Source organism: Myodes glareolus, chromosome 8, assembly GCF_982192425.1.
Source record: "Myodes glareolus chromosome 8, mMyoGla1.1, whole genome shotgun sequence".
In the NCBI taxonomy this organism is placed as follows: Eukaryota; Metazoa; Chordata; class Mammalia; order Rodentia; family Cricetidae; genus Myodes; species Myodes glareolus.
Genome location: NC_142033.1, coordinates 81,288,494 through 81,576,851, shown reverse-complemented (window position 1 = coordinate 81,576,851; position 288,358 = coordinate 81,288,494). Strand labels below are relative to the sequence as shown.

General features: G+C 39.8%; 2 protein-coding genes, 3 long non-coding RNA genes and 1 other non-coding gene across 7 annotated transcripts; 3 read left to right on the top strand and 3 right to left on the bottom strand.

Moving 5' to 3' along the window:
* Nucleotides 1–40,032: 40,032 nt before the first annotated feature.
* Nucleotides 40,033–46,941, top strand: LOC125401192 (uncharacterized). The gene is made up of 3 exons (XR_015002791.2): nt 40,033–40,489; nt 43,318–43,566; nt 44,159–46,941. It is a non-coding gene; the product is annotated as an uncharacterized LOC125401192 (long non-coding RNA).
* Nucleotides 46,942–62,329: 15,388 nt separating this feature from the next.
* On the bottom strand, nt 62,330–65,068 carry LOC148121201 (uncharacterized). The gene is made up of 2 exons (XR_015738507.1): nt 64,766–65,068; nt 62,330–63,665 (listed from the first exon to the last, which is right to left on the bottom strand). It is a non-coding gene; the product is annotated as an uncharacterized LOC148121201 (long non-coding RNA).
* A 7,441-nt stretch (nt 65,069–72,509) lies between these two features.
* On the bottom strand, nt 72,510–78,373 carry LOC125401233 (uncharacterized). The gene is made up of 2 exons (XR_007232274.3): nt 77,979–78,373; nt 72,510–77,393 (listed from the first exon to the last, which is right to left on the bottom strand). It is a non-coding gene; the product is annotated as an uncharacterized LOC125401233 (long non-coding RNA).
* A 7,915-nt stretch (nt 78,374–86,288) lies between these two features.
* Nucleotides 86,289–132,498, bottom strand: Spmip7 (sperm microtubule inner protein 7). The gene is made up of 9 exons (XM_048435425.3): nt 131,712–132,498; nt 123,916–124,016; nt 112,885–112,961; nt 110,666–110,804; nt 108,207–108,274; nt 106,904–106,945; nt 105,857–105,964; nt 92,747–92,854; nt 86,289–86,529 (listed from the first exon to the last, which is right to left on the bottom strand). The coding sequence occupies exons 1-9, from the start codon at nt 132,283–132,285 to the stop codon at nt 86,409–86,411; spliced, it is 1,338 nt and encodes a 445-aa protein (XP_048291382.2). The 5' UTR covers nt 132,286–132,498; the 3' UTR covers nt 86,289–86,408.
* Nucleotides 132,499–134,175: 1,677 nt separating this feature from the next.
* Zpbp (zona pellucida binding protein) lies at nt 134,176–270,679 on the top strand. Of its 2 annotated transcripts, none has more exons than XM_085692194.2 (8): nt 134,176–134,338; nt 136,523–136,603; nt 194,100–194,225; nt 196,901–197,050; nt 207,816–208,034; nt 215,627–215,703; nt 257,770–257,947; nt 268,131–270,679. In XM_085692194.2, the coding sequence occupies exons 1-8, from the start codon at nt 134,212–134,214 to the stop codon at nt 268,223–268,225; spliced, it is 1,053 nt and encodes a 350-aa protein (XP_085548320.1). In that variant the 5' UTR covers nt 134,176–134,211; the 3' UTR covers nt 268,226–270,679. The 2 variants fall into 2 exon arrangements, with proteins under 2 accessions (XP_085548320.1, XP_085548321.1); XM_085692195.2 differs by lacking the exon at nt 134,176–134,338 and adding an exon at nt 134,484–134,687.
* LOC125401308 (small nucleolar RNA SNORA24) lies at nt 191,335–191,461 on the top strand. Its single transcript, XR_007232314.3, has one exon. It is a non-coding gene; the product is annotated as a small nucleolar RNA SNORA24 (small nucleolar RNA).
* Nucleotides 270,680–288,358: the final 17,679 nt, after the last annotated feature.

The following is a 288,358-nucleotide window of genomic DNA, read 5'->3' as shown; positions in this document are numbered from 1 at the left end:
ATGTTGTTTGAATGTGAAATGCCTCTTCCATCCACATAGACTCACGTGTAGGAGAACTTGGTCTCTGACCAGTGCCACTGTGTTGGAAAAACTTTAGGACTTAGAGACTTGTTGAAAGATATGAATCACTGGGGGCGGGTCATGAAGTTTGTTAGCCTGCCTAGTCCTGCTTCTACATGCTCCCTGCTTCCTGACTGTGTACAAAAGCTGCCTAGATGCTTCACAATTTTTCTGCCATGCCTTCACTGCCTCAGTGGATGAAATCCTCTTGAACTCTAAAGTAAATTCAACTCTTCCTGCCTTAAACTGTTCTTGTCACATATTTGGTTGTAGCAACAACAGAAAGCTAAATGGAGTACCAAACAAACCCAAATTTTGAGAAATTTCTCAAATGGCTGATCCGTACTCTTTAAACGTGTCTAGAACTTGAAAATAAAGAAAATACTGGATAATTTCTATGTAGAAAAAGATGGAACAGAAATTCTACCACAAAGTAATACGTGATCCCTTTTCTATAAAGGGTATTTTTTTTAATGTCTGCTCATTCAATCTTATTTAAATGGGATTACATGATTATAACTCACTCATATTTTTAGTTTCAATGGGGTCTGTGCTTAGTATATTCTAATTTAAGATTGGTGGAACACCATGCTGTCAATATAAAATCAAATGATTCAACAGCAAGGAGGGCTAAAAAGCTCTGGAAATATTTCTCGAAATTTACTACAATTTCCAAACATGATTATAGTAAAGGCAAAGAGCATGTCTGGTTTCAGCCAAGTGTGCCTTAACTGAATTAAGTACTCAGGACAGAATAGTCACATAGGGAGCTGGTCTATTTAGCCCAGAGTTCTAGAAGTGCAAAGAAAAGGCACCAGCGTTGCCTTGACTGTGGTAATTAGTTCAAGTGCAGGGACCACATGGTAGGAGTACATATAAGAGGAAAAGATCACATCTTGAAATCAGGAAACAATAGAAAGACCACAGTCCTTTGCTCTCTGAGTTCACCTAGGGGACTCCCACTAGGATCTCTCTCTTGAAGACATTGCCGTCTCCCACATCACCATACTGGAGGCTAACATATACAACCATTTGAGTGACATAATCAAGCCAGAGTCATGACTAATTTGAAACTTTTCTTGTGGGTTAGTGTGTCTGGAACACAAAGTGCATGAATAAAGAAGTATGGGGTTCTTGAAAGATAACGAAGGACTAGTGGGAAGCAGAACTAGACCAGAGACACTGCAAAGAACCCAGTGAGCTGTATGTTTGATAAACGAGGGTTTTAAGGAAAGAGGTGCATATTCATACTATATTTTGGAAAAGATTTCTGCATTTTTTTTGGTTTTTCGAGACAGAGTTTCTCTGTAGCTTTGAAGTTAATTTTTAATTAAAAAATAAAAACTGTGTTTATTGATTGGTACAACTATTGTTTAAGCAAACACACCACACTGTGAAGTAATTCAGTTGAACTAACTGAGATGTCTACTATTCCACGTGACATTTTTTGATGAGAGAACAATTAATATCCACTTTCTTTTTGTGTATTTACTTGTCTCCGTGAGTTTATCTTTATGAGTGTACATCAATACTCATATGCTTGTGTGCTCGCAGATGTCAGAAGTGGGTGTCAAGTCTCTTGGAGCCGGTCTTACAGGAGACTTAAAATTTTATTTTTCACATCTTAATAAATACTGAACATTCTATGTCATGTAGATAAGAAAAACTCAAGTGTGTTGTTGTAGGAGATTGATTGTTCGTTTCCGACCACCCAGACTTGAAATAACCACACAGAAACTGTATTAATTAAATCACTGCTTGACCTATCACTTCAGCGTATTGCTAGCTAGCTCTTATATCCTTGGTTAACCCATTTCTATCAATTTGTGTACCACCACGTGGTTGTAGCTTATCCACAAGGTTCTGGCTGGGGGCTTGCGTCTTTCTCCTATGCTGGCCCATGGCATCCCCTTGACTCTGCCTACTCTCTCTTTATACATCTCTTTCAGTCTGGCTATATTCTGTTAAGCCATTGGTTGAAAGCAGCTTCTTTATTCATTAACCAACGAAAGCAACACATATACAGAAGGACTTCCCACACCAGTGTGTCAATATATATCAATCCATCCTATCGTATCGAATCAGTATATCACCAGGCAGGCAGAAGTGAATCCGAACGCCAGTGTTTGGAAGATTGTGAATGGGAGCCAGGGAAAGGATGATTCTGTTGTCTGATTGTGACTTTGGCGTGGGAGAGTTATAGTGTGACCTTATTAGGCAGTACCAGTGCCAGAGTGCAAAGATTTGCATCAGTGCCCAGGAGATGGAGCTGGGGTTGGATAAGAGCAAACCAGACACAGGGGCAGAGCTAAAGAAAGGAGAGCAAGCATGGGCCAATCACAAAGCAGCTGCAGGTGGAATGACGGGCCGCATGGGAGATTCCCAGAACCTGTTCTGTGGATACCTTTGGGGTTCACTCTGCCTCCTGATAGCAAATGTAACAGGCAGGAATGGGGACAGGCTGAACAGGAATACAAACAAGGGCTTTTCCAGCCAAGAACAGCCTGATCATTTTAGAGATGTAATCTGCCTTGCTTCATCTTCACAGCATGCTGCCTGGTGGATTTTACTTCGATATGGTTTCTAGACAGTAAACCTGGGGCACTGGCAGTGTAACCTGCTTCAGGGAAAGATCCAACCATGTCAGCTTCCAGAGAAGAACGTTTGCCTATCCTTCTAGTCCAAGGCAAGAAATCATGTAGGATGACGTCAGGAGAAAAGGTCAAGCCATGCTGCTCTCAGAATGCAGGAAGAACTGACCGGAACGCCTTGCAATCTCACCAGCATTGTCAAGCTATCACTTTACTCGAACTGGTTTAGAAACTGGAGCCACTTTGTAAACACCCATGGAATTGAGGCAGCTTTGCACAAAAGACAGAGATATTAACCAGCATGGTGTATGAAGAGACTTTGAACCTCGTTGAAAAAAAAAACCTACTTGTTATTGCCTCCATCCATGCAGCTCTCTTTTATATCATCACGTCACAGGAAATGTAAAAGTAAGACACAACATACACTGAAAGAAAAAGAGCCGTGAGCTTTATTTTTTAAATAGCTCCCACAATAATATACTATAAATAATTTCTAATTCATTTTGGATTTATTTCTTTTATTGTTTTGTGTGTATGAGTGCTTTGCCTGCTTGTGTGTATGTGTGTCATATGCATGACTGGTATCTGCAGAGGTCGGAAGGCATTGGATCCCTTGGAACTGGAGTTACTTGTGGTTGTGAGCCACCATGTGGGTGCTGGGAATCAAATCCAGGTCCTCCGCAAGAGCAACCAGTTCTTTTCACCACTGAGCCAACTCTCCAGCCCTACATAATAATATTTCAATAATATTTTTGTGACTTCAGGGTCATAATAAAGCATTTGATAAACACAGATGTTACTTATAACCATAAATGCAATAAAATTATATTAGTGACCATATTTATGATTTTTAAAAACTCTATGTGTAGTAGTATTTTACCTGCATATATGCCTGTTGGATCACCTGGAATTGGAGTTACAGATAAGTGTGAGCTGCCATGTGATCAATGGGAATTAAACCTAGGTCCTCTGGAAGAGTAGTCAGTGCTCTTTATCCCTGAGCCACATCTCCAGCTCCTCATATTTATTTTATGACTATTTAATATACATTCCCTTTATTCTGAGCTGGTGGCAGCAAGCTGTGCATTCTTGTCCTGTTCAGTATTTGGTTTAATTTGATCTATGTGTGTTCAGCCACTGCATGTATTTCGTGACCACTGAATGGCCACAGTGTGACTATTTTATCTTGCCTTTTAGGACTTTAACTTGGGCTGAGAACCACTTGGCTTTCACATGTCCTTGTCTCTTGTGTTCCAGTCATGTTCCATAAACCAGATCTGTATGCAAAAGTCATCCTGTATTTGAGGGGCAGAAAGTACCACTATATTCCCAAACTTTCATGACTTTGACCATTGATTCACCAGTCTTCAAATGTGTTGCAGTTCTGATAATAAAACTGTGAACGTTGCTGTTCTTTTGATTGGAATTCTACTGATTATTAATGAGAATAATCACGTTTCCTTATTTTCTCTTTTAGCAAGGGCCTGTGAACTAATTTCCCCACTTCTCTGTTAGTGTTTATAAGTTGGGAGTGTTTCCCATGTTTTAGGGAAAATGCTAGTGATTTGTTATTTTTGGTTGTTGTTAAAGCAGATGAGCCATCTCTCCAGATCCTAGTGATATGTTACATATACTGGCGTTGTCTTGGTTCTGCCTGAGGATTTCATACATGGCTATAATGCATTTTGATCAAGTCCCCCCTCTTCGACTCCTCCCTATCTGTTCCACAGTTTTCCCTTCCAAATTTCATGTACTCTTTTTAAACTCCCTGAGATCATAGGCATAGGATGTCTATATGTACATGCCATACATAGGATGTCTATATAGTGCTGCCACTGTGTACATAGGTATAGGATCCCCCACTGTAACATGGCAAGCCTATCAGGGCTGCATCCCTGAAGCAAACAGATACCCTCCCTCCCTCAGAAGTCGTCATCAGTTATCAATTCTTCAGATACTCTCTTTCGGAACTCTAGGGCATCTTACTTAAAAGAGCAATTGGTCCTTCCCTTCCTTAATGGGGCGTAGTTCTTGCATCTTTAAGAAAGTTCTTTCTGTCTTTTGTAGTTGACTAGAAAATTCTCTTCAGCTTGGCAGTTTTCTCTAAACCTTAACTATGTCTTCACACACAATTGTCCCATGTTCTTTGTTTCAATTTGTTAATCTCATGTTGTTAATTATCATCTTGTTTGATATTTAGAAGTCTTCTCTTTCTTTTGGCTTTCCACAGAAAGGCATATAAATATTTTGGATAGGGCATACAAAAGTATACCAGACTTTCCAATATTTATCTTACAGTCAATATTTTTAAGACTTAATTATCAGCTCTAATAATTCGTCAGTTGTTTTACATTTTCTAAAAACCAATACATCATCTGCAAATACCAGTGATTTGCTCTATCCACCAAGAGTACTTTGATTTCCTTTTCTGGTCCTGTATGCTTGAACGCCAACTCAGACATAACACTGAAGACAGTGTGATACTAGAAATTATATATCGTTACTTATTTTAAAGGGGAGATTTTAAATAGAGCTTTGCTAAACAAAATATTTTTCTAGAGTTTTTCACCCTTACTGTTGTCAGTTTAGCTTTTCTTAATTTGCTACTATTCTGTGCAATACTATCGACTGTTAAATTCTAGAATATTCATATTTCTTATCTCTCAATTTATTTATTAATTATTTTAAATGAGTTCTAATGCTAAGTGATATACCTGAAAGGCTCAACCTATGTCTCTACAAAATAACATTTTACACGTTGTCAAGCCCCCTTCTTTTTTCCCCTCTCCCCCTCCTTCTTCTCTTCCTATAAGATGATTGAGATTAGATTATTCTCTTGGTTTGCCATCTTTGTCTTGTCACATGTTTGGGGGAAGTTGACTTCATAAACTGAGCAGAATAGTATTTATTATTTTCTTGGCTCCAAAAATTTGCTAAGTTCAGAGACATCCTTTAACGAGGTGGTTACTAAGGAAGAGGCGTCCTTTAATGCAGTGGTTACTAAGGAGGAGTTACCACACACGATGCTTTCTTTGGGAAGCACAGTTTTAACCTAATCGTTCAGTTAACGAATGTTTGAATTTTGGGGATATTCTCCTTGAGTCATCTTGTTACATTTTTCTAGAGATTGGCCCACTACGTGTAGGAAACTGTCATCAAGGTGTACTTCCGCTCTTTGTAGTCTTTGAGGCAAATTTAGTTTAAATTCATTTTCGTTTTCAAAAGTTTCCTGTGTGCATTTTCAGTTTCTGACGTGAAGAATTTCATTGGAAGTTTCTAATTTGTCAAGCAGTTGAGGCGCATGCCTTTAACCCCAGCACTTCGAAGGCAGAGGCAGTAGGATCTCTGAGTTTGAGGCCAGCCTGGTGGTCTTCAGGGGGAGTTCCAGGACAGGCTCCAAAGCTACACAGAGAAACCCTGCCTTGAAAAAAAGGGGAGGAGTCTGAATTCCTGAGACTTAGAACAAATCTGTTGCTTTTCTTTTTCATGTCATCACACCAATAATCTATTTCATTAATTTCTGCTTTCATTTATTGCTTTGTTCTAGTTTCCTGTTTAGTTTTACATTTCTAGAAGTAAAGTAGGGTAAATAGCTTACTTGCTTAGCTTTTAATTTTACAAATATCCTACAGAGTACTACTTGACTACTACTTGACATGATGCCGTGTGTGGTTTTCCCCAGTTTTACAAGATAAGGGAAGGTATACATAACATAAAGTTTACTATTGCTACCATTACAGTTACAACGTTCCGTAAGCAGCGCCGCTACAGAAGTATTCCACTTTCTAAGATGGAAACTCCTCCAATGACTCCATTCTCCTCTCCCCTAACCCATAGCAGCCACTGTGCCATCATTTCTCTTTATGATTTTGAATACTCTAGGTATCAAAAAAGAGTGTTTGAGTAGTTTTATATAAATGGTATTATGTAATATTTGCTTTGCATGATTCGGTTATTTTTCTTAGCATGATTTCCGGTAGTTTCTTCAATGTTTTAATATGTCTCAGACATAATACCTCATCATATGTATAGATAGATTCTACTCATATATCCATTCAACTTGGGTTACATGGGACACTTCTATGTTTCAACTCCTGTGAACAGTGATGTTCTCAATATGGTATGCAAATTGCTTTCAATTCTTTGGAGTGTATGTCCAAAATTAGGAGTGCTGTGTCATATGGAAATCTTATTTTTATTTTTTGAGGAACTACTATACTATTTTCCTTTAGTGACAATAACATTAAATACTTCCCTCTACAGTGAACCATTTCCAATTTCTTTATTTCGTCACCCACATTTATTCGTTTGCTTCTTCATTTTGTGTGTGTGTGTGTGTGTGTACTTACCTGTGTATGTATGTGTGTGCCTTTGTGTGTGTGTGTGTGTGTGTGTGTGTGTACATGCATATGAACATAAGAGGTCAATTCCAGATATATTCACCAGTTGTCCTTCTCCTTATTATTGAGATGGGATTGCACAGTAAATTTAGAACTCACCACTTCAGCTAGAACTGCCAGAGAGCTCTTCCTGTCTCTACTACCCCAGTTCTGAGATTGCATGTGCATACCAGTGCCCCAGCCATTGTGTGGAAGCTGAGTATCCAAATCCAGGTACTTAGGTCTATGCAGGAATAATTTTGTCAACTGAGATTTCTTGTCCCCTCGTTTTAACATTTTTGATGGAGATATTTAAATGAGTATAATGTATCTGTTTGTTGTTATATAGCACTGTCAATAATAACGCTTAGTTAAAGTTTGCAAAAATGTCCTAAATCATTTATTCTTTAAATGAGTAGTTATTTGAAAGTGTGATCTAAAATCAATTTACATATATTATATTTATTTCTATTATGTATTGCTTTCATGTCAGAATTTATTAGGATTTTTATGTACATAGTATTTTGTGCCCACAGATATGATTACAGTACTTAAAAATTTATCATTTGAAAGTTTCAAAGATGTATGCAACGTATTTAATCTCATCTACCTCCTCTTGTTTCCTTCCAATTCTCTCCAGAACCCACCAACCCATCTTGCTTTTGAATTCATGTCTTCTGTGATTATTATAATTTCAAATAGCCCACTGAGTCCAGCTAGTATTGGTTGTATGTTGCATATGTATGGCTGTGAGATCATCATTTGGTGCATGGGTGACCTAGCATCCACCTCCCTCAGCAGCCAACAACTGCCAATAGCATTTCAGTTTGGATGGTGTTTCAGGAACTCCTTCCCCATCCATGCTTGAAACTTTTCTGCTTTGATCATGTGCAGGCAACCACAGCTATTGAGAGTGGATATATTCACCAGCCATATCATGCCCAGAAGACAGTGTTTCACAATTCTCTTCCCTGCCTTCTGGCTCTTACACTGAGATGCTCATTGAGCATTGGGTGGGGGAAGTTGGTACAGATGACCCAATGATGGCTGAGCACTCAACAACTATAGTACTTTTTGTAAAGATTTCCTGTGTCTGAGAAGAATATTTGATCAATAATTTGCACAACATTTGCATACTTGGATGAAGTTGGCAATTAGATTAGTTTACTCAAATCCAAATTTTCACGAATGCTTTGGTCTAATCTGTCAATAATAGAGTTGTAGTGAAGCTCTCCCACCACCATAGTGATTAATGAATCATTTTATCCTATTTATTTCAGGATAACTGTGATGGTTTGAAAGAAGATGGCCCCCAAAAAGAGTAGCTCTATTAGCAGGTGTGGCTTTGTTGGAGGAAGTGTGTCACTGTGGGCATGGGCTTTGAGGGCTCATTTGCTTAAACTTCCCTCAGTGTGACAGTCAGTCAACTTGCTGTTGCTACAAGATGTAGCACTTTCAGCTCCAGCACCACATCTACCTGTATACCGCCATGCTCCCTATCATGATGATAAGGGACTGGACCTCTGAAACTGTAAGCAAGCAACCACAATCAAATGATTTCTTTATAAAATTTGCCTTGGCCATGAAATCTAATTAAGACAGAAGTTTGTACCAGGGTCAGACCATGCATTTGTTTAGAGGAATTTGAACTTTGGTACTTTGGGTTATGAAAACAGTGGAATGCTTTAGGCACTGGTTAATAGGGCATACTAGTAGAGGCATAGAAGACAGAGTTTCTATGAATTATTTGATTTTTGGGGGGCTCACTCAAGAGGTTTCAGAAGAGGAGAATTTTAGCATGTTGCCTAAAGATCATTCTTGTGACATTTTGCTGAAGAAAGTGGTTGTCTTTTGCCCTTGTCCAAAGAGTCTGCCTGAAGCTCAAATAAAGAGTTTTTGATTAATTCCATTAGCAGAAGAAATCTCAAGGCAGCCAAGTATAGACTCTGCCATGTGGTTTTTAGTGGTAACTCTATGAAGATTTACCAGGGTAAATAACAAAATGTAAATTTTGAGGAGAAAAAGAGCACATGGAAGTTGAATGAAGCTAAATCCTACGTTCAAGGAGATAAACATTAAGAAATGGAATAAAGGGAGTGATGACCTAGGGCAAGATCCCAGCCAGCTGTATTTCCAATATGTGTAAAGGAGCTAAAGAAAAGTTTAGATCTTGATGTGGTGGGGCAACCCATAATCCCAGCACTGGGAAGGTAGAGACTTGGAGATCTCTGAGTTTAAGGGCAGACTTGTCTACAGATCAAGTTTCAGACAACCAAACTTAGTCAGTGAAGGACCCAAAACTAGTGAAGATGTAATTAAATGAACTGGGCATGTCCTGGTTCTAGTAAGCATCAGAACTTGGTTTCAGTCATATGGTTCTGACTTTAGAGTTAAGGATAGAAGAAATGGGTTATGGAATTTAAAGGAAGCCACCGAGGCCAAGCATATATCAGAGTTATCCCTAAATGGAGGCCAAATAGAGAAGTGTTGCATGAAGCTGTGATGTTGAAGCTTGGATTGCCATGGAGAACCCAAGATGTTAGAGATGCCAGAGTCATGGGATACCTGCCAAGGAGAGTTGCTAATAGGGAGTAGAACCAGCTCAAGAGAAAGAATTGTGTTGCAGTCAACAAAGCAGAACAAAGTTGGATATGTGGAGAGCATTTTGATATTAGACATGGAGATTCAGATTTGGAGTTGACCCAGTTGGTTTTCTGTCTTGCTTCGGCCCAGTATTTCCTTGATATGTCCCCTTCCCTGTATTTTTGAATGGTAATGTATTACCTGTGCCATTATATGTTAGAAGTAATGTGATTTGCGTTCTGATTTTGATTTTTACAGGTGATTTATAGTTAAGAGATTGCCAGGTGTCTCAGAAGAGACTTGGACTACTTTGAAACAAGTTTGAGACTGTTATAGACCATAGGGACTTTTGGAGTTGGGATTGAATGCATTATCTTGCATTATGATGTGGCTATAAGCCTTTGGGGGCCGGGGAGTGGACTGTGGTGGTTTGAAAGAAAATGGCCCCAAAGGGAATAGCATTATTAGCAGTTGTGGCCTTGTTGGAGGAAGTGTGTCACTGTGGGCATGGGCTTTGAGATCTCCTTTGCTCAAGCTTCCCTTAGTATAACAGCCAGTTGACCTCTTGTTGCCTGCAAGATGTAGCACTGTCAACTCTAACGCCATGTCTGTCTACATGGTGCCATGCTCCCTGTCGTGACAATAAGGGACTGAGCCTCTCAAACTGTAAGTGAGCCACTCCAATTAAGGGTTTTCTTTATAAGAGTTGCTGCGGTCATGGTGTCTCCTCACAACAATAGAAACCCTAACTTAGACAGTAACATTATTATGTTAGCTTTTGAGACCAAAAAGAAGGCTCTAGAATCAAGCATTCTCAAATACTGTAAAGACATGTGATAACTATTCTCGGTTGTCAACTTGACTACATCTGAAATGAACTAAATGCAAATGAATGGATACACCTTAAATATGGGCCACACTTTCTGCTGGCAGCCTATATAAAGGAGATGGAAGAAAAAAAGTTGTTGATCTTTGTCTGCTTGCCTTTACTCTTGCTGGCAAGTCCATTCCTTTACTGGTATTAGAGCCTACTCCTCCAGGCTTTCCGTGTATATTAAAGAACAGGGAGACATCCAGCTTCATGGCCTGAACACCTGTTGGCTTCTTGGACTTTCTATTGAGAGATGTCATTGTTGGAATATTTGGATAATAACTTGTAAGTCACTCGAATGAATTCCATTTATATATGTTCATTCTAACAGTTCTGTTTCCCTAGAGAACCCTGATTAATACAATGCACAAATATATTATAAATATGGGAATACATCTCCAGTGGAGAAAGATTATAAAACTATGTGTTATATGATAGGTTTCTGAGAGATGGTATTACAAGTGATTATAATGTATTTTCTATTGTTTTATTTCAAATTCTTATAAGGAATATGGGTTATTTTCTACATGGGAGATATCTCAAAAAATTTTAAAAACCTGTAGTATTCTAAATACTGAATTGTCTATACTGATATAACTCCCAACAGTTACTGCATATACAACCTGGATTTCTTCACCAGAACCATGACAGGTGGTGTATTAGCATTACTTCCAGCTGGAGGTGGCTTACTAGAATTGCACGTTCATCTCTGATGAGAACTAACTTCAAAGTAAATTCCATTGAATTCTTCCTTTCAGTGATGTATCACCATGATGGAGATCTGATTTTTTTCTCTTTTAGGATTCTGTTGAGTAACTGATTTGTGCGTGCAAGCATGCATGTGTGTGTGTGTGTGTGTGTGTGTGTGTGTGTGTGTGTGTGTTTCTGTGTGTGTAAAAGATCTCCCTATGTGGCCCTGGCCTGAACCTTGCTATAACCTCCAACTCACAGTGTAGCACAACTAATACAACCCAGAGACAGAAATTGGGGTTCAGCTTGAAGATCAGAAAAGCTAAATAGTCAGTCACTGGCTCTTGCCTCTTCCTCAGTCCAAAATGGCAATCCTACCTCCAGGAATCTCAGAATCAGACTGTGTGTGAAAGCTGTCTCCTCCCATCTTATATTCCTCTCTATTGCTGGGGCTAAAGGCATGCACCACTACCACCCAGTTTCTATGGCAAACTAGTGTGGCTATTGGGATTAAAGATGTGTGTCATCACTGCCTGCTCTGTAAGGCTGATCAGTGTGGCTGTTTTGTTCTCTGAACTTCAGGCAAGCTTTATTTGTTAAAATACACATGAAATATTACTACATCACAGAGATCAACCTGTCACTGGCTGCTGATTGCTAAACTTAGAGTTGGGTGACTCTATATCTTCCAGCCATTGTAAGATATGTGTGAGGGTGAGTGAGCCCATGGCACAACATACATGTGGAGGTCACGGGACAACTTTCAGTGTTTCTCCTCTTTAACTGTGGGTTCTGGGGACTGAACTCAGATTACTTGGCTTGTGTGGCAAGCGCTTTTACCTAGAGCCACCTCAGAGTCCCATTTACAAATGGTTTTTAAACCTATATTAGTTCATAATCGATGGCATCCAGGAATGAAGAAAATAGAATACATTTCCTTCCTCATAAGTCTTGTCTTGATTTTGAACATGAGTGATTGAATGTCTAACAGAGTAATTTAAGACCTCGAGTAATGCAGAATGACTTACCTTACCTTTGATCATCTGTAAAATGCAGCCACAAAGTAAATCTCTGTCTGGAGCCAGTGGGAGGTCTATATTTACGTTTTTGAGCTGGACTTACTTCCTTTAAATCTCAAGACACTACAGAAGATCTAGAGAAAGAGGGACCCTGATAAATGGGGGTATTTTTTTTTGCTTTTTCATCTAAAAAGAATAATTTTAGTAGGGTTTTAAGGATTTAAAAAGATATACAAAGGTAAAGTTCCCTATAACTAAAGCACATAAAAAAGTTTCTAGGTCCTTGCTGGAGTAGAGAAGACTGTGTGTGTGTGTGTGTGTGTGTGTGTGTGTGTGTGTGTGTGTGTGATTGATAATTTTTTTTCCCTTGAAATGAATAAGTTGAAGAAATTATCAGCATTCTACCATTTTCAAAAAGAATTGCAATGTTGAGCCTTACACGGGTTAACCTTCCCTTATGTCTGGGTGGATGCATGATGAAAAATATTCTAAGTCCTCCATAAAAGTCAAAGGCACTCGCAGAAAGGCTTCAGAGCATCTGCACCATCCAAGATGATAGTGACACACATTTCAGAACAAGGATGCAGGAAGCTGGTGCCCCAAAGCAGACAGCCTTCTACATTTGGTGATAGGAGGAGTCTAGACAAATGACACATACATGTTGACTCTGCTGCTAACTGCATTTACACCCATGCGCAGTGGTGGTTAGTCCATAAGTACATGGCTTTCCCCTACTTGCTCCCCAGTTTAAAAAGGTCAGCATGTGCAACCATGTATGATGGAAAGAACAAAATGGGGAAGGTAACCTTTGGCTGAAAATAGGAAATTAATTCTAAGAAGTGACAGCATGAAACCCAAATCCCGATTCCCTGCACCAGATAATGACGCAAGGTGCACCTCTATTAATAGTAAGTTAGACAACTTAACTGTTTGAAAGAATCCCCTGGAGTGATAAACTTTCTTCCAAGCAAAAAAATATTTGGTACTTACCACCCATTTGAGCAAGGAATAAGAATCCCCCCAACTCTTCCCGTCCAGTTTGCCAGGAAGCTGGCCTCTCTCCACTGAGAGCACCAAGTGCTTGATGGTGCGTTACTGAGGATGTATTCCTGTGGGTTTCTGCCTGTCAATCTGCGTGGTGGTGTGGAACAATGGGAAGAGCTCTGGTGTAGTCAGAAGCCTTTGCTGGGAGTCCCTCCTCTAGGGTTAAGACAAATCATCCCTTGCTCTTTTGGAATGTGAAAAGCAAACCACTGTAGTCACATAACTCAAAAGTTGTTAAATTATTGTTTGTGTTCCCAGCATTAGGACAGACAATACATTAATAGCAGGGCATGGAGAGGGGGATTTGGGTGCCTCATTTGGAATGCTTTAATTTTTTATTAATTAATTTGTTTTACATATTGATCATAGTCTCCCCTCTCTCCTCTTCTCCCGCACCCTTTCCCCTTTCCTGCCCCACTTCAGTCTGCCCCTTCTCCATGTTCACTCATGAAGCAGTCGCCCTCCCATGGGCATGAGCAAAGCATGACTTATCGCATTGCCATAAGACCAAGCACCTCCCCCTGTATTCAGGCTGGTCAAGGTAATCCAGTATCAGGAATAGGTTCCCAAGAGCCAACCAGGAACAGTCTTGCTCCCATTACTAGGAGTCCCACAAATAAACTAAGCTATACAACTGTTACATATGTGCAGAGGGCCTAGGTCAATCTCATGCAGGCTTCCTGTCTGTTGGTTCAGACTCTGTGAGTTTTCATGAACCAAGATAGCCAGCTGTCCCTATGGGATTTCCTCTGATGTACCTGATCCCCTGGCTCCTACAATCCCCTCTTCCCTCTCTTCAACAGGACTTCCCTAGCTTGGCCCAATGTTTGGCCATGGGTCTCTAAACCTGCCTCCAGCAGTCACTGGATGAAGGCTCTCCACTGACAACTTGAGGAGTCTCCAATCTGATCATAGCGAGTGACCCATTCGGGCTATGCATCCATTGCTGCCTGGAGTCTTATCTGAGGCTGCCCTAGTCTCAGGCATCTCCCCGACTCGCTAAAGACCCATTTCTAGCCATCTTTCTCAATGGAGCGCTCCAACTTTTAAAGCATTGTGTGAATCTGCCATTGGACATCAGGGCCTTGGAAATAGATGTTCGAGAAAGTCATGCTGGAGGCTGTTTGTGGCTGTGGTTGCAGTTGCTTTGGGTCTGTGTTAGTGTTGTTATGCACACACTGACAGTGGAAGCAATGGCAGAGAAAGCCGTCATCTCATGGTAGTGGGAAGCAAAGGTGAGATAAAAAGCAGTAGAGGAGCAACATTCCTTTGAAGGGTCTGCTCCACGTGACCTAGGCCCCACCGCTACCCCCTTCTCATAGCAGTGCAAACTGTTGACTAAGCCTTTTACACATGGTCCTTGAGGAACATTTAAGATCCAAACTGTAACAACTATCAGTGTTCTACTCACAGAATATGGGCATTTTCTGGAACTTTCCCACGTTTAGCTTTCTGCAAATCTTCGAACATAGTTGAATGAAATCAAACATGTATTTGAAACTGATTTATGAAATCACGATCATAACAATGTATACATGTTAAGAACTAGATAAACCATATTAAATTGCATTTTTGTAGGCAAAAGTCTACCAGGTATTCTTTATTGTTTGTATTTCAGCCCAGTACTGTAGGGACAAACTGGGGGCTCAACAGAGGGAAAAAAGAGGCTAAAGTGTGCATGGGAGGAAGGTGAAGCAAAACTGAAATCTCAGGGCCTGTCAGCTCCCAAAGCTACAGTGCAGTTACTGGCAGGGATGGCGTTGACTTGTTTGTGAAGTTCCTCTGCTGCTTAAGGTGGGATCTTGCCTGACATGAAATGGTAAACGCAGTTGGGTGTTCTCATGGGCGTCATTTCTTCCTCTAGCATGACCCCTGCAACGTGTACGTTCTATCCTCTGAACACAGCTTGACGATGTCCTTGTTGTATGTAGTTCACACCAGTTTCATCTTGTTCTGTCTTCTTTATTTTTTAATATATTTATTTATTTATTTATTTATTTATTTATTTATTTATTTTGCATCCAGGCTGAAGTTCCCCTCCCTCCTCTTCTCCGAGCCCTCCCACCACCCCTCTGCTCCCCCATCCACTCCCGAGTTCTTCATTATGCAGACTTTTCAGCTATACCCATTCTTCGAGAATTCTAACCAAAGCTGGATTTCTGAACTTGGGTCATAAGTAAACACCCCTTTCCCACTGTCACTTTTTTTGGCGGGGGGAAACAGAGCCATACCATGTAGCTCAGGCTATCTTCAAACTCAGAATCCTCCCGTTTCAGCCTTCTAAATAGTAGGATTATAGCACAAACCACCCTGCCATGCTTTCTGTTTGCTTCCATAATGAGACTGTTTAGAAATATGTTTTCCAGAGAAAGTCTCCGTTAGTAAATGGTTTCACCCAGAAACCAAAACATGACTTCTCTCACTGTCTTCATGTGCATGTTTAAATGACGTAATGACAAGCATGCCCTTTTATAGCAGCATACGTCTGAGTGAGAATTGCAATATGTAAGTACTGTGCTAAATGTCGTTCACTGGGTGCACTGACACTAAAGGGAAGCATTTAACAAAGGGAAGCCCAGGAAGGTAAAGCACCTCATTCAAGACTAGCTTACTAGTAGATGTTGCTAGCCTGGGATTCATACCATGCTGCAGGAGTACCTTCCGCTCCTTCAGCCAATAGTCGCTGAAGTACGAGCCCACAATGCTGTGGGAGCGCCTTCCGCTCCTTCAGCCAATAGCCGCTGAAATACAAGCCCACTGGGGCGTGGTATATTTCTCTTTAAAAAAGAGCTGCAAGCCTCGGCTCGCTCTCTTGGTTCCGGTGCTTGGTTCTGGCTCCTGCTCCAGAGACTAGGCTCCTTTCCTGACGGTTTGTGTGTATGTAAGTTTTACCCCCCAAAATAAATACCCCTTTAAAACCTAACTGGTGTGGGATTGATTCGCCATTAATACCTTGTGTGTGTTGGACTTTAGCCCCCAGTTCTGATTGCAGCATCCTGTCACTTCCTTACTGCTGGATCCTAAATTATTCCATTACTTATTTAAATATTTGCTGCCACATTTTATAGGCAAATATACACAACTGTGATTTAACATCTAGATTAAACAAGTTTTAAAGCCCCCATTGTCAGCAGTATACTCATGTTTTATATCAAATCAACAATTTTTTTGGTCAGTTAGATAACATCTTTTTCTTCTGTAGCAGGTGTTTGGGTTCTTGTGGAAATAGTACCTCATTAACATTAAGTTCCATGAATCATGAGTCAAAGTGACAAGCAACTAAGCCCCTTATTACAGCTTTTACTGTGACATTGTTTGGGATTACAGAGTCAGCTCCATGTCTAGGAGCTTTATTCCTGAGTCCAGGCTGTCACAGAACCCTCAAAACTATAATCAGATGTTATGGAATTGTGTACATTTGGATTTTATAGGAAATTCTCTCTCCCACAGTTTATCAGTGCTCAGTTTAAGAACACCTTACCTTTCAGCCTCATGAAAACCTTGACTTTTTCTCTAGGTTATATTTTGTTTGGTTTGGTTTTGCAGTGCTTGAAAGAATGGGGGAATGATGGATCTGCATTATTTATTTTTTTAAATTATTAACAATTCCTTGAAGTACAGAAAAAATAATGCAGGAACTGTATTTCTGGCAGACACGCGATCCAGGGGAATGTGCACAAGTGGCAGCAGTTGAAGATAAATTGGTGAAGTGTCTGGCTCAGCCACCCGGCAGTGAGATGAGTGAGTCCATTTTGCATTCTGCATCTCAGCTGTTCGTTCATTCACCTGCTTACACCTTCTTTCACTTACCTGCTAAGTTTGTGCTAAGGTTCAGGCACAGACACAGGTCCCAGGGAAAACGCTGCTCTTGTCTGCATCCTTCTATAAGGGCAACAAAATTGCTTACCCAGGTTCCAAATAATACATTATCAACATAAGATTTTTAGGCACACGGAAAATATTGGTTGTAACACCTTTAAGAAACTGTAGTAAAACTGTCTGTGGCTAAAGCTTTTTGCCACGTTGGTCATTTCAACTCATTACTGGCATTAATTACGCTCACATTGCAACATTACCACCAACCAGTTTAAGACCTGCAACCAGGAGGCAAACCTACAACCCTGAACAGTCAGTCTCATTGACTACTTTCCATCTCTATGAATTTGTTAGTTAGGTTATAAATGAAAATTCCTATGGAATGAACATGGACTTTGAGTAGCCAGAACAAATGGATTAATAGAAGCATGCTATGGGATCCTTTGTGTCAGCCTGCACTCGCTTAACGTTATGATTTTGTAGCATGCTGGAATTATACATCTTGTAACTGAACAATATTGGTTGTATACACCATGGATGTTTGTTGTTATTGTTTTGAGATAGGGACTTATACATCCTAGGCTAGACTAGAACCTGATATCTAGTCATCTGCTTGACCTTCTGAGCCTGTGTCTATCACCACTACATTTAGCTTATGTGGTACTCATGCTCAGACTCAGAGCTTAATCTTCTAGGTTAGTGTTTTGTCAACTGAGGGACATCTCCAAGGCCTATATGTTGTATCCCATTCACTTGTTGGCAGGTAACTGAGCTACTACCACTGAATAGTGAATAAGAATATTTGTACCTATTTTAGTTGCTCACTTATTTTGAATTGTTATAGGTTTATCTTACCCATCTGACCCAAATGGGATGACTGGGTCACATAACAATTCTATATTTAAACTGTTACATGGTGGTGCATGCTTATAATTCCTCAGGAGGCTTAGGCGGAAGGATTGGGAGTTCAAGGCCAATAGAAAGATCTTGTTTCAAAGACCAGACCAAAGAAACAAAGGAACTTTTGAAGAGCAGTGAAAGTATTTTCCACAAAAGCTGTGCCACTTTACATTTCCAGAGTATGAGGGCTCAGTTTCTCAGTGGCTCTTGACAATTTCCTCTCTCTTGCTTGGTGTGAATGAGGTAGTACCCATGTTGATTTTCATTTGAACTGATCTGGTGAATAATGATGTTTGTTGAACACTTTTTGGTGTGCTATTGACCATTTGTGTATCAAATTTGAAAAATGTTCATTCAACTACCTAGTGAATTTTTTATTTAATTCTTTTACAAGAATTTCTTACATGAGTATACAATATTAAATTATTTCCACCCTTTCCTGTCCCCTCTCCAACTTCTGCCTCATCTGATCCCTCATTCCCTCTCAAACTCCTACTTTCTTATTCTGTAATTATTTCTGTTAATAAGTGCACATATGTATATATATGAATATATCTATTCACATATTCACTTTTAAAGTCCATATACCATTGCCTATATGTACCTCTGTTTAGTTGACCATGTGAGGTTTTATAGCCTATCAGGGTACTTGTCTATGGAAAAAACTTATTCTCCCTCCCTCAGCAGATATTGATTGCCCGTAGTTCTTCATCTAGAGACGTGGACTTATGAAATTTTCCTTCATCACCCATGGTGCTGTGGTCATTTGCAGGTCTTGTGAAGGTGACTGTATTCTTGAGATTTCATGGTACAGCGTCCCTGTCATGTCTAGAAGACACTATCTCAAGACAAACACCCTAGTACTTTAAGCTATACAGTTTTTTCTGCTTCATCTTTTGTGATGTTCTCTGAGCCTTAAGTGAGGAGGTCATGTTGTAGATATATCAGTTGCAGGCAGTCAGCTATTTTGAACAGTTGAGGATCTCCATCTGCTGCAAAAGGAACCTTCTTGAATAGGAGATGAGAAATATATGCATCTATGAGTATAAGGATAGATATTTAGAATGCAGTTAGAAGCTACATTAGTTTAGGAAATGGCAGTTGCAGACTCTCCTTTTAGGGTCTGTGACCTCTCCAGACATGGATTCTTTCCTATATTTACAGTACCAGGCATAAGTTCCCTCCTGCTAAGAGAGTCTTAAGTCCAACTGGACAGCTGTTAATTTCCCTCAAGTTGTAAGTGTCATTGATGAACCATTGGCAGCATTCAACCATTGCTGCAGTTCCCAAGATTATAGTTGTATATGGCTATTGATAACTTTTCTCACCATTGGCAGCTTGCACACACATTTTGCTATTATGAGAGCTGTGTCTCAGGGAAGAGGCTTCTGATGTGGGAGTCCCCCTTCTGTGTTGCTTGTATTGGATAATGAATAAAGAAACTTCCTTGGCCTGATAGGGCAAAACTTAAGTAGGCAGAGAAGACAGAACTGAATTCTGGGAGGAAGAAAGCAGAGTGAGGGGAATGCCATGGATCCACCAGAGATAGATGTGCTGAATTTTACCTGGTAAGCCACTGCCATGTGACGATATACAGATTAATAGAAATGTTTTAAATTAAGATGTAAGAACTAGCCAATAAGAAGCTAAAGCTAATAGGCCAATCAGTGATTTAATTAATACAATTTCTGTGGGGTTATTTCGGGGCTAAGCTAGCAAGGTGGCTGGAACAAGCAAGCAGGCCCTCCTGTAACAGGCTTCCACGACAGTACAAAATTGACTCCAAGTGCTGGGTCTCTTCCATGTCAATACAAACTTGATCCCCAGTGTGTGTTGTCTCCAGCAATAGATTCTTACTTTCCAGTTCTGAGAGGCAACCAAGTTCAATGACAATATCCTATGGCTCCTGAGGGAAGCATTATCATCCATAAAATATAACTCCACTTAACACACACACACACACATATATTTTAAAGTAATCTTATAAATAATATATTTGCTTATGGCTTTTTCCAATATTCATAGTTATTTATTTCACCTGCTCCATCTCTTTTGTTCTACTTCTGTATCACCTTTCCATTCCCTCTTCCATGTTATGGTCCTTATTTTTTCCCTTTCCTTTGTGAAAACGTCTAAATTACTTGTTGCTGTTATTGTGTTCCACCCAATATAGTCAATGTACTAGCCCTTTATTGATTATATAATTTGGTAATATTTCTTCTATTTATGATTTTTGCCTTATGGTATGTCATTTGATGGATAAAGTTTTTAATTTTTATAAAATTTGGTGCTTTCCCATACCTTCTGACTCTGCTTTTGGCATCTTATCTCAGGAAACTGCCTTATATTGCCATCAAGATTGGGTCATACATTTTTGTCTGAGAGTGCTATTGGTGAAAGCCTTACACCTAGGTTGCTAACCTATTTTGTGTATATGTCTGCATGTGTAATAAGGTGAGGTCCATTTCTACTCTTTTGCATGTGGATGCCTTGCTGGCCAGCATCATCTTCTCTATTCTTTGAGAATCATGAAAACATCGTCAAATCCATGTAACTATAGAGGCACAGAAGTGTGCAATTATGGGGGCTCTCAGTTGTGTTACTTGTATCTATGTCTGTTTCTACAGTGCAGATTTGCAGTAGGATTTGAAAATGAGAAGAATGGGTGTCCTAACTGTGTCTTATCAAGATTAACTTGATCATTCATGGTTCCTTCCATGTGCTTAGAGATTTTAGGATAGACATTTCCATTTCAGCAAAAACAAAACTGTTGCAATATTGATTACATTGATGGTATATACTTTAGGTTGGTAAATATTAGCTTATTAATAACAGCAATATTATCAACTTCTAAACACAGATGTTCTTTTCATTTGTGTCACTTTGGCATTTTTATGTCATATTTAAGATTTCTTTTATACAATATATTTTTATCATATTCTTTTTCCTCCCCCAATTCCTCCCTGATCTTCTCCACCTCCCTAACTATCCAACTTCCTGTCCTTTCTCACTCTTTCAACATACCCTAAAAAACAAGGACAAAGAAAAATCAAAAGATTAAAAACCAAAACAAAGCAAATAAACTAACAACCACCCCCACAAACCATAGCAAAGAAGTCACACACACACACACACACAAAAAAAAAATGGAGACCATTTTGTGTTGGTCAACTACTCCTGACCATGAGACCTGCTCTGGAGTGTGGTTGATAAACCCAGCGTCACTCTATTAGAAAATACTGATTTCTGTTTTCCAAGCAGGTATCAATTACAAAGAATTTCATGGGTAGGTCTGGGATTTTGTGACTACTCTTTCTCTATGCTGGGCTTTTGTTTGGCTTGAATTTCTGTGAGTTTCATATATGCTGTAACACTCTCCGTGGTTTCATATGTATATCAGCCCCACAGTTTCTAGAAGACACTGTTTCCTTTGAGTCATTCACTACATCTGGCTCTTACTATCATTTTTTTCTCTTCTATATAGATCCCTGAGCCTTGAAGAGAGGGATTTTATATAGCTATCCCATTGAGTGCTGAGTGCTCCAAGGTCTCTCACTATCTGCACATTGTCTAGTTGTATGCATCTGTGTTAATTACCATCTGCTGCACAAACTTCTCTGATGGGGGTTGAAGGACTTACGGGTATAACAATATGCCATTAAGAGTGTTTTTTCTAAACTCATTTAGCAGAATAGTAGTAGATTTTTTTTTCCTGGAGCATGTGACTGAACTAGTCTTAGGTTCTTGGGCTTCATTAAAGTGTCAGGTGTGGGTTCTGTCTCATGGAATGAGCCATAAATCCAATCAAAAAATAGTGGATTGCTCCAATAATATTTGTGCCATGATTACACCAGCATATCTTACAGGCAGGTTGTAAGATGTACTGATGTCATTGTTGGTCACAGGTTTATATCTGGGTGAGATTGATAGATTACTTTTATCTTCTGGTAGTGGGTATAGTACCCTTTTAGCATCATGAACACTTGTCAATAGAGAAGATATTTCTAGTTAGGCACCAGCTCAATTTCTCCACCTATGACAAAATTTAGTGGTGACTTTAGCAGCAGGATTTTAATATGTTGTAGAAGTCCACAGATGGCATTGACAATAGCTTGTGATGTTTTAGAGTGAGTATCAACAACAATAGTAGTGGAAAAGTGTATAAACTCATAGGCACCAAACAACTCACTACTGAAAGAAAATTGAGTTGAGACAAAAGGTACGAAAAAAGTTAAAATTCTATTAGACTTGAAAGAAAATGGCAACACAAACCTATGACATAAAATGAAAGCAGAGCTGAGTCAAGTTCAAAGCAATAAGCCTTTACATAAAAATCCAGAGAGATCTTATATTAATAACGACGATACACTTGAAATGTTTAGAAAAGCAATAAGAAATGACATCCACAAAGAGTGTATAGAAAGAAAAAAATCAAGCTCAGGCTGAAGTCAATGAAACAGAAACAACAACATCAATAAAAAGCAATGAAGAGTTGGTTCACTGAAAAAAAAAAACAGCAAGATTGACAATCTTTAGCCAAATTAACCAAATGAAAAGGAGAGCAGAAAAATAAATAAAATTAAAATTAAAAGGGAGACATTTATATTTTTCTGGATAAATGCACCACACCACAGTTAAATCAAGACCAAATAAACAAAGTAAATAGATCTATAACCCATAAGGAAATAGAAACAGTCATCAGAAGCCTTCCAACCAAAAAAGTCCAGGACCAGATGGTTTCAGTGCAGAATTGTACCAGAATTTCAAAGAAGAGCTAATACAGATACTCCTCAAATTGTTTCACACAATAGAAGCAGAAGGAACACTGCCAAACTCTATGAGTCTATCCTGAAAGCTAAACCACACAAAGATGCAACCAAGAAAGAGAATTACAGACAAACCTTACTCATGAACATTGATGCAAAACATATTCAATAAAATACTGTTAAACTGAATTCAAGAACTCATCAGAAACATCATCTGCCACAAGGATGGTTCAACATATGAAAATCCATCAACGTAATCGATCATATAAATAAACTGAAAGAAAGAACACCACATTATCATCTCATGAGATACTGAAAAAACCTTTAACATAATCCAACACCCTTTCATGATAAACGTCCTGAAGAGAATAGGGCTACAAGGAACATTCCTAAATATAATAAAAGCAGTACACAGAAAGTCAACAACCAACATCAAACTAAATGGAGAGAAACTCAAAGCAATCCCACTAAAATCAGGAACAAGATAATGTTCTCCTTTATCTATTCAATATGGTACTCAAAGTCCTAGCTAGAGCACTAAGACAACAATGGAGACCAAGGGGATACAAATAGGAAAGGAAGAAGTCAAACTTTCACTATTTGCTGGTGATATGATAGTATACATAAGTGACCCCAAAAATTCTACCAGGGAACCCCTACATCTGATAAATACCTTTAGTAATGTAGCAGGATACAAGATTAACTGAAAAAAATATCAGTGCCCCTCCTATATACAGATGATAAATGGGATGAGAAAGAAATTAGAGAATCATCATCCTTCACAATAGCCACAAATAATATAAAATATTTCGGGGGTAACTCTAACCAAACAAAGGAAAGAACTGTATGACAAGAACTTTAAATCTTTGAAGAATGTACACACTCATAAGTGGACACCAGACATAAAGCAAAGGATAACCAGTCTATAGTCCACAACCCCAGGGAAGCTAGAACCCTCTTCCAGGAACAGATGGAAGCAGATACAGAGACCCACAACTAATCACTTGGCCAAGCTCCAAGCGAAGAGAGGGACGAGCAATAATATGACCCCAAAGGGGTCAAGACCATGATGGGGAAACCCATAGAATCAGCTGACCCGAACTTGTGGAAGATAACTGACTCCTGACTGGAAACTGGGGAACCTGCATAGACTGAACTAGGCCCCCTGAATACAGACGACAGTGGTGTGGCTTGGACAATACATGGGGCCACTGTTAGTGAGACCAGGATCTAACTCTAGTGCGTGAACTGACTTTGTAGAGTTCATTCTCTATGTAGAGATACCTTGCTCGGTCTAGGCATGGTCAGCCTTGGTCCTGCCTCAATAAGGGGATGAGACAGTCATAGTTGACTTTCCAGGGGAGGCCTTAACCTCTCTGAGGAGCAGATGGGAGTTGGAGTGGGGAGAAGGGGGACGGGAGGAGGGAGGGGGACCTGGGATTGGTATGTAAAAATTAATTAATTAGAAGTTATTTCAATAAAAAAAAGAAGAAAAGGGAGACATTACAGCAGACACAGGTAATCTTAAGGACATACTTTAAAAAAAAAATCTGTGTTCCACCAAACTGGAAAGCCTAAAAGAAATAGATGAGGCAGGTAGTGGTGGCACACACCTTTAATCCCTGCATTTGGAAGGCAGAGGCAGGCGGATCTCCACCCTCAAGTTTGAGTTTGAGGCCAACCTGGTGTACAGAGCGAGTTCTAGGACAGGTTCCAAAGCTACACAGACAAACTCTGTTAAAAATAAATAAATAAATAGACAAGAAATAGATGAATTTCTTTATAAACATGATATAACAAAATCAAGATGAAATCAACAATCCAAGCAGACCCATAATCCCTAGTAGAATAGAAAGAGCAATTAAACTTTCAACTAAAATAGCAAAGGTGTTTCCAGGTTCTTGGTGTCTTATTCAAGGAATCAAGATAAAGATACACACATATAACAAAGTTGTAAACTTTTCTTCAAAATCAAAGTAATAGTACAGATCATAAAAATGCTGTTAAGATAGCATCATAAATATAGCATCCGGCTATATTTATGACAAAGTACTAAAGGTCACAGGTTATTGCCTCAGGCTTCTTTTGTGGAATCTAAAAGAAGAAGAGGTTCATTACTAAGGGGCACAATTTGGGTGGTTCTCTATTTTGCTTGACACATTTGCGTTATGTAAGCTTTTGCTCACTGCATCTGCCCTTCTCATATGCATCTGATTTTAATCATATGAAAGTTCAATTTTACATATGCGTAAGATGGTAAATAGGGGATTTTCTCTAACTGGTCACACAGAAGACACCATTTGCCTTACTGTCCATATACTCCAAACTAACCTAGTCTAGACTGATCCACTTACTCCCAAACCTGTATCTGTCTGGAAAACATTTGAATAGAAGAACCTGGCCCACAAAAGGGGATTTTAAACATTTTGTTCAGGATTATGAGAAACTTCCTTCATTGTGCAGAATGGGATGTGTGTGCATAAAGCTTCATACAGATAGTGATCCTAGGAACAAGCCCATTGTTCGATGAGGGAAGAATGAATGTGGTTTGCGCACATAAGGGCTTAGGTTGCTAAGGGCATGGTCAGTAGATAAAGATGAGTATAACCCAAGATAAGTGGTGATGAGTCCCATGTTGCTGAGCTACTCCTTAGACTTGCTGCTTATTTATTAATTTTAGTCTCAGTGTGCATTTTAGCATATTTCACTTACAGACTGTTTTCCACGAGTACAGATAGTTTTACTTCTTCCTATTCAAGACGACAACTTTAATTTGCATTCCTTGCCTGATTAGACTTCCCAGTAAAATTGGAAATAGAAATGTCAAGAATGAAGTAGGTGTGGGACATTTTATTGTATAACAATGATTTTGGAGACAGAGAGACATGAGAACCCTTTGAATCCAGGGGTTTAAGAGCAGCCTAGAAAAGGAAGGAAAGAAATACAGGTTAACTGAGACAAGTGATTGAAGTACAGTCTTACCTTTTTCTCGTCTAGTTGTAAGCTTTTCATAAGTGATTTTTAACAGGCTCACAAAGTTCCTATTTATTATGATAACTTATGCATTTTCTTTATGAGGAGATTTGAATATTTGATAGATATTCCCCCTTGTTTATATAATCATATGACTTTCACCCTTTGCTATTCTATTGTAATGCATCACATACATTGATTTCCAGATATTAAACTAACCTTGAATTCCTGGTATGGTGGGGGGTGTATGCACATGGGATATAATTTGATTACTCTATTTATGGATTTTGTTTGCCACTAATTTAATATGAGTTTTTAGCTCTATATTAATCAAATATCAATTTTTCCTGTGATGTCCTTACCTGGAATATATATAAACTCACAGGAGTCAAGTGTTGGGGAAAATTAGAAGTGACCAAATAAGGAAACTTCTTCAAATGACAAAATAGTGCAAAAAGAACAAGAACAGTAATATGTTGATTTTCCTTCATTTTTGAGACTTAATTTAAGACTTTCTAGGTTCATTTTTCTGTCACTTACACACGTACTCTCTGAATGAACGAATGAGAAGTGGACTAAGCTCTGCAGGTGTTCAAGGAAGACCTGCTATAATCTCCGTATCATGTGTGACGATGGCTTGAATAGACTGGCTTTTTCCTTACTCTTCATCCCATTACTTTTAGAAGATGATCTATGAAAAGCCTATTAAAAATAACAGGCCTGTCTCTCTTTATATCTGGCTGAAATATGATTCCAGTAAATATTAGAGTTCTTTCTCTAATCACCACAATGACCGGAATTAATAGCTAGTAGGCAAAATGCTAGTAATGCAAATATTTTTTGAGGATATGGCCACGAGGCATGATCAATCTCATTTTTCTGTGACAAATTATGTGTATTTGTATACACATGCTGGCATGTGTGCTCATGCATCTACATATGTATATAATTAAACATAACTTCCCTTTTGAACGTTAGTGAGGATTAAGAGATTTTTCGAAGAGGCAATCTGGGAGGGTTTAAGTCTGTAACTGACATGATTGTCCTGGGTTCAGCAGTGGTATAATACATGCAAATTAACTTCCCAGCATAGACAATTTGTTTTCAGTCTTCGATCGAACTCTAACATAGATTTGAGGCCTGACATTTCAACCTTGACAAACTCCACACAAACACTGGTGGCTGAAACTCAAGAGGAGAAGCACAGGAGGGTAACTCCAATCCTCCTTCCTCTTAGGACTGAGGCCCAAGAACTCTGAGAGAGAGAGAGAGAGAGAGAGAGAGAGAGAGAGAGAGAGAGAGAGAGAGAGAGAGAGAGAGAGAGAAAGAGTCTTGCTGTTCCAGGCAGCTACGCCCTCTCCAACTTCCCATCTCTTGCCTCCCCACACACTAATCTTCTTTCCACTTCCTGCTGAGCTGGGTGATTGCTGATCTCTGCCAGTGTTACCTCATTTCCTCTGCTGGGAGGTTCTCTTCTACCCCTTGCCTAATTCGTTGTCATGACGTGAGTCAGGCTGCCTTGTGTGAAGTTTTCACTAACTCCCTCCGCTCAGTGTGTCATTCCTTTGTATTCCTCTACCTTGAAAGAAAATAGGTGCCGCTCACAGGATTGTCATTTCTAGTGAGACAAGAAGTTGAACTTAGGGACTAGAGAAATGGCTCAGCAGTCAAGAGTGGGCATGCTTTTCTTGCAGAGAACCCAAGATTGGTTCCCAGCACCCACAGAAGGTGATTCACAGCCACCTGTATCTCCAGCGGGGTCCAATTCTTCTGATCTCTGTGGGTATCAGCATTCATGTACACGTACTCCCCTTCAAGCACATAATTAAGAATAAAATAAATGTTAAAAATGTGAGTTCGGGGGTAGATAGTCTGCCCATAAGGGGAATAAAACTGATTAGAGATGCCCACAGGGCTGAAGATGCTGCTAAGGGCAGAAAGAGCTGCTCATGAGTGTTCCAGGGTATGGCCACCTTAGTGATGATTTGGGAAAAGCTGTCATCGCTTGGTGACAGAGCAGTAGTAGAGTAGAGAAAATGTGGCATGACTTCGTTGGCAGACATACATAGATCATGTGCATGCCAGGTAAATGATGCCATATGGAATGGGTGGGGCCATCTAGAAAATCAGTTCTTAGAAATCTGAGAAATCATCTGGCAGGGTGTTCAGAAACTGGACCTTAAAGTCTAGAAGGGAAGCACCGGTTCAAGAAAGGAGGAAGCTAGATGGATGTCCAGAACAGCCCTGACAACCCAGAGAGTTGGAGACTGGGTACCAGAATGTGTGCTTCTGTTTAGCCTGGAGGAGAATGGTGATACTGAATTCTCCTTACTAGGTGGAGGAAAAACGGACGGCCACAGAACCTTAAGTACTTGTTACTTCAGTCCAAAGTGATTTAGGAACTAGATGTGGACGTGAAGAAGAGCAACTCATAATTTAATGCAATCATAAGACAGTGGCAGAAAAGAGGCTTCATGGTGTGTTTCTTGTATAATGTCAAGCAAAGAGACTAATTGCTCACTTTATGGGACGATGGTCATGTGGGGGAAGTTTTCAGATCGTATACATCAGAATTTTCATGGTTGAGAGGATCGGTTTTGTTAGGGTATCATGAAGTAACTCAACCTCTCCCCCAAGGTTAACAAATCCACAGTTGTCCTCTTGTTAATTTTCAATAGTCTTCACTTCCGGTGACTCCACAGGTCATCTGGAGTACCTCTTCCAGATGCTTAGTAGCTATTAAGCAACATGGAAGCAAATGCCCTGAGAAACCTATAATACAGTCCAAGTTTTTCAATGCTAGCACCTACCAACTCCAGCATCCCACTTTGTGGGTACTGTCAACCACTCACGTTATCCTTTTCTTCCCTAAATCATCTTCCTTCCCCATGATTTTCCTGCTCCATGGCTGAGAAGGTATTCTATTTTGTTGTTCTTTTGCTTCTTTTTTTATTTTTCATTTTTAAAACCAACAACAACACGTGGGCTTGATCACTGACCTCCCCCACGACCACTTTGGTTTACGGTGTTCCCTGTTCTACTTTGCTTTCTGCTGTCATGATTGAGCATTCTGACCAAGCACTCGGGAAGGAGAGGGTTTGTTTTACTTACAGTTGACAGTCCAACAGGGAAAGTCAAGGCAGGAACTCAAGGCAGGAGCTTGATGCATCAATCATAGAGAAGCAAATAAAGCTTACTGGCTCCCAGGTCACATCCAGCCACCTTCCTCACATAACCGAGCCTGAGGTGGTATGGTCAGTGGGACAGGACCTTCCTACATAATTAGCAATCAAGAAATACCAACAGATGTACCCCATGGGTTAATCTGATGGAGGAAATTCTCAATTGAAGTTCTTTCTTCCAAAGTGTGGCAGGTTGGCATCCAAGATCAGACATCACATATCACCTTACCCTAGAGCTACCAAAGAGTGTCTTTTCTACGTTCTTGAGACATCTGTTAATTTTAGTTTAGGAGTTCATTTTTTTAACTCCAGTGTATTTTTTAACTCCATTGTATCTCCCAAGAAGGCATGTGAATAGAATACACTGATAAGAGCCTGCATCCTTCTGAGCCCTGAAAAGAAAGCGTATTGAGAAGTAAATAAAGCATTAATAAATTTACAACCAATCAAAAACTGGGTATTCATAATCTTTTTTTTTTTACATAAAATGTCATTTTGTGTCTGTTTTTTCATATCACAGCAGAGCATCATTACTTCTGTCTTACCAGGCCTTCTTTTAGAGATTTTCAGCCTCTCTGACTGGCAGTGTACTGCCCTCTGACTAGGATGCTGTGTCTTGACCCCAAAGTGCTTGATGTCCATCTGCAGGAGGGCAGACTGTGTGCTCAGACTCAGGAGACATTGATAAAAATGCGGATTCTGACTCGGTAGATAAGATGGAACTCAAGCATTTCTAGCAAGTTCCCAAGTAGACCTTGGATGACAAGTTTTGTCAGTTAAGCCATGCTGGGGACCTGACATCCCTAAGTTAGAATTGAAGTTTCTTTTCTGATTATGACTTTGGGAAGGCTCTTTACTGTCCCTGAATCTCAGTTTTGTGTCTGCGAAGTGGGATCATGCTTATTTCCCAGGCTTGAGGAAGGGCGGAACCCATACACAGGCCACGCCTTGGACAACGTCTGGTAACTAATTTCTCAGCAGATGCTTCTCAAGAGTTAGATCTGAGTCTTTGAGAAAACCTTAGGCTTCCAAGGGAAGACTTTCCTTTCCTATCAGTAAGAACTTAATGCAGCTTTTCCTGGAGTCTTTTCTTTTTCTCTTTTGTTTTTTCTAATAAATCAGAAGCAAACTTTATTCCAGAAAAAAAAACACCATGGGGCACAAAAAGCATATCAGCTAGCTGAGACCAAAGCCAGAGATGGGTTTGTAAGGCTGTGGCAAAGGCCAGTTTCTGAACCCACCCTTTTATAGTCGGGGCACCAAGCCTGAACAAGTCTGAACAAAGGAATTTTTACAATCTCGAGGTAAAACTCAGATACAGATTCAGATTGCCTTACTTTACAATCTTCATTAACAGTTTTAATGAAGATTTTAAAGTAAGTCTTTTCTAAGCATTCAGTTTGTTCATGTGCTGTGCTCCCATGTTTTCTTAGAGTCCCTTGTCCTCTGCAAATATCACCTCATAGCTTGACTACAGCTTCCAGCTCCTGGCACTCTTCCTGAGCCCGGAAGTTCTGAGCACACCCAGCATGACCCTCATGTTGGAGTCAAGTTGTCAATCCTTTCTGGTAGCATTAGGGTTTAAACCTATGGTTCTGTACATGTCAAACAAGCACCCCACCACTGACATGGGTCTCAAGTCCTCACTTTACTCTCTCTTTTGACCTAAGGTCTCACTAAGGTGCCCAGGCCTTGAACTTGCATTGCTCTTGTATTAGTCCCTGGAGTAGCTGTGATTAGAGTCTGTGCCACCAAGTTTGGCTACAAAAGCTTTGTTTTACCTCAGTAAGGGCTGCCTTAAGAAGATGGTGAACAAGTCTTGCTTACAAAGAGAATTGGTTTGTTTCCTTTCTTAGAAAAAAAGAGCCTTTTTAATTTTTGTTTTATGTGTATGGGTGTTTTGCCTACATGTATGTCTGTGCACCATGTGTGTGTTTGGTGCCTACAGAAGGTGTTTGATCCCCTAAAACTGGAAATACAGGTGGTTGTGAGCTGCTGTGTGGATGCTGGTAACTGAACCTACATCATCTGAAAAACAAAATGTGCTCTTAACTTCTCCTTCCCCAGGTTTCCTCCTCTGTAAAAACATTTCTTCCCTATGTGCCTGCCCCCTCTCACTCAGAAACTGATTACTGGCTTGTATTTTCACAAAGGCCGGCAGCCTGATGGTAGCCCGAGAAGTGGCTCCTCCTTGGCCTTTAAAAACAGCTCCTGTGTCTGTTGTCATGTGAGATGTGCAATCCCAGGTGGCTGAGCGTGGCTTTGACCACAAGCTTCCTGCCTGCAAAGCAGAGGGGAGTCTGGCACTTCTACCCAAAATAGGCTCAGGGCACTCTTATGCTGATAACAAGGGGAAATCATTCGGTTGTCCATGATTACCAAAGGATATGTAAGAAATATGTTCTCTACAGTGGAAATTGCTGCCCTTGGGTAACAGGAAAAGGGTGACCATTACATTATATGTAGGAAATGGGAGATAGTGAAATAGATACCAAATGCACAGTGCAACCTCCATAAGGGGGTTTGTATCACGGCCTCCTGATTCCTTTTCACAGACAGTTCTCTTGGGCATTTAAAGTGTATCTCTATTATCAATCGTTGAAATGAGAAAGACATTTGCCCACTGTGGTTACTGTTATTGGAGGCTCATACCAATAAAGTGGTCCTTAAATATCTCCACAATGTCCTGTGAGATAGGAAAGAAACGTGAAAGACAAAAGCTGGCTTAAGAATTCACCTGCCCTTGTGAAATGCTGCTATTCTGACTTCTTGTGGAGTCATCTGGGTCTTCAATGAGCGCACTCTGCCCCTATGTGTGTGCGGATGCTACTGTAGAGACTTGTGAAAACCCTCCGATACCAAGACTTACCTACAGTATCGGATGGGTGAGCGTAATATAAAGCTTCTCCAGCATGCTGGTGTTAGACACACTAGAGCTTGATTCTTAGTGACCAGAGATTCCTAATGGTAGGAAGCATCACAGAGGTCATGCACTTACAACACTACTTCGGGAATCATGGCTCAGGGAGAAAAAGATGCAGCTGTACAGACCACGATCTGGGCTGGTATTGTGTCTTGATTCCCAGGACAGAGGGACTACCTGTCACAAAGACCCAGCGCCCCCTGCTCCTACTGGCTCATCTTTTGCTCTCATGGCTGTCAAAATGTGAACACAGTGTAGAACCAGAGAAGAAAGGCTACCAGGGGTGCCTAATTCTTGGAATCTCATTCACAGTTCAGAGAGCGAACCCTGGAATCTGCAACATTTCATATCTTGCAATCCCCAGTTCCTGGGACCATATGCCTGCCCTGAGAACAGTTGTGATACATGCCAACAAAGGAATCTAAAGTATGGCAGAAGAAAGGGATGGAGTCAAGCCCATGTCAGCAGCAAAAACCACGCAGTTGAAGATCTGAAATAGCCACAAAGATCTAAGTTTAGGTGAGCTGAGAGATGGTGAGACTCAACCCCTCATGCCAGGGGAGGGAAGATCAGCTTCAGCCCAAGTTGGAAGAAGTTTGTCCACGTTACTGAGGATATCACTGGGTGAGACTGGATGAGGAACCCTGTGTGCTGGGACTGCACTGTCTGAGCTGGGGGAGGGAAAGCATTCGGCTGCTGGAAGATGACTCTCCGATAGCTGCCATCAACTTGTCTAGCAAGAGTATACAAAAGCAAAAGCTGTTACAGAGGTGTACTCCATCCTTCCCTCCTTGGTGCTACACACACACACACACACACACACACACACACACACACACACACACACAGAGAGAGAGAGAGAGAGAGAGAGAGAGAGAGAGAGAGAGAGAGATTCTGTTCATCTTTGACTTTCTTTGCTCTACAGACTAGCATTCTTTGCTCATGGACAATGACTTCACAGATATACTCCACTTGGTTTTAACTCTTGGAGTTTTAAGTCTTGGACTCTCTTGGTTTTAACTCTATAGCGAAAGCACCTTTGGAGTTGCTGATCCCTCTAGCTCTCCTCTTCTTGGGGGATGGGGGGGTGGGGCATCTTGTAGAAAATGGGTCAAGGGAGGTGGCTGCTGAGGCCCTAGGCACTCTCTGAATGCATCAGGTGTTATTTCTGCTTCTGAGGGCTTGTGTCCATTCCCACATCCACTCACCAGCAGGCAGAAGGCCTTGAGGAGGGGGTAGGGAACTTGCCAGGTCTTCACATAGCTTTGGCTCTGCACATTCATCTTCCTCGCTCTGGAGTCAGGTCTGGTCTTCCAGGAGAGGCTGTGGACTAGTCTCTTATTCCCCACCATCCACCCCAACACTAATGGTCATGGAGACACATCCGTGGAGGAGAATGGTATGGGATGTATGGGTTTTGAACAGGAGGGAGGAGCCTTCTTTTTGACAAGCTGTGTTTGGTCACTGTCTCAAAATAATCTCAAACTGCCTTTGACACATGGACTTTGAAGGTCACATTCCTGGAAGCTGAGGGGAATAACAGCCGCAGTGAAGTGGGAGCCCTGGGAGCAGCTTTCCTGTATGTTAGGAACTGGGTCCTCAGCTGTCCTCCTGCCTCATGCACCGGGACACCTTTCCCGTTAGTATTTCCAAGTCACCCATAGCTCGTTTCCAGATTTTGGACACTGGGTGCTGCCCACAGGCTTTCACGTTAAAGGCTTGTTCCCTGGGGTGCTGCCGTTGAGCAGTGATGGTGAGAGCTTGGGAGAAAGAACCCAGCGAGGTGTCCTTAGGTCATTAAGCATGTACCCTCCAGGGGACTGTGGGGCCTCCATAGTCTTTCTGGGGCGTGCTGGCCAAGAAGTAGACAACTTTTGCTTCCGCACACTCCCATCACAGTACCTCATCATAGTCCCTGACAATGAGTCCAGCTATTGTGGCCTAGAACCGCCAAAACCACCAGTCAAACAAACATTTCCTAAGCTCACTGCCTTGGGCATTTTGTTGCAGGAGATGAAGGGCATGCAGGTCTGATGTCCTAACTCCCTCTTCTCCTGTCTAGTCCCCTCCACTGGACCCTAAGAGCTTTCTCAGGTGCTAATGAACTTGATTTCTTACTTTAAACCTTGCCAAAGATCTCGAGAAATAGCATGCTAAAGCCCAAATCCTTAACTGAAGCTTTAAAGCCCCGTGGAGCCTGTATGTCTTGGCCCTAGCCCTCTAAAAAACATCTAGTCTTTCTCCATGAAGAATGCACCAGGTTATAGCATGGAACAGACGGCCTGCAGTATGGACATATGATCCCTGAGGAGCTCTGGGTGCCTTAGCTACTTTGTGCCATCATCTAGATCAAGAGGAAACAGTATTTGAGTCTTCATCCAATTAAAAAAATATTTTATGTGATTTAGTATTTTGCATGCATGTATGTATATGCAATATGTATGCACATGGTACCCTTTGAAACCAGAAGACACTGCGAGAGCCCCTGTGTGCTCGTTAGTTGACTCAAGCTAGAGTTGTTTGGTAAAAGTTAATCTTAACCGGGAAACTATCTCCTTAAGATTTACATATAGGCAAGTGTGTAGTACATTTACTTAATTAGTGTTTGATGTGAGAGGGCCTAGCCCATTGTGGGTGGTGCCTTCTTTGGGTTGGTGGTCCTGCATTCTATAAGAAGGCAGGTTGAGCAATGCATGAGGGTCAAACCAGTAAGCAAGACCCTTCCATGGCCTCTACATCAGTTCCTACCTCTAGGTTCCAGCCCTGACTGAGTTCCTGCATCAATAGAGTGTGCCTTGCAACTTGTAAGTGGAAATAAACCCTTCCCCCTCCCATGCTGTTTATGGCCATTGTGTTTTATCACAGCAGTAGAGACCCTAATGAAGACACTCTGGAACTGTAGTTATGGATGAGACATCACTTGACAGCTGGGAGCTGAACCTAGGTCCTCTCTAGGAACATCAAGTGCTCTACAACTGGACTCTGGGAGCTCAGCCAGGTGCTCCCTGCAGGTTTCTGCCTCTGTTTCCATCAGTTGCTGGATGAAGGTTCTATGGTGACATTTAAGATATTCATCAATCTGACTACAGGGCAAGGCCAGTTTGGGTACCTTCTCCTCTATTGCGTAGGGTCTTAGCTGGGGTCATCCTAGTGGATTCCTGGGAATTTCTCTAGTGTCAGGTTTCTTGCGAGTGCCATAATCAAAATATCTCTTTCCTTGCTCTCATCTCTGTCCTTCCTCCATCTTGACTATCCTGTGCCCTCATGTTCTCCTCCCCATCCCCTCCCATTCTCCCCTCCTTTTCCTTCACCCCCATGCTCCCAATTTGTCAGGTGATCTTGTCTATTTCCCTTTTCCAGGTGGAAGGGCCTTGGATCTTCCCCAAAGCAATGTGCCTTCCCCTTTTGAGGAGTAGATGGGGATTGGGTTGAGGGGGGGAGGTAGAGGGAATGGGAGGAGAGTGAATGGGACCTGGTATTAGTATGTAAAATGAAAAAAGATAGTTTTTCTTTAAAAAAATAAAATAAAAAATTAAAGAAAACCCAAAAGAACATCAAGTACTTTTACCTGCTAAGCGGTCTCTCCAGTCTCATTTCCTTCCATCTGGATGTCTGTTAACTAATGTTATGCTATGTTCTGATTGTGTACGATATTGATTAATCAATCTTTTTTTTAAACTTTCTCATTTTTCTTCGTGCCTTTCGCATCATGTCTCTTGGTCCACCCCCCCCCCCATCCACCCCAAATAAAGGACAATAAAATTTAAGAGAACAAAGGGGGAAAAAAGAGGAAAATTTCATCATGGAAGATGCAGTATGACACAGTGAGCCACGCAGGAAACCCCTTTATTCATATATTTTCCTCACTCAGGTGTTCATCACAAAGAATCACTGATCTGGTTCGAGGTCTGACCCTGGTCTCTGCTACACCATTGACACTGGGTCCTCACTGGGACCCCTCCTGGACTTCCTGTTGCTGCCCTGTGTCATGGAGACCCTGCAGCTCTGGGTCCTCAGGACCGAATCCCCGCTTCCTGCCTCCCCTCCCGTCCCCTCCCCTCCCCTCCCCACTGTACTCCATGAGTTCACAGGTAGGGGGATGTTGGGGTGGGCCAAAACATAACCCAGGTTCTGGGCCTGGGTGTTTGCAGGACAGTTCAGTCCGCTGGCTCTTCCCTATCTTCTTCAACCAGGTTGAGCCCTTCAGCCTTGCCCAGGCAGCAATGAGGAAGGGGTGGGGCCATTTCTCTTGCTTTCGTGACCTCAGGGTCAGTTCTTCTACATTTCAGGGCCAGATCTGTTGTGTTGCCCAGGCAAGGTATAGGGGCTGCACCTGATGAGGGGCGGGACCAGCTCTTCCATCTGCCTCAGGTGTTGATGGGTCGGGGAGTGGGGGGATCTCTTCTCCACCCATTCTACCATGTGACAGATGCATAATGGGGACAGCTCTCCCATGCTCACAACATCTGGCTGGCTCCACTCACACATCCTCCAACAGGGTCAGCTCTACTGTGCGGCCCAGGCAAGATTCAGGGTCCACTCTCTTGAGTGCTGCAGCTGATGGAGGGCAGGGGCAGCTTTTCCACTCTTAGGACCTCAGGCCCAGCTCTCGAGCTTGTCTCAGGTGTTGATGGGCAGGCGGTGGGGTGGGCGGTGAGGGGTGTCTCTCTTCCGCCCATTTCACCACAGGACAGATGAGTAACGGAGACATCTCTCCCATGCTCGCAGCTATGGGGCTGGCTCGCCCATACCTCTGTTAACAGGGTCAACCCATTGTGCTGCTCAGGGAAGAGATGTGGGGTCCACCTTCCCGAGTGCTGAAGCTGGTTAGGGGGAAAGTCAGCTCCCTTGCCTACCACAGGCGGCAGGGGCAAGGGACGGGGTCATCTTTCCCTTGCCCTCACCACCATATAGCAGATGTGGGGGGTGTGGCCAGTTATTCTACTCTCACACACTCAAGGCTGCCTCTCCCATGCCTCTGCCAACAGAGTCACATCTACTGTGTTGCCCAGACTCCGAACAGGGCCGACTTTCCTGAGTGCTGCAGATGGCAAGGAGGAAGAGGGTAGCTCCCTCATCTGTGGTAGGTGGTGAGAGGTGAGAGGGGTGACCAGTCAATCTTGCCCTCACATTCATTAACTGACCACGAAGCACGATTGAGTCTTTGATCACAGAAACTTGACTGTCGTTTTAAGAATGAAATGGTGGGTATATTCATCCTTCCACCAGGATCAGCTGGTGCTTCTCAGGCCTCAGAGAGTCTGCCCCAAGGTCTGAAATTCAATTTACAGTCTCTGAGGGTAGCAAACACTGTGTGGGAATACCAAGGAGCTCGGAACTGGCGGGGATTAAATTCCCACTGAAGTGGCCTCCCTACTAAAACCACAGATTATTTCTCTCAGAGGGAAGATGGGAAAACTGCTGAGTCAGCGGGAAAGAAAAGGGGGTTTTATGACTCCGACGCTCCAGAGAAGACAAAGAGCTCTTATCAAAAAAGGAGTGCGGGAAGAGAGGAGAGAAAGAGAAGGTGAGCAGACCAGAGCCATGTTCAGACTCTCTGAGGCCTGAGAAGCACCAGCTGATCCTGGTGGAAGGATGAATATACCCACCATTTCATTCTTAAAACGACAGTCAAATTCCTGTGATCAAAGACGCAATCGTGCATCGTGGTCAGTTAATGAGTGTGAGGGCAAGATTGACTGGTCACCCCTCTCACCCCTCACCACCTACCACAGATGAGGGAGCTACCCTCTTCCTCCTTGCCATCTGCAGCACTCAGGAAAGTTAACCCTCCTTGGAGCCTGGGCAACACAGTAGATATGACCCTGTTGGCAGAGGCATGGGAGAGGCAGCCTTGAGTGTGTGAGAGTAGAATAGCTGGCCACACCCCCCACATCTGCCATATGGTGGTGAGGGCAAGGGAAAGATGACCCCGCCCCTTGCCCCTGCTGCCTGTGGTGGGCAAGGGAGCTGACCTTCCTCCTTACCAGCTTCAGCATTCGGGAAAGTGTTCAGGGCAGCCCAGAAGAACTTGACCAACTCTGCCGCTCTTGCCCCCATCTCAGTGCTACTGAGAGGTGATTGTTCTGTAGAAACTAAAGCAGTATCAGCCAACAGAGCCTACAAATATCAGTCCCTGTGCAGGGGACTCCTGTGCTCCTCTAAAAAGGACAGTCAAAAGCTCTGGGATATGTTATTCTCTAATTAATCATTCTGGGGACAGACAGAAAGGACACAAAAGTATCACCAATTTCTACATGCTGTCAAGTGAACTCACACCAATTTCTGTGAGCTGTCAAGTGGACCCAGCTGTATGAGGTGATTTTCAGTGGCACGGCCCACGTTTAGGGCTTCTTTCCATACAAAGGTGAGCGTGGGAATGCCAGAGAATACAGCTGCAACTTCTGCTCTTCACAAGCTTCAGGAAGCATGGATGACAAGAGCTTCCTTTTGGGGAGATAAGTCACCCAGAGCCCAGGGTCCCTTGATAACGCTCCAGCATCTCCTAAGGTACTTGACACAAAGCTGTTTATGAACGAGAGTTTTCCCTTGTTAATTCAACGTCAGTAGCTGAGTACCTGTTAGAGCAGGATTCTTGGTGATAGACACCCCATTTCTGCACCTCCATGTGACCCACTTTCTCAGACACATGCCAAGTCTCACTAGACTTAGAGGTAAAGGTTGAGTCTGTGTGACTTTCTAGAGAAGTGAGAGGTGACTCTCACACCTAATACCACCCAGTCAACAGCCAGGGTACCAGGGGTCATATGTGTTCAGGGGCCAATATGTGTTCAGTGCCTATGCGCCCAACAATGCCAACAGTGCATTGTTTCATTGACTAAACCCCTGGCAGTGCCCCCTGATTCACAGATCAGGAAACAGGCCATCCAGACATGTGGATTTAGAGACTGAACCCCAACACTCGTATTTCAACCCTCTTTCTGAGCTTGATGCTAGCACAGCCAAAGGAGCTGTGTCTGGAGGGTCTACAGAGTGGGTGTGGGGAGTTCTGGTAGAGGGAAAGCACAGTAAGGAAAGACAGACCCAGTCCTGTCCCCCATGTGCCAGGAGAGCATTCCCACCCCACCCTTCCACCCCGGGTCGGTGCCAAGGCCTGCCTGTATTCTGTTGAGAAGTGTAAATGAGATTGACAGACCACTGGACAGCTGCCACTGCAAAGCTTTGGAGAGTGTCTGCTAAGTCCCTGTAGCCTTTCAGCCACAGGTGCTGAGGAGCAAGTCAGATGAGCCATGCGCATGGGGAAAAGTCTAGAATAGTAGAGAGGGCTTGCTCCTAGCTAAAGGGGAGATCCCACTGCCTGAAGCAGAGGCTGTTGGGAGGAAGTGGAGGCAGCTGGTAGAGACCAGGCGCTCTCCAGCTCTGGGCAGTTCCTCTCATGTTGAAGCCAAGGGACGGATGTGGTTTCCAACTCTCTGGAGGCCCCGAAAGATATGTATCCTGGCCCCATGCAAGTTTGATTTAGAGATAAGCGCTGGTCTGGAGCCAGAAGGAGCTGGGTTGCTTAGCATGAATCCCCAGCTTTCCCTGGCCTTGATCTCCCCCCTTTCCTTCCCATGCCCCTCACTGCCATTGCAACATCACGTTGCTGCCCAGGTTCAGGAAGTACTGGCATGTTCCTCTGGGTGACCTTTGGGTTTGGGGTCCCCATCCTTGATGTATCTTGATGAAGGCAGAGGTATAATTTCCTTCCTCTGTGGAAGAGGCCTTGTGGCAGGTAAGCATCTGGATTTCATATTCCTCTGAAATTTGACTGAACCCAGCTTTGATCTGCCCATGCCAGGACTGGAAAGGGCACTGCACATTCATAGATCTACCCCCAGAAAGGCTTCCCTGACCATGTGGGGATCCAAAGGCATTTTTGTCTCTCAGCCCTGATGACTGCCGTGTGCAGTAAGTTGTTTTTATGGGGGCTGGACAGACTGGGCTTCTTCATTGACAGGCTTTAGTATCAGATCCGTATCTTAGTCATTTAAAGACAATCTTTGGCATCAAGAACCACAGTTGCCCCACAGTGGGTGCTCAGTGATGCTTATTATAAAATGGGTAGAGAGGATGAGAGAGACGGAGAGGGAGGAAAAGGGGGATTTTTGGCTAACTCGTGTTTGTTAACCATGTGAACGAGGGATGCATACAGATACACGAAGAACAGGAGGGAATCACAGGATGCAAAGCACACACGTGTTGTTTTGGTTTTGTTTTGCTTTTGTCTTTTTTTCACCCAGAATATCTAATTAGTCTTTCAGAGGTGCTATTTAGGGCTACACACAGAAACTTCGTGGACAAATGATAATTTCATTTTATTCTTTCTTTGTTTTGTTTCGGTTTTTTTTGAGCTAGTTTCTCTGTATCTCTGGCTGTCCTTGAACTTGCTCTGTAGACCGGGCTGGCCCCGAGCACAGAGTTCCATCTGCCTCTGCCTCCAGACTGCTGGGATTAAAGGCATGTATCACCGCCCGACTTTTATTCTTGTCTCTCTTCAGTATTATAGCGGCATGATGGTTCATCTTCATTGTCAGCCTGGCTGGATCCACAACACTTAGATGATCGATGGGGCTCTCCTGTAGATGTATCCGTGAAGGTGTTTCTAGGAGAGGGGTGACTCAGAATCAAAGAGAACAAAGAGAAAGTCCCCTCCCATCAGTGAGCCGCTCAGCATGCTCCTTGTCACTAGGTAAGCTGCCCCTCTCTGTGAACTGAACCCTTTGAACATGTGAACACCAAATAAACCCCTCCCCCTGAGGTTGCTCAGTCAGGCATTTGCTTACAACAATGAGAAAAGCAACACGTGCCCTTTTAGATGTTATGCTTTTCTTTAATAAATATTGATAGAAGCTACAATTTTATATTCTTAAATAGATATTTTATTACTAAAATACTAAAGTACTTTAATGTTGAAGGCATTAAAGGTGCATAAAATCAAGTAGGTAAACTTTTGAAAAGGTATTTTGTGATTAAACACTTTATTATAGTCATATTATATATAAAAACGTATCACTTTTAAATCTACCACCTCACTGAAAGTTCACCGCAACCAGTCAATATGGACAATATTTTTTTCTTATTTTACAAAATGGGTACAATTCTAAGAAAATCTCAAGTTACAAGGAGACATTTGCTATAATGTATGAAAACTGTAAGGGTATGAAAGGTGAGGTTGAAAATGGCCCTGGAGGGAAAGAGGAAATAGAGTGCACAAAATCTAAAATCACAAGAGGAAGGGTCAGCACAAAACAATAACCCCTCCCAGGCATCCCAAGCAAGCCCAGGACTGTGCTGCCGACGGAGCAGATGAGTAAATACAATGATGTTATTACCAGTAAGAGTTTGTCTCTTGGCTTTCGCTGGGTAATTCCCAATTCCTTGAAACTAGCACATGCAAAAGGACAACCAAGTATTTGTTATAGCACCTTGAGAAAAAGGAAAACAAGCAGAGCCCAAGCCTATGGGGCCACATGGAGAGTTAGAACTACCAAATATATCCCTTTCCCCATGGGACTGGGCCCCACCATCCCATGCTGCCCGTCTGTCTTCCAGTGTTCAGAACAGCAAGGCTGAAAGAGACCTTGGGCAAGAGATTTCTGGATACAGCAAGCTGTTGCACAAGATGCTTGGCCAAGCCTTTGGGTGTTCTCTCTGGCTTGTGCTGCAGGACACAGGTATTGCACAGGCGACACCCGCACAGATAAGGAGAGATTTACGTAGTTCCCCGTCCGGCTTGCACATATTCCCACTTGACCCAACGCTCAGGTCAAGAAACTGCTCCCTGGTAGGAGAAGTTCAAAAACAGTGACTGTCTCTCCACCATCCTGGGTTCCATGGCTGCAACTTACTATGGTCGTGGACAGCTAGGATACAGACATGGTTCCGAGTGGTTAAGCAATATGGGCAGGGCTCAGGAGAATGGGTTCGGAGGCACAGAGACCCGTATCCAGTTTCCTCCTGTTTTCTGCAGATTTGTGAGAATAATTTCAGCTAACAATTAGCTTTTATATCTGGAAAACCACAGCCTGATAGTGTTTATTTCACAGGGCAGCTATGAAAATGAAATAAGGTCATACACCTCGGTGGAAAAGCCTCAGTTCTGTGCTTAAGTCTCTGCTTGTTTAATGCGGGGTATGTGTGAAGACACACTGCTCCAAAGCAAGGTGACTTCCACGTCCTGAAGGGCCATTTATTTGCCACTCGTCGTTAAGAAGAGGACATGGGCAAACCCAGGCAGCAGCTAGCATCACACTGCTCAGGCCTCATTTTCCCACGTGCAAAGAGAACTGGCTGGGAGTATTGGGCATCCCTTGCCTTTCGAAGGGGCCAGCCCACAACCAGCATGCAGAAGAAAGTGAAGAAACATGTCAACTCTGCTCCAAGGAAGCACAGTGGGGAAATGTCTAACCGGCACACTCAGGCAGGGAGAGAGCGCCATGAGAAAACGGAGGTGACAAGGATGCACCGCAGAGTGGGGGCAGCCTCCACGGAGCCCTGCACAGCTGCCCCTATCAGGGAGCACTCAGTATGGGAAGAGAGCACCCTCCACAATGAGTATTTGAAAGTCATGATGAAGCGTTTATTCTTTGCAAGCCAAAGGTCACAGTGTCCCCCTATCCTCTTCCTGAATTCATTTCACTGAGAAAAACAGAGTTAATAATGTCAGTCAGTTCTTAAGAATAGATGTTTTCAATATTGTCCCCAGAGAGAGGGGTTGAAACTTTAGAAGCCATTTGTAAATGTGGCTGTTCTGCCTGGGTTTGCCAAGACGGTATACAACCTGCTGGACTTTCAGATTGGAAACCCTGGTTCTACCCGGAAACTTGCCATTTATGATCCATGTATTCACCAACACATACTTAGACTTCTTCATGTGTGAAATATCTGATTCTTACAATAATTTAGTTAGAAGAGACAACTAAAATGCCACAAGATCTAAAGCATATATGTGTGTGTATACATGCATACATACATGCACACACACATGAACACATACATGCATATATGCATGCATAGTGAGTTTTAAAAGGTAGTATAGTGAGTAATATAAAGATCTACCTTTGTGCACTTGCTTTTCCCCTGTAGCAGGAAACCACCTTAAATTTCTGTTTTAAAGCCTCTCTAAGACTCTGCTAAAATGTTTGAAAATATTTAGTTCCTGAAAATTAGATACTAGTGATTTTAGAGGACATTATCACCCAAGAACTGTGAAGCAAGTCAAGTTATAACTCATAGCCGTGAGGGCCCCTTGGCTATGGTTATGTTTCTCAGATTGACTCACAGCAGACTAGAAGGCCAGCACCTATCTTTTGTGCTATCAATCTTTTCCTTCAAAAAAGAAAAGAAAAACTTTTCTTTTTCTTTCCTTTTGCAGTGCTGAATGTCAAAGCTGGAGCTTGTGCCTGCTAGGGAAGCACTCTGCCACCGAGTTACGGGCTTCGCCGTTAGAAAGCTATTTCTTGATCAAAGAATAACGTCTCACAGATACTCTGTTTCTGTTTGTCTGTTTTAATACAGGGGCTTTCATGCTGGGCAGTTGCTCCACCACTGAGCTATACCATCAACCTCATTCCAGCCACTGTTTCCAGGGAGTCCACATTAACACCCTTCCTGTCCATGAAGAGAGCAGCAGGCAGCCTCCAGTGTTAATGTAGCATGATCTGGTGGAGCAGCTCAGAGCCGAGGTGGGGAAAGACCAACGGCTTCCTGGAAATGAATCTGCTTTCTTATGACAAGCAACCTAAGCTGAGAGATCCAGAGTCTAGGGTGAGAACCATGAATGCAGTAGACAGCTGACAGAGGTACCCTTCGGTACCTGAGTGTAAGATCATGTTTTCTAGTTATCTCTCAGCTAAAACCTGGCTTTTGTGAGAAACTCCTGACTAAACTTACAAAGGCCTTTGAGAGATGATTCCCATCTCCGAAGTAATTTCGTGGCATCTTTCTCAGTTCCCCCTTTCAATTCCCTTCTTTCCCCAGCCCTGACACATCTGATCCCCTAGTTAACTCTCATTGGTTTACTGTCACTTTAAAATCCCTCCAATCCCACCCATCCCCGTATCCCACTGCCTAGAGCAAGCAAGGGTCATCTCTCCCTGGACCACAGGTCTTCCACCCTGTCTTTTTGCTTTATTATTTTTACCCCTGTGGGTCCTTTACCGTGTAATTTTGGCCTTAAAAAATCTCTCCATATCAACAGGCTCTCAGGACCTTTATGGTTCTTGCTCGTCTTAAGGATGAGATCCAAAGTTTCTCAGAGCAGGCCTGGAGACCCCACCTGGTCCAGACCCGCCTAGTTTCTTTGTCTAGAATCTCCATGTCTGCTCACTCCTAGACCTTTCTCTTTGCTTCCTCACAGGCTCTTCCCTCTGCCTGGAATAGCTGCTCTTCATGTTCAGGCCTTACACAAGTATCACTTCCTCAGAGCACAGCCCTCTGACCGCACCCCATGGCTCCAACGCACCCATCTCCAGTTTGCTGTCGGTATCGATGGGAAAGAAAATACCTGCACCCACGTTTTCTCCTTGCTTCTATTCTGTACCTGGCCATGCTCCTCTCCTTGAAGTCTAAGAATCCCTGTGAAGGCCTGGTCAATGTTTCCAACCACAGCCAAAGGGAGGCCATCAGGAAGTGTGGTGTGACACCTGCAGAATTCTCTTTTTTTCTGCCCCTCTCCTCTGAGCTACAAGATATATCTTATTGCTATTTGGTTTGGTTTTCTTCTCCAGATGTCTAGCTCGGCCTACCCCTGGATCTCCATTCTCTTCCCACAGCTGCCTTGCTGCATGGCCTTTGTCAAGCATCAGCTTCCATGAGGTACTGAGCTACTTCGGCTTCTATGTGGGATCACTTCTAAGCTCGTACCCCAGAAGGGTGCGGCCAAGGCTGCTATGGGTTCCTCCGAAGTCCTTGCTTGGGGTCCCTCACTAGCATTTCTTTCTCCATACACATGGCTTTTTGTCAGAGGGACACTGGCAGTTCCTTGTTAGTCCTTCCCCCAAGTCTGGGAGAGACCTGGTGCTGACATGAACCCTAAGGGTCCAGAGAGGCAGAAAGAGCAGGCCATTTCCAGAGCACCCTCGTATTCTCTTTGAGAATCACAGACACGGTCAGGCTAACCAGACACTGGAATGGGAAGGGTACTGTGGATGGTGGTGTGGTGGGAGTCCCTTGAGAGCGGGAGGCTGGGGAGTGGCAACGATCTAATTGTGTCCTAGGCTCATGTAGGTCCGGCAGAAGGATGCTCGGAATGTCTCTCCCTTAAATTTCTACCCCCCCGTCCCTCTTGGGATGCTCTGCTACAGCTCGGGTGGGTTATACTGTAGGCCCATCCTTCCTGCGCCACAGTCTGGGCTCCTTCCACAAGCTAGCTCATATTCTCCAATTTAATTTCTCACCTTTCTTTTTTTCACACACTCCACATTGCTGTGACCTCAGCCAAGTTCTGTGATAGGCCACAAAGATTCTGGTTGGCCAGGCTGTTCCACTGCCTGGAATAACCTCACTTTCCTCCCTGGTAGGCACACGTGAGTCACACATAGCTTCAAAACATGGCTTAAATGTCAATGTGGCTTTGAACTCATCTGCCCCTCTTCCTGACTTACCCTCCTCCCTCATCCACAGCTCACTTTGAACTCCTGTCCACAGGGTGAAATCTTAGGGTTGACAGTACCACCGAGCATATCCGTGCATCAGTACAGTGGTAAACAAAGGCACGTTGAGCTCCCAGAGAGCAGAGGTTGTCTTTGTTCCCTGTGGATCTCTGTTCCTGGTGTAGCTGGAGTCGGCGTGCAGATGTTCAAAACCTACCATCCCAGTAGGATTGTTTGGGATCTTTGTTTCCATCACGGAGGAACTGTGAACGCCTTGAAGCTGATGGTGTGACAATGAGGGCTTTTACAGAATAGCGGGAGATGCAAGAATGTCACAGAGCTAACTGCAAAATCCCTCCGTTTCTGTCTTTAGAAGAGTCACTTGTCTGTTAGAGCCAGTTACTACTGCCACCTGGTGTCCATTTACCTCATTTGCAGGTTGGGCTCTTAGGTTAAACGCTCTGCAGTTTTTCTTGTTGCAATGACTAGTTTGGAAATACTACCCCCGATTTTTACCCATTCACAATGGCGGAAAAATAAAGTCATTTTGAGGAGATCTCTTATTTGCCTTCCTAGTTTCTACTCCAACCTAGAGATCACAGGACATGGAGGTAGCTTGGGGCTGAGGAGGAACAGCCTGCTTCTGCAGCACCCTCAGGAACCACCAGGCTGTCTGCATCTGTAGACCTGTGGACAGAGCAGAGATGGGCCGTTTTTAGGCTGCCCACAGTGCATCGCCCTTCTTCCCAAGGTCATAAAACAGTTGGGTTAAGAATGGCCAGCAGGACCCTATAGTGCTCAGCCCAGGATTCTAATCAGGCATGCCATTGGCAGAGGCCCGCATGAAAACCCGTGCCAGTGTGTACTAGAGAGCAAGTCCAGCCACCCAGTGACACTGTTTATCTGTCCCTATAACTTCCTTCACAACAGTGAACAAGAGGATGATCAGCAACTGCCATTTTCTGGGACTTCTCCTTACTGCCACCATTATTCTAGAAAACAATGGTGACTCCTTGCTCTTTGATCTTCACATTGGCAACTGAGACTCTTGAGTGGAGGAATTAAGTTCCTCTCCTTAGCCAAGCCCCTGTCAGCAGCCTGGGCAGACTGTCTGGAAGGGCAGCCGACAGGAAGTCGTCGATGTTTCTTCGGGGCTTGGATGTGTCTTCGCCAGGAAACCGTCCTCTCCGGACTGCAGCTTTCAGCCTGGGAGCCTTCTTTCTCTCCTCAGCAGACCACAGTCAGGTGGACGTGGAAGACACCAGATAAGCCTAGCAAAGCTGAATACAGCTGCACCTCGTAAAGACCTTCGTTCTGTCTGTGAACAAGTTGTATGAAGCATGGCTGCAGACAGAATCTATGTATTGGGAATTGCTGGCATGAATAAAAGAGTCTTTCTAGCACTGACCATAATGGCACCTTGGGTAAAGGCTTGTGCTACCAATCCTGACAGCTTGAGGTTGGCCCCTGGGACCCATGTAGGAGAAGGATGAATCAGTTCCCAAAAGTTGTCCTCAGACTTCCCTGTGTATGCACGCCCATGGACACACACACCCCACAAATGACAAGAACAGGAATTTGAAAACAGAGTCTGTTTACAGGAATATTTTCTGAGAAAGGCAGGAGTCTGTTGGTACAAAGGGTTGGCTCACTGAAGCCCCAGGCTGAAGATCAGAAAGAAGAGATGAAAGAAGGTCTAGGCTAGTTCTGAAGGGACCTTTCTCTGAGATACAAATCTTGTCCTGAGACCCCACTTTCCTATCCACAGCCCAGTGGCTGCTTCTGCAGGTCACATGGGAGATCCATCCTTCCATCCTTCCTTCCTTCCTTCCTTCCTTCCTTCCTTCCTTCCTTCCTTCCTTCCTTCCTTCTTTCCTTCTTTTCTTCCACCCCTCCTTTCCCTGTTTTTTCCTCTCTCCAGCCTTCCTCTCTTGCCTCCTCCCTTTCCCCAACAGAGTCATGAGAACTTTACTGGATAAGTGGGTGGAAGGTTCATGATTTTTTGTGCAGGGACATGACTTCTTGTGTGGGACACTTTGGGTTCTTTAGAATTTTGTTTCTATTTGACTTATTTCCAGAAAGAGGAATATGCCATTGTATTGGTCAGGTCTGCATGGCCTGGGTACTTTGGAACGGAGGACCACCCTCCTAGTCCTCTACTCCTAGGCATGTACTTTTCTACTTTCCGTACTTTTCTTCCTTTTTTTTAAAATTTCATTTTTCCATCCAATTATTTACACTTCCTTCCCTTCTCCTAATCCCCTCCTGCTCCCCTATACCCCCTCCTCCCTCTCCCACCTTGCTGGAGAGAGGGCAGGGAACCCTGCCTTGTGAGAAGTCCAAGGCCCTCCCCACTACATCCAGGTCTAGGGAGCTGTGCATCTATATAGACTAGGGTCCCAAAAAGTCAGAATATACCGTAAAAACAAGTCCCAGTGCTATTACCAATGCCTTCTCATTCAGCCCCCATTGTCAGCCACAATCAGAGAGTCCGGTTTGATCACATGCTCGTTCAGACTCGGTCCAGCTGGATTTGGTGAGCTCCCATTAGAACAGGCACACTGCCTCATTTGGTGGACCAACCCCTCATGGTCCTGACTTCCTTGCTCATCTTCTCCCTCCTTCTGCTCTTCAGCTGGACCTTGGGAGCCCAGCCCGTTGCTATGATGAGGGTCTCTGTCTCTATCTACATCTGTCACCGGACGAAGATTCTATGGTGATATTCAAGATAATCATTAGTGTGATAGTGGGGCAAGGACAGTTCAGGCACCCTCTCCTCTGCCATCCAAGAACCTAGCTGGGGACATCTCCGTGGACAACTGGGATCCCCTCTAGAGCCAAGTCTCTTGCCAACCCTAAAATGGATTCCTTAATGTAGGTATCTTCTTCCCTGCTCCTATATCCGCCCTTCCTCCATCTCCACTCTCCCACTCCCCCAAACTCTTGCCAGTCCTTCCTTTCTCCCTTCCCTTTCCCCCTTTCCCCTTTCCCCCAACCTCACTTTTACTCCTCCCCCCCATGCTCATAACTTTTGCCCTGCAATCTTGTTTGCTTCCAATTTCCAGGAGGATCTATATATGTTTTTCTTTGGGTTTGCTTGTTATTTGGTTTCTCTGACATTTCTTCCATTTGATCAACATTTATCCTCTCATCATCAAAAGGATGAGAGTAATGACTTAGGGTAAGGTTGAGAAATACAAGGAAATAAAAAAAGTCTTTTATTCAGTCTGTTCCAGGTATGACTGGAGTGATTGTGTGGGGATCAAGATTAACAGGGCTACTCGGGTTTCTCCCAAGGTTTTGTTTCCTATGGGAAGCTTGCAGGAATAAGCTGATGATCCAGGGTTGGGTTTACAATTCAGAAATGGTGTGTGTCCACGTGTCAGTCCCTAGCTGCCCTCTCTTCCACTTTCATTTTCAAAGCAGTGGCAGGCTGAGTGCAGGGCCTGACAGCAGTGGCTTTTCTACCATGGGGAAGCACGGTAGCAATTTCTAGATCACATCAATTCTGCGAGATTGACTAGCCATCTGGAAACCACATGCATAATGACACCTTATAGCTGAGGTTCAAAGTCAACCCTTTGGGTTTTCTTCTAAGTGGTCATTTCTTCTAAACGGTAGTGCCATGGAGAAGCACCACACAGAGATGATTTCTGGTATGCTTGTGGAAAATTCCCAATTGTAGGCCTGGATGTCTTCTTCAGCAACGTACACATCTCCTGGTAGTGTGACGGTGGCTCATCCATCTGGCAGTCTGTTCCCTTTCCCATCCCTGGACTCCGCAATGTCCTGTGACTCGCTGGGTAACAACTGACAATGAAATCGATGTCAGGGAAGTTGTGCAAGTTGCAGAAGCCAGACTCGAGGGGCTCTTGCTGGCTCTGCTCTTGACCTCTTGAAACTCTTCCCTGAGACCACTGAGGAAGGATGCCTGGCCAGTCTTCTGGTAAAGAACGGTCACATGGAGAAGAATCAAAGTAGACACCAACTGCTAGCCATGTGACAGCCCAGATTCGCTGACCCCACAGTTCAATAGGGCTGTGGGATGGGCTGAGGCCTTGCAGTGGCTAGAACACTTCCCTTAGCCATTTCACAGTTCCAAGGAAGAGGGGCCTGCAGCTGTGCTAAGGCAATGGGTTTGGGGGGAATTCATTGACTCATTCACTTTATGGACTCTAAATGCTCCAATAGTCACGAGGACCCTGAAAGGTTCTCATTCGTTTTCTGTTTTATAGAAATGGAAACCGAGTCTCAGAAAAATCAGGGTTGGATTTTGTATTCCTGTCGATGTGGATGTATGGACTAGTTTCCCTCCATCCCACTGATCCATAAGTCACTGTGATGCGATGCTGTGAACACGTTATAGAATGGGCTGTAGGGGTTGGCTCCTAAACTCCACTGTGTTCTTTTGTTGTTGTTAATAAAGGAACCATTGATGTACTAAAGAAAAGAGGGGCTTATTATTAAAGTATGGGATTTAATTTTTCAGATTTATTTTAATTTTAATTTGTTTGAGTATTTGCCAGCACATATGCGTGCACACCATCTCTGTGTCTGGTTCCCCGTGAAAGACAAAAGAGGGATTCAGATCCCCTGGAACTGGAGAAAGTTGTGATCTGTCACGTGGGTGCTGGGAATTGAATCCAGGTCTTTTACAAGAACAGTAAGTGTCTTAACCATGAGTCATCTCTCCCTCCTCAAGAATGACATTTTGCTCAGTCTGAAACAAGACACCTATACCACCTGCTGTAGGCTCACGAACCCCCAGGAAAGAAGAAGCAGAAAAAAATGTCAATGGAGAAGACAGAGAGAAAGAATGAGACATGATGTAGCCATTGCGATCACAAACTCACAACTGCACTTGCTTGCACTGGTACAGCACAAGACTGGACCTGCCAACAGCTAGTCAAGGATGTGGAGGGGCACATGGACCCCTGCTCCCATCTGGTGAATGATTGGCTGTGGCAGATGCTGAGAGAGAAGGAGTCATTGTCTTCAGTTGTGTAGCCGCTGATGAACCCGCCAGATTTCAATAGATAATTCCACACCATTGCCATAGGGAAAGCCCTTGTGAAACTCAGTGGGGTCGCAAAACCAAACAAAAACGCAAGGAAGTCAGGATCACGAGGGGTGCGTCCACCCACTGAGATGGTGGGACTGATCTAATGGGAGCTCACCAAGGCCAGCTGGACTGGGAGTGATGAAGCATGTGATCAAACTGGACACTCTGATGTGGCTGGCAATGAAGGCTGACTGAGAAGCCAAGGACAATGGCACTGGGTTTTTATTCTACTGCATGGACTGACTTTGTGGGAGCCTGGTTTGTTTGGATGCTCACCTTTATAGACCTGGATGGAGGGGGGAGGACCTTGGCAGGGAACCCTACTGCTCTTAAGACTAGAAAGGGAGGTGCGGAGGGGAAGGGAAAAGGGAGGCGAGGAAGAGGTGGAAATTTTTAATAAATTTAAAAAATACATTGTATGAAACTCAAAAATTAATAAAATATTTTAATTAACCTAAAAAAAAGAAATGAGGGTGGGAAGAAGGGAATTGATAGGAGCGAAAAAGGAGATAAGAAAGAGTAGGGCACGAGAGACATCTGCTTACTTACCTACATAAAATTGTCAAAGAATTTAATTAGCAAATGAAAAGGGCGGTAGCTCATGCCAGGGGAGAGAATGTCCTTCTCAGGGGAGAGAGAAAAGATTACTCAGCAGCACATTCTTAACTCTTCTGGGCAGGAAGCACAAGGTAACAGGGGAAAAGAGATTGGAATCAAGAGAAGACATAGTGGGCTGGTAATATGGCCGACCACAGTAGTTCTCAGCCTTCCCAATGCTGCAACCCTTTAATATAGTTCCTCATGTTGTGGTGACTCCCAACCATGAGATTATTTTTGTTGCTTCTTCATAACTGTAATTGTGTTATTGTTATGAATTGTAATGTAAATATCTGTGTTTTCTGAAGGTCTTAGGCGACCCCTGTGAAAGGGTCATTTGATCCCCATAGGGATCGCAACCCCCAGGTTCAGATTCAGTGGCCTATCACATAAAAGGACTTGCCATGTGAGCCTGATGTCTGAATTTAATCACTGGAGCCTATGATGGAAAGAGAGACCTAACTCCCAAAAGTTGTCCTCTGATCTCCACATGTGACACATGAGCCCCACGTTCCAACAATAAACAAACAATATATTAAGAAGAGAAAATACAAAGCTGTTTGTTAGACACTAAAAGCAAAAGGTAGCTTGGGCTTGTATTAACTTTACTGAGTTGAAGACAGGCTGACTGAGATTGGGATCCACATTCCTGACTGTTCTTAAATGTTGGTGTAACCTGGGGGTATGAGAACTCTTCAGAAAGCACTGATGGAATATTCAGTGTCTATTACCTTGTACCAAGCTGTTCTCAGGCTTTACGGTAAAAGCAATCTAAGGAAACCTGGCCCAGGGTGCAGTCATGGAAAGAGGGAGAATTGGCAGCAGAATTTGATCTATGGAGACACTCACCATATGGCCATTTTCTTCCCTAAGAGGAAGAAAAAGAGACTGGCTCTTTCCCTCTCTCTACCTCCTTCTCTCAGAGGTGACAGAGAGGGTTGAGGAAGACCACCAGAGGGAAGGAGAAAAGGAGAAGAAAGGAGAAGAGGGAGAGTGTGTATTAGTTACCAGTCACATTGTTGTGATATGTGCCCTGAGAAAGGCAATTTAAAGGGTTTGTTTTGCCTCAACATTCATTGTATACCACAGCAGAAAAGTTACAATGACAAGAACTTGAGGTGACGGGTCACATTTTGTTCCTATATAGGAAACAGAAGGTGATGAAGGCTGGCATTCAGCTAACTTTAGGGTGGATCCTCGTGCATAAATAATCTGGAGACTCAGTCACAGCAATTCTCACGAATCTCTTCGGTGATTCTAGATTGTGATAAGTCAATATTAACCATCGTAGGGTGGGAAAGAGGGAAAGAGTGCAGGAGGCAGGAAATGCAGCTTAAAGAAGATGTTGTATCTCTGACTGGAATGTAGCTGAACCGTGGATCACCATGGCGTCATTTCTTACAGCAGATATCCCAGTTTATTGCTGGCTCAGTGAGGCATCTTCTGGAGCTGCCGAGCCCAATGGTCCTGTAGTGTGCCATGCACCAGCACCCGTCACACCTATTCTTTCACTAAGAGAAGATGTTGGTGAACTCACACCTCACAACACATTCAGAACAGGCCATCTTTCCCTCAGCAATAAAATGTGAAAGAATGCCACCAACTCCATGCAACCTGGTCAGTCTGGTTTACATATATCTAAAGAGGCCCCACTGTGCATGGCAAATGACCACGAGTAAAGAAGTATCTGCTAATTCAAAGAAGCAAAATCTATCTTTTGATTTTATTACCCGTACCCCTCAAAATGACATAACAGAATGATTCCCTGGTTTTCTAAACACACATTGATCTTTGATCAGGACAACAAGGGAGGCAAACTCACTCATAAAGCTATAGCAGAGGACAATAAAGCTAAGGACAGCAGAGAAAAAAGAGGCAAGAAGGCTAAGGAAGCAAGGGAGGCAAGAGCCTGTGTGGTGGTTTGAATGGAAATGCTTCTCATAGACTCAGGAAGTAGCACTATTCGTAGGTGTGACCTGTGTGGCCTTGTTGGAGGAAGTATGTCACCGGGGAGGGGATATGAGGTTTCAAATGCTCAAATCAGGCCCAGTGTCACTCTCTCTTCTTGCTCCGTCTCCAGCACCATGTCTGTCTGCATGCCACCGTGCTTCCTGCCATGACGACAGTGGACTAGACCTCTGAGCTGAAACCTTGCCCCAATTAAGCGCTTTCCTTCATAAGAGCTGCACAGCCACAGTGTCTCTTCACAGCAATAGAAACTCTAGCTAAGACAGCATGGGTTAGGGACAAGGTGCAGCTCATTCTCAGCACAGGGCCTGCTCTTTGTTCTAGATCAGTTAGGAAATTCTGTATGTCCAATGTCCAGAAACAGGAATGGCCACCCAGGCATTGAATCTCTGCTGCCAACACCTTCCAGAGAAGATGGCTGCCTGAAGGCTAAACTCTTCTATACACATGCACATGCCAAGCCATCAGATCACACTTGTGACCACCAAGGGGGATTATTTGCTTTTGCTTAGAGTTTAAGATAGTGCACATAATATCTATATCTGCATGCATACATATGTACGTGCATACATATTCATACACATAAATGAACTTCAGTGATTAATGTCTCTTTTAGAAAATTCCAAGTTTCTTCATTGTAAAATGATTTAATTATGATAAGGTGCATATGATATAAATGGGCCACTTTGGCCAGTTTCTAAATTTGTTCTCTATTCATAGGTTCATCCCACTGTTGAGCAACCATCATCACCAACTCCTGAACATCAACCTAAATTTTACTCATTGAGTATTGATTTGTTAATCCTACCTCACACTTGCTCCTCATAAGTACCGTTCCCCTTTGTATAAAGTCAACCCCAATGGGCAGACAAGGAGCATCTTACCAAAGTGACACAGATACCAACCTCCTTTGCCCTTTAGTGAGTAGCTTACTTCACTTTGGATGTTTGCAAGGTTAATTCTGGTGGCCGTGGTACCATTTTACAGGCTCGTCAACAGCACAGACCGTGTCCACTGTCTCTACAGCCTCTGAAACACTTAGAAAATAATATTTCTTGGGCAGTAGCCTATCTAATGCTTGTGCTTACTGTCACACTACTATCGAATGGCAAAGCCCTGAGTTGTATGTGGGTAGTCTGAATCTAAAGGGCAGACTTTTAACATTCTCTTTCTAGGACAATGGTTCTCTAACTGGGGTTTACAATGGCTCCTGCAGACTGCGTTCTTCAGTTGTTCAGTCCAGAGAGCCATGCCCAGTATAAGTAGGAGATAAACATACTAGGGTAGGATTCTAATCAGCAATTGGTTTGGTTAAAAAACAAGCCCATAACTTGGAGCAGATAAAATCAGAGCAACTCCTGACCTTTGAGACAAATGTCAGGGGACCTGAATGTGGATAATTCTGGAAGGCAACTGAAAAGTTGAATTATGACTTGTCTTGATGCTTCCTGCTTTCGGTTAGGACTGGAAATGGAAGTGCCAAGCCCTGCCAGGAAGTCTTCTCTCGTGGTTTTACTGGCCAGGGCTAATTTAGGAAGTGCTGGAAATCTTGTAGAAACCCCTTGGGAAATTTTTACCTTGCTTTCCTGCATAAAAAGTTCCACTTAGCTACAAAACCCTCCAGAGTGGCATCTAGACTCCTTGTCAGCTTCTCTGAGTAAAGCAGACGTTTGTTCCCAGAGCAGTTCAGAGTGCGGTAGGGCAGCTAGGATAACAAGGGTCCTTCAGAGGGTGAGAGACAGTCTGTAGGTGTTCTGATGGATCTCTCGGATGGTCACTCATTTTTTCCACTCACTGCCTTAGGAAATGGGTATGAAGATTCCCAAGTTGCCTCAGAGTTCTACCGGAGGCTAGAGGAGATGGTCTGTCTACTCAACCACCCGGTTAGATGAGAAAGTTAACACACAAACCAAACCCATCTACTTCCCCAATCTACACTTTTACCATCTACTCTCTGTTTCAGAAGTATCAGAAACGATTTCTTTCTTAAAAGAGATCCCACCTCTTATGTACTGTGCCACCGAATCTTGAACAGGAAGCTGACGTATGCCTTCAAGTCCACACTGAGGCATCTTGTGGTCATCTGAGATTCCTACCTGTCCTGTTCTCACACCTGTAGCCCACATGTGCACAGCTCCAGTCCAGACTTGGGGCTCCCTCATCCCTTTCTCAAATATCTCTGTCACTTCATCATCTAACCAAGTTCTCTTGTCCATCAAAGGCCCTGTCCAAGAGATCCCCAGACAAGCCACTTTATTTTCCTTTTTCATGTCCTCGCAGCACTTGGGGTGGACCATTGGGTCATGCATCACGATCTCGCTTCCCTTCCAAGGAGGCATGGATGAGAAAAGCCTGACAATACAGGGACACACTTGGCAGTGATGCAGCCGAGGTCAATGTGGACCGCGCATGAGACACAGTGCAAGGGAAAGGCCCATGTACATCAAAGGGAAGGACAATGTGGACTTGCACTGGGAAATGAGTCGTGTCAGTCACCATTCAAATTTGAACTTTAACAATTTGAGATTGAGCAAGTAGGGTTGCCAAACACAGAGGGACAGGGGGAAGGTGGGTGGTTCAGAGCAAGGAGCAAGTCCCTCCTGGCTGGATGCAGCTTCCCCCAGAAGGACTGATACAAAGGCAGGGCTACAGACACAGATAGAACCAGAGACCATCCCTGTCCTCAAGGAAGAAATGCAGGTTTAAAGTCCTTCATCACACAAAGAACAGAAAAGAAAGTACGAACCACTGTTTATTTATCTATTTTAAACATTTTCAGGTTTACTGCAATCAGAGAACCACACAGACTTTGCCTCTACCCTTGCAGGGCAGATTCTTCAGTGAAGAAAAATACAGATCGAGCCCGACGTCTTTTCGTTTAGCGTCTATTTCTCAAAAATACCTAGCAAAGGTGTTGAGAGAGTGGGTTAATATTTTACCCTGTATTAAATATCCTACAGATAAATTTTTCTTAGTGGTGATATTTTATTCATATTTGCTCAAGAGTATTCTTTAAGGTTGGAAGACAAGAGGTCTAAAAATTCAGTTCATTTTACCTTCTTAAAATCAATTTTAATAACTAAGGACTATGTGTCCTATGAAAGATTAATATAGTTCATTTCTCATGAAAAATTGAAAAGGGGAAATAGCTTAATTACTGCTGTAGTATTATTTACCTTGAAGATAAAGCAAAATTTGGCATCTTGGTTTTTTTTTTTTTAATTCTGTGTCTTAAATATTTTGAACCACTTGGAAATTATACGTAATGTTTTCAAATTCAATTTACATATCCAGCAGCATTGTGAGCTAAAAAGGAAGTAAGAATCAAAACATCACTTTCTCCAGAACACTTGGTATGAAGGTTGGTGGCACCTCGTGCGTGAGTCATGGAATGGTTCTAAAGGCCATTTTCATCCTCCCACCTGGAACAGGATGAGCTATCTGGTGTTGGCACGTGGCAGGCCACTGACTCAGAGCAGGCTCCCGCCCTATCACTTCTCTGGGCTCTGGTGTGTGGTAACATGATTCATCCCTGAGTCCCAGCCAGTAGAGGCACCTTAGATCCCACCCATGGGATATGAGTTTCCTCTTAGTTCCTAGGCTGGTAGCACAAATGCCTCACCTTAGTGGTTCTGGAACACACAGAGTGATAAGGTTCTCAAGGTCTAACTCAGTCTTGGGAGTATTTTTGCCTTTTGTTCTTGGTGATAAAACTAGGCGATATGTTTTTAGTGATTGCGTCTGAACAAGCTAGCCTGAAGTTATTAGTGAGGAGATCAGGTTTCTGAAGCACACGTGTTTATGTCAGGTTGTCTTAATGGTAATGACAAGTCATCCCTTTCTCCCCATCCTGACTCACAGATTGCCAGCAGGGGTAAGGGTGGAGAGAGGCAGTGGATGCCAGGGATGATGGAGTGTGCCAAGCAATATGGCAGTAGAGTTGGGGCCCAAAAGGGAGTTAATCTTAGCTGACACAGAAGGATGTCAGAAGCAGGAACAGGGGACATCAGTCTTGAGTTTTCTACATCTTAATCCCTTTATGGGATTACTCTCCAGTGTCTGTGGAGAGTCTGCTAGAACTTACAGTCTTCAGTTTATCTACAGTCTGAGGCTAAGTAGGATTTGTTCTGACAGTGACCTCAACAACCCAAAGACTCCCCAGGGAAACATAGAGGGAGGTAAAGCTACCCAGGGACCTGATCCAGGTCAGTAGGCTGGGGTCAATCTGATTTTTGACTAAAGTACTGTTTTTAAGGGCTGGAGAGATGATCTTATAGTGGTATTTTATTTGCGTTTTAATAAAAAAATGTTTGCCTGAAGATCAGTGCAAAGCAGCCACACTAGTCAGCCATACAGGCCAGGCAGTGATGGCACACACCTTTAATCCCACTAGCCACACTAGTTAGCCATAGAAGTTAGGCAGTGGTGGTGTATGCCATTAATCCCAGCACTAGAGAGGAATATAAGACAGGAGGAGATGGGTTTCAGTCTCAGTTTTAGGGTTCATGGAGGCAGGGTCACCCATTTCAGTCTGAGGTAGAGATAAGATCCAGGGACTGGCCACTTTGCTTTTCTGATCTTCAGGCAAGCTTTATTTATTAAAACACAAATAATATACCACTATACGGCCCAGTGGCTAAGAGTACTTATTGACTTTCTTAAGGACCCACTTTGATTCCCAGAACCCACAAGTGGCTTCCAACTGTCTATAACTTCAGTTCCTGGGATCTGATGCCCTTTTCTGGCCTCCCTGGGAACCAGGCACTCAATGTGGTACATAGACACACATGCAGGCAAAACGTCCACACATTAAAATCTTTTTTTTTTTAAATCAAAAAGAGTACCATGGGTAGGTTTCAAAAATGTGAGAATAGTCGTTTCTCATATTCTCACCATTTTTTTTCCAGAAGTTATATCATTGTAGACCAGATGTCAAGATGTTCCTAGCCTAGGGTTTATTCATTCACAAAACTGCAATCCTGCCAGGACAGATATAAACCATCAAAATAGAAACAGCCTGAGTCCTGGGAGCAGAAAACAGGGAGGGCAGGCACCAGGAGACAAAAAGTGGCCAACTCAAATGACTGGAGACAGTCTGGGGTGGAAATGTACCACATACTTAAATATTAATTATATGGCCTCAACAAAATAACATCTCTCCCCAAATCAGTCTCTTAGGGTTATGTCGAAACATGCACCCATGTCTTCACTCCGTGTAATGGTAAATTTTAGGTGTCGATTTGGCTTGGCAGTCATGACCAAATCTTAGTCAGTCAAGTCTAAATGTTACTGGGAAGTAGGTTTTAGCAGGTAACCCTCCCTGATTCAGGAAGACCCATCCAGTCAGACAAGAGAACACACAGGTTCCCAGGAGATGAAGGGGTGAGTGTACCACACGACATACAGACCCCAGCTACAACACTGCCTCTTTCAGGGTTCCTGGGTATTAGTCACAGTTCTCACTGCGGTGACAAAATCAGACAAGAAGAACTTCAGAAAAGACAGGTGCTGTTGACTCACGGCTTGAGAGCAGGGCCCAATGTAGGGAAGAAAGCGTGAGGCTAGTTCTAACATTTTTGACATGTGTTCCTCCCCCACTTTTGCCGTGTGAGGCACCTGTGTTCTTTTCTCTTCTGTATGTGTGGGACACAGTGAGTCTTATGACACGGTGTGTTTCCTGGCTGGGTCTTCTCCCCTCAGTTAAACCTCTCTGGCAACACCCTTACAGACATATCCAAATGTTTATCTCCTGGGTGATTCTAAATCCAGCCAACCTGGCCATCAAGACTAGCCATTGTTTGTACCCCTAACCCCAATTCTGCTTTTCCAGGCCAACCTGGCCCCTCCCTGAGAATCCAGCTTTACTGGCAGCCACACACCCTGTGGGGAATCTGTGTGAGGACATCTCCTGAGTTTTTCCTCTATATGATAGTGAAAGCATTTTTAGATTCCAACTCCGGGAAATAGACTTTCCCATCTCTATAGCCAGACATAGCCAGTTGCTCAGATCTCTAAAACACCTTCCTTCTACCCTGTGGTTTACTACTTTTGTCAAATACAGCTTGATGACAGAAGATACACTATTTTTATTGTATACTTTTTAAATGTATCTACAGAGCAATGAAGTCATTACTACTGCACATAGAAAACCTTTTGGCTCAGTGTTTGTACCTATTGATAAGCCACCCCTGTATGCTGGTCCCTCTCCTAATTTTGTTCTCCTTCCTGGAACCCAAAAACTGGCTCCGTAGCTCTGTTTCTTCTGAACATTTTTTGAAACAGAATCATATGGTACTTGCGCCTGGCTTTTTCGATTACGCTAATGTTTTTGACGTTCATCCACAATGTGGCATTTGTCTGTACTTTATTCCTTTTATTGCCGAATAGTATTTCATTGCATGGTCATGCCACAGTTTGCTTATGCATTCCTCCGCCCACCGTTGGTCTGTTTCCACCCTTTCCCACAATAGTTTTTGTTCCACAATAGTATTGCTCCACAATAGTACTGTTCCACAATAGAAAATGCTATGGTGAACACCCATGTACAAGGTTTTGTGGGACACAAGTTCTCATTTTTCTTGGTTATGTATCCCAGAGTAGAATTGCTGGGTCATATGATAACTCTGCTGCCACCATTTGAGGAACAGCCCAACTCATGCCCGTTCTACAAGCATGTACAACACTCTCAGTTCTCTGCGTGCCTGCCAGCTTATGCTTGTGTATTGATTACAGTTGTGCTGTTGGGGAGGCTATAGTACATTTCTTTACTCACTGCACTAAGGCTCACTTAGGGGAGAATGACATGGTGGTGATATCTTGTGTCCTGCCACTGAAGACTGTTCTCTGACAGTGATTGGCATGCTATTGCCTCTCTCTCTCTCTCTCTCTCTCTCTCTCTCTGTGTGTGTGTGTGTGTGTGTGTCTGTGTTTACAGAAGATTGAAGTAGGGCTTTGTAATGCTAAGTGAATACTCTACTCATGAACTACATCTTAAGCCTTTCCCATTGACATATTACATGGAAGTCTTAATAAGGGAATATTTTTTTAGCATTCTTACCCATTTTGTGGTTCTCTTTCTGATCACTTTTCTTGCATATTATATCAAAACTTATTTCCCACTTCAACCATAGTCCTATTCCTCTTGTTTCTCGGTCATAGTTCATGTGTAGTCCCATTAGACTATAGTGTGCTCTTGGCTCCAAGTAATGTTCGTATTAGAATTTCCTGGTTTGGGTGTAACCATAGGGGGAATTGAATGGCCCCCAGGTCAATGGGGGAAAGTTGTTTTCACTGGATGTTTTGAGTGGTGAAATGTTAGCATATGCTCCATGAATAGGTGTAATTGTGAGGTAAGAAGAATCAAGTTGAGGCACAGAGACCAATAAAGAGCCAGTGCCTAACCCAAATGGAAGCTCCATAGACTCTAACTAGGCTGACAAATAGGAATGGTATGGTATAGAATATACAAAAATGCAGAGGCAGGTTGGGAAGTTAGTGAGGTCTTAAACAGAGTTTCCCCCTGCCTTCTTGCCTATTATAGGGTATTTGGGATTGAAACAATGTATAAACCACTTTACCTATTTTTTTGTCCATAATTTGTAAGGCAGAAATTCACTTTGGAAAGGATGTCCCTTGTCAAGCAAGGAGTTCTTTAAGCAAAATATCTCACAGTTCGTAGGTACATAAAGTAAGTAGTTCCCTCCACATTCATGGTTTCACTTCCTGAAGTCTTAGCTACACCATTTCATTACAATCCAAAAATATTAAATGGAAAATTAAAATAGTATTCTTAAGTTATAAACCCTGGATGTTTTGAGAAGGATGACAAAGCCCTGCACTGGCCTCTCTGACTTGTGTGGGATATGAATCATATCCTTTATGCGATGGACATATGGTGTATATTGCACCTGACCATTGTCATTTAGTAGATGCTTTCAAATCAACTGTCAAGCTGTCACGTGATCATGTCACGATCAAATAACACATTTATTTAACGTGATAATGGCCCAAAGCACAAGAGGAGTGAAGATGGCAATTTAGACACGCCAAAGGGAAACCCTAAGCGTTTCGTTTAACGAAAAGATGAACGTTCTTGACTCAGTGATGAGAACACCATGTCCCGAAGTTGCTAAGCCCCGTGGTACAAGTAAAACTACCCATGTCATTATGAAGAAGGATGGAACACAGCACCCAAAGGATAGTTGCATGGCTGGTGCTTATTGTTGGAGCTTCAGGAAAGTCACTCTAGAGGTAGTAGACAGAACATGGTGGATGACTGCTGAACAGAGGGGTCCAGATACCAGGTACCAGTGTGGCTCCTGTCGTTGCCTGGATCAGCCAAGTAGTGTATCGTGGCTTCCCTCTGGCTGGACACATCCTCCCCTGGTGGTGCTAGCACTGGTGACAAGTGAGTGCAGAGCACTATAGACCCCCAGTGTATACTTTCTCAGCTCTGTGACAGTTGGCCTATTTGGACCATATTAAGCCTGGCAGGAAAGTATAGATGGTAAGTGTTGATAGTAAGGGAAGCAGCAGTTCAAACTATAAAGGGAAAATGTAATCTGTATAAAACATGTCACAGGCAGATATTTAAAAACGGTTTTCTACTCCAATATGTAAAAATGGCTTTTCTTCTTATATTATAGCTGATGGGCCATTGCTACTCAAAGTCCACAGAAAGACTGAAGGAAAGTCACTGTTCTTAAGTTTTATGCTGTAAGAAAGAATGATCTGTGCATATTTAAGACCTGTGCATATCTGTGCATGTCAAACCAACCCCATGTCTTCACCTCTTTCCCCAAATTTAGTGGGAGAGGTGGCAATGAGCAATCTAATTTCTCTTCCAAATTTCCTCAGCTTGGTGGTCCATGACACTCCTGCACACAGCTGTACTCATAGGGCTTTGTCCTGCGTGCATACCATCCTTCTTGTGACGACTCTGACCTTTTTTTCTATCAGCACAGGGAAGGGGTGAGCCTGAAATTTATCCCCAGGTTGATGATCACAGTTTTTATTGTCTGAAATCTAAGCAAAATAATATTGCCCTTTCCTCTCAGCTCAGCTGTTCACGCTGAAAAGACGCGCGAGGTTCAATGAGACGCGAAGCGAGGCTCACCTCCCTTCTCACATTACTGACTGCTTGGAAATAGTTTGTCAAATTGTATTTATGGCGAGACAGGTTCAAACAACAGCTTAGAGTTACCCGCCTGGAACTATATTGGAAATGGGAAATGACGGGAGCAAGAGAATAATAAAGGGTCAATTAAGGCTCGAGGGATGATGGGAGGAAGACGAAATCAGAACGAATGTGTAAAGAGACTAGCATTTTTTTTATTACTGCTTTAAAATACCAAGGGAGAAAGAATTCACAGAGACAAATTATCTTTGTTAGTGCAGAGATGCAAGGATAAATCCATTGTATTCACAGCCCTCATAGCTCCTATCTGCTGAGCAATGACAAATTAGCAAAATTAAGCATCGTGGCCCCCATTTGCCCAATGACTCCTGTACAGCAGTGAGAGTTGGTATCACTAACTGGGTTTTATGACTCCTAAACTCCACTGAGTTAAATATAACTGTTACTAAATGTAGAGACAAAGATAGACTTTGACCAACTTCAGTTTCTTTCTGAGCCTCATTTGCAAGTGTTTCATAACTCCTATGAGTCCTTGTTTTGCCAAACTTGGAAAAACTAAAACACATGGACAGGGGCTACCTTGGTATCTTTGGGTCACAGTGCATTTTCCTGGGTTTCTGGAGGCAAACAGAATCAGTCCAGGTGCCAGAGAAGAGAATGGTCCTGAGGATGAGCCATGGCACAAGGAGAAGATCTGAATAGGGACAGAGGTTGGGGAGGGGGACTGCCTGCCAAGCCCTGGTCTCCATCTGCTGGAGTCCTCCAGCATGCTTCACAAGTGCTCCTGATTCTTGGCTCCTGAAATGGTTGTTTGATAGAACTCCCCACACTCTACAGTTAGTTCATAGAGGTGGTGCTTGCATATGAGCAGGGCTTGGTTAGAGGAAAAGGAGCCCTGTATGCACAAAGGCAGGTGCTATGGACAACATCCATGGGCAACAGGATGGCTGCCTGGTAGAGAGGCCAGAGCCAAAGGCATCAGAGGAGTGAGATCTGGGACAGAACGGGTACTGGACTCACCTACTGAGAGGTGTGTAGGAGAAGTCAGCAGCTATTAGCCAAAGCATAGTTAGGGCAGGAGAGAGAGGACCTCTCCACTCTCTGAGGGCCCCATGGCCTTTTGATGCTAGCCAATGGCGAGCAGACACAGGAAAGCTAACTAAATTCATTCTTTGTATGCACAGGGGCATCCCAGGGAAGAATGCAAATATAGACCCAAACGAACGAGGGTCACAAGCTCAGATGCCTTCTTCATAAAGAAAAATGATGGGTGGATGAAAGGGCCCTTAGGACAGAGAATTGTTGTGACAAAGTCTGTCGGTCTGTGACACCAGTTTCTGACTTCTTGCCTTCTATCCTGTCTCTGGGAAGATGACCAGGACACGTGACTTCCACAGCCAAGGGTGTGCCCACAGCTACTGCTTCGCTGATGCTTTCAACAGCATGTCTGGAGGTTACACTTCCTGGCTCCACGATTAGGAATTCTCTTTCCCAAGATGGTAACTTCCTCCTGGCCAAAGGGAGATCAAGGGCAATGACCTTGTTCTGGGAATCCCCAGTAGTCTTTCCAGGTCAGACGGATTATCTTTTTTTTTTCTTTTCATGTTTGTATTTGGTTTCAGTTTATAAAGTGTTCTCATGCAGACCATCGAACCCGATCCTCTCAGAATTCTAGGGTAGGTTATCACTCAAAACTCCATATCACTGAGAAGCCACCTGAAGTCCCCAAAGACGACCAAAGATGACCGGCCAGCCACATTTACCCCCTCCCTCTTTTTCTCCCTGTTATTTTTCTCCATCCCTCCTATGTTCCTATCCCCAAATCCACTCCTCCTCCATTTCTGTTGATACTCATGGTCCTGTCTCCCATGAGTATCAACAAAACATGGCATATCAAGTTTCAGTAAGACTAAGCACTTCCCCCATATTTTAAGGCTAGGCAAGGTGACCCAGTATGAGAGTAAAAGAGTTGGATACGGCCCCTGCTCCCACTGTTAGGAGTCCCGCGAGAAGACCACGCTACACAACTGTCACATATATGCAGAGGGCCTAGGTCAGTCCTATGCAGGCTCCCTGATTGTCAGTTCCGTCTCTGTGAGCTCCTGTGAGCCCCGATTAGTTGACTCTGTGAGTTTTTTTGTGATGTTCTTGACCCCTCTATCTCCTACACTCCTTTCTTCTCTTCTTCAGGATTCTCTGAATTCCAACTAACGTTTGGCTGTGGGTGTGTATCTGTTTCCATTGGCTGCTGGATGATGCTCTCTGATGACAAATGGGTTAGGCACCAATCTGGTTATAGGAGATATCCAGGTCAGGCTACTTATCTGCGATTGTTAGGAGTCTTAGCTGGCTCCTCCCTGTAGCTTCTAAGGAGATTCCCTTTGTCAAAGTTTTTACCTACCCTGAAATGTCCCCCGTTTCTAGTAGTCTCTTTCAGTACTCTCCTCCTTCGTTCCCCCGCCCCCACAACCTGATCGCTTTTTTTCCCCCATTCCCACCCACCCTCAGTTCACTCAGGGAATCTCTTCTATCTTCCCTTCTCAGGGAGATCTGAGTGCTCCCCCACCATCCCTCTTTGTTACCTGGCCTCTCTCGGGCTGAGGTTTGTACCTGGTTTGTTGTCTCGCTCTAGACACGTTTGATGACCTAGGATGGATGTGTGAAGTCATTTCTCAGCATCCTCTGGTGTTTACATTCTTTCCTTCTTCTTGGTAGTACCCTGAGTATTGGTGGTGGTTGTGGTGGCAGTGGGGTGATATAGTCCAGTGTAAGGCAAAACACTCCTTCTTCTGTAGATTTTGACCACTTGTGCACCTCTCCATGTACTTCTGCCCACTCCAAAAGGAAACTTGTCTGTCCCGAGTTGAGAGCAGTCAAGGTCTATGGGTATAAATACAAAGGTTTTTTTTTTTTTTTTTTAACAGCATCCTAGGGATATGACTTTCCCAGCCGTGGACTTTTGACCAAGGTTAGAACAGCTATGAAATCCCTTTTATGGAGTAAGCCTCAAACCCAATCAGAAAGCTGTTACTTACCTTATAGTTGTGCCACTACTGAGCCAGGGGGAACTTCATGGGCGATTTTAATGTTCTCCAAGTTCCGTGTTTCCAGTATTGGTTTCTTAGCTGTGTCCTACTCTACGGACAGCTTTCTAGACGTCTGATTTTATGAAAATTGTTATCCATGCTTTATGAATAATAAGCTGGGGACTAGGGGAAGGCTAACATCTTATTTAGCCAGCATCAGAGAAACAGTCAATCCCAGTACTCCTAACCCCTGCAAATAGAAGGGAGTGGAAGATATTTACTAGATATTAATCTTCATTTTCAAGGAGAAGTTATTTGGTCAAGTCATGTAGGTAGAATCTTACACATGAGGGTGGCCCCTGGTTTTGTTTTTATGCTATTTTATCGTTCACACCACATCACATTTATTCGTTTGTTTGTTTGGTGTGTGTGTGTGTGTGTGTGTGTGTGTGTGTGTGTGTGTGTGTGTGCATGTGCGCGTACCTGTGGCGATTAGAGGACAATTTGTAGTTGGTTCTGTCTTTCCACATATACACCCTGGGTATCTAATTCAAGTTGCTAAGCTTGGTGGTTAGTGCCTTTACTTGCTAAGGTCCCTCCCTGGCATTGGTTCTGTGGTGTTAAACCCTCTCAAATGCCAGCGAGGGCTCTCTTCCTAGTTACAGACTGATGCCTTCTAGTTCTATTTTCCTATGAGAGAGAACAGAGTAGAGATTAAAAAATACACTGCCTCATGACTTTGACTTTATATGCCTACAGATCCTGAACGCGGTGGCTCTGCCCTGGTGGCCAGATCATGTTCCCCAGGCCTTATTTCCTCATGCTTCACTTTGGAATGAGGCTTTCAGTGCGATTTCGGAGGACACAGAAATACATTCCATTAGACTGAAAACATATCTATTTGGAAATGTCAATGAGCTAGAACATCGTTATTTTAATAGACACAGGCTTTTTAGTGTAAACTCCCTTGCTAGATTGGAGATATCTAGAGAGATTAATAGAACCAGATTGTCTTCAATGAAGCTTGCACCTAAGTTGGGGGTAGACTTGTACACAACTGTAGAGGAAGTAAAGCAGGGGCAGGATAGGCCCAGAGGAACTGAGAGTAGGGTCACACCTAGTTTTCAGGCTTCAGACCTCTCACCTGATGGCTTGAGGGTAGAAGACTCTCTAAAGATGATAGCTTAAAGCGAGCCTTTCCTCCCTAGTCTAATACCGAGGGTCAAATTCAAGGCTTCGCACTTGCTAAGCAGCCAGTGCTGGCTTTGAAAACGTGTGGTCTTTATAGACTCATCAGATCACCATACCTTCTTGTTCTAGGGAATTTAAACCCTCCCCTCCTTTACAGCATTCTAGAGGGGCTTTATTCCTGCCTGTTGTCGCTTTTGGCTAAGAGTCGCTCTTGTTACACCACAGTCAGTCTGGGATGATGGTCCCTGTCATTTTTTTTCCTGAGATAAGAGATTATTGAAATAGATATGATTGTTGTTATGAATCTTTAGCTTTGAATATAAAACCTTTAAAAAAAACCCTCACATCTAAAATTGAAGCATTTGAGTAAATTTTAAGCTACCAAACGGAATTTATTTAGGCTAGTTTAAAGGCTAATTGACACAATTTCAATTTCAAATTGAAACAGTACTTATAATGCATTGTCATTCATTTTAATGGGTGCTGATGTTGAAACATAATTGTGACTCTTTGAATGAGAGCATCATTAACCCTGTTATTGCTGATCAAGGTACAGAGATGCTCTAAGAAAAATGATGTTGGGTAGGTAGGACTGGATGTACAATCGCAATTCTCCAATCAAGGGAGTTTCCAGAAAGCATTTAGTCTTAGGATGGAAAGAAACAAATAAGCACACACAGTGTCAAACATCATACATACTGGGGACATGGAATTGCTCCATGAAGTGTTCCAGATGGCAGGCCATGACTTTTGCAGCTCCTCTCAGAAATTATTTGCTTATTTTCTTTTTCGTAGCCCATTAAAGATGTCTCTGAGATACAGAATATATATCAATCTACAATAATGTTTTGAATAACTTTAATTTTTATAACGAGTTTCCTCATTTTCTGAATACCTAGCAGGCACTATACAGTCATTCTGAGATAGCTAAAATTTATAAAGTATATTTTTTTTGTTTGAGGACACTGAGGTTCAATGATGTTCGGGATAAAGTTCTCAAACTCATACTTGTGTGGTCACTGAGTAGCTGAATTTTTCCGCACCATTTGAGTGCATAGTCTTTAAAATGATGGTCCCAGCTGTATGGGAGGATCCCTGGTGACACCATGCCACTGCACAGATCCTCTGATTTCCAGAAAAATAATTTGAACTGGTCTCTTGTGTCAGACAACCACTGCCCCTTTCAGTTCCCTTTGCCTCAGTCACCCGTCACCCAAAGAGCCCAAAGCCCACCACTGTGACCATTTCCCTGAACAGATCCTCTGGTGCTTCCTTATAAATGTCAACCCCACGATCAATTCCAGCTCTGCCAGCTCTCTTTGGCAAACAGCGTAATGTCTCACTGAGAGCTGTGCTTGAAGTCTTGTCTACTTTGCCTAGTGCCTCCAGATGTCTCTCACAATGGCAAAGACTTGCTGTGGTATGTTGCCTGACATCCGTACCCCAAGGTAGTCCCATTTCAGTCCGCTGAGCATGAAAATGCTATCAAAGGCTTTGAGTATTGGTGGGCTAAACCTTTCTTCATTGGCCATTTTGCTATTTATCCAGAGAGGTTTGGCACCATGGCTCTGATCTGTGGGCAGATACGTACAGAAAGAGCCAAACTCTTTGAGAATGAAGGTGCCATAGTTCAGAGGAGAAACTGGGAAATAGCCAATACTGTAGTAGAACATAATTACTGTCATTATTGTTACTCAACACTGTACACTACATCTTGCACTACGTAGCTGAAATACATAACACCAATCCATTTCCACAGTAAACATTAAGAAGTTCATCCAGAAAGGCAAATTTATTCCTTCATGATTTCTTGGTCACTTGGTGACAGGGTCAAAATGGACACCAGTCTGCCGAGTACGGGCATACACAAGGTTCCACAGTGGACAGGCAAGTCAAAAAGTTTGACATTCTAGCAGGCAAGTCCTAGAAGTGCCGAGGAGCCAGGCTTTGCCTGGATCTGACACTTTGAGTAACAATCTGCCACATGGACAAGAATACATGAGGTTTTAACTGGGGAACTAATACGCATCCAAGTCTGAAGGAGGTCAAGGTCATTTCACGCTGTGGGAACTACCTGTGGTGTGACTCAAGTGAAGTTCCCAGTGAGGGTGTGGTTAATAAGGCACTAGAGAAGGGAAGTGGCAAAGTTGAGGCGGGGGCATGTCAGAGAGGGCCCTGAGCTCTGTAAGGACCATGCAAATGCTGGAGGTTTTGTCCTCTTGGTGTCGGGGATCCTCTGAGAAAAGCACAGACCCCCCAGCTTAGGAACTTGTTAAAGCACAGGGGATGGGTGGAGTAAGTGGAAAGAGACCTGAAGGTCAGACCTACTTTGTAGCTGCTGTTATCTTCCAGGAAAGGCACAATCAGGTCATGAAAGAAGCAAAATCAAGGAAGGAGGGACTACACAGTGAATAGGATGATCATGACTTGGTGAACAAACACGCTTGTGTGTATGGTAGGAAACGTGGAGAGTTAAGGTACTCTGCATATGCGCAAGAACTGACAAATGTAAGCAGGATAAGTCTTCCTTTTGAGATGCTCATCAGCACAGCATACAGATCTAAACAGCTGGTGCCCTCAGCAGTCAAAAGACCCCTGGAAAGGGTGAGGATTGACTTTCTAGTCTTGCTAGCGTTGTGACTTGTCTGTAAGAAACATCTATACCGGTGTCTTTTCGACTTAAAATATGGTCAAAGGCTTGCAGTTTGAACATGATTTCATGTCTGCAGGAAGCCAGGCAATGGAGGGATACGTACTAGGTCTGGCTTCCTGTGTAGGGTGAGGTGGACCCAAACACAGATCCTGCAAGGATGTAGCCTAGTTCATCCTTCTAGAAAAGACTACACTGAGTTTTGTATTTTTTAAAAAGTAAACCCTATATTTTGTGTTTGTGAAAAAAATCAATTTCAAGAATTAACTCTCGTTGGTTTAAAAGTTGTTCATTTAAATCCGCAGTTGTCTCTGAAATAAGTGGAGTAATTAATGCCAGCTCTCTGTAGCCTGCCATCTCCCCTCCAAAGTGAGCTACGCACAGCTGTTATCAGAGTTTGAAGACTAAAAGACAGGACACAGAGGTGGGAGTCTGGGAAAGTAAATGTACATCCAGAAAGTAAAGAAGATAACTCTGGAACTTTATCAATTCTTCAATTCCTGGTTTCCAAGTAGCCACACTCTGCCACGATCTGTGCCTGGCTTTGGGGCTGGAGTAAGAGACAGGGCAGACGGCACAGGCTACTTCAGGGACCCGATGCTCTAGGGAGTACTTAACTATAAATTAATCTGATCAGAAAATGAAGTCTCTCATCGGGCATAGGGATGGCCCTGGTTGTCAGTCCCTTATTTTCTAAACTCCTAAACACATTTTATTAGCAATTATAGACTGAAGGAAGTTTCCATTCACTGGATCTTGGGATACATAAGCTGTCAATCAATATACAAACAGTCCATTCTAGACTTCGGGAGGTTTAGTGTGTGTGTGTGTGTGTGTGTGTGTGTGTGTGTGTGTGTGCGCTGGAGGTGGGGGAAGTTTAGGCATTAATAGATGTTCTTCCAGCCTACTGTTCTCTCCTGGGAAATCACAGGGAAATATGTGCACACTAGCTTTTGTTGTTTTTGTGAGCATAATTGTGATTCTTTGGTGTTAAATGCTTGCCATGTGAGCTGTATAATCTGGTCCATCTAAGTTGATCCCAACCAGGACAGAATTGTGTCTGAGTTGCTGGGCTTCTCACTAAACCCAGGGAACAAGAACTAGCTGTGAATGCAGGTTAGGATCCGCAGGCTGGCTCTGAAGGCCGTGGCCATGTAACATCTGTAACTGTGCTTTTCTTGTTAGGGAACCAGATGGAAGCAGATTCCGAGTAGGACCAATGCAGCAATGAGATGGTTAACTTGAAGTGTTTGAGAGATGTGGATTTCTTTGGGAGCAGAAGTGAGGACCCCACAACTGGCAAGAGCTTGCCTATCGGAAAGAGGAAGCTCTGGCTTGTGCTTTTGTGGTCAGGGTTGGGGGATGCATTCAGTGTGGTGAACTGGGAAAAGAATAACCAGGGTATGAGGGGCCCTTTGCTATAGTGTTTGTATTGAAAATGGGAGCAGTTGAAAAAACCAATGTGTTAATATGGGTTCCTAAGGTGTGTGTGTCTCCACACACAGGACACAGTGCTGTGACCAACAATGTTTTTATCTGGCATCTCTAATGCTGGTAGCATCTTCCGTGCATAACTGCATGGGGTGGATATGATCAAAATACATTGTATAAATGTGTGAGACTCTCACAGAATTAATAAAATGCATTTAAACAAAAAAGATAAATAAACAACCCTTCTAAGTCTCATTTTCTGCATCTGTGAAGTCTGAAGAGGAATCTCTCCCTTACAAGATGCTTTGAAAGTTCAGCAGGCTTGTGAGGCGGTGGAATCTCTCTGCAGCCCTTGCCCTGGGAATTCTTCAAACCCAGAGCACCTACAATACTTTTACATGACCCACAGCTTCACTTCCTCTTTCTTTGCTTAAAGACACTCATTCGAGAATATTCCTGAGTCAAATTATGTTTAAGTTTTCAGATAATCAGACAGAGGAAGAAGAGAGGATGGGCTCAATAGGGCCGAAGGCATCTCGTTTGTGTACCATGTGCAGTTTTTATGTACCAACTGCGGTTCCTCCATCTCGAGCACATCCGCATTTGCCAGACTCTTGAAATGGAAATAGACATCTTGGCAGACACCAAAAAAGAGGCCCGGCAACAAAGAGAGCCCACTGCGTGTATTCAGAAGCCCCTGCACACCAGGACCACCGCAGCCCCCAGGTTCCGCACCTGGGGACGGGGGAATTCTAAATGAGGACCCTTGGGCAATCCCCACTCTTCCCCAAATGGTCACAGGGTCCGCAGCGGATGCAGAAGGCTCTGGCTTCTCCCGAGAGGAAATGTGACCGTGGAGAGGCACTGGATAAAGGGAACTTCTGGGCTGGCTTTGTCCAGAAATTTCCTGTTGAGTGTTTCACTTCATGTTTAGGGAAGGATTGAGGAACTCTTGGGAATCAGTTAACAAAGACAGGGGACGCCAAGAAATACAGCCTGTGTCTGGGTCTTGGGACTCGGGGTCACACTGCTGCAGCAGCCAAGAGCAGACCTGGGCTTTCTTGAGCTTATTTTACATCTTGTCTTTGTTTTTCAATTTTATGATGAACCTGCACGCGTTGAGATGTGTGTGTGTGTGTGTGTGTCTGTGTGTGTGTGTTTCTTTAACGTCCTGGCTATAAAAAAAAAAAAAAAGAAAAAGAAAAAGGTAGCTCCGGAAGTGGCTCATTTATGTCTTCCTGTTCACCCATACTTTTTGCTTTTGCCAAAGTGTTCCGACATAATCACCACATCCAGCACCAGAATGCTTCCCATTTCTTCTAACCCTTCATACTAAGAACGTCCCCTCACACCAGACTCAGGGAGATTTAAAAAATAAAACAAGCCAGACCAGCAAATATAATACTTAGGTTCCAGTGTGCATTAAAGCCATGTGCCAAAAGATTCTATATCCTTCAGAAGGATGGTTTTAGCATTGCTCTAAATGTTTTAAAAGCAGTTTTTGGAAGACTGGAGAGGGGGAAAAAGAGTGTGGTTCTTTCTTTTCATTTCATGGATCCTTAACCCATATTTAATGCAGAGCCTGGATTTTAGACATAGCAAGTGTGCTTGTAATTATTTCAAACAGTTAAAAAAGCTAGTTAATGATGTTCAACATAAGTAATCATGTTAAATAGTAAAATTTAATTTCTTAAAAACTTAAATCCTCATATCTTCTGGAATGCATTGTACTGGAGGATGTCTGAGTAAATTAAATTCTCTCCTGCACACTAAAGCATCAATTTCCTTATGGTAATTATCTGCTAGATTGGATCTGTCAGAGGCCGGGAAGCAAGGCTGACATTATACCCTCTTTACAAAAAATGATTACAAAAAATTAAGACGAATGAGTAAAATTAAGGCTGTGGCTGGTAAGCCTGTATAAAGCTCTCATGGATCCTTCTACATAAGATACCATTGTACCTGGGACTAAGCTTTTAATGACTAGCGTATAATCAGGTGAAGTCCATTAAAGTGCAGCAGAAGTAACGATAGCAGAGATAACAGCGAGAAATGATTTTCCGCCAAGTAGAAGCAATTTATTATACACAAAAATGAATTTCTAACGGAAGTGTCTGGATGGATGAGGAACTTGGCAAAAGTGACAGGATTCCTTTCCTGGGAAGTTCTAAAGAATAGCGGCGCCCAGGGGTTGCTAGGAGTTGTCCCATGGTTGGCACTCTGGGCATGGAGTGAGGTGGAATCCTCGGGCGTGTCAAAGTTTGCTGCAGTGTGAACCACGCCTCCAGAGGCAACCTGCTTCCAGGACGCAGTCCTCTGGTCTAGGTTCTTCAGAAGCAAATCAGTAAAGCCATCTCTTTCAGTTCTGAGCCTGGGCATCAGCTGACAGCGGTGTGGATAACTGAACTGTTAGTTGCGGCTGTTGAGCCAGCTGCGTCTAAAGTACCTTGGTAATATAATTGCTGGCTATCAGGGGCAGTGCATTAGTTTAATTAACTGTAAAAGAGTAAACACAATCCCCGTAGAATCACAGGGAAAGTGGGGCATTAATTAGTAATGAAAAATGCATAATGGCGTTTGAGGGCTAGGGTGTTGCTATCCAGGCATCTCCTAATTTTCATTTCCGCTGCCCCAGTAGTCCTCACCTCACCCTGGCGGAGCTTTACACCTGGGCTTTGTTTCCAAAGCTCCTTTCTTCTTGCTGTAGTGACCGAGACCACCGAGTCTACAGTAATCTGTCCCTCTAGATCTCATTGTCCTGATCTGTAAAACTGATATCACAATTGATCTCACAGCCATAGGATTGCTGTGAGAGCGGCAGCAGCCTCGGGCTTGAGAAGGTGCCCACAACTGACTGTTGGGCAGACACAGGGGGTGTCTGTGTCCCTCTTGCCCTCCTCTGCGAGAGCAGAAAATGTACTTCGATTTGAGTTAATGGCCCACACCTCATACAACGTGTATTCAGCTCAGAAATCTTGAAACAAGGAAAAGGCCAGTAAGAGAGTTCAGTGGGTGAAATGTACTTGTGACCAAGCCTGTTACCTTGAGTTTGATACCTGAGATCCACGCGGTGGAAGAGAACTAACTCCTATAAATTGTCCTCTGATCTCCGCATGCATGACATGATACACCCCACTTTAATGTTAATAAACAAGCAAACACACAAAGTCCACGCAGAATACCTGGATGTTGTTAATACTGTGTAAGAAAAGTTTAAAAAGAACGGCACAGGCTGTGCCCCAAATGTATCCAGCCATGGTAAGTTACGAGGAGATGACAGAAAAACCAAGGGAGCAGGTTTCCTGATAACAAACCGGCAGGAACACTACTTTTGTGTTGAAATAGCAGAAACCCAGCCTCATACAGAAAGGTTAGAAAGAGATATGGACTAGTATGGCGCAGCTTCCTTCCTGTACCAACCAATGACATAGATGGGAGACAGAGACCTTGGTGGTGGATAGCCAGCCACACAGCAGAGCAGGAACCCAACCCTGCTTCACTCTCCACGGGCAGAGTCAGAAGCTAAACCAGCTTTCCTCCTTCCTGACCACCCCTTTCTGACAGACCCCAAAAGGAAGCTCTTTTATTCTACACTAAGCCCCACCAGCAATTCTGTGCTGATGGGCATGCACAGCCACCCCCATCGGGACTGTTCCATCTGTGTATCTGCCACCTCTTACGCCTGGGAGAACTCCCTCATTTTGAAAACTCTAGGAACCCCACTCCATGCAGAATCCTCCCTGATTATACATCCGTCTACACATTCATGTACTGTATGTGAGTCCTTTCTCCACACCATTTCCTAAGCCCTCACACTTACTTGGATACATGTATACTGTACATGTTCCTGGGACGTGGGAAGCATTTAGTAAGTATTTGTGGAAGTCATGGAAGATTGAAGTCAGTGAGTTTGAAGTATTCTCTTCACCATCGTAGGGATCCCATTACATGAAGTGTAATAGTTACAATTAAAAAGCATTTTTTTTATATATCATTTGTCTGTGAATGTAGTAATCAGAGGCCAACTGGCAGAAGTAGTTCTTCAACCATATGTGTTCTGGGGATTGAACTCATGGTAGGCTTGCCAGAAAGCACCTTGACATACTGAATCATCTTGTTGAGCCCACAACTTTCTGCATCTCATTTATATGAACTTCAATTACCGTCTTATAACATTGCCTCTATTCCCAGAATATGACAACTTTTCCCTAACCTTATAGAATATTATTGCTTGCTTTGTAGGACAAAGAGGACACAGAGATAAAAACGATGCAGTAAAAATGAAAAGGATATCTTTAATTCCCCTGGGAGTGATAGTGTTTCATAGGGAAAGTCGTTACTGGATCTTTAGGGGAAGGAAGTTGGTGTGGAAAAAGCAGAGGCAAGAGACACTATTAAAACATGTGCAACAATCAGACATAAACTTAGAGGGTGGCAAACAAACGTGCTGGGGAAAAGCAGATAGAGCAACCACAAGGCCATTAGAAAGATTGGCACGTTTGGCTAGTGGGTGGGGGATCAAGGTCAAAGGTAAGTGTGGTCGCTGAAGTATTTTTATGAAGTGCTAACTGAACAGATTCAGATTTTATTGTCATCAAAGAAGATAATTTTGACAAAAGACAAGAGTAGAAATATTCTAAAGGCTGCACATGAAAGGGTGAAGATGCTCAGAAAACTCAGGGAAAAGTTGAGGATTTAGAGCTCCACTGAAAACACAATAGTAATAATTACCAGAGGTTGGGGCAGGTGGAGGAGAGGCGGTTTGATTTGATCAATGCATACAGAATACAAATGTAGATATATCACTCTGAGCCCTATTATTATGTGCAGCTAAGATAGATTACTGAAATTCTTTCAATCCTAAAGCCAGTATTAACATAGGACCAGTTGAGATGGTTCAGTCCACGGTGGAGCCAAAGACTGAAGATATGTAGACTGGGAAAGAAGCGGCTAAGGGTGTGGTGAGAGTCAGGCAGCAAAGAACTAAACTTGAACACATGGATACAAGACATGAGAGCAAGGTGACAGCCCCATGTAGTGTACCAGTAACATCCAGGAGTGTCTGGCAACAGAACCAGATCCTAGTGCTTTATCTATGTGTGTGAAAATATGGATATCCATACATTTATATGCTAAGACCCAAACAAGCTATCCACTTCTGAATGCTAGGACTCAGAGCCCATCATCAGTGGCTCATGCATAAACTGTGATGTCACTGGCTATTTAGGATTGCTGAGACTGAGCCAACTGGAAGTTAAAAGGTCGTAGTTACTAGTGACAGTTCCTATGGGCTGGGCTATCTAGGACAAGGACAGTCCACCCAGGTTGTAGAGGAACAAGGGACCCGCTCTCCATGCAACGCCATTCCAAGAAATGTTGCTGTCAATTATAGCCATTGCTAAAGTTTATTGAAGGTCTTTACTCTGCTAAGCACTTGGGCCTGTTCTCTGCTTCAATACCTTCAACAGTCTTTCATTTTCCCAGCGACAAAGGTAAGGGTCAGATCAACAACTTCTTCCGCAAATCTGAATAAAAACTGAAGCCAGTTTGATGCTTGTGCAGTGTTGACCTGAGCTAGATGTGTTGGTTTCTAGGACAGGGCAGGTTCCAAAGGGAATGGATCCTAGCTTTGATGGCACATGCACATGGATTTCGGAAGTCTTAATTAAGTGTTGTAACTTTGGGGAAATAAGGATTGGGTGAGTATTAGCAGACAGTTTTAAACGCCACTAAGCAAGTGTTCTCTTGTCACATTCAGGAGATACGAGTCTGTGTGTCTCGGACAAAGGGAGACTCCAGGGTCCCTCCATACACAGGTCAGTTCCCTCACCAGGGTCCCTGGAAGACCCTCCTCCCACCTCCCTGTCCCTGGACTCCAGAGCTCACTATTTCACCTTACCCAGGAAGTACATTTGAGTCTTCACACAGGAGAGCCTCTTCTGATGAAACTGAGCGCTTGTCAGTCAGGCCTGTGGGACAAGAAGAGGAGTTCACATTGTGATCCGAGTGGGCTGCCGCCTTATGAATAACGGTGCCTTTCTCTCAGGAGCCCAGGCACTCCAACAGGTAAATCATGAGAGTTCAGAGGAACTGTGTTCAAACTAAGGCAAACACAAAGCCTAGGGCTTTGATAAGAGACAGAACTCTTTGAGGTTCTTTGCCCGTGACTGAAGTTGTAAGAGCACTCACCTGCACAGAACTGAAGAGCCCACTCCTGAGCTCTAGAGAACATGAGTGAGGGGCAATCTAGGATGCAACCTGAATACTTGTACCTCAGGCCACCATGGAGGTATGGTCACATCATTTGTGCATCAGCCAGGGCCTTTTTACCATAGCATTCCCTGATTCTGTGAATTTAATCCAGGAGAGGACCAACTGGTTAGAATTATCCCAAATATCTGCCTATTTCTTTGGATTCTGAGGGATAAAACTATGAGCATGTACTGATTATGGTCTGGGTTATTCTACTTTGGAACACCCTCCGTGTTGGGTCCTCTCCACACACACCTTCTTTGGGCTTCTTGGCTGAAGTCACTATACTTTGGGTGTGTTCACATCATTTCAGGGCTTTGGGGAGCGTGGGAACATTACACCCCTGCCTCTTTCGGCACAGTCCTCCTTGGAACATCACCTTCTAAGCCCAGCAGCTCTGCCTCTCCCTGCGCTTGGCTCAGCTGCTTTGCGTATGAGTTACTTGAGAGAGATCCTCTTATTTTTCTACTGATAAATTCATTATTAAATAACTCTTGGAGATACAGGCCACTGATTTTCCGCAATTTGCATCACCATACTTTAACTGACGCCGAAAGCTGAGCCTTTTGGTCCTTTTGTTTTAGAAGCATATTGATATTTCGGTGACCTTTACTTGAAGGCAGTTGAGACATCTCCTCTTCAACAGCAAACCAAGAAAACCATTGACCTCAAAGGTATGCTTCTGCCCCTAGTTTGATGAGAAAATTGGGAAAGATAAGTTCTTTTTCTAAAATAAACATAGTCAAGGGAGTTTCTAAAAGTCCAAGGACAATGAGAAATGCACACACATGTATACACATGTGTACACACACACACACACACACACACACCACACCACACCCCTCGGCACTTTTCAGAAGTGCAATCAGACACATCTTTTGATATGATATTGTGGGAAGTCCTTCAACCAACAGCCTTTAAGATACCAGCCCATTTTGGGTGTGTTCTAATGTACTGTAAATGCAGACAAAAGGCGTGCATGGCCCCTTTTGCTGCCTGATTCATTTCCAGTTCCCAGCGCATACAGAGGACTGCAGATAGCTACTCTTACTGTGAGTTTATCCCCAAATAAATAAATCTTTGTTATACTCCATTCCAGGCTATTGTGGAATTCCTTGGTAAGACGACACGATAAAACACTCTACTTTCCAAAATTTCATATCCTAATAGTTCATTCACATTTTAAAAGAATTTAAAATAATCCATTTATAATTTCAGAATTTTGAATAATTAATCAGTGCTTATAAATCAAAGAGAGGTTAAGAGAACTTACCTGTGTAGAAGACACAGGTCTGCCTCAGACACAAATTAGTAGCAAGCTTCCAGTACTTTTTCTTGCTTTTCTGTTCTTAGTTTTGACCACTGTTGACCCAGACCTCGTGGGACCCAACTTGTCCAAGACAGCTAGATTTTCTTTTGAAACCGAGGGGTACAGAGACGCAGAGCTTTGTCCCATCCCTGCCCGCATGGCTGAGAGGAGCACATTAGTGGACAGGCACCATGCCCTGAAGCTGAGTTTCTCTTTATGACCAGTGCTGGAATGGAGGCCTCACACTCTCTGTGTGTGGGATTTTCCCAGACAGCAGTCCTGATAGCATCAAGAGACCTGTGGTTAGCTTTTTGTTTAATTAGGCATATGAATGTTCGCACTGGTCTTAGAAACATCTCATGAAAGTTCTCTCAGGACAGTGACCTTGTAAATAGTTTTTCAGTGATCCTCCCAGGGAAGCCTTTGGTTGCATGTGTCCTCATCTATAATGACTGTTACCAGCATAGCACAAATCCACAAAGTGTCAGGAACACTATGGACCCTCCAAATCTGCCCGTTTTGCATCTGCAGATTCAATTGATGGAATATTGAAAATATTTAGGGAAAACATTATGATTTTTGTCTCTAATATATACCTACCTTTTTCTTGTCATTATTCCCTGGTGATGTATAACATAATCACCAGTTGCATAACATTTGATTGTATTAAGTGCAATAAATAGTCTAGGGTTGGTAGAGTATATGGAAAGGTGTGGATAGGTTGTGTGCACATTCTGACATGTTATCTAAGCCTCTCGAGTGTGTAGATTCCGCTGTCCACAGGGTCCTAGAACAAGTTCCCCCAAATACACTAAGAGACAGTTGCATTTACCTAGAACACTGACCTTGTTTTGCAATTGCTGACCTAGGACCATCCTTTCTAGTAGGGAACAGACAGCACACTGTTCAGATACATCACCAATGCTTCCTCTTCTTCCCTTCATCTATCTGACAGACTCTCTGCTTGATTTCTGCTTTGCTCAGGGCTCTTCTCACCAGTCCCAGTGGTGCCCTGAAGCTCAGCAATCACCCAAGAGAACCTATGGTTATGCTTTGCACGGGCAAGCAGTCACTGAGGGCTACCAATCCAAGCCAAGACTGCAACCTTGATCTGGCGTTCTGTGTGGTTGACTTTCATGGACTTGTTGGAGCGGTTGCACACCCTATAACCCCACAGTTCCTTGAACCTGGGGCCCTGCTCCTTCCTTCTCTGCTCAGACGCCTCTTCCTGCTTGTCCCACAGGGTGCTCACTAAGTCTGGCTTTATCTTTTATCTGTGGCTCTGCCCGCAGACGACACAATAAAAAACGGTCTCCCAGAGCTGGAAAAATAGATTTATGCCGAACACGTGTTAGGGCTTTATTTCCAAAGTGTGAATGTGACAAAGTAAAGTTGTTTCCATTACAGCTTACAAGCCCGAATCAGCAGAGCTTGCCCTGGAAACCCACACAGAGTAGTCTGCAACATCTGGGGGCTGGCGGGAGGAAGCCAGTCCCGCCCCCACCTGTTAACCACAACAGCAGTTTAGATATAAGACTGCTGGGACTCTCCAGGCCAGCCTTCCGACGAGCATGAGGAAATGTCCTTTACAGAGGATGGGGTGAGAAATATCTTAACAGCGATTGAGAGTATACTAAAAAAAAAAAAATCAACCACAGTGAAAGAAAGCAACAAGCAAATTTTAAAAAGGGGAGCCATTCATTAAAGCCGCAGTATTGTTTCTGAATGCCACTTGGGTAGATTGTATAAGCAAAGATGCCCCCAAACTAAAACAACCAGGTCTGAAAATGATGGTAGCTGGCTGGAAATCTTTGCATTTTCCTGTGGGATTATAAAACTGCTTCCTGGATCCTTCTAGATTCCCATTCCCTGAGAATCAACAGGGGCTCCCCCAGTTCCAGAATAGCCCATGTATTTTCATTTTCACAAAGCAAGTAGCTTTTAAGGTAAAGGCACATTACTACTGTCTACTGCCTCACCTTTCAGATATATCCATTTATGCTGTCACTGGGATGGTGCTTTGCTCACCATTGCTTCCCCGGCCCTCATGATCTCTGCCAAATGAACCCAAAGAGATGCCCAGTGCAGAACGGAAGCAAGAGTGTGCTACAGACCCTGGTGTAGTCAACAGAATTTACTGCAGAATGGAGTGAAACATTCCTAAGGGAGAGAGTGGGCAATGACCAAAAGGGTCTCTGCTCAGATTTTATATTCCAAAGCAGGATCCATGCTAGTTTTCGAATCATGGGGGAGCTTTCTGTAGGGTTGTGATAGATAGTTCCACTTACATTAACTCTTAAGGGCATTTGCAATAACATGTAATTGTTTTTTTTAAATTGTTTTTATTGCAATCATTATTTGTTTATATAGGTGTGTGTGTGAGAGAGGAGGGGGCAAGCACTTGTACCACTGCGTGCACAACTTGTAGGAATGTAGTAATTAATTCTCTTTTCTACCATGTGGGTCCTAGGGTTGAACTCAGGACATGAGGCTTAGTGGTGAGCATCTTTACCTGCCAAGCCATCTTCTGGCCTGAATGTAGTGTTTTCATCTTTGAGGAAGATGACAATGTCCTCTCTCCACCCAGGGTCAGTGGCAGAGTTGAAACTCCATCCTTTTGGGCAGGAGGAAGTAGCTGTTCATTCATGGGCCTCAACAAAGCCCCAAGGTGTCTGCATGTTCACCTGGCTTTGCAATACTAAGGGGACAGATGTGATGTTTTTATTTCTAGTGCCATCAGGGAAACAAGAGGTGGGGTCCCGAGTCAATCATGAGGGAGGGTGGTCCATCCTCGAGCGCGCTAATATCTGGCTAGTTACCTAACACATGTATATGAGAGGTACACTTAGAAAATGACAATTTTAATATTTAGAAATGCATCACAGTTAGGAGAAAAATGCTAAAGATTTAATGTGCAGCTTGTCTGAGCCGAGGCTATGGCAGGCTCATGCTCGCCAAGGCTCCTTGGCACAAATCCGGCTTGTTTAATGGCTCTTTGTACATAGCTGCTCATTACTTATTGATCCCCTTAGAAATTCCCCCATTGTTGTGCCTCGAAGTTCTAGCGAATGAATGAATATGAATACCAGCACTATGTTTATATTTATAGTGTAGTTTATACATTTTTATTAGGTGACTGAAGTATCTCAGCTGGAGAGTGGGAGGCAAACCTCAGGCTTGTTCAGGCTGATTATGGAAGCCACAATACAAACCTGAATGCCCCAGGATGATAAGAGCAGAGATGAAAACATGCTGTTTTTCAAATTAATCTTCTTATTAGCATATATTATTTGTACACAATAATGGGTTTCATGATAACATTTTTATACCAATCCCCAAAATGTTTTACAAACAAACCTGTTCCATAGTTAATGGTAGCTCTTCAGCTTGGAGCTTTTCTTCTGTGCCTTTGATGAATACTAGTCTACAGTTGTACCATAAATACTGTAAGTCTAGAGAGACAGAAAAATCATCCAACCTACTCTGGACTAAGTAGAGCAAATAGGTCTATACTCGAGTATTTTCAATGTATTCTGAAATAATTCTTGGCTGTTAGTTTGTTCAGATTACCAGGGAATTGCCTCTTCTGGCCACAAAGTCACTCTGAGCAGAGATCAGAAGAGATTCAGCAACCCTACCCCACTCTGAGTTCGACACTTCTGGGAAATAAATGAAAGGTTTGTTTGTTTTTAGTGTAGTGGGTGTATTGTCAATCATCTAAGCTACCTCCTGAGGCCATAAGGACCTGAAGTAGACAGAGAAGAACCTAGACCTGTGCTGAAAGTGGGAGTGGGTGGGGAAGCAGGTCGACAAACCACTAGAGTTTGGGTGTGCCCCAGGGTGACTCAAAGGCTTTCTTAAAATAGCGGTTTTAAATGTGAAACCTGTCTTCCATTTGTCTGCGTCTCTATGTTAATGGGATTATTTAATCAACTTTGAGCTTCGAGGCAGGCAGAGGAAAACAAATGTCTCACTCCATTTTATTTTATTTATTTCTATACTATGAGGCCCCTCAAGCTTATAAAAGATGAAGATGGAAAACTAATTAGTTTCTTAGACTCGGATATTGTCATTTGAAGACCTAGGGTCTCTTTTCAAGATTGCAAAGCTTGTATCTCGATTTTAAAACAGGCTCTAAAGGAAACAAGGAAAATGTTATGGAAGCTTCAGAGAAAGCAACAGGACAGACAGGCAAGTTGCAGAACTTGGCAGCTCGTGGGAGACGAAAGATGGAAAAAGAGAAAAAGTTAATATTTCTCAATTGAGATTGAGGAAGAAGACAGGCCCAGAAATGGAAATTTGCTAGCCATTATGTGGGTGGGGGTGGGTGTACACACCCACATACACCACACACCCACCACATGCATGTGTGAAGCAGAGGGGGGAAGGAGAGAGAGAGAAAGAGAGAAAGACAGAGGCAGAGAGAGAGAGAGAGAGAGAGAGAGAGAGAGAGAGAGAGAGAGAGGAGTGGCTCGGACCAGGAGTCTTAGGATTCTGACCAAGGTCTAAATAAAAAAAGAAATTAAATGAAGAGAAAAAAAATTCTTCATGAGTTATAATTCAGAAAGTGGGTGGGCTTAGCAGTAAGGTTGTGCAAGCAATTGCAGAAAGGGAGGCGCTTTCGTGGCCATATAAGTATGTATCTCTTTAAGGGGACAGTCATTCCTCATGTCTTCTTAAGATGTTTTAGGTGCATCTTGAGAATATAAACCGGGACTTTCTCCTTGTCTTCTCCTCTAGGCAAGAGATACTCCTTCTGTCTCTACCAAAGTGTATTATCAGTTATTGCCAAAGCCATTTGCAGAGTGGGTTACTGACTGAGGGACCATGGAGTTTGTGTCAGGGGATTGCCACTACGCTGATAGTCCTAGATCTCAGAGCAGTCTCCAGATGAGGAAGGGACCTGTTGTCAGCAGTGAAAAGGCTACCAGCGATGCCAATGTCATGTTCACAGAGGAAGCTAGCATTGATAAGCATGTGTCGCAAATGGTGCCCTAGAAGCAGCTGCCTGCAAATGCCCCCCCTTTTTTTAATCCCTTTTCTCTCTGCCTAGCATTCTCCTCTCAAAACCATTTCTTCAGGAGGCACCAAAGCTTTCCCACTTCTCGTTTCTGTAGTCTAACGCTCTCCCAGCTGAGCCATGTGGGCCTTATCGTCACTAGGACACAAGCAATTGATAGTCTACCCGTCCATAAAGACTTTGGCCCTCAGCAACGACTAGCAGGGCGAGATAACCCCGAGTGCAGTAATGACACACATCAGGGACAACCAGCCTTCTAATTGGATGTAAGGATGGTGCAAGAGGAAGGAATTCAGGCCTGGGACTGTAAACCTAGCCAATTACCCATGGCTGGTCACAGGCCCTAGAGAAGGGCCTACTACATTTCTTTCTGTTTCTTTATATTTGTCCTAATATCATATGTTAAACAAAATTTATATTACACCCATGAGTATACAATGATTTCATCTGTCCATTTCTGGAGTTTTTCTCTGCTCTACCACAAGGCTCACCTTTCTCATATTGCGAACTTCCAAAATTGCTGGAGTAATATTAGCATGCATTTTTTTCTTCAAGGTGAATAAGCTGGGCAGCTAGACATGTGCTCTACCTCTGAGTCAATTTTTCTGGGTCACTAAAAAATATTTTGAGATAAGCTAAATTGTTCAGGCTAGCCTTGAACTAGTAATCCTCCTGTTTCAGCCGCTAGAGTAATTGGGATTGTAGGGATGTACTGCCACACTGGACATGCATGCCATGATTTATAACTGAATTAAATATCAGAGGTTCTCTTTTATATGCCTCACAGATATAAAATTTGTGAGAGCGACATTGTCCAGGGCACCGAACGAGAGGAAAATGTGACTCTGTACTGGACCCTGATGTAATCTGTGTAATCCAAGTCTAAAGCTGCAAAATTTGAAGAGCAAATGCACACCTATGCCTGTGCTATTCAGCTTTGACTGGACTGCCGACTACCGAAGCATTACTATAGCTCATACTCCCAGGCCGGGAACACGCTATGCCTCTGCTCTCTGTGGCTTTTCCTGGCCCATATTCTTGGTCTGTGGTGAGCAGGATTCACCTTGGGCCTTCAGAGATGGGAAGCCTGGTTGAGTTATAGACCAAAGGTTTCCTCTAAGTGAGGTCACGGGAATGACGCAAAATGGAGCTGACGTCTTCTCAGAAGCTGCTTGGGAAGGGCACAAGAACCTGGTATCTGTACTGTAGAGAATGGAGGTGCTTCAGATTGCAAAATGTCACAAGAGCTGTTACTGGGTCCTGCCACAAAAAAAAAAAAACCCAGAAAGATGAGCAGGTACCTCAGGGTCGAGCAGCAACACCCCTGACATGTGGCCCCACTGAAATATTTGCTGAAAATTGAACCTCAGGTATCATATTCATCTACTTGCTAGATGAGCTAATTCCACTCCATTTGCCTTTCACTAAGCGTTTTCCAGAATTGAAGGTTTTATTTTGGTTTGAGGTTATTTGTTTCTGAAAGTGACTTCTCTCACCGCTGTGATGAAATACCCGAAGAAGCAGCGGAAAGAAGAAAGGATTGTTTTGCTTCTTGGGTCGGGGGGGATGCAGACTCACGGCAGGGAAAGTTTGGGGTAGGCAGCAACCTGGTGGTGGGAAGACAAGACTCCTCACTCACACCTTTGTGCTTTGGGCGATGCGTCTGGTCTTGGGATGGTTAGTTTGTCACTTGATACAAGCAGGGACCACCTGGGACTAGGGGGCTTCAGCTGAAGAACTGGCTCTGTCAGATTGGCCCATGGACAAGCCTGTGAGGAGCAAGCCAGTAAGTTGTACTCTTTAATGGCCTCTGTTTCAGGTCCTGCCTTAAGCCCCTTCCCCCGATGGTCCTCATGGTGGACTATAAAACAAAAGATGAAATAAGCCCAAGTTGCTTTGGGTCATGTTGTTTTTTTATCACAGCAATAAGAAGGGACCTAAGATAAGGCCTAATCAGGGCTAGGCTACAATTTAAAAGGCCTTTCCAGGAGCAGCCACTTTTTCCAACTGGGCTCCCCATCAGTACCCTAGTTGGGAACCAAGTGTTAGAACACAAGGACGTGTGAGGGGGATGTTCACATTCAATGTGACAATAATGACAGATTTGACTTGAGCGATTTCTGAAAGTAACTAGAGTTTCATTTGGGCTCAAGCGAAGCACTTCTTTTTCCTCAAAGGCGAGTCATGTCTTCAGCATGTCCAATGGTTGCTGCTTCTCCGTTTGTTACTGACTGCACAGGAGTCAACATTAAAATGATTTCCTAGTCCACCAAGGCAGCTTATCATTCCACAGCAGAAAGGGGGCTACACTTTATTTTCTTTCTGTGGGAAAGCGATGTCCTGGCTTCCCTCAAAGGCCTCTGCACATTTATTTGAGTTCTGTGGTGAACTCCCCTCTTCCGTATTTTGAGGGAGAGCAAGACGCCATGCAGCGCCCCTGGGGTAGCACTTCGGAAAACTAGAGGCACCTGGAGTTTTTCCTCCTTGTCTCATTTCATTTGTTTGTAAGCAATTCATGGATGGTTACGCAGTCTGCACAGAACTGGGTCAGAGTGAAGGTAAGTTATCTACAGGCCGATAATCTGAGTCCCAAGATGAGCGCCTGACTCTTAGCTTTCCTGTGCTTTCTTCGTAAACCAGCAAGCGATGTGTACAACACTCACTGCAAGAATGTGTTATGGGGTGGCAGAATCAAGTGAGCTAAGATTAGGAAAGTACTTTATGATTCTAACAGGCCCTTACAGATGTATACAAACTAGCACACGTGTGCTTCCTGGGCCTATGAATAGAACTGTTGGGGAGAGTTTGGGGGCACTTCTGCTGCTGGTGTTCGCCTTGGGTAAGCACAGTCAGGCCACACTCCTCAGGAGGGGTCTGCCCGAGGAATCCCAGTGAGCCAGGGAATGCTTCATTCTTTAGAGTGGAAATCCTGGAGTAGAAAAGAGAGCGTTCTGCCTAGCCATCTCTAGATGGTGCACACACACCCCTCTCCAATGTGGTATTATCCCCTAGGTGACAGAAAGAATGAATGCCATTGTCGCCATTGCTCAATTTTTGAACATGAAGATCATCTCTCATCCTCAATCTCAGGACCATCTAGGAAGGCCCAGTATTCCAACACTGAAGACGGGTTCTCTGTGGGGGGCACTCTGGGTCCCAGTTGCAATCATGGACCACAGACCAGGCTGAGCAGCCATCACCAGGGGGAAGAGGGTGCTTGAGCTCAGGCCTGGACATGTCGCCTGTCTGGTACCCCACCTCACAAAGACAGACACGGTTAGAACATTCTGCAGTCTTTTGCTTCTCCATCACTGTGTACAAAGCACTCCCCCCAGCTGGGGCTTAGAGGTCTCTCAGGGGCGTGGTGTCTGTAATTAATCAACGGTTTCTTTTTCCTTCCTGTTGAAGGGGTTGTAGGGCCTCACAGTTGTGACCATTCTGGACAATGGGGCCTGGTGACGGAAGCGGTCAACTACCATTTCTTGTCGGAAAATTCTAGGATCAAAATGGGAACAAAGAGAAAAAAAAATGACAGATAATTAACATGAAAACAAATATTTCATCTTTTATGCAATAAATGATCCACAGAAATAGAAAGAAAAGATGGGGTAGAGACTAGCAGAGGAGGAGGCTGGGAATGACCACCCCTGCTTTGCTTCCTGTGCCGTGTGCCTGGCCCTGTCTTCTGAGAATGTTTTTTAGATTTGTAGCAAATGCTTAGGAAAGAGGTAAACATAGGTCGATTAAAACACTGCTGTAAGAAGTCTGTGATAGAAGGACCCGGGAGATAGGTCCACCCCGGGAGAGAGAAGGGTATTGGCATGAAGTCTGCTTGGAGGCAGTGGCAAGGAATGGTGGATGGTGAACACACAGGAAGGCAGGCACCTGAGCCTGGGGCTGGTGAACTAGAGAAACAGACACAGGCTCCGGACAGCCACTGAACTAAGGAGCAGAATGCGGAGACTGTATTTCTGTGATTGCCCTGGATTGAAACTGTCTGCTTGCTCAGCTATAACCTCCCTGTGCCTTAGTTTGCTGATCTGTACAATAGGAATAAATCTATCCTACCAAGCTTTTTCTAACAATTAATGGAAAGAAAGCTGAAAATATGGACTGCTATGAAGATAAGGTTTTATCCCCTGGGATACCTCCCAAGAGCAGGATTGGGGTGCATCATACCAATTATTCTGAACAAACCCATGAACCTTTTATATGTAGGTCTCCGCTATGAATGTGCATGAAGCTGGTCACATACGTACACTGCAATGTTTGTATGCAGCAAAAGTCAGGGAACCACTGTGAGAAAGTAACCCCTGTGTAGCCATGCAATCTGAAGTAGCTTTATATTTGAGCTACAGTTAGCGTGCTATTATTAACCTGTATTGTAGACAATGGCATAGCTTCTGTGTAGGCAACAGCCTAGAGTAAGGACCACACAGAGAACAGCAGACTCCAATGGAAATAAGAGTTGAGAGACATGTTTGCACACCTGTTCCTTCCTATCTACCTCAAGCATGTGTCCATCTCCTCCTCTGGCATCTCCTCTCATTGTCTCTTTCCCTTCTATTCGGCATCCTGGCCCCATGTGCATCGGAAGGCACTTGGAGTTCACTGTGCCTGACTTGAGATTCAGAATGGAGACTCCTTTTCATACATCCTCCAAAGTCTAAGCAATTAAAAATCTCAGGTTGGCCCTGAAGTCTTCTATGATGCAAAGATCCCTGGAAAATGCACGATCCTGTCCCCTGTTTGAAGAGTTGTCAGCCGTCCCCTCTCCTGTGCCTGAGCTAGTCCTCAACCTGGCAGAAGTCCTTCCCTCTACTGATGCTACCAGAATCCAGATGATGTAAGGTTAGGGAAGAGGCTGAGAGAAAGTGGAAGCTGGGTGCTGAGAGTCATTGTCTGCTTCGTTAAGAAGTTCGGAAGTCAAAAGAAGGAGAGGAGAAAAGGAGAAAGAGGGTGTTGGTTTGGAGGGGCACAGTGAGGGTTCCTGACCTCGATTTTCCCTAAGCACCTGGCCAGTCAGCAGAGAGGGGCCAGATGCTAAGAAGTGAGCAGAAATGGAGAGGGTTCGGAGCTGAGAGGGAAAGGTGAGTGTACATCTTCCTAGGGGGAAGAGAAAGAACCAGTGATGGACTGGTGGGGAGGAGGGTGGAGTAGCAGAGGGAACAAGGCAGCCAGTTTGGATGGCTCAGGTCTCTACAGGGACATGGGGAAAGGACTAGAAGGTTAGGAAAGGCTCGGTTACAGTCACTCCAAGACAGGTGTAGGTGGCTGAAAAAAAGAGGAACAGACAGCAGAAGCACAGAAATCATACAGCGGAGCCAGAGATGCTGAAGCTCCCAGATAATGAGATGCTCGGAACAAAACACAACAGGAAACATGCATTAGACCACGCAGACACGAACAGGAGGGAAGCCACTCACGGGAGTCCTTACCATGTGCAGCAGGCAGACACATGGCTTTACCCTTGCCCTAGAAAATTTCAAAAAAGTGTTTATATAGTGCTACAAAAATGTCAGCGATGTCAGAGATGAGCTTTGAATGCCCGCCTTCGTGCTAGAAGCATCATCTTTAAGTCAGTGCAGAGAGATAATTTAAATTTACACTCTTCCTTTCCCTCTGGACTGTGCTGTCTCAGGCTAGAGCACCTTCCTCAAGCACTGAAGGTTTCTGTGTGGGCTGACTGTGTGCTGTAGGCTGGGCCGAGTGGAGCTAACAAGCAGTCCCGAACTGAGGGAAACACTGGTCGTTGTTGCTCCAGATTAGGAACCTCAGACAAGTCACCTACGAGGATTCCATGTCCTCAGTCTGGGGCAACAAAGGACATACATTTATTGTGTGTGTTGGGGACAACTGATGGGAGCTGTCAAGAGCCCGATGGGGTGGGAACAGAGTTGAGTTTTTCTCTCTGGTTACAAAGCAAAGACCTTTGTGTTTAGAAGTAGAGGTTTATCTCAAAGACAAAAGGAGCCTTTTGCCCCCTTTTGGATTGTCTGCTTCTGTAACAGTGCGGATGTGTGGGAAGGTGTCACAGCAACAGGATGTCTGGGTAAAGCCTCACACAATCGAGGTTTAAGAGGATTGTGAAGGGAGAGGGGTGAAAAATGCCTGCATTTGCTCTAATGAGAGTCTTTGGGTTGGAAATCAAAATCATGAACCAGACCCAGCCAGAATTGTTTACCTCCACTCTTGTATCCTGATAGGCATAAGGATATATCTGATGGCTGACATTGTTTCTTTATGTTCTTAATATACAACAAAATTGTAGTAGTTTCAGTGTCTACCAGCCTTGCTTTCAGAAACGGACTTGTAACATTTGAAATGTGTCTTGTCATTGACCTTAGCAACGATATCTTGGATATCACACCAAAAGCTGAGGCTACACGTCAAAAAATAGATGGGAATGAAGCAAATTAAAGTCACTGCAGAATAAGCAAATAATAAGATGAGAAAGCAACGTAGGGAGTGGGTAAAATACTTGTGACCTATGTGTCTTATAAGGGTTAACATCCAAGGTATACGAAAAACCCACACAACTCAACCACAAAATCCCTCAATAAGTAAAGAACCTGCTTAGACATTCTTCAAAAAAGAAGTAAAAAAAAAAGTATGTGAAAAATGTTTCAAATCACTAATGACTTGAGGATGTAAATAAAAACTCAACGAGACAGCATCTCACGTTCATTAGGATGACATGACTTTTATCAAGAGGAGAAAAGACAGGGAACATGGGAGAGACCGGAGAAGAGAGCATCTTTCACAATGTTGAAGAGGATGTAGATTGCTCCAGCCATTGTGTAAATCGGCATGGGAGGCCTTGGACGTGCAACAAATGAAGTTCAGAGATGATCCAGCAATTTCACTGCATACGCATCCACAGATATAAAAACTGCTTCAAAGAGATACCTATATCACACGTTCATAATAGATAGCCAAGATAGGGGATAATCTAGGTGCCTATTGATGGATGAACAAATTATGATATAACTATACATATCAAAGTCCCCCTGGAATATTCTTCAGTCTTATAAAAGAGTCTGAATAATATAAAAAGAAAAATTTGACATATGCAACAGCACGGGCAAGCCGAGAAGACATTATGTTAAGTGTACAGTCTAGAAATAGAAGAAAATATTGCATGATCACAACCCCAAATATACAAAGGTAGAGAGCAGTGGTTGGAGAAGATGGATGATTGGCAGGAGGAAGTGGGAAGATGTAGGTCAGAGGATAAGCACGGCAAGAGCTAAGAAGTCTGGAGATCTAACACAGTGTGAGGGCTTTGGGTAATAGCACACTGCATTGGAAACTTTGTTCTGTGAGCAGATTTTAGTTGTTCTTGCAAAACAGAGATGAAAGGTATGTTAATCTGCTCGACTATATAACCATCTATCTATATAGGTATCCTATAACACCATATTCCTTTAGATACACACAAAAATTTTATTTTTTTTAAAATTATACATATAAATATTGAGATCGGAAAAAAATGCCTTGGAAGCAAATTAAACTGAATCCGAACTTTAGCCTGAAAAGCACTAACTTCCTGTTGAGTTGTTCAGAACTGGATGGCTGGGTATTCAACATGGTTTGTCAAACCAGCAATTTACATATGCGGATGACGAACACTGTTAGTTGGTACCTTTCCTCTCCTTTAATGTTATGCTTACAGAAAAGGCTTGAGAGATGTGGAGCACACAGGCCTGAGGGGGCCCTTTCCATCCTCCTAAGACTCCCTTCTACATTTGGTGGGGCTGCTGTCACACGACCCTCAAATTTCTGAGGCCAAGCAAGTCCTTCCCTTCCAAGAGTCACTTCTTGGGGGCAATTCTACTGTGAGATCTTCTCCAGCACCCCCACAAGCCCTTGCAGTTTGCAAGTGCATGCCTCAATTTCCTCACGTGGGAAATGTGGTTGGTAAGAGTCCCTTCCTAGTTCGGTACCCAGACAGTAACAGCAACTGAGTGTAAAGAGAGATTAGCCTGTTATGGTTTTGGGTATGCATCTTCGCTGAAGTTTTTTTCGTGTTCAGTCTCTTGCTTTCTCCTTGTGAACAAACTGTCCTTCTATGAGTTGTTGGGACACTGCCAGGGTGTGATCATATAATCAGAGGACATTCAAATCAAACAAAAATGGATGAGTGAACAACCAAACGAACAGCTAGGCGACCCTCTTCTTGGATGCTGTTCCCATTTCCAGCTACTGCTTTCCAGAATATTCCAATCCTTGGAAAGAGGAGCTCTACTCAATGGTCACGTGCTAGCCTTAGTCCTAGCCACAGAGCGCAGATTCCAGATGCCAGCACTATAAGATTATAACATAATGACATCTCCGTGACATTAGGCTGCTTCAGGACTCCCACATTTCCATTTCTTCAGTGATGTGTAGTTTTTTGTTGTTTGTTTTGAGACAGGACCTCATGATCTAGCCCCAGATGGCCTGAAACTCTCTATGTAGACCAAGCTGGCCTTGAACTCATAGAAAGATATGCTTGTCCCTGCCCTCCAAGTGAGTGCTGGGATTAAAGGCATGTGCAACCATGCCTGGCCCTCCTGTGCTCTTCTGAAGTGTTTATGTGACAATTCTGGATTTAAGTGTGGGGATATGCGCATTCAGTGCCTGGCCCAAGCGGAGATGAATATGTGATAAATGGAATTTTCTCCCACTGAAGGAATGTGGTCGAAAGAGAAAAGTAGACTTAGGGGAGGGCCCCCAAACATCTTGTTCACCTGCACAGGCTAGCCTTAGCCTCTGTGGTGTCTGCCCTGTCAGAGCTGTGTAGTCCTTTTATCCAAGGTCAGGACTTTCACCCGGTGCTTTCAATCTGAGTTATCATGAGAGCGGTGCCCTGCCTCTCACTTCTGATTGTCAGCAAAGTATTCCCCCATTCTTTCCACCCACTGATTTTTCTTTCTTTCTTTTTTTTGAAAAAAATTTAACGCATATTTTATTGTTTTTATTGAGCTATGCATTTTTTTCCCACTCCCCCCCCCCTCCTTTTCCCTTCTATCCTCCCCCATGGTCCCCATGTTCCCAACTTACTCAGGAGATCTTGTCTTTTCCTATTTCCCATGTAGATTAGATCCATGTATGCCTCTCTTAGGGTCCTCATTGCTGTCTAGATTCTCTGGGATTGTGAATTGTAGGGTTTTTTTTTCTGAGTGTCTAAAAGCCACTTATGAGTGAGTACAGATGATATTTATCTTTCTGGGTCTGGGTTCTCTCAGGCAATATGCCTTCTGTTGCAACTTGCAAAAAACGGGCATTAAAATATGTGTGAGTTTCAACAGAATTTTTTCTTTATAAAAAGACACTCACAGAAAGCAAATTAGTAGCTCTTGGTGCACACACTAGGTAGCATGCAGCTTTGATAGCAGCCGATGGATGATGTATGTGCACAACTGGGGGGGGGGTCTCAGAGGTGAAAGATACTTTCTCACAGTGTGCTCCGAATAAGATCCTTAAGGGACCTCTATGAGCACTGTCAACAGGACCATTAACCCGCATTTTTTTTTCCAAGACAATTCTGAGTAAAGTCCCCCCTCGGTAGGAAAATGAACTGCTTTCTTTTTAGGACCTGGCACTCCATTTTTTCTTAAGCACTGCAAATTTACTCTTAGTATTTAATTGTTCTTTAATGGAATAACCATAATTACCATCTCTCTCTCTAATGTACGTGAGCAAACTGAGTAATAGGATTCCTACTTACCGGTTCATCTCCGAATCTGGTGACGGGCTTGTGGATGGAATATTAGAATTTGTTGGGTGGGTGGCCGTGAAATGAACCTTGCCGGTGTATCCTGGAATATTCGCCCCGCTGATGCCAGGAGTAAGAGGAAGGGCAAGAAAGGAGATCAAAATAATTATTTGTGACATCGTCATAGTAACTGGACCCAAATATAAAACATAGGAAAGAAGATGCAGTCGAGCTGTTTCTCCTTTATAAGGTCCAGAGTTTGGGGATACAACCAGGGGAGGAGGCACAGCTAGGCACACACGGACAGATAGGCAACGTCTCAACTCTGGCTCTAAAATACTTACTTCAAGTGTATTCTCACCATTGTTTAAGCGTGTCCAGGCTGACCACTGACCTCAGCTTCACACGGAAGAAGACGAAACAGTGGACCTGTGCCACACAGAACTTAGTCCTGCAAACTCTGGTGTCAATAGAGACACATACATGTGCTAACACTCACGATGTTTTCAGTCAGATGTATTTCTTGTCACCATAGGAGTTCATATCCTTGATGTCAGACACTTTTCTGAAAGTCTGCATTGACCGTATTTGTAAATCCATGTGGTAGCACCCCATCGACCTGTTTTATACCACCACTGACCCCTGGTTCCTTTCCTCCTCTCTTTCCCTGCTAGGGACAGAGTGAGAAAAACGCGCAACGCTGGGGAAAGCTCTGCAGTGTACACCTCTCTAGTAAAAGCAGTCAACCAGCAACCTAGACTGATTTAACTCAGTCATTCAGAAAACCAAGAGAAATCCCTAATGTGCTTGTCTCAATAACATTCAAAATGGTTTACCCAGATGGCTGGCTTCCCAGGAGGAAGGAGAAGGTGAAGCACAGGGCCCCTGGAAGAGGCTCAAGCCTGGGGGCTGCTTATAACACTCTATCTTAACTACCACGAACACAAGAAACAAACAGGAGTAAGATTTGGAACACCAAAGAGCATGGGCACACTGCAGGTCACCAAGGTCAGAGCAGACGGCCAACAGCGCTGCTCTGCTCTCTCCCCCTGCTGACGGCTCACAGCAGACAAATTACAGCCACCATCGCAAACGCACACGAGTTGCAACTTTTCAGCTCTGTGGTTTGTACCTCCCTTCTCTGGGAACTTTCTCTGAGAGCATGACACCCCAAGCTTACTTCTTACTCAAAATTTACACTAAGACTAAATGCAGGGCTACTAAATATAGACTGAGGTCTCCTGAAGGAAGATGCTGCTTCTGTGGATGTGCTGGCTTTGTCCTTTCCACACATCCAATGCACCAAACCAAACCTTCCCCGGGAATGATTTATCCTTATAGAAATTTTGCAAGGTGGAGCTTCAGGACGGTTGCTCCTTAGTATGGATTGTATCTTAAATGTCACCCAAAGGTCCTTGATTGACAGATTGATTTTTATCTTGGGGTACCATTAGAAGGTGGTAGAGCCTTTGGGAGATAGGGCCCATAGAGCGGCAGTTAGGTTACTGGGGGAGTGCTCCTAGGAGCACTTAGGAGGTTGCTGGGAGATGGTGTCTCTCTGTATCCTGGCTGCAAGGTTCTCTGGGATTTGCTACTCCCATGGAATACTGTGCCACCACAGACCCAAAGTGACATAGCCAAGGACCATGGATCAAAACCTCTGGTGCTGTGAGCTAAAACATGTAATTTTTTCTTTTCATAGTTGATGTCTTATCTGAGAATTTTTTTTCTTATTGAAAGAGATCCGACTAACACATTCCTTAAAATGGCAGGTGACAGGAAAACAAAAGATGCCAGGGAAGCAAGTGACTCTGTAGTGTCAGGGGAAGGAAGAGGCCAAGGATTCCCCTTCTCAGTTCTGGGACCTGGGGTCTGGAAGACTGTTCTTGCACGTCAGTGCCTCACTCAGCTATGGCATCATGACTTGGGGCATAATCACACAATTTACGCAGTAACTTCTTAATGTTCTTCCTAAGCTGATGATGTTTAGTATCAGAACATTATGAAAAAAACTGTGGAGCTAGCAGGAAGTCGCTCTGTGAGGTGTCTTTTGAATGGGCTGGTCTGTGGCTATTGGTGATGGCTTACTGGCTTAAAGCTAATCAAGTTGGGGACACTTCCACACTTAATATCGGAGGAAAATCACATCAAGAGCTACAGGTTATAATAAACGGTATGAATGAATGATTTTTCAGAGGCCATGGAAACAACTAAAGACAAGACCAGGCACTGCGAAGGTTGGGAGCCCTGCTTCTGCAAGTCTGACAACCCCCACACCCTCTGTGAGATGGGGTCAACCGCAGGGAAAGCTCTCTGGGCCACAGTCAACTGCCATTGAAAGAATAGAGACAAGACAATTAAAAAAATAAAACATTTACAAAACAGAAGCTTCATAGGTGAAGAATGCAAGATTTATACAGTACACACAGCTGCAGTGACTTGCAGGCCATTCCACACACTGAACTCCCCTTAGCTGTTAGGTGATAGATGGTACCAACTTCCAATATTCTGACTAAGTCACGAATGATGGGGCCCGGGAATCTGGGCTTTCTATAGTTTCTCAAAGGCTCTAGAATGGGGTGAGACTCAGAACCTGCTGGAAAATGAAGTTGTGAAGTCTGTTAGAAGTGCTTGGACGAGCGAACGGAAGCTGCCAAGTTCTGGGCAGTGTCCCTTGGGATTTCTCGGGAGTTTCTTAAGTGTAGCTGTAAGGTGGAGAGGTACCAGAGATGAGGCCAAACTACTGATGTGTGTGTGTGTGTGTTTGTGGGTGTGTGTATGTGCGTGTGTGTGTCTTCCCCCAAGCTTTCTTTGAAGCTTCCATGCATGTTACCAAGGAAATCCCCTCCATCTGGGTGACAGGTTTTTTCCACTCCCTCTGAAACACCTGCAGAAGCAAAGTACTTCTAAAGTCGGAGTCCTTAGCCGGGCAGCTAGGAAGTCAGAGAGATGGACACAAGCGAGCTGTCAATCACGAGGGGCTTCATTAAAAAAAACAAAACAAAACAAAACAAAACAACAACAACAACAAAAAAACAAAACCCATGCAGCTCTCTGAGCCTTTACGGCTTGAAGACTATTTGTTGATCTTGACCGGAAGCTGTTACATTACATGAAGGCTGCTCTATGATGCATCTTATCTAATAATGACGTACTATGTATGAACTAGTAGACCAACTAGCTGCTTAGGCTGGGGACGAATTCAGCTGCACAATGAAGTGACACATATTTGAAAATGAAAGTTCTCACCCACACTGCTGCTAAATCGATTTCCCTTAACCCTGGCCTACAGGGACATCACAAGAGGGCATTTGTGTCCTCTTATGATATAAGCGCCTAGATGCACTTGCCGTTTAAGTGCAACCTTATATGGAAAGATGACTTCCTGGGACCCCCAAGTTACTTCTAGAAGGGGATTTTTTTTTCAGCTGAAGGAAACAAAGCCATGAAAGGTCCTGGGACAATGGAAGGGACCTCTACATTTGCTGTATGTCCAGGGAACGCTACCTGCCCACGCGGAAACAGAGGAGCATAAGCAAACCACGGGCGCTGGCACTACCTTTGTTTCTAGCTTCTTGGTCTGGATCACAGCTTTTGAGCCCCAATGCCTTCATGAACCAGGGTTTTGTTTTGTCTGAATGTTTTGTTAGTTAAGTGGACTCAACAGTTGTTTCATCACAACAAGTCATAATAAAATTAAAATTTCATGATTTCAGAACATAAATCAGCAGTACTAGCAAGCTTCCTGTAGAAGCCCCCTGACTGCTGTACTTCTAGGTGTGAGATGCCATGTCCAGTTCTTCATAATTAAATACACACATTATCTTTACTTACAGGTTAACAAAAATAAGGGGAAATACCTTTTAAAGTGAAATGTAAAATGAGGAAAATATATTCTACATATAGCATGGGGAAAGTCATGTTGTGTGTAGCTTATATGTATTGCCTACATGGTTAAAGATTTACTTACACATACAAGTTTCCCAATATACTATAGATTTAATATTCATTTGCATCTAACAAATTCTGTTTTAAATGACTCATAAAATTTAGGCAATTTTCTCCATAATCTTATTCCTTATATTGTATCATGTACATGCATTATAGGAAAGAATAGAGTCAAGCAAACTTCAAGTGGCAGGACCAGTCCCATCCAGAAAAGTGTGAACATCAGAGCTCATGCAGTAGGCTGCATGTGAGGAAACCCTGGAAGGTTCTCAGTCAAGCCAGGAGGATAGCATATATACATATATGATATTCTCCTATGGTACTGGTTACGAAACCTAGGGCTTCAGGCACACTAAACATGTTCTCTGTTGCTGAGCTGTAAACTCAGACCCATCCATTTGAAAACACAAGCATCTGAAGGCTTAAAGAACCTAAGTGGGCATAGACCATAGTGGCAAAGAAAGAAGACAGCCAGTAAAACATTTAACTTTAGGGCCTCTCTGACTGGCTGTGTGACCTGAGAGGCAGCTGAGAATTAACTCCCCCATGTCACACACACACATACTCATGGCCTGAAACTTCCTAAAAGCCCAGGCTGACTTTGAAGTCCTGACTCTTCTTTCATAAGCTTCCTGAGCATGGGCCTCTAGATGTGGGTCAACATGTCCACATCACCTCACACTTTTATTTTACTAAAAGACTTAACTTTGCATAAATTTTAAAAGATTTTTTTTAATTTTTGATGTGTCTTTGCATGTCTTTGTATGTTTATGAGCATGTGAGTGAAGGGGCCACAGTGGCTGAAGGCAGCACTGGATCCCCTGAAACTGGAGATGCTGACGGTTGTGAGCTGCCTAATATGGGGCCGTGAACTCAACTCAAGTCCTCGGGAAGAGCTGCACATGCGCGTAACCACTGAGCCATCTCTCCAGCTCCACACAAGCACTTGAAATGGCGACTTCCTGAGCCGTCCTCATCTTTACTGTCCCCTACCTAGCGCCATTGCTTTCTCTGGAGAGCCGAGGGGGCCACGTGGTGCAGGTGAGGAACTGTCACAACATGGCTCGTCATATGCAGAATCAAAAGCAGGAACTCAGATGTGGAGCGAGGGGAGGCAGCTCAGGTCAGTCAGGGGACGTGGATGAGGAAGAAGATGGGCCCAAAGGATGAAAGGAAGGGAAAACCCAAAACACAGGCAGGGGAAGAGGAAGGGAGAGAGGCACTGGAGCGGTGACCGATCTCTTGTTTCTATTCACTGTTTTGTGATGACATCTGGTCCAGGGCCTGTTTTTCTGAATGCCTCAAGGTTTGTTTCCCCTTTTTCAGGAGTTTTCATTTTATTACTATTATCACCATTCCAGAGACATGGTTTTTCTCCGTCTTCTTTACTCTTTACACCTTCTCTTTACAAGGAGATAGAGGACAGAAACAGTGCAAAGTTTTCCTTCTAGGCAAGGATGATTCCTGAGAGACAGCTCCATGCCGGACACAGAGCACATGGTTGGGAGGTCACCCCCTCCCTTTTTTTTGTATTTTGAGACAGGGTTTCTCTGTAGCTTTGATGCCTGTCCTGGAACTAGCTCTTGTAGACCAGGTTGGCCTCGAACTCACAGATTCGCCTGCCTCTGCCTCCCGAGTGCTGGGATTAAAGGTGTGTGCCACCACCACCTGGCTGGGAGGTCCATTCTTAAGGTTTGACCTCACAGCTCATGACTGTTTGAGGATCTTCATGTCATTTCCTCTGACCTCAACCTCCTTGTCTACAGAATGGGAACAGAACTGGTTTCTGTGCTTCCGCCTTGTTCACACTATTTTGAAAACTAAACGGGAGAGCAGTTGTGGAAGTGTCTAGCTACACGGCAGAAGAACCGGGGTGATCATTTGGGAATAGCTAGTCACATCCAGTTTTAGCCTGGGTTGTGCTTGAGTTCTGCAGACTCACAGCGTTCCACTGAGTTGCATGAGACGTCCCCAGATGCTCCCCAAGTGCTGGCTGGGAATCTCTGCTGCACAATTCCTCTTTATTGGCCAATGTGTCCTCACAGAAGTCCCCACATTGAAAAAGAGGAGTCAGAGTGAGACCGTGGAGTGTGGAGACAGATGGTGTCCTTAGCTGTGATGGAGTGTTAGAGGGACATGGTGGCTGAGATGAGATGACAAACCCTGGGCTCTATGACCTGGACCTGCAACTCCCTCACAGGTCAATCCTCAGACATCGTCTTGTTCCTTCATTTAGATTCCATTGCAAAAGGAAAGACACTTTTGGCAGCTCTCTTGTTCTCTCATGACAGTGCAAGGGTAGGTTGCTCCTGGGCACTGAGTGTGCACAAGCCTGCAGGCACATGTCACTCAATTCTGTCGGTCCTGGCCACTCTTGACTGTGACTGTTGGGGAGACATGGGGTTATGGAGCAGTCAGAAAAGGAACTGGCCTTGGGTCCTGCTTGGTCAACTAAGACATCTCTTGTGGAAAGAGGCAAAGTCAGAGTGAAAACAAAAATATTTTTTACCTTAACTTTCTTGTTTGATTTGGTTTAGAAATGGGGGCTTATTATACAATTTAAAGAAGTTCCTGACCATCATCCGTGTCCAGGAAAGGTGCTGAATGTTTGTTATGTTCTTCTGAACCCCAAGAAGTCCTGTTCAACCATTTGGATAGTTTGCATTCTCCTGGATCCTGGCCTACTCTCAAGCTATAAGATCTTTAACTTTGAATGACTTTTGATAACTGGGCATGGATGCCAAATCAGGAAACTGTTATCTATTTATTTGTTTGCTTGTTTGTTTTTCAAGATAGGGTTTCTCTGTGTACCTTTGGAGCCTGTTGGCCTCGAACTCACAGAGATCCTCTTGTGTCTTCCTCCCAAGTGCTAGGATTAAAGGCGTGCACCACCACTGCCCAGTGGAAATTGTTATTTTTAATGAGAAAACTCATGTCATAACTCTGCTTGTATGGATGTGATGTACAATCATGTCGACATAATTGTATAAAAACACATGCAGAAGTTATTTCTCTTCATTGTTTATAACAGGAAAACTATTTTAGTAAAAATGTGGCCTATACCACCTTGGTGTAGTCTCATAGAGAAACACTATGTAACCATTAAAAGAATTTTATTGTGAAGAAAATGCTTAGTATTTATTTAAATCTTACATGCATGCAAATTCTGTATGTGTTTGCAGACTTCTTAGATACATAGATGAAAAATCACCAAACCTTCAACAGTAATATTGAACACCAAAGAGAGAGCTTACTTTTTATACTTTAAAAATACTAGGATTATTGCTATAATCAGGATGTGTAGAAGTTAAATGTGACGTTCAACGAGTTATGCTAATACTGGAGGTGAGTGCAAACATGGAGCAAATAGTACAGTTCCAGAAAAATGACTGAACAACAAGTTTGAGAATGTTGTTACATTTGGACCCTGGGATCTATTTTAAAGACTCTCCACTAAATAAATAATTTTAAATCATGAAATATTTGAGTGTACTATGTATCATAGCAAAAAAGAAAAGAGAAAAGAAACCATTTATATATGAACTTAAACAAATCAGCTAGCTGCAATATTAGAATATTGCTGCAAGAATAGAAGTGGTGTTCAGGAAAGTCTGTTTCATGATTATGCTGCAATGTGGTACATGCTCCCTAAGGCATATCAGTGTTGAGTGCTCCCTGTGGCATATCAGTGTTGAGTGCTCCCTATGGCATATCAATGTTGAGTGCTCCCTGTGGCATATCAGTGTTGAGTGCTCCCTGAGGCATATCACAGTGTTGAGTGCTCCCTGTGACATATCACAGTGGGGATGTTCCCTGTGGCATATCATAGTGGTTGCTGCTCCCTATGGCATATCACAGTGGGGGTGCTCCCTGTGGCATATCACAGTGGGGGTGCTCCCTGTGGCATATCACAGTGGGGGTGCTCCCTTTGGCACATCACAACAAGAGGGGCATGTGACAGGTGGAAAGCTCAGAGGCTAATAGCAGTTATGTTCTCATGGGATTTGGTTTTGTGTTTATTATTGTTTTCTACACTCAATTTTTTTTGTAATGATTGGATTTAATTCTACAACAAAATAATAAACTTTTAAAAAAGAGCTGTTAAAGCATTTTCCACCAATGTAGACCACGCTGGATATTTCAGATGACCTGGTAACTGGGAAAGAAAAAAAAATAAAGGAAGAAAGGAAGACTGACAGACAAACAAGAAAGAAAGAAAGAAAGAAAGAAAGAAAGAAAGAAAGAAAGAAAGAAAGAAAGAAAGAACCTGAGGAAAGTTTGAAAGCTAATGCCCAGGGGTCAAGACACTGAAGGTCTAATTAGTGACTTTTTGCCTTTCTGGAGGATGTCATCATGGCAAGGGTAAGTTGTATGTTACACACAGATCTCTGGACCCTAAAGATGATATCATATGGCATCTATGTAAGAAATTCTATTAAGCTGTGACTTCAAGGGAAGTCATGCTTGCATTTGAATAGTGTTTTACTTTTCCCTACATGACACAAAATAAAAATTTGCACTTCTGGACTTCAGACTTTGTGGAGATAAAATATTTTTATAAAATTTATAATTTTATTGTTAGCCCAATGCCATACTGTGCAGAACACAGAACATTTAACTTGAGACCCATCTGTAGGTAGCTAGACGGTGGGCAAACAAGAGATCAGCACAAAGTCAAATGCAGAGCTTCTTGGTTGGAGCAGCGGAGATGAGCTTCCTGGGGTACAGGGCGCGTGGCATTCAGAAGAGTTCACCAGAACTCTATTTCTCAAGCTCGACATAGACAAACACACAGGCACTTACTGTGAAATTGTGTGTGCCGTGTATGACACTCCGTGTCACCACATCCATAAACATTTCATGATAAAAATGGAAAACATTTGTTGTGTTAAAAGGTTATGAGTCTGTTAAAAACAGAAAAATCAATCAAGAGAAGAAACTTTGCAACCTGGGACGCCCTCTAGTGCCCACATTGGAGAAGCACAGCTAAATGTCAGTTAATAGGTTTCCAGTCTACTCAGTTTCCTTAAAAAAACAAGTCTTCACAAGACAGAGTAAAAGCACTGCCCCAAATTCCTCAAGGAAATGTCCTGTTTTCACACACACAAAAAACCCCTTCTGTTTTTGTTTCAGTGTTTTAAAAAAATGATTCCAAAGGAAGTTTGACTTTTTTTTGATCAAGTAGAAGAAATCTTTCAAACTTTAAGTATATACTTGAATAAAAGGAAACATTACTAAAATGGTATGCTTGGTGAACATTTTAAGATTGACTTTCTCCTTATGTTCTTCCTTTAATTTTTTTTTACAATTATTGCCTAATAGCAATGATTTCCTTACAGAATTTTTGGAAGAATTTTACATCTGACTCCTTCAGACTTGATAGAGCATAGCAGGTTTCAATAGCCTTCAGAGTGACACATATGGAAGGAACTGCCTTCCTTCCTTCCTTCCTTCCTTCCTCCCTCCCTCCCTCCCTCCCTCCCTCCCTCCCTCCCTCCTTTCTTCCTTTCTGCCCTTCCCTTTTTCCCTCCTCGCCCCTCCCTCCTCCTCCTCCTCCTCCTCTTTCTTATCTTCCTCCTCCTCCTCTTCTCCTCTTCCTCCTCCTCTTCCTCTTATGGATTTCAAGACAGAGTCTCTCAGTGTATCCTTGGCTGTCCTGAAACTCACCATGTGGATCAGGCTGGCCTCAAGCTCCCAGAGATTCACTTGCCTCTGCATTCTGAGTATGGGGATTAAAAGTCACACTGCACAGCGGAGTAACTTCTTTATAGTCATGAGTCAAAAGCAAAGCACAGGTTTTTTTTTTTTTGTAAAATAATCTGTCCACCAAGATTTTTAGTTTGTTGGAGGCAAATCCTTTTCTTTTTCTATATTTACATTAGGACAGTTCTTAGCATAGCCTCCAGTCCTCGACAGACATGATTACATGCTTATATTCCTTGATGAGACCATTTATATAGGTATACTAAAGTCAAAGATAGTTTTTTAAAGATATTTTATAGCTTGACAGAGAGTAAAAAGAATTAGGTAAATTAGATAATATAAATAAATAAATACATAACAGAAAAAAACCCCAAATTCAAAATTATAATAAGAGATAGTGTTATATTTAACAAAAAAATTAGAATGTAGCAGAAGATGAGATAATCAGACATTTATCTACTTTGGTTTGCGAGCATAATATTTTTTTTAAAAAAATTAGTCAGAATTTAAAGTGTGACATGGGCTGGAGCGATTGCTCAGAGGTTAAGAGCACTGGCTGTTCTTCCAAGGGGCCCAGGTTCAATTCTCAGCACCCACTTGGTGGCTAACCACTATCTTTTTATTTGAAGATTTATTTATTATACATAGTGTTCTGTTTGCATGTATGCCCTACAGAAGAGGGCACCAGATCTCATTATAGATAGCTGTGAGCCATCATGTGGTTGCTAGGAATTAACTCAGGACCTCTGGAAGAGTGGCCAGTGTTCTTAACCTCTGAGCCATCTCTCCAGCCCCGACATCTGTAACTCTTAATTCCAAGATAATTCAATACCCTCTTCTGGCCTCTGTGGGCATACACAGGCAAAACACTCATACAGATAAATAAAAATAAATACTTTGAAAAAGAGTGGCAATTCATGTTTGACTGTATGAAATCTTTGGAAGAATTGACAATTATAGAAACCAATGTGAGAATATCTCTGATATTTGGTAACTCAGCAGCATGGAGGAAAGAGAATAGAACCTCTACTTCAATTAGCCACATAAAATAATTTTAAAAATGTGGTCCTCAAAACCATGGTTTTCTTGTCGTTGTGTCTAAACAATGCAGTATGAAAGCTACTTATGCGGTGCGGGAGGTCCTTCTGTCTATGTATTGCTTTTATTGATTTATGAATAAAGAAACTGTCTTGGCCTGTTGATAGGGCAAAACTTAGATAGGTGTAGAAAACTAAACTGAATGCTAGGAGAAAGGAGGCAGAGTCAGAGAGAAGCCATGTAGCCCTACCAGAGAAAGATGCCAGAACTTTAGCTGGTAAGCCATAGCCACGTGGCGATACATGGATTAATAGAAATGGGTTAAATTAATATGTAAGCATTAGCCAATAAGAAGCTAGAGCTAACGGACCAAGTAGTGATTTAAATAATATGGTTTCTGTGTGGTTATTTTGGGGCTGAGCATCTGGGAACAAACAAGCAACCTCCTCCACCACTTATGGGCATGTCCAGAGTACTAGGCACCGCAAGGAATCTAGGGAATGCCTAGAAGGTTTTCACAATCATCAAATCGTTTTATATATGAGTTTGACATCCTTAAGTTTTAACATCTGCCGGTCTTTGGAACAAAATCCTCTGCCCGTATACCAAAGGACAACTAACCTGACTTGCTCTGAGCCTGTATGTATATGCCGTATACTTTATGGAAGACAAGGACATCTGTGGAGGTTTGAACGAGACATTCTCCATGGTCTAAGGCATCTGAATACTTGGTTCCCAGTGAGTGGCACTCTTCTGGCAGTCGAGAGGGTATGACTTTTCTGAAGGAAATGTCCATCATTGAAGCCAGGCTTTGAGGTTTCAAAGTCTTACACCATTCCCGGTGCTCTTTCTCTGTTTCCTTTCTCTGGTGAGCTCTCAGCTTGCTGCTTCAGCTGCTACCAAGATCGACCCTTGTTTATCTGGAATCACTAACCCAAGTTAACCCTTCCTTCTACAAGTTGCCTTGGCCATGCTGTTCCTATTGTAGCAATAGGAAATTAACTACGATACCAATGAAAATAGTTTAGAACATCGAGTGCAGAGGGATGTGCAGCAGTTTAGCTTGTCTTCTGAATTCACCAGAATGCTGCAAAAGTGGTGTGGATTCAACAGAAAGTGTGTCCCGATTTCAATGTGAATGTTTCCCTGGCTGAGTCTACGCGATCCGATTCTCTGTTGGGCTACGAGGGCACAGCACGGAATCGGGCAGCAACAGATCCTGTAGTCCCAGCATCGCAACCAAACCGGAGCAATTCCAATCACGTGCACATCGCGTTGCAGAGTGAGAATAATGTAGGCTGAATTTTTCCATCTTAGGTCAAAGGACTGACTGAATATATTCATTCTAAGGCCCTGTTTCCTAGACTCTGTAACATGACTCATATGCCCTGCAAGTGAATGTGGGGTCATAAAAGGGATTTTGCAATAGTAAAACGTTTCTGGGTGCACAGTAAGCCCAAGCTGATTTAGAATCAACTTTTAATAAGTTGGAGGTGACAGTGCGACCTGCGTGTCATCATTTGACTTCATCACAGCCTTGGCTCTAAACACACAGCGTAAGTACTTTGCATTGCTCATAGCATCTGCCATGTGATGCCAACACTGACTGAAACACACAGGCTCAGATTCTAGACTGTGTATGCTGAGAACCACAGCGACTTACTGTATAGACAGAGTTTTCTGCTTTCATAGAAATTTTATGATTTAATTAGGAAAGAAAGACTTTTAGTAGTTTAATATCATCATTCTTAGCATGCAAATATCAAACTATAAATAAAAGTAAATCTTTTTTAAAAACTGAGACCACCTAACAGCACATTCTAAAGTTATACTAATTTGATATCACATAAATGTGGTGCTGGAGGAGGTGGGAAGAGGGAACTGAACCCTTTGGAGCTGGAGTAACGAGGGGTCGTGAGTGCCTGGCCTTAGTGCTGGGAACTAAACATGGGTTCTCCTCAAGAGCAGAAAGTGTTCATAAGCACTGAGTCATCTCTCCAGCCCTAGAACGTTCGATTTTTAAAATGACTGAGTGGTCTTGAATTTTATTTAAAGGTTGTTCAATGAATCTTCCCTTGTGGTTAGGACACAAGTACCAGTAATTTCTGCCATTTCCTAGCTGTTTATATGAAGTGATTTTCTCGGAGTTGGTGATTATAACATTAAACGACCGATGGATGTTTAGGGACTTAGTCAAGTCCCTTTACTAATGCTGTTGGATGAAGACACTGGAGTCACAGTGATAAGTGCTCAAGGAAGCCCAGGTGAGTCCCTAAACTCTGATCTCCCACGTCATCATTACTTTTAGGAAGCTCACTTTTCTTCGAATGTGTTGGCAAATAACAAGCTGGATCATTTCTTTCCTTGTCATGTGTAATTCCACCAGCAAGTTCCAACCGTTTTGATCAAGAAATAAGCGAGACTGGCACTTACCGACTTGTGTTTGTGTAGAGCAGTTTAGAGAGCCGTGGCTTGGCCACAGATGCGATATTGCCATAGGGGTCGTCCACGTCATCCGCTTTTGTACTCTGCACATGGCCGCTGTCAGAGTGAAAAGGAAAGTCGTAGGAAACTTAAGATTAGTTGAGCAAAACAAATAAGGGATGTTTTACTTGTCAGAGTCGATTAAAAGCCCAAGAGGGAAACATATCATGGCAAAAAAACAATTGGAATGAAAAACTAGAAAGGTATGGCTCTTTGTCTTTAGAATATGAGGCCTCTACTCTGGGACCGGAACCTTGAGGGACAGTTCAGGGCTTCCGGGTTCAGAAGCCGTAGGACACAGGGTGGAAGCCAGGGCGTGGGGGTTGATATCTGCTGAAGAAAGCACGGTTTCTGTAGAGACGGGGTCTAGGCAGGTGTTAGGAGCCTGGACCACATTGCTGAGTTGTGAGAGAGTCCAGAAGGCTGATCACATCAGCAGGTCAATGTCCCAAGGGCTTCTGGGATTACGATTCCAGTCAGCTCCACTGGAAGGAGGAGGAAGCCCTGACCAAAGTCGGGGCCCCTCTTTCATGTTTTCTCATCTCCTTCATTTCAAGGTGATCTTTCAAAGTGAGCACAAAAAGGGAAGAAGATGGGTGAAGATTAGCGCACTTCTGCTACTCAGAGCCAGAGCTACAGTAAAGGAGGACGGGACCGTCCTTCCTCGGGTGCTTCCGCGTTAACGAGCACGATTTACCACCCGAGCGCTGCTCCTGATGGACCACATGAGCAGGAGCAACAGGGCTATTCTATTCCTAAAACATCCTATTTAAGGAAACAGAAAATTTGTCACTCCCCATTTTATGCTTTAACCCAAATCTCTAATAAGCTTCTGATTAAACTTCCGGTACTAAACAGGCATGTGCCAAAAGCAGCCGGAGGACGTTAAAACACATCCGTTAACTTTAGCGTGGACTGAAAGCACAGGGAGATGAAAAGAAATACAATTTAGACTTAAATACGATTTATTTGAAAGCAATGAGAAATGTCACTTACGTGTAGAGAGGAATGTATTTACTCCTAGAGCTTGGGCTCACACTTGGAAAAAGAAGAAAAATAGGCAATTGAGTTATTGGTATTTTAAATGAATATCCAATTACTATAACAAGTCTCAAATTAAAATATCTCCAGAGATCCAGAAATTGACCTCTAAAGTTTTGTTTTAGAAACAGTGGAATGGCTGTAGAGCATCCCATTGCTTTTCATGCTTTCAAATGCCACCTATCCATCCTCTGACGATGGGCGCCTTGGTTGTGTTCAGATCATAGAAGCTATGAGTAAAACCTTTATGAGCACTTATATGTAGACTTATGTGTCAGTTCTTGGGAACTACTTTCCGAGGCCCCACCTTGAATGATATCCTGGCGAATTCGGAGGAATGGCATTAGTAAGAACTAATTACTAAGTTCTAGTAATTAGAAACTAGAACTTTCAAGTGCTGCCCCTTATCTGTCAAACGAAACACCTAAAAATGCAGCAAACCCATAAAAACCTCCTGACTGAGAAAAGAGAAGGGAGGGGAGACTGCATCTGGGATGTAGAATAAATAAATAATGAGTAATTTATTTATTTAAAATAGTAATAGTAGACTTTAAAGGATTAAAAGAATACATGAAAACGTGGAACACCAAATCCATAATTCCAGTGTTCCTGGAAAAGGTCAGATATGCTGATGGAGGGACTCAGGCATTCCCATTGGGTCGTGTTTTTTTTTTTCTCAACAGAGGGAGGAGATACACAGGATATATAATATTTAGTTCATATATTTTGAATACAGAATATTCAGAGTGAATTAAACAAGCAGAGACCATAACCAGGGCTGCATAAACTCTAAAAATAAAAAGAACCCAAATAGTAACATTTTGGAAGAAGAAACCACCAAGCTCTTTTGATATTAAATGTACAGAATTGTACATAGAAGAACACTGGAAAGAAAGCAATAGCATTAAGCACCAATACAATGCAAATCCATGACGTGAAAGCCAATAGAATGTTATTTAGAATCTTCTTTATATGAACTCCATGGAGTGCCACAACAATGTAGCTGTCCATATCAAATTGTTTATATAGTACTCCCAATTTTAAAATCTAGTACATTTAAAAATGTCCATTTTTGAGGGTTAAAGAGAGGCCAAGCGTTGTAGCTCACTTGCTCTTCTCGGCCCCAGGACGATTGGATGAAGGTCTCTGGGACACTCTGAATCTAAAGTCAGGCCCCTGTCCTGCCCTCAGTGGGGGTATCAGGTTCCTAGTGACGAGGTTAAAGCTAGCAATGGTAAGAGCAGGGAAGCAAACTTACAAATTGATTGGTTTGACTGGCGCTGAGAACAATCTCGTCTGAAATCTGTCCCAGAGTCCTCCGACCATCTAAAACCATTATTGAAACAAACAAAAGCTATTAAAAGATCTTACTGTAATTTCAGAGATTCAAACGTTGGTGCCCTTAGCAGGCCCCTTACACCATAGCTGAGTCTGAACTCTGGGAAAGCCTTTTTTAGGCTGGCGACTCTGGGTCGGGTGGGGTTTTGCTTCTTAGTGCCATGGGTCTTGGCTCTTTGCTCTAACTTCCACTCCTACACTGCTCTCTCCAAGCTGGAATTGCCTCATGGTCACCTTCTCCAGGTGACATGATTTCTCTGGGTGAAAGATTTCGCTTCAGTTTCATGACAGATCCTTCCCCTCTGAGACCCACTGCAGGCTTCTCCTGATGTCTTTGCACAGAGCCTGGGTTCAGAACAGCATCTTACCAGGGGAGGACTTTAGATATTCAAACTATCTAATGCGGGAAATGTAATGAAATGACCAATTTTTATGAGATATAAAATTTTTTTGAAGTAATTTAAAGATCCTAAAAAATAAATGAAGTCATACACAATTTTTGTCCTTTAACCAATTTTCCCTTCTGTGTAACAATCCAATGTTTGAGTATTTATATTAAAGCTGTATTTGCCCCTCTCTTATTATTTCTTTCTCTATGAAGGTGGAAGAAATTTTACACAAAAATGCAGGCCTCCTAATTCGGGGCTCAGGGACTCCTGAGGGTATAATTGGTTTCCCTCTTTATATTACCAATTTCCTATGCTCAGAAACTCCATTATGAGAAATCATCCAACAGCTGACCCAGATGAAACACAAAGGGACAATGAAGCAGGAGGTGTTTTGCAAGCATGAAGCAAGGCATTTGCCTCAGTGTTGGGAGGACAAAAGCCAGGGCTTCGTGAATGCTTGGGGTTCCTTTTGGCACAGAGTAATTAAAATGACGGGACATTGCAAAAGGCAGGATCCCACAGGGATCGTGATGGGATTGGGCACTGAGCGTTCACTCGAGAGGGACGATAGAACAGAACCGGCAAATGACTAGCTGTATGTCTTCTCAAATAGCATGGGGTCCATGTTCTGAAAACAATGGCCATAGCCAATGTAATAACGTGGACAGATCTCCACTCTAGAGAAAGGGCTCCAGCTGTGGTAGGGATGCATGACCAGTAGTCCATAGGACAAGCTCTTTCTGACATTCAGAAATGAAACTGATGGCTATCTCTCTGAGAGCTCTCTGTGCTTTGGTATAACCGGAAATACATAACCGGAAATACAAGAAAGCAGTCTACGGCTCATGGATCTTCCTATTCTGCTCAAAGAGTGGACAGCTAAATTCTAGGTCCTATTTCCAGAACTATGCTCTGCATAAATTATCTGAAAAAAATAACGTCTCTGTGTCTCTTTCATTATTTAACATTCTTCTATAATTTCCAAAATTAATAGCCACCACAAATGACTTTGAGGGAGAAGTCATTAATTTTAGTAAACATTTTTAGTACAAACAATGAGAAAAATGTTTACAATTACTAGCGATTTGTGATTATATAACTTCCAACTTCACATATAATTCCTATCAATGAAATAACACGAGTTTGAATTTATTTTCAGTCAAAGCAAACAGTAGGAGCCATAATCTGTATGGCTGTCCTGGGTTATGGCTGGCACCCTTTCACCATGGTTGGGAATGCTCACTGACCTGGGCAAAGGCTGGCACCCTTTCACCATGGTCAGAGATGCTCACTGACCTGGGATGGCTGGCACCCTTTCACCATAGTCAGAAACGCTCACTGACTTGGGTTATGACTGGCCTGGGTTATGGCTAGCACCCTTTCACCATGGTCAGGAATGCTCACTGACCTGGGTTATGGCTGGCACCCTTACACCATGGTTGGGAACACTCACTGGCCTGGGAAATGACTGGCATAATTTCACCATGGTCAGGGACGCTCACTGTCGTGGGTTATGACTGGCACCCGTTCACCATGGTTGGATGCTCACTGACCTGGGTTATGGCTGGTACCCTTTCACCACGGTTGGGACGCTCACTGACTTGGGTTATGGATGGCACCCTTTCACCATGGTCAGGGACGCTCACTGTTGTGGGTTATGACTGGCACCCTTCCACTATGGTCAAGGATGCTCACTGACCTGGGTTATGGCTGGCACCCTTACACCATGGTTGGGAACACTCACTGGCCTGGGAAATGACTGGCATAATTTCACCATGGTCAGGGACGCTCACTGTCTTGGGTTATGACTGGCACCCGTTCACCATGGTTGGATGCTCACTGACCTGGGTTATGGCTGGTACCCTTTCACCATGGTTGGGACGCTCACTGACTTGGGTTATGGATGGCGCCCTTTCACTATGGTCAGGGACGCTCACTGTTGTGGGTTATGATTGGCACCCTTTCACCATGGTCAAGGATGCTCACTGACCTGGGTTATGGCTGGCACCTTTTCATATCTTTTCAGTGTGAAACACTGTGAGATGAGGTCAGCAGCCTTTTCCAGTGTTGTTTCCTCTGGGTCAAGTTTTGGTGGTAGCATTTTGTCCCACGGAACAGTTTCATAAGCTCTAGGGAATTATTAAATAAGGACACTTTTAATAAAGAATACACAAAGCACATATTCAGAACAGGGTAGGAAGACTATCCAATTTACAAATAAATTATGCCTTTTAAAATTGATTTTTGGGGCAAGCGTATTGATCAGGGAGGCAATTTGTATTCTCCCTCCAACCTTCCAAAACCAGTCCCCCAGTTTTGTAGCAGGACATGCTGTGGCTTCTACTTTCCGTCTATGTCCATTCCCAGGGCACTAAGCAGATTCTGTGACAGACCCAACTTTTCTGCTTCTTGTGGACCCTCTCAGTCCCTTCCCCCTTCTAGGTCATTCCAATTCCAACCTTAGGTACTCTGTCATACCTCACACCTCCTGCTGGTGCCTGAGCCTACTCTCCCCACCTCTTAGCTCCCTTTCTTTTATTTGTGGACTAATTGGTTTTGTTTCTTTTCTAATTTTTTTCTTATTGTCTGTTCCTCTTTAAAATGAGAACTCCTTGAAGAGTGGAGAACTTGGTCTGTTTATTCACAGACGATCTCACAGCCTAGGCCATAGATATGCTGATATGAGCCAGGATATAAGAGCCTCTCATCCCAGAGTCTAGCTGAAGCCCCAACCCCATCAGCTGAAATGCAAGAATTTGGCACAATTAACCTTTTCTGCAAAGGCAGCCTACATAAATTAAGGCTTCCTTATACTTTTATATCGACATTTCATGTTCAGATAAAAGTGAACCAAGCTTAAGGTTTGAATGCAAATGCTCCTGTAAGACCTTATGCCTTCCCCCAGACATCACCTGAGCCCCTCAAACAAGACTGGATGCAGTAAAAGCTAAGCTATCTTCCTGTAGCCTCTGGGTTTTATCAACTGTAGTACTGCGAGGTGCTTCTGAGGAGTTGTAATCCTGTAATCCCATTCATTTGCCTTAGGAATCCTTTAAAGACAATGACTTCAAACCCCACCAAAGTCCTTGACTATTGTAGAATGTCGAGCTCCTAGACTCCTTTAACGAGGAATGCCACACTCTGGTATACTTTGCTTTCAGTGACTTTCGTAGAGAAGACCACATCTATACTATCAAGTATGTCATTCCTCTAAAAGCCCCTTTCTCTTAGACCTTGTACTGAAGCCTATGTAAATGATAATTTTATTAAAACCCAACTCCGCTTCATAAACTGGCTAGTCCTGAAATTCTTTTCTGTATCTACATAATGAATCCAGGGTTTTCCAAAGTCATGACCAGTAAGTCTAAGAGAACTCAATCTGCTGAGGGTGACAGTGGGGTGTTGCAGGCTATTTGATCACACTGTGAAACTCTGAGATTGCATTAATAAGATTAACCTTGGATCAGGGGCAGAGTCAGCATTGAGTTGAAAAGAATTAGCCACAGAGAGTACAGAGGACCCAGGAAGATGGAAAGAGATGCACAGGAAGGAGTAGGGAGGGACTTGGAGATTAGTGGTCCCTTTTGGTTTAGGACTAGTGGAGAGGCGCTCTCTCACTGGGTCTCCAGCCAAAATGGAAGGTCAGCTGGTTGCTTCTTGGCTTCTCTGATCTAGCAAGTTTTCACCCCAACAACTGACTCCCGAGTCTTTATTGGTAAAAAGAACAACACAGATAAAATGACAGTGGAGAGTTTGACCTCTTGCCTCTGCCCTACAAAGTGCTGGTAGAATGATTCAGTGAATGGTCCTTTAAGCTTTCTCCACTTTTGCTCTCTCTGACGTTGTGTCTCTTTTCTCCTCTCTTCCCTTCCCTTCCCTCTTCCTCATTACCCTCTTCCTGACTTTTGGTAGTATTGACATATTTCTCCCTCCCTCAACTTCTGATACAGTGTCTTATTTCCTAGTTAGCCCAGGTTTGCTTGGAATTCATGGTTATCCTCCAACCCAGGCCTCTGAGTTCTTTGATTGCAGGTGTGAAAACATGTCCTTTTCAAGTCTTGATATGCTTGTTATTTAGCCAACACAAATGACTTACTGTGTCTGTTTGATGTGTTCTGAATTATTAACATGATCGAGGTCATTATTGACAATGCACCATTAAATATTAAGACATAGACTTAAATTTTTTTTCATTGGAAAAGAGCTTACTTCTGTGTTGAGGATTTGTAAAATGAATCCTTTAGATTATATTTCTTGTCTAGCTGGGCAGGTGGTTCATCATTATCCTACAAGATAGAAACAAGAAGTTAAAACCGACCAAGCATGAATAGAACTGCCGAATTTTCCTATACACTATGTTTTCTGGATTTCCTCATCCTTCAAGATGTACATGATGACTTGAAGCATGTGCATGTATTCATGATTTAAGATCAACAAACTCAAATTCCTTAATACATTCATCTCCAGCCAAAATTATTCCTTGAGTTGCTGAAGACACTTAAAATCTGATTTCTTCTTAAAGTCCCCACAAACAATATTTCTAGTTATAGATACCATAATATGCCTCCTATCACCAGAACATATTCATCTTCGCTTGTATCTTTATATTGTATCCTCTTACCAACATCTCTCCATTTTTTTTCTATACTTACCCCATACCTACTCTAGTCTCTATTTCCCTATGGCTTACTTAAACTATACACATAAGTAATTTTTTATTTATGTGCCTGGTTTATTTGCCTTAGCGTAAGATTCTAGAGGTTATTCATGTTGTTGCAAATAGCAGACCTATATTTATGGCTGAATAACATTCTATCATATGCACATATACCCAATTTTCTTTACCCATTCATTTGTAGATGGGCACTATGTAGTCAGTACATTTTTTTCTTTATCATTTTTTTATTTACCTAGGCAGGGGTCACATCACTGTAATTCCACCACTCAGACCATGAAGATAAAAGAATCAGGAATAAAAGGCCAGACTCAGCCATATAGCAAATTTGAGGTTACCTAGGGCTACATGATATCTGTCTAAAAATATCAATACATTTAATTATAATAAAAATAATTATCCTGTGTATAAATTCTGTATTTCATTGTTTTCTAAATTAATATGTTTTACTCTTTCATATATTTTGTTTGATTTAGTCATTTTCTAACATTTTGAGATTGAAACATATCAACTCCCTTTTTTGTAATCTAATTATGTAAGGCTAAATTTCCTTCTTAGCAAAGTATTAATTGTATGATACCAATTGTTTAATTTCTTATAAAACACATCTACTGGGAATTTATTTTCTTATTTTTTCCTTACTCAAAATCTTCTTTATTTAGCATTCCAATCTATTCAATATATTTGGGCCCTCAAATATATCTATGTTCCAAACTTGGAAAAGGGTAATTTACTTTGCAGATGGAATTAAATTGCTCTTTAAGTGACCATAAAGTGAGAATAATTATATTGGACATACTTATGGCACAATTTAATCACAAGTGTCATGAAATTGAAAGACTGAGGCAGAAGACTACACCCGCCATTCTTTGTGATGAGAGGATTCACTCCATCAGTGCTAGCTTTGAAGGTGAAGACAGATGCCTATCATAAGCCAAAGAATACAGGAAGGTTATGCAAGCTGAAAAGGTGAGAAATGGATTCTTTTCTAGCAACTTTAGAAGGAACACAACCTCACCAGCACATTGATTTTTAGCTTAATGGTAGGTAGCCACTCTTTACTTCTGAACTCCAGAATAGGTAGACATTGATGATCATTTGATATAGCAACAACAGAAGATGAATGTAGTCTTCGTCTGTTTTTGTTTGTTTTTCAAGACAGGGTTTCTCTGTGTAGCTTTGGAGCCTTTTCTGGAACTTGCTCTGTAGATCAGGCTGGCCTTGAACTCACAGAGATCTGTCTTCCTCTGCCTCCCGAGTGAGTGCTGACCATAGTATTTATCCTTAAATTATTTAAACACTTAAGGATAAACTCATCGTATTTTGTCTTCCAGTTTCTGATGAAAAATTAAAGTATTCTAATTTACTTTTATCTTATTTCAAGTTTTTTTATCTCTGGTGTTGGCAATTTGAAAATGATATTCTTGTTCTCTATGAAAAGTTCTTTATCCTGGCTAGAATTCAGTGAGTCTTTTGAACTACAAATGCATGTCTTTTGTTTGAGCTAATGAAATTTCAGAAATTATTTCTTCAGGGTTTTTTTTCTTTTACTTTTTTTCCTCTTTTCTTAAAACATTCAAACTCCAATTAGTGTGATTGGGGTCTTTTCAAACTGTCCTCACAGTACATGATGTTTTTGATCAATTTTTAGTTTTTTACCCTTCTTTAAATATGTTCTCATTTGTTTTCAAAATGTTAATATGCCATAGTCTTTCTGTTAGCAAGCCTATGAGTCTTTAAGATATTGAAGCTTGTGGTTATATAATTCACATTTTTTTAAAAAAACCTCATTCTTTTCCTCTGCTAAGATTTCCAGTATTTTCATTTTTTTGTGAGAATATTTTCCATTACATCGTTGGTATGGATAACTTTGACACACCTGAGAAGAGAGACCCTCAATTAAGGACTTGCTTTCATTAGATTGGCCTGTGGGCACATCTCTAGGGCATTTTCTTAGCTAAATGACTAGTGGGGTCCAATTCACTGTAGGTGTGTCCTATCTCAGCAGGTAGCCCTGGGCTGGAAGAAATGCAGCTGGTAGGAGCAAGCCAGGGAAATGAGCAGTGTTCTTCCGTGCACAGCTTCGGTGTCTGCCTCCAGGTTTCTGCTGTGTTTCTGCCTTCATCCATGGCCTGTGATGCAGAAGTGAAAGCCAAACAAACCCTTTCATCTCTCAAGCTTCTTCCAGTTTGTACTTATTATGTATGGCAAATATTTATTTACCAAATGAGAACAACCATTGAACGTGTAATGTTGCATTAATATCGCTACCAAGTTTTAGTGGTAGGCCTTCTCTTCTCTTGACAGTGTGCCAAGTTTTTATGTTTTCTATGTTGCATGATGGTGAACATTGTAAATGTTATATTGTAGAGATACTGTATTCAGTAATATTCTGCATGGGTGGGCTAATTGTCAAAACTGGGATTTGTTTTCCTCTATTGATAAAGGCTCTGAGCTTGGTCTAAACAAAGCCCGAGCAAAGACTTAGCTTGTAGTTCACGGAAATAACTGTAGCCCCTGCCCCCTCTCACGTGTGCTCCGTTTCTCCCTGGACCGATGACTAATCAGTGATGCACTCTTACATATTGAAACCCAAAGAAAGGCCTTTCTGCAAAAGTTTTGACTATTTCTGACATCTGAAAGCATTCAGCCTTGAGGACAAAGACCCAGAGAGAAATTCAGGCTGATCTTATCTTTTGCTTCAAGTTTTAATCCCGTTTTGAAATATGCCTGACACTGTTCAGTCACCAGGAGGTGTCAAGTAAATGAACATGTATTTTGTCAGGGTTTGTAGCTATAATCTGTGGGAGAATTAATGTTATAACCTTACTCTGCCACAAGGAAGCAAAAAAATTAATAATTTTTGATAAATATAAATTTAATTTACAGAGTTCCACTTGATTCTCTGTCATGTGTGCCTATTTGTTTTCTTTGGGAAATCAGTTCCTTCCTTCCTTCCTTTCTTCCTTCCTTCCTTTCTTCCTTCCTTCCTTCCTTCTTCCTTCTTTCCTTCCTTCCCTCTTCCCTTCCTTTTTCCTTCCTTCTTCCTTCTTCCTTCCTTCTTCCCTCCCCCCCTCCCTCCCTCCCTCCCTCCCTCCCTCCCTCCCTCCCTCCCTCCCTCCCTCCCTCCCTTCCTGTACTTCAGGTTGCGCCGTCACTGCAGATTCTCATCCAAGGCATCCTCTTCTCTGTGTGTGCTAATGTCCCTTTGTATTTGGCACCTTTACTACATTGTAGTTTTGAGTACAAAGAAGCTCATGGAATTTGTCATCTGTCCTTTCCCTTTTCAATAGATTACTGAGAACGGTTTCCAACTGCAACTGTAGATCTCATCCTAAGCCTTCCTAGTTCTGGCTTATCGTGCTTTGTTTCTTGTTATTAGGTGCGTATGTACGGTCTGTGTCCCTCCCTATCACTCTAGAGTGTGAACCTTCAGTGAAATTTCTTATGAAATCTATTGGATGGCATCTTAGCTCCTTCTGCTCCTTTTGCTGTTTCCTGGTGTGACACCTATGTCAGCATCCTTAGCGTAAATATACATTTCACTCAGTTTTCTTAGTGTTAGCATAGAGTTTGGTCTCATTTTCAGCATAACTTCTGGATTTTAATTTAATTAAATTAAGCCACATTCAACAAGGTAATCAACATTATTTAGTTTAAATTTAATTTCATTATCTATTTCATCTGCTCTCTTTTCTTTTGGATTTAGTTAAAGATTGTTTCTCTTTGTTAAGTTTTATTTTGGTCACTACAACCATAGTGCCTGTGTCTCTTACCATATCCCTATCCGTGCATTCCTTTCTCCTCTTTAGTGACTGTTCTCCGTGTTTGCTGGCAATACTTTCAGCACGGTTTTCTAAAGATGTCTTCACTTTGGCTTTATTTTTAAAATTGTGTTGTGGTTGTTTGAATAAAATGACCCCCATAGGTCCACAGGTGATGGCATTATTCGGAGGTGTGGCCTTCTTGGAGTAGGTGTGACCTTGGAGGAAGAGTTTCACTGGGGATGAGTTTTGAGGCCTCAGATGCTCAAACCTGGCCAGAGTGTCTTAGTCTCTTCCTGCTGTCTACAGATCTGGATGTTCAACTTATAGCTCCTTCTCCAGCACCATGCCCGCCTGCACCCACCAAGATAATAATGGACTAAACCTCTGAACTGTGACCCAGCCTCAATTAAATGTTTTCCTTTATGAGTTGCCATGGTCATGGTGTCTCTTCACAGTAAAAGAAATCCTAAGACAAAAGTCGGTGCCAGAAGCGAGTTGTTGCTGTAACAGGCCTGACCATGCTTTTGTTTGAAGGAATGCGGACTTTGGGACTTTGAATTAGAAAGTACTTGAACACTTTAAGTGGGGTGTAATGGGCCATACTAGTGAAGCATGGAAGAGAGCGGTGTGGAGGGTGATTTAAACTGTGGGGGCCTAGTTCAAGAGGATTCATAGAAGAATTTTAGTATGTGACTATCAACTGCTAATAGCTCCCCAGAAAGGGGTGGGACCCTAAGAGCTCTTCCCCTTCCATGCTGGAATTACTGACTTCCTTGATCTTTTACAGTCTTGTGTGGGTAAACACAGTCTTGTGTGGGTAAGCACAGCTGTTATGAGTTAAAGTGTGTCATGGCATCTAAGGCCCAGACAGCAGCATCTCAGAGCATTTCTCCCCATTGTCTGGCTCTTACATGCTCTCCTCTCCACTGCATCTGAGCCTTGGTGGGAGTGGGTTGTGATAGATCTCATCTAACGCTAGGCACTCACAGTCACTGTGCTCAGTACTTCTAATGGTAAAGACTTTCTGCATTAACCCCTACTCACTTCTAGAAGAAGCTTCTATGAAAAGGTTGAATTTCACACAAATCTGACAGTTCAGGGAAATGAGTTCCCAGAGTAGCAGGGTCTCTAATTAGTTTTGTGAAGAACCAAATTGTAACATGGATAATCTTAGGTATGTTTTCTATATCCGTTTTTTTATTTCCTGTGCTTTGTTCATAAATTGATTTCTCCCCACTTTCTAATTTCCTGGAGATGTAATTTATTAATTTCTTGAATTGACAGTTTTTCTTACCTTCTAACATACACTTTAAAGACAGGTCCTGTCTTCCAGCATTGATTTCAGTTGCCAACTAACATTTGACCACAACATTTTGATTTTCATTCTGAACATATTTTAGCTTCTCTTATGGTTGTAAATCCTCTGAATGATGGTTCATCCATGAACACATTTTATTGTTTCTAAATACACAATTTGGAAGGGTATTTTGTTCTGTTATAATTGTTCTGTGCTCATATACTATGCAGTTTATGAGTTAAAAATGTAATTTCTAGAGACTTGTTTTAAGACATTATCTATAGTAATTTGTATAAATATTCATGGAAAGAGGTATATGTGTGCATTATTTTTCATAATGCTTAAAATCTTATTTGCGAGTTTCTGTTCCTAGCAGAGTAAGCAGGTGTTTTAGATCCATGCATTCAAGCAATCTGTCTTTTAAGTACAACATTAACATTTTACATAGAAAGTAATTGCTGACTCTGAGTTTGAAACTACTGCCTCATGAGTTCCCTATGATTTACATGCCTTTGTTATAGTCTTTTTATTTTTTTTTGGTCTGAGTTCCTGATATTCAATAAATTTTGTTGTTTGTCTATCTTATTTCTACTGTTTAATCTACAAAATGCAATGTGAACACATTCTTTTTTATTTTAAAAGCTTTATTCATTTTACATACTAATCACAATTCCTCCTCCCTCATCCCTCCCCCCCCCCCCCCCCCGTCTCATCCCTATCCCACCTCCTGTGCACTCCTCAGAAAGGGTAAGGCCTCCCATGGGGAATCAACAAAGCCTGATACATCAAGTTGAGGTAGGACCAAGCCCTTCCCCCCTGTATCAAGGCTTGAACAAGGCATCATATCATAGGGAATGGGCTTCGAAAATCCATCTCATGCACCAGGGATAGATCCTGGTCCTACTGCCAGGAGTCTTACAAACAGACCAAGTCACACAACTGTCACGGGCAAGCAGAGGGCCCTAGTTCGGTCCCATGCTGTTGGTCTAGAGTCTGTGAGCTCCTGCAAGCTCAGGCCAGCTGTCTCTGTGCGTTTTCTCATCATCTTGACTCCCCTTGCTTATGAGCACATATTTTTGAGGATTAAGTATAACTATTGCTTTTACTCTTCCCTCAGGAAAGATGAAAAGCACTTCCACATTTAACTACATTTAACTTCTGACCTTCTTTCAGACTAAATTATTCAATTTTTATTTTCCTTCAAAATATATATGTTCAAAACTCCACAAAGTTAGCTAGGCAATTAACAGCAAATCAATCCCACACCAGTTATGTTTTAAGGGGTTATTTATTTTGGGGGGTAAAACTTACATACATCATAAACCGTCAGGAAGGGAGCCTAGTCGCTGGAGCAGGAGCAGGGAGCAGGAGCCGGGACCAAGCGCCGGAACCAAGAGGCCCGAGTCGAGATCTGTGGCTCTTTTTAAAAGAGAAATATACCACGCCCCAGTGGGCTGGTATTTCAGAGGCTATTGGCTGACGGAGAGGAAGGTGCTCCCGCAGCACTGTGGGCTCGTGCTTCAGCGACTATTGGCTGAAGCAGCGGAAGATACTCCCGCAGCAGGCAGTGGCCCCACACACCTTTAATCCTAGCACTCAGGAGGCAGAGGCAGGCAGATCTCTGTGAGTTCAAGGTTAGCCTGGTCTACAGAGTTACTCCTAGGATAGTCCTAGACATAAACCCTGTCTGGAAAAACAAAAAACAAAACAAAACAACAAGAACAAAAAAACAAAAACCCAACCAACCAACTAAAAAAAATAATTCCACAAAGTTGTCACTATTATTTGATAGACTCATTTATACTAACCACGCACTCATTATAATTTGCTCTTCATTCATGCCTGTATTTCTGATTGCAGTATTTCCTTCTCTACTGACAAATGAATACCTTACATATATATTTTTTAAGTTTTTGTCTGCTTTAGGATAAACTGTGTGATCTTGACTAAAATGCCTTGAATTATTAACATTCTAAAGTGCATTTCAGTGTAATAGAATCCTAAGTGGTCTAGTGATGAAGTAGTGATAACAATGGGACTCAGATGGCAGGAGTGATGGGATTCCAGCCTTGCCTACCTTCTGTTATATTTGGAAGAACATAAATATTGCTGTGACTTTGGAGAAGGATTCTCTTGTTTGGGCTGTTTCAAGGCACCACTATTGCATTTTGCTTTGCTTTTCCCCTGGAGGTTATGGCATGGAGTTCTTTTTATATGCCCCAACTTTATCCTATTCTTTAAATGATTGGATTGATGGGTTAAACGTTTATAAAATGAATCTTGGGTCCATGGAGATGGACACTAAGAGAGACTTACATAAATCTAATTGACATGGGAAGTAGAAAAAGACAAGATCTCCTGAGTAAATTGGGAGCATGGGGACCTTGGGGGAGGGCTGAAGCGGGGAGGGGAGAGGCAGGGAGAGGAGCAGATAAAAATGTAGAGTTCAATAAAAATCAATAAAAAAAGCAAAAAAAAAAAAAAAGAAAAAAAAAGAAAAAGAAACCCAGGTGTTGCTTTTGCAGAGGACTGGAGTTAGAGTTTGGATCCTAACTTAACTGATGTCAACACATCAGGTGACTCCAGCTCCACAGAATCGACACCCTGTTCTGGATTCCACAGGCATCTGCACCCTCACTTCCAAACACATACACAAAAATAAAATTAAAATTTTAGTACATTGATATTTACCTCATCAATTTTATTTATTCAAATGCTGTCAATTCTATAGATGACTAAATACCAAAATTCCAGCAAATTTTGTTTTATTTTGTTTTTTTGAAAGTAATTTTATTAAATTATAAAAGTTTCCATTTCTGCCCCTCCCCCAACACCCTCCCACTCCCCCCACTCCCTCTCCTCCTCCCTCTCCATCCCCAAGAGCAGTCAGGATTTCCTGTCCTGTGGGAAGTTCAAGTTCCTCTCCCCTCCCTCAGGTCCAGGAAGGTTAGTGTCCAGACAGACTGGATCCGCAAAATCCAGTATATGCAGAGGAAACAAGTCCCAGTGTCATTGTCAATGGCTTTTCAGAAAGACTCCGGGCCAGTCACATTCAGAGAATCCAGCCACATTCAGAGAATCTGGTTGGATCGCGTCCTCGTTCAGTCCCAGTCCTATATACATAAAATTACAATTTGATAATCTCTATAGTGTAATAAAGTGTGCTGTACTGTGCCCAAAGAAAGTATGGTAAGAAAAACTGGTCTATAGGCAAATTTTGTTTTTATCTATAAACTTTTGTTACTCTGAAATTTCTTCTTTCAATACTGTCTTATCAAATTAATAGTTAATGTTCTAGAACTCATATTATAAGTTATAGCCTTCAAATCAATACTAGTATATTATATATGCCAATACTACATGGTAAGATCATTGCTTCAAAAAAAAACCAGTTTTTCTTACCATACTTTCTTTGGGCACAGTACAACACACCTTATTACACTATAGAGATTATCAAATTGTACTTTTATGTATATATGACAAAGTATAACTCTTTTTGATAATGTAAAATAATCACTGTATTTAAGACAATTTGACAAGATTAAATGCTATTCCTTACACAAAATATTTGCATCTCTTTAAGCTAATGTTATATGACATTACAAGTATGACAAGTTGTATCTATTTTATTTTCTAAAATTGAATATTTTCAACACAGCACTAGTTCTGAGGCTTATAGATAAATCTCAGAGAAGTTTAAATATGAAAATGGCTCCCAGTTTGTGGAATTGGAAACCCATCAAATGTCAGTTTTCTCCTCCTAACAATGAGAGTCCTCAAAGATTGACATCCGTCTGTCTTTATTGTTCTTCATAAGGGAGACAACAGCGTCTTAATGTGAGTTCAAACTTAATCTGGGAGTACCCCAAGTTCATTTCTCACTGTGCTGTGGAGGACACATGTTCTTGTTGCTCATAATCTTGGTAAGGCACTGGTATTCTGATGAACTTTCACTGGAATTTGAATTTTTTTTTCTGACAAAATTTTCTTCTGCATCCTGACTATGAATTTACAAGCTGTGACTTCTAAATTCTATGTGTCCTAGTTTCCTTATGAAATGTTTTGAAGTCTGTGTCCTCAGATTTATTACCTGTGTAGTTTTCTGAAATTATTCTCCTCATGACATCTACTGGAGTCTTCTGTTTGTTTTAGGAAAGGATCAGCAGAGAGCCTGACTCATTATTCCTGATGTCTTTTCGGCACTTTTGACAGCTCCACTGAAGCTGAAGAAGAGTCATATTTATGTTTATCCTTACATGATACTGGTAGTACCCACAATAAAATTCTTTAATACCACCACAAATATCTGCACTGCAAATATCTTACATTCTCTTAGAATTTCTTCATATTCAATATGTCAAGACAAAAGATGGCTACTGCTTTCTAGACTTTAGACAACGCAATCACTACACACTGTGTAAAACGGTGAACTTCAGAAGTTTGCTACTTTTTTCTTATGACCCTCCTGGAAACTTCTGCCCTCATTCCTGTTAGGACTGATGCTGGAAGCAATGGTGCACGTTCTGGTTCTTTTGCTCATATCTTCTATTTAATGCACAGAAGAAAATGTGAAAGGTGCCCCAGAAAGCCCTAGAAAAACACAGATAAACAACTGTGTTTTATATATTGCTTCTGTGTTATTCTATCTTCTATTTCTGGGATTCTAGCAAGCACATGTACTTTCTTTTCTATTCCCAACTCTTATCTAGTTTTACCTTTTTGTATATTTGTGCTTTGTGACATACAGCTTCTTCTGATTTATTTATTCCTATCAAATTATCTCTTTAACCATATCTAATTTTCTGCAGCACCATCAAAGACCTATGAACTGTGTTTCTCACTTTGGAGCTACTCTTTTTCTGCTTTTATAGTTTTTTTTAATTTAGAATTCATGAAAATTATGGTCTTTGCCAAGACCTAGAATTCAATAATTTCTCAGTTTTCACACACGCACACACATACACACATACACACACACATTGTGTGAAACAAGACATGTAATTATTATTATTTGAGACTGGTTTATTTTACTTAGCATGATGACATGGGCCATACAAAATTGAAACTGACCTACATCTTAAGAAAGGATAATTAAATTATAATTCATGCATGGAATGGAATGCTTTCCTTATGAAGCTAAGTAAAATAAAGATATTTATATTAACATAATATTGATAGGATTTTGAAGTCTTCAATCTGAGGACTCCCCTTTCATGGAATAGGAAACCAAGGTACGTGCGCCATACTGGGATATGGTAAGGGTGCTTCCTATGTGGAAAGCAGTTCTCCTCAGATGAAGTATTTTAAGGCTGCTGTTATGCTATTTACACATTTTGGTACTATGTAAACTAATAAAAAGGTTTTATTTGTTTTAAAGCTGAAAAGGAGATGCACTTAGTGAATAGTAGCTATTTTTTCCCCTGGGAAAGAAGATACCAAACACAGGGATGATGACGTAAGCAAACTTTAGTGTATCTTACTACCTGCTAAGGAAATCTTACTTTACTTGTTGCCTCCTCATCAAATGTGTGTATGCGACTCATTAAGCTTCTTTTGTGTTCGTGAACTGGTAACGGAGCAGCTTTCACTGGGCTTGTCCAACCTGGAAACCAAAAATTCACGCATTTCAGGTAAAATATACAGATATGTTTCTTCTGTTAGAAACATTTAGTTAATGTGCATTAAACTGTAACAAGACTTCTGGAAATTGTAGGTTTAGTTTGATGTTTTCCAAATTGCATGAAACGCATGCTAAGATTACTAACTAAAATATTTGGGTCATAATTTTCCACAGTTCTGGACTCAATTTAGTGCTCTGAACTAGTTGGTCATTTTTCCAATTCCTATATTGACTGTGTACATCAAATGAATTCAGAGGCGTGTGTGCTGACCAAACCTTACAAACTTTAAATTGTGTTAGTACGAAGACCTAGAGTCTGAGCATGTTACATGGAATTTGTGGATATCTGCATCTATAGTAAAACCAATGTTCACTTTGAGCTACAGCTATCATAGCCATAGAAGATACAAACCACAACTTATGCATATACAGTACTAGCCAAGCAGAATACTTGATCCAAGACCGTTTCTCAGTCCTAGTACACGTTTTAAGTTTAAAATAAATAATAGCGATTTATTTATCCCAGAGATAGGTTATGTGGGTTTCTAGGTGAAATGCTCTGCTGTAAAACTCGTGGAAACAAACATTCTTGTACCTTTATAAAGCTTATTTGGTATAGTGGAGTCATATCTAACCCTTTTATGGGGACTAAGCCATTGAAGTGTACTGGAGGCAAACCATTCAAACACATGACTGGTAACATTCAGCTTCCTTCTTTGGTCTGCTATGGATCTGTCTTATTCTAAATACCATGCAGTAGATAGTAGTGTTAGAGAAAGCTTCTATGTAACCATTTCTTGCAGTTTAGAGAAGCATAATCTAAGTCATCCACTGTTACCAGTTGTTCTTAGCTTAATTTTCTGTTGCTTAAACTACGACTTCTTTGTGTTTAGCAGACTCCTGTTATTTTCCGTGTTTTTTTTTTTTTTTATAACAGCTCTGTCTATTGCACAGATTTGTCTAAACATTTGTCTTAGGGTTTCTATAACTGTGAAGAGACACCATACCACAGCAACTCTTATAAGGAAAACATTCAATTAGGGTAACTTGCTTATAGTTTCAGAGTTTATGAGTTTCAGAGTCTATGATCATCATGGCGGGGAGCATGACAGCATGCAGGCAGACATGGTGCTGGCTCCATCTTGATCAGAAGGCAACAGGAAGTGGACTCAGACACTGGACATTATCTTGGGCATGAGAAAACTCAAAGTCTGCCCCCACAGTGACACACTTCCTCCAACAAGGCCATTCCTTCTCCAACCAAGTCTCACCTCCTAATAGTGTCTCTCCCTTTGAACTTATAGAGGCAATTACATTCAAAGTACTACAACATTTATACTTAAAAAAATAACAGTTTTAAAGGTTCATATTAGTTACAAATCTAGATGTACTGTCTTGCATGTGAGCTTTGAATTCATACCTGGTCCTGTCACTTAGACAATGACCACCCTTGGAAGTACTCTGCCTCCAAATTCTCACTGATTTAGACAACTTCAGTAGATGAAACAGCTGGGACCATGAGATTCCTCCCCCTTTTTCTTTATTTAGCTACTTTGGGCCAATTTGCCTAGATCGTAGGTACCATTTTCTCTTATATCCATACTAACCTACCTAACTACTGCATTTTTAAAGAAAAGAGCATAACAATCCACATTTGATCTTCAAAATGATGGGTTCCACAGGGACTTGTGCCACAGTGGAGGATGGGCTCACTTTACCATGTGACTGACTTCACTTGAGCAGAGAAAAACAACCATGGTTTACTGCCATCTTAGCTAGGGAGTTTATCAAGATGGAAGCAACCAAGCATCTGGGCTTCCATCTTTGCTAATGATATCATAAAGGCAAATGTCATGTGACTTCGCCACCATTTTGCTTAAACATTACCACATGACACAAACTAAAATGGTGGCACCCATAAAACTTCATAGTCCCATTGAGTTCCCTGGGACAGCACACCCCTTTATATTAGACTAAGGAGAACATCAAACCTCTAAAATGTTTATTTTATAATTTTAATGTTTTTGTTTGTTTCATTTTCGATAGTTTTGCACAATACAATGATTGGCTTCAAAGGAGAATCTAAATGCTTTCCTGGCCTGCTGCCTCCAATACTGGCATATTAGCACAGGGAGCTAACACTCTTGAGAGTCACAGTCCCTAAAGAGACTCAAAGGACAAATGGTCAAGTGCTAGACCAGCTCCTGCCAGTGAGGAGCCACTGCAATAGTCTCTGCCAGGTCACACTGTCTGCTGCTTTTGTGACACATCTTCAGGCTTGTTTTCCCCTAACTGCAAAAAACACTCCCCCCTTACTGTCCCATTGACATGTATCTGTTTTTGTTTCTTCCTGATCTAACAATATGCTTTAAGGTTTTCCTTTAACAACAAAAGTTATAAAACCATAATCACAACAAAACAGAAACGTTCAACATATTGATTTTAAAGCATGTTTTATTTATGATTATGTCCATATAGACTGTCCACATGTGCTTTGTAACATTCTGTATTTAGTAACAAATTGACTTCTAAGTAAGTGCTCATGGAAATTAAAGTTGTTAACTTGGCTCAACTTAATTTTGTTCATAGGAAAACTAAAATGAATCATAATAATGGTTAATAGTCCCGAATCTTTCTTGGACCAATTAATACAAGTTTCTTAAATTTAAAAATGTCTACATCTGCTTTTAAGAACAAGACACATGGATAAGATATGCATAACCATATACTTCTAATTAAATATTTTTTTGTTTTGTTTTTCGAGACAGGGTCTCTCTGTAGCTTTGGAGCCTATCCTGGAACTAGCTCTTGTAGACCAGGTTGGCCTTAAACTCACAGAGATCGACCTGCCTCTGACTCCCAAGTGCTGGGATTATAGGCGTGTGTTTCCACTCTCTAATCGCCTGACTCTAATCAAATATTATCCCCTTGATCCTGCTTGATTTTTCCAGCCTCTTATGACCCCAGACTCTTTCTTAAATCCTGAATGACAAGATAATGCTCTTCTCAAATTTATCAACTCTGCTAGCACCCTTCTTATTCTGCCCTAACTCACTCCTGCCAAATACTACAGTCCTTTGAGACACAATATAAATCTCTCCCCCACTACACTGGGTCCTCTATATATTGACACCCACCTCCCCTCACTGACTCATCTCTGTGTTTCCCATTGCTAATCCTCCTCCTCCACCCTTCTGGGCAATCTCTCAGCTTCATTCTGTAACCAAGTCACCCTTTTTCAGCTCTCAAACTTTGTAGAGGTTTCTCTAGGAGTGCGTGAAGGTGGTAGAAAGATGCCTCATAGCTGATCAAGTTAAAATTCTCCTCTGCTCTATAATACCAACCCAATCTATTCTCCCTTAGAGCCTGGTGAAAGATCCTAGCTCCTCATCCCCCTTTCTGCAGTAAGTACCCAAAGAGACAAAATTCACCTCCTTCTTTTTATCTGTTCTAAGGGTTGAGAATGAAGGGTTCATGAACTAAAAGCCTCAGGTGCCCGGAAAAACTCTAGACATGACAGTTGACTTGACTGATAAAACCTGTGCAAAATTCTGATAAGGAGGGCCACATACCAAACCCGTTGGTATCTCCACTTCCAGATTGAGTCTTCTATCTCTAATGTACCCCCACTCTTATTTTGTCCTCTAAAGCCTCAAGATCCACACACTGCACGCATACAAGCTCCCATTCTGCAGAGGCTGAGGTGCTTCAGCTGTTCCGACTAAAGTACACTTCTACTTCTGGAGATGCCCACCAACTTCTATTTCCTCATCGCCTACATCAATCTCCATCTAACACTATGTGTGTCCAAATGGAATTCCTGTAACTTCTCATTTAGTTTTTTTTTTTAGATAGAATAGAAAGAAATCATATAACCAATTAATACATAGGCTAAGTTGTCCAACTCAGGACATGAAGGAATCAAGACAATAAAATAGCCATTTCAAAAAGCTGACCAAACAAAACCCCCAACATTGCCCCACTAGAGAGCTATATTTTATATTGTATTAGGCATTTTGTAATGAATTTTTAATTAATTTCCTGAATCTTTCAGAGAAGTCTGTAAGGATGATATCTACAATGTGAACTGCTCCAAAGACACAATATATCTGAGATTTATATCCTAAGTAAATTACAACAGGTGAGAGAATTACTTGATTGTTTAATTTGCTATTGTAAGAGGGCTGTTGAATACTAGGGATTTGTGTGTGTGTGTGTGTGTGTGTGTGTACACATACGATGGATGGTCGTAGCAAAAAGCAACAATGGATACTATGCAGACAACCCATCTAATTATATACTAGAAATCTTAAGACACTAACCATATAATATATTTAGCAAAGTTATAGCCTTCAAAGTATTTGCTGTTCTGTAAGTAGAAACTAATGGGCACATCCAAATGAAAAGCAGAACTTGGTTCTGAGGTGCTGATGAACGAGCAGAAACTTCATGTACATGAGTACTGAAACCACTATGAGGCAACTGTAACAATAATGGAGACCAGAGTTCTGTGAGGTTGCAGAAAAGGGTTATCTAGTCCAACCAGATTGTCAGGAGTTAGGAACATCTTCCTGAAGATGACAACTGATCTAATCTTGAAAATTAAATAGGACTTAAATTTTTGAAAAAGGGGAAGTGGATGAAAAGCAGTTGTTCCAGGCAGGGAAATAGCATGCACTGTAGGAGCCAGGTCTGTGAAAGCAGAGTGCGAGGAAACTACAGAGTGGAGAGTTAGAGCTATTGTACCGAGTCAGGAAGGGAATGGCGGAAGAGCCGGAGAAGAACGTGTCAGCATGGGAGATCCTGGGGCTTAACTTGTAGATGGATTTCTTTGGAGTGTTTTAGAGAGTTTAAAACTTTCAGGAGTCCCCATGAGTTCCTCAGGTGACTAACAGAAGTGACAGTGCTGGGGTGACTCTAATAGCTTCCATAGACAGTCCTGCAATGCTCTGGGGACAGAAGCATCTTCTTTGTCCTCTAATCAGAGTCTTGCTTTATGAATTAAGGCACTGTACAAATCTTGGATCCAGACGTTAGTATTTGGGAGCTATGTGGACAGAGATGTGGGCAAAGGAAAGATTGCGAGAGGTGGTTTGTACAGCCCAGGTGTTCAGTGGTCATCTCCGAATTCCACTCGGACACCCCATTCCCAGCTTATTCTGGGTTCCAATATTGAATATATTTCTTATTCAGATGGAGTTGTTGTGACCATTCTAAGCTGGGTTTTCTTTATCTTTACTGTTATCACCATTGAAAGAAGAAGTTAAAGAACAGCAAAGAGTGAGTCAAGTTTGTGGCATGCAGTTTAAGTGTTCAACATGTTTATGAACCACTGATTAGTACACATAACATTATTGCTTATATTACTTTCATAATAAAAATGACGACTCATTGAAGCTCCATTTCTTTCTGCCATCCAAGGGTCAAGGGGAGTAGGCGGCTTTTTACAAGTCCGGAAAGCTTTATGAAGAGGCAAATCTCCAGACTGCTTTACTTTTGATTTCTCACCCTCCATAACTGACATACATGTGTAGCCAGTCTTATGTATATATTTTTATAGATGTCAAAGGTAAGGTAGTTACCTTAGGAAGATGGAAAGATGGAAAGACACACAGAGGGTTTAAATACTGACATCAGCTGGAGTCCAAAGTGAAGGAAAGCAGGTGACAATAGACAAACTCATTTTAGCTATGGCAAGGAAAACCAAGCCGTCTGCTGCAATGAAAGGGAGAGTCTAGGAGAGAGCTCAGGCATAATTAGACTGGGTTTAGAACCATTGCCTGGTAGAGTATAAAAAGAGCCATCCAGGAACAAAAAAGTGATAATATTAGACAGTACTGGGATCTTCTTCATATAAAATAGTGACTATCAACATGCTATGTACCACTCTCCTTAGTTTATAAGCAAAGAAATACAGGTAGATAGAGAATTCTATGTGGCCCTGGACCGCATAACTTAGGATTGAAGCTCAGAGTGTCCTGATCTTGGAGTCTAAACTCTCAGGTTCTGTTCTGAATTAGGCAGTAGAATGTACAGCTCAGATAAGACCTCAATTTCATTCTAAGTGTTGGTACCATGTTTATCAAAACAATCTTGGTAATTTAGGGCCTTTAATAAGTACTTCTTCACCCTAAAGTCATTTTTAATGATATTTTAAGAATTCAGGGTAAGAACTAGTTTCAAGAACAGACAGGCAGCAGTGGCACACGCCTTTAATTCTAGCACTTGGGATGTAGAGGCAGGTGGATCTCTGAATTAGAAGTCAGTCTGGTCTATAGAATGAGTTCCAGGACTTCCAGAGATACACAGAGAAACCCTGTCCCCCCACCAAAAAAAAAAACAAACAAAAACAAAGAACTGATCAACAATGTTCCCTTTGAAATTATATTGGACTGCAGTTTTGTGCTTTCCTGGTATAAATATCATATGCATCTAAAAATGACTTTATCTTTTTAATGATGTATTATTAGTAATAAGCTATTATATGTTGGAATATTAATAAAGAATGAACCCACGCTCCTGTTTTGATTTCTAGTAACAAACATAGTTTTTTTGTTGAAACAAATTTGTTTGCTGATCAGTAACTTATTTTCCCAGATAGAATTTTCAGATAACCAACTCAAAATATGCTGACCTCATTAGTACGCTACATAGGAATTCTGTAACTCAGGCATTCCCTTAAGCTCACCTTGAAGACCATAAGTGGAGTGATATGCAAAAAGTACTACTCTTCCCCATGTTTACGCCTCTTCAGTTCCTCTCTTCCACCTTAAAAGTGGTTGGAAGGCGAGGCTGGAGTCATTCTGACTGCTCTTTTCCATTTCGATTTCTTTTTCTTGCTCGGTACTTAGTAACTTCACTATTTCTCTGAGAGGAATGTCAAAACGTATGCATCTTTACTGTGCATGGGGGGCCTTGCCCTCCTTCATATATTGTCTTCCTTCATCATCTAAGGTTTGGGATGAAAGCTGAAGATGAACTGTGGAAGTGTCCTGCAGTTTTGGACACCACAGCAGGCCAAGCACCTCTGCCACAGGTTTGACCTTTTCCTTTTCCCACAGTCAAAGATGCTAATCTTCTATCCCTCCCTCCCTGCCTACCATGCACACTTCCCTACACAGGACGTGGTTGTTGTGGTTTTCCTTTGAAGATATTTCTCACTACAAATGTGTCCAGAGAATCCTAGCACAGATGACAGCAGTACCATTAATTCAGCCTTCGGAAGCATAAGGCTATTTATGGAGGGTTTGCTTCTCTTTAGTTCCCGTTCTTACCCAATTTACTTATATCTTCTTTCACATTTCATTTCAGTCCCTGAAACCTCACTCTTTTCCCTCAGCAGATTGTTTATAAGGGAGAGAAATAAAGAGAGAAGCTTGTTATAAAATTATGGAAGTGATACATAAATCCTCTTCTGGTAAAATAAGGCTATCTATAAAACTATATCTGGACTTATGTTTGCTGTTGATCAGTACAAATCGTATTTGGTTTTTAATCAAAATTTTGTTTGTATAAGCAGATTTGTATCATTTTAATAAAACCTTCTTAAAATCTAACTTAAAATAATTTGTCTGGTTTTAATTTATGCTACTATAACTGCCAAAATTCTGAAAAGCTCCAGTTCATGCTCCTTTACCTCACATAAGAGACATCTCAAGGCTATGTTACTTTCCTTACCGCCAAGTTTTGCCCTGATGGCAATGTCTGGCACTTCCTTGGAATTCCATCTTCTGCTCTGTTGCAGTTCTTCTGAAAGTATCGTTTGCCTTTTGATTGTTGTTTGAAATCCTTTGTCTGGCCTCGGAACTCGGTTTTGAGGTTTCACATCACTGAAACTCACCAGGTTTGGTATGGTTCTGCCAACGCCCGGCTTTAAATCAGCATCAGCACCAGGACTCAGGAATCCTGAGCAGGGATCACCTAAGGGCACATCATCACGAAGTGGAAACAGTGGATACTCCTTCCCATAGGGTGGGGGATAAGGGTAGTGGAAATGGTAATCCGGCAGCACTGAAGGGGGATAAGGATGAAATTTTAAAAATACAGGGTTGCCTTTCCTTTCAAATCTGCCATAGTTATGTCTGTCTTCGATTCCTTTCACAAAGGGCATGTTCATTTTCTGTAAGAGATCACAGTAGTGTGGGTAATCTGGATGCTCGATAGTCCTTGATCCTGAGAAGCTGAACCTTTTAGGAATACTTATCTTTCCGGATTTGTTCTTAACCTCCATATCCATGGAATTTCTCATCATTTTTAAGGATTGCAAATTAGATTCTTTTGATAATTATTTTTTTCTTTAGGTATTAAGAGCCCATATTTCCAATAATGGGAGATTAAGATTAATCTAGCATAAAGTCATTAATTCAATTTTCTAAATGTTAGTATTTTTTAAATCTCAAGGTATTTTTTTTCCTGCTGAGAGATAGGGAAGTACAGAAACAGGGCAGAATAAAAAAAAAGAGCCTTTGTTGCTTGGCAACAGGTAGAACCACAACTCATAGAACTACTTATTATGTGACTCATAATGCATTTCTTAAGAATCATCCCCCAAAAGTGCTAGTAATATTTCTATTACATTTTTATCCAATACTCATGAAACTAATATCATATATATTTACATATAGGTACAAATATGTATTTTTCATGTTTATGTTTTGTGGGTAAGATAATCACTTAAAGAATATACTGAAGTTGATCGTGTGAATATACCACATATACAGTCTCTCTCTGTGACATACAAACTAGAACTAAGTATTTAGCTGATATGTGATAAAAATTGGTATGTTTAATTTAAACACACTGCAACAATGAACATGCATTATACTCATTTTCAAGGAAAGTAATTCAGAAACTATAGGCAATAGTAAAGGTGCATCCTTTTATGATTAAAATTATCCTCAGTTTTCTTAAGGACACCACAATGTCCAGAGGAAAAGCAATGAGGGTTTTTATGTTATTTCAGTAAATGGCAACATAAAAAAAAAATCTGTTTTAAATGATAAGTGTACCAGCCCATTTAAGAGCTGTTTTTAAATAGACAATTTGGTGTGTGAAAACTGCAACTAAATTGAAGTATTAGAATTTGAGGGATAAAAACCCCGCACCTTCCTTAAATGAATCAAGCAAGCAAACAAACAAAACCAAAGCAAGCTTGTACAATATTCAGGAACAGAACGGATAAGTCAGATCAACTGTAAAGAAGTTTGTATAAGCAGTGGCCACGCCCACCTTTGATGATGTTTGAAATTTTGAGCTATACTACTAAACAAGAGGTAAAATTGAAAATAAATGGTTAAGTCTTTCAGCATGAGGTCCTGGACACAGTATATCCAAAACATTAAGTCAGAGAGTTTTTAATTCACCCCATACCGCTCATTTCTTCATATTAAAGTGAAGCCAGACTGTTTTTAGTTGTTCAAAATATTTAAGATTTATTTCTATCACAGCTCGACTATCATTAAATGCGTCCAAAGGCAGAAGGGTGGAGTATGATTCTCTTTCGCCTTAAAATACACTGTCACTATAAGTCGCCTCCTCTTAGCTGGTTTGGTATGTTTTCCCGGATTCAGGTTCTGAAAGATGATCTTCCAAGCTGAATCAATTTTATCTAGGGTCATTTCCTTTGTTTCCCCATCATGTCATCTGTTTTAGGCGAAACCTTTAATCCCTCCTAGGTGTTCACTGCATCTCGCTTCCACGAAGTTCCACATATTGAGAATGTACAAGTTGTTGGCATTACTATAGTCGGTTACTTTATGAGACCTATACGTGCCTTGTCATTAGTTCTCAGGATCTGCAGTCATGAGTAGGCACCCAAAGGCTGAAACTCAGTACACTGCCAGGGTAGTCAGAAGGGTTTTCCTTTCTACCACAGACACCAGAGAAAGGCCAAGGTTAGAACTCTGGGGCACAAGATTCTTCTCCTAGCTTTGGAATCTCTGACAAGCCACTTCGGTTCTGGCGGGTTCCCTCAGGGGTGCGGTGGCCTCAAAGGCCTCCCGTGCGTTCCCAAGACAGCTCCCAAGCTAGCACATCTCCCGCAGACGGTCCGAGCGGAAGCGGCGGCGTGTCCGTCGGTCCGTCCTTCCGGCCCGCCGTCCGCCAACTTCCGGCGGCGGGTGGGCGCGCGCCAGGTAACGACCTTCGGCGCCGAGGCTCGGCCGGCGGCGGCGTGTGGATGGAGGCCTTGGCCCCGGGCCGGGCTCCGCGGGGCCGGCGGCGGGCCGGGGCTGCGGGCTCCGCGCTCTCGGCGCTGTCGGTGGCCGCCGTCCTGCTCTCCTCCTTGCTGCGGGCGCCCCCTGCAGGTGAGGCTCGGCGCCGCACGGAGGGCGCTCCGGCGGCCGCGGCTCCTCACGAGAATTGCGTTGGGCCCGAGTCACGTGACCCCGTCCCCGTCCCACCTAGCGGGCCCTTCCTGTGGCTGCTCCTGCACCGGGGAGCCTTGGTTCGTGTCCGAGTCTGAAAGAGAACGATAGGAAAGATCGTGATGGGAATGCGAATGCGAATGAGGCGTAGCTGCAGGAGATTGTTCAGATGTGAAGCTTTCAATGAAAAGTGCCTTCATAAACTTCAGTTCGTGGGTCACCGCCCACCTTGTGTTTCAGAGCGACCATCTACAGTGTTGTGTTGTGCTGGACCTGTGCTGTCACCACAGTGAGCTTTTAAAACATCTTTGGTGGTGGAGCGCCCTCTGTTGGTTCTCGATGTAAAATGCAGGGTGTCGCTGGGGTTTTGGGATTTAAAGTGAAAACCCTCCTCACAGTTCAAAAATATATGCTGGAGAAAGAAAGGAAAGTTTACCAGATTTGTCTTTTTTAAAGTAGAAGGCTGTGGTTGTAATTTGTGTGTGTTTTAAGGTGTAGCCTTACTACTAATAAGCTCTGTCCCATAGATCCTAAGGCAACGTACTAAAGATAACACTTGTCAGAAGTTAAAATTTGTTCATATAAGGGAGAACCAAGGATACAAACGTAGGAGGAATGTGAAGAAAGGAATAGGGCTGAGTAAAGAAAGAAAAGGGGTGTGCTTGTTAGTTTAACTTGACACAAACTATAGGCACTTGGGGATAGGAACCCTCAATTGAAGATTTGTTTCTACCCGATTGACCTGTGAGCATGTCTGAGAAATATTTTTTTAAAATTACTTTTGATGTGAGACGGACAAGTTCTCTGGGGGTGGTGCCATCCCTGGGCAGGTTGTCCTGGGCTGTGTAAGAAAGCAGGCTGAACAAGCCAGAGGAAGGAAGTCAGCAAGTAGTGTTCCTCCATGCTTCTACTTCACTTCCTTATGCCAGATTTGAACTTGAATCCTTGCCTTGCCTTTCCTGGACAATGTATACATTGTCAGTGTATACCTGAAAGGTGAAATAAACCCTCTCTGCACGCTGTCCCATGCTGATTTGGGGCATAGTGTTTATCACAGCAACAGAAGGCATACTGGGACACGATGGGAGTGGGGGTATGACAATTACTCCTTATATATTATAAAGACCAGTTGTTTAGTGCAAAGGTAGTTCTGTGAGAATAAAGAATTGTCTTTCATTTTACTGCCTAAGGAAGATACATTTGAATATGGCTGTTGACCTTATACCTGGTAATGAAAGTTTGTGTTTTTGTTTTAAAATGTTTCCTGGCTTTCCTTTTCTCCAATAAGGACTATCAAAAATAGCATAAGCAATTAGTATCTTAGCATATAAACTGTGAGTAGTAAAGGCTGATATTTATATAGCACTTCACAGCTCCTACAATAAACCAGTAAGGTTGGAGTTACTGTCAATCTCATTGCAGACGAACCCCTCCAACTGGTGGTTTAAAGTAACTTTCTCGATTTCAGGGTGTGGCAGAATTTTCAATAAGCTCTGCCCCAGCCTTCAATGCCATGATCTCCCCTTTTACTTGCTTGCTGCCAAGGCTCTTTGGGGTTAATGCTTTACAGTCATTGCATAGCCTTCCCCATTCATTTTGTCCCCAGCATCATGCCATAATATATATGCTCATCCAACAATGAAGAAAGACTGTCAAGATGTTTTTCATAGTTACAGTTTTAATAGTTTCCATGTTAAAGGTGAGGTGCTTGCAAATGGTTCTTGATAAATGGTTCTTGACTTAAACACTAGTGCTTCCATCAATGGAGTTTGTACCAAGAAAAATGGTGTACGTGTATGATTAACTGCATTCCATTGTATATTGTTAAAAGAGACATGCCAGTTATTTTCTATGATAGCTGAGTAATGAGGACAGGAGAAGAATTTGATTTGGGCCCTTTAAGGTGGGAGAGTATTGTAAGTAGACACAGTAAGACTGGGTTCAGATTTATAACAGGGGTAAGTATATTAAATTCTTTATAGAATATGCAGAGCGGTAGGAAACATGTCATAGGAGACTGGTTTATACTCTTTGCAGTGGAGGCAAGATACTCTTGTTTTAATATTTTGGAATTTTTACAAGACAGAGTTAGAAGATCATTTGTTTTCTTTTTGTTTTTCATAGTTGGATATTTGGCTCGATTGCCAAGAAGTTTTCGCTTGGCTCAAGATTCACTGAAAATAGTTGGATCATCACATTTTCCCGGTACTCATGAATAGCTTTTCAGTAATAGAATGTTACTATCGTCCATCTACAATTATTAGTCTGTTGAAAAGACTAGTGCTTCCCAGTTAACTCTGGTTTCCGAAGTCCATTTAATTCTGTGGAGTTGAATTAAAGTTGTTTCTCTGTAGAGCTGGAGACATTCAAGTCTAATTCTGTGTGCAAAGAAAAGTTATTTCTAAAAGTTAACTAAAGTTTCCTGTAGTGCTTTTCCTTGTAACAGATGCACTTCTCACTATGATATTAAATGTAGGAAGGTTAAATATGCAAAGATAATTTCATTTGAGATTTAAACACCATAAAGATTTTGGATATATGTTTTCAGAGTATTTACATGAGACACAACAGCTGCAACATTTTTGGGATTTTATTCAGTTAATTTTATTTGTCATGAAATGCCTTCTTTAATGTTTTTTCAGTTTGTTGACAAGGTTGACAGCCAGCAGAACTCAATTTCACACCATCATCATATTGTAAAAAAAGCTCCTGTGTTCATTAAGCAAGTATTCCTGGCCCCTGGACACTGCTAATACTTTCTGATTGGTAGTTGCTGTTCTGGCCTTAAGTAAAACTACACATTATATGGCCTTTGCATTTTCTTTTTGTGATACTGTTGAGATTGTATAAATACTTCATTCCTTCTTATAGTTGGATAATGTTCTTTTGTATATTAATGTATGTTTTGAATTCTCTTAAGTTTATTTTAGGAGAATAATTTATAATCATAATGATATGATACCATATCAGTGATATGTTCAGTCTATAAAATACTTTCCAGAGGGCCTTCCTTGTTTCCCTTCATAGCAGCAATGTATGAAGTCCAGACTTCTTAACATGCACACCAACCCTTGGTACTGTCAATGTGTTTTTATTATCACCATCCTACTTGTGTGTGAAATGATAGCTTATTGTGGTTTTGAGTTTCTAATCACTAATGAGGTGCTCTTCTCATATATATCTTATCTTATCTATCTATCTATCTATCTATCTATCTATCTATCTATCTAATCTTTTTTTAGGAATGCCTATTTGAGACCATATCTGGCTCTTAATTATTGCTTTTGTTGAGTTGTGGAGTTTTTTCTTTTGCATTAATACTGTATATAATACCACATAGTATCCTGACTGTTGGAAGCTTATTAAATGTAATATGACTTACTAACATTTTCTACCATTCTGTCAATTATATTTTTACTTTTTAAGTTTTTTGAAAAGTACATTTTAAACTTTGATAGTCTTAGTTTATCCGTTTGTTTATTTTTAAGAGTCTTATAGTTTTCACTATAATCCATTCTGACTTACTTTTTGCTTGTGATTCTTTAGTGTATGGCTATTGTGTTGTTGAAGTCGGTCTTGCCACTGTTATTTGGCTGTGGGGTTAGTGATAGGCTCCCCATTCTGGTTCATTAGTCTGCATTTCTGTTTCTTATGCCAACAGCTTTGATATTTGAATTGTTATTACCTTATAGTGAGTCTTTCAGTGATTAAATGTGAAGCCTTCAATTTTGTTCTGTTTAAGATTTTTTTTGTTGCTACTCTGGGTCCCATTCAAATCCACATTAATTTTATAATCAGTATCAATTTCAACTAAAAGTACATTGGACTTTTAAAATAGTAGTGAACTGAATCTGTAGATCAGTTTTGCCCCTTATTAATTCTTTACTCAATAAACATTAAGTAGCTTCACATTTGTTTAAGACTAATTTATCTTCATGTTGCCTTGTAGGTTTCTGAATATGTTTTGTAGTTCTATTGTTTCTTCCTATATATCCTTTTAGTTCTGTTTTAAATGAAAGAATTTAATTTAGCTAAGTTTAGATTGTTTATTGTTTGTTTATAGACATGCTATTAACATTTCCATATTGATATCATACCTTTCACTTGCATAATTTATTTCTTAGCTCTCTTTGGGGTTATTCTTTAGCATTTTCCATGCAAAGTATGACTCCCAAAGTTAGCTGCATGGTTTTGTTTCTGGTATGAATGCAAGTTTTTCTTGCAAGTTGCTTCATTTAGAACTTCCTCATCAATATTGATTATAGCAAACGGCTTTGTGTTGTGCTATTTTAGGGGATAGGGCATGTCTCCAATTTTGACTATTCAACACAATGCTGTGATTTTAAAGATGTTCTTAATCTGACTGAAAATGATTCCTTCTGTTCTGTTTTGAGTGTTTTCACTGTGAAGAGTGTTGGATTTCTGCCAAATTGTTTTCCTATGTCTATGGAAATGATCATTTAGTCTTGTTTATTATATTGATATGCTTTATATTGATTGGTTTTAAATTTTGAAATAGCCTTGCACTTCAGTTGATTATGATGTAATGCCCTTTGCTTTGTATAAAAAAACATTTATTGATTTATTATTTGTATATCTGGGGGTGGGGAGGGATGTACATGAATTCTGTGACCTGTGTTTGAAGGTCAGAGGACAACGTAAAGGAGTTGGTCTCCTTCAATTATATGGAAATTGAATTCAGTTTGCCAGCCTTGGGGGGAAGTGCCTTACCTCCTGAGCCGTCTCACTGCCCCATATGTCTTTTCCTGTGACATTGGTTTTTGATTGCTGAAACTATGAGGACTGTTTCATAAAATCTTGTAGTCTCATTGAGCATTTCATTTGATTTTAGTATCAGGGTGATAGTGACTTTGTAGAACAGACTGTGGTATATTTCCTCCTCATGTTTTTGAAACAGTTTATGTAGGATTATTGTTAACTTTACTTTAACTATTTGATACAATTTGCTGATGAATCTATCTGGGTTCTGGAGTTTATAGAAATATATTTTAGTAGTAATTTATCCTGCTTTAAAGCTTATTCATATTTTGTAATTTATTCTGCTTTTAAACTTATTCATATTCCCAGCTTCTCAGACCTGAAATAATTACACAAAACTGTATTAATTAAAACACTGCTTGACCAATCACTAGCTAGTCTTACATTTTAAATTAACCCATTTCTGTTATTTTATATTTTCCTACAAAGCTCGTGATTTACTGGCAAGGTTCCAGCATGGTTCTAGCACATCTGTTTCTTGCTGCGACTACATGCTACCTCCCTGACTCTGTCTACTTTCTCTTTCTACATCTCTGTTTGGATTTCCCACCTGGCTTTACTCTGTTAAGCCATTGGCCTTTATTTATTAACCAGTAAAAGCAACACATATACAGAAGTACTTCCTACACAATTTTCTCTTTTCTGTTTAAATAAAAGGAAGGTTTTAACTTTAACATAGTAAAATTACATATAACAAAACAGGTATCAAGTAAGAATTACAATTGCAATATTTATATCTAGTTTATCTTTTATCATAACTAAGGAAAACAATAATTATAACTTTCTATTCTTCAACTTCATCAAAGACTCCAGAAGGATATAATATTACCTAAATAAACAGGAAGTGCATTGCAAACAACTTCCAAAACTCTAGAATTGACATCTCACATCATGGACAGCCACCCAAAGTTCTTCTGTATTGTTGGAGCATCCATCTTCAGCCTACAGGCCCATAGTATCTGTCAGACTTTCCCATGAAGCAGGGAATTTCAAAGACAGTTCTGCCTATATTGGCAGTTTGTCAGTCACCCTTTCTTCTGTGTCTTCAGAATGTCTTGCAGACTCTTTCATGAAGCAGGAACCCTGAAGGACTGTCTCACCTTTAGGCAAATTCAGAAGTCATTTTTCTGTGGGTCCTGCATGTCCATCTCACACTGCATACCATTAAGCAATTCAGGGATGAGCAGTTTCTTGTTCAAATAGCTAGCAAACTCCCTAAGAGCCTCTTGATGCCCATCTTCCTCTTGAAGTACATTGGTGCTGCCAGGAGCAGATGTATCTCATTGTCATGAAAAGTCCTAAGTTCTTAAAACATTTTAAATGCCATATTCTGAAAGTCTCTGAAAGATTTGAAGAATACCTATCTAAATGAAATATATATCTAGAAAACCTAACTGACATGACTAGAAGCTTGACTATTATAGAATATTTCTTAATTATACATTGCATTTTTAAATGAGCTGCACAAACACAATACCTTAATCAAGAGTAGAAATATACATATAACAAAATTGATCTTAAATTTTTATCTATAAACCAAGATCCATACCAATGCAAATCTCTACAGCATATCTCCCTTTAAATGTAAACAAACATTTATAAACAATAACTTGGGCTTAGTTTTTTGCCAAACTTTTTCCTGCTTTTTGTTGGGCAGAGTATTTTCTTTTGGGAGGTTTTCATGGAGACATTTTGGGTGGTTTTGTTTCATCAAACCACATTAGTCTGGAAGGAATCCCTAGGTTCTCACCATCTGTGGAAACAAGAGCAGAGCCTCTTTTCCAAAGCATCATATCCTTAGACCCAAAATTTGAAGTCAAGATACCTTTATGTTGGTTTATCTTAGCAGCCTGTACAATGAAATGTCTCTCTATACTTAGCTCATTCACAGTCAAAAAATTCAAAGAAAAATTCAAATATACATATTCCAGACTTTCTGTGTATATTCCATCTTTACGTGGCTTATTTTTCTTACTCTACTAACTTTTCTACAAGTTTAATATTTACCTTTACTCTTTTAACCTATGACTGTACTCTTTTATATTTTAACTCTCTATACTCTTTTTCCTCTCTCTCTTGCTTAAGCCTACATACATTTCTCCAACACTGTGACCCGTTTAGAGGTCTTTTCCATCTGAATCTGTCTTTATTGCCTATCTGTAATCCTTTTCTGATCAGGACTGCTTGCTTCTTAAAATGCTAAATGGTGTGACTACTACTAAGACTGTTTTCCTTTTGACTCCATCAAGTCTAGTGTGGCAGAGTGAGCCATGAACACTGCCCCAATTCCAGGTATGCAGCTAGTCTATGTTGCATGCCATTAAGAAGTTTGTAACATGCTGCTCACAATTCAAGTGCTTTGCCTCCCAAAAGAGCCTGAGTTCTGACCATATGAACCAGAATGCTGCTGTTTCAAAACCACACTTTTTTTCCCTCCTGCTACCACTGAATCAAGAAGACCTCTCTTAAAGGAGCCAAACAGAGCCCTTCTGAAAAAAAAAGATGCTCTCTCAGGTTTTATGGATGTAGTCACACACATTGGCGTCAATCTGTTGCTGGAAGCTGTTTGTTTATTCTGGCCACTCAGACCTGAAATAATCACACAGAAACTATATTATTTGCAATGCTATTTGCCCAGTAGCTTAAGCATATTTTTAGCTAGCTCTTATATTCTAAACTTACCCATCTCTATTAATCCGTGCATCACCATGAGGTCATGGCCTACCAGCAAAGTTTCAGTGGACTTTGTCAGAGGTGTCTGTTTCCTGCTGTGGCTACATGTCTTTTCACTGACTCTGCCTTCTTTCTCTCATCAATGTTTAATTTTCCCACCTAGCTCTACTTTGCTTTATCACAGGCCAAAGCAGCTTCTTTGTTCATTAACCAATAAAAACACATATACAGAAGGACTTTTCACACCAATACTTTATATTTAATCATATCTTCTAAGGAAAAGCAAGAAACAAGGTGTGAGTTAAGAATCACTTATATATAACCAGTTATTTCTCTGTTGAGTTTATGATTCTCTTTCTTGTAGATTTTGATGGATCATGAAGTATCTAGGTGTGTATGTTCTTGATTTTGCCTTGCTGAAGTTTAGTGGTCTTAAATTTGTAGATTTATGATATTCATGAATTTGGAGAAGTAATAATGGTTTCTTCAAACACTCTTTCTAATTTTGCCCCTACCTTTCCTGGGACTCTGGTTCAGTGATGATTTCCCTTATGTTCAAGCCATGGTTTATTTATCTTTATTCTTATTTTTAATGTCTCTCAGCCTGGATGATCCTCAGGTGGTTTTTCTTAAAGCCTCCTGTCTTTTCTGGCTGCTCAGTCTCCTGTTGATTCCTGAGATCAGAGTTTTCATTTTTGTTATTATACTTTTTAATTTGGAATTTCTTTTGTTTCTTTTTAATCTTTTCATTGATACTCTATATTTGAAGTGACTGCATCCCATACTTTAATTAGTATTTTAGCTTTGGTTTTCTTGGTTCATATCTTCTAAGGAAATAGCAAATTTAATATTTTAAACAGTTTAGCCAAACATTTGTTTTTATTCAAAGTTAGTTTTAGTTGACTGCTTTGTTTTACATGCATGTTTCTTGATCTTTTTTGTATGCTTTTTTTTCTATTTGAAAACTGGGTACTTAAAATGATATAGTATAGTGATTCAAAAATAAGATTATTTTGCATTCTCAATATATAGTGGTGTTGTTTTGGTTGATTTTATTTGCTCATTAATACTGAGATCTCTGTCAATTAATTTAGGCTAATGATTAGCCAGAAATGTAAACACTTGTCACCGGTTAGTTCTTTAGCTTTCCCTGAGGGTTCTCCTTGCCTTTTTGGGAGCACATCAGTAGTTTCCATCCAGGCAGGTGACAGTTATGTTTAAGCTCTGTAGAACCTCGATTTCATTGAGAGGTGAGAATTTAGTGTTTACATGAATGTACACAATTCAATATATAACAATCCTGGTTATGTATAACAATCCTGGTTATGCATCCATTTTTATTCATAAACTTGGTTTTTGTTCTCTGACATGTTTTAGAAACTGTCAGGGTCCCAAATGTCATTCACTGTTTTTTTTTTTTTAATATTTTGAGTAATGTACTCCTGCAGTTATTTCACTGTACTGAAATGTACAATCCAGTGTACTATGAAATTTAGTAAAAATGACCAGAAAACAACAAAAACCTCTTAGATCCTCTGAGAGAAAAGAAAAATTGTAGGCATTTGATTCTGATTACTCCCTCTAGTGGCTACCAGGGTAGTATTGGCTCTGCTATAATTTCAGATTGTTAGAAGATCCATCCTTCCTTCCTTCCTTCCTTCCTTCCTTCCTTCCTTCCTTCCTTCCTTCCTTCCTTCTTTCCTTCCTTCTTCTTTTTTGCTTTTTTCCATTTTATTTTATTTTTTATTAAAACATCATTTTCATTTATTTTACATACTAACCAGTTTCCCCTCCCTCTTCTCCCTTCATCTCCTCCCCTTTCCACTCTACTCCCCCTCCCCATCCACTCATCCTCCATCTCCAGACCCTTGGTTTTCCAAGACTACTAAGAACTGGTACAGAATATAATAAAATGCTCCAAGATCAGCGTTTTCTAAGTACAAAAGTTCTCTAGGAACAGAATATAATAAATGTGACTGTAATAAATGGAGTACCACATAGTAGGTGGCTTAAACATCAGAAAGGTTTTATAGTTCTGCAGGCTAGCATTCTTTAGTGAGAGTGTTAGCAGGTCTGCCTCTTATGAGGGTTATGAATAAAAAGTCTGTTCCAGAGGTCTTTGCTTTGGTTATAAATGAACTACCTTCTCCACAAATCTCTTCACTATCTTCCCCTTGTATAAAAGTAATAGTTTCATTATTATGTTTTCATAATATATAGCATGCTTTGTTCACATTCCTTCTCCTTTGCCCACCCTCATTATCTTCCGTCTTTCAACTAGTACCCCTTCTCCTTTCATATTCTATTACAAATATCCAGGACTAGGGAGGTGGCGCAGATGTAAGAGTGCTTGCTGTCTATGCTTGAGAATCTGACTTCAAATGCATACACTCATGTAAAAGCTGGTGTGGTCCTGAATGGCTGTAACCCTAGCATTAAAGGAAGGAGAAGTGTGAATCCCAAGCTCACTAGCTAGACAGCCTAGCTGAAACTGAGCTTCAGGCTCCATGAAAGACTGTGGTGAAATAGAATGAGGGGGAGAGCAATAGGGGATGGTCAGTGTCATCTTTTGCCCTCACATTCTTATAAATAAGCATGCATTAATTGTACACATGCACCACACAAAATACAGCTTCTATGCACGAAGGAAACCATGCGTTATATATATCTTGCCAAGCATGATTTATTTCACTTACCAGGATCTTACGATCCATCATATTTTCCCAAATAATATAATTTTATTATTTTCCATGGTTGAATAAAATTCACATTTTTAAAAGTCCATGTTGTTTTATACCTAGGCTGATCCTGTAATGTGGGTGTCATGAATAGTACCACAATTGGTGTGCACATGTCTTTATTGTATGCTGACTTAGTTTCCTTTGGATGGATATATGTATATACATAAACACAGTATTTGTATTTATATATGTATATATACATATATGTATATAGGCATATATACATACATATATGTATGTATGTCCAAGGGCCTTATAGCTAGAACCTCTGATAGTACCATTTTTAGTTTTTGTAGACCCCCACACTGATTTCTATGGTGGCTATACTAATTAGTACCTCATAGACAGCGTATAGATGTTGCCCATGTCCTAACTAGTATGTTCTCTATTTGTTTTCTTCTTAGAAATCGCTTCTTATTTTGTCTTTTTTGAGATTATAATATACTTACATAATTTCCTCCCTTCAGTCCCCAGCCACAAATACCCCTCCTCATTCTCTTTAAAAATTCATGCCTTCACTTTTAATTGTTGTTGTTGTTTTTGTGTGTGTATACAACCAGCTCAATCTGTATAATGGTATTTGTATGCATGCTTTCAGGCTTGTTCTTTGGTTCTGGAAAGACAATTGGTATACTCTTTCCTGAGGAAGACTATTTTTTCCTGCTCACAGGTTTCCTTAGTTGCCTATAGTGCTTTGTGTAGGGTTAAAGCTTCCAGAGCTTTCCCATCATCCATGTTAGCATGTCTATTGGGGTTATCCTGTTTAGGAAGTCATGTTGGTTAGATTTGGCGTTTCTTGGAGACACAATCTCACAGCCAACTTCCTGTTCCTCTCTCTCTCTCTCTCTCTCTCTCTCTATCCCTTCTCTTGGCTCTCTGCTAGGTGCAGGAGTTGTGCTGTAGAAAGATTAGGACTGACAGTTCTACATTTTGATTGGTTATATTTTTCTCTTTACTTTGTTGCACAAAGATATTTCCTTGAGAGGTAAGGATTTCACTTATCTGTGGGTAATTAGGACAGATATTTAAAATATTATTAGGGATTATTGTGCTGGTTCAGTGAAGTGGTGGTTAGGGGTTCTTCTCTAAGATCCATGACTTCAATTAACTCTATGTAGTTGGGTAGGTCTCTAGGTCCAGGCGTGATTTCCCTCTTGTTGATCAGGCCTTAAGTCCATTTAGATAGTTATTGTTTACTGCCAACATATGCATGACACTACTGCAAAGTTAAAGCTATCATGCCATTCTGGATGTTGTAGTTCATAGATATCATGACTAGGTAGGACTATTGGTTCTTTCGTTCCTTTGGAAGTTTGTATGCTGCGTTCTGTTGCCATGAAAGCTAGTACTCTAGGATGAGGCCTTCAGGTTAGTTCTAACTCAGGGGCTGCAGGGCCCTGTGTCTGATGTAGATGCTGTCTCCTGCAACAGGGATTTACCTTCCATCTCTGGAGGGGCAACCAAGGAACTGTGATGTTTCAGGAGTCTCCTGGACAACCCTGACCAAAAATTCAAAAGAGAACTTTCATGCTTGGAGCTAGGGTTTTTGTTAGCTGTCCTTTGACTGTTGAGGGAGCATTATCAGCTCAGATGGGAAAATTTCATATATATTACATTTTATAGTTATTTTATGAGAATAGTTAATAGTATGATTCCTTATGACTTTTGAGACATCCTTACTATTATTTTATAATTTACCCCATCTTATTCTGTATTTACCACCCCCTCTTAATTAGAGTTACCTGATTTCCCCAGTTTTATTGCTGTTTCCCTCTCTATTATTCCCACCCCGACTTCTGCAGTTATCTCAAGTCATGTGCTCACATCTGAAACTTTGGAGCTAGGAGCCTCCAGTGAGAAAAAACATGCCATGTCTGTCTTTCTCAGACTGGGTAACTTCACTTTATATGATCTTTTCTGGTTCCACCCATTCACACTGAAAGTTCATGATTTCATTTTTCTTTATGACTGAATAGTGTTTCATAGTATATATGTACCATGTTTTCTTTTTTTTAATTTATTTATTTAATTTATTTTTTTATTTATTAATAATTTCCACCTCCTCAGCTCCTCCAATTTCCCTCCCCCTCTCCTTATTCCCCCTCCCCCTCCCTCTTCAGGTCTAAGAGCCCTCAGGGTGCCCTGCCTTGTGGGAAGTCCAAGTTCCTCCTCCCTCCCTCCAGGTCTAGGAAGGTGAGCATCCAACCAGACTAGGCTCCCACAAACCCAGTCCATGCAGTAGAATCAAAACCCAGTGCCACTATCCTTGGATTCTCAGTCAGCCCTCATTGTCAGCCACATTCAGAGAGTCCAGTTTGATCACATGCTTATTCAGTCCCAGTCCAACTGGCCTTGGTGAGCTCCCATTAGATCAGTCTCACTGTGTCCGTAGGTGCACGCACCCCTTGCAGTCCTAACTTCCTTGCTCATGTTCTCCCTCCTGTTCTTCATTTGGTTCTTGGGAGCTCAGTCTAGTGCTCCAATGTGGGTCTCTGTCTCTATCTCCATCCATCGCCAAATGAAGGTTCTATGGTGACATGCAAGATATTCATCAGTGTGGCTATGGGATAAGGCCAGTTAAGGCGCCTTCTCCTCTGCTGCCCAAGGAACAAGCTGGGGACATCTCCTTGGACACCTGGGAACCCCTCTAGAGTCAAGTCTCTTGCCAACCCTAAAATGGCTCCCTTAATTAAGATATCTACTTCCCTGCTCCTATATTTACCCTTCCTCTATTTCAACCATCCCATTCCTCCAAGCTCTCCCCAATACTCCCCTTCTCCCTTCTCTCTCCCCCTTTCCCCTTACCTCACCTACCCTCACTCCCGTGCTCCTAACTTTTGCTTGGCAATCTTGTCTACTTCCAATATCCAGAAGGATAAATATATGTTTATCTTTGGGTTCATGTTTAGCTTCTCTAGAATCATGAATTATAGGCTCAATGTCCTTTTTTATGGTTAGAATCCACTTATGAGTGAGTACATACCATATTCCTCTTTTTGGGTCTGGGTTATCTCACTCAGTAAAGTGTTTTCTATTTCCATCCATTTGCATGCAAAATTCAAAATGTCATTGTTTTTTAACCGCTGAGTAAAACTCTAATGTGTATATGTTCCACACCTTCTTTATCCATTCTTCTATTGAGGGGCACCTAGGTTGTTTCCATGTTCTGGCTATTACAGAAAGTGCTGTTATGAACATAGTTGAACAAATGCTTTTGTAGTATGATAGGGCATCTCTTGGGTATATTCCCAAGAGTGGAATTACTGGGTCCTGAGAGAGGTTGACCCCCAGTTTCCTGAGAAACCACCACACTGATTTCCAAAGTGGTTGCACAAGTTTGCATTCCCATTCACAATGGATGAGTGTTCCCCTTACTCCACATCCTCTCCAGCATAGGCTCTCATTGGTGTTTTTGATTTTAGCTATTTTGACAGGTGTAAGATGGTATCTCAAAGTTGTTTTGATTTGCATTCCCCTGATTGCTAAGGAGGTTGAGCATGACCTTAAGTGTCTTTTGGTCATTTGAACTTCTTCTGTTGAGAATTCTCTGTTCATTTCAGTACCCCATTTTTAATTGGGTTAATTAGAGTTTTAATGACTAGTTTCTTGAGTTCTTTATATATTTTGGAGATCAGACCTTTGTCTGATGAGGGGTTGGTGAACATCTTCTCCCATTCAGTAGCTTTCATTTTTGTCCTAATGACAGTGTCCTTTGCATTACAGAAGCTTCTCAGTTTCAGGAGGTCCCATTTATTCATTGTTGCTCTTGTCTGTACTAGTGGAATTCTACATAGGAAGTGGTCTCCTGTGCCCAGGTGTTGCAGACTACTTCCCACTTTCTCCTCTATCAGGTTCAGTGTGGTTAGATTAATATTGAGGTCTTTAGTCCATTTGGACTTGAGTTTTGTGCATGGTGGTAGATATGGATCTACTTTCATTCTTCTACAGGTTGACATCCAGTTATGCCAGCACCATTTGTTAAAGATGCTTTCTTTCTTCCATTGTATAATTTTAGCTTCTTTGCTGAAAAGCAGGTTTTATAGGTGTGTGGATTAATATCCGAGTCTTTGATTCGATTCCATTGGTCAACATCTCTGTTTTTGTGCTAATACCAAGCAATTTTCATTACTGTAGCTCTGTAATAGAGTTTGAAGTCAGGGATGGTAATGCCTCCAGAAGTATTTTTATTGTATAGGATTGTTTTGGCAATCCTTGGTTTTTTGTTTTTCTATGTAAAGTTGATTATTGTTCTCTCAAGGTCTGTGAAGAATTTTGCTGGGATTTTGATGGGGATTGCATTAAATCTATAGATTGCTTTTGGTAGAACTGCCACTTTTACTATGTTGATCCTACCAATCCAAGAGCATGGGAGATCCTTCCATTTTCTGGTATCCTCCTCAATTTCTTTTCTCAAAGACTTAAAGTTATTGTCAAATAGATCTTTTACTTCCTTGGTTAGAGTTACCCCAAGATACTTTATGCTACTTGTGGCTATTGTGAAAGGTGATGTTTCTCTGATTTCCCTCTCTGCTTCTTTATCCTTTGTGTATAGGAGGGCAACTGATTTTTTGGAGTTGCTCTTGTATTCTGCCACATTACTAAAGGTGTTTATCAGCTGTAGGAATTCCTTGGTAGAGATTTTGGGGTCGCTTATGTACACTATCATATCATCTGCAAATAACGAAAGTTTGACTTCTTCCTTTCCGATTCAAATCCCCTTGATCTCCTTATGTTGTCTTATTGCTATTGCTAGAACTTCAAGCACTATATTGAAGAGGTATAGAGAGAGTGGACAGCCTTGTCTTGTTCCTGATTTTAGTGGAATGGCTTTGAGTTTCTCTCCATTTAATTTAATGTTAGCGGTCGGCTTGCTGTATATTGCTTTTATTATATTTAGGAATGATCCTTGTATCCTTAATCTCTCCATGACCTTTATCATAAAGGGGTGTTGGATTTTGTCAAATGCTTTTTCAGCATCTAATGAAATGGTTTTTTTCTTTCAATTTATTTATATGATGGATTACCTTGATAGATTTTTGTATGTTGAACCAGCCCTGCCTCTCCGGGATGAAGCCTACTTGATCATAATGGATAATTTTTTGAATGTGTTCTTGAATTCTGTTTGCCAGCATTTTATTGAGAATTTGTGCATCAATTACATGAGTGAGATTGGTTTGTAATTCTCTTTCTTGGTTGAGTCTTTGTGTTGTTTTGGTATCAGGGTTACTGTAGTTTTATAAAAGGAGTTTGGCAATGACTCCTCTGTTTCTATTTTGTGAAACATATTAAGGAGTATAGGTATTAGCTCTTCTTGGAAGTTTTGGTAGAATTCTGCATTGAAACCATCTGGTCCAGGACTTTTTTTTTTTTTGATATTGAGGTTTCTGATGACAGCTTCTAATTCCTCGTGACTTACAGGTCTATTTAAATTGTTCACCTGGTCTTGATTTAATTTTGGTATATGGTACTTATCTAAAAAATGTCCATTTCTTTCACATTTTCCAATTGTGTGGCATACAGACTTTTGTAGTGAGATCTAATGATTCTCTGAATTTCCTCTCTGTCTGTGTTATGTCCCCCTTTTTATTTCTGATTTTGTTAATTTGCATGTTCTATCTCTGCTGTTTGATTAGTTTGGATAGGGGTTTGTTAGTCTTGTTGATTTTCTCCAGGAACCAGCTTTTTGTTTCATTGATTCTTTGGATTGTTTTCTGTGTTTCTATTTTGTTGATTTCAGCCCTCAGTTTGATTATTTCCAGTCTTCTACTCCTCCTGGGTGAATCAGATTCTTTTTTTCTAGAGCTTTCAGATATGCTCTTAAGTCTCTAATGTGTGCTTTCTCCATTTTCTTTATGTGGGCACTTAGTGCTATGAACTTTCCTCTTAGCACTGCTTTCATAGTGTCCCATGGTATGGGTATGCTGTGTTTTTATTTTCACTGAATTCAAGGAAGACTTTAATTTCTTTCTTTATCTTCCCTGACCCAGGGGTGGTTCAGTAGTTGACTGTTCAGTTTCCATGAGTTTGTAGGCTTTCTGGGGTAAGAATAGCTGTTGAATTCTAACTTTATTCTATGGTGATCCGATAGTACACAGGTGGTTACTACAATTTCTTTGAATCTATGGATGTTCTCTTTGTTACCAATTATGTGATCAATTTTTGAGAAGGTTCCATGAGATGCTGAGAAGACGGCATATTCTTTTCTGTTTGGGTGGACTATTCTATAGATTTCTGTTAAGTTCATTTGGTTCATTACATCTGTTAGTTCTCTTATTTCTCTGTTAAGTTTCTGTCTGGTTGACCTGTCCATTGGTGAGAGAGGAGTGTTAAAATCACCCAGTATTAGAGTGTGGGGTATGATGTATGGTTTGAGTTCTAGGAATGATTTTTTTTTACATATGTGGGTGCTTTTATATTAGGGGTGTAGATATTCAGGATTGAGACTTCCTCCTAACAAAGTGTTCCTGTTATGAACACTTCTGATTGATTTTAGTTTGAAATAAATTTTGTTAGATATTAGTATATCCACACCCGCTTGTTTCTTTGGTCCATTTGATTAAAAAACCTTTTCCTAACCCTTTACTATGAGGTAGTGTCTGCCTTTGAGTTTGAGGTGTGTTTCTTGTAAGCAGCAGAATGTTGGATCCTGTTTTTGTATCCATTCTCCTAACCTGTGCTTTTTTATAGGTGAATTGAGTCCATTGATATTAAGTAATATTAATGACCAGTGGTTGTTAACTCTGGTTATTTTTTTCTGGTGGCAGTGTGTTTCCCTTTTTTGAGTTGTGCTGGTGGATGGTTGTCAGATGCTTGCGTTATTATGGGTGTTGTTGGCTTCCTTGGTTTGTGATTTTCCTTCTAGTATTTTCTGTAAGTCTGGATTTGTGACTACGTATTGTTTAAATCTGTTTTTGCCCTGGGATATCTTGTTTTCTTTATCAATGGTGAATGCAAGCTTTGCTGGGTATAGTAGTCTGGGCTTGCATCTATGGTCTCTTAGTGTCTGCAGCACATCTATCTAAGACCTTCTGACTTTCATGGTTTCCATTGAGGAGTCAGGTGTAATTCTGATAGGTTTCCCTTTATATGTTACTTGATCTTTTCCCCTTGCATCTCTTAATATTAATTCTTTATTCTGTATGTTTTGTGTTTTAATTATTATATGGTGAGGGGATTTTTTTGATCCAGTCTATTTGGTGCTCTGTATGCTTATTGTGCCCTCATAGGAATATCCTTCTTTAGGTTGGGAAAGTTTTCTTATATAATTTTGTTGAATATATTTTCTGGAGCAGTAATTCTTCTTTTTGTTCTACCCTTATTATTCTTAGGTTTGGTCTTTTCACGGTGTCCCAGATTTCCTGAATGCTTTGTGTTAAGAATTTGTTGAATTTGTTTTGTTCTTTAATCAATGAGTTTATTTCCTCTATAGTATCTTCAGTATCTGAGATTCTTTCTTCTATCTCTTGTATTCTGTTGGTAAAACTTGCCTCTGAAGTTCCTGTTTGTTTACCCAGATTTTCCATATCCAGCCTTCCCTTGGTTTGTGTTTTCTTCATTACCTCCATTTCATTTTTCAAGTCTTGAACTGTTTCCATTATCTGTTTGATTGCTTTTTCTTGGTTTTCTTGGGTATCTTTGAAAGATTTATTCATTTCCTCTACCTTTTTGTTTGTCATCTCCATTTCTTTACGGCAGTTTTTCACATCCTGTTTAAGGTCCTCTATTATTTTCATAATGTTTTGTTTAGAGTCGAATTCTTCTATTTCTTCTGGAGTAGGGTGTTCAATTCTTTTTGTTGCGTGATCCCTGGATTCTGGTGATGTCATGTTGTCTTTCAGATTGTTGGAGGAATTCTTGCATTGGCATCTGCCTATCTCTTCCTTCAAATGCAGCCAGGAGAGTCTTGGCGTCTTGATCCAATCTTTGCTGTGACTGATCTTCTGGGTGGATCTCCTCAGTGCAGGAACAGGACCTGTTCCAGTCTGGATGGAACTCCTGAGCACAAAAACAGGGACTCCTGTCTGAATGGAACTCCTGAGCACAGAAACAGGGATACCCATCTGGATGGAACTCCTCAACACAGAAATAGGGATGCCTGGTAGTCCAAGGACCCCACAGACAAAAGAGCCTGTACCTTGTTATCATGATCACCACTTTGAATGGAATGGAATCTCAACATGGTTCTCACTTGCACGTGACTAGCAGGTAAAGTTACTGACTTCTTTTTCTTGGATTTAGTGGACATTTGCATTTACTTTTTCCTTGTTTTCTTTTATCAAATATAGTTTTTTTTCATACAATATATCCTGATTACAGTTTCCTTACCTCCCTGTGCTTTTCCCTGTTCCTTCCTACTTCCCCTTCCATTCAGATCCACCTCTTTTCTCTATCCCATTAGAAAATAGATAGGCATCTAAGAGATAAAAATAAAACATTTTAAATGCCATATTCCATAGTGTTTGAAAGATATGAAGAATACTTATCTGAAATATATCTGTGTACATCTAGAAAATCTAACTAACATGACTACAAACTTGACAATTATAGATGATTATCTATTAACCTATATTCCTAATTATACATCACATTTTTAATGAACTACACAATCACAATACCTTAATGAAGATCAGAAATACATATAACAAGATTGACCTTAAATTTATATCAATAAAGCAAAATCCATACCAATGCAAACTATTCATATCTATATCATATCCCCCTTTAAATGTAAAAGAACATTTATAAACAATATTTGGGCAAATGGGTGCAATTTTTTATCTCCAAACTGCTTTGTGCTGTATAGGGGCATTGTTAATCAGGTCATTCATGGTGTATCCTGTATGCTAGGTTCATCTCAGTCGGCAGTTGAGCAAAGTAATTTTTTGAGGATATTTACGGCAACCTTTCAGGAGGGCGTGGTCTATCGTACCATATTGGTCTAGAAGAAATCCACAGAGTCTAATCCTCTGTGAAAACAAAAGAAGAACCTCTTTTCCAAAGCATCATATCCTTAGACCCAAATTCTGAAGTCATAATAAATAAATTTATAATATACATGCTGGTTTGGCTTAGCAGCCCACACAATGAAATGTCTCTCTGTACTTAGCTCCTTCACAGTCAATAAATTTAAAGAAAACACAATAATACACATAATACAGACTCTCTGTGAATTTTCCATTTTACATGGCTTATTTTTTTAATCTATGATTATCTGTACTCTGTTTTTTTTAAAAACTTTACCCTTTTTAAAGCATTAACTTTATTTTATGACTCTGTATACTCTTCTTTATCTTTTCTCTCTCAAGCCTATGTACATTTACACAACATTGTGACCCATTTAGAGGTCCTTTATGTCTGAATCTGTCTTTATTGCATTGTCTCCAATTCTCTACTTGTTTGAAGAGCTTTTAAAATGCTAAGCTCTTAAGAATCTAAGCTGCGACAATCCCAGGTCAAATACAGGTACTGCCTGCTTGCCCCACCCAGTCCAACTCTTGTTGGACTTGTGCCTCTGAGCCATGCACACTGCCCCACTAGCATGGCGGAGCTGCTTGTGCCTCTGAGTCACTTGTGCCTCTGAGCTGCTGCATGCATTGCCCCGCTTCCACGCACACCATAGCACTTTACTCTCAAACCCCATCTAAATGTTGTCTCCTGCAAGAAACAGAGGTCGCACTAGGAGCATAGCCCAGAAAGCTGGCGTTTTAAAACTGCGCAGCTTTTTTCCCCCCACTACAGCTGAATCAGGAAAATCTCTCTTAAAGCAGCTGTGGCAAACCATCAGCAACCAGCAAGAAGTTGTGTTAAACTCTGTATTGTTTTTGAAGCTCTTTCAGATTTTACGTGGAGTCAGTTTACCACTTTGGGTGCCAATCTGTAACATGATCGCAGGCCCTTTGTTCATCCATGCCGGCTAGCTTACACCCGAAATAATCACACAGAAACTGTATTCATTTAAAACACTGCCTGGCTCATTATTTCTAGCCTCTCCTTGTATTCCTGTTCTCTCCAAGACCTTTATCATGAAGGGATGCTGTATTTTGTCAAAATGTTTTTCAGTATCTAATGAGATGATTATGTGATTTTTAATTTTCAGTTTGTTTATATAGTGTTCATATGTTGAACCATCCCTGCATCTCTGGGATGAAGCTGACTTGATCATGGTGGATGATGGTTCTGATGTGTTCTTAGATTCTATTTGCCAGTATTTTATTTAGTATTTTTGCATCAATGTTCATGAGTGAGATTGGTCTGTAATTCTTTTCTTAGTAATGTCTTTGTGTGGTTTGGGTATCAGGGTAATTGTAGCCTCATAAAAAGAGTTTGGCAATGTTCTGTTTCTATTGTGTGGAACAATTTGAAGAGTATTGATAAATCTTGTAGAATACTTAGCTGAAACCATCTGGTTTGGACTTTTTTTGGTTGGGAGACTTTTGATGACTGTTTTTGTTTCTTTATCAGTTATAGGTCTATTTAATTTGCTTATCTGCTCTGCTTCAGCCTATATCACTGGTTCAGACCTGTTTCTGTAAATGTTCCTGGTCTGCATCTGCTCCTACTCATGTGGAGTTCACTGTCTCAGGCCTGCTTTTGCTTAGGTTGCTGGGTCAGTCCTATTCTTGTGGAGTTTGCTGTCCCAGGTCTGCTCCAACCCAGGTCACTGGCTCAGTTCTTCCTCTGCAAATGCCCCTGGTCTGGATCTGCTCTCTCTTCTGTGGACCTTGCAGTCTCAGGCCTGCTCCAGCTGAGGTTTCCGGCTCAGTCCCACTGCCATGGAGCTCACTGTCTCAGACCTGCTCTGGCCTAGGTTGCTGGCCCAGACCTGCTTCCACAAATATCCCTGATTTGGATCCTCTCCTGCTCCTGTGGAGTTCACCATGCCAGGCCTGCTCTGGCCCAGGTTGCTGGCTCAGTCCTGCTCCTGTGGAGTTTGCTGCCTTAGGCCTGCTTCTGTGGAGTTCACTGCCTCAGGTCCGCTCTGACCCAGGTCCCTGGCTCAGTCCTGCTTCTGTGGAATTTGCTGCCTCAGACCTCCTAAGTATATTTCTTATTGGTATGTAGATAGCTATTGAAATTGGTGTGTTGCTGTGTGTTCTGATACTTTGCTGAGGGGCTAGCTAGAGATAAAACTTTTCTAGTGGAGTTTGTAAGGTAATTTAAGTATCATGTGTGTTTTTTTTTAAAGTAGAGATGATTTGACTTTTTTCTTTCTTATTTGTGTGTATTTTCTTTTTTTCTTGCCTTATGCTACTATTTCATCAGTGTATCATGACAGCAAGTCACCATTGTAGAATATATGGTTCGTAGATTATTTGTAGATTGTTTGGTAGTTAGCATTCTCCTCTGGTAGCATGCAAGGTACCTTCCAGTACCATGAGCATTAGAAAGTTGTGGTGAAAGCCCTAGTTAGACACCAGCTCAATTTCTCTATGTTGTGAGATATTAGATGTTGTCTTCAGCAGTAGGGCCTTATGATCAGTTTGTGGAGAACAATCAATAACATTGGGAATAGCCTGCGCTGTTTAGGGTTGTGGTAGGATCTTTTTGGTCAACAACCCAATTAGATGTAACTCATTCCTGGAACTTGAAGTTTCATTTGGTGGTGAGAGGTGTCTAGTTTGGACTTCGTCTTCCCTGTTTTATGGTGATTCCATTAAGATTTCTTTTACACACACACACACACACACACACACACACACACACACACAGGGTTTTGCTGTATTAGGTTTCCAAATGATCTCTCTAAAAGCCCTTAGTTTTAGCAGTCCTGCATATTCTCTCACTTTCCCCTTCTTCACTTCTTGTAACATGAGGGCCAGCTTGTTGGGGTTTCTGTCCCACCAGGTACCCCACAGCCGGCAAGTCCCAAAGAAAATCACACAGAGTCTATATAAGGTTATAAACTGATTGGCCCATTAGGTCAGGCTATTTATTAGCTCTTATAACTTTTGTTACCCCATTATCCTTATCTACGTTAGCCACACAGCTCAGTACTTTTCTCAGCTGGGCAGGTTACATGCTGCCTCTTTGGTGGTCTGCACAGGAATGGCAGAGGAAGCTTCCTACTTCCTAGAATACTCCCATTCTCTTTGCTCCACCTCTACTTCCTGTCTGGTATTCCCGCCTATACTTCCTGTCTGGCCAAACAGCATTTACTTAAAATATGATTGACAGAATACAAACAATTCTCCCGCACCAACTTCTCTTCCGTTTGACTGTCTTATTCCAGTCTTCCCCTTGTTTCTATCTAACTATATATTTTATTTCCCCTTCCTTGAGAATCTTTTGATCACCTCGGTTCCTTATTCCACACCTAACCTCTGTGGTTATTCAAATAGTAGCATGCTGTTTGAAGACTTAAAAGCTAGTATTCATATTAAGAGAATATCTACCATATTTGTCTTTTGTCTGGGTTGTCTCATTCAGGATGTTTTTTTCTAGCTCTATCCATTTACCTGAAATTTCATGATTTTTTTAAACAGCTGAATAATAGTCCACTCTTTAACTGTTCCATGCTTTTCTGATCTGCTGATAGGTTTCTAGGCTGTTTCCAATTTTCTGACTGTTATGAATAGAGCAACAATTAATGTGATTGGGTAGGTATTTCTGTGGTTTGATGTAGTGTCCTTTGGATATATTCTCAAGGGTATAGAGGTGGATCTGTTTTTACCTTCCTGAGAAACTGCCATTTTAATTTTCATAGTGGCCATATAAATGTGCACTCCCCCAATGATAGATGTTTCCCTCACTCCACAGCCTTGTAAACATGAGCTGTCATTTGTATTATTGATTTTGGCCATTCTGACTGGTGGAAGATGAAGTCTCAAATAGTTTTGATTTACATTTCTCTTAAAGAAGTATTGAGCACTTCTTGAAGTGTTTCTCAGCTATTTGTGTTTCATCTTTTGAGAATTCCCCATTTAGTTCTGTATCACATTTTTAAACTTTATTTTTTATTTATTCGTTGTGTCTTTCACATCAAACGTCTCCATCCCATGCATTTCGTTGTCCCTTCACATTCACCCTCTGCCCTTGCAATGCTCCCCCCACAAATAAAATAAAATATTCAAGAGGAAAAAGAAAGAAAGAAAAAGAAAAAAATTAATCTCAGCATGGAAACTGGAGTGACCCAGTGAGTCACTCAGTAAACCTTTATTCATGTATCTTTACTTGGAAATGTTCATTGTAGAGTTAGTAGTCTCATTTGAGGCCTCTGGTTTCTGTTACACTATTGATCCTGGGTCCACTGTGGAACTCCTCTTGGTTATCCTGTTGTTGCTTTGTGTCATGGAGATCCTACAGCTTTGGGTCTCCGAGTTAGGTCTCTTCACATTCTCCAGCAGATCACAGATGGGGTGGATGTTGAGGTGGGCCAATTCATAACCCTGGTTCTGAGCCTAGGTAGTTGCAGGGTTGGTCAGCCTGCCAGTTCTCCCTTGTCCTCTGTTGTTGGATTTTCTTTTACTCTAGCTGCATGTTGGAATGCCAAAATTTTGTTGGTTGTTTTTTTTACTCTTTTGATCTTTGGAGGCCTACCACCCAGCTCTCAAATAAACACACACACTGTAGCTTATCATTACTTATAAATGCCCCAGCCTTAGCTTGATTTGTTTCTTGTCAGCTTTTCTTAACTGAAATTAGTACATATACTTTTTGCCTCTGGATTTTTACATTTTTCTATTTCTGTGTATTTCTGTATTTTCTTTCTTACTCCATTGCTGATTGTGTAGCTGGGTGACTGGCCCCTTTGGTCCTCCTCCTTCTCTCGCTCCTTCCTGTTGCTCCCCTTGGTTCTCATTCTATTTATATTTTCTGTGTGCTAGCCCTGCCTATTCTTTCTCCTGCCTTACTATTGACTGTTCAGCTCTTTATTCGACTATCTAGTGTTTTAAACAGGCAAAAAAAAAAAAAAAATCAAAGCTTCACAGAGTTAAATAAATGCAGCATAAAGAAAAGCAATACATCTTTATATTGTTAAACAAATCTTCCAGAACATACACAAATCTAGCACACCTTAAAATACTCTTTGCTGCCCTGGATAGTTCACTCCTTGCAGCGATGAGCAAGGGGTGGAGCCAGTTCTCCTGCTTTCAGGTCCTCAGGTTCTGTTCTGCCATAATATACTTCCAGACCCATTTCTACTGTGTTGCCCAGGCCAGGTGTAGGGGCCACTTTCCTTCCTGAGTGCTGCAGCTGCTGAGCTGCAGAGGCATCTCTCCTGCTCTTATGACCTCAGGACCAGCTCTCTCACCTGCCTCAGGCAGCAAGGGGCAGGGAGGGCATCTCTTTCTTCCCACACCACCGTGTAGCAGTTGAGGGGCAGGACCAGATCTCCCGTGCGCACATTATTGGGACCAGATCACCTGTGCCCCTGTCTACAGGGTCAGCTCTGCTCTGTTGCACAGATAAAGTGCAGGGCTCACTTTCCCAAGTGTTGCAGCTGATAAAGGGAAGGGTCTGCTCCTTGGCTAGCTGGAGGCCACAGGGGCAAGTGGGGCAAGGCATCTTTCTGTTACCCTGCCACCACACAGTAAATGAGGGAGGCTGTCTTAAGGTTTTTATTGCTGTGAAGAGACACCATGACCACACACCAATTCTTATAAAGAAAACATTTTATTGGGGTGGCTTGCTTAAGTTTCAGAGGTTCAGTCTATTATGAGGGGTAGCATGGCTGTGTGCCAGAAGACGTGGTGCTGCAGCTGAGAGAGTCCTATATTTTGCAGGCAACAGGGAGTCTACTGAACACTGGAGGAAGCGTGAGCAAAAGAGAACTCAAGGCCATCCGTCCTAATAGTGCCACTTCCTTTGGGGCCATTTTCTTTTAAACCACCACAGAGGTAGTACCAGCTATGCCCCTCTCATACTCTCAGGGCTGTCTCATCAATAGGGTCAGCTCTACTGTGCTACCCTGCAACTGATGAGGGATTGGGTCAGGTTCCCTGCCTGCTGCAGATGTCAAGGAGTAAGGGAGGAGGGCATCTTTCTCTCACCTACACCACCACATGGCAGACGACCTGCTTTCCTATTCTTCTGTCCTCAGGCCCAGCTTGTCTGTGGGGGTCGCTGTTCCACGCCACCCACCTCCCACGAGTTCCATATTGTCCTAGGGGTTAAAACACAAGATGCACACACATAGATACAGAGTTTCAGTCATTCTCAAGAAGAGAATGCCCCATTTATTCAACTTAATCCAGGGTTAAATACTTTTGGCCCCAGTAAAGGAAAACTCCTCCCACCCAGAGGGGGCTGGGGAAACTGACTTCTGTGAGAGCTTCTCTGCAGGCAGGTGGTTGAGGGTGCAAGGCAGTGTCAGACAGGGTAGATGGGCCTTGGGGCCTGAGCTTCTATCAGGCAGGTTGAGAAATTACCATTTTAAAGTAATATAGACCCCTCAAGCTATTGCACCAGGCTGTAGCAGAAGCAAGGATGGAATTTAGCAGGAAGCTTAGCTGGTTAGCCTAAACATTACTTGCATTCTGTGTTTTGGCCTCAAGGAACAGGGAGAACAGGGCCTCACACTTGTCCATGCCCCTGCAAACAGGGTCAGCTCTATGGTGCTACCAGGGTGAGGTAGAGGACCCTCTCTCCTGAGTGCTTCAGCCTCTGAGGGGCAGGACCAGTTGTCCCTCTTGTTGCATCCAGTGATGGGGCAGGGCTAGCTACGTACAGTTGACCTTCTTCTTGACCTTTGGTTGTATCAGGAGCCACGGACATCAACACAGGTCATGACTGCATCAGTGCCATGTACTCAGACATGGCCCTTGGCAGCAGCCTAGGACCAAACATCACCATGGCCCTTGTTGGCATTCAAGTCAACCACCTCAGTCTGTTCCTCAACCACTAACTTCTCATATGCCTCTGTCCTCAGGACATGACTATTCTCTTCTCTCTCTCTCTCTCTCTCTCTCTCTCTCTCTCTCTCTCTCTCTCTCTCTCTCTCCTATACCACATCATACATTTGCTCACTATAATGGTGCCCACCTGCTCTCTGCCCCAGGGCCTGTGCTTTCTCCTTGGAGATCAAGTCAGGGACTCAGTCCATCATGGCACTGAGCAGGAACAGTCTTCCTCCTAAGAGCCTGGGGCATTTGGCCCAGGGCCAGTGTATGGGTCTCTTTTAAACATCCTGTATCCCACCAGGTGGTGGTGGCACACACCTTTAATCCCAGCATGCAGAAGACAGAGACAGGTGAATCTCTGTGAGTTTTAGGCCAGCTAGGTCTACAGAGTGAGTTCCAGGACAGTCAAGCCTACATGAAGGACCCTGTCTCAAAACAAAAACCAAACCAAACCAAAACAAAAGAAAACAAAAAACCCGAAGAAAGTCCTGTATCCCCGTTTTTAAAGTTTTTAATCGAGTTGTTTTCTTGAGGTATAGTTTTTTTTCAGTTCTTTATTTATTTTTGATATTAACCCTTATTAATGTTGGTCTTACTGCTTGTGCAATTAGTGTTCTGTTCAGAAAGTTTTTCCTGTGACAATGTGTTCAAGAATATTCCCTACATTCTCTTCTGTCAGGTTCAGTGTATCTGGTTTTATTCTGAGGTCTTTGTTTCATTTTGAACTGAATTTTGTGAAGAATGATAAACATGGACCTGTTTTTATTCTTCTATGTATAGCCATCCACTTTGACCAGCACCATTTGTTGAAGATGCTTCTTTTTTTTCCACTGTGTCTTTCTAGTTTCCATACACACACACACACACACACACACACACACACACACACACACACACACACCTCAGGTATTCATCATACATGTGTGGATTTATGTCTGGTTCTTGGGTTTGATTTGATTGATTAGTGTTTTTGTTTTTATGCCAATATCATGCTGCTTTTATTATTTTATCTCTGTAGTACAATTTAAGATCTGGGATGATGATATTGCCATCAGTTCTTTTATTATTCAGAATCGTTTTAGCTATTTCCTTTTCCCCCAGTGCTTCCATATGAAGCTTAAAATTGTCCCTTCAGTTTCTTTGAAGAATTTTGTTGGAATTTTGATAGGGAATATGTTGAATTTGTAGATTGCTTTTGGTTGGATGGCCATTTCACTTTAGTAATCTTACTGATCCACGAGCGTGGGGGTTCGTTCCACCTTATGATATCTTCTCCGATTTCTTTTTTTCAATCCAGTAAAATTTTTATTATAGAAGTCTTTTACTACCCAGTGTTGCTGGGTCTTGAGGTAGATTGTTTCTTAATTTTCTGAGAAATTGTCATACTGATTTCCAAAGCAGCTGTACAAGTTTGTACTCCCATCAGCAGTGGAGGAATATTCCCCTTACCCCACACCCTCTCCAGCATAAGCTATCATCAATCATTGTTTTGACCTTGGCCATCCTGACTGGTGTAAGATAGAATCTCAGCGTTGATTTGATTTGTATTTCTCTGATTACTATGGATGTTGAGCATTTTCTTAAGTGTCTTTTGGCCATTTGAGATTCCTTTGTTGAGAATTCTCTGTTTAGGTCTGTACCTAGTTTTTAAAAATTAGATTATATGTTCTTTTGATGTCAAGTTTTTTTTTTGATTTCTTTGTATGTTTTGGAGATCAGTCTTCTGTCAGACGTGGGATTTGTAAAAACATTTTCCATTCTGTAGATAGCCGTTTATCTTTTTGACCGTGTCCTTTGCTTTACGAAAGCTTCTCAGTTTCAAGAGGTTCCATTTATTAATTGTTGCTCTCAGTGTCTATGCTAGATATAAATGAAGTTATATTTAAGAAACGGTCTCCCGTGCCAGTGCATTCAAGGCTACTTCCCTTTTTCTCTTCTATGTGATTCATTGTGGTTGGTTTTATGTTAAGGTCTTTCATTCATTTGGACTTGAGTTTTGTGCATGGGGATAGATAAGGATCTTTTTGCATTCTTCTACATGTTGATATCCAGTTATGACAGCATCATTTGTTGAAGATGCTTTCTTTTTTCCATTGTATAATTTTAGCTGTCTTGATAAAAAAATCAGGTGTTCATAGGTTTGTGGATTAATATCTGTGTCTTCCATTTGATTCCATTGGTCCTGCTGTCTGTTTTTATGCTGATACTAAGCTGTCTTTATTGCTGTAGCTCTACAGTAGAGTTTGAAGTGTGGCCTCCAAAACTTATGGAGAGAGTGGACAACCTTGTCTTGTTTCTTATTTCAGTGGGATCCTTTGAGTTTCTCTCCATTTAGTTTGATACTGGTTATTGTCTTGGTGTATACTGCCTTTATTATGTTTAGGTATGTTCCTTGTATCCCTGCTTTCTCCAAGACCTTTATCATGAAAGTGTTTTGAATTTTGTCGAATGCTTTTTCAGCATTTAGTGAGATGATTGTGTGTTTTTTTGTTTTCTTTCAATTTCAAGGTATGGTTGATTACCTTGATGGATTTTTGTATGTTGAATTATTCCCGCATCTCTGGGATGAAACCAACTTGATCATGGTGGATGATTTTTTTGATGTGTTCTTGGGTTCTGTTTGCCAGTATATTATTGAGTTTTTTGCATCTATGTTTGTGAGTGAGATTGGTTTGTAATTCTCTTTCTTGGTTGAGTCTTTGTATGGTTTGGGTATCAGAGTAACTATAGCCTTGCAAAAGGAATTTGGCAGTGTTCCTTCTGTTTCTACTGTGTGGAACAATTTGAGGAATATTGGTATTAGGTCTTCTTTGAAATTCTGGTGGAATTCTGTACTGAAACCATCTGGTCCTTGTTTTTTTCTTTTCTTTTCTTTTCTTTTCTTTTCTTTTCTTTTCTTTTCTTTTCTTTTCTTTTCTCTTCTCTTCTCTTCTCTTCTCTTCTCTTCTTTTCTTTTCTTTTTTTTTTTGGATGGGAGACTTTGATGACTTTTTCTATTTCCTTAGCGGTTATAAGCCTATTTAATTTACTTATCTGATCTTGATTTAATTTTGGTATGCGGTACTTATCCAGAAAATTGTCCATTGTCCCGCACTACCGTCTCGCCCGCAAGAACGACGCGGGACACTTAGGATTTTTTTGCAGTAAAGCTTTATGTGTCTTGAGAGGGAGAGCATAAGCTTACATGGCGGAGACCCAGAATGAGGGGAACCCAGCCCTTATAAAGGAAACAGTCCTCGCTTCTGACGTGTCACTCTTGGATTGGTCCGCTGCCCATTATCCCAGATGATGCCTCGGGAGTAGGCAGGGACGCAGCGGTAGAGAGTTAACAAGCACATGCGCTGGGATTAAAGGCGTGTGCTACATCACCTTGAACTCACAGAGATCTGCCTGTCTCTGCTTCCCAGGCATTGGGACCAAAGGCGTGTACTACCATGCCTTGGGGTCACAGAGGTCAATCTGCCTGTCTCCCAGGCATCAGGACTAAAGGCGTGTACCACCACACCTTGGGGTCATAGAGGTCAATCTCTACCTTTGTTCCTTGAAGCAATGGAGAATGTGGTCGCGGCCCTCCACATATCCCCCTTTTTTTACTTCTTTGTAGAAAGGCAACTCCCTCAGAAGGCAAAGATAGAGGTCGCATTTCCCAGAGCGAAAACATTACGATGGGCTTGTATGGAATCTGCCCCTAGGTTCATGATACCTGGAACCTATCCGGCCTGCCCTCTGCCATTTTTCTGGGAAAGGGAATATACGACAGGAAACCCTTATGCAGGACGACATATCTCTCAGAGAGGGCCATTTTCTGTGCGATGCTCTTTAGCTCGACAACCTTCAGGGCTAGCTAAGCCAAGCATTCCATCCTGTGTAATGGACCATTGTCCTAGGGGTGCAGGAGCTGGTTGGCATAAACCTTACTGCTTCAGCATAGATAATCACACATCGGTAGAGGCCCCTGTTTTAGGGCAGCCAACGCTTGTGCAATAACCATTTTGTCCCTACGATTTTGGGATTTGAGTCAGTAGACCATCCAGAGGAGAAACATTAATCCATAGCATAGGACTGTTCCAAAACATTTTCATCCCCACCCATTCTTTGAAGTAGGGGAATGAGAGACATGGCCCAGGACTGGAGTCCTATGGCCAAGCTTATAAATCATCTCTAGGACGGTAGGGAGGGGGCCCAGAGTCTTATTGGTTGTCAAAAATCGAGGAGACATTGTCATCCTATGGCTGACTGGTAACAGCTTCTGGGGGAACTGAGAGTGTCCTCCATTGGTATTCTGTCATCCATCCACAAAATGGCAGGAGGAGCAGCAGCCAGGTCCTCAGGCGAATCCGTGTGTTGTGGATCACTCTTCATTGTTTGGGTCAATCGCTCTGGCAGCCAGAATGGGCTTTCTTGATCCTGTGGGAAGACACAAATAGCTCCCCTGGATCTCAATAAAATGGGATCCGGGCCTTTCCATTCATTAGAAAGCATGTCTTTTCATTTAACCAAATCTTTGGGCCGCTGCGGATTCAAACAATGTCGTGTTGTAGCATTTTGGCCATTATCATCCAAATTTAAAAAATTTATAGTGAACAGGGCCATGGCAATGGCCATTCTTGGTGTCGGGGGCAACTCCTTTATTATTCCCCCTTTTTTTGTTTTTAACAAGAACTGGTATCGGTATGGGCCATGCCCTTGTCATTGTTTAGAGGGTCATCCTTGCTATTTTCTCATCAAGTTTTTTAGTCCAATTACCTAGAAGATAACTAGACAGTTGCTTAATAATCAGTCATTGTATCTGGGATCGCAGGGGCGCAATTTTCCAGCTGCATCAAGAAGTCTATCAGAGGCATGTTGGAAACTATGGGCTTTTTTGCCATAGTCATAGATTTAGCCAATGACCCAATCATCTTAAAAATTTAAGGGCTTTTTGCATTTACCTCCCTGTGGATCTTGAAACATTAGATTTAAAACCAAATAGTTGTAAGCTGTCATGTGGTTATTGGGGAATTGAACTCATGACCCTTGGAAGAACAGGCAGCATTTTTAACCCCTATGTTATCTCTTTAGTTCCTTATTTAGATGGAAAATCTTTCGGGCTAGTAGCCGGCATTGTTTGCCCTGCCCGTTGCCCTAGGCTATTGGTCCGCCTTTGTTACCTAGGATCAGCACAGCTCAGCTCAGCCAAGCGGAACAGAAGCCATTCCAGCCTCAGAGCCCCTCACAGTTTTAGGCACATTGTAAGCCTTTTGGCCTGGCAGCTTGTGGCACCTCTCTCATTCTCAGTATTGTTGTGATACCCTCTAGGCCAGGCATCAACTGAGCCGGTGCGATGTGCCCCCCACCATAGCCATCCAGCAAAGCTCCACTCCAGCCATCCTCCAGCCGCAGCTGCATTCATTCTGAGTCCAAACTTGGTGCACGGAGTAAAGCAGAATTCAGAAGCAGGCTTGCTGCTCTGAAACCATTGTAAGGACCTCATTTAAACTTTTAGGGAATTTGGGCGTCATTAGTCTCTTTGGCTACTTTCTGCTGAATTGGGCCATTGTATTTTTAGGGGTATTTACTACAATATTTTAGGAGGTCTCGGTGATTCAAACCATATAAATCTCAAGTACATCCTTAGGCTCTCATTTTCTGTGGAGATGAAAACAGAACCTCTTTTCCAAAACATCATATCCTTATATCCTTAGGCAAATTTAAATATCTTTTTTCTGTCCGGTACACAAAAGACAACATAAACAACATAACATAAAGCTTTTGACCTTGTAGGTCAGTCTCCCCCATTCTTAGAACCATCGGGGGGTCCTTTTTTATTTTCTTTTTAGTCTCCCCCATTCTTTGAACCATCGGGGGGTCCTTTTTTCTATTTTTTTTTTCTTACAGGCGCGCCTAACCTCTCATTGTATTTAGTTTCTGATATGCTATCCTGGACTTCCTCCAATATATTTTGTCCGTCTGCAACAACAGCCTGGCAGGATTTATCTTTTAAGCAATTTTAAAGTGATAAGAGAACTGCTAAGAAGTACCAAGGCCTCTATGAAACCTTTCCAAGGTGGAGACAAGTCAAGCCCAAAACCGAAAAGTCCAAGAATAGTCATACCTCTCTGAGCAAACAACCTGTAGTTTTGAATCCTCCTTGTGTCCAAGGGGTCTCCGGCGGTGCGAGCAGTTGTCAGGGTCCCTCAGCGTCCCGGGTTTCGGCACCAGTTGTCCCGCGCTACCGTCTCGCCCGCAAGAACGACGCGGGACACTTAGGATTCTTTTGCAGTAAAGCTTTATGCGTCTTGAGAGGGAGAGCATAAGCTTACATGGCGGAGACCCAGAATGAGGGGAACCCAGCCCTTATAAAGGAAACAGTCCTCGCTTCTGACGTGTCACTCTTGGATTGGTCCGCTGCCCATTATCCCAGATGATGCCTCGGGAGTAGGCAGGGACGCAGCGGTAGAGAGTTAACAAGCACATGCGCTGGGATTAAAGGCGTGTGCTACATCACCTTGAACTCACAGAGATCTGCCTGTCTCTGCTTCCCAGGCATTGGGACCAAAGGCGTGTACTACCATGCCTTGGGGTCACAGAGGTCAATCTGCCTCTGTCTCCCAGGCATCAGGACTAAAGGCGTGTACCGCCACACCTTGGGGTCATAGAGGTCAATCTCTACCTTTGTTCCTTGAAGCAATGGAGAATGTGGTCGCGGCCCTCCACAGTCCATTTCCTTTAAGTTTTCCAGTTTTATGGAATGCAGGTTTTTGAAGTATTACATGATGATTCTGTGGTTTTTCTCTCCTTGTCTGTTGTTATTTTCCACTTTTCATTTCTGATTTTGTTACTTTGGATATTCTCTCTCTGCCTTTTGGTTAGTTTGGATAAAGGTTCGTCTATTTTGTTGATTTTCTTGAAGAACCAACTCTTTGTCTCATTGATTTTTTTTGTTTTGTTTTCTTTGTTTCTATTTTGTTGATTTCAGCTCTCAATTTGATTATTTCCTGTCGTCTAGTTCTCTTGGCTGAGTTTGCTTCTTTTTATTCTGTTAATTTGCTAGTGTGGGATTTTTCCAGCTTCTTTATGTACTATGAACTTTCCTCTTAGCACTGCTTTCATTGTGCCCCATAAGTCTGAATATGTTGTGTGGTCATTTTCATTGAACTTTAGGAAGTCGTTAATTTCTTTGTTTCTTCCTTGACATTTGGTGATAAAGTTGTTCAGTTTCCATGAGTTTGTTGGCTTTCTGCAATTAGTGTTGCTGTTGAATTCTAAGTTTAAGCCATGATGATCCGATAAAACATAGGGGGATTTCCAGGTTTTTTTTTTTTTTGTATCTTTTCAGATTTGCTTTGTGGTCAGTTTTAGAGGAGTATCCATGAGGTGCTGAGAAGGTATTTTCTTTTGTGTCTGGGTGCAGTTTTCTACAGATGTCTGCTAAGTCCATTTGAGTCATAACATCTGTTAGTCTCTTTAGTTCTCTGTTAAGTTTCTGACAGACCTGTCTAGTGGTGTGGCTGGGACATTGAAGTTTCCCATTATTAGTGTGTGGAACTTGATGTATGATTTAAGCTTAATAACATTTCTTTTACAAGTGTGAGTGCCTTGTATTTGGGGCATAGATGTTCAGAACTGAGACTTCATCTTGATGGATTTTTCCTCTAATGACTATGAAATGGCCTTCTTTATCTCTTTTGACTAATTTTAGCTTAAAGTCTTTTTTTTGTTAGCTATTAGGATAGCTACACCAACTTATTTCTTAAGTCCATTTGATTGGAGAATTTTTTCTGAACCCTTTATGTTGAGGTAATGTCTGTCTTTGTATTTGAGGTGTTTTTCTTGTATGTAGCAGAAGGATGGATTCTGTTTTCATATCCAATCTGTTAGCCGTGTCTTTTTATAGACAAATTGAGTCCATTGATATTGAGGAATACTAATGACAAGTGATTGTTAGTTCCCCTTATTTTTGTTTTTGCTCTTGTTGTTGGTTTTGTATGTGTTTTTTTTCTTTAGGATTTGTTGGTGTGGGAGTATCTATTGCCTGTGTTATTGTGGGTATAGCTGACTTCCTTGGGTTGGAGTTTTCATTCTAGTACTTTATGTAGGATGGATTTGTGTATAGGTATTGATTAAATATGATTTTGTCATGAAATTTCTTGTTTTTTTCCGTTTATGTTGATTGAAAGCTTTGTTTGATGTAGTAGTCTTGGCTAGCATCCATGGTCTCTTATTGTCAGAATAATGCCTCACCAGATTTTCTGGCTTTCATTATTTTCATTGAAAAATCAGGTGTAATTTTGATAGGCCTGTCTTTATATATTACTTGGCCTTTTTTCTTTGCAGCTCTTAATATTTTTTTGTATTCTGTATGTTAAATAGTGTTTCAATTAATGCATGGTGAGGGGACTTTTTTTTGTCCAGTCCATTTGGTGTTCTGTAAACTTCTTTTATTTATTTTTCTTTCTTTCTTGGTTTTTATTGAGCTCTACATTTTTCTCTGCTCCCCTCCCTACCTCTCCACTCCCCTTCAACCCTCCCCCAGGGTTCCCATGTTCCCAATTTATTCAGAAGATCTTGTCTTTTTCTACTTCCCATGTAGATTAGATCTATGTATGTCTCTTTTAGTGTCCTCATTGTTGTCTAAATTCTCTGGGATTGTGATTTGTAGGCTGTTTTTTTTTTTGCTTTATGTCTCAAAACCACTTATGAGTGAGTACATATGATAACTGTCTTTCTGGGTCTGGGTTACCAAAATGATGTTTTCTAGCTCCATCCATTTTCCTGCAAAATTCAAGATGGCATTATTTTTTCTGCTGTATAGTACTCCATTGTGTAAATATACCACATTTTCGTTGTCCATTCTTCAGGTGAGGGGCATTTAGGTTGTTTCCAGGTTCTGGCTATGACAAACTATGCTGCTATTAACATAGTTGGGGCACATGTCCTTGTGGTACGATTGAGCATCCTTTGGGTAAATACCCAAAAGTGGTATTACTGGGTCTTGAGGAAGGTTGTCATATAATTTTCTGAGAAATCACTACACTGACATCCAAAGGGGCTGTACCAGCTTGCATTCCCACCAGCAATGCAGAAGTGTTCCCTTTACCCCACAACCTCTCCAGCATAAGTTATCATCAGTGTTTTTGATCTTGGCCTTTCTTACAGGTGTAAGATGGAATCTCAGAGTTGTTTTTATTTGCATTTCTCTGATGGCTAAGGATGTTGAACATTTCCTTAATTGTCTTTCAGCCATTTTAGACTTCTCTGTTTAGGTTTGTACTCTATTTTTTTGATTATTTGTTCTTTTTATCTCTTGCATTCTGTTTTTTATTCTTGCTTCTGTAGTTCCTGATCTTTTACTAAGATTTTTCATTTCCAGATTTGTGTTTTCTTTATTGCCTCTATTTCAGTTTTCAAGTCTTGAACCATTTCTTTCACCTCTTTGATTAATTTTTCTTGGTTTTATTTAAGAGTTTTGTAGATTTCTTCCATTTTTTTTGATTGCCTTTTCCTCCACTTCTTTAAGGGAATTTTTTGTTTCCTTTTTAAGGGCCTCAATTTTCTTCATAAAGTTATTTTTAAGTTCATTTTCTTATGCTTCATCTGCGTTGGGATGTATAAAGTCTTGCTGTCATAAGAACCACTAATTTTTGGTGGCATTATATTGCTCTTTATGTTGTTGAGGGTATTCCTTACCCTGTTGTCCTACCAATTTCTTCCTACAATCGGAGCAGATGGAACCGTGTTTCAAGGCATTCCTCTTTTCCTCCAATTATCATAGTTGGGAGCTGTGTACCTAATCTTGGAGGGGAGGGATTAGAGGGAGACATCCCATTTAGAGTTGTGTGTTCCAAAGTTTCTTTCTCTACCTACTATCTGGCTGTGGGTCTCTGTATTTGTTCCCATCTGGTGCAGGAGGAAGCATCTGTGATGCTTGCTGAATAAGGCACTGATCTATGAGTATAGCAGAATATCATTATGACTAATTTTATTATTACTTTTATTTTAGACCAATAGTATTTGGTTTTACCCTTAATTTCTGGGCTGTCTGGTCTCTGGGTCTTGGTTATCCAAGCAGTATTTGCTGGGTATGGACTTCATCTTATGGAGTGGTCTTAGGTCAAATTAGATATTGGTTAGTTTCTACCATTACCCTAGCACATTTTTAGGCAGGACATATCAAAGGTTTTGTGGATGTGTTGGTGTATACATTTCCCTTTGGTAGCCTGCAGAATACCTTTCTTTACTGAAGACACTAGAACATAGGGATGAAGGTTCTCTATAGGCACTAGTTTGACCTCTCTATGTTCAGAGAGGTGTTTGGGTATTGTCTTCAACATTGGGGCCTTGATATCAGTTTGCTGAGAGCAACCTATTATCTTGGCAACAGCCTGCATTGTTAGGAGATATTCAGGAGACCCCTTTAACCAACAGCTCAAGTCAATGTAACCCAGTCTTGCTACTGGAAGCTTCATTTGGTGACAAGAAATGGACAGTTGTGACTCTGTATCCTTCATTATTTGGAGATTTCATTAGAATTGCCTTCATATATTTTAGGAAGTTTTGACTGCATGAGATTTCCATACCACCCCTCAAGTGCCCCTTAAGTCTAGCTATCTCTCCCCACATTCCCTCTCTCAACCCCATCTTCTCAACCCCCTCCACCTGATCCTCCATTTTAGTTCCCAAACTCCTAGTCTACTCATAAATTCTGCCCTATTTCTCACTCTCAGGGAGATTCATATGTCCCTCCTATTCCTTTCCTGTATATTTAACCTCTCTGGGTCTATTTGTAGCTTGATTCTAATTTATTTAACAACGAATATTCACATTTAAGCGAATACATACTATATTTATCTTTCTGGATCTGGGTTACCTCACAAAGGATAAGTTTTTCTAGTTGCATCCATTTGCTTGCAAATTTCATGATGTTCTTATTTTGAAAACAGCTGCATAATACTCCATTGTGTAAATGTACTGCATCCTCTTTAGCCATTCTTTTTTTGAGAGGCATGTTTGCAGTTTCTTGAAATTATGAATAAAGCAGCAATGAACATGGTTGATCAAGTATCCTTGTAGGATTAATCATCCTTTGAATATATTCCCAAGAGTGGTACAGCTGTATCTTGAGATAGATTGATTCCCAATTTTCCAAGGAACTGTCATATTGATTTCCAAAGTAGCTGTATAAGTCTGTACTGCTATTAGCAATGGATGAGTGTTTCCCTTATTCCATATCCTTGCCAGATGAGCTCTTATTATTTTTAATACGAGCCACTCTGATAGGTATAAGATGAAATCTGATAGTATAAGATGTTTGATTTGTACTTTCTTCGTGGCCAAGGATGTTGAACATTTCTTAAATATATTTCTTAGCCATTTGAGTTTTCTCTATTGGAAATTCTCTGTTTAGATTGTAACCCATTTTTAATTGGAATATTTGGTTTGTTGATGTCTAGTTTCTTGAGTGCTTTATATATTTTGGATATTAGTTCTCTATTGGATGTGGAGTTGGAAAAATCTTCTCCTGTTTTGTAGGTTGTCACTTTGTCCCAGTAACAGTATCCTTTGCCTTACAGAAGCTTTTCAGTTTCATAGGTCCCATTTATTGATGATCTTAGTGCCTGTGCTAATGGTAGCCTGTTCAGAAAGTTTTTGCCTATGCCAGTGAATTCAAGACTTTCTCCTACTTTCTCTTCTCTCAGGTTCAGTGTATCTGGTTTTATGTTGAGGTTTATGGTTCATTTGGAGTTGAGTCTTGCACAGGGTGAAATATGGATGTATATGCACTTTTCTACATGTGGACATCCAGTTTGACCAGCACCATTTTCTGGAGATGCTGCCTTTTTTCCAGTTTGTATTTCTGACTTTACCAAAAATCAAACTATAGGTGTGTGGTTTGATTCCATTGACCAGTGTGTTTCTTTTTAGGCTATATGCCATGCTGTTTTTATTATTTTAGTTTTGTAGTACATTGAATAGAGTGGTGAGACCCCCAGAAGTTATTTTATTGTTCAGGATTGTTTTAGCTATCCTGTTTTTGTTCCCTCCATATAAAGCTGAAGAATTGTGTTGAAATTTCAATGGAGATTGCATTGAATCTGTGGATTGCTTGTAGTGGCATGTCCATTTGTACTATGTTAATTCTACTGATCCATTAGCATGGGGGATTTTTTCATCTTTTGATATTTTCAGTTTTTCTTCAGAGACTTGAAGTTTTTATTATATAAGTCTTTTACTTGCTTGATTAGAGTTACCACAAGACATTTTACATTATTTGAGGCTATTGTGAAAGGTGTTATTTCCATGATTTCTCCTATTTGTAATTCTGTATAGGAGGGCTAATGATTTTGGTGAATGAATTTTGCATCCAGATACTTGTTTATCAACTATAAGGGTTTCTGATGGAACTTTTAGGGTCATGTATGAATACTGTCATAACATCTGCAAATAAAGATATTTGACTTTCTCCTTTCCTGCTTGTATCCCCTGATCTCTTTAGTTGCCTTATTGCTCTAACTAACATGTCAAATACTATATTGAATAGGTATGAATGGGCAACTTTCTCTTGTTTCTGTTTTTAGTGGAAATGCTTTGAGTTTCTCTCCATTTAGGGTGATGCTGGCTCTGGGTTTGCTTTCAACTGTCTTTATTGTATTTAGATATATTCCTTATATTTATAAACTTTTCAGAACTTTTATCATGAAGGGATGTTGAATTTTGCCAAAGGCCTTTTCTGTATCCATTTAAATGATTATGTGTTTTTTTTTTCTCTTCCAGTTTGCTTCTATGGCGGATTATGTATTTATTTTCTTGTCAAATTGCCTTGCATCTCTGGGATGACGCCTATTTGATCGTGGTGGATGATGTTTTAGATGTGTTGTTGGATTTAGTTTTTAAATGCAAAATGAATATTTTTTTTCTTTTTTTTATTAAATTATAAAAGTTTCCATTTCAGCCCCTCCTCCCAACACCCTCCCACTCCCCCCACTCCCTTTCTTCCTCCCTCTCCATCCCCTAGAGCAGTCAGGGTTTCCTGCCCTGTGGGAAGTTCAAGTTCTTCCCCCCTCCCTCCAGGTCCAGGGAAGATGAGAGTCCAAACAGACTGGATCGCCAAAATCCAGTATATGCAGAGGAAGCAAGTCCCAGTGTCATTGTCAATGGCTTTTCAAAAAGACTCCGGGCCAGCCACATTCAGAGAATCTGGTTGGATCATGTCCTCGTTCAGTCCCAGTCCAACAGGCCTTGGTGAACTCTCATTATATCAGTCCCCTTGTATCAGTGGGTGCTCGCATCCCTCGCAGTCCTGATTACTTTTTTTATTTTCTTTATCCTTCTGTTCCTCATTTGGACTGTGGAGTGCTCAGTTCGGTGTTCCAATATGGGTCTCCATCTGTATCGCCATCCAACGTCGGATGAAGGTTTCCTGTGCCCTTGCCTTCTTTGCTCACGATCTCTTTCCTTCTGCCTCCAAAATGAATATTTTTGCATCCGTGTTAATGATGGAAATTTATAATTCTTTCTTTGATGGATCTTTAAATGGTTTGGGTATCAGGGCAACTGTGGCCTCATAGAATGAATTGAACCATGTTCTTTCTGTTTTGTGGAATAATTTGAGGAGTATTGGCATTAACTCTTCTTTAAATGTCTGTGCTAAATCCTTCTGGTCCTGGGATGCTGCTGCTTCTCTTCTTCCTATACCCCCTCCTTTTCCTCTTCTTCTGGTTGGGAGAATTTTAATGACTGCTTTATTTCACTAGGGGTTGTAGGTCTGTTTAAATTGCTTTTCTGATATTGACTTAAGTTTGGTAAGTGATACCCTCTGAGAAATTATTCATTTATTTTAGATTTTTCAATTTGTTGGCATTCAGGTTTGAAAGTATGTCCTTATACTTCTCTGGATTTCCTCAGGTATGCCTCCCTTTTCTTTTATTTCTGATTTTGTTAATTTGGATATTCTCATTCCACTTTTTAGTTCATTTGGATAAGCATTTGTTAATTTCATTTAGTTTCTCAAAGAACCAACTCTTTGTTTCATTGATTCTTTGTATTGTTCTCCTTGTTTCTCTTTTAGCAATTTAAGCCCTGAGTTTGATTCTCTTTTGCTGTCTGCTCCTCCTGTGTGTGAATTCTTCATCTTATCTAGAGCCTTCAGATATGCTGTTAAGTTACTAGTATGAGATCTCTCTAGTGCTGTAAACTTTCTTCAATTGTAGAAAGTCTGTCTTTCTTGACACACTTTTTATTCAATAGAGAATTTTTTAGTTTCCATAAGTTTTTTAACTTTCTGTTATTGTTGTTATCCAGCTTTAATATGTAGTAGTCTGATAGGATTTAGGAAGTTATTTCCTTTTTCTTATATCTGTTAAGACTTGCTTTGTGTCCACATATGCTGTCAAGTTTGGAAATAGTTCCATGCATGAGGTGCAGTAAAAAAAGGTATACTCTTTTGTTTTTGGGTGAAGTGTTCTGTAATTGTCTGATAGGTCCATCTGGTTTATAATGTCTGCCAGCTCTAGCCTTTCTCTGTTTAGATTTTGTCTGGATGACCTGTGTATTGTGAGAGTGGTGCATTATCGTCTCCCACTATTAGTCTATGAGGGTCAATATGTGAATTAAGCTATAATAGTGTTTCTTTTACAAACTTGGCTGCCTTCATGTTGGGACATAGATGTTAAGAATTGAAATGCCATCCAGGTGGGTTCTTTTCCTTTGATGAGTATGTAGTGTCCTTCCCCATCTCTTCTGATTAGTTTTGGTTTGATGTCTATTTGTTAGATATTGAAATGGCTTACTTCTTGGTCTGTCCATTTGCTTGGAATATTTTTTCCAATCCTTTACCCTGAGATAATGTCTCTTCTTGATGTTGAGGTGTATTTCTTTGATGCAGCAACTATATGGATCCTATTTCAAATCCATTCTCTTAGTCTGTATCTTTTTTAGGGGAATTGAGTCCATTAATATTGAGAGATATCACTGACCAACAGTTGTTGATTCCTGTTATTTTGTTGGTGTGTGTGTGTGTGTGTGTGTGTGTGTTTCCTCTCTTTTGGTTTTTCTAGTATGAGATTATTCCCTGTAATTTCATTGGTGTAGTAAACCCATTAGGTTGCCATTTTCCTTTAGCACTTTAGGTCTGGAATTGTAGATAGATATTGTTCAAATTTGACTTCATCATGACATATCTTATTTTTTCAATTTATAGTGACTAAAAGTTTTGCTGGGCATAGTAGTCTGGACTGGCATCTATGGTCGCTTCAAGTTTGCAAGACATATGTCCAGGCCCTCCTGGTTTTTAGAGTGTCTGTTAAGTCAGGTGTAATTTTAATAGGGCTACCTTTATATATTACTTGGCTTTTTTGCTTTGCAGCTTTTAATATTCTTTATTTGTTCTGTATATTTAGCGTTTTGATTATTATGTAGCAACGGAACTTTCTTTTCTAGTCTAGTCTATTTGATATTCTGTATGCTTTTTGAACCCTGATAGGCATGTCCTTTAGGTTAGGGAAATTTTTTGCTCTAATTTTGTTGAAAATATTTTCTGGGCCTTTGAGTTGCAGTTCTTTCCCCTTCTTTATTCCTATTATTCTTAGGTTTGATCTTTTCATAATGTTGCCGATTTCCTGGATGCTTCGTGTCAGAATTTCTATTTAACATTTTCTTTGATTTGTCCATTTCTTCTATTTTATCTTCAACACCTGAAATTCTCTCTTCCAACTCTTATATTCTGTTGATAAATCTTGCCTCTGTAGGCAAGAAAAATTTCTAATTTTTCATATCCAAAATTTCCTCAGTTTGGGTTTTCTTGATTGATTCTATTTCCCTCTTCAGGTCTTGAACAGTTTTTTTTTTCATTTCCTTCCACTGTTTGTGTTTTCCTGGATTTCTTTATGGATTTATTAATTTTTCTTTCTGTTTGTTTGGTTTTCTTGGATTGAAGAAGTTTATTAACTTCCTTTTTTAGGACTGAAAAAGGATGCTTAAAAGAAATCCCACACTAGCTCATTATTGAGAATAACAGAGGGTTATTTATTTAGGGGTAGACTCACAAATCACAATCCTCTGCTGGAATGGAGAACAGCAACAGAATCCTGCAGCCAGAAAAGAGACTGGATGCATGCTTTACATCAGCATAAATAGTATAAGTGGGCGGGTAACTGAAAGGCTACTGATGGTAGGAATTCCTACAGCGTAGGACCTCCATCATCTTCATAAGGTGGTTTTAAGGCCGTTTTCCTGTGCATCAGCTATGTTAAAATATTTAGAACGTGCTGTGGTAGGGTTGTTGAGCTCTACTGGAGACACACTGCCATGGCTGTTATTGTGCTTTTACACTGATATCTAGGCATCTATCTGGGATTGGGGTTATAATAATTACAGGTGCTGATTTCTGGTTTTGTCTTTGGTGGGTGTTTTCTTCCTTTTTTCTGTTTCCTCTGTTTCTCTGTGTTTCTTAACTAATGTGTTAACAGGAAATGCCTGCTTGTGTTGGAGGCTGGGATAATGAGCTGAGATAGGGGAAGAAATGTTGGAGAAGAATATTCTTGTTATTCATTGGGAATGGGGTCATAGAGGAAAGAGACACAACAGCAGATTTTCCTCTACAGAACTGGGGATGAGACTTGGAGTGGGGGTGGTTGGGACTGGAGAATAAGAAAGAGGTGAAGCTCTGCAGTCAACCTACCTAGTTCTTGGAAGGAGTAGCTTGTGGGTTAGCAGAGGCTGCATGCTGGTGTTGGATCCTGGGATAAATTAACAAATTGGGGGGGGATTAGGAGAGGAAAGTCTGTGGGATCTGCAGGAGATGTGGGCAGTTGGAGAAGAAAGGCTGCAGCAGGTGTTCGGTTGCAGAGCTGGGGTTAAGACTGGGGGAATGGGTTTGGAGAACAGGGACTACTGAAGGTCTTTAGTTAGCCTACCTGTTTGATCTGGTCCATATTTATTCTTTATATCTACTGATTTTGGGTTTGGCTTGTTTATGTTTTCTTTTAATCACCTTAATGTTCATCATTAAGTTGTTTATTTAAGTTCTTTCTAAATCTGGAAGATAAATCAATTACAGCTACAAACTTCTCTATTATGACTACCTGGTGTGGGAAGTCTTTCTGTATATTTGTTGCTTTTATTGGTTAATGAATAAAGAATCCACTTTGGCCTGTGATAGGGCAGAGTAGAGCCAGGTGGAAAAACTAAATGAATGCTGGGAGAAAGTAGATGGATCCAGTGAAATGCCATGCTGCTGCCAGAGGAGAAAGACATGAGCTGCCAGCTGGAACCTTGCCGGTAAACCATGATCCTTGTGGTAAAATATAAAATAGTAGAAATGAGTTAATTTAATATATAAATACGCTTAAGTTATTGGACAAACAATATTTCAAATAATATAGTTTCTGTGTGACTGTTTTGGGTCTGGGAAGCCAGAAACAAACAAGCAGCCTTTGCGCCAACAACTGACTTTGCAGTATCCTAGGGGTTATGATTAATTTTTATTTTAATTTGATTCAAGAAATTTTTAAATTTTCTTTTTAATTTCTTCAAGAACTCAGATGAGTTAAGATTTTATGGATTTCATTATTAAATCTCCATATATTTGTATAGTTTATTTTAGTTTGGATTTCTCATTTTATTCCATCATAATCTGACAATATAGAAGAAATTATTGTGGTTTTTTGCCTTTGTTAACAGTAACTTTATGGTCCAAAAAGTGTGCTGTATTTTTACGAAGATATATAAATTGCTGAGAAGGTATTCCATAGCTATTAAATAGTATATCATATAGATGTTTGCTTGTTAAATTCATTTTTATCTATTTAATCCTGGCTTTCCTTTATTTATTTATTTACTCTGAATGATTAATGTATTGAGTAATGTTAATGGGTATTGAAATTACCTATCACTATTCTACAGTTCTATCTTTACTTTTATGTTTGAAAGTGTTAGGTAAGGTAATATTTAATTCATATCTATTATAGTCATCTTATCTTTGGGATAATCTGTTACCTTCATTAGTATCCTGTGACTTTTCTTGTTTCCAACTGATTTAGGCTTGAATATGTGCTTTGTTAGGTTTGAGAGTAAGAGCACCTACTTTGTTTCACATTTCTTTAATTGGAAAATCATTTTCCATCATTTCACTTTCACATGTGTGTTTACAAGTGAGATAATTTTCTTTATATAGAGAAAGTAGTTGGATTTTGTCTACATTTAAGGTTACCATTGAGAGACAGTTAACATCTTTCCTCATCTGAGAGGTTTGCTGGTTTGCTGAAGTAATAAAACATGAGTATCGTTTACCTATTCTGCTAGTGAGGTTTATTCATTCCTGAGCTACCGTGCTTCTGTCTTCCTCTATTTCCTGTTCTGTTAGGTTTCTTCTATAATTGCGGGTTTTGTGTTTAGGAATTGATTGGTTTAAGATCATCACAGATCCTTATTCTTTACTTTCGAAGGATAGCTTTGTTAGACTTGGTTATTCTGTTGCACAGTTATTTTGTTTCAGGAATTGAAATGTATTAGGCCATGTTCTCCTTTTTAGATTCTTTTGCTGAGAAGTCTGCTATTGGCATTTCTTCCTTGTAGTTTTGCGTATTCTTTTGTGCTTCTCTGTTCCTGGAACCTTAACCATAATTTTATTTGTTGTTGTTGTTGTCATATTGTTTAGTGTTTCTGAATTCCTCCTATGAATTGTCACAGAGGTCATTGGTTATAGGTTTTTTTTTACTTATTTATTTATTCATAAAAATTTCCACTTTCTCCCCTCCTCCCAATACCCTCCCATTCCCCTCACTCCCTCTCTTCCTCCCTCTTCAGTCCCAAAAGCAGTCAGGGTTTCCTGCCCTGTGGGAAGTTCATGTTCCTTCCCGCTCCCTCCAGGTCTAGGAACATGAGCATCCAAACAGACTAGGATCCCAAAAAGCCAGCACATGCAGACAAAACAAGACCAGTGCCATTGTCAATGGCTTCTCAGTGAGCCCCCATGTCAGTCACATTCAGAGAACCCGGTGTGATCACATGCTCGTTCAGTCCCAGTCCAGCTGGCCTTGGTAAGCTCTCATTAGATCAGTCCCCTTGTATCAGTGGGTGAACGCACTCCTCACGGTCCTGATATCCCTTTTCATGATCTCCCTCCTTCTGCTGCTCATTTGGACCTTGGGGGCTCAGTCCAGTGCTCCAATGTGGGTCTCCATCTCTATCTCCATCCATCATCAGATGAGGGTTCCCTTTGATCCTGCCTTACTTGCTCACGTTCTCCCTCCATCTGCTTCTCATTTGCACCTAGGGAGTTAAGTCCAGTGTTCCAATGTGTGTCTCTGTCTCTATTTCCATCCATCGCCAGATGAAGGTTCTATGGTGACATGCACAATATTCATCAGTATGGTTATAGACCAAGGCCAGTTCAGACACCCTCTTCTCTGCTGCCCAGGGAACAATCTGGGGACCTCTCCTTGGGCCTGGGAACCCCTCCAGAATCAAGTCTCAAGCAAACCCTAAAATGGCTCCATTAGTTGAGATATATACCTCCCTGCTCCCATAACCATTCTTCCTCCCTCTCCCCCATCCCATTCCCCCAAGCTATTCCCAATTCTCCCCCTCTCTCTTCTCTCTAGCCCTCTCCCCTTACATCTACCCCTCCACCCCCCGTGCACCCAAGTTTGCCTGGCAATCTTGTCTACTTCCAATATCCAGAAGGATAAATATATGATTTTCTTCAGGTTCACCTTCTTATTTAGCTTCTCTAGGATCACAAATTATAGGCTCAAGGACCTTTAATTAAGGCTAGAATCCACTTATGAGTGAGTACATACCATATTCCTCTTTTTGGGTCTGGGTTACCTCACTCAGTAAAGCGTTTTCTATGTCCATCCATTTGCATGCAAAATTCAAGATGTCATTGTTTTTTACCGCTGAGTAAAACTCTAATGTGTATATGTTCCACACCTTCTTCAACCATTCTTCTATTGAGGGGCACCTAGGTTGTTTCCATGTTCTGGCTATTACAAATAGTGCAGCTATGAACATAGTTGAACAAATACTTTTGTAGTATGATAGGGCATCTCTTGGGTATATTCCTAAGAGTGGAATTGCTGGGTCCTGAGGGAGGTTGACTCCCAGTTTCCTGAGAAACCACCACACTGATTTTCACAGTGGCTGCACAAGTTTGCATTCCCACCAACAATGGATGAGTGTTCCTCTCACTCCACATCCTCTCCAGCATAGGCTATCATTGGTGTTTTTGAGTTTAGCTATTTTGACAGGTGTAAGATGGTATTTGATTATTATATGGCGAGGGGTTGTTTTTTTCTGATCCAACCTATTCGGTGTTCTGTATGCTTCTTGCACCTTCATAGGAATATCCCTCTTTAGGATGGGAAAGTTTTCTTCTATAATTTTGTTGAATATATCTTCTGGACCTTTGATATGCAATTCTTCTCCTTCTTCTACTCCTATTATTCTTAGATTTGGTTTTTTTATTATGTCCCATATTTCCTGAATGTTTTGTGATGAGAATTTGTTGGATTTGCTGTTTTCTTTGGTCAGGGCGTTTATTTTCTCTATGGTGTCTTCATAATCTGAGATTCGTTCTTCTATCTCTTGTATTCTATTGGTTAAGCTTGATTCTGTAGTCTCCGTTCGTTTACCTACATTTTCCATATCCAGTCGGCCCTCGGCTTGTGTTTTCCTCACTGCCTCCATTTCAGTTTTCAATTCTTGAACTGATTCCATTACCTGTTTGATTGCTTTTTCTTGGTTTCCCAGGGTATCATTTACGAATTTACTCATTTCTTCAACCTTTTTGTTATATTTGTCTTCCATATCTTTACTCATTTCTTCCATCTTTCTGTTAAATTTGTCTTCTATTTCTTTAAGTGAGTTATTCATACCCTGTTTAAGAGACTCTATTGCTTTCATAATGACACTGTTTTCCACTTCTTCCGGAATAGGGCGTTCCAGTCCTTCTGTCGTAAGATCGTTGGGAACTGGTGTTTTCATGTTGTTTTTCAGATTGTTGGAGGAATTCTTGCCTTGGCGCCTGCCCATCTCTTCCTTCAGATGCTCTCCGATGGCTCTTCCCTCCGCTGGGTCTTCTTCTACTGGATTAGTGTCCCTTGCTATCCAGGAATCACTTTGCCTGCAGTCTTAGCTTGCTGCAGGCCGGCTATCAGAACACCGGGACTCCCGTCCCTTTGCACTCACCGCCTCCACCCCGGCTGAGATGGAGGAATTTAAGCCCCGAAAGAGGGAGAGAGGAGGGGAGGGGTGCAAGGCCGAAAGCTGGGATGGCTTAGCAGGAGAGAGGGATTAGCTGGGGGAAGCTGCCCCTATGGAGAAGCCGGGGAGATAAGGATGGCGGGAATACCGTGGGTACCTAACCGGGCTAGTATGGCGGTCAACACACTCACCCCCTCCACAGGATCAGAGCCCCTCGCTGTCCAGAAGTCTCCGTGCCTGCGGTCTTAGCTTGCTGCAGGCCGGCTATCAGAACACCGGGACTCCCGTCCCTTTGCACTCACCGCCTCCACCCCGGCTGAGATGGAGGAATTTAAGCCCCGAAAGAGGGAGAGAGGAGGGGAGGGGTGCAAGGCCGAAAGCTGGGATGGCTTAGCAGGAGAGAGGGATTAGCTGGGGGAAGCTGCCCCTATGGAGCAGCCGGGGAGATAAGGATGGCGGGAATACCGTGGGTACCTAACCGGGCTAGTATGGCGGTCAACACACTCACCCCCTCCACAGGATCAGAGCCCCTCGCTGTCCAGAAGTCTCCGTGCCTGCGGTCTTAGCTTGCTGCAGGCCGGCTATCAGAACACCGGGACTCCCGTCCCTTTGCACTCACCGCCTCCACCCCGGCTGAGATGGAGGAATTTAAGCCCCGAAAAAGGGAGAGAGGAGGGGAGGGGTGCAAGGCCGAAAGCTGGGATGGCGTAGCAGGAGAGAGGGAATAGCTGGGGGAAGCTGCCCCTATGGAGCAGCCGGGGAGATAAGGATGGCGGGAATACCGTGGGTACCTAACCGGGCTAGTATGGCGGTCAACACACTCACCCCCTCCACAGGATCAGAGCCCCTCGCTGTCCAGAAGTCTCCGTGCCTGCGCAAGATGGTATCTCATAGTTGTTTTGATTTGCGTTTCCCTGATCGCTAAGGAGGTTGAGCATGACCTTAAGTGTCTTTTGGCCATTCGAAGTTCATCTTTTGTGAATTCTCTGTTCAGATCAGTACCCCATTTTTTAATTGGGTTAATTAGAGTTTTAGTGTCTAGTTTTTTGAGTTCTTTGTATATTTTGGAGATCAGACCTTTGTCTGATGAAGGGTTGGTGAAGATCTTCTCCCAGTCAGAAGGTAGCCTTTTTGTCTTACTGACAGTATCCTTTGCTTTACAGAAGCTTCTCAGTTTCAGGAGGTCCCATTTATTCATCGATTCTCTTACTGTCTGTGCTACTGGGGTTCTACTTAGGAAGTGGTCTCCTGTGCCTATGTCTTGTAGACTACTTCCCACTTTCTCTTCTCTCTGGTTCAAAATGGTCAGATTAATGTTGATGTCTTTAATCCATTTGGACTTGAGTTTTGTGCATTGTGATAGTTATGGATCTACTTTCATTCTTCTATAGGTTGACATCCAGTTATGCCAGCACCATTTGTCAAAGATGCTTTTCTTCTTCCATTGCATACCTTTAGATCCCTTGTCGAAAATCAGGTGTTCATAGGTTTGTGGGTTAATATCCGGGTCTTCTATTTGATTCCATAGGTCGACTTCTCTGTTCTTATGCCAATACCAAGCTGTTTTCAATACTGTAGCTCTGTAATAGAGTTTGAAGTCAGGGATGGTAATGCCTCCAGAAGTTCCTTTATTGTATAAGACTGTTTTGGCTATCCTGGGGTTTTTGTTTTGCCATATAAACTTGATTACTATTCTCTCAAGGTCTGTGAAGAAGTTTGATGGGATATTGATGGGGATTGCATTGAATCTATAGATTGCTTTTGGTAAAATTGCCATTTTTACTGTGTTGATCCTCCCAATCCAAGAGCAAGGGAGATCTTTCCATTTTCTGGTATCCTCCTCAATTTCTTTCTTCAAAGACTTAAAGTTCTTGTCAAATAGGTCTTTCACTTCCTTGGTTAGAGTTATCCCAAGATATTTTATGCTATTTGTGGCTATCGTGAAAGGTGATGTTTCTCTGATTTCCCTCTCTGCTTCTTTAACCTTTGTGTATAGGAGGGCAACTGATGTTTTGGAGTTGATCTTGTATCCTGCCACATTACTAAAGGTGTTTATCAGCTGTAGGAGTTCTTTGGTAGAGTTTTTGGGGTCGCTTATGTAGAATACATTATCATTTGCAAATAACAAAAGTTTAACGTCATCCTTTCCAATTCGAATCCCCTTGATCCCCTTATGTTGTCTTATTGCTATTGCTAGAACTTTCAAGCACTATATTGAAGAGGTATGGAGAGAGTGGACAGCCTTGTCTTGTTCCTGATTTTAGTGGAATGGCTTTGAGTTTCTCTCCATTCAAATTGATGTTAGCTGTCGGCTTGCTGTAAATAGCTTTTATTATATTTAAGTATGACCCTTGTATCCCCAATCGCTCCAACACCTTTATCATAAAGGGGTGTTGAATTTTGTCAAATGATTTTTCAGCATCCAATGAAATGATCATATGGTTTTTTTCCTTCAGTTTATTTATATGATGGATTACATTGATAGATTTGCATATGTTGAACCAGCCTTGCATTTCTGGGATGAAGCCTACTTGATCATAATGGATAATTTTTCTAATGTGTTCTTGGATTCGGTTTGCCAATATTTTATTGAGAATTTTCGCGTTGATGTTCTTGAGTGAGATTGGTCTGTAATTCTCTTTCTTGGTTGTTTCTTTGTGTGGTTTTGGTATCAGAATAACTGTAGCTTCATAAAAGGAGTTTGGCAATGACTCTTCTCTTTCTATATTGTGGAATACATTAAGGAGTATAGGTATTAGCTCTTCTTGGAAGTTCTGGTAGAATTCTGCATTGAAACCATCTGGTCCTGGGCTTGTTTTGGTCGGGCGATTTTTGATAACAGCTTCTAATTCTTCGCGACTAAAAGGTCTATTTAGATTGTTCACCTGGTCTTGGTTCAACTTTGGTATATGGTGCTTATCTAAAAAATTGTCCATTTCTTTTACATTTTCCAATTTTGTGGTACACAGACTTTTGTAGTAAGATCTAATGATTCTCTGAATTTCCTTTGTGTCTGTGGTTATGTCCCCCTTTTCATTTCTGATCTTATTAATTTACATGTTATCTCTTTGCCATTTGATTAGTTTGAATAGGGGTTTGTCGATCTTGTTAATTTTCTCCAAGAACCAATTTTTGATTCATTGATTCTTTGGATTATTTTCTGTATTTCTATTTTGTTGATTTCAGCCCCCAGTCTGATTATTTCCAGTCTTCTACTCCTCCTGGGTGAATCTGCTTCTTTTTTTTCTACAGCTTTCAGGTGTACTGTTAAGTCTCCAATGTGTGCTTTCTCTGTTTTCTTTAATTGGGCACTTAGTGCTATGAACTTTCCTCTTAGCACTGCTTTCATAGTGTCCCATAGGTTTGAGTATGTTGTGTCTTTATTTTCATTAAATTCAAGGAAGACTTTAATTTCTTTCTTTATTTCTTCCTTGACCCAGGGGTGATTCAGTAGTTGACTGTTCAACTTCCATGAGTTTGTTGGCTTCCTGGGGGTAGCATTATTGTTGAATTCTAACTTTAATCCATGGTGATCTGACAAGACACAGGTGGTTACTAATATTTTTTTGTATCTGTGGAAGTTTGCTTTGTTACCGAGTATGTGGTCAATTTTCGAGAAGGTTCCATGAGCTGCAGAGAAGAAGGTATATTCTTTCCTGTTTGGGTGGAATGTTCTATAGATGTCTGTTAAGTCCATTTGATTCAATACCTCCAATAATTCTCTTACTTCTCTGTTAGGTTTTTGTCTGATTGATCTGTCCATTGGAGAGAGAGGTGTGTTGAAGTCTCCTACTATTAGTGTGTGTGGTTTGATGACTGCCTTGAGTTCTAGAAGTGTTTCTTTTACATAAGTGGGTGCCTTTATATTAGGGGCATAGATATTCAGGATTGAGACTTCCTCCTGATGAATTGTTCCTGTTATGAGTATAAAATGTCTGTCTCCATCTCTTCTGATTGATTTTAGTTTGAAGTCAATTTTGTTAGATATTAAAATGGCCACACCCACTTGTTTCTTAGGACCGTTTGCTTGGAAAACCTTTTCCCAACCCTTTACTCTGAGTAGGTGTCTGTCTTTGTGGTTGAGGTATGTTTCTTGTAAACAGCAGAATGTTGGATCCTGTTTTCGTATCCTATCACTATGTCTGTGCCTTTTTGTAGGTGAATTGTGTCCATTTATATTAAGTGATAATAATGACCAGTGGTTGTTGACTCATGTTATTTTCTTTTTTCTTTTTTTGGTGGGCGTAGTAGAGTGTGTTTGTTTCCCTTCTTCGAGTTTTGCTTGTAACGGGTCGCTAGATGTCTCAGTTATTGTAGGCAGTATTGGCAATGTTGGATTCCTTGGGTTGTGATTTGCCTTCTAATACTTTCTGTAAGGCTGGATTTGTGGCTACATATTGTTTAAATTTGTTTTTATCCTGAAATATTTTGTTTTCTCTGTTGATAGTGAATGATAGCTTGGCTGGGTATAGTAGTCTGGGCTTGCATCCACGGTCTCTTAGTTTCTGCAGTACCTCTATCCAGGACCTTCTGGCTTTCATGGTTTCTATTGAGAAGTCTGGTGTAAGTTTGATAGGTTTACCTTTATAAGTGACTTGACCTTTTTCCTTTGCAGCTCTTAATATACTTTCTTTAATCTGAATGTTTTGTGTTTTGATTATTATATGGCGAGGGGATGTTTTTTTCTGACCAGTCTATTCAGTGTTCTGTATGCTTCTTGAACCTTCATCGGGATATCGTTCTTTAGGTTGGGGAAGTTTTCTTCTATAATTTTGTTGAATATATTTTCTGGGCCTTTGATCTGCACTTCTTCTCCTTCTTCTATCCCTATTATTCTTAGATTTGGTTTTTTTATTGTGTCCCACATTTCCTGAATGTTTTGTGATGAGAATTTTTTGGATTTGATGTTCTCTTTGGTCAGAGTGTTTATTTTCTCTATGGTGTCTTCAGAGTCTGAGATTCGTTCTTCTATCTCTTGTATTCTATTGGTTATGCTTGTTTCTGAAGTCTCTGTTCGTTTACCTAGATTTTCCATAGCCAGCTGGCACTCGGTTTGTGTTTTCTTCATTGCCTCCATTTCAGTTTTCAAATCTTTAACTGTTTCCATTACTTGTTTGATTGTTTTTTCTTCGTTTCCCAGGGTTTCATTTGTGGATTTACTCATTTCTTCAATCTTTTTGTTACATGTCTCTTCCATTTCTTTACTCATTTCTTCAATCTTTTTGCTATACTTATCTTCCATTTCTTTACGGCAGATTTTCACCTCCTGTTTAAGTTCCTCTATTATTTTCATAAAGTTCCACTTAAGGTCGATTTCTTCAATTTCTTCTGGAGTAGGGTGTTCAATTCTTCTAGTTTCATGATCCCTGGATTCTGGTGATGTCAGGTTGCCTTTCAGGTTGTTGGAGGAATTCTTGCATTGGCGCCTCCCCATCTCTTCCTCTCTGGATGGGACTCATCAGCACTCTCTGGACGGAACTCCTCAGCACTCTAGATAGAACTCTTCAGCACTGAAATAAGGAGAGGTGGTATTCCAAGGACACAGGAGACAAAAGGCGACAGTGGGGGCAGGGAAGATTCCAGCAGAACACTGAAGATCCTGCAGCAGAAACTCAGTTGTTTTTTTTTCATTGTTATATGAACATACTGATTCTGAACTCAGTCTTCAGTTTTTTGTGTTCTTTCTTTTGCCTATTCTAGTCCACTGATAGTGCTTTATGTTGAGGTTTCTTATTTGATTCATTGAGTTTTTTATTTCCAAAATTTCTGTCTATATATTTTGCTTACAAATATGTCTATTTGCTGAATTCCTGTCTAGGTTGTTGTCTTTCTCATCCAGGTCTCAAACTGACTGACTTCTTTCATCTGTTTGAATTTTATTTAATGCCAGTCATCATTTATAAAGCAAGGGGTTTGAATTCTTTGGCATTTTAGCCATGTCAGCATCTTCAGATGTAGTTATTGAGGGTTTTGGAATTTTTGGAGAAGTTGTTTTCTTACTGATTCCTCTTACGTTTGTATGTGTTTCCAAGTTGGATTTTATGTATATTTAGAAGTGGATATTTAATTCTATGAGATGTTCATAGTGACCTACTTTAGGAAGAAAATTGAGGATTCTATTTCTTGTAACACTCAGGAGAAAATGAAGCTTTATAATAGAGGATCAAAATAAACCAAATGCAGAAATATAAAGTCAAAGCCAAATATTATGTTAATATATACCACATATGTGGTTAACATAACCACAGAAAAGAAAAAAATGGCAATTATGTATTATAAGTTATACATTGTACACTCTTCCTCTTTTGGCCCCATGAGTTTGGTGATCAGTGGCTGGGAAAGGTTTCTTTTTTAATTTTTTTTATCATTTTTATTGAGCTATACATTTTTCTCTGCTTCCCTTCCTTCCTCTACCCTCCCCTTGTACCCTCTTCCATGGTCCCCATGCTCCCAATTTACTCAGGAGATCTTGTCATTTCCTACTTTCCATGTTAATTAGATCCATGTATGTCTCTCTTAGGCCCTCATTGTTGTCTAGGTTCTCTGGGATTGTGAATTGTAGGCTGGTTTTCTTTGCTTTATGTCTAAAAGCCACTTATTAGTGAGTACATATGATATTTGTCTTTCTGGGTGTGGGTTACCGCACTCAAAATGACGTTTTCTTGATCCATCCATTTGCCTGCAAATTTCAAAATATCATTATTTTTTTTTCTGCTGTGTGGTATTCCATTGTGTAAATGTATCACATTGTCCTTATCCATTCTTTGGTTGAGGGGCATTTAGGCTGTTTCCAGGTTCTGGATATGACAAACAATGCTTCTATGAACATAGTTAAGCACATGTCTTTGTAGTATGGTTGAGCATCCTTTGAATATATACCGAAAAGTGACATTTTTGTGTCTTGAGGAATGTTGTTTCCTAGTTTTCTGAGCAATCACTTTACTAATATCAAAAGGGGCAGTACCAGTTTGCACTCCCACTAGCAATAGAGAAGTGTTCCCTTTACCCCACATCCTCTCCAGTACAAGTTGTCATCAGTGTTTTTGATCTTTGCCGTTCTTACAGGTGTAAGATAGAATTTCAGAGTTGTTTTTATTTGCATTTCTCTGATGGCTAAGGATTTTGAGCATTTTCTTAAGTGTCTTCCAGCCATTTTAGATTACTTTGTTGAAATTTCTCTGTTTAGGTCTGTACCCCATATTTTATTGGTTATTTGTTCTTTTGGTGACCAATTTCTTGAGTTCTTTGTATATTTTGGAGATCAGCCCTCTGTCTGATGTGGAGTTGGTGAACATCTTTTCCCATTTTGTAGGCAGCCATTGTTTCTTGTTGACCATGTCCTTTGCTTCACAGAAGCTTTTCAGTTTCATGCGGTCCCAAAGCAATCTACAAATTCACTGCAATGCCCATCAAAATTTTAGCAAAATTCTTCACAGTCCTTGAAACAATGGGCTGGGAAGGTCTCTACTTGCTCCAGAAGGCCACTGGTTTGTGTCCCTAGGAGCAGCCCTATCTAAGCTTATGGGCATCTCCAAAGTACATTGGAAAGAATATTGATATCTGCACTGGAGGCAAACCTGCAGGAAACAGCACTCTGCATCAATGTCTGAGGTCTTGGATCCTCACTGTTGATTTTCTTGTATTAATATTTTCTAAGTTGTTAAATGTCTTTGATTAATTTCTAGAGTTCTTAAAATTCTTACTTCCATCAGTGTCATAAATGGGATGATTTTTAGTGTTCATTTCTGTGCTGTTTTCATCAACTGCAACTTTTATGCTTGGATTATAATTTCTTTGTGTAACTGCCCTCCTTTTTATTGGCTCATTTTATTGGGAAATATTAAATTCATTCTTAAAATTAACATTTGAATTCTCCAGGCAGTGTCTATAGTAAAGGTTGTTTATTTTTAATTACCAAGCTTTAGATTGGTATTTTAAGTCTAAGTACTGAGGCTTCCTATTTTCTGGCTATCTTGTGTTTTCCTGGTCATGTCTTGAATTTCCTTCCTGTGTTGCTTAATCTTTCAGCATCTGTTCCTTGGCCATTTTTTTTAGCCCTGTGTATGATCCCGTTTAATGTGTTTACTTTGTATTTATCTTCAGTTGTTAGGTTTTCTGTTTCCTCTTCTGCCCTGAGTAGTGAGCCTTGAGAGAGAGAGAGATCCCATTTAGGGCTGAGTGTTCCAAGGTCTCTCACTATTGCTTAGTTGTGGGTCTCTGTATTTGTTTCCATCTACTGTAGGAGGAATCTTCTGGGATGATGACTGAGCAAGAAACCAATCTATGAGCATGCCAGAATGTTATTAGGGGTCATTTCATTGCAATATTCCTTTTTCAGAACAATATTATTCGGTCTTCTCCTAGGTCTGTAGTTTGTTTAGTCTCAAGTTCTTGACTACCTGAACAGTGTCAGGCATGGATTCCATCTCATGGAGTGGTCTTAAGTCTAATCAGATAGTGGTTGGTTACTTCGGACTTTCGTGCCGCTATTGCTCTAGTGTATCATGCAGACAGCTTACCATTGTGGATTTCAGGGGTTCCAGATGGGTTGGTACTTAGCTTTCTCCTCTGATAGCATGCTGAATACCTTCCACTAGTTAGTAAGGGTGAAGGCTCCAGATAGGCAGCAGTGTGACTTCTCCATGTTTAGTGAGTTCTTTAGGTGCTATCTTCATCAATATGATATTACCATCAGTTTGTTGAGAGCAATTATTAGCCTTGGGAAGATACTCTGGTTTGTTTGGGGGTTCCATGGGAACCCTTTGGCCAAGAACTCAATTAGATGTATCCTTTTCCTTACACTGGAGGTTTCATTTGGTGGCAAGAGATAATTAGTTCAGGCTTTGTCTCTCCTGTTATTTGGTGATTCCATTTAGATTTCTTTCATATATGTATATATTTTAAGAAGCTTCTACTGTAATGGATTTCTATATGAACTTTAAAATGATCCTTAGTTTTAGCTGTTCCTCCTCATATTCCCTCTATTAACACCTATTCTCCCCCTCTCTGTTTATCACTCCCATTCCACTCTCCCCAATATCCATCTCTAATTATATATTAATTATATATTCTATTCCCACACTAGTTCCTTACTAGATACCTAACCTTTGTGATATATATATATATATATATATATATATATATATATATATATATGCTTATCAAAGACTTAACAACTAGCATTCTTCTATAAGAGAATACATACCATATTTGTCTTTTAAGGCCTGGATTATCTTTACTTAGGGTATTTTTTCTTCCCCCATCCATTTGCATGTGAATTTCATGATTTTGATTTTTTTAACAGCTGAGTAATATTCCATTGGGTAAAATGTACCATGTTTTTTTGATCTGTTCATCCACAGATGGACATCTAGGCTGTTTACAATTTCTGGCTATTATGAACACAGCAGAAATAAACATGGTTGAGTAAGTGTCTCCATGTAGGATGTAGAGTCCTTTGGGTATATGTCCAAGAGTGGTATAGCTGGATCTTGAGGTAGATCTACTTGAAACTTCTTGTATCTAAATAATTTTTCATTGTTGCTTTCTTTAATTTTCCTCAGTTAGACTTGATATATATTTATATATGTATATATACACTGTATAGTTTAAATCAGTATTAAAAATATTCTGAAAACAAACACTACTGTTATATTGTTTGTAGCTGTGTTAATTATATTCTAAGTATGGTAACTAATTGTATTTAAACATTGTTACTGTATTCCATTCACTTTGGGGACCTGTCAGCTGTGGTATGTTCTCTTCCTAGCCATGGAAGAGCTTTTCACTATTGGAAAAGCTGTTAACCTTTACATTATAGCAGATTAGGACTTGCACAAGTAGCTTTCTTCTCTGTTCAACACACTTCTGTACATGAAGGACCACAGACCATATTGTCTGTCTTCACATTATAGAGAACTGTTTCACAAGGGACCTCATATTATTGTCAATAGGCTCTGATACAAAAGTGAAGTTTTATTACTCAGGGAAGAGTTTGTCTTTGAGACTAGTTCCAAAGAGTAAGGAAATCTTTAGAGCCTTCACTTCAGATGTCATGTATGATTACATTGGCAAGTGTTGATCGATTATTATTGATAACTTTGGAGAAGTGTGTGTAATACTGTGAACTGATGAATACATAAGAAATGTGGGTTTCTTCACTCCCAGGTTTTTTCCCCATGTATCCACCTGAAATAAATAAACATTGAATAAATTTTATGAAATAAGACACAATTGTGAATTGCCAGCTTATTGGGTGTGCTTTTCTAAATTCTTGATAAAATGTTCCAGAAAACATTGAAACTGTATATTCCCCTGATTGTAACAGTATGTTCTAACTATACTTTTTTTTTGAGTCAGAAGATGTTCTTCACAGAGGTGTTGTTTCATTAGTAGTCAATGTCTGTTTACTTTAAAAATGTTATATTCACTTTGATTGCTGATGTCTTGGAATATTTATTTTGGACTGTTGATAGTGCTGAGAAACAGTTGAACTCAGTTGAAGTTGCTGGGATGGAAATCACAAACTTTAGTGGGAGACTGACAGGAAAGTCAGAATAAGGGCATCAGATCCTGTCAAAGAAACTATACAGAAGCATAGACTTGCACTCACCTTCCAAATATTAAGAGAAACTAGGTAGTTACTAGAATAATATCAGAAAGGGGAAACCCTGAGGACTGCTGTGGTCTGAAAAGAACACAGGATATGGAAAGGGATAGGGAGATACAGGCAAAAGATACACATTGGAGAAGGAAGCAGTCGTGAGTCATGCCAAGGCATGAAGAGGATAGAAAGACCTTAAACTGAGGGAAGCAGAACAGAAATAAGAGAAGAGCAGGAGTTGTTGAAAGAGACCGTACAAGAGCAATGGAATGTTGATTGGAATTAAAAGCCGCCTTTGGAACATATAATGCATAGATTTTAACAAATAACTTTGTAAGAAAATAATGAAAATAAGGGCAGGTGTTATGAATAAAGAAAATCATATAAAACTTTAACTTACTCTGAGTAATTTCATATTTTATATAATTATATCATAAAATATAATAAATAAATATAATTATAGATAAAATAAAATTATATTGATTTATAGTATATAAAATTAGATGGAAAATTTCTAAACTAGATTTTATTAAATTATTTATTAGACTTGTAGCAATTAAAGTCAACTTTAGTGCAGTTCATAATGCATTTTTCTGCTTTCTACGTTACCAAAATGTAAGAGAATGGACCTGGAAAAGCACACATTCTTACAAAGACAGGTTATAGGAGAAAACATACCAAGTTCTTTTCATGTGGTCATTATGATCCTAAATGATTAGTTTTTTTTATTATACTATCATGTTGAATATTAAGTATTAATGATTGTAAGTGCTTAAATTAGTAAAAAGTAAAGGGCTAATATAAGAAAATTATACATGGTTATATTTATAAACAGAAACATTTGGATCCTAAGAAAATGTTTGCAAATTGGATCTAATAGTTATTAAGTAAATATACAATCAATCAGACTTATAATGGGAAGGCAGCCTATAGATAGATTTAATTAAAGTATTGAAGAAGAACAACATTGTCATGGGTAGACTAAATCATTATTTTTCTACTCATTCATGGTAAAAACAAATAACCAAATGTAGAGACAAGCTTTCACAAGCAGTGGAAGGCTATGACTATTTCAAACATATTTTGTTGTAAAATATAAAGGCTTTTTACTGTCAAGAAATTTGATTACCAAAGATAATTTTTATTTTACTGGCTCAGAAGAGCTCTTGGTTGGGTTAATCCGAAGGGTTGGCATGCAGTTACTGGTGGGTTGTTGGGAAAGCTTAGTTCTGAGGACATTCAGAATAATTGAATCTTTGATTGTGCTCCTGATGAATCTCCTAAACACATCTTTGTTTTGGTTATCATAATTATTTAAAGCAGAGTCTGACAAAATATATGTTTAAAAGTCAACCATTGTATATATTTCTTAACTTTTTAATCATGCTATTTTTATCTAGTATACTATGCTATGTTATTGTAAATAATGTATTATTCCTCTCTGTAAATATAAATACATACATGTATATATACATACATACATACATACATAGTTGCATACTATGTTTATATTTGATGTCTTTGCAAAGCATATGAAGTTCAGCTAGAGAATTATCTTAATACTGTCACTGTAGTTATATACTCTGAGATTAAACGGGGTGAGCTATGAATAAAAAGGACCAACACATTACATTCATGTTTAGGACACCCACCCTCACACATGGGTGACTAAATGTACATGTACACACACCGTCAAATAAAATACATTGTATGCTTCTTAATGTAATTATATGGAGACAGTGATATTAAATTATCATGAAGTAATAGGGGCAATAACCCAAAGAAATGTCAGAGAATGTAACACAAGCTACAAAATGTAAGGTATTATTAGACAGTTAAAAAGCATAAAATGTTATTGGAACATTTTAATATTGTATTTTCAGTGAGCGTATATGTCATGCTTCATCAAAGGAGTCCACATGTGCTTTGTGTAACTCAACGACTGAGAAACATTGAACTGGTAGATCCATCATTCCAATGGCATGGGCCAAAAGGAAAAATTGTTTCAGGTAGGATTTTATTTTTGTTATCATAATTAAAGAGATATATCTCAGATTTACTTATACTTAAAAGAATATTTGTATTTAATACATTTATCATTTATTCAAATATTTTTTGTAGTCTCGTGGAGTTGATATAGTAATGTTGATAAAATAAACTTTTCCAAATGTCTTTATTAAGGATGGAGACATTAAAAAATTCAGCTGTTTTGAGACTTCCATTTTATGTGAAAAATCAGTTTCTGATTTAATTATCCTTCTTTTGCTTATGTACCTATTGTGTATTGTCTATTTCATCTTTATTCTAAATCTTGAATTTGATAACTGACTTAATTTACAGTTTGCTCTAAAGGTTATACTCATTAATAGCCAGATTTTCTTTACAGAATAGTATATAAAACATAAATTGGCTGCTAATAGATATTCTAATATGAGTTCTTACTTTCTTATATTATCTGTGCCAAATGCAACATATATATAATAAATGCATGAAAATATGTAAATATATATATTTATTGACACTTCTGGTGTAGGAAAATTTAATTTTGAATTATTACTATGAAATATATAGCTTCACTGATAATGTGATATTTAAAATTATTATAAAAATTTATTATACTATGCTTCTTGCTTAAATACTATGCTTAATTTGTTAATAGCTTTAAAAATAGTATGTTAAGATAAATATGTAATCTTTAATCAGAAAATATTCATGAACAAGTAGGCATTTAAACAGAAATATATTATTTTATGTTACATTTTTATTCTTCATCCAGGGTATAGAAATGTGAGATCTCAAGGCATAACTCTCTATGTAAGGTCAATGTGGGTGGTATATCTGTCTATTCATTTCTTTTTCAAAATATGCAGTAGGGCTTTTCATATAACAAAAAATGTCAGTTCTAAGATTATTCTGGCATTTTCTTCAGTTTTAAGAACTATTTCTAAAAATATATAGGTATCAAATCATTTACTTAAAATGGAAAAAGATATGTAGTCATTTTATGAGATAATACTTTCAATTTTAAATAATGGAGTATTAAGTTATTAAGAAGATATTATTCTTTTATAGTTTTATGACATACAAACTTTTAGAATAACAACTTCCTATTTAATGATTTTTAATATTTTCTGAATTGAACAACCCTTTGAATTCGTCAGCTATATCTTATCATTCTTCACTGGACAAATAAACTGGACTTCAGAAGAAGTGGTTACCCATGGTTGTACATTTGTGGGAGAGAATGAAGCCTTCACATCTATATCTTAATATCTCAGGAAGAGGATTTCTCTCCATTTGATAGTATAGTTTTCTCCCAGTATAACCCTTATGCTGAAGCCAAGAGGGAGCCTACATCACATTCTTTTTTCTAACACATCAACGCTGTGTTTGATAATAATTTTCCATTTATCTTCTTCTGTACCCCTCAGCAGTAGAAACAACTCACTGTTTCATGTACCATTTCATGTAGTGATAAGAACTCTTAGCTGTTAATGGCTATAGTGCAATAGATTTTCTATGTGCAAATTCTAAGACTCTACAACTCATACTTAAGCTATATCAATATTATTTATGATATAGTTAAATAAATACACTATGTAAAATATATACTTTTTATATACATGTTGTTTATGCATACATGCACTGCATATATGTGTGCATAAATTTTCATAAATAGTAATGTATTTCTGATAGTGAAACAGGCTTTTTCTTTTGGACCTTCATCCACCTCCCAAATCATGACATGGAGACTTATTAGTTATGAATGCTTGGCCCAGCTTAGGCTCATTTCTTGCCAGGTTTTTTAAATTAACATGTTTCTCTTTATCTACCTTTTGCTTTGGAATTTTTTACTTTTATTTCTGTATGTCTTTCACTGCTTCTCATGTCTGGTTAGGGCTACCAGGTTTCTTGCACCAGGCTTGTCTCTCTCTTTCTTCTTGTTCTTTCCTCCTCCTCTTCTCTCTTTCTTTTTGAGCCTAGATTTCTTCTCCTACTCATTCTTTTTGCCTGCCAGCTCTGCCTGTTCTTTCTGTGCCTAGTTCTTCATTAGACCAATCAGGTGCCTTAGGCAGGCAAAATGAAACAGATGCAACACATCTTTACATAATTAAACAAATGCAACATAAACAAAAGTTGCACACCTTTACACAGCTAAAGTAATATTCCACAGCATCACATCTTTGTCAGTTAAAATGATACTCTACAACATGATAGCATCTCTTTCAATGCTAGAATATAGGAGTGCTTTATGTCCCCACATCACTCTTACCTTCCTAATGCTATGACCCTTTAATATAGGTCCTCATGTTGTGCTGATCCCCCACCATAAAGTTATTTTCATTGCTACTTCATAAGTCTAATTTTGCTACTGCTATGAATTGTGATGTAAATATCTGATACGTGACCCCCGTGAAAGGGTTATTTCCTAAGAAGTTGCAGCCCATAGGTTGAGAATCATTGACTTAGACAGTTACACAATTGATGAACTCTGGTTGGTAGAAATTTGATTTTAAGGTTGTCCTAGCATCTACTGATAATAAGCATCAAATACAATGATTAACTTTGTGTATGAACTCCTTTTTGCAAACATACATTTTTGAGGGTTTTTAGGTTGCTTTAACTGTTTGGTATTTTGTCTCCCTATTGTGATTTAAGTAGCTATATATTATATCTTTATTAGAAAACACCACTGCACAAGTGACATCCACAGGAAGTCTCATATTTCAGAACTTTGAGGAGGCCATGACTGGGGTTTATACATGTTTTCTCGAGTACAAACCAACTGTGGAAGAAATTGTTAAAAATCTTCAACTGAAATACATTGTTTATGGTAAGAAGCAAATTTAATTATGTTTTTAACATATCTTAATGTTTTAAAATGATTAAACATTTTAACAGGTTTGTCATTTTATATATTTTTATCATTTAAAAAGGTTTTAAATTTAAATATATTTTGGTCATATTCTTTCCCTCCCCCAAGTCCTTCCGTATCCTCTCCCTATCTCTACTCACTCTACCTTAAGTTCTTTCTCAAAAACCAAAATAACCAATGCAACAACAGAATGCCCCAAACCAAGAAAACAAAATAAAGCACCACTTCCAAGCAAACAAACAAAAAAACAAAACAAGCCCTCCTAACTGTATCCAAATAAAAACACACAAAAACCTGTATAGTCCATTATATGTTGGTTAACTGTTTTTGAACATGATACCTGCCCTGGAAAGTTTCATATACTTAGTACCACACTCCATTGGCGATGACTCATTTTCTCTCTCCTAGCATGTGTAAATGATACTTCAGTTAACCTTTACTCTAGTGGCTAGGTTTCTTTATTCCATCCCTTCTTTCCTCTCCCTCCATCCCTCCTTTCTTCCTTTTCTTCATTTTTTCTCTTCTTTCTTTTGTTTCTTTCATTAATGCATTTAAAAATAAAACAACTTTATTTTTTGCTTTATATAATTTTGCCTTATATGATAAAGCAAAAGTTATCACATCAAAGTTAGACAGGACAAACCAACAGAAGGAAAAGAACCCAAGAGAAGGCACAGGAATCAGAGACCCAGTCGCTCATACTCAGGAATCCCTTAAAAATGCAGACCCGTGCAGGCCTTGTGCCTGCTGCTTCAGTCTCTGTGTATTCCTATGGGCTTTGCTTCCATTGGTTTAGAGGATCTTGTTTCCTTGGTGTCTTCAATACCCCCTGGTTCTTACACTCTTTCTGACTCCTCTTCCTCAGGGTTCTCTATGCCCTGAGTGGAGGGATTTGTTGGAGACATCCCATTTAGGGTTGAGTGTTTCTGGGTCTCTCACTCTATGTGATTTCTGTCTGTGGGTCTCCATATTTGTTCTCACCTGCTGCAGGAGGAAGCGTCTCTGATGATGACTGAGCAATGAGTGTAGCTGAATATCATTAGGAATCATTTTCTCACTACATTTTCTCCTTTCCTCCCTCCCTCCTCAGTATTATTTACTTTTTTCCTAGGTCCTTGAGTCCTATCTAGTCTTAGCTTTTTGGTCACTCAAACAGTGTTGGGTGGGCATGATTTCCATCTTCTGTAATGGGACTTAAGACAAATCATTTATTGGTCTGTTATTCCCACAAACTTTGTGCCACCATTGCCCTAGCATATTTTGCAGGTGGTACACCATTGTAGATAAAGGGTTTGTGACTAGCTTAGTGTTTATGTTTCTCTTTTGAGGGCATGCAGAGTACCTTCCTGTACCAAAGATGCTATAATATGGGGGTGAATGCTGTATATAGGCACTGGCTTGACATCACCACATTCAAAGAGCTGTGTAGGTATTGTTTTCAGCAATGGGTCCTTGCTGTCAGTTTGTGGAGAGCAGCTTATAGTCTTGAAAATAGCCTGTGTTGTATGGAGTTCATATAGGGACCCCTTCAGCCAACAACTCAATTAGATGTAAGCCAATTTTGGTACCAGAAGCATCATTTCATGATAAGAGATGGGCAACTGGGACTCTGTCTCCCCACTGTTTGGTGATTTCATTTAGAAATATATGTATATTTACATATATATAAATGAAATGTATATTTCATTTAGAAATATATGTATATTTAGAAATATATATGTATATTTTAGGAAATTTGTACTGTATTAGGTTTCCATACTACCTTTCAAAAGGCCCTTAATTTTACCTGTCTCTTCCCTATTCCCCTCAGTTTCCTACGTGATCTCATTCCAGCATCACCTTCCATCTATAGCTATTCTATTTCCCTTTCCTAACAAGATCCGTCTCTTCCCTCTAGTCACTTATTCTACCCTTTGTGGTTCTGTGGATTATAGCTTGGTTATCATTGCCTTAGCAACTAATATCTACGTATAAATTAATATATTTGTTTTTCCGGGTGTGGGATACCTCTCTTAGGATGGTTTCTTTCTAGTTCCTTCCAGTAAGCCTGAAAATTTTATGATGTCTTTTTTTTTTTCAAGACAGGGTTTTACGGTAGTTTTGGAGCCTGTCCTGGAACTAACACTTGTAGACCAGACTGGCTTTGAACTCACAGAGATCCACTTGCCTCTTCTTCCCGAGTGTTGGGATTAAAGGCAGTGTTACCACCACCCAACATGTCATTTTTTCACTTTTTATTTATTATTTTTTAAAAAGAAAGCAAACTATCTTTCTTCATTTTACACACCAATTCTAGGTCTACTCCCTTCCCTCCTCTTATTCCTTCCACCTACCCGTCTACCGCTGCAACCATCCACTCCTCAGAGAGGATAAGGCACATTGCTTTGGGGAAGCTCCAAAGCCCTCTCTACTATATCCAGGCTGAGCAAGATATCTATCCAAAGAGAATAGGATCCCAAAAAACGAGTACAAGCAGTAGGGATAAATCTTTGTCCCACTGCCAGTGGCCTCACAGTCAGCCCCAGCCACACAACTATCACATTTAAAGGGAGTAGCTTGAACCTATGCTGTTTCCTTCCCTGTCTGGCTGAAGTTGGTGAGCTCCCATTAGCTCAGGTGAACTGTTTCAGTGGGTGTCTCCATCATGGTCTGGACCCCTCTGCTCATATTCTCATTACTCCCACTCTTCAACTGGACTTTGGGAGCTCAGTTCAGTATTCCAGTGCACATCTCTGCCTCTGTTTCTATCAGTTGCTGGATGAAGGTTCTATGTTGATATTTAAGATATTCATCAGTCTGACTACAGGGCAAGACCAGTTCAGGTACTCTCTCTTGCTTCGGGTCTTAGTTGGGGTCATCCTTGTGGACTCCTGGAAATTTCCCTAGTGCCAGGTTTCTCAATAGCCCCACAATGGCTCCCTCAATCAAAACATCTCTTTCCTTGTCGATCACTGTAACATGGGGGGCCGGCTTGTTGGGGTATCCATCCCGCCCAGTACCCCACAACCGGCAAGCCCCAATAAAAATCAATCACACAGAGAACTCTATAAGTTATAAAGCTGATTGGCCCATTAGGTCAGGCTACTTATTAGTCCTTGTAACTTATATTAATCCATTATCATTATCTATGTTAGCCACACGGCTCAGCACCTTTCTCAGTGTGACAGCTTACATGTTGCCTCTTCGGTGTTCTGCGCAGGAATGGAGGGAGCTTCCTGCTTCTCAGAATACTCCCAGTCTCTTTGCTCCACCTCTACTTCCTGTCTGGCTTTCCCGCCTATACTGCCTGGCCTGGTCAATCAGTGTTTTATTAAAATATGATTGACAGAATACAGACAATTCTCCCACACCAGATCACAGTTTGAACTACTTTTCAGTTCTGAGTGTCATGGTTGATGGTTCACTGCATCCCATTATTAGGACCAGGAAGCATACCATACATCCATCATCTTAGATTATTTTACTGAGGAATAAAATTGAGAGGGCTGGTTTGATATGAAATAAAAGAATAAAATAACATAAACTACAGTTACTTACAAATTTAATCAAACTGCTGGGACCCTGCTTAATAGACTGAAAAATGGCAGACCAAGAGGTCTTCATTGCGACGCGCATCCTGACCAGCAGGAATGAACGCCACTAAAAACGAGAATTCCTTCCCTGGTCACGTCTTTATTCGGAGCATTCGATTGAGGAAAATTGGGGGAAGGGAAGATAGAGCAGGGACGAGAGAAAGCTTAGAGAGAGGAAGTAGAGCTCAGAGGCAGCTGCTTTTAAACGGTGGAGAGGCTTGAATGCTGTCCTGATTGGTTAATGCCATTCTGCTGGTCTGAGCATGCGCAAGCAAGGGTGCAGGCAAGGGTGCTCAGCCCCACGTGGCTAAGCCAGGTATGGACTTGTATACCTCCAAACTGCAGGACCACCTGTGCCTCCAGGTGGCTTCCTACACTTCATGGCTTTTTCAGAGCATGTGAGCATAAGCATACACGATGAAAGGTACTTGGCCCTGTAATTAAGTTAAGGCTCGTTTAGTGGACTATCTTGTGTTAGTCATTTTCTTGCTGCTATGAGAAACATCTAAGGAGGGGGAATATTTTGGCTAGTAGTTTCTATAGGCCTTTAGGCTATCATGGCAGGAAGACATGGTACAAGAAACATGACTTAGGGAGCAGAGAGATAAGTGCTCTTTCCCATTGGAGCAGAGGTTCAAGCACCCTAGTCTAAGCATCTTTCAGCCGTGTAGTGCTCACTTAGGGGGGTGCGCATGGATATTCTAGAAGTAATATAACTCGATTTTAGTCTAGAAGGACTTTCAGATTTGTGTTCTCCAGAACTTAAAGACATGTTGTTTCATAAACTTAATAAACACGTTGTTTCTAAGCTAATGGTGTTATAGAAGCAATAAGTAACATAACATGCCATTGTTTTTACAGCTAAGATGCCAAACAAATGTCCATTTATTAGTGGCTTCCTGACAACATTTTGCTTACTCAAAAATGCTTCTTTATATTTCTAAGAGGGAGACATTGTTATAACAAATGACATGATTTTAGTTTGAGTCATTTTTTAAGATTGTTTAAGCAGTCATATTTCATCTCCATATTGTTATTTCTTGTATCTTTTCACACATGTACTTCAGCATTTACTGTAAGAGCATGTTTGCATAGCTAGCAAAGATATTTGTGCCTGCAAGTGGTTTGTAGAAATTATAATTATAGGGAAAATTCACCATATACATAGTATGCACCAGGAATGTTATTTTATATGTAATTATTAAACACCAATGGAGCATACATTTATGTAGTGCATTTGGCAATTAGGATCAGACTGAGAAATGTTTTATGCCTTGATTCTTGTAGAACTGGTCTCTACCTACCTAGGCACTATCCAACTCTGGTTTATATTGTTTTATATAGTTTTTAAATAAAAAATTGCTAAATATTAAGCTTATAGTTCTTGTACTGTCTGACAACTGAAACCACCAAATTCTCACAGTGCCAGTATATGTACCAATTTCCTTCTTTCTTTGAAATTAGGATATGCAGGAAAGGGCTGCATTTGACATTCACAGGTGTGCTTTATTTTTTCCATTCTCTTCCCCCATTCATATTTCTACGCTCTCCCCACTTTGATGTCATGTATTTATTATTGCCCTTCTTTTTCCTTCCCCTAGCCTCCATTTTCTGCTCTTATGAGCCCCTTTCTAGTTTCATGAACTGTCACTACCCTGCACATGTACACATATGCATGTACAGAAATTAAAATATAGGCGATGACTGTGAGAGGGAAAGTGCCTTACTGAGTCTGGGTTACCTCACTGAATAATTTCTGGGTGCATCTATTTTCCTCTAAGTTTCATAATTACATCTTTCATTAATAAAATTCCATTGTTTATTATATTTCCTTTATCCATTTGACTGTTGATGGACATCCAGCCTGTTCCTGTTTCCTAGCTGTTATTAATAACATAGCAATAAAAACAGATGTGTAAGCATCTCTGTGGTGCTGTCCTTTGGTTAGATACCCACTGTAATATAGCTGGGTCATTGTAGTTCTGGCTTAGTTTTTTAGACTCCTTCATATAGCTTTCCACAGTTGCTGCATCAGTTCACACCCCCACCAACAGGTAATAAGGGATCATCTTACCTATATCTTCACCAGCTTTTGTTATGACTTTTCTTTTCCTTAATGAAGGCCATTCTAACTGGCATGAAATAAAATGTCAAAGTAGTTTTAATTTATCTTTTTGTAATGGTTATGGATATTGAACGCTTAAAAATATTTTTTTGTCCTTTGTGTTTTCTTTTGAGAACTCTTTGTTCAGTTCATTAGTGCACTTATTTATTGGCAGTTTGTTTTGCACTTTAACTTTTGCATTTCTTTGATATTCTGTATATTAACCATGTGTCTGACGTATTTCTATTTTGTTCCTTTTGCTGTGTAGAAGACCTAAATTTTCTCAGACACACTTTGTTAATCTTGAGGACATGCCTGCCCCTTTTAAAATTTCAGTTTTAAATTAGTATATTCTTTTCTTTGTAAAAATAGTTTTTGAGGGTACTTAAAATATAAATAAGTACTATATACTGTTTCTATTCCTCCTTCTCTCTTAGCTTTTCTCATATACCTCTCATTCTCTAGAATTGACTAACCCTTTGTCCATAGTATCATCACACAAACACACTCACATACAGTTGTGTATGTATGTATGTATATATATATGTATGTCTGTATGTGTGTATATATGCTTGTTTATATAATTTATAAAATAGTATTTTTCCCTATGACTTATCACAGATCTTTAGTGTTGTTTATCTCTCCTTCCTTATCCTTCCTCTGTATTATCCTTTCCTCCACCTCTGAAAAGATGAACAAGCATAGCCAAAAGGCTATAGAAAGAAAACAAATAAAGGCATAATTATCAAAATAGAAAATAAGGATAAGAGCACAGGAAAAATAACAGCAAAATGACCACAATCAACAGACATCTTTCAATAATAACTTTAAATATTATTAGCTTCACTTTCCTAGTCAAAATGGAAAATGGGATGGGACTTAACTTTTTTATTTGTTTTGTAATGGGTTTATTGACTTAACTTTTTTATTTCATGTTTTGTAATGGGTTTATTGTTTTTATATCTTTCTGCCTAAATGAACGGTTTTACTTATTTTAGTAAATCATTTCTTTTTCTCATTTGTTCTGTTCTTGCTCTCTTCTTTCTTGGGCTAACTGTAACTGTAAACTGTTTGGCTTAGCAGTTAATTTTTTAAAGATTTATTTTGGTAATTATAGTTAGAGATAAATGTTTGTTATTATTATTTTAATTTTATCCTTTGCGGTTGGTGTGTTTATCATTTCTAAATATTTGTATCTACTCTAATTTAATTTCCTACCCACTGGTGTAATCCTTCTGCTTTTGTCTTGTGAATGCTGGAAATACAGGTAAGTACCAGTGTACCTGTCTGTTACTTTTCTTATTTTCAAACCATTTGTCTTATAGCTCATCATGTTTTATGGATTATGTTTTAATCATTGTATAGAATATTAAATTCACTTTAATGCTTTTTTACAGAAGTTTTCTTTTAGGCTCTTCTAAAAAATTAAAAATACTGATTTATATTTTTTGGAAGTTAGGGTGTTGGTAGTTTTTGGCCTTCATTTGTTTATCAATGAAAACTACTAGGTTTCCTTTGCATTTAAAAGCTACTGACTTCTGCATTAAGTTTTGGAGTTAGTAAGTGTGCTTAACTTTTAAGCAAAGGTGGAAAATGGGCAGTGGTGAGGAATGCCAGTATAAATAGAGGTCTCTTGTTCAAAATGTGGTCCAGAAGCAGCAAAAGAACTTGTTTCACAAGATGATTTTTTTAAAATTAGGGATTTATTTTTATTTTAGATTTATTGTATCTTTCCAGTAAGATTTTGAGATTTGCTTTAAATATATGTCTTCAATTCCAGATATTGTACTGGAATTAACTAAAACTAAATGTATATATTTATTAGAATTATATTTTAAAAAGTATTGTTGCTAATTATATCTCTAGAATATCATCTAGGATTTAATATTTTAAAACAGAACAGTTTGATTTCTTCTAAAATATAAATTTGAAAGGTATGATGCCAGTATTTGAGCAGTCATATAGTGAGACCAGCCTTCCTAGGTTTGAATATTAGCCTTGATAGCATTGGAAGTACACACAGCAAGATTCTTGTGTCCTGATTCCCTTGTTCCAGATACATTAATAAGAATGTGAATCTTAAATGATGGCGAGGTGTAACATGCTGGCCTGCTTGTTGGGGTTTCTGTCCCGCCCTGTACCCCAAAAAGTCAGCATGCCCCAAAGAATATCACATAGAGACCTCCATAAGTCTTAAAACTGATTGGACCTTTAGCTCAGGCTACTTGTTAGCTCTTGTAGCTTATATTAACCCATTATTCTTATCTATATTAGCCACATGGCTTGATACCTTTTCTCAGCCGGGCAGGTTACATCTTGCTTCTTGTGTGATCTGGGCAGGAATGGCAGAGGGAGCTTCTTGCTTCCCAAAATTCTCCTGTTCTCTTTGCTCTACCTCTACTTCCTATCTGGTTTTCCCGCCTATAATTCCTTCCTGATTAATCAGCATTTATTTAAAACACGATTGACAGAATACAAACAATTATTTTGCACCACTTCCTTTTTTTTTAACAAAGGAAAATATCCATAGTTCATATTTTGGAAATGTGGGTGTAGTATTCCAGGCTACTTCCTGCTGGTTGGGGCACTGATAATCTTATGGGGACCTAAAGAAAATTTAGAATAATGATTAAGTCCTGACTGGAGTATCCTGTGAGTCTTGATCATCTCAGGCAGCAGTCTTGAATCTGTTCTGGATGTAGAACTCAGACATCTTGGCCATCTGTTCTGATCAGGGATTTCTCAGGTGGTCTTCCTTGATCAAACTTGATTTTTCTTATCTGAGAATGAATCCACAGCCTCTCATTTTCTGTGGAAATAAAAGCAAACCCTCTTCTCCAAAGTAACATACCTTTGACTTCAATTTTGAAGCCAAGGTATTTTCAAAATACCTATCTTGAATTAATTCAGCATCATTTATAAGCAAATATATTTAGCAGCTGTTGCTCCTTCCTCAGCATTCAAACAATTCAAAGACAGCATAATAGTATACAGTATCAAGATTCACTGTGTATTTTCCATATTTATGCAGCTTTATTTTAACTTCTATTTCTTTTATTTTTACTTTATTTTTTTGAGACAGGTTCTCTGTATATCTTTGTCATGTAATAATTCTGTAGACCAGGCTGTCCTTGAACTCACAGAGATCCCTCTGTTTCTGCCTTCCCAGTGCTAGGAGTAAAGGTGTGTGCTACCACACCTTGAACTAACAGAGAACTGTCTGTCCCTGCCTCTCAGGCACTGGAATTAAAGGCATGTGCTACCACACCTTGAAGTCACAGAGGTCAATCTACCTCTGCCTCCCAAGTGTTGGGATTAAAGGTGTGCACTATCACACCCAACTACTTTCTTCCTTCCTTCCTTCCTTCCTTCCTTCCTTCCTTCCTTCCTTCCTTCTTTCCTTCCCTCCTTCCTTCCTCCCTCCCTCCCTCCCTCCCTCTCTCTCTCTTTCTTTCTTCCTTCCTCCCTTCTTTCCATTCTTTCCTTCTTTTTTCTTTAAGAACTTTAACTTTTAGACTGCATATATTTTTAACACACTGTAAACCATTTAGAGTTTTTTCCTTTGAATCTCTCTTTACTGTATATCTCTCTTTTTCTGACTACATGAGTCTTTAAGGAGAGGATTAAAGTCGTGACTTTGATGGCTAGATCCTGCCCATTCCTTAGCTTTCCAGCCTCATGGTAGAGGTACCGCTGGAGCCATTTTTATTGTCCCAACTTTGTGGTGTTTCAAAGTCCCTGCCAGCAAGCAAGCTGCAGCAGTGTGCTCACAGACCACACTCAGTCGGACTGCCTGGCTGAAAGAGTCAGTTTGCCCTGACAGGACAGCCATGAAAGCTGACATTTTAAAACAGCACAGTTTTTTCCTGCTACAGCTGAAAACCAAGACATGTGCTGTCAGCTTTTCATCAACACCATTTAAGTGTTTCGTGACAGGACCTCTTAAAAGAGCTGCAGAGTTTTGCAGCTAAAGCTGAATTGCTGCTACCAAGAAAACATGCTTTACTATATTCTTTCTCAAGCTTTCTCAGGCTTTCTGTGGATGCAGTTATCCACATTGGGTGCCATTCTGTTACATGATGGGCCTGCTTGTTGAGGTTTCTGTCTTGCCCGGTACCCCACAGCTGGCAAGCCCTAAAGAAAATCACACAGAGATCTCCGTAAGTTATAAAACTGATTGGCCTGTTAATTCAGGCTACTTATTAGCTCTTATACCTTTTTATTAACCCATTGTTCTTATCTATGTTAGCCACATGGCTCAGTACTTTTCTCAGCCTGGCAGATTACATCTGGCTTCTTCCGTGGTCTGGGCAGAACTGGCGGAGGAAGCTTCCTGCTTCCCAGAATTCTCCTGTTCTCTTTGCTCCACTTTTACTTCCTGTCTGGTTTTCCCACCTATACTTCCTGCCTGGTCAATCAGCATTTATTCAAAACATGATTGACAGGCACCAATCTGTTACAAAGATGAGTGGCGAGCAGGCCAAATACCGCCCAGTCCTTGGCCGCCTGGCTAATCCCCGAAATAATTACATGGAAACTGTATTCTTTTAAACACTGTCTGGCCCATTATATCTAGCCTCTTCTTGGCTAACTCTTACATATTCTTTTAACCCATTTCTATTAATCTGTATCGCCACTTGACTGTGGCTTACCGGCATGAGTTTAACCAGCATCCATCTTGGGCCGGAGCTTCATGGCTTCTTTCTGACTCTACTTTCTTTATCCCAGCATTCTGTTCTGTCTACTCTACCCACCTAAGGGCTGGCCTATCAAAAGGCCAAGGCAGTTTCTTTATTTGGCTAATGAAAGTAACAAATAGAAGACCCTCCTACATCAGCAAGGGTTAAATGAGTCACTGTTTTAGAATCCCTGTGATAATATTAATACTGACTTACTATGAGGTAGGCATTTGTTAAGAAAGGCAAATGTAGCTGTTTATAGGAAATGAATATAAATTTGTTCCAAATAATTATTTATTTGAAATAGTCACAATGCACTTGAATTGCCTGAATGATGACATTTTGTCTTTTCTTTTTAATGTTTGTAGCTTATCGTGAACCTCATTTTCATTACCAGTTCACAGCACGGTACCACGCGGCTCCCTGCAATAGTATTTATAACATTTCTTTTGAGAAGAAACTTCTTCAGATTTTAAGTAAACTGGTTCTTGACCTTTCCTGTGAGATTTCCTTGCTGAAATCTGAATGCCATCGTGTTAAAATGCAGAGAGCTGGTCTGCAAAATGAATTATTCTTCACATTTTCAGGTAAATATACAAAATACTTTTAAGAAAGACAATTTGGAAACAACTATTTCCAAACCAACTGTTTAGAATATGAATGTTACAAATCTAAATGTATTTCTTCCTCTTGAGTTTGACTTAATGCTAAAATTCCTCCAAGTAAAATCCTGCTGATTCATGCCATTAATGGAAAGTGTGCTGTGTCACTTCACTGTTGAGTGGAAGTTTGAGTAAGGGTCTGTAGTATTTAGTTATAGTGATGAGTCAGTGGAAGCATTTGTTTGTAAGGTGGTGAACATTTCAGACACCTCATCCCATTTCATGTGTTGTCATTAGTGCTGGAGAGAGGAGGAATAGTCTCAGGAACAATCATCTATGCCCACTTAGAGGATGTTCTTCTCTTCGTCGTTTACACCTCTTTCTCCTTTATTTGTTGTGTAGAATTTAGTTTTGGCAGAGAATGTAGCAAGGCATGAAGCTTCAAAGGCAGGAGCAAGATAAACTCTTATCTTGTGTAATTCTTGCTTTTCTGTTCTCCAGAGAAATTTCAATGATTTTCACCAACCTCAAGGGAGATGATCAACCTAAGCGTTTCTTATCCTGTCAAGGACATGCTAGTTATATATGGTGGCTTTGTGAATCTTTGTTTCCTTATTATTTTAATTACGTGGACAAACTCTTAGAAAATTTACAAGATAAGATGCTGGGTAAATGTTGCATTTGTGAGCCAGCTCTCTGTGTCCTCAAATGACTGATACTTTGCAGTATTATTTTTTTCATGTGTTAAGTGGTCATTCATTTATCTTTTGAGAAAATTGTTAACTCTGATTCTTTTTTACCTTTTAGGTTGTGGGGATTTTTTCTTTCTTTTTGTGCTTTCAGTGTTTTGTTTAGAAACCTGAGGTCATTAAGGACTGTTTCCTTTTAGTTCTTTTTTTTCCTCTTTACATTGATGCATTTTGAGCTAATTTCTGAAAATAGTGAGGTCTGGGTTCGACTTTATTATGCCTTTGATATGTGAAGTGTTATGGAGTCATAAAGAAGAATGAAATCATATAATTTTATGTAAAATTGTTGCAATTGGACATTGTATTAAGCAAAATCAGTCACAGATATTATATATTATGTCATACTTTATTATTTTATAGTTGTTATTGTTCAATTATTCTTGTCTCCCTTTGTCTACAAGCTCTGATGTTCTGAAATCTATTTGATCTATTGATCAGGTGTTCCATTAATTTTTTAAATTTGACCTACTGATCTTTTTAATTTCTAAAATTTCAACTTCATTTTTCTTTATTTCTGTTTCTTTATTGAAATCCCCATTTATGTCCTGTATCAGTTTAGTTATTACTTTTAACTGTTGGTATTCTTAGTGAATTCACACAGTTTACTGGTGACACTTTGATTTTTTTTTAATAGTCTTAGAACTAGAGAATTGTTTGTTTTTTTTTCCCCAAATTCTCTCACTTTATTCTATTGCTATAGAAGTAAACGTTTTTGGAGCAGTCATGCTGCCTTAGTTTTCATATGTGGGATTTGATCTTTGGACCAATTTTGTCTCTTTTGTCACATATATTCTTTCATTGCAAGTATTTTCAGTGTTTGGGGCAGGGGGACTAACTGTAATAGATTGAAGTATCATTGGTCCCCACTGGCCTCAGAGTAAAACTAAGCTAAACTCTCAGCTCCTGCTAGGGCACTTGGGTTGATCTCTAAAACCATTCAAAAAGTAGAATACTGTCTGCGACAGCAGCCACAACTGCTAGATATGCCAGCTATGAAAATAGAGCACCGGTGAATTAAATTCAAACACCCCTTCAATTGCAGTTACTTTAGAGGAGTAAGGAGCAAGGGCCGTATAGTGTATAGTTGTATGCTAGTTACTAAGGGTAGAGATGGAAAGGAAATAAGCTAAGACTCGTGATTGATTAGTACTAGAGCAATAGAGAAAGAGGGGAAAGTAAATAAAGAAAAGGATCAATAAAAGTAGAGAGGAGATTTAGCAGCTCCAGCTAAAGGAAAATGAAGAGAGACAGGTGTCAAAAATGCAATCTGGAACCCTAAAACAACCCCAGAGCTCGAGAGGCTGAGATATGCAGACAGTCCACTCTGGGGCAACCAGTGTTCTTGGGAAAACTTTAAAAAAGAGCAAAGAGGATATGATATGATAGCTCTGTTCTGCTGAGTAGGACTTAGACTCTCAATAAGGTAAATACAAAAAGAAAAAAAGAAATCTGGGTAAAGGTGCAATCTGTCTATGATTTTGTACCTGACCATGGAAGCTAGGCTTGATTCTGTACAGTTTTGGGTGGTTTCATGGGGGTGTGATGTATATGCCAAACCTACCAGTGTGAAGTTCACAGTTGGCATAGGGTTGGGACCTGGGTAGATGAGCTGCCTCCAAGTAGTCCTTTGTGGGGATAGGGACAGATCATGGTTGTTGGTCCTGTCTATTTGCAGTCTCTCAAAGGGACAGGATTGGGTTCTAGATCTGTCTCTAAATGGTCTAATTTGGTCTATATCTCAGGCCAGATATCCTTCTCATGGAACACTGAATAAATTCTAACTCAAAATCACTAAGTTTCCTTCTCTATTTAGAAGTATTCTGAAGGTCAGGCCTCAGATTATAGTCCTGGGACAGGTTTGCTCTGGGTTTCCAGCATGAGACTTGCAGTCTGCTCCCTTTGACTGTGTAGCTAGCTGCTTAGCCACTGAGTATACAGAGTCCTTTAAGAATGCCTTTTTTTTCTGGGTGTTGGTGGTACACACCATTAATCCCAAAACTCAAGATGCAGAGGCAAGCAAATCTTTGTGAATTCAAGATCAGCCTGGTCTACAAAGAGCTAGTTCCAGGATAGGCTCCAAAGCTATAGAGAAACCCTGTCTCGAAAAACAAAACAAAACAAACAAACAAACAAACAAAAATGCCTTTTTTTTCACTGTGTCACTGATCTGGTGGAGCAGCAATAACAGGATTTCCCCAGCACTAATCCTCCTCTGGTAGAGCAGCTCTCATGCCTTGTCTCCTCACCATTCCCTTTTCCTCCTCTGCCCACCTTTGTGTAAATATGTTCATCAGACTATGGTGAGGCCCTCTGAGAGCTCTGTCCATAGTCATTGTTCTGACATTACGATTGTACTGTCAGTGTTAATAAAGCTCTCTTGTCTTTGGGCTGAAGCCTCTGGAAGTGACCCTGTACTCTGCTGTTCTGTCTTCTTTCTTTGCTGCTGAAAAGGATTGCTTTTCTCTGAGCACTCGCTTCATTGGATATTTGCCCTCCAGCGACTCAGGGCTGTGCTGAAGATACTGTAGTGGGTCCTGTCTGGATGCAGTCTGTCCTCCTTTGTAATCTTGTTGCTCAGTTTATTGCACTAGTTATAGTCCTAGAACCATGATGGGTGGTGACAGGGAACGTGTTTGCCCTGTTCCTTCGTGAAACCCTCCGATTTTTCGGTCTCAACTGTGGTGATTGCAGTTTGTTGCAGAAGTTCTTTATCTAGCTGAAGAAATTTGACGCAGTCGTGAGTTACTGATATTTAACAAGAATGAAATTGGGCTCATGCAGTGCTCTCCCCTCTCTGTTTTCCTTACTAGTATGCTCTTATGATGGTTTTTCTTTGCATTGTCATGTGGAGCCTGGTGTAAATCCTGATTGATTACCTCTTATTATTCTTTTGTTATATTATTGGATTTCATTTTATATTGTTGAGATATTTTGCATATATGTTCAGAAGACTTATTGGTCTGAAGTTTTCCTCTTTTATAATGTACTTATCTGAGTTTTGTATCAAGGTAAATAGTTCATTGTGAGATATCATCAGATAAATAATCCCTAATGCATTAATTTATTCTGGAGGAAATACATCCATTTTGGGGATATATTGTAAGCATTGGTAAGCTTTTTTTACTTATAAATTTTCTGCCTTGACACATTTATATGCACGTGCAATGTATTTTGGTTACTCTTCCCCCAACCCTCCCTTATTTCCTTCTCACTTCTGCTAGCCCCTATTATTCCTTATGGATTTTCCCCCATGTTAATTAACTTCTGTTCTGTGACTAGCAGAGTTCAACTAGGGCTATCTGTGTGATCCTGGGTTTGGAGCTCTCCTTTTCAGTTAGATGTGCTCACTAGCAACTATGCAACTAGAAACTATTCTTCTCTGTCTGCAGGAATCCACTGATCACTAATAAACCTCGAATTATTAGTACTGGTAGTGGTAAAGCCTTTTCAGCCCTGTCCCCATTTACAGTTGATTGTTAGAAAAGCTTGACTGTGTGGACCTAGTGGAATATACACAACTGAACTCAGATCTTCTAGAAACGCAGCAATTGCTCTTAATCTCCGTGCCATTTCTCCAGTCCCCTAGTCATCAGCTCAATCTACTCTAATTTGGTGTATTGTTTCTTCTTTTTGTAAACCAAATTTGCCTAATTTTTCCAGTTTCCTATACATAAGTTTCTATTGAAATCAATCTGTCTTTATTTTGTCTAAAAATGTATTAATTGTTATTATTGTATGTCAGTATATTTGTATGTGGGCATATGTGCACATATGGAGGCCAGAGGACCCCTTTGTGGGGTTGGTACTCTCCTCCTACATCTATATAGCTCCTTGGAGCAAACTCAGGTCTCAGATTGCTTCCTTTACCTACTGAGCCATTTGCTATCCCCAATGTCTTTTCTAATGTTTGTTCTCAATGGCATTAATAACCTATATTTTTATTATAAATTTCTTTTTACTTTTTACCTTATGTCACAGAATTTGGTAAGTTTATTTTACTTTTATTAAATTAAATTATTTACTTTTTGATATTTCATATGTTATACATTAATGTGTTTCTTCATGCCCAAGTATTTCAGGATTTTCAATCTGCTTCTCTCTTACTGATTTCTAGCTTATTTTTTGAACTGGGTGTATAATTTGCATGCTTTCTAATTTTTAATATTTCAAACTGCTTTTTATGGCTCGAATGGAGTAGGTTCATTTTGAATGCTTCATGTGAGTTTGAAAATAACATGTGTTCTGCATTACTACATGAAAATGTCTCTAAGTATTATTTGTTCAGTTATTAAAAGATGCTCTGAGTTAGCTCTATGTCTACTTTATATTCTGGTTTCTTTGTTTTTCTGTTACTTATAGAGGAATATTGAGAGATAATAGTAGATTTTGTTGTTTTTCTAACAGTTCTAAAATTTTTTTCCTCAAATTGTGTGTCTGTGTCTGTGTTTGTTTGTTTGTTTGTTTGTTTTATGTCTGCATGCAAGGCCAGAGGTTGGCCTTGGGTATCATCCTCTGTCACTCTGCAATCTATTTTTGACATGGTTTCTCTCCTTATATGTGCACCTTGCTGTCTGTACTAGTCTGACTTGTCAGGACCTGCCTTTCTCTGTACATGAGTTCTGCAATTGCAGATACATGTCATTGTCACCACCCCTGCCCTCGCTGAGTACTGGGGTTCTGAACTTGGGTCTCCAATTTATCCAACTGTCAAATACATTTACTCACTGTTGTTCAAGACATAGATAACAGGGATTCTTAAACCTTTGTAAAGATTAATCCTCCTTTCATTATGTGTTGACCGTATTATTCCTTGAAATCAGGTATAATACTTTTCCTTATTCTAATTTCTATTTTGCATGAAAGAAACACCATCTTTCTAGCTTCTTTTGTGTTCATGTTAACTGCAGTGAACCTTTTCTTTTCCCTATATTCTATGTGTGTCCTTCTTTTTAAGATAGATCTCTATGGAAACTCTGGCCTTAAAAATCAAATGATAATTCCTATTTTATTTAGAATTGTATAGCCCCTATATGTGGCACATTACTTGTCCTTGGTCCTTTCTGGATTATCTCTTTTTCTTTCATTTCTGATGTTTGATTATAGCATATTTCACAGTATAAATGTAGATTCCATCTCTCTGTGTGTGAAAATTTATATCATGTTAAATTTGAGGCAGTTTGGCCTTTATTTACTCAAATATTCCAATGTTGCATCTCTCCTTCCTCCCCTCATATCTTATGAGTATGCTGGTGATCTTGTCCTATGATTCTTTATGCCTGTTTCTCTTTTGTTCACTTGTTTTTCTTTTCTTTTGGTCAGATTTTAGTGACTTATCTTTAAGTTCTCTAATTATTTCTCCAGACTGCTCAAATATGTTGTTTTAATCTTTTAGTAAATTCCTCTCAGCCATAATTCTATGCATTAGAGCTATTGGATGACTGTTCATAAATTATTTTTATGTTATTAATATTCTTGTCATGACAAAGTGTTCTGTTTTCTTTATTTGTTTGTCCATAATTTCCTTTGGCTCATTAAGCATATTAAAAATTGTCCTCAGAGTTTAGAATCTATGCTCTTTCAGGTAACCTGTCACTTCGCAGGGACATTGAGTTAGTAAATATGTGAGCAATTAAACAACTCCATTGGAAAATTATTTCTGTTTGAAGGGTTGTTGGGAAAATGACCCAGTTAATATCATGCATACAGATGACATATGATTTATTATGAAATAGTCTAGAGTAGATAAAGGATGCAAGTAGTATTTATGGAAAATTACCAAAATTAATATTGACTATTTTATAAGTAATTTTAATTTGACAACTGAAGTACAGTTTTCATTATATTCTCTTAGCTGTAAATAATGACCAAAAAATGACAAAGCTGAGCCTTTTTTGCAAATTATGAAAGTCTTAAGATACTAAATACTATGTTTCTGAATTAGTTATAGATCTGAGGTTACAAGTAAGAGTATTTTCATATATTTTTATTGGTAGTGGGAATTAACAAAGATGTTTGGGTATGAGATTGACATTATATGCTGTAAGGATTAGCTATTGTAAATTCTTATAGAGTCTGTTTCTTACCCAAGATTTCAGATTGAAGTCTTAGTACAGCAGGAGTTTTCTCAGTGACCTTGCAGAGATGTTCATCAGTCCAATATTCCTTTGTCCATTGAGTTTACCTAATGCTCACTTGTTTATCGCAAATAAATAGAATTATAGTTTCCATATAGTTGCTCCTATATGTGCATAAATAAAAATGTACCTATATGCATGACCATGCTTATTATATTGGTTAAAATGGCCACAACTATGGTTCAATCTCATCGCATTTCTAATATTATTATTGCAGTTTATCTTTCCTTTTTCAATTTGTACTTATACATTGAGCATTGAACTAGGGTAGTGATATCCAATATATATGAATAGAAGTTGATGGAGAATGTCTGAATATATATATATATATATTCAGACCTATATATTCAGACCTATATATTCAGACATATATATATATATATATATATATAGTTACGGTTATAATATGTTGTAAAAGTTGAAATAATTCTGTTGTTAAATACTGTAAAATTAAAATATCCCAGCATCAATTACTGAGGAACTTAATTCCTAAGATGATTGAAGAAATTAATGTTTCATGTTTTATATAAACAAATATTTGACTTAGGATTTTTCTGAAATACTTAACATCAGAAAATCCGGCCTTAATTTTTCTGGGAGAGATGTAGTTGACAAGTGATATTTCATTTTTCAAAGTTTAAGTAGCTTGGTATAGTATATCAGAACAAATATAAAATATAATATATTTTCTCAGTTTCATCTATAGACACTGATAAAGGACCCAAGCCATGTACAGACCATAATTGTGAATCTTCCAAAAGATTATCTAAGGTATGTTATGATCTGGTGGAAATGAAGAGAAAAATTGAATGGAAATGCCCAGTGTTTAAAGATTCATCATAGTTAGTCTTTGTGTTAGTGATTTGTAAAATAGATCGAGGCCCACAGTAAGGGCTTCCAACAATGAAGTAAAACTTCACCCAATACAAAATAAGAAATCAGTATAATTGAAATTTGACAAAATACTTTAAATTTAATATTGTGTAACTGGTTATATAAAGAATGACTTTTTATTCATTTGGCCTTATTTCATATGGCTAATTAGTTTATATTAAGGAGAAATCATGGCTGTAATTTTTCCAGTTGTTTCAGTTTCCATAAATGTTTACATATTAGCCTTATATAGTGGTATTTTGCTACTCACTTGTTATAATAGTTATTTCATAGATATTTAGCATTTTTGTGCAGTCATCATATTGTCCTCAGATAGTGTTACATGTTTCTCTTAAATCTTTACTCACTTAGCTGAACTAATCTGAATGGCTAGAGACAGTACAAAGATGAACAGACGTGATGAGACTGGAGATATTTTGTCTCTAGACTTAAAGCATTTAGTCTTCAGCAGTCAAGTCTTATAGCAGCTGTACATTTTCTTTGTAGTGAAATGATGTTTTCTTCTACTTTTCATTGACTGGATTTTACTATGAATGGCTTAAATTTTGACTAGCATGTTTAGCAAACACATCGGTATATTTTTCAGAATCTTATGAAGGATTTTTCTGTTTTTTTTTTTTTTTTTTTTTTTTTTTTTTTTTTTTTTTTTTTTTTTGCTCATACATTGGTCTATGCAATGTATGTTACAGGATTTGTGGTCATATTTTAAATTCCCTAGTACAATTCAGCATCAATTCTTCAAGCATTTTAGTGTAAACCTGTGGATGTGGTTATAGCTTAAAGTTTATCTTTACAAAAACAGTAAGGTATAGATATACAGTATAATGTCATCATTTATGGATATTGATAATGGTGTAATCTCATGATTTATCTGTCTTTTCACATTTATTTATATCCATTTCTGTGTGACAGACTATATACAGTTATAGTTTGGGGTAGTGTCATATATCCACCACTGTAGTAAAAACAAAGACCAACTTCAAACTGGATCTTTGATGTCTTTTTGTTTTGTTTTGTTTTTCGAGACACGGTTTCTCTGTAGCTTTTTAGCCTGTCCTAGAACTAGCTCTTGTAGACCAGGTTAGCCTCGAACTCATAGAGATCCATCCACCTCTGCCTCCCAAGGCTGGAATTAAAGACGTGCGCCACCACCGCCAGGCTTTATGCCTTTTTATAACCATATTGATGTCCCCATTACACTCTCACTGCTTCCTGAATCCTAGAGCTCATTCTTCTGTCCTCTGTTTTTAAATTTCCTCTATTATAAAAATCTCATAAAGCTTTATCCAAGATTATATATAAATAGATGGTTGCAGGCTTATGCTAATGTTATAGTTTATGTATATATGTGTATCTATCTATCTATAAAGTTAGGTTAACCTATGAAACAACACGTGGCATCTGTATTTTTGACTTATACCCCTTCCTCCCAATTGATCCTTTAATACTTGTTATATATTTGTGTGTGCATGTATGTATATGTTTATGTATAACACATGTGAGAAAAATGTATTTGCCTTCCTTAGTTTTATTTAATATATATTTGTAGCATGAATAATAAAAGCCCAAACACAGATATTGGGTTTCAAGCTGAAAGACTAGAGAAGAAAAGCAGCCAAGTCACTGGAGAGCTCTCATTTCTTACCAGTGCTCAGATCAGTGGGGCGATCAACTGAACCTCAGACTGTATTGCTCTTCACCAAACCTCAGACTGAAACTGAGACCCTGAGCTTCTGTCTCTTCCTGTCTTATATTCCTCTCTAGTGCTGGGATTTAAGGCATGTAACACCACCGCCCAGCCTCTATGGCTAACTAGTGTGGCTTCTGGTATTAAAGATGTGTGCCACTACTGCCTGGCCTGTATGGTTGACTAGTATGGCTGCTAGTATGCTTTGCACTCTGATATTTAGGCAAGTTTTATTTATTAAAATACAAATAAAATATCATTATATTTCCCCCTTTGGTCTAAAATTAAAAAAGAAGGCTATAACTAATATAAAAAACTACATACAATAGGTACAGTAACTATATACAATATATAAAGGCAGTAAGTACATTAATAATGTTTAGTCCATTTTCATTTGACAAATTCAGAGAAAATACTCCATTATCTATCCTATCTTGGTGAGTCCAAAGACTTGTACTTAATTTACTTTCTATCATAACTTGCATTACTTTCCAAAACTACCTTTTGATATCTCTCAACCTTGTACACTTTACACTTCTTTAGTGAATTTCTTTTCTGAGTCTCATAAAAAAGGAAAACTATACTATCTAGCCTTCAATTACGTCAGAGACCCAAGAAGGAAATAGTATTAACTGAGTAAGCAGAAAATTCAAGCTAGCAACTTCCCAAAAAATGTGAGAATGTAGAAACAGCTGACTGCCTGGGAGAGTCACCCAAAGTTCCTCTGCAGTGTTGGAGCATCCATCTTCAGTGTAAAGGCCTAGAATATTTGACAGACTTTTCTATGAAGCAGGATATTCTGAAGGGCTGGCTTGCCTTGTCTTGACAAGTTTTGGCAGTCATTCTCTTTTGTGTCCTGATTGTCCAATTAGGAAAGAAAACTAACAGAAGTTGAGACAAGGACATTTTCTTGCTCAATGGATTACTTTTGCCACAAAGAAAGTAAGTTCCATGTTGAATTTCTTCAATGAGCATCATCTTCTTTGAAGTAGACTGGTGCTGCTAGGAGCAGACATGCCTCATTGTTATAAAAAGGAACCTATGTTATTAAGATATCTCAAATGTCATATTTGGTAGATCTCTGAAGTATGTGAAAATGGTCTGTCTATTTACAATATATCTCTGTTTGACCTTGAAAACATATCTAATATGACTACAAGTTTAGTTGTAATAGGTGACTAATTACTAACCTGCATTTCCTTATTATCCTAAACAGTTGGTAATAATAACTTTCAAGGACTAGAAATTTGCATTATTTTTAAATGAGCTGTATAGGTACAATACAAGATTAGAACAAGATTACAAACATATTATGTACAGTATGTTTTAACAAAAGTAATTCTAAATTTGTATTAATATACAAATTTGTGTACAGTATACAAAATTTCAATCCAATGTAAAATATTTAAAACTAATAGTTGCTTTTAAAAAGTAGATTCAATAATCTTCTCTTTTATCTTATTGTATCTGTATCCCTCTTTTTTTCTTTTCAGAGAAATAACTCTGAATCTAATCTCCATTTTTCAACTTTACTCCTGACCATAACCAATAATAAATTATAAACAACTCCCCTAAACAATGACAAATATTCATAATCCATTGAATAACCAAAACCCACCTACCCCACCTCTTGAGAAAGTGGGCATTATATTCTCAAATTTATTTCCTGCTGTCTGGGGGGTCACAGAATCTTTAGGGCATACTGAAAAGAAAAATTTGGGTTAATTGTCAAGTCCTGGGAGAGGTAACATTATCATTTGTTGTCCAGTCTCTGCATAATGAGAAAATGCAGGGCTTGTCACAAGTTCTGGCTAGAGTAGTCTGTGAGGCTAGATCATCTCAGCTAGTCACCTTGAAATCCTTTTGAGCAGTTTGTAGTCCAAAGCTGATCCTTAGGTTTTGTTTTCATAGTCCTGGAGGAATCATCATTGTGGGACTCCATCCTCTTTTTGGAGACTTTGAAGTTTGCGCTAGGCCTGTTGTTGGTTCACTGCAGAAAAGTGATAGAGACCCAAACCCCAAATCATGTACAGAAACATAGATGAAACCTTTTTCTAGAATTAGTTAGTACTGTACAAGACAATATCATTATAAAAAGTTTAGAATAAATATATATGTATGTATATTAATCTTATATATTTTATACCTTAAGAAAAGCTTTTAAAGAGTCAGTATAAGGCCAAAGGATTATGAATTTAGTGACAATAAAATTGTCCTTTAATATTTGTTTTTCTTCTGTCCCATATCAGGTGGCTCTTCTGATATGGGATAGAGATTTTGAATTTTACTTTATTAGGCATGCTTGGGTTTCGAGAAGGAGAGAGCCTCACTCCAACTCCAAAGCCAGCTTTTATCTTTACCTGAACTGAGACTACAAAGAGACCATTTGCATTATATGTCTGTAGAGAACCTCAGAAAAGAAGCATTTGGAAGATTTATGAAATTTTATCTTGTTAGTAATGAGATATACCAATAGGCCAATTTACTCTATTTCTTGGGACATTTTTTTTTTCTGGATGATTTGTCCTTTTTCTTCAGATATCTCATTTGTCTAGTGGTCATCAGATTCCTTATTCTCCTGGAAAGACAAAACCAAAGCCTTTTCCTAACCCTAATTTTGGGGAGATTCTGTTTTGGCAAGTTATTTCTGATCAAAGGTAAAGCATTTGTTAGTTTTATATATTATTTTATATTAAACCGCTATGGTGTTTGATGAGTATTCATCTTTTCTAATTAAAGATGTCTTTATAAATTTTGATGATATCCATAGATTTTCTTTCACTGTGAAAACAAAAGCAAAACACCTTCCCAATGTAGCATATGTCTTGGTTTCTATTCTGAGGTTTGTACATCTTTAAAGTGTACCGGTTGACTTAATTCTGTAGTTTTTTGTACTGTTCAGTGTTTCTCTGCAACTGTTGTTCCTTTATCATTAGCATTTAGAAAATTCAAAGTTAATAGAGAAGTATGCAATCTGGGGGCATTTATCACCTTTTTCTGTTTATATAGCATAGCCTATAAAGTTTGATTTGATTTTTCTATAACTGACTGGCCTGTAAGATTATGTGGTATACCTGTAATACACTTTATATTTTAATAAGCAAAAAACTGTTTCATTTTTCTTAGAGACATATGCTGGAGCATTGGCTGTCTTTGTTATGGCCCCATGATGTTCATAATTTCATGTGTGATTATCAAATCAGTCTTTTATGAACTCAAAGCAGTTGCCCATTGAAACCCTGACTAGGTATCAATGTGGTGTACATATATTAGTTTTCCAAAATTCTACATAATGGAACTCATCCATCTGCCAGATTTTATTCATTTGAGTACCATTTGGGTTACTTCCTGCAGGTAGTGGTGTTTGTTTGTATAAAGAACAAGTAGGATTTGTTTTTTATTTTTCCATGGCATGTTGCCATATGATGGAAAGGTCTTTTTTTTTTTAACTTTTGCTATTGACATGATTTTTTTTTTAATGAAATTCTGAGGTCTTCATCACATTTCTATTCAACTACTGGTTGATTTTTGTATTCCTTGTAATAGAGGACCTTGCAGATCTGTATGGGATCGGATGTGTGTTATGTATATGGGAGGATTCCTATTCTTGATTGTATCTTGTAATTGAATAAATAATGAAGTAAATTCTGTTTCACCTGGTATAAATTTAGAGGTTTCAATATACAAAACAACTTTTTCTGCATCTTGCGAATTGGTAATAGTGCAGAGAGTTTTTTTTTTAAATTTCTTAGTACCACAAGAATGGCATATAATTGTGAGTTTTGGACAGTTTGCTGAAATTTTATGATTTGTAACCTGCCTTTCCTGATATTTGCATCAGTATAGAATGTAGGGACTCTGGTTATTGGTGTTTCCTATATAATGCAAGGAAGGATTCAGCTAGTTCTCTTTGTAAGTTGAATTCTCTTGCTTTTGGAATATTTATTGTTCACTTCTCCCAAAAAATTATTATAAACTATCTGCCAGGTTTCACTTTCTACCCATAATTTGTCAATTTCATTTTTTATTAAAAGGTACTATAAAAAGAGTTTGGCAATGACTCTTCTGTTTCTATATTGTGAAATACATTAAGGAGTATAGCTATTAGCTCTTCTTGGAAGTTCTGGTAGAATTCTGCATTGAAACCATCTGGTCCTGGACTTTTTTTTGGTAGGGAAATTTTTGATAACAGCTTCTAGTTCTTCGTGACTAACAGGTCTATTTAGATTGTTCACCTGTTCTTGGTTCTACTTTGGTATATGGTACTTATCTAAAAAAATGTCCATTTCTTTTACATTTTCCAATTTTGTGGCATACAGGCTTTTGTAGTAAGATCTAATGATTCTCTGAATTTCCTCTGTGTCTGTGGTTATGTCCCCCTTTTCATTTCTGATCTTATTAATTTGCATGTTATCTCTCTGCCATTTGATTAGTTTGGATAGGGGTTTGTTGATCTTGTTGATTTTCTCCAAGAACCAATTGTTGTTTCATTGATTCTTTGGATTGTTTTCTGTGTTTCAATTTTGTTGATTTCAGCCCCCAGTCTGATTATTTCCAGTCTTCTACTCCTCCTGGGTGAATCTGCTTCTTTTTTTTCCTATAGCTTTCAGGTGTGCTGTTAAGTCTCCAATATGTGCTTTCTCCGTTTCCTTTAATTAGGCACTTAGTGCTATGAACTTTCCTCTTAGCACTGCTTTCATAGTGTCCCATAGGTTTGAGTATGTTGTGTCTTTATTTTCATTAAATTCAAGGAAGACTTTAATTTCTTTCTTTATTTCTTCCTTGACCCAGGGGTGATTCAGTAGTTGACTGTTCAACTTCCATGAGTTTGTTGGCTTCCTGGGGGTAGCACTGTTGTTGAATTCTAACTTTAATCCATGGTGATCTGACAAGACACAGGTGGTTACTAATATTTTTTTGTATCTGTGGAAGTTTGCTTTGTTACCGAGTATGTGGTCAATTTTCAAGAAGGTTCCATGAGCTGCAGAGAAGAAGGTATATTCTTTCCTATTTGAGTGGAATGTTCTATAGATGTCTGTTAAGTCCATTTGATTCAATACCTCCAATAATTCTCTTACTTCTCTGTTAGGTTTCTGTCTGTCTGATTGACCTGTCCATTGGAGAGAGAGGTGTGTTGAAGTCTCCTACTATTAGTGTGTGTGGTTTGATGACTGCCTTGAGTTCTAGAAGTGTTTCTTTTACATAAGTGGGTGCCTTTATATTAGGGGCATAGATATTCAGGATTGAGACTTCCTCCTGATGAATTGTTCCTGTTATGAGTATGAAATGTCCATCTCTGTCTCTTCTGATTGATTTTAGTTTGAAGTCAATTTTGTTAGATATTAGAATGGCCACTCCTGCTTGTTTCTTAGGTCCCTTTGCTTGAAAAACCTTTTCCTAATTTACTCTGAGTAGGTGTCTGTCTTTGTGGTTGAGGTGTGTTTCTTGTAAACAGCAGAATGTTGGATTCTGTTTTTGTTTCCAATCTCGAAGTCTGTGCCTTTTTATAGGTGAGTTGAATCCATTTATATTAAGTGATATTAATGACCAATGGTTGTTGACTCCTGATATTTTCCTTTTTCTTTTTTTTTGGGTAGTAGAGTGTGTATGTTTCCCTTCTTTGAGTTGTGCTTGTGAAGGGTCGCTAGATGTCTGAATTATTGTAGCAGTGTTGGCAATGTTGGATTCCTTGGGTTGTGATTTTCCTTCTAATACTTTCTGTAAGGCTGGATTTGTGGCTATGTATTGCTTAAATTTGTTTTTATCCTGGAATATTTTGTTTTCTCCGTTGATAGTGAACCATAGCTTGGCTGGGTATAGTAGTCTGGGTTTGTATCCATGGTCTCTTAGTTTCTGCAGTACCTCTATCCAGGACCTTCTGGTTTTCGTGGTTTCCATAGAGAAGTCCGGTGTAAGTCTGATAGGTTTACCTTTATAAGTTACTGGACCTTTTTGCTTTACAGCCCTTAATATTCTTTCTTTAATCTGACTGTTTTGTGTTTTGATTATTATATGGCGAGGAGATTTTTTTTTTGATTCTGTCTATTCGGTGTTCTGTATGCTTCTTGACCCTTCGTAGGGATATCATTCTTTAGGTTGGAGAAGTTTTCTTCTATAATTTTGTTGAATATATTTTCTGGGCCTTTGATCTGCAATTCTTCTCCTTCTTCTACCCCTATTATTCTTAAATTTGGTTTTTTTTATTGTGTCCCACATTTCCTGAATGTTTTGTGATGAAAATTTTTTGGATTTGATGTTCTCTTTGGTCAGAGTGTTTATTTTCTCTATGGTGTCTTCAGAATCTGAGATTCGTTCTTCTATCTCTTGTATTCTATTGGTTATGCTTGTTTCTGAAGTCTCTGTTCGTTTACCTAGATTTTCCATAGCCAGCTGGCCCTCGGTTTGTGTTTTCTTCACTGACTCCATTTCAGTTTTCAATTCTTTTTTTTAATATTAAAAAATATTAAAAAATATAAAATTCTTTTTTTAAAATATTTATTTATTTTTATGTATGCAATATTCTGTCTCTGTGTATGCCTGCAGTTCAGAAGAGGGCGCCAGACCCCATTACAGATGGTTGTGAGCCACCATGTGGTTGCTGGGAATTGAACTCAGGACCTTTGGAAGAGCAGGCAATGCTCTTAACCTCTGAGCCATCTCTCCAGCCTCTCAGTTTTCAATTCTTGAACTGTTTCCATTACCTGTTTGATTGTTTTTTCTTGGTTTCCTAGGGGTTTCATTTATGGATTTACTCATTTCTTCAAACTTTTTTGTTTCTTTGTTTGTTTGTTTATTCAAGTATCCGAAAACACTCTTTCCACTTCCTCCCGTCCTCCCAATACCCTCCCGCTCCCGCCACTCCTTCTCCCCCTCCCTCACCATTCCCAAGAGCAGTCAGGGTTTCCTGTCCTGTGGGGAATCCAAGTTCCTCCCCCCTCCATCCGGGTCCAGGAAGGTGAGCATTCAAACAGGCCAGGATCACAAAAATCCAGTCCATGCAGATGAAACAAGACCCAGTGCCATTGTCAATGGCTTCTCAGTCTTCATTTGGACCTCGGGGGCTCAGTCAGCCCCCATGTCAGCCACATTCAGAGAATCCGGTTTGATCAAATGCTTGTTCAGTCCCAGTCCAGCTGGCCTTGGTGAGCTCTCATTCAATCAGTCCCCTTGTATCAGTGGGTGAACGCACCCTTCGCGGTCCTGACTTCCAGTGCTCCAATGTAGGTCTCCGTCTCTATCTCCATCCACTGTTGGATGAAGGCCCCCTCTAATTTTGCTTTCCTTGCTCACGATCTCGCTCCCTCTGCTTCTCATTTGAACCTAGGGAGTTAAGTCCAGTGTTCCAATATGTGTCTCTGTCTCTATCTCCATCCATCGCCATATGAAGGTTCTGTGGTGACATACAAAATATTCGTCAGCATGGTTATGGGCCAAGGCCAGTTCAGGCACCCTCTCCTCTGCTGTACAATCTGGGGACCTCTCCTTGGGCCTGGGAACCCCTCCAGAAACAAGTCTCAAGCAAACCCTAAAATGTCTCCCTTAGTTGAGATATAAACTTCCCTACTCCCATTACCATTCTTCCTCCCTCCCCCCTCCCGTTCCCCCAAGCCATCCCCAATCCTCCCCCTCTCCCCTCTCCCTAACCATCTTCCCCTACTTCCACTCCCCTACCCCCCATGCACCCGAGTTTGCCTGGCAATCTTGCCTAGTTCTATTATCCAGGAGGATAATTATATGATTTTCTTCAGGTTCACCTTCTTATTTAGCTTCTCTAGGATCACAAATTATAGACTCACAGATCTTTAACTATGGCTAGAATCCACTTATGAGTGAGTACATACCATATTCCTCTTTTTGGGTCTAGATTACCTCTATCAGTAAAGCGTTTTCTTTTCTTTCTTTTTTTTTTAAAAGTAAATTTTATTAAATTATAAAAGTTTCCATATACCCTCCCACTCCCCCCACTCCCTCTCCTCCTCCCTCCTCGTCCCTCAGGGCAGTCAGGGCTTCCTGCCCTGTGGGAAGTTCCAGTTCCTTCCCCCTCCCTCCAGGTCCAGGAAGGTGAGTGTCCAAACAGACTGGATCCCCAAAATCCAGTATATGCAGAGGAAACAGGTCCCAGTATCATAGTCAATGGCTTTTCAGAAAGACTTCGGGCCAGCCACAGTCAGAGAATCCGGCCAAATTCCAAGAATCTGGTTAGATCACCTCCTCGTTCAGTCCCAGTCCAACTGGCCTTGGTAAACTCTCATTAGATCTGTTCCCTTGTATCAGTGGGTGATAGCATCCCTCGCAGTACTGATTTTGTTTTTCATGTTCTTCCTCCTTCTGCTCCCCATCTGGACCTCGGGGGGCTCAGTCCGGTGCTCCAATGTGGTTCTCCGACTGTATCGCTGTCCCTCGCTAGATGAAGGATCTATGGTGACAAGCAAAATATACATCAGTATGGTTATGGGCCACGGCCGATTCAGGCACCCTCTCCTCTGTCCAGAGAACAATCCGGGGGATCTCTCCTTGGACCTGGGATCCCATATATAATCAAGTCTCCTGTAAACCGTAAAATGACTCCCCTAGCTGAAATATATTCTTCCCTGATCCCATATTCATCCTTCCTCCCTCCCCCCCCATCCCAGGCCACCGAGCTTTCCCCGTTCCTCCCCTACTCCCCTCTCTCTAACAATCTCCCCTTCCATCAACCCTCCCACCCCCCCCCATGCACCCGAGGTTACCTGGTACTCTTGTCTATTTCCTACCTCCTGGTGGATAGCTAAATAATCTTCATCAGGTTCATCTTCTTATCTAGCTTCTCCAGGATCATGAACAACAGGCCCAAAAACCTTTAATTATGGTTAGAATCCACTTATGAGTGAATACATACCTTGTTCCTCTTTTTGGGTCTGGCTTACCTCACTCAGTAAAGCGTTTTCTATTTCCATCCATTTGCATGCAAAATTCAAGATGTCATTGTTTTTTACCGCTGAGTAGAACTCTAATGTGTATATGTTCCACACCTTTTTTAACCATTCTTCTATTGAGGGGCACCTAGGTTGTTTCCAAGTTCTGGCTATTACAAATACTGCAGCTATGAACATATTTGAGTAAATACTTTTGTAGTATGATAGGGCCTCTCTTGGGTATATTCCCAAGAGTGGAATTGCTGGGTCCTGAGGTAGGTTGACTCCCAGTTTCCTGAGAAACCGCCACACTGATTTCCACAGCGGCTGTACAAGATTGCATTCCCACCAACAATGGATGAGTGTTCCCCTCACTCCACATCCTCTCCAGCATAGGCTATCATTGGTGTTTTTGACTTTAGCTCTTCTGACAGGTGTAAGATGGTATCTCAAAGTTGTTTTGATTTGCATTTCCCTGATCGCTAAGGAGGTTGAGCATGTCCTTAAGTGTCTTCTGGCCATTCGAAGTTCATCTGTTGTGAATTCTCTGTTCAGTTCAGTACCCCATTTTTTAATTGGGTTAATTAGAGATTCGTGTCTAGTTTCTTGAGTTCTTTGTATATTTTGGAGATCAGATCTTTGTCTGATAAGGGGTTGGTGAAGATCTTCTCCCAGTCCGAAGGTAGCCTTTTTGTCTTACTGACAGTGTTTTTTGCTTTACAGAAGCTTCTCAGTTTCAGCAGGTCCCATTTATTCATTGTTTCTCTTATTGTCTGTGCTACTGGGGTTCTACTTAGGAAGTGGCCTCCTGTGCCTATATCTTGTAGACTACTTCCCACGTTCTCTTCTATCAGGTTCAAAGTGGACAGATTAATGTTGATGTCTTTAATCCATTTGGACTTGAGTTTTGTGCATGGTGATAGATATGGATCTACTTTCATTCTTCTATAGGTTGACATCCAGTTATGCCAGCACCATTTGTTAAAGATGCTTTCCTTCTTCCACTGTATACCTTTAGCTCCCTTGTCGAAAATTAGGTGTTCATAGGTTTGTGGGTCAATATTCGGGTCTTCTATTCGATTCCATAGGTTGACTTCTCTGTTCGTATGCCAATACCAAGCTGTTTTCAATACTGTAGCTCTGTAATAGAGTTTGAAGTCAGGGATGGTAATGCCTCCAGAAGTTCCTTTATTGTATAAGATTGTTTTGGCTATCCTGGATTTTTTGTTTTGCCATATAAACTTGATTATTGTTCTCTCAAAGTCTGTGAGGAAGTTTGATGGGATTTTGATGGGGATTGCATTGAATCTATAGATTGCTTTTGGTAGAATTGCCATTTTTACTGTGCTGATTCTCCCAATCCAAGAGCAGGGGAGATCTTTCCATTTTCTGGTATCCTCCTCGGTTTCTTTCTTCAGCTAGCCCTGTTGCAGTGCTGAGAAGTTCTACCCAGAGAGGTGAGTGGGTGCTCGCCTGGGCGGCAGGCCTGTCCGAAAAGAGAGCACAGCCCCTCCCCGCTCAGCTTCTGTGGCAGGGTGTTCGGTGTTCCACAGGACCCCTCCCTGCCCCCACTGCTGTCGCCCTTTTATCTCCTGGGTCCTGGGAAGACCAGCTAGCCCTGTTGCACTGCTGAGGATTTCTACCCAGAGAGTGCTGAGGAGTTCTATCCAGAGAGTGCTGAGGAGTCCTACCCAGAGAGTGTTGAGGAGTTCTATTCAGAAAGTGCTGAGGTGTTTCATCCAGAGAGGAGGAGATGGGCAGGCGCCAATGCAAGAATTCCTCCAACAACCTGAAAGGCAACATAACATCTCCAGAATCCAGGGAGCATGAAACTAGAAGAATTGAACACCCTACTCCAGAAGAAATAGAAGAAATCAACTCTAAGTGGATCTTTATGAAAATAATAGAGGAACTTAAGCAGGAGGTGAAAATCTGCTATAAAGAAATGGAAGATAAGTATAACAAAAAGATTGAGGAAATGAGTAAAGAAATGGAAGAGAAATATACCAAAAAGTTTGAAGAAATGAGTAAATCCGTAAATGAAATTCTGGGAAACCAAGAAAAACAATCAAACAGATAATGGAAACAGTTCAAGATTTGAAAACTGAAATGGAGTCAATGAAGAAATCACAAACCAAGAGACGGCTGGCTATGGAAAATCTAGGTAAACGAACAGAGACTTCAGAAACAAACATAACAAACAGAATACAAGAGATAGAAGAAAGAATCTCAGACTCTGAAGACACCATAGAGAAATTAAACGCTCTGACCAAAGAAAACAGCAATTCCAACAAATTCTCATCACAAAACATTCAGGAACTGTGGGACACAATAAAAAAAAAACCAAATCTAAGAATAATAGGAATTGAAGAAGGAGAAGAATTGCAGATCAAGGGTCCAGAAAATATATTCAACCAAATTATAGAATAAAACTTCCCCAACCTAAAGAACGATATCCCTACGAAGGATCAAGAAGCATACAGAACACCGAATAGACTGGATCAGAAAAAAATCACCTCGCCATATAATAATCAAAACACAAAACATAAATATTAAAGAAAAAATTTTAAGAGCTGCAAAGGATAAAGATCAAGTAACTTATAAACGTAAACCTATCAGACTTCCACCAGACTTCTCTATGGAAACCACGAAAACCAGAAGGTCCTGGATAGAGGTACTGCAGAAACTAAGAGACCATGGATGCAAGCCCAGACTACTATACCCAGCCAAGCTATGGTTCACTATCAACGGAGAAAACAAAATATTCCAGGATAAAAACAAATTTAAGCAATACGTAGCCACAAATCCAGCCTTACAGAAAGTATTAGAAGGAAAATCACAACCCAAGGAATCCAACATTGCCAACACTGCCTACAATAACTCAGACATCTAGCGACCCTTCACAAGCACAACTCAAAGAAGGAAAACACATACACTCTACTACCTAAAAAAATGATTGGAGTCAACAACCACTGGTCATTAATATCACTTAATATCAATGGTATCAATTCACCTATGAAGAGGCACAGACTTAGAGATTGGATGCGAAAACAGGATCCAACATTCTGCTGTTTACAAGAAAAACACCTCAACCACAAAGACAGACATCTACTTAGAGTAAAGGGCTGGGAAAGGTTTTCCAAGCAAATGGACCTAAGAAACAAGCATGTGTGGCCATTCTAATATCTAACAAAGTTGACTTCAAACTAAAATCTATCAGAAGAGATAGAGATGGACATTTCATACTCATAACAGGAACAATTCATCAGGAGGAAGTCTCAATCCTGAATATCTATGCCCCTAATATAAAGGCACCCACTTATGTATAAGAAACACTTCTAGAACTCAAGGCAGTCATCAAACCACACACACTAATAGTAGGAGACTTCAACACACCTCTCTCACCAGTGGACAGATCAATCAGACAGATACCGAACAGAGAAATAAGAGAATTATTGGAGGTATTGAATCAAATGGACTTAACAGATATCTACAGAACATTCCACCCAAATAGGAAAGAATATACCTTCTTCTCTGCAGCCCATGGAACCTTCTCAAAAATTGACCACATACTTGGTAACAAAGCAATCTTCTAACTTTTTGTTATACTTCTCTTCAATTTCTTTACTCATTTCTTCAATCTTTTTGTTATACTTCTCTTCCATTTCTTTACAGCAGATTTTCACCTCCTGTTTAAGTTCCTCTATTATTTTCATATAGTTCCGCTTAGAGTCGATTTCTTCTATTTCTTCTGGAGTAGGGTGTTCAATTTTTCTAGTTTCATGATCCCTGGATTCTGGTGAAGTCATGTTGCCTTTCGGGTTGTTGGAGGAATTCTTGCATTGGCGCCTGCCCATCTCTTGCTTTCTGGATGGAACTCCTCAGCACTGAAGTAGGGATAGTTGGTATTCCAAGGACACAGGAGACAGAAGGGTGACCTTGGTGGCAGGGTGGGGTCGAGTGGAACACAGAAGACCCTGCAGCATAAGCTCTCTGGATAGAACTCCTCAGCACTCTCTGGATAGAACTCCTCAGCACTCTCTGGATAGAACTCCTCAGCACTCTCTGCATATAACTCCTCAGCACTGAAATAGGGATAGTTGATATTCCAAGGACATAGGAGACAAAAGGGTGACTCTGGTGGCAGGGTAGAGTCCAGTGGAACACAGAAGACCCTGCAGCATAAGCTCTCTGGATAGAACTCCTCAGCACTCTCTGGATAGAACTCCTCAGCACTCTCTGGATATAATTCCTTAGCACTGAAATAGGGATAGTTGATATTCCAAGGACATAGGAGACAAAAGGGTGACTCTGGTGGCAGGGTAGAGTCCAGTGGAACACAGAAGACCCTGCAGTATAAGCTGAGGGGGGGAGCTATGCTCTCTTACAGGACAGTCTGCCCTGGATAGCCCAGACTCACCTCTCTGGTTGGAACTCCTCAGCACTGAAATAGGGACAGCTGGTATTCCAAGGACACAGGAGACAAAAGGGCGACAGTGGGGGCAGGGAAGAGTCCAGTGGAACATGAACAAGGAAATCAGAACCGCGAGGGGTGCGTTCACCCACTGATACAAGGGGACTGATCGAATGAGAGCTCACCAAGGCTAGCTGGACTGGGACTGAACGAGCATGTGATCAAACCGGATTCTCTGAATGTGGCTGACATGGGGGCTGACTGAGAAGCCATTGATAATGGCACTGGGTCTTGTTTCGTCTGCATGTACTGGCTTTTTGGGATCCTAGTCTGTTTGGATGCTCACCTTTTTAGACCTGGAGGGAGCGGGGAGGAACTTGAACTTCCCACAGGGCAGGAAACCCTGACTGCTTTTAGGACTGGAGAGGGAGGAGGGGAGGGAGTGGGGGTACTGGGAGGGTATTGGGAGGAGGGGAGGAAGTGGAAATTTTTATAAATAAATAAATAAGTAAATTTAAAAAAAGGTACTATAATTTTTGCTGGATCTATTCCTGTTAATTCATGAAGTCTCAATTTTTCTTTTAGAATTAACTCAGAGACCTTTTCCATATATATTTTAAATTTTTTTACTTGGCTTATGTGGTAAAAAGTTCCATTCTAAGATAATATCTTTCATCTGCACTAAAATTCCTATAGGAGACTACTCAGAGGTAATATGACCAGAATGCAATTGAGCTTCTGATCCACTTGATCTACATGTGCCTTCTGTAATTTGTCGTCATTCAAAGCCAATTGTCTCTCAGCTTCAGCTGACAATTTTCTGGGACTATTTAAGGTTTTGTTTAAATTATTCAGTTCATTGTGTGTTTCCCAATGGTAGCCCATAGGTTGGGAATGTCTCCTAGCAATCTAAGGAAATCATTAATAGTCTACAACTGATCTTTCCTAATTTGCAACTTCTGGGGTCTAAGTTTTTATAAACCTATTTTATAACCTAAATAGATAATAGAATCTCCTCTTTGTATGTTTTTCAAGGGCAATTCATGATTCCCAACAAGGCAATTTTTTTTTTTACTTCTTCAAACATTCTTTGTAAAGTATCTGCATTTGAATCTGATAATAAAATACCATCCTTGTAATGGTAAACTATAGATTGAGGAAATTTCTGAGTATCATTTACAATTGCTGCTGAATAAAATACTGCATATGGTGCAATTTAACAGTTCCTGTGGGGGAACCTCCACTGATTCCTCTAAGCAGGCTGAGAATTATTATAAATAGGCACTGTGAAGGCAAATTATTTTTGTCTTTTTCTTGTAAAGGTATAGTGAAAAAACAATCTTTTAAATCAATAACTATAAGAGACCATACCTTAGGCAATTGAGAAATTAAAGGATTTCTAGACTATAGAGAGCCCATTTGCTGACTCAACCTTATTAATACCTCTTAAAGCTATTACCGTTCTCCATTTTCCAGATTTCTTTTTAATAACAAATATAGAAGAATTCAAATGACTGTTTGATTCTTCAATATGCTGAACATTTAGTTTCTCCTGTACCAGTTGTTCTATAGCCTGCAGTTTCTCTGTTGTTAAAGGCCCCACAGGTTTTTCTGCCAACAATTTTAAAAGTAAGGGCTGTTGTTGCCTTTTTGTTTTTCAAAAAGCTGCTGATTTTCAAATACAAAAAAGTCAGCAGCTGTTGTGTCCTATTCTTGTACACCTGCATGGTCAGTGACATTCTTTATAATGCTTTCTAATATTTTCCCCAGAAACATACATTAATTTATGGGTTGTTTCTAAGATAGAGTGATTGTTAATTTGATTTTTCCATTGCTGCAATAAATCAAGTCTCCACAAATTCATTTCTGTGTTCACAGTATATGACTTTAATTTTCCTCTTGTCCTTCTGGCCCTAAACATTTGACCTATCCTGCACTCTGTTTCATTTGAGATAAACTTTCAATCCCTAAAAGCTGAACATTTGCATCCTGAAGAGGTCAATTTGGATGCAAAGCTTCTGGTGAAATTATAGTTCTATCCACACCTGTGTCTACCAGACCTTCAATGACAATGTCATTTATTTGTATTTTTAAATTTCATCTTTGTTCATTTATAGAAGTTTTCCAAAATACTTGCTTTATGATTTCTCATAAATTTTTTGTTCTCTCTTCTATAGCTGTTCTATTATCGAGAGCAGTATGGTTTCTTACAATAAGCATTACGTTCTTTAATAGATATGTGAAGGAGTTTTCCCTATGATGGCAGGAAACAACTGAACCAGATTTAACATAGGGGCCTGCAAGAGGCCCTTCAAGGAGTTTCCCAATGGCAAAGGATTATCTTGTATGTCTCTTGTTGATCCAGTGCCTACCTTTGCCAAAACTTTTACCTAATCCAGAAGGGAGGAGTGTTCTGTTTGGATTATTTTTAGAAAAAAACATTGTTTCTAGGAATGCCCTGTTTACAATCCTTTTTAAGGTGACTTTGTTTGCCAGTATATAACACTTGACATTTCAATTTTTCCTCAAACTCCGGAATTCACCTCTGTTATCCAAGCATCATCATGGTCATGAGAGACAGTATTCATTGTATCTCAATCCATTCCTTTAAGGGTACTGATCTTGCCTTTAAAGGCCTAATTATCCTTTTATATTGATAATTAGCATTTTCAAAAACCAGAGATTCAATTATTATTTGTATAGCTTCTTTATTTTGCATCATTTTATTTATTTCTGAAGTCATTTTCTGTAAGAAATCTGTGAAGGCTCCCTTTGGGCCCTTACAACTTTAAGAAATGAGTCAATTTTCTTTCCTAATTCTTTAGTTATGTCTCAAGCATTTAAGGCTGCTGAATGGCATAAAGCCAGGGCATGGTCATCATATAAAGACTGCCTATCTACCGTAGCATAATCTCTTTCTCCAAGAACTTGATCTTGGTAGATTTCCAAAGCTCTAGGTTTACTCCATTGTTCAATAATCTTACCGTCTTCCCTGAATCAGGTGCTCCATTGTAATTGTGGACCGGGCTCTAAACAGATTTAACTAAGTCTATTCAGTTTTTAGCCACAATTCTGTTATAAACTGACCACATGTTTAATATTTGATCCACAAAAAGTTAGTGCATGACATATGAGACTATCACTTCCTTCAATTGCCTTAAATCCATCATTTCCATAGAAGTCTACTTAACTCTTGCACAGCCTTGGAGATATCTATGATTTGGCAGTTGTTTGTATAAGAGTATTGGATATATTAAGGTTGGTTGTTTGAGAACTGTAGGCTGTTCCTCTCTAACCTTATAATGCAATGTTTAAATTGGTCCTTTATTAAATTCCTCTATGAGGATCTGAATATCTATATGATCTATTTTATTAATTTTTTCTAAGAACTGAATCTTGGCAGTCAAACAAAACAACTTTTTATGAACTAAACCAAGAATTATCAAGATGACAACAATGATATTCAAAATGAAAATTAACAGTATGTCAATCCCAGTTAAGTTGATTATCCCTTCATTTAATTGTTCCAGTTTTAAATCATTTATTATTTAATCATACAAAGAATGAACTTTCTCTATTGTAATTGTGTCTTCCATTTTTACCATGGGAAAAACTCCCTTCTAAGTAATTCGTCCCTTAAGAATTCCCAATTTTCTCACTAGATCTGCCACCGATGATAACAGTATGAATCTTATTACTGCTTCTAAAACAGTGAAAGTATGACTGGATTTCAAAATGACTACCTAGTTTGGCACCAGCCTGAGAAAGGGAATCAGGGAAAACCCACCAGGAGATAAAGAAAAACCTAGCCGGTAGGGCGATGACTACGTCCATCTACAGCTCTGGCTTGTCCCGGTGTCTGCAGGGCCACAAGCAAACAGCTTTCATGAATTCGCAATCCAAACATTGGACACCAGATTAATTTCATTTCTGAGTCTCTATACATTCATTTATGGATGAATATCTAGCTAAGTTTCATATCTCAGTTATCTTTAATAGTGCTTCTATAAATGTGGGTGTTTATTATTTTTTTTAGTGTTTATATGGGAGTACTATAGAGGGATCATAGGTAGTTTCTAGATTTAGCTTTTTGAGCAACCTCCATGCATATTTCCATGGTGACTGAACTAGTAAAATTTTCACCCATAATGTACAGGCTTCTATTTTATCATTCTCACCAATTTTGTTGTTATTTGTTTTCTTTGTTAGATCTTTTCTGGCTTGAGTGAGATGGGATAGAATCTTTTTGTAGTTTTGTTGATGGTATTTGATTTTTAGTGGTTTGAGACAAGATCTCACACTGTAGTCAAAGCTGACTTTGAATTTATGGCAGTTGTCCTACCTATCCCTCCTGAGTACTGAAATTTCTACTGTATGTCATAATATTTAGCTCTTTATGTAGTTATTTTTATATCATTTTATTTATTGGTTGATAATTTTATGGATGTATACAATGTATTTTAATGCATTTTTAGTAATCAATTATTTAATTCTCCCCAGCTTAGTTGATTACAGTTTCCCCTACCTCCTCTTCTCCCAGTTTCTCTCCCAACCTCCCATCTCCTTTCCACTCCCTCTTCCTTACCTTCATAAAAGTACTGGCCTCCAATGTATATCAGTCAGCCATGGTATATCAAGTTGGAGCAAGACTAGGCACCTCCTCTCCTATTAATGCTAGAAGAGGCAATCCAGCAGGAGGAAAGGGTCCCAAGAGTAGGTAACAGAGTCAGAGACAGCCCCTATTCCCACAGAGTACCAAGCCACAACAGAAGCACATGTGCAAAAAGCCCAGGACAGTTCTATGCAAGTACTCTGGTTGGTGGTTAAGTTTCCAGGAGGCCAGTGGTGAGAATGGGGTATTGAAGTCTCCCACTATTAGTGTGAGGATTTAAAGTGTGATTTAAGCTTTAGTAATGTTTCCTTTACAAATGTGGGTATCCTTGTATTTGGGGCATACATGTTCAGAATTGAGACTTCATCTTGATGAAATTTTTCTGTGATGAATATGAAATGTCCTTCTTTATCTCTCTTTTTTAATTTATTATTTATTTATTTATTAAAAAATTCTGCCTCTTCCCCGCCTCCCTTTTCCCTTCCTCTCCCCACCTCTCCCTTCCTACATTTCCCTCCCCACTTCCCCCTCCCTCTCTAGTCTTAAGAGCAGTCAGGGTTCCCTGCCCCGTGGGAAGTCCAAAGCCCTCCCCCATCCATACAGGTCTTTAAAGGTGAACATCCAAACAAACCAGGCTCCCACAAAGTTAGACCATGCAATAGAATTAAATCCCAATGCCATTGTCCTTGGTTTCTCAGTCAGCCTTCATTGCCAGCCACGTTCAGAGTGTCCATTTTGATCACATGCTCCATCACTCCCAGTCCAGCTGGCCTTGGTGAGCTCCCATTAGATCAGTCCCACTGTCTCAGTGGGTGGACGCACCCCTTGTGATCCTGACTTCCTTTTTCATGATCTCCCTCCTTCTGCTGCTCATTTGGACCTTGGGGGCTCAGTCCAGTGCTCCAATGTGGGACTCTGTCTCTATCTCCATCCATCGCCAAATGAAGGTTCTATGGTGATATGCAAAATATTCATCAGTATGGTTTTGGGACGAGGCCAGTACATGCACCCTCTCCTCTGCTGCCCAGGGAACAATCTAGGGATCTCTCCTTGGACCTGGGGCCCCCTCTAGAATCAAGTCTCTTACAAACCCTAAATTGGCTCCCTTAGTTGAGATATTTACTTCGCTGCTCCCATATCCATCCATCCTCCATCCAACCCATCCCAGTCCCCCAAACTATCCTGAATCTGTCCCTTCACCCTTCTTTCTACCCAACTCCCCTTACATTCACCCCCCAACTTCCACCCCCCGTGCCTCCAAGTTTGCCTGGCAATCTTGTCTACTTCCAATATTCAGGAGGATAACTATATGATTTTCTTCAGGTTCACTTTCTTATTTAGCTTCTCTAGGATCACTAATTATAGGCTCAAAGACCTTTAATTATGGCTAGAATCCACTTATGAATGAGTACATACCATATTCCTCTTTTTGGGTCTGGGTTACCTCACTCAGTAAAGCGTTTTCTATTTCCATCCATTTGCATGCAAAATTCAAGATGTCATTCTTTATCTCTTTTGACTAATTTTATTATTTATTATTTTATTATTATATTTTGTTAGATAGTAGGATAGCTACACCAGCTCATTTCTTAGTTGGAAAATCTTTTTCCAACTATTTACTCTGAGGTAATGCCGTCTTTGAAGTTGAGGTATGGTTCTTGTATACAGCAGAAGTATGGATCTTGTTTTCATATCCATTCTGGTAGCCTGTGTTTTTTTATAGGCAAATTGAGGCCATTGAAATTAAGATATATTATTGAACAGTGATTTTTAGTTCTTGTTATTTTGGTTTTGTTGTTGTTGATGGTATTGTGTGTGTTTTTCCCTGTTTTGAGTTTTGCTGGTGGGGGATTATTGCCTGTGTGTTTGCAGCTGTAGCTACCTTTCTTGGGTTGGAGTTTTCCTTCTAGTACTTTCTATATGTCTAGAAAATTAATAGGTATTGTTTAAATCTGGTTTTGTCATGCAATATCTTGTTTTCTTCATTAATGGTAATTGAAAAAAATTGCAATTTAGACTAATCTGGGTTTCCATCCATAGTCTGTTAGTCTCTACGGCACATCTGTACAGGACCCTCTGGCTTTTGTTGTTTTCATTGAGAAGTTGGGTATAATTCTGATAGGTCTGCATTTATATATTACTTGGCCTTTTTCCCTTTGCGACTCTTAATATTCTTTCATTATTTTGTATGTTTAGTGTTTTGATTACTATATGGTGAAGTAAGAGGGACTTTCTTTTGGTCCAACCTATTTGGCATTCTGTAAACTTCTTGTACTTTCATAAGCATAACCTTCTTTAGGTTGGGAAAGTGTTTTTCTATGATTTTGTTGAATATATTTTTTGTGCCTTTGAGCTGGAGTTGTTGTTGTTCTTCTACCTCTATTATTCTCAGGTTTGGTCTTTTCATGATGTCCCAGATTTTTTGGATGTTTTGTGTTAAGAATTTGTTGTATTTAACATTTTCTTTGACAGATAAATCTATTTTGTCTACTGTATCTTCAACTCCTGTGATTCTCCTTTTCATCTCTTATAATCTGTTGGCTATGCTTGCATCTGTAGTTCCTATTCATTTGCCCAGATTTTCCATTTCCAGAATTGCCCTGTTGTGTTTTCTTTAATGTCTCTATTTCAGTTTTTAAGTCTTGAGCTCTTTGCATTGTTTGCTTCACCTACTTGATTGTGTTTTCTTCACTTTTTTAAAAGGGATTTATTGATTTCTTCCAATTTTTGTTTCTTTTTTCTCTTTTTCTTTAAGGAAACTTTTCATTTCCTCTTTAAAAGTCTCTGTCATGTTCATAAAATTATATTTATGGATGTTTTCATCATCTTCTGGGTTATGGTATTCAGATCTTCCTTTTGTAGGACCACTAGATTCAGATGTTGCCATATTGCTCTTAGGTTCTTGAATGTATTCTTGCATTGCCGCCTACCTATTCCTTCTTCCAAGGTGTGCAGGTGGGCCTGTGCTTTAGGGGGTCTCTCTTCTTCCAGTCGGTTTGGGTGGGTCCTGGAACTTTAGGTGGTCACTATTCCTTCTGGTGCAGGTAGGACTGTGGCTCTAGTAGTTGCTGATGCCACTCTGGGGTCTCCTCCTCTCCAGGTGCTTTCAGGGTGAAGGCTCTGGTGATCAGAGGTGCAGTAAAGGATGGTTGCAGGTATGAGGAGGATGCCCCAGGGCCTATGGGGTTTGGTGGTTGGGGGTGGGACTTAGGATGTTCTTCCAGGACTTAAGACCTAGAGAGCAGGACCCTCCAAATGGGAACCCAGACATGCACCTCTCCAGAGGCAGTCGGGGCCAGGTCTCGGGTGATCATAGATGCAGTGGGGGATGATTGTGGATGTGAGGAGGCAGCTCCAAGGTCTCTGGGGCTTCACTGGGTAGTGGTGGGGTGTGGGATGTGTCTCTGGGGTCTAGGATCTAGAGTGTAGGGCCCTCGAGCCAGAGACCTAGACATTCACCTCTCCAGGGGCAGTCATGGCCAAGACTCCTTATTTCCTCCTCTATTACAAAAAAGCATTTTTTATTTTTATTTTATGTGTATGAGTATTCTTGCTACATGTGTGTATATATATATATATATATATATATATATATATATATATATATATCATCCATGTATGTGCTGGTGCCTGCAGAATTCAGGGGTGTCAGAGTCTCAAGAATTGTAGTTACTGATGGTATGTGCTGTAATGTAGATTCTGGGAACTGAATCCAGGTCTTCTCCAAGAGTAGGAAGTGCTTTTTTTCCCTTTTCTTTTAAAACAATCTTTTTTTTTATTTTACATACCAATCCCAGTTCCCACTCCTTCCCCTCCTCCTGCTATCTCTGCCTTCCCTCCACCCCACCCTCCATCCACTCCTTAGAGAAGGTGAGGCCTCACATAGGGAGTCTTCAAAGTCTGTCATATCACCTTGAGGCCCTCCCCCATGTATCTAGGCTGATGAAAGTATCTCTCTATAGGGAATGTGCTTCAAGAGGACAGTTCATGCACTGGGGATAAAATCCTGGTTCCACTACCAGTGGCCCCACAAACTTCCCAAGGTACACAGCTGTCACCCACATTCAGAGGGCCTAGTTTGGCCCTAAGCAGGTTCCCCGTCTGCCATTCCAGAGTCAGTGAGCTCCCACTAGCTTGGGTCATCTGTTTGTGTGAGTCTCCCCATCATGGTCTTGACTCCTTTGCTCATATTATCACTCCTTCCTCTCTTTGACTGGGAGTTTGGCCCAGTGCTTAGATAAGGATCTCGGTATCTGCTTCCATCAATTGCTGTTAGAAGGTTCTATGATTATAATTAAGGTAGTCATCAATCTAGTTACAGGGGAGGGCCAGTTCAGACACTCTCTCCATTATTGCTAGGAGTCTTAGTTGGGGACATCCTGGTGGATGCCTGGGAATTTACCTGGTGCCAGGTTTCTTGCTAACCCCATAATGATTTCCTTAGTGAAGATATCTCTTTCCTTGCTCTCCCTCTCTTTCCTTACCCTAATTCTACTGTCCTGACCCCTCATATTCTCTTCCCACCTCCCCTTCTTCCCTCTACTCTTACCATTCACCCCCTACCCCATGCTTCCAGTTTACTCAGAAGATCTTTTCTAGTTCCCCTTCCCAGGGGGAATCCATGCATATCTCTCTCAGGGTCCTCCTTGTGTCCTAGCTTCTCTGGTATTGTGGACTGTAGGCTGGTTATCTTTTGCTTTATGTCTAATATTCACTTAAGAGTGAGAACATACCATGTTTGTCTTTCTGGGTCTGAGTAATCCAATTAAAATGATTTATAGGTCTAAACAGAATTCTCAACAGATGAATTTGAAATGGCTGGAATGCAAATCAAAACCACTCTGAGATACCATGTTACACCTGTCAGAATAACTAAGATAAAAAACAATGATGACAGCTTATGCTGGAATATGGGTAGCATTTCTTCATTGCTGGCAGGAGTGCAATCTTGTACAACCACTCTGGAAATAGGTATGGTAGTTTCCCAGAAAACTGGGAATCAATCTACCTCAAGACCCAGAAATACCACTCTTTGGCATATACCCAAAGGATGCACACTCATAACATAAGGACATTTACTCAACTCTGCTCATAACAGCATTATTTGAAATAGCAAGAACCTGGAAGCAACCTGGATGTCCCTCAACCAAAGAATGGATAAGGAAAATGTGGTACATTTTCACAATTGAGTACTACTCAGTGGTTAAAATCAATGACATCTTGAAATTTTCAGGTAAATGGATGGGACTGAGTGTGTAGCAAGTGCTGTTTACCATTGAGCATCTCTCAATCCTCTTCATCCCAACTCGAGTGGCTTTTCTAGGTTTCCTAGAGTTACTGTCCTCCAGGTTGAAAAAGCGGATGGATCATTGGAGTTTGGAGACTAGTCTTTCCTATGGTGTAGGCTTGTGCTGGACAGGTCTCAGCTGTTTAACAGAACTGCTATCCTCAGTAGCTTCCCTCCCTTGCATACCACCAGCCTCTAGTGAGTACAGTTGCTTATAGTCTGTGTGCATGCCCTTGAGACCCCACAGTTCATCTCCCTGGGTGGCTAATGTTCTAAGGAGTATGTCCCAAATGCAAGTGTGTTGTGAAGTGTGGAAGCAAGCATGGCTCTGAGATCTTACTGTGTGCTATCAAAGTCCACTAAGCATTAAAACACCTTGCTTGAGGGCCAAGCTGCCGCTATCTAGGTGTCAGCTGGCATTCAGATGTGTAAGTCCCTGCTAGAGTGAACTTCACAGGAGAGTTAATTCCTCAGCAACATTTTACAGTTTCCTGCAAACAGGTTCTTCATGTTCTTGGCTAACTTTCTTTTTGATGCTATTGTAAGTGGAATCACGACTTTAATTTCCCTTGGGCATACTTCTGTTTTTAATATATGGTAAGCCAATTGTTTTATTTCCTATAAATTATGCATCCTATGGTTCCCGTGAATTTATTTATTTTCGCTTCCCAAGTTAATGGCAGTATGGAGGCTTCTAGGTTTGCTGCTTATAAGATTATTTTATCTACAAACAGAGATAATGTTAAAGTTTTCTTCCCAAATCAAATTGTTCTTCTATTTCCTTATTTGTTGTACCAGTGATTTCCCCGGACTATTTTAAATAGAAGAATCAAACCAGGTTTCTTTTTCTTTATCATGGAAGAAAAGCTTCCTTCTTTTAATAATTCCTCTGATGGTATTAGAACTGCTACGTGGTTTGGATTCTGTTAATTATTTTTATTCTCAATTTTTTTGTCATGGATGTGTGTTAACATCTTAAAGTACATTTTCTTCCATCAGTTGAGGGAAAAATGTGCTTTTAAATAAGACTGTGAAGTATTAGCATGGTTGATTGTTGAGTGCTAGCTTGTAGTGGGGCAGAGCAGGAGATGGCTCTACACTATTCTGTGCCAGCGTAAGGAGTTCTTTTTAGAGACAGCTACTAAGATGGGGACTCACATTATTGAATTCATTGTAGAAAAGAAAAGAATTTCAGGACAAATTACATTGAAGCAGAATTGGAGCTTATTAAAGATATTTTAACATACTTTAAAGCATGGTGGCCAATATGGGACTGCTTAAGAAAAGGAGAGTACAGCCCAAGCATGGGGACATGCATAGCTGTCATGCTAGTGTCTCTGTAGTACTTTTATGTATGATTTTGGTAGTTTCTGAAGTGAGTTTTCAAAATATTACTAAGGCACCTATTAAAAAAGTTTTTGGTATAAGTGAGTTGATATGGTGGTTTCTGGAGTACATTGTCTGGAATTATAGTTTATAATGTCATCCTAGGTCATAGGGTTGAATAGAAAGCTGAGATATGAGTGAGCCCATGTGATATTTGTCTTTCTGGGTCTGGCTTACCTCACTCAATATGATGTTTTCTAGATCCATCCATTTGCCTGCAAATTTCAAAATGCCATTATTTTTCTCCTGTGTAGTACTCCATTGTGTAAATGTACATTTTCCTTATCCATTCTTTGGTTGAGGGCTGCTTAGGTTGTTTCCAGGTTCTGGCTATGACAAACAGTGCTGCTGTGAACATAGTTAAGCACATGTCCTTGTGGTACAATTGAGCAACCTTTGGATATATACCCAAAGTGGTATTCCTGGCTCTAAGTGGCTTTTAGATATAAAACAAAGAAAACCAGCCTACAATTAACAATCCCAGAGAATAAAGACAGAAATGAGGACCCTAAGAGAGACATACATGGATCTAATCTACATGGGAAGTAGAAAAAGACAAGATCTCCTGAGTAAATTGGGAACATGGGGACCATAGGGACCATGGGAGAGAGTTGAGAGGGAGGGGAGAAGGAGGGAGGGGAGTAGAGAAACATGTGTAGCTCAATAAAATCAGTTAATATAAACAAAAAGGAAAGTTGAGATTTTTTTTGCTGTTATGTTACTGAAGTTTAATTTTGAATATGTAATTCTAGAAAATTTTAGGTTTATGTATTGGAAAGGTGTAAGACCATACTCAGTGGACATACATGTGTAAGGCTAAAACATGGTTCCATGCTGTTTTAGCATTCTTATATACAGTCTTTTTATGAAAGGAATTTGCTCTCTATACAAGTCCCATAATCATTAATGTTAATTGTGGTGGAAATCTTGACTCTTAGCTGGTGAGAGACTTCAATCAGATGTAGGTGACAGAAATTAATATTTCCTAAATTTTACCTGCTTGACTTTTTTTCAGCATGCTTCAACTTTCCTATATGAAACTTTGATCTCTTAAACTTAAGGTTTAATTACTGCTGAAGATTCATTTCCATAGCTTCTTACCTGCTGAACATAGTTTACCTTTTCAACGCTCAAGAATCTCGTCCTATCTGTTGTAAGGAGACTTAGAAGATTTGTACTTGGAGATTGAAGGATAACCACTTTTTAGAATATGGAAGAAATGACACCATTGCTCAGGACACCAAACAATATAAACAATAAAGCACACAGCAACTTGTTATTATGCCTGACCTCAAGATTAGTATCTTGAGATACCTGATACTAGTAAAGGAGGTAGAATTGAGACATATTAAAGTGGGGGGTCTTAATCATGGAGCTCTGAGAATATCCATTATCTGAGTTGTCAGGTATATACACAGCATCTTTTTTTAGTTATGACACAGATTTATCTTGTGCTGCTAGAATGGCAATATCAGTGTATATCAATCACATTTGTGTGGCAGCTGTCTTCAGTGTCTAAATTTCTGAGTTTAGAAGTGAGAACCTTTAGTCTATAAACTATACACTGCTGGCTATACATTGAGAATGTGGCAAAGAGGAAACAAGAGTTCCACGAAGGAATCTAATGATGCTATAGACAAAAGGGAAAACAGTGTGCGACTGTAATTATTTATATATATAATGTATATTTATATATAAATAATTACATACATATATATATGTAAATATATAATTATATATATATGTATACACACATTTATATATGTCAGAAATTCCTAAAGGAAAAGCAACAAAAGAAGAAAAAATGTAAGGTTATAGCTACTGATAGTTCATGTGTGAGATTTACATAAGAATTTAAGATGTCCTTTTTAATGTTTGAAAAGAATTTTCAAGTCTCCAAAAAGGTCACAAGTGTAAGTAACTGTATCCTCCAGTGCTCTTGTGGCTGTGGAGACTCAGAATAGATTTAGCTGTCGAGTTTACGACTTTTTGAGTTTTTCTGGTATGGAATGGGTAGACCTCTGAACACCCTGGCATGTGTCAGCAAACATCAGATCTTTATATCCTTGACGGGGAAGCACTTGAGTAAAATGTAATTGTCCTTTTCTTTGAAATATGCCTGTCCTTTGTATTACATTAAGAAAAGGTAGTGCTTGATTTTGCTTCCTATGTTTTTACAGAAGCAGCAGACAGGCACTTATGACTCTTTAAATTGTGAGTTTCTTGATCCTTTTTCTCTAAACACACAAGTGACTAGAATATTTAATGTCTATCCTTCTTTGTAAAAACCAGGTGTCCATGGGTATGTGGACTTATTTCTGGGTCTTCAATTTGATTGTGTTGATTAAGGAGGCAGATTCTTATCTACCAGGAAAATGTATTGTTTCCCAGGAATAGGTCTATTATTTGAATTACCCTTGTTTCTGTTGGATTACAACAGAAAGTGTTGCAACAATTCTGTTCCTGCTGTTGCATGTCCAAAAGACAAATTTACAAGTTAACATGGAATTTCTCCCACCTTTTCCTGTCTTTGTAGCTTCTTCATAATGTTTAGACCAGACGTCCAATGAAAGAAGTGCAGAGCAAAGCCTGACCTTAGAGATTATGTCTGACCTTTCACTATAGTGAGCTCACTCATCATGCATCGTCCTTTGTTCACTGTAGTAAGCTCACTCATCATGCACAATGCTTTGTTCACTGTAGAGCTCATTCATCGTGCACCATCCTTTCTTCACTGTAGTGAGCTCACTCATTGTGCACCATGCTTTGTTCACTGTCGTGAGCTCACTCATCGTGCACTATGCTTTGCTCACTGTAGTGAGCTCACTCATTGTGCACCATTTTTCAGTTTTCTTCTCTAGATATCTTTTGTGACACAGACATTTAGTGGTGAGCTTTATGATTTTTTTCTTGATTCTTTTTGTTTCAATTTTGGAATTATTCTTTATTTTAGAGCAAGACTATTGTCTAAAATATTTCCTCATGTAAAAATATCTTTCTCTTTAAAAAACTTTTACCAAAAATATAACTACAGTTTTCTAGATCCTTTAAAAATATTTGTGTGTGTGAATGCCCATATGATGTGCTTGTGGGAGTGTGTTTGCCACCTTACACGTGGACGTCAGATGAGAACTTTGGAGAATTGATATTTTCCTTTCTGGGTCCAAGGATCTAACCTAGGCCATCCAGTTGTATGACAAGTGTCTTTGTTTGTTGATCCATCTCATTGACCTCCATGACAATTTATCTTAATTGACTGTTCTCCCTCCCTCCCTCCCTCCCTCCCTCCCTCCCTCCCTCCCTCCCTCCCTCCCTCCCTCCCTGTCTCTGTCCCAGTAATTCTATAGAGTTGCTGGTATCTGCTGCTGTTCTTGCCTTTGACCTGGGTGCTGGGATCCAAATTCGGGCTCTCATGCTTATGTAACACTTTACTTGTTACTAATCTCTCTGACCTTCAAATATTTTTCTTAATAAATATTTATATCCCAGCTTAAAGTCAGGAAGTCATATCTGAAGCATGAACAAAACATAATTTTAGCTGTCTTAAACACATTTTCTATAACACATTTAAATGAACCAATTTGCTAGACATTTTAATCTTATTATATCCAATACTTAAGACTATTTTTAGAGTATCTTATTAGGAACTAAAGTGCAAACAAAGGCAGTGAAGTCTTCCATCTCTTTTATTTTATGTTTGAATCCCCTTTTCTTAGGGCCATCTTTATCTCTGCAGTTAAGCCATATTAATCACATTTGTAGCATAAGTAAGCTCATTATCAATAGCCTGCCCAGAAAGAAATGCTAAACAAGCCAGGCGGTGGTGCATGCCTTTAATCACAGCCCTTGGGAGGCAGAGGCAGGTGGATCTCTGTGAGTTAAGGCCAGCCTGGTCTACAAGGGCTAGTTCCAGGACAGGCTCCAAAGCTACAGAGAAACCCTGTCTCGAAAAACCAAAAACAAAAAGTTATCTTAAAAGTATATTGAGAAATATAAATCTCTGCATTAGTGATGTTTGGTTTTAATTCAATCTCTATGTGAGACTCAAAGTGAGGAAATCAGGAAGTAAATACAATGAAGGTGTGATGAGGAAAATAGCTATGAAGAAGCGGGGTTTCTGTATACAACTAATGATAGGTTACCAGTTTAAATGGACTGCTGCAATGTTGCTTTCTGTAAGGGACAAAATAATCACAAATAAAGTATCAGTACACTGTATTTAAAAAGAAATGAGTAGAAATTATAAGAAAATTATTTCAAATATTAACTATACACAAAAGAAGACAGAAGTGGGAACAAGTGAGACAAAATGCTGTAAAAATGCAAAGAACGATTAACAAGATGGTATGGGTAAACCCTTAGGTCTTAATAATGTTAATTATTAAATAAGCACACAACATAAGATATAGGTTGCATAACTTGAGAAATAGCAGAATTTAAGCATATATTTAGTATGAAAGACTCACTTTAGATCTAAGAACATATAAAGCTTAAAGTGAAACGCTGAAAAATGAAATTATAGCCAAAAGAGATTGGTCTAATTTCAAAGTAAATGACTAAGTGGAAAACTTCTCTAAGAGACATAGAAAGGAATTATATAGTGATTAAATGGCCAGTAAACAACAGGAGGTAACAATTAAAAATAAGCGCCTACTATCTGAACTTCTAAATGTAAAAAAATAAATATTAAGAGAACCGAAGAGAAGACCCAGATAGCAGCATAATAAAAGTAAATAGCATGCTTGCATTAATGTGCAAAGCAACCACATGTGCAAATTGTTAAGAAATAGAGTAACTGACAAATAATACAGATAGATTATATTAAAGCACATATATAGAACACTGTATGAACAATGACAGGCTGCATGTTAGCAGAAGCCACTAAGTGAACCAGAGAAGTTGTGTAGAATAGGAAACATGTATTGAACATGAAGCAAGTCTTTATATATAGGAAATATATACTCATGTAAAATATATTTTCCAGTCATCATGGAACAAAATAAAATGATACCACAAGGAAAACTGGGAAATTCACATATGTAGATTAAACAGCAGACCTGGACCTGGAGAAGTGGCTCAGTAGTTGAGAGCCTTCACTGCTCTTACAGATGACATGAGTTCTCTTCCTGTCACCTTCATTAGGAGGATAATACTTTCCTGTAACTGTAGGTTCAGGGGATTCCATGCACTCTTCTGTCTCTACAGTCATGAATACAAACATGTACAGTATTTAAATTCTGTATGCAGAATTTAAAATAAAATAATGATAAATTATTTAAATATCTTGACCACCCAGAATATCAGAAAAAGCTGCTAGCATTTCTGTTCATTACAGGAAACTTGTTTTCATTAAATAGTTTAAATATAATATTCAGCATATACCTGAAGAATTAGAGGACTATTATCTATTTACAAACTATCTTTTTAGTTACTTGCTTTAGGTTTAACCTTGAAAAATACACGGAGGATGTTGACTGAGCTTTCTGTCCCACCTAGTCCTTTTATCAGTGAGGTGTTCTCATCTTGCTTCCTCTGTGTCTGGCTACCTCTGTGATGACTGCAGACTGAACCTTTCCTCTTCCCAGAATTTTCCTGCTCTGGTCGCCCTGCCTGTACTTCCTGCCTGGCTACTGGCTAATCAGCATTTTATTAAGTCAGTACAACTGACAAACCTTTACAGAGTATAAGACCATTGTCCTACTTAAAGAGGAGGCTAAATAAAGCTTGTTGTTATAAATTACATTTGTGCTTAGAATGACTGTGAGTCTATTTCTGAGCACAATAAAGAATTTGATCATTTATAAAGTGACTGAGCATTAACTTGCATGCCTTAATTATCTTTAACAGTTTACAACTTAGGTTTCATAGGACAAGAGTTTCACAGCTTTGTCCCTTTTAAATTTGAGCCTTAAAGTTTGAGTGGTAAGTTTAATTGATGATCTTTCAGCATCAAAATAAGACATTAAGCCATAAATGCAATCCATAGAAAGACATGGAACCTTACTTTTAAATTTTTTCATAGTATACCCATTACAGAATATTACAGGTTCTTTTTTGTAAGACTCGGTTTATTCAAATAGCTAAAGTGTAATATGTTAGCAAAGACAAAGAAGCTAGACATATATTATCAAGTCACTTTGTTAACCTGAGTAACTTTAGGAATTTATAAACCTTATTTATCAAACATACCTTATTCACCAAATATATGTTATCCCTTATTTAAATTTTTATAAGGCTGGTGTTGAACACAGTTAGGAAAGGCATAAGTGGTTAGACATAAATCTCAAGTCATGTTCTAGTATTCTAAGTATATTACTACCATTCTCGGGATTATATCACTTATTTAAACTTATGTCCTAGTTCATGGGGTTCTTGGTTGCTTTTCTTTCTCAGAAGATATCACAGGGTCCAGCACTGTTAGCCCTGTTAGCACTGTGCTTATGTATGTAAGGGGGCTAAGTGAAGACTCTGCAGAAATGGTCACTCCATTGGGGGAAGATTTTTATTGTGGATAAAAGAGAATATCCAGAGACATCTACAAGAGTTCAGAGCAGAGAAAAAAAGAAATACACTGGACATGACCAGGGCTAGGTATGGGGAGAGATGAGGGGGAAGGGAGAGGGAAACAGGGAGGGAGGGAGAGAGAAATAGAGAAAGAGGGAAGGAGAAATGAGAATAGAGGGTTATGAGAAGGATGAGTAACTAGGGGAAGGGAAGTCCTTGAGCTGGAGCGGGCCTGGCAGTTTAAAGTAGAGAGGGGTGAGAGGGCCCAGGGTGCTAGCTAGCATAGAAGCTTTGAAATGTAATGAAGTATTTGCAAATAGACACTGAGGAGCTTGGAGGCAGCCTGTGGCATGCTTATAACTAGTACATATATGTATATGTATATATATAAATACATAGTTGTATATATCTGTCAGTGGAGTAAGTTGGGTTTTTTTTTGCCACAGACAATGGCTATGGCTTCTTATGGTTCATAAAAAAACCTGAATCAGAAGTTCTGGATGAATACTGGCTTTTATCTAACTGTCAGAAATCCTTTGGTAGTCCAACTTGAATTGAACGAAGACTGTCATTTCTGGAAATATGGACTGTCTGAGACCTAACAGCTAATAAGACTTGCTGAGAAATAGCAATACTCTAAGCTTATTGCAAAGACATTTTGTATGTCAGAGATTACTGATGGATTAGATTAAATTTCTATGTCCCATGTGAATTTTTCACCAAAAAATAAATTAAAAATTATTTTGTGGATAAATATATCCATGTATATATCCATATATACAAACTGTTTTGCCTGCATGTATTTCTGTGCACCGTGTGCATGCTATAGAGGCTAGAAGAGGGTGTTCGGTCCCATGGAACTGGAACTAAAGACAGTTGTGAGCCACCATTTAGGGTCTAGGAATCAAATCAGTGTCCTCTGGAAGAAAGGCCTGTGTTCTTTTTTTTAATTGTCTTTTTGAGCTATATATATTTCTCTGTTCCCCTCCTTTCCCCCTCCCTTCCATTCTATTCTTTCTCATGGGCCTCATGCTCCCAATTTATTCAGGAGATCTTGTTTTTTTCTACTTCCCATGTAGTTTAGATCCTTGTGTGGCTCTCCTAGGGTCCTCGTTGTTGTCTAGGTTCTCTGGGATTTTGAATTGTAGGCTGGTTTTTTTTTCCTGTATGTCTAAAAGCCACTTATGGTTGACTGCATATGATATTTGTCTTTCTGGATCTGGGTTACCACTCAATATGATGTTTTCTAGCTCATCCATTTGACTACAAATTTCAAGATGTTATTGTTTTTTTCTGTGGTGTAATACTCCATTGTGTAATTTTTCTTATCTATTCTTCAGTCGAGGGACATTTAGTTTGTTTCCAGGTTCTGACTATGACAAACAATGCTGCTATGACCATAGTTGAGCACATGTCCTTGTGGTATGATTGAGCATCCTTTGGGTATATACTTAAAAGAAGTATTGCTGCGTCTTGAGGAAGGTTGTTTCCCAATTTTCTGAGAAATCGCCATATTGATATCCAAAGGGGCTGTACCAGCTTGCACTCCCACAGCAATGGAGGAGTGTTCCCTTTTCCCCACAACCTCTCCAGCATAATTTGTCATCAGTGTTTTTGATCTTGGCCATTCTTACAGGTGTAAGATGGAATCTCAGCTGATGGCTAAGGATGTGGAACATTTCCTTAAGTGTTTTTCAGCCATTTTAGATTCCTCTGTTGAGGTTGAGAGTTCTCTGTTTAGGTCTGTACTCCATTTTTTAAATTAAATTATTTGTTATTTTTATGACTAATTTCTTGAGTTCTTTGTATATTTTGGACAGCATGCCTCTGTTTGATGTGGGGTTAGTGAAGATATTTTTCCCATTCTGTAGGCTTCTGTTTTGTCTTGTTTACTGTGCCCTTTGCTTTACAGAAGTTTTTCAATTCCAGAAGGTCCCATTTATTAATTGTTTCTCTTGGTGTCTGTGCTACTGGGGTTATATTTAGGAAGTGATCTCCTATGCCAGTGTATTCAAGTGTACTTCCCACTTTCTCTTCTATAAGGTTCAGTGTGGTTGACTTTATGTTGAGGTCTTTGATCCATTTGATTTGAGTTTGTATGTGATGATAGGTATGGATGTATTTTCATTTTTCTACATGTTGATATACAGTTATGCCAAATCATTTGTTGAATATTCTTTCTTTTTTCCATCTAATATTTTTTGCTTCTTTGTCAACAATCAGGTATTCATAGCTGTGTGGATTGATATCTGGGTCGCGATTTCATTGATCCTCCATAAAAGCATTGTCTGTTTTTATGCCAGTACCAGGCTATTTTCAGTACTGTAGCTCTATAGTAGAATTTGAAGTCAGGGATTGTGATGCCTCCAGAAGTTCCTTCGTTGTACAGTATTGCTTTGACTATCCTGTTTTTTTTCTTTTCTATATGAAATTGAGTATTGCTCTTTCGAAAATTTTGCTGGTATTTTGATGGGCATTGAATTGAATCTGTAGATTGCTTTTGGTAAGATTGCCATTTATACTATGTTAATTCTGCCTAGCCAAGAGCATCCATTTTCTGGTGTCTTCTTTAATTTCTTTCTTCAAAGGTTTAAAGTTCTTATCATACAGGTCTTCCACTTGTTTGATTAGAGTTACAATATTTATTCCATTTACATTCAGCAAATTAAGGAAAATATTCTATCATTTATCCTGTCTTTGTGAGTCTAAAACTTTTATATAATTTATCTTTTATTGTAACAGAGAAAACTATAATTATAACTATTGAGTCTTCAACTCCATCAAAGATCCCAGAAGGATATAATATTACCCAAATAAATAGAAAGTGTGTTGTAAGCAACTTCCAAAGTTCTAGAAATGACAGAGATATTTTGCTACCTGGACAGTCAACACCCAACATTCTTCTGTAATGTTTTGCCATCCATATAGGCCCATAATATTTGGCAGACTTTTTAATGAAGCAGGAAATTTGAAGATCTGTTCTGCCTTGTCCTGGCAAAGTTCGTCAGTTGCTTTCTTCTGTGTCCTGCAGAATGTTTGGCAGTATCTTCTGTGAAGCAGGAACCCTGAAGGACCATCCCATCTTTTGGACAGTTCAGCAGTCACTTTTTTGTGGGTTCTGCATGTCCAGTTCATACAGCATACCATCAATCTGTACAGGCAAGAGCAGTTTTTTTTCCCAAATGACTAGCCTTGTCACATTGAAGGCAAATTCCTTAACGAGTTTCTTCAATGCCTATCAAACTCTCTGATGTAATTGGTACTGCCGGAAGCTGACATGTCTCATTGTTGAGAAAAATCTCAGTTTTTAAAGCATTTTAAATGCCATATTCTATAGGTCATTTAAAGGTTTGAAGAATACAATACCTATCCATCTGAAATATATCTCTGTACATCTAGAAAGCCTAACTAACATGACTACAGTTTGACTATTATAGATGAATATCTGCTAATCAATAATTTTAATTGTGTATTACATTTTAAAATGTTTATACATAAACAAAATATTTTAAACAAGAATAGAAATATATGTAACAAAATTAACCTTAAATTTGTATTAACAAACAAAAGTTCATACCAGTGTAAAGTATTCATTTCTATATCATATCCAATTTTTACTTTTTAGAAAGACCTTGACTATGATTATTAACCATTTGTAATCAACTTTCTTTAAGAGAAAACAAACATTTGTAAACAATATTTTGGAATTGTTGCATAGAGTTTTAGACTATTTCCTGTTGATTGGGGGCTCTGTTAATCAGGTCTTTCATGCAGTATCCTGTGTGCTTTGTCCTTTTCATCCAGCAGTTCTGAAGTTATTGTGGATGTTGAACCACCTGGGTTGTTGCTTCAGGTGGTCTTGCTTGTTCAAACCATATTAGCCAGTAAAGAACCCACAGCTTTCTATCCTTTGTGGAAACAAGAGCAGAACCTCTTTTCCAAACTAACATATTTTTAGACTTAAATTTTCAAGTCAAAATACCTCTAAAATATATATGTTGGTTTAGCTTAGCAGTTCGTACAATAAAATGTTTCTTTGTAGGTAGCTCATTCATAGTCAAAAATTCAAAGAAAGCACAATAATATACATAATCCAGACTCTTTGTGTATGTTCCATCTTTACATGACTTTTTAAAACTCTATTTTTTTATTTCTGTTTTTTTTTAAGACAAGTTCTCTGTTTAGGTCTGTACTCCATTTTTGTTTTTGGATTATTTGTTATTTATTTTGATGACTAATTTCTTGAGTTCTTTGTATATTTTGGAGATCAGACCTCTGTCTGATGTGGGGTTAGTGAAGATCTTTTCCCATTCTGTAGGCTGTTGTTTTGTCTTGTTGACCATGACCTTTGCTTTACAGAAGTTTTTCAGTTTCAGGAGGTTCCATTTATTAATTGTTTCTCTCAGTGTCTGTGCTACTGGGGTTACTTTTAGGAAGTGATCTCCTGTGCCAATGCGTTCCAGTGTACTTCCCACTTTCTCTTCTATGAGGTTCAGTGTGGCTGGCTTTATGTTGAGGTCTTTGATCCATTTGGACTTGAGTTTTGTGCATGGTGATAGATATGGATCTAATTTTATTCTTCTACAGGTCGACATACAATTATGCCAGCACCATTTGTTAAATATGCTTTTTTTTTTAAATTTGATTTTTGTGTGTGTGTGTCTTTGTCAAAAAAATCAGGTGTTCGTAGGTGTGTGAATTAATATCTGGGTTTTCAATTCAGGTTCATTCGTCTACCTGTCTGTTCTTATGCCAATACCAGACTGTTTTCAGCACAGTCTGTAGTAGAGTTCAAAATCAGGGATTGTGATTCTTCCCAAAGTTCTTTTATTGTACAGAATTGTTTTGGCTATCCTGGGTTTTTTACTTTTCCATATGATATTGAGTACCATTCTTTCAAGGTCTGTGAAGAATTTTGCTGGGATTTTGATGGGCATTGCATTGAATTTGTAGATTGCTTTTGGAAAGATTGCCATTTTTACTATGTTAATTCTTCCTACCCAAGAGTATAAGAGATATTTCCACTTTCTTGTGTCTTCTTCAATTTCTTTCTTCAAAGATTTAAAAGTTCTTGTCATATAAGTCTTCTACTTGTTTGGCTAGAGTTACTCCGAGATATTTTATGCTATTTGTGGCTATTGTCAAGGGTGTTGTTTCTCTTAACCAATCAGCTGTAATTCTGACAGGCCTGCCTTTGTGTGTGACTTGTCCTCCTTCTCGTGCCAGTTTAACTATCCTTTTTTATTCTTTGTTTTTAATGTTTTCACTATGTGTGGTAGGTATCTTCCATTCTGGTTCTTGAGGTCGTCTGTTGGCTTTTTATACTTTGATGGGCTTCTCTTTTTCTAGACTTAGGAAGTTTTCTTCAAAATACTTTCTATTCCTTTGGTGGTATTTTTCTCCTTGTATACCCATTATTTATAATTTTGTCTTTTCATAGTACTCCAAAGATAGTCCGTGTTCAATTTCTCCAATTTTAAAATTTGTCATTTTCTTTGATTGAATGATCTAATTCATTTACCCTGTCTCTGCTTAAGTTTTTCCATAGAGACGTTATTATGGATGACTAACTTTTTTGTTTCAAACTTCATTACATTTGAGTTTTCTTCAATATTTTTCTTTTTTGGAGTTGATTTCCAGCACTCCCTGTTTCTCTTCTGTCTTCTCTAACTTGATTTAGGTGTTTAGTTGTGTGCTATTTAAATTCTTTTGAACTCTCTGAATATGTTCATAACTACTTTTTTAAATTCTATTTATGCTTTTAAGATCTACAGAGTTGGTGGTTTTGATAGTTGAGAGATGCACTGTCATATGGTTATAAACATAACACAATGTGCGCTTAGGCGAGTAATAATATTAGGTTCTTTTATAGGGCATACTGCTTAGCCAGTTATGATGTTTTGATCCAGTTAACAATACCAGGCATGAATTTCATCTTGTGAAGCAGGATTTGACTTTAGTCAGAAAGTTGTTGGTTACTCCTGTAACATTTATGCCACTTTTGCACCAGTTAACATTTCTTGCCCAGCAAGTTATTATTTTAGATCAAAGATTTACAGCTGGGTGAGATTGAGCATTACTTTTCTTCTGTTAGTTTTCATAGAAGCAGCATTCTGAAAACTAACCATTAAGAATTAAGGTTTCATATTGGTAATAGCTTTATTTATTCATGTCTTATGATTATAAGTATTGTTGACTTCAGTAATAGGATCTTTTGTTTTTTTCCATATGAAGTTGTGTATTGCTTTTTCAGGCTCTGTAAAGAGTTGTGTTGGAATTTCTATGAAGATTGCATCAAATATGTAGATTGCATTTGGTAGGATGGCCATTTTTATTATGTTAATTTTACTGATCCACAAGCATGGGATGTCAGAGCCTTTTCTAACAGGAATCAACATGGGGCACTTGAGAGGGGACGTGAGGTTAAGGAAATGGAAAATTGAGAAACTGAGACAGAAAACACAGGTTAGACCGGGAAGACTGAAGGTAACTACCAACCAGCCCAGAATTTATTTCAGAACTTGCGTTTACACGTATTAAAGGCAATTCTTTGTGGCCTGAACTTCTGGTGGTTGGCATGGCTTTGGTTAATCAGGGGATCTCCACCTGAGTTGGGGGCTGGGATAGTGTGATGAGGAGGGCCGGGGGAATTGGAGATAGTATGGGGAGGCACTGAGAGAGTGGAGGAGATCTGTGGGTTTGTCTTCCTGTCTGGAGTTCTGGCAGCTATTGTGACCTCTTTTCCCTACGTTTTCTTCTGATTGCTGTCGTCTGTTCTTCTGGTTGGTGTGGCCTCCACCTGTTTCTCTAACTTGAGTGGCCAGCACCTAAGCAATGGACAGACACTAAAGTTGGAGGTAGGAGCACAGCAATGGGAGTTGTGCAGTGAGGCCAGAAGTTGGTGGCAATAGATTATGCCTTTGGGAACTGTACTGAGGATATGGGCAAGTTCAAAGGGTAGACATGTAACTTATCTGTTCTGGGTGGCATAGTCTACATCTTAGCAGTCATCCTCCATAGATTCTTAAATAATATGTTTCCTAAACTATTTAAATGATTGTCTAAATCTCAGCCTGTTTCTCAGCCTGTTTCTCAGCCTGTCGGTTGCATTTCCATTGGGGTCAATTGACCTTTCATAGTGTTCACCTAAGACCATCGAAAAACACAGATATTTACATTATGATATGTAATAGTAGCAAAATTACAGTTATGAAGTTGCAATGATAATAATTTTATTATTGGGCATCACCACAACATAAGGAAGTAACTGCATTAAAGAGTTGCAGCATTAGGAAGGTTGAAAACTATGGTCTATAGATAAATCTTCTTTGGCATTTAGTGATATTAAAACCTGCATACTCTGATTTTGTCTGATGTATGATATTTGCTGCCTGTCTAGAAACTCATATGCTTCTAGGCAAGTGTTGTCTTCTGAGTGTGGTGAGCTAACTTATAACAAATATTAAAGTCATTTTAGCTAATTTTTTTCATTTGTTTTTAACTAACGAATCCAATAAAGAAGATTGAAGTGCTTAAAGTCAGTTGTCAGACTTTTCTCTGTCAAAGATTGTGTTGAAATGGTTGCTTTTTTAGTACATGGCTTCTAGTTATGAAGAAGAATCTGTTCTTGTATGTAATTACCTACGAAGATTTAGGGAGAGAACAAGAGGAACAGCACAAGAGGTCTGATGTTCATTCAGCTATATTTGTCATCTCAAACTAGAATCTTTTTTTGGGAAAGTTTTTTAATTATTGTAATTCTTATATCAGTGAAATTATTTAAAAATGTCCATTTGTACTTGTAATTCCTACCCAGCTCAAAAATCCCTCCAATGTACCTTTTGGTACAAATTATTAGCCTTACATGTACAATCAAAATAAGTAGTATCAGAAATTGTTGGGTATTTAATATTATTTTTATGATAAAGTATTTGTTTATCATTATTAGAGGGGGAATTAGAAAGTATCTGATATGTGTTTGTTGGGTGTTCTCAGGTTTAGATCATTGGGTTTTCTCTTGTTGGCTTTTGTTTGCTTTTATTTTACATTTATTTTTGCATAGGATTCTGATGATTGTGATTTGTGTCCTTTAAACTTTGAATAATAACAACACATTTAAATGCTAACAGTTAGAGATCAGATTGTATATAATTGTTTTCAGTGTATGAGTATTTTCCCAGCATGAGTATAAGTGTATTTCATGTGCTATGTGCTGAGGCCTGGAAGAATTTACCAGGTCCCTGGAACTGGAGTTACAGGAAATGATGAACTGCCATGTGAGTGCTGGGAATGGAACTCAAGCCCCTCTGCAAGAGTGACAAGTGCTCTTAAATGCTGAGCAATCTCTCCAGCTTCCTATTACTAATTTTGTTAGTACTTCCTTAACTGAAAATAATGTGTGACCAAATAAATGTAAAAAATTCATCAGACAGAACTTATCAAAATTGGAAAATATTTAATCTGGGAAAACATGTAAGTAATTGAGTAATAGAGAAGCACAATTCATATTTATGTTGAGAATAGTTTCTTTAAAAAGGTTTAATAATTCTTTAATTTTTTCATGGAAATAATAGACTTATGAAAGGTCAGACAAGTTGAGGTTCAAGAACAGTGTGCCAAGTTATCTGTGTTTCTGACTAGACTGGAGGTACAGATTCTTGTTGTAGAGGAAAGTCACTGGCTTGCAGTGGGTTTGAGTTCATGAACTTATTTTGTATTTCATGTAGAGGAGTGACTCCATAAAGGAAAACACTGGCTCTTATTCCTCTTTGCAGCCAAGTCAGAGCCAGTATTGCCAATATCGAGATATCTGTCAGAATGATGTCTTAGTATTTGTAAATTTATTTAAAACAAAGAGCCAGAACTTACCACATTTTATCTTGTGTCTAAGCCTAATTTTCCTTCATAAAGTAAGGAAGGGGGTGATAGAATACATACTTGTTTGTGACTTACAAAATATTTTAAATAAATTTAATTTCATAAATGTGTTTAACTTTAAACAACTGACTATTTAAAATGAATGGTAGACTTTCCTTTTTATGTGTTATGTGTATCTTAACTACAGATAAAAAATTTGAGACTTTTTCCTCTACATTATTTGTTCTAAATTTATATTAACCTTACAGATAATTAATTTTTAAATTTCTATTTCGAATGTAGGCTAAAAATCTCATAGAGAGATTTTTTAATCAACAAGTAGAAGTCCTGGGCAAACGTATGGAGCCATTGCCTGAAATATACTACATTGAAGGAACCCTTCAAATGGTGTGGATTAACCGCTGCTATCCCGGTTATGGGATAAATGTCCTGAAACATCCAAAGTGCCCTGAGTGCTGTGGTATGTAATAAACTACATTTCAGGTTTTATGTGGATAAAAATTCACTTACTTTGATTGTTTAGCTGAATGTTTATCTTCTTTTAAAACTGTCATTTAAATTTTGACTTATTTTAGATTATATATTTGAAGAAACTGAATTCTAAATATGTGCAAAGAAAAAACTGCCTTAATTTTTAAAATAATACATTTTATTCTGTTTTTGAGAATTCCTTGCAATATATCTTTAATGCCATTTATTCCCCTTTATTTTCCTCTGTATGCTGTTAATATAGAATACCATTGGTTAATGTAGAAACTGTCTTAGGCCTGTGATAGGGTAGAGTAAAGCTAGGTGGGGAAAACTAAAACTGAGTGTTGGGAGAAGGAAGGTGGAAGTTAGTGAGAACCCATGTAACCCCACCAGAGACAGATGCTGGAACTTTGCATGGTAAGGCATAGCCTCATGGTGATATACAGATTAATGGAGATGGGTTAATTTGAGATATGAGTTAGCCAGGAATATGCTTAGGCTAGTGGCCAAATAGTATTGCAAATAATATGGTTTCTGTGTGATTATTTTGGGGCTGAGCAGCCGGGAACAAACAAACAGCAGCTTCTTACAAGACCTTCCCACAGATACTATCCCTTTATTTTACTCTTCCACCTTTTGTGCAAAATTTTAAAATTTTAAAAAAGAAACTGTCTTGCAACAGACATCCTGCTCACCTCTTCCATGTCTCCTAGGGCTAATGTGTAGAGGTTGTTCTGTAAATATATCAAGTGGGGATGGTCACCTCAAGATTAGTAGTTGGGTGCTATGAGCAGTTGTAACTATGAGCAATTTCTGTAATTGTATCTATCAGCTGTGAAGAAAGGCTGCTTTGAAGAGAGGTGAGAGCAACCTTCTGTGGATATGAAGGTGTGTGTTTAGAGTGCAGTTAGAAATTATCCTGGTTTAGCAAATGGCATCAGTATGTTGTCCTCCATGACCTGTGCCTGAAGGGTGCCTTCAATATTAGTGTGCTAACTTCTTTTTCCAGAAGACACCTAGGACATAGCCTATAATATTTTGGGGATCTGTTGGGTTCTCCTGATCAATAATTTGAAAGGAGGTTTACCATGTCTGCCATTGGGTGTTTTGTTAGCCTATGCTTTGAGGGGGAGCATTGCCACCCCAAGCAATGCGACTTCAGCTAAAGCATATATATCTCTATATATGCACATAAACTTAATATTATATATAATTTAAAGTTAACATAAAATGATTCTTTATGGCATTATCAACTATCCTTAGTGTCATTTGTCTCTCCTCTCACTCTCTGTGCCCTCTCTGCTCCTCCCCACCCTAGTCTCCATGACCTGTTTTTCTCATTTTCTCCTTCACAACACCTGTGTCCTGCTACTCCCCTCTAATGCTCGTGCCTCCCACCATAGTCCCTCTTTACTTTTCTGTCATTTGCGGTTGCTCTAGGTTATATACTCAGATCTAAAGATTAGGAGCTGGTATCCACAGATAACACATGAAGTGCTTGTCATCCTAGATCTGGGTTGCCTCATTAAGTATAATATTTTCCTGTTCCATCCATTCACCTGCAAATTTTGCTATTTCATTTTTTTTCTTTACAGCTGGGTAGAATTTCATTGTGTGTAATACTGCATTTTCTTTCCTCATCCTTCAGCTGGAGAACACTTAGGTTGTTTCCATTTCTAGCTATTGTAAATAGAACAGCAGTGAACATGACTGAGCAGGTATCTGTGAATTGTGATGTGGTGCACTTTAGGCATATGCTGAGGAGTGATCATATGGTGGTTTTATTTTTAACTATTTGAGAATTTTCCACACTTATTTCCATAGTAACTTTACCAGTTTGCAATCCCACCAATACTTACATCCATGTTAATATTTGTCAGTCATTTTCATGATTTTACTATTCTGACTGGGGTAAGATGATTTATTAGGGTTCTCTAGAGGGATGGAACTTATAAAGTGTGTATTTTGTACATACATACACACACATATTTATATAGACCTACATATGTATGTGTGTGTACTGATTTATGCAAATGATATGTCAAGATAACTTAACTGACTGTGGTCCAGATAGTTCAACAATGGCTGCCTACCAATGCAAGGTCCAAGAATCCAATCATTATTCAGTTCATGAGACCAGATGTCTCAGTTGTTCTTCAATATACATCAGAATCTGAAAGAAGTAAACTCTAATACCAGTGAAGGAGTAGACTTGCCAGCCAGAGCAAGTAGGCGAAGAATGAACACTTCCTTTTTTCCATGTCCTTTACATAGGCTTCCATCAGAAGGTGTGGTGCAGATTAAAGGTGAATTTTTCCACATCAAAAGATCTGGATTAAATGTTTGTCTTCCCACTTTTAATTAATTAATTAAAAAATGCCCTCAAAGGTATGCCCAGATATTTTGGTATTAGTTACTTCCAGATATAAACAAGTTGATAGCCAAGAATATCTATTGCAATTGAATTTTCAAAGTTGTTTTTATTTTTATATCCCTAATTGCTAAGGATGCTGAACATCTTTTGAGATATTAGTCATTTTTATTTCTTCTTTTGAATCTTCTCTGTTCAAAGATATAGTCCACTTTTTTTTAAAAAAAAATTGAGATAGAGGTACTCTGTGTAATAGCCCTAACTGTCCTGGAATTATCTCTATAGACCAGGTGGGCCTCAAACTCACAAAGCTCTACCTGCCTCTGTCCCCCAAGTGCTGGCATTATAGGTGTGCACCACCACTGCTCAGTTTAGTAGTCCACTTTTTAATTGTTGGAATGCTTGTTTTCTTGTCTCTCTCTCTCTCTCTCTCTCTCTCTCTCTCTGTGTGTGTGTGTGTGTGTGTGTGTGTGTGTGTGTGTGTGTGTGTGTGTTCTGAGCTTCTATCCTCTGTCAGATGTATAGCTGGAAAAGATTCTCACTCTGGGGGCTTCCTCAGCTGACTTTTTATTATGCACAGTGTTTTAGCTTTATGTTTATGTTTGTGTTTTAGGTTTTTGAAGCCCTATCTGTCAGCCTTAATTCTTGGGAAAATAGAATCCTTTTGTGAAAGTACTTTTCTAATGCAGTGTCTTATAAGATGCTGCTTGTTTCCTTGTTTCTGCATTTCAGCTTTTATACTAAAGTCTTTGTTCATTTGTAGTTTATTTTTTGTGCAAAGTGATAGCTATGGGTCTAATTTAGTTCTGCATGTAGACATCCAGTTTTCTCAGCACCATTTGCCGAAGATGAGGTAGGTCTTTTTTCCAGAATGTAGTTGTGTCGAATATCAGATGATTGTAACCACATGAACCCATATTTGGGTCTTTTCTTCCACTGATATAAATGTCTTTTGTTCTGTTTTGTTTTTGCATTTGAATTATGCCGTTTTTATTATTATGGCTATATAGAACCATTCCTGCATCTCAGCCAACTTGATCAGGGTGTATAATCTTTTTCAAATATGTTCCTTATTTGGCTTGCAAGTATTTTTATTGAGGACTGTGAATCTATGTTCATCCAGAGATGTTGTACTAATTTTGTGTTTGTTAGTTTGTTTTTCCTAGAAGAGTTATATTAGTTTCATGGATGAATTTGGGAAAGCACCTTCTGTTTCCATTTCTTTGAGTAATTTAAAAAGTATTGGTTATTAATCTTTTTTGAAAATGTGGTTGAATGCTGATGTATATCCATCTGGGCCTTAACCTATTTTCATGAGAAAACTTTTTATTACTATTTAGATCTCCTTATTTGTTAATGGGTCTGTTTAAATTGTTAATCTTCTCTCATATTTGGTGGTTTGAATGAATTTAAAAGCCTGTCCATTTATTTTATAAGGTTCACTTTAATGGATTATAGATAGGGTTTTAAGGTATTTCCTCAAAATATTTTGAATTTTTAAATGTCAGTTACAATGTTTCCCTTTTTATCTCTCACTTTATTAATTTGAATTCTTTCTTTCCTTTGGTTACTTAGGGAAATAATCTGTTGAACTTGTTTATTTTCCCATAAAACCAGTTCTTAGATTTGTACTAGATCCCTTGTACTTTTTTATACATTAATTTTGTAATTTTGATTTGATTTTTATTATATCTTACCTTCTAATGGATTTTTGCTTGATTTGTTCTTGTTTTTATAAATTTTTGAGCTGCATCATAAAGGCCTTTACTTATGCTCCTCCTGGCTTTGTGCTGTGGATGCTCAGAGATAAATTTCCCTAAGACTTTTTAAAAATGTGTCCCAGTGGTTCTTTTATGTTGTATTTTCATTTACATTTAGTTCTAATAATTCCATTTTTCTTCACTGATTTCCTCTTTGACCCATTCATTATTCATTAATGTTTTGTTTAATCATCATGGATTTGTATTTTTTGCTAGAGGTGCATTTACTGTTAATTATAAGTTTTATTGCCTTGTAGTCTGACAAAATACATGATTTATTTCAATTATTCAAATTTGTGTAGATTTGTTTTGTGCCCAGTATATAGTCTGTTTTAGAGAAGCTTCAATGGGCTGCCAGGTAAAAAGCATATTCATTGATGTTAGGGTTGAATATACTATAGATATCTTTTTGGTCTATTTGGTGTACGATGTCATTTAATTCTAATGTTTCTCTGTTTGTTTTTTGCCAGATAATGTTTTTTGGAAAAAGTGAGGTATTGAAAATTACCCACTATCATTGACTTAGGATTAATCTATGTTTTTGAGTCCAGTAGTATGCATTTTATGAAACTGAGAACCCCAATGTTTGGTGCATATATGCTTAGGATTGTGATGTCCTCTAGGCTAATTATTCCATTGATTAGAAGGAAGTGTTGTTAATCCTACTGATCAAGAATAAGACTACTAACACAGTTTAAAGCCAAATTTGAAGCAAACTTTAATTAAATACTGGCAAGGTGGATGGGCTCTGACTAGGTTCATACTCAGGTTCCTAGGAAATGACCCAGAATCAAGTATGGCAGGGACTTAAAAAGGAAAACCCATAATTCATTGCATTTCCCACCAGGTTCAGTCAGGGGCAAGGATTTATGCTCACATACTTCCTGCCTACATACCTACCGCCCTCATTTGGTTAAGCATATCTGGTTCAGCTGAGTCAAACAATTCTGATTAGGAGAATGAAAACATGTGGCTTGTTCTCTCATAAACAATAACCTACAACATTTCGGGAACTACCTGTCCTTGACAAGAGGCTTGCAGATGGATAGGAGGCATTTTGTATCATAGATCTCTAAGGTATAGTAATTAAAACTGAAAATGTAACTACGACTCTTACAGTGTCCTTCTGTATCTCTTATTATTTATTTTAGTAAGCAATCAATTTTGTCTGGTATTAGAAATGGGATACCTTCTTGCTTTCTGTACTCCTTTGCTTTGAATACTTTTTTACATTCTTTTAAAATGGCTCTTATCTTTGAAGGTGGGATGAATTGCTTGTAGAAAACAGACAGATGGATGTTGTTTCTTAATCCTTTACCTAACCTTTATTTTTTGAATGGTGAGTTGGGGCCAATGATACTTAGTTATCATAGAAAGGTGTGTGTCAGTGTAGTCATTCTGTTGTTGTTACCTGTTTATATTCTTAATCTTATTTTTCTGTAATTGTTACTATGTTGATCCTACCAATCCAAGAGCATGGGAGATCCTTCCATTTTCTGGTATCCTCCTCAATTTCTTTCTTCAAGGACTTAAAGTTCTTGTCAAATAGATCTTTCACTTCCTTGGTTAGAGTTACCCCAAGATATTTTATGCTATTTGTGGCTTTCATGAAAGGTGATGTTCCTTTCTCTGCTTCTTTGTCTTTTGTGTATAGGAGGGCTACTGATTTTTTGGAGTTGATCTTATATCCAGCCACATTACTAAATGTGTTTATCAGCTGTAGGAGTTCTTTGGTAGAGTTTTTGGGGTCGCTTATGTACACTATCATATCATCTGCAAATAACGAGAGTTTAACTTCTTGCTTTCCAATTCGAATCCCCTTGATCCCCTTATGTTGTCTTATTGCTATTGCTAGAACTTCAAGCACTATATTGAAGAGGTATAGAGAGAGTGGATAGCCTTGTCTTGTTCCTGATTTTAGTGGAATGGCTTTAAGTTTCTCTCCATTTAATTTGATGTTAGCTGTCAGCTTGCTGTATATTGCTTTTATTATATTTAGGTATGAACCTTGTATCCCTAGTCTCTCCAAGACCTTTTTCATAAAAGGGTGTTGGATTTTGTCAAATGCTTTTTCAGCATCTAATGAAATGATCATATGGTTTTTTCCTTCAGTTTATTTATATGGTGGATTTCATTGATAGATTTTTATATGTTGAACCAGCCCTGCATCTCAGGCCCATTTTTAAATGTCTTCTTGTTGTTTTTATTTATAAATTCTGAGTATTAGTATTCTGTCAGATTTATTATTAGCAAAGATTTTCTCTAATTCTGAGGGCTTCTTCTTTGCCCAAGTGATAATTTCTTTATTTGTGCAAAAGCTGTAGTTTTATGAAGTCCCACTTGTCAGTTGTTGGTCTTCATGCTTAAGTTAATGGATTTCTATTCAGAAAGTCATTTAACATAACTCTATCATGTAGGCTATTACCTACATTTTTTCTCCAGTTTCAGGTTTTACATCTAATCCTTTGATCCTTTTGAAATTAGTTTTTGTGCAATGTGTAGACAGGCCGAATTACATTCTTCTATAGGTGGACATCCCATTTTTCCATCACCATTTGTTGAAAATTCTTTTTTTCCCCTCTTTTCTTTGGCATCTTTGTCAAACATTATGTGGTTGAAGTTATGTAGCTTGTATTTGGGTCTTCAATTTTATCTTTCCTCCTTTGAGTTGCTTCTCTCAATTATTTGGTCATATCAGTGATTTTTTTTAAAGAAACGTAAATACTATGTCCCCCCCGGCCCCCATACACAACTTCAACATCTTCTCTTCCCTCTAAAACTGTGCAGTTTCCAACACGCTCACCAACCTTCATTGTCCAGTTCTAATTTTTGCTTATTCTAATGGATGGGAAGTGCTGTCTCTCTTAGTTTTAACTTTCTTTTCCCTTAACAATTACTGCTGTTCATCATCTTTTATATCCTTGGTCCTGTGCACGTGCTTGCTTTTTCCCACTTCTCTCTGTCTCGTCTATAGGATGCATGTAAATGCTCACTTTTTCTAAGTCTTACCCCTTGTTCTTCTGTAAGCCTTAGGTGTTTCTCTTGCATCCTGCAGCGATGTTTTGCATTTGTGGTTTTCAGAAACCATCCATGACTGGGGGTCAGTGCTGTGCTATCACGGAATACGATCAGAACAGCCCTGAGGTTAGGGCTGTGGACTGAGTAGACTGTTTTTCTCATGTATGCAATGACCTCACAGAGTTGTGTTGCTGGGCTGAGGGGGACAAGAGTAACTAAAATCAACATAAGACTTCTCACCATTTTGAAGATAGAATTTTTTTTGATTTTGTGTTGGTTAGTTGTTTTGTAGATATGTGTCTGATTTCCAGAGTTCTCTTGCAGTGTTGTCTTCACCACTTGTCAGTGGCTTTAATGTATCCATAAAGAGATGAAGACTCAGTGCCTTCTGATAGCTCTTTGATGACTTTTTTCTCAGTTTAGCATATTTTGATAAGTGTCTCCATTGCCTAGATTACTGATGTGGTTAAGAAGTTTTTTTACTGATACAACTCCAAGGATATTGACTGATCATTTGGATAATATTTTATAATAAACAAAAATTTTAAATTCTTCTATACTTTCCTACCAAGTTATATGATTTTTTACATATTATAATTAATGTATCTAAAATAGTTTCATACATTTGTTCTTTGACAATTGTTTTTATGTTTTTAATTAAGTCTTAATTTTACTGTATAATTATAATTTTCATTTTATAAACTTTATTTCCCCTTTTATGACCTCCCCTGGGGCTGGAGAGATGACTCAGAGATCAAGAGCACTGTCTGCTCTTCCAGAGGTCCTGAGTTCAATTTCTGGCAACAACATGGTGGCTGACAGCCATCTGTAATGAGATCTAGTGCCCTCTTCTGGCCTGTAGGGATACATACAGGCAGAACATTTTGTACATAATAAATAAACAAACAAATAAAATTTTCACATCCCCATTCAAAGTTTGTAAAAGTTTATTTTCCAAATATCTTCTTAAATATCAGTACTGGCTAGACACCAAGTGCTTTCTTCTGACCTAATTCAATAAATGTAGTTTGTTAATATTATCTTTAATATTTAAATTATATTTCAAAAAATTTCCTTAACTCCACATAACAGAACAAAATGTTCAAGTATGTCAGTAATAGGAAAGAGTGCGACAGACAAGGATTTCATGTTATTGTGCACTTTTGATCAAGTTTGAACTCACAGCTTATTAGAAGAGCATTGATTTTCCCTTGAACCCACATATTTCATGCCACTCTCGGTTGCTTGTAGCAGTCAGTGTGAAATAGGTCGCGAACACTGCATGTAGATTTCTCTTCTGCTTTCATAGTCATTTAAGAAGTTTTAGTATATTTGCTTAGCATGTCTATATTAGTTTTTAAAGAAATGTCAATACCTGATTTGAGAGAAAGTGTGTTTTTGATGTAACATTGTACTTCATCATTGGAAGTTTGATATATACTTTAAGTGTCTAAGGATCTTTAGTATTACTAAGTGAAAAAAGTTGTAACTTTGTATAACCAACATTTTCGACTTTAGAAATATCATTCCACCAATAAATTGTCTCGTGTAACTTGAAGAACTCTAGAATATAGTATGGCAAATGCTTCTTCTGAATAGGCAGTTAAAATAGTTTTGTATTTTTGGATAACACAGCTCAAACATGAATGACACAAAATAAAACAGTAGAGTAGGAGGTTGATTTAAGTACTAACACATAGTACTACATCATGGTGCTGAAAAGTTAGATGGCCCATAATACCATGCTTTAACATAATCTACAACCATTCACCAGTGCTTGTAACAGGAAAACGAAGAGTTGGTTAATCAGAGACCTCAGTCAACTTAGTGCATTTGGAGGAACCATGTGACACACTTGCCCCAACTTGAAATGGATATAGTCAATACAGGCAGTTGTATTTTGTATTTGTTGAGTGCCTGCTTTTTCATATTACACTTTTGGTTTTTATTTTCATATTACTATTATGAGGTTGACTGTGTCTGTCTTTCTTTTGCTAGCAAGGAAAGAGGAGGCTAGAGACTTATCTGTGTCATCAGTGGTATTTGCACTTGCTTTCTTTCTGCACTTTTTACCCTCTACTGTGTAGGGACAACTGCAGCAGTATTTGTGATAACATTGTCTTCAGATCAGGGATGATCAAGCTGAGCTAAGTTAAGAATTTCCCCCAAATCACACATTTATCAAGTGATACAAATAGAACTTGAAATGAGAAGATTAGAAATAAGCTACAGTCCTCTTGCAGCTCTTGGCCCTTTGTACACTAGTTATTATGAACTATCCTATAAGCCGTTACTTTTAGATGTGGTACTAACTTTTTATGATCAAACAGTTAGGCTTTAAGCTCAGCAGTATATGATCATTAAAATTATTTTAGGTGATAGTGTTGATCTAAGTCAGATTTACAATGCTATATGTTTTACATATATGAGGAATGTTGAGTAATCATATTCAGAGAAGCAGGAACTATGATGATTTCTAGGAGCTGGGAAAAATGCTAGAGAGTTGCTCAGTTGGCATAGTCGTACAGTTTTTTAATATGAAAATGTTCTAGAGATTGGTGTATATATGAGTATACTTAACACTACTAAAGGGAGTACTTAAAATGGATAAGGTAGTAAATTCCATTCCTAAATATTTTACCTCAATTAAAAATAAAGAACATTAGTCACACATGATGGTGTATTCCTATAATCCCAATACTCTGGGAAGATCGGAATGATATGATTGTCTTAAAACAATGACAGCCTGGCTACAGTGGTACATGCCTTTTATCCCAGCACTTGTGAGGCAGAGGTAGGTAGATTTCTGTGAGTCTGAGCCAGTCTGGTCTACAAAGCGAGTTCCAGGATAGGCAGGGCTGTTACACCCTGTCTTGAAAAACCTAACCAGACCTAAGCAAACCAAAACACAAACAAGCAAAATCCAAAATTAAGATAAGTTGAGTGACAACTTATCATGGCGTTAAGTTAACTTATGTGGCACCATGGGGATTGTTGCTCATTACTTTATGTTTTATTCACAGTGATTTGCAGCCCTGGATCCTACAATCCCCGGGATGGAACTCATTGCCTCCAATGCAACAGCAGCCTGGTGTATGGAGCGAAGACATGCTTATAGGCCACTGCGTGTGACACGGTGGTTTATTAAATACAAAAGTATATTTTCGAAGTGCTAAATTATAATAAATCACTATTTGCCAAAATTAAATAATCAGAATTTACAAAGCTATGGTGTCCTCTTTCAATCCAGTACTGTATGTAGCATCTTCCTTGGCTAATACTAGAGCTGAATCTTGACACCAGATGGCCCTTGTGTCACTGTGTTTTAAAAACTGTTTCGAATGTTCTGTATTGGTGATGTTAATGATTTTTTCCAGAACTTTAAAAAGTATCCCATTTTATCTTTGCAATGAAGAGCCAGTTTCAAAAATATGTCCTGGGTCTCATCACTGCACTTTGTTACATAAGACCTGGTTCCTAGGGAAACTGCAGGTTTTAGTATGTATAGGTCAATGTGTTATTTTAAACTAACAATTACTCTCAAGCCAGACATGGTATTATAGGCCTGGAATCTTAGTACTTGGGATTCAGAGATGGAAAGACAGGAGTTCAAAGTCCAAGGACAGCCTGGACTATATGTTTCAAAAAGTGTCTTACATTACCTCCTTCATATTTTAGAATGGAGTAACCATTGAATTTTCTCAGTAGACTAAAGCAGTTTGCTTTCCTTACAGTACTTCCAGAACAAAGAATTAACAAATCACAAGCTTCATTTGCTGCACCATTAAAATGAGTACTGTGTGCCAGAAGTCACAGATGCTACCATTAATACCTTATTTTACATTGGGATACACATTTTGAATATGAGGAGTTGCCAATTTGTAATGACTTAAATAGAGGAAAATTCACACCTAACTTTGGAGTCCTTTTCTGAAGTCCTTAGTGATCACCTGGTTCATGTTTCCTGTGTCTTCTCTGTGAGGCATTGCCTGCTTTGCTCTTGACATTGACCTGTCCTAAAACATGAGTGACTCGAGGATGGAAAGAGTAAACAGCTGGATCTCAGTATCTTTGAGTGATAGATAGGTTGACTGATAAGCAGCTACACTGTTGGCTTGTAGAGACCAAGCTAGCTAGAAAATACCATCTTATCCTCCTGTGGACAAGCACAGCCTCAGAATTCTCACAGATTTTTCAGATTCTCTCTTATGGCAGGTAACATACTGAGCATTACATTGTTTGGGTGAAATAATTGTTTTTCTCTAAGTAATTAATTAGCTCATACATTCTGTTACTTCTAAAACCCAGGTTTCCTTTGTTAAAACGTCCTGAAGTCATCCCAGTCTCTTAAGTATTTATTGGGATGGATTGAAGATGTTCTTTAAGTTGTCGGTCTGGAAAGCAGAGCTAGGACTGCAGTGATGATGGTAAAGTCCAGAGAGCAGTGCCATCCTGGGGCACAGACAATCTGGGGTAAGAGTAGTTAGTGCAAGGCTGGTCAGTTAAGTTTTTAGTTTATCCAGGCAGACTTTACAACAAAGCTGTGCCAATGTTAGGTTGGAACAAGGGAGAATTAAAAAGGTTAGGTCAAGACAGCTATCTTTTGAAAGAAGCAGGGGACACACAAGAGGAGAAAGGGAGACATTCATGACTGCTTTTTCCTGTTTCACATAGTGAAATGATCCATTTTTACTATATAACACCACAGTTGTTTTAATCCTTGTGTTTTTGTAGTCAACATTTAGCTACACTAGTTATCCCTTGTTTCATAGCTCACTTCTTAGGATACAGTTAGGTTTTTTTATACAAATTAAAGGCCACTGAATAAAAATATGTCAGAAGCAACGAGACAAGTTACTTCTGTTATAATGTCAGATAAGCTGTGCAGTGTTGACAGTTTAAATGACGGCAATATGCACTAAAAACCGCAAGCTGTTTCTAAAGGGCATGGTCATAAAGCCGTTAATTGCTTCCTGTATAATACCTTTTCAATGATATGATAGATGATCTTAACAACACCTAAAGATGTTTAAACATCTTTTAAGGGGAAATAACTATTCCTGTTTTGTATTCATTATATTTGTATCAAATATGTAATATATATTTATTCAGCAATGTAGAAATAAAGATCCCTGAGTTTGGTTTGGTAATCTCAGTTTCTGAAGATTTTCACAAGTAAATCAGAGATAGGTGAAATAGTATGTCCGGTGGTACAAAGGGTCACAGCTTATGTAGTAATAAAATTAACACAAAAGCCCCAGAAGAAAGAATAATAAACTATTTTTCTTCCACTTGACAGGCTGTCACCAAGCCATTAAATTGATGGTCACATTTTCAAATTGAATGAATTAATTTAGATTAATTATATATTTAAATGTATTGGCTCGCATTATTATTATTATTATTTGTATTTTGAGCTTTAAAACAAATGCACTAAAATGTTTATCTCATGATTGTCTCATGTGATAGATTATGCATGAGCTTTTTATTCCTTCTGTTTCCCCAAATTTCTTCACTGGTATGAATTACTTTCCTAATGTTGAAAGCAATAAACTTACTTTGAAAAACTGCAGGAGTAAGCATGAGAGAAGATGTTGTTATTGTCTCTCCAGTTTCTTTCATCCTCTTCCTTGCAGGGCAGCAGGTTGCCTACACAGTGCATGATCTTTCTAGAAGCGAGATGCAGACTTTCTTAGATACCATGAGGTGAACCAGCTATAGGAGTAGAAGGAGCCTTATACTGACGACAGAGTAGAGCTACCAAAAGAACTGGGACTCCAAAAATGTCACCGAATCATTGCCTTTGTTAATTGAGGACCCCAGCCTGCCCTGCACGTCACAGTTCCATGACATAGGAAATTTATTGTATATAAGCAAATTAGGTTTTTGGTTAGAGATAAATGATCCTCATTGATAAATCACTAACTACAAGGATGTTGTAAAAAGAACACCAGAAGAGGAAGTTAATTAATAAAGCGTTTTAGAACTCAGCCATCAGTAATGTCTTAGCCTTTTCGTAAATTTTTTATATTCAAGTTCATGGGACATTTCTCTTAATATTATGCGTTTTCCAAGCTATATTACTGAATTCATATAGAATTAATGGCTGTAGTATTTTACTTATTTAGCAAAAATATGATGAAATGGTTAGGCATTCTATTTGTGAGATATTTCTGTTGCTTCTAGATTTTCAGTGGTATGTGTCACTATAGTTGCCTTCTTTCTGGGCCTGCTCTAGGATTTTTAATGTTCTTTGTATCAAATATTTAGAACTTATAGGCTTAGATATTTCTAATCATCTGGATAATTCCCCAATTAGAGTGACTCACAGAAAAAATAAGTATTTCACTGCATTCTCTCTGATATGCCATTTTTTAAAAATAGAAACTACAAAGTTTAAGAGCCAGAGGGAGGGTGGACACCAAGGAAGCAAGTTTTCTCAACACAACAGGATAGATTGTGTGAACTCACAGAGACTGTAACAGCATGCGTAGGGTCTGCACCTGTGGAGTCTTAGAGCTGAAAGGAGAAGTGGACACATGCTCTCATCCCTAGCCCAAGAGCTGTCTCCAATTGATAACCACTTGCAAATGAAAATTAAGTTTTCTCCCAAGTAGTTTCACTGGGGAAACAAACTACTCTTAAGGATAGGCTGCATGCTCCATAGTACATGGCCACCGGAAAAGAAACTCAGGGGTAGTTTTGGGGTATCTTGCTTCAGAACGTTGTGTCAGGCTTTTCTCCTTTTCTTCTTTTTACATTTTTGTTACCTACCCACCTATCTATCTATCTATCTATCTATCTATCTATCTATCTATCTATCTATCTAATCTATCTATCTATTTTTCTATCTTTCTATCATCTGTCTACCTACCTACCTATTTATTATTTGCTCCCTATTTTTACCCTATAGTTCATGTACATATTATAAAAAAATAAAGTAATATTACATAGCATAAAAATTAAATAAATCAATGAACATAATATTTATATAAGCAAAATATTCTTATTTTGCTATGTTGAAACTGATTTGAGCTTTCACAAATATGTTGAACTTTGCTTTTATTTATATATGTAGGAAATAGAAAATTTTCCTTTCATAAATTTATTTCTTGTGCAGTTTCAAAGGAAACTGTCAATTAGCTGTTGGTTCATAATGGTGCATCTAAAGATACTTTAGTAGCCTCTTTTTTATTTTATTTTTAATTTTTATTGAAAATATATTTTTAAATATAATATATTCTGATTGTAGTTTTCCTACTTCCCCTCACAGTTCCTTGCCCCCTCCCCTGTAACTTAGATCACCATGTTTTTGTTTTGCATTAAAAAAAATTGGGCATATAAGAGATAATAATATGTTATAATATAATATGATTCTCACTTCAAAACAAACACAACAGAATAGAACAAAAGTAATGAACAGAAGAAAGAAGAAAAAGGGCCCAAGAAAAGGAACATGAACCATATATAGCAAAGACATACTCATTTACACACTCAAGAATTCCACAAGAACACAAAAGCAGATATAATCTGATGCCATTCTTAAGATTGTTTAATTTGATAGATGAAACCAGTTCTCCAGGTTTTATTTCTGAGTATTAGTGAGGTTGAGATCTCCCCATAATAATGCTGCTACTGTGGATTATTGTCTTGTTTACTGAGTGCTTGTTTAAGTTGCCTACCTTTTTAAATCACCATTCTGATTTCATAGGATCTGAAAAAGCCAAAATAATTTAATGACATGCCTGGAATTTCACACAGCAGGTAAGTAATAAAGCCTAGTGTCAGCTCCGAAATACTGCTGCGCATTCCCAGAGCCTTTACTCCTCTCTCGTAGATGGTGGATCCTGACCTCCATCACTTGAAGGGCCTGTCTATGCCTTCATCTCCAGCATAGCTTATGTCCTTCAGCTGCTGGTGTGTTGGATCTCCAGGCACTTGATTTGCCTTCCATCTCAATAAGAGAATAAACTGAATACTCCCTGTAAGGCTTTTGCATTATTTTGAGTAGTGTCACTAACCAACTGACACTGTTAAGGAAGCTAGGAATGAATATATTTAGTTGATTCCATTAATGTGTATATTTTAGTATACTTCACCAAAATAAAGCTAGAAATCAGGCAATTGGAGTGTTATAGTAACACTAATTAGTTTCTCTTTGAACAAGGCTGGAGACATTGGTGCTTGTTGATGGTGTAGTAGACCTAATACTGGTCTTCAGGAAGATGACAAGTTTTGTGTGTTGTGATTTTTTGTTAAAGTATCTTATTACAACTCAGTTCCCGTGAACCTTCTATAATTGGTGTCCATTTCCTCTACCATCCACACACCCCTGCTGATTGCAGTGAATACCTCTGCCAATTTCTCTAGAAAATGTCCTTGAAACCTTAGATATAACTTCTCACTTTGTTGTTTGACGTCTTCTCACACTGCAGACATGTTTCAAATAGCATGTAGAATGTTGGAACTGTTCCAGAACTTGAGCATGTGGTTAATTCAGTCATTTCAGTAGTCTTTCCACATGCCTGGCAAATACAGTCGACACTGACTGTGGCTACTACATTTTAATGTATCACTGAAAGAATACTTATGTTCAACCGACAATATACAATTTCACAGTAGGTTATAGTTCACATGGATCATTGCCTAAGATCAGAAGGACTTTGAAAGGAATGTTTTGTCTATAACATCCCGTATTAGTTATTTTTCTCAGTGTTGTGACAGAACACTTGATTTTGATAAAAGGAGCTTAAGAAAGGGTCTTTTTGAGGCTGCATTTTCTTGGTGGGGGAAATCTGGTGTCAGAAGGATGAGGCAGCTGAGTTACATTGCTCCCGCAGCCAGAAAGCAAAGAGGATGAAATGATGGTGAACAGTTCATTTTCTCCTTTTCATTCAGTCCACGACTTCCATGAGATGGTACCAGTCTCATTCAAGACGAGTCTTTCCCTCCCTCATTTAAACCTTTCTTGAAAGACCCTCAGAGAAAACTCATAGAAACATTCCATGGCGATTCTAAATCCAATCCAACGAACAACGAATATTAATGATGATAACTCCCTTGCCAGATTGACACCCAACCCATCTTTTTAAATTGTATCATTTTTTCTTTAGCCACTAAAGTCATTCTTATCACATAATTCAAAATGCATTTAGTTCATCTCTAAAAGATCCCTCTGATTTTAATGATTCAAACACTTTTCAGAAGTCTGTAGTATCTTCTCAGACTCAGGAAAGTCTCTTAGCTATGAACTGTGTAAAATCATAAATCAAGTTGCAGACTTCCAACATACAGTAGTACACACATTAAATATTTTTATTTCAAAATGGAGTAATGGGGCAGTATCAAGGAAAGGCCAGACCAAAGCAAGACCAAAACCATCAGGGAAGACACCAAACTTTGTAGCTCTAGATTTGCCATCTGAGTCTTATGGTTTACTCACCGGGCTCCACTGTCTCAGGCAGTCCTGCCTCTGATGCCTATAATACACATACTGTCTTGAACTAGCCACTCTGAGCCTACAGATAGTCTTGGTAGATACCCCACAGTCCTGGCATCTCTAGCATGCTGGAGACTCCACTGCAAAATTAGACTTCACTCTTTCAGATTCATGTGTCCTTGGGGCTTCCTTGCTGGGAATTTGTTGACCATACATTGCCTACCTCTGCAGCTTTCTTAAATTTTTATTTTTACATCTTTGATGCCTAAAAATAGTTTCACATGGATGATGCTGCCATGTTAGCTTGCCAAACTGAGATGTAGCCTAGCCTTCTTGGGTCACATTTGTATCTGGCTTGGTGTCATTTTGAGGCTGAGTCTGGGGAAACACTTCGATAAGTGGTCACTGTGGAGCAAGGAAACTAGTGGCCTTCTTAGAGCAGACTCCCCCTTCTCAAATGAATTTTAATTTTCATAAGTGGTAATTGTGTGTGTGTGTGTGTGTGTGTGTGTGTGTGTGTGTGTGTGTGTTTAGGGGGAAGTCTTGCCTTCAGAGCATCTTTTAAAAAAATCTTTCTAGTGACCAGTGTTTCTCTTTAATGGTGTGAATGCTCTTAATAGTTAAGGAAACTTTCTTCCCACCTTGTCTAAAATTTTAAACGTGTTCATGTTCCTTTCCTCTCCAGGATGCATATACTTAAACATATTTTATTCTTAGACAATTTCACATGTGTATATAATGATTTTTGATCACATGCAGCCAACCATTACCCTCTCTTATTCTCTTCATACTTTGATTGCACCCCTCTTCCCATCAAGTATTCCTTCTATTTTCATACCACTGAGTTTAATTAATATTTCTTGCAAAACATTGGCAGGGTATTATTTATTGGAACACAGCAAACTTTCCAGTGACTACATCAATGAAGGAAATGACCATCCAAATCCTTGACAGAGTGTGGACAGACCAAATCTCATATAATCTTCGTAGATAACCACAGCTACTGTGAATTCATGAGTGTGATAACTTCCATGTCCAGTGTTTCATAGCATTCATCCTCATCCTTCACCCATTTCCCTACTCTCATACAGTGTTTCCTAAGCTTTGGAGAGAGTGATATGGGTGTCCTGTTCATGGGTGATCATCCAGTTCTCAGCACTTTTTAATGAGTTCTGGATCTGTGCATGTGTTTTAATCTTTCTGTTCAGACTTGTTATAGGTCTGAATAACAATTGGAATAAATAGTCATGCCACAGCCTGAGCGCTGTGTTGTCCTAAAATTTCCTCCACCATTCTATCCTTTAACTTTTTGTTATTAATTGTTCTGTATGTATATGAAGGTAGGTACATACATACTCTGGCATATGTATATTGATCAGAAGACAATTTATAGACATCTGTTCTTTCCTTTTACTATATGAGTCCTAGCTCTCAAAGTCAATTTATTTGGTGACAAGTGCCTTAACTGACTGTACCATCTCACTGGTCCTAGCACATTAAGTTTAGATTCAGCTTCATTCAGGTTCTTAGGACATGGGCAAGAAAAAGCCAGATTCTTTGACAGACTATAACATGAATGCCTTCTAATCAAGATCCCAACCAAGTCTTTGTTCCACTCTAAAACTTTATGTATGAGACTTCAAGCTCAGCATTTGAGGGCATCTCTTGATATAGCTTCAAATGCTTCCATATTCATTTTCACAAACCAGAACTGCATGGTCAGTTCTATCACAATAGCCTCATTTATTGGTACCATTTCCCTGCTTTAGTTACTTTTTAAATTTCTGTGACACTATAGCCAACAAAGCAACTTAAGAAGATGGGTTTGTTTGGGCAGCAGTTGGAGGGTACAGTCCATCATAATAGGAGGTCATGGTGTGAGTTGACGGATGAGATTGCATCTGCTGTCAGGAAGGAGAAGGGTTAATGCTGCTGGTTAGTTTGATTTCTCTTCTTCTTTCAGTAAGAGACCCCAGCTTATGAGATAGTGCCATTGACATTCACAGTGGATCTTCTGTGAATGAAGATCCACTGTGTACGTCATGGACATACACAGAGGAGTGTCTTCGTGGTTAAACTGAAATCCATCAAGTTGACAGGTCTGTTTCACAGTTCCTGCCTCTGTGAAATAAAGCAGTTTATAAACATTTTTTTTAACCCAGTGATGGTGGTTTAACTGAAACCCTATACTTGGGATGCTGAGGAAGAAGGATAATGAATTTGAGGTCAGCCCAGATTAAGTAATTCTAGGTTACCCTGGGCTACAGTGTGAGTCCATTATATTAAAAAATGAAAACACAGCCATTGGACAATGTTGTTATTTAGACTTTTTTGGTGTGTCAGTAATAAATGTAGAACATGTGCTCAGATTCTTAGGTGTCTAGAGTTCTAGTATATTAAAAGAGACTTTAATTTAAATCCTGTATAGTTTCACATAATGTTACAAAAAAACAGTGTTAAGCATATCTGAATACCCTGGATACTGTCTTGGTAAACTCCTGATGTGCTTAGAATATGCTTGCATAACAAAGTGTTTGGATGTTATTTCATTAACATCAAATATCCTATCAGATAGTTCTCATCCACAATTACCCTCTAGTTGTTCCTTAGATGCTCTACAGTCTTCAATATTGGCTGTTGCAGCCTCACCTCTAACCTTGACATTATGACCAGCCCATGGCTTGTGTAGGGTTTCCATATGTGTTAGATCATTGGTCCGTTCTGTAGAGCATCACAAAGCTGCTTGCTTTTCCTGTCCTTTGATTCATCTTTTTTTGTCCCTGAGCCTTGTGGCTGATTAATCATCTGAGAGATACAAATGAAGCCCAGGAACTATTGATGGGGTCCTTCAGGTACCAAGTCTTAACACAGGCACTATCTTTCCACCATTCCAGAAATTGTAATAATTAAGAAGGTGTGGGAAGAAAGTCACACTCTATCCTAGAAGAAGACTCCTGTCATGTAGTGCTCCCCTGTTCTGTCTGCAGACTCTACCGCCAGTCTCCTCTCCATTCCTCAGTTTTTATAGTTTTTCTTCCTTTTTGTCATTGACCAGGTAGAGGAGATTTATAAGCTATTGTGACACCTTATGAGATATTTGGAATTGTGTCTTTAGTTTTCAGCATAGGCTGGGTTTTGTTTCACTGTTCTAGTTGAGTTAGAGTTTAGTCAGACTGTCATCAAGGTTTGTTATCTCTGTGGTCAGCTCTCCATAATGAGCCTTTCTTGTGATTCAGTGTAAATTCATTGCTTATAGATTTTCCACATGTGTTCATAAAGCATTAGCATCCTATGATTTTTCTTGAAGTCTTAACATGTCTGTTAAGTCAGATTCATATATCTCAGGCCTTTATATGTTATGATTATTTTTCTTCCTAATCATCACATCTGTAAGATATGAAAGTATCTTATATAGCACATACTTGTCTTATAAACATTCAATGGTAATATATTATTTATCATTTGATCTCTTAATTTTTAAAGAAGCAATTGAGATAAAGATGTTTCAGATGAAAACTGAAAGACTTTACCACCAGTAGAAATTTACTAAAAGTAATACCAAAGATTTTTTTTCAGAAGGAAACATTTGTAGTGACAGTAGAAGGAATAAATTTTAGTAAAATGGTAAATGTCCTATTAAAAAATAGTACACTTGTATCCTGAACTACAAATAAATAAATAGGAAAATATTTAAAAAGGAAAATATTTGGGACTGGAAAGATCGCCCAGTGGTTATTGCTCAGCACTTACTGCTCTTGCAGAACCTGGGTTCAATTCCTAACATCCACCTCTTAGCTCACAATCTCTGTAACTTCAGCTCCTGGGCATCTGATGCTCTCCTCTGACATCTGAGAGCAACAGCTACAACATAGTGTTCAGATAAATATGCATGCAAAACACCCATATACATAAAAGTAAAAGTAAAAATAAAGAAAAAAATCTTTTTAATATACACAGACCCACCATATACAAAAGACTAGACATATGTAAGAGGCAAGTGGAGAAGACAACTGTGACTTTCTCACCAGTAAATACTAATAGTAAACCACTCTCCACTGTCAGACTCCAGCCCTGGATGCACAATTCTACAGCAGTCGCCTTTTCCTTTAATGCGCTGGCGATGCTTAGCTGCCTTCAGAATTCCACGGTTTCTTTTGATATAAGCTGCTTTCATTTTTGTAAATATTTCTCCTGGAAATGTTTATCATTTTCAACTTATTTTTTTCTGGTTCATTGAAAGGCTGCTACTTGGGAATTCTTCAGTAGATTGTTGTCTGTCAGGCATTAGTCTGCCCCTGCCCTGCTTTTCTGTTTCCTGCGTTCACCATAGGCATGACACTCATACCTTGCCTGGGCGGCTCTGCCTTTGGCTTGTCTCAAGATTCTCTTAAGCTCTCAATAATATGCTGTCAAACCCTCTCAGGGAAATAGTTAATTTCAGTCATTTTTCAAAATTCTTACTGATTATTTTAGATTTTGCTAGGTGATTTATATTTCTAATCTGCTGCTGAAACTTCCAATACTGTCCTTTAGTCTTTGAGTGCAACACACTTTTTTTTTATTCCATGTCTGATTGTCCTAAGGAGATCCCATGCCTCTCTTACCATTGCTCTTTATGTCTGCTCCTTTGTGCAAACTGACTCATAACCCTGTGCAGCCTTTCAGCTTTGATGACAAGTGGGAGGTTATGCTTCAAATATGTATGACGTCAAGTTCAGATAAGAGAAAATGTTGGCTCCGAAAGAAAAGAGTCCAAGGCCCCAACAACCTTGGGGCCACTGTAACCCCACATTCTATAATTATATGTCCATTGGTAGCCCAGTGATTAAGAGGTAAGCTGCAGTTCAGGGGAGGGTTGTTTGAGCTTCAGTGGGACCACAGATTGAAATGTGGGGAGATCATTGAAGACTCACCTTGACCACACTTTGAAACTTTTATCTCATGCAATATCAAAATATTGTGAATAACTGTAAGCATGAAGCATACATTACGGCAAAAATGTAGAGAACATCAGACTTCCCATTCTGGTTTCTTGGTCTCATAACTTTTTCCCTATGCTTTGAATTTTCCAGTTACTTCAAGTAGTGTCGATTCTATAAAGATTTTCTGGTCGCAGGATGGTTACTCTAAATTACTTAATCTTCCAAGGTATGTGAAGTTCTCCATCTTGAGAAAGAATTGTGTGTATACATACATATATATATGTATGTATGTATACACACACACACACACACACACACACACACACACACACACACACGTATGTATGTAACATGAAGGGGCCCGGCCTGCTTGTTTTTGGGGTTTTGTCCAGCCCGGTTCCCCGAGCCTGTTTAGCCCCAATGAAAAAAATCACACACAGGACTCTATACGTTATAATGCTGATTGGCCCATTAGGTCAGGCTACTTATTAGCTAACTCTCACATCTTTTTTAACCCATTTTTTAAAATCTATTTTAGCCATGTGGCTCAGTACCTTTTTCAGTGGGGCAGCTCACATCACAAAGTGGTGCTGCTTTGGTGATCTGGGCAGGAGTGGGGGGAATCAACTTCCTCCTCTCCAGAATTTTCTCCTGCTTTTCTTGCATCATTTCCAATTCCTATCTGGTTTTCCCGCCTATACTTCCTGCCTGGCCAATCGGCGTTTTATTTAAAACATGATTGACAGAATACAGACAATTCTCCCGTACCACTTCCCCCTCTTTTTTAAAAAAAGAAAAACAAAGGAAAATATCCTTAGTCCATTTTTGGGAATGTGGGCGTAGTATTCCAGACTACTTCCAGCTGGTTGGGGGCGCTGATAATCTTATGGGGACCTAAAGAAAATTTAGAGTTATGATCAAGTCCTGACTGAAGTATCCTGTGAGTCTTGTTCATCTCAGGCAGCAGTCTTGAATCTGTTCTGGATGAAGAACTCAGACATCTGGGCCATCTATTCCTGTCGGAGATTTTTCAGGTGGCATCCCTTGATCAAAGGTGATTTTTCTTAATTCTGAATAAATCCAGAGCCTCTCGTTTTCTGTGGAAACAAAAGCAAAATCTCTTCTCCAAAGTAACATACCTTTTGACTTCAATTTTGAAGCCAAGGTATTTTCAAAATACCTTTCTTGGATTGATTCCACAGCATTTATAAGCAAATATCTTTGAGCAGCTGTTGCTCCTTCCTCAGCATTTAAACAATTTAAAGAGAGCATAATAGCATACAGTATCAAGATTCTCTGTGTATTTTCCATCTTTATGTGACTTTATTTTAATCTCTATTTCTTTTATTTTTACTTTTAACTTTTGGCTTTTTGAGACAGGTTCTCTGCATATCTTTGTCCTGGAACTCCCTCTGTAGACCAGGCTATCCTTGAACTCCCAGAGATCCGTCTGTCTCTGCCTCCCAGGCTACTCGTACTTTCTTTCTTCCTTCCCTTCCTTCCTTCCTTCCTTCCTTCCTTCCTTCCTTCCTTCCTTCCTTCCTTCCTTCCTTCCTTCCTCCCTCCCTCCTTCCCTCCCTCCCTCCCTCTCTCCCTTTCTCTCTCGCTCTCTTTCTTTCTTTCACTCTGAGAACTTTAATCTTTAGCCTGTATATATTTTTAACACAATGTAAACCATTTAGAGGTTTTCCTACTCTTTGAATCTCTCTTTACTGTATATCTCTCTTTATCTGACCACATGAGTCTTTAATTTGCTAAGGAATATGGAGAAAACAACAGTCAAAAGCTCTTAAGGGGTTTCAAGGTCCTTGCCAGGAAGCAAGCTGCAACAGTGTTTCCATAGTCGGGACTGCCTGTTTGAAAGAGTCAGAGTTTTCCCTGGCAGGACGGCCCAGAAAACCGGCATTTTAAAACAGCGCAGCTTTTTTCCTGCTACGGTTGAAAACAGAAATGCTTTACTCTAGTCTTCTCCAAGCTTTCTCAGGCTTTCTGTGGATGCAGTTATCCATGTGGGCGCCATTCTTTAACAGATTCCCACTGTCCCTACCTACTATCCAGAGAAACCACAGCCAAGGGAACGGGCTTGGCGGAATCAGCGGGAACCAAGAGGCCGAGCAAAGGCTTGCCGCTCTTCTTTTAAAGAGAAATATACCATGCCCCAGTGGGCTGGTATTTCAGCGGCTGTTGGCTGATGGAGCGGAAGGTGCTCCCACAGCACTGTGGGCTCATGCTTCAGCGACTATTGACTGAAGCAGCTGAAGGAACTCCCGCAGCATATGTATGTATGTATGCGTGTATATATATATATATGTGTGTGTGTGTGTGTATGTATGTATGTATATATGTGTGTGTATTTACATATATATACCATTTTATAGATGTATATTTGAGATCAAATCTCATGTAGTCCAGGCTGGCCTCAAATTCCCTAGATAGTCGAGGTTGACCTTGAACTCTTGTTTCTCCTTCCAACTTCTGGAGTACTAGAATTACAGACAGCACCATTACAGCAGGTTCTTCTCATTTATGTTAGTGAGAACATATGTTGCCAAAAAGCCAGTATAAATATGATTAAATAAAATCGTGAGGTGTAGAATCTACTTATTGTTAGTGCACGCTTCTGGATATAGTTTAATGTTCACTGCATTTACTTTTAGAAATGACAAAGTAAAAACACTTCATCATAGTCAATATCAGCAGACATGTTTACTTTGTAGATATACTTCACTGTAAATCCTTGTCCAATTTTATTTAAATACTAAGTGAAAGTATGCTGTATAGTTGAGGCAATATTGAGGAGTGTGTTTAAATATTTTATATACAATAATGATATTGGAGGCGTTTGGGGTATTTTAATGGTACTTTTTATTGACCTCACTTAAAGTGTTTTAACAGACTGACAAACATTTTAAAAGTGACTCTACCTGGAAGTGCAAAATACAGTTTCATAAATACTTTATTTTGTAAGTCAGTTTATGACATATGTACTCATCTAGCAACATGTAGAAAGTTGGCCTGATGGTATAAATTTAGTTCCACGTAAAATTATGGTAATCCAAAAACATTTTCCAGGCAGACATAACACATGAATGGATAAAAACCAGGATATTATGTAAATCATATTCACTCTTACTGAATTTCAATCTCAGTCTCTTCATAGTTCTCACTCACATAGCTAATGAATGCTTGTGTATAATTTGTGCTTTACAGATGCTATCTATCTTGTTCTATGTTAAAATACCCATTCGTCTCATCTTCTCAGGAGCTGGTGCTCTTGTCCCATTTCGCAGATGCACACTGAGTTGCAAAGAGGTAGGTAATATGCACTTGGTAAGCTGAGTGATAGACGAGACTCGGACACCCTCACGGAGACGAAAAACATCGTGAGGAATCTTCATGTCTAAACACTATAGCGGTGACCCAGCCTTGTTTTTGGAGGTCCTGACTCTGTAAATGTGCAGTAAAACCAAGGCCAAGGATGAGAAAGTTTCACGATACTTTCAAAGTCTAGTCTGTTGGCTGAATCCTGACCCCATCCCACCAAAAGGCTTTTGTTTGTTTCCCAAAGGGGCTCATTATATATTAACATGTTTGAATTTCACAAATGATTCTTGCAAATAGTTTAAAGGTTTTCAACACACCTCTTTTTATCTGCACTGTTCTAAATTTTAACATCTCCATTCCCCAAAGTAACCACTTGTTTTGCTTTTCCTCTTTAAGATGTGATTTGTCCTTTCAATTGTAGTTGTATTCTTTGGTGTACAAAAAAGCCCACTATGTATATTTTAAAGACATTCAGTCTTGGCTTAAATAGAAACCCATTTCTATTTCTGATTTAAGGGTTATATACACATGTGTGAATTTTTTAATGTTGGTTATAATTAATGTATATCCTATAAAAAGATACATAAAATAGTATTTTTATGTCAACCACTTTTATTGAAATCATACTTATTTTAAAGTGGGATTGCATTCCTGGGCCAAAATAGAAAAGATGTGTTATCTTGACTGATGGTCATGGACCATGGTACTGGAGGGTCCATCTTAGTCATGTTATCTCCACATTCACTGTCATCATTTTGATTGGAAAGAATTTTTGTTGATTTTGTTTGATGACTAACAGACTTAAAGTTATAAACCTGTCAATGTGTAGCACAGACAGGCTGCTTTGCAATGAGTTTATATTAATCTAAAGTTTCATAGGGTTGGATGAAAATGAAGTAAGTAAGACATATTAAATAGGCTCTTAATTTTCATAAGCCATTTCTACTATATAATGTAACTTCCCAATTTTACCGCTGCCTATTGTATATAAAAAGGTAGCTAAAACATTGTTTTTAAATGATATTGATATAACATATTGACCGGAATGTAAGAGTTAAGAATGACATGTTATGATCACTTATTTTCATTGATTTAAGGCCTCTGGGGAGTATTATGGAGTAAGTAGTCTATGGATCCAAGTATTATACACTGCTTACCCACCTGGTATGAACTGGGTTCAGAAGACAAAGTACACTCATTGCCTGTGGAATGAGATGAAGGATTGACTAAGGCTAGCAGATGCTCCCCTACGGGGAAGCTGGGTGGAGGCTGCATTCTCCCTTCCTTCCTTGACCATGTCTCATGAGGAAAGTGGGTTTTATGGACTTTGGAACCAAATAGATTTGACCTCAGTGGTATCACTGAAATGTTAACAGTGAGCCTGCAGTGTGATATTTTCTCACAGCAGAGCTGATGACAGGAGATGATAGAATTTAAAGTTTGAAAATGTAGTATTTGCCACAGGTTGCCATCTAATAAGTGATACTTTTTTTCATTAGCTCTAAAATGCTGATATGGATTCATTAAGATTTGAATATGAAGTGTCCCTCACATGCTCATGTGTTGACACTACTTCGTGACACAAGCTCATGTGTCAAAGTCTTCATAGAAGTATTTTGGAAGCCGATGGAAACTTTGAGATGCTTGAAAGAAGTAGGTTCCTGGGGGCATGCTTGTGGCCATTACTCTTCCTTTCTAGTCACTTCCTTTCTTTGCTTTCTGCTGACAGAGATGACAACCTTCTCTCCCAACCACCTTTGACCATCATGATGTACTGCTAAGCCACATGGAGTGAATCAGCCATGAGAGAAACATCTAAAGCCATAAGCTAAAGTAAATGCTTCATCATCTACATTGTTTATGCCAGGTATCTTGCCACAGCAGGATGAATAAATCACCATTGCATAAAGGGTTATCATATTTGGTCATATTTTATAAACTCAATACAAACTTATTAACAAAACCATAAGAATTACTAATGTTTGAAAAGTCATTTTGACAAGACTTTTAGATAGTTTGATTAGAAATTAAAATATGGCAAATAGAAAAGGGAGGCCATGAACACCTTTGTAAGGGGCAACTGACAAGTGTCAGAACTTCACAGTTGAATTAGGAGAGCAGGGTGCTGTTCATTCCCTGTGCCTCATGGAAACAGGCAAAAGTGCACTTTGGATATTGTGTCTCATTTCAGGAAGTTATCTGTCTAGGTATGAATAACAAGGCTTTGTGTCACAGGTTCTGGTAGAAAGCACTCTTGAATTCTGCTCATCCATTAGCCAGGTTGACTCTGCAGGTGTTCTGAATGTCCTGAGTGGGGACAGTGCTGACCACTTTTGTGATATTGTGATTTTAAATAATTAAATAACCCTATAGACAAATAAAAATAAAATAGAATTCCATTTAGTCTAGCATGTGAAACAATAAAGAGAATAAGTAAATGAATATTTTTCATAAATGTATATAGAAATAAGCCAAGTATAATTCCAGAAACTTAAGAAAAATAGTAAATTTTAGTGAGCAAATAAAATATTTTTAAATATTAATAAAATTGAGAAATGTTTCTATTTCTTAAAATATTGAATTCTAACTAGAGTGGGAGATATTTAGAATTATTTTTAGTTAACAGGCTGCAATAATAATTTAATAGATGACTTCAGGTGTATTCATTGATTGTATTTGATATCACTGTGTCTCTATTACAGATTTTATGTCCTTTTAGAGAATCACAGGTATGCATTTCATGCATTGTAAACTGCCAATAGGCCCAACACTAAGAGCACACCTTCATTTACGTTTTCATGTTACTGAAAATTGAAGTGAATATTCTCACCCTGATTGTCAGTATCACTTAGAAGTTGATGGATTTTACATAGGCATTTAAAATTAGTTTTTTCTACATGCTTTTTTTTGTGATAAACAAAACCAGTGAATGCTTTAGAAATGAGAGTGAGATTTGACACCTGGGGAACTATCAACAGCCATCCCTTTTAAACACTTCCAGCAGTCTTGGAGCTGCTCTGATGCTGTGTGTACAACTCAGTTCACTGATTCAGTGTCAGGTCCATAGACGCCAGCTGCAGTGCTCAGTCATTTTTCTCAGAAACATGATATATACAGAACTACTCAAAATCCTAAAATAAACTCTAGGTTTTGAAATTTTTATTTAAAAATTGTATAATACAAGGAAATACCAAAGCTGTAAACTTGATTGCATTTATTATAAGCATCATTATATTTTCATTATAAGCTTTCTCCAGGGTGAGAACTTTTGCGTCAAAGTGGTTTGTCCTTTTATCAGAACTGGTCATTGATTGTCTCATCCATTCTCAACCATTACAGCCATGAGGGGTTTAATCTGGGGGAGGCTGTGGTCTGTATCCTGGGTGTGTGAAATGTTAGAAGTCTGAAATGAAATGCAACAGGACAGCCAAATGACAATGGAGCTTCCTGCCACTGCTTGATACACAGGTGTAGTGGACTGTATGTCATTCGGCAAATGGAACTTAACATTTGGTGGGTGATGCTTGAGGAAGTGAAGGCCTCATGGTGTGAATTAAAGGTATAGAAATTAGAGGGAAACGCACATTAACTGCTGGCTAGGATACAAACTTCTTTTTGAACACTACAATAGAATGAACTGGGCCTTTCTGCATGTGAGGTAACTCATCACATTGAGGAACATCCCAGCTATTAATTGATATAATTATAGCAAAACTGAGCTCCTTGTGCGTGCTAGGCAAGCACACTTCCACTTAGCCACCTCTGTTCTTGGCTTATAATGCAATTTTGAAAGTGCTAAAACGGCATCAAATTAGTGCTGTGGTAGAAATTTAGAATGTGAAGAATTAGATAATTCCCTTAATTACTACAGAATTCTCCTCAAAAGTCATAATACTTGGGCTGACTGTTGAAGAGTGAATACTGCCCTACCACACTGTAGGAATGCAGCCTTATAATCAGCTGCTGGCCACAACAATAGTGCCTGTAGCAGCCTTCCTCTTTCCGCAAACTCCTGCAGGTCCCCAACTGAGACACTGTCTGAGAGACTTCAGCTTCCAGGATCTGTCATGTGGGGACTGAGTTTATATCGAATAGAGTACTGGTGGTCACATATCCCATTTCCTGTCCATCCCCCTGCTTCGAACACAGGAATCTGCCTGGCTAGAGACTTGTGTTCTTATGTATATTGCCCCCTCCAGAAAAACTATGAGACCCTTACTTCTGCTGCTTGGATTCTGATTTCATTTCTCTAGAACCGCTGTCTCTGGTGCTGGGGACTGCACTTTTCTCAGAGGCCCTTTCATGCTGTTCCCAACTGTCTGTCTGTCCACAGCATTAATAACTTCCCTAATACATTCTTTGCTCACAACAATCCATCTAAATGTCCCTTTGAACCCAAATCTGAGGCCTTTCAGTATTGAAAAAAGAACTGAAAGTCTTCAAAGAATTTAGAGAAAGGTCTGGGTGTCCAGTAGCCATTGCTAGCAGAGGACTGTGTCCTCCCATAGACCAGACTGACTTTAAAGACAGTTATTCTGAGAGGAATTGGCTGCTCTGTGCAATTAGGATCCTCAGAACAACCAAATGGAAACACGATCCATTCGTAAACTAAAACATCACATGAATCCAGAAGGGAAAAACAACTCTTTGTAAACTTCTTAAAAGTCATATTTTATGATTTCTGGAGCTACTCTGTAGCTCACATGAGCAACTTGTATTTTCATACCTAAACATAGGTTGGAATTTTGGAAATAAGTTCATGTAATTAATTTGTAAACACAACTGCCTTAAAACTAGATTAAATCCCTAGTAATTATGATGTTTTTATAGGGCAAGCCTATTAGACTTTTACAGATTTGTGGCATTTAAAAAAATAAGTGTATTAGAATTGTGAGGCTTGTGCAATCAAATAACTGTAACTCATACTACCCCAGAGTTATTGTGCAGTTAGAGTTATCTAGCTTCCGTTTCACTGCTGAAAACTTCAGCAGACTTTTGTGCACACAGGAAAGAAGAAAGTATATATCTGAAACAGCCGTGAAAAGTGCAAATGATGTGCCAAAGGAGCAGTTTCTGGTTCAGTAACAATACCAATCTCTTTACTTAGGATTCGCAGTGCAGAGAGCTGAGCCTCATCCACGTCTGTCTTATGTATGGTGTGAGTTACTCTAATGCAATCACAGTCCCTGAGCTCCATCTCCCAGAAGTGTGCCCGAGACAGTGTGGGGCCCAGTAGTTTACATCAAGAAAGTAATTCCCTAGACAACAACACTGTGCTCACTTCCTCTGCAGAAGAATGAGATTTGTTGTTATTCTCATAGCATTTATGATTCATTCCACTGCAATAATTTGAGAACCCATTTTCCCTTCTCTAGGGATCCCATTGCCAAGGGAAATAAGAATGGGCCCCATACCCTGGAGCTGTACTTCACCATGTCTCATGTGGAGAAAGGGGCAAGTTGGTATGTAGTTATATCTGCCTCAATAGCCAGTGTATTTCAAGAGGACAGGGCCATTTGCTAGCAAGATGCTAACCTTATACGACCTTTATCTCAAGAAAGTCTAC

What these genes read in the sequence shown, in the direction of transcription:
- Spmip7 (XM_048435425.3), bottom strand. Translation starts at nt 132,285, where the DNA reads ATGATGAGAAATTCCATGGATATGGAGGTTAAGAACAAATCCGGAAAG. An exon ending in TACAAATCCTCAACACAGAA is followed by an intron (nt 110,805 to 112,884) that starts GTAAGCTCTTTT and finishes ATAATTCCCTAG; the next exon opens with AGCTTATGAAACTGTTCCGT. An exon ending in CCAGATTCGGAGATGAACCG is followed by an intron (nt 86,530 to 92,746) that starts GTAAGTAGGAAT and finishes TTTTGATCCTAG; the next exon opens with AATTTTCCGACAAGAAATGG.
- Zpbp (XM_085692194.2), top strand. Translation starts at nt 134,212, where the DNA reads ATGGAGGCCTTGGCCCCGGGCCGGGCTCCGCGGGGCCGGCGGCGGGCC. An exon ending in ATTATTCTTCACATTTTCAG is followed by an intron (nt 208,035 to 215,626) that starts GTAAATATACAA and finishes ATATTTTCTCAG; the next exon opens with TTTCATCTATAGACACTGAT. An exon ending in AAAGTGCCCTGAGTGCTGTG is followed by an intron (nt 257,948 to 268,130) that starts GTATGTAATAAA and finishes TTTTATTCACAG; the next exon opens with TGATTTGCAGCCCTGGATCC.